This window comes from Amphiura filiformis, chromosome 2, assembly GCF_039555335.1.
Source record: "Amphiura filiformis chromosome 2, Afil_fr2py, whole genome shotgun sequence".
Lineage (NCBI taxonomy): Eukaryota > Metazoa > Echinodermata > Ophiuroidea > Amphilepidida > Amphiuridae > Amphiura > Amphiura filiformis.
In genome coordinates this window covers 42,770,055-43,058,412 of record NC_092629.1, presented here as the reverse complement: position 1 = coordinate 43,058,412, position 288,358 = coordinate 42,770,055, and the positions used below count along the sequence as shown (strand labels likewise).

General features: G+C 38.2%; 1 protein-coding gene across 1 annotated transcript; it reads left to right on the top strand.

Annotated features, from left to right (window-relative positions):
- Positions 1-132,417: 132,417 nt before the first annotated feature.
- Positions 132,418-287,982, top strand: LOC140146245 (zinc finger homeobox protein 3-like). Its single transcript, XM_072168027.1, is given in 8 exon segments — positions 132,418-132,730; positions 155,550-155,617; positions 189,310-189,401; positions 225,649-225,730; positions 274,817-281,544; positions 282,324-284,973; positions 284,976-285,185; positions 285,187-287,982. Coding segments are annotated over 4 exon segments (9,825 nt in total). The 5' UTR covers positions 132,418-132,730; positions 155,550-155,617; positions 189,310-189,401; positions 225,649-225,730; positions 274,817-274,873; the 3' UTR covers positions 285,481-287,982.
- The last annotated feature ends 376 nt before the right edge of the window (positions 287,983-288,358 follow it).

The window sequence follows — 288,358 nt, the reverse complement described above, 5'->3', positions numbered from 1 at the left end:
TGAAATCAGTGCTCAGCTTACAAGACGCTAGGATAAGCTTATCGAGTCCGAGCTACCTGATACGCATATATGATCGACCAACATTGATCTTTTAGGTGGCGGGGAAAAAAGGAGAGAGAGAGAAAAAAACGGTGGCAACATAGGTGTTGTATTATGGTATGGGTTTTTATGGCGGAGTTTAGGCATTTTAGTATTGAAGGAAGAGTTCGATTACCGTTGCTCATTTATTAGTTAGCATGTCAAAATCTTGCCAATAGTCGGCTTTTAAATTAAAAACGACAAAATTTCATCAGCCGCTTGTTGATCGCATACTTTTATATATATTTATATATTATAACCATACGCTTTCTGTCTTTCCCCGGGATGTTATTCGCCTAAAGAAACGAAACTCGGAACATGCCATGAAATCACGACTTGCTGATTATTCAGATGCGGCGGTGACACAACTTTAACGGCAAAAGGTGTCGAATACACTGGAGCTTTTTATGCCATCAGAGTCATATGTTTGAGTTTTTAAGATGAAACCTTCTCGCGTCACCATGATTCTTTAATGACGCCGTGACCCTGGAGGGTGCATGTGCCGCGCAACTTAACTGGGCCATGATCCCATTTTTTTATGCCGCTGTGGATGGATCGGTTTCCATGGTGCAAGTTTGCTCACGTAAAATAAAATGGGCTATTCCAGTTGAAATCCATACACCCCCTATGGAAGACATGAATTTAACCTCCCACACAGGGAGTGTGAATTTCAAATGGAGTCACCCATTTAGGTAACTCCATTTGAAAGCCACACCCCTGTGTGGAAGATTAAGGTCATGTCTTCCATAGGGGGTGTATGGATTTCAACTGGAATAGCCCAGAGGAGGAATCTTCTTGTGTGTCTTGTCTTGAGTGATGTGAACTAGTGTTAAGTGCTGAAGGGTACATGAAAAAACAACAGGAATGTTGAGGGACAATGGCCATGTTTGAAGGGGTTATAGGCTTCAACATAGTTTTGAGATATTTTCTCAAAATATCAAGAGCTGTCACAAGAACCGCTGAACCAATACTAGGCTTGTTTGTACTCATTTTAATGCATTTTGCATGTTGATTCCAAATATGGTCATGAAAATTTACAATTCTGAAATACTTTAATTAAAAAAAAGAAATTTGAAACTTGTCGTCTGGATTTGACATATCGATGTATGGCCATGTCAAATTGGAAAAAAGAAGTTTGATGGTTCTTAGCAGCATTATAGTGCTGGTACTTTTCCCCAACTTTCAACACATTTGTTACAAAGAAGTATTTTGTTGGTCAACCAAAATGCCATTTTAGGTCATCCAATGTTATTTTAGTTTTATTAAATGTGAGAAGACAACCACTAATTATGGATCCTGGAAGGTTGATATCCGAACCATCTAAATGAACCAAATGAACATAGATTTTGACCCCGACAAATGAGTAATTTGTAATTAAGTTAAGGCACAACCCCTTGTCAAGCACTCTGCTCTCAAAAAACAAGACAGAACATCAACATACAATATACACTAGGGATAGATTCTTGATTTCAATGTCACACAATTGTGGAAATATCAGCCTTATGGAACTTCTTTTGTTTGTCTTCTGAATTCACCATGCGTCATATTTCTCTCGCTCTCTCTGTAGACGATTTGTCAGAAATGTCCATTTTTGAAAGAGAAGTGGGAAAAAATTGACAATTGTCTTTCATTTTGTTGCTGCAATTGGAATATGTGTTTTATCAGACATACCGTAAAAACTCGATAGTTAGCATATGTGCTTACTACTATCAAGCGCTTTTGAAAACATGAAATTGTACTGAAGTCCAGTGCTATACTAACTGAGCTAATGGGATTGAAAGACACATTTACCATGTTGTAAAGGTTTACTTGTTCATTATAGGCCTATAACTATGTGTATCGATGATTTGCTCAAAACCCTTTACACTTTTGTGAATGGGGCTCTTCATGTTTGCATGTTTTAAAAACGCTCAATAGTATTAAAGTACACATGCTAACTATTGAGTTTTTATGGTATTGCATCGTAAGTCCATATAATTATTAGAATTAAAAATGGGGGGGGGGTACATTTGCATATGCAGGAACTAGCAAGAGGTTTATCAATAACTGAATGGGGGAGGGAGATTTAGTATATGATCTGTCAAATTGTGGACAGGAGTGAGGCTATTGGGCTATTCCAATTGAAATCCATACACCCCCTATGAGTGACCTTAATCTTCCACAAAGGGAGTGTGAATTTCAAAAGGGAGTTACCAGAATGGGTGAATCCATTTGAAATCTTCACCCCCTGTGTGGGAGATTAAAGTCATGTCTTCCATAGGGGGAATGTATGGATTTCAACTGGAATAGTTCATTTTACAGTTCTCCTTACGAATCTTTAATAGATGTAATGAAATGTTGGCCATTTGGTGCAATTTATAGGTGCATGAAAAAGAGCAAATTTGTACCAAGAGATAAATGGTCATTGACGTGTAAATGATCATTGCAAATTGAATTTGGAAAAAATTACCGAGACCTGTTAATGATACCACACAATTTCAACTAATCAATAGCACAGGTACTGGGAAGTACGGTATGTTCTATTTTCCCCTCTTGTTCCAAAACTAGGCGTATTTGTACTCATAAAGCATTTGTAATGCCGATTTGAAACATGTTTTGAACCACCCTGATCATTGCACTTCAAATTATTTTGACCATTTCATCAAAGAAATATGATATTACCCATTGTGAATAACCTTGTCCCAGCACGTCCCTTTGAAAGGGATTTTTATTGATTTTTATCCTTTTCTTAATTTTTACAAATCATCTTGAATAACCTTGTCCCAGCACATTCCTTTTTAAAGGAGTTTTATTGATTTTTGTCCTTTTCTTAATTTTTATAAATTGTCTGACCCTTCTAAAAGAGTTAAGATAGCATATATATCAGTGAGTCATTTACACATGGGTATGGGGAGATCAATTTCATCCATTTTCGCTCGTTTTCTGGATGGTTTAATAGGTTTCATATTAATATGTGGGTCGTTGAACCTTACATAACGGTAACGAGGGGGAGATGTTGAAATTGTAGAGCATTCCATTTGCATAAATTAATCTGTATATTTTGTTACTTTAATTAGGGACCAGCGAGGGTTTATTTTGAGAGTTGTGACGGGGTTCCAAAGGGGTGTTTTGTGATAGCTGTTAACAAGGTTCTTGTTTGCTTGCTTTTTGGTTTGCTTGCTTGACTGCTTGTTTGTTTGTTTGATTGCTTGTCTGTTTGTTTGCTTGATTGCTTGCTTGTTTGTTTGTGTACTTGTTTGCTTGCTTGTTTGTTTGATTGCTTGTTTGTGTGTTTACTTGTTTGATTGTTTGTGTGCTTGCTTGCTTGTTTGTTTGTGTACTTGTTTGTTTGCTTGCTTGAATGTTTACTTGTTTATAAACGAATCTGTTAAAATTGTTTGCTTGTTTGTTTACTTGTTTGATTGTTTGTTTGCTTGATTGTTTGCTTGATTGTTTGTTTTGGTGTTTATTAGTGTGTTTACTTGCTTGTTTGTGTGCTTGTTTATAAATTAATCTACATGTGTTAGTTTAATCAGCGACCAACAAGATGTTTTTTGTTGTTGTTTTTTTTGGGTTTTTTTTAAAGAGTTATGATTGGGGTTCCAAAAGGGATGTTTAACTCTCTCCACGCAGGTGTCGAATGCAGACAACACGTTTAAAAAAAAAAATCAAATTCAAAAATTTCAGTATTGTAAATTTTCATGACCATATTTGGAATCAGCATGACAAATGCATTAAAATGAGTACAAACAAGCCTAGTATTGGTTCAGTGGTTCTTAAGATAGCTCTTGATATTTTCAGAAAATATCTCAAATCTGGATGTTGAAGCCTATGGCCAGCATGCAGAGCATTAATCTGCGTGTTTCTACTGAGGGCCAAATTCCGAGCCATGCCGTGCCGTGCCGGGTCATGGCGGGTAACAAGCCCAGTAGAAACGATCTGGGTAATCGGTTGCCGTGTCATGTGCTCGCCTTTCGTGATCCACCTCTTGAGGTGGATCATGCCGGGTCAAAGCGTGTAATCCGCTCAGTAGAAACGAGCCATGTGATCGGTTGCCGGGTCGAGGTCATGGTGTTGCAAAAATAACGCGATTTATATTTTATTTGTATTATAGTAGGGGCATTATAGGCCTATAATGTAGCAGGTTCCTTCTTTCTGATATTATATACACTGGCCACATGTGTGACTCGCATGAACTTGATGAAGTAAAGTGGGATATGACTTTACTTAGTCTAGGCCTAGTTCTTTATAGTTAATGAGTTGGTTATATTTTGGCTGTAAATTAATTATCATAATAGCCAATTACTAGATCCACTGGTAAATTAATACAATTTGGATTAACGAAAACACTAAATTGTGATTAGGTCCTATGCCATGAGCTGCCATACGTAGACATTTAAATTTAGGATACAACCGTCATGCCTTGCGCTCGTTGAAATCTGTTTTCCGTACTTCAGGAAAAAAAAAAAAAAATGCCGTGCATCGTGCGAGACCCGGCTTTCTGGTCTCAGTAGAAACAAGCTGGGTAACGGTGGCCGGATTATGATCGGTATTTTGTGCCCGGAAAATAGCGGGTCAAAAAGCCGTACCCTCAGTATAAACACGCTGAATGTTGCAACCTATTAAAGAGCTTTTTTGCTTGTGTATTTGTTGGGATGTTTAGGTATATTTTAATAACAAAATGGAAAACCACTACATATATGTCAACGTGTTGCCCTTTTCGTCAATTCTATATAAGAGATTACCTATCCTAAGTCTTTAAAACAACTACTTGAATTAAAATATATCCAGCTTAAAAGAAAAACAGCTCAAAACATTAAAATGCAACCAACATGGCTCAACAAATTCAGTCAAAACAAACATGGAGCTGTTAGCCAGGGCAATGCCATGCCACCATTAGGAGAAAAGAAGACGAACAAGACAAATAAAAAAGAATCGAATCTGCTAATCAAATTGTGTGAGGAGCAAAAGAACAGTCCGGAAAATGTCAAGTGTTGGGTTTCATTGTTGCACTGCTCATCATGACTGTGTCAACATGGCTGACATATCTAGTATTGTTTTTAATTATTAGTATTGTGTGTGTATGTCTTGGTGCAGGGGTGCATTAGCAAGTGTTCCGGGCAATTGTGAGGGGGTGGGGGTAGGTTGACAATAGCAAGTGTGGGGGTGTCTGTGTGCAGGGGTGCTTTTATCTGTTTGGGCAAGTGTCATGGGTATTAGTGGGGGGTGCAGCATGGCCATAGCAAGTGAGGATGCAGGGACCCTATGTGTGGGGGTTTGTAAATACCAGCAAAGGAGGATACCAGCATGAGATATCTCTGTACAACAGTGGACGCACAGAAACTGTGGATGTCCACTGTTCCTAGGCAGTGTTTCTAGATGTAGAATGCCATAAGAAAGCTTATAGCTGGTGACTGCAGTTGCTAATCCAGTTGAAATCCATACACCCCTATGGAAGACATAACCTTAATCGTCCACACAGGGAGTGTGGAATTTCAAATGGAGTTACCTGAATGGGTGATTCCATTTGAAATCTACACCCCCTTGGTGAGAGCTTAAGGTAATGTCTGCCATAGGGGGTGTATAGATTTCAACTAGAATAGCCCAATACATCTTTCTAAAACTTTCATCCTAATTGAAAATAAAAATAGAAGTGATATTCATTAAAAAGAAAATTATATTGTAACTATTTACTACTTATATATAAGCGAGTGGGCAGACAGACGTGCGGAAGGAAGAGAGAAGAAAAAACGTGCCTACGTTTGTTGTAAATGAACTCGGCCAGGCGGTAGTTTATTCTTATCTCTGCGTTTTCGATGGGTGCTGTTAATTGATGGAATGCTGAAATGTTAGAACTTATCCGCTCTCAAAACAGGAAACACTTGGATTTCAAATAAGCTCATCCATAAGGACACAGTTCCGAACTCCAATGTGCTTGCACATGGATATATTGACCTTTGCATGGGATGGGTATGTATACTCATACCCCGCATCATAAGGTCATGGATTGATGAATACAGTGTTATTGAACTGTGGCCGGTGGAAATGGGAATTGGCTCAAAACAGGAAACCAACTTTCATTACACATTTAGAATTGAAGCCACTTTGGAATGAAATTATTCAAATTAAAACATGTTTCTGTAATAGATTTCAAATGTTTCAAGTGTTGTCGTACATAGCGTGTGCTGATAGGGAACATTGGTCGGCATGTATTAGATGACATTATAGGGGGCACTATTGGGAGATTTTGTTTTTAACAATTTTTAGATTGGGGGATATGCCCACTTGTCCCCTACCCTCTCACTACAGCATCACCATCTAACCATAGACCCTAGAAATTTGTTCAGAAGTTCAAACATGTGTCATGATCTAGAAAAATTTAACTGAACATTGACTATATTCAAATGTGGGGGGGGGCATGGGGTAATGCCCAGCCATATCTCTTGCTCCCCCCTCCCACCCCATGTGCCCTCCCAGTTAAAAAACATTTTACATTGTGAATGCTATATTTTGCTGAAACCACCATCATTTCTTTCTGAAACAACACAAATAAAGTCAGCACGAATTGGAGGGATGGTCCTTCACCAGTCAAGACCTTTTTCCCCCAAGAAAACTGAAACTTAATGCACAGAAATTCTTCATAGTTGAGGAGTGGATATTGATAACCCTCTCCACACTGGTGTCGACTGCAGACAACAAGTTCACAAATTGTACATTCTCATGAGCATATTTGGAATTAGGATGAAAAATGCATTAAAATGAGTACAAACAAGCCTAATATTGGTCCAGTGGTTCTTGACAATCTTGGTAAGATGTGGAGTGAGCATTTATGAAAAAGCAGCAGATTTCTTAAAAGAAGTATCCACAGCCAAGAGGGTGATGGGGGATGACCCACATGCAGTCCCCCTCCCTACATTCTTCAGTTACAGGTGTCTATAGGTCCAGATGTTGATCTCTTGAGAATGTATTCCTCACACCAACAACAAAACACACATACACTCAGTGGCGGCATCCCGGCGGGGAGGGGGGGGATGGGGGAAATGCCCCCCCAATCAGAACTCTTGCCTCCCTGTTGCCCCCACCCCAGAAAAAACCCAAAATTACGAAAATGTCCACTTTTTGCGGTAATTTTGCACAAAATTAGTTGATTTTGCCCCCCCTGATATTCACTTTGCCCCTTAATGCCCCCCCCAAAACTTTCCTGGCGCCGCCACTGCATACACTACCACAACCCCATTAGAAACAACAACAACAACAACAACAACGTCATCCTGTTGATTGTGAAACAGTCTTTCTATCCCTGTAACACAACAGGGACTTAAAAGAACACCCCCAGAATACCGCTACCTGAGCTATCAGATAAGGTACATCATAAAAAATTTGATTATAAAATTGGAAGGCGCTGTCTTTAATTTACTTGGAAACAAAGTCCATAATAACAGACTAATAATGACTCAAAAACTATTTCATATCATTTGTATGTGTAATGTAGACTATAGTACTTGATCCATGTCTTGACTAGCACAAGGGGTGTTTGTTAGCGACCGCTGTTACTCATCAATATAAATTTTCTCGCATTTCTGATGAGCCTACCCTCGTTGACGTACAACTGTCACTTATATGTAACACTTTAAACCATTAAATCTATAGGAAGCTCCCTGTGCTTAATCCTTAACATGCTTGCGGTATGCATCCCAACAACAGGTCTGGATAATTTTACAACTTTTTTATTAAAAATTTACAAACTGGTTAATATTATGGTCATTTTTGGAATCTACACGAAAAATGCTTCAAAATGAGTACAAACATGAGTAACATTGGTCTAGCGGTTCTTGAGAGAGCAACCGGATGAAATGAGAGTTGGAAATGTGTTTAGGGTTTACGTGGGTGATCAGTATGCAAGACGCAGCAGTAGAAATTATTATGCACATTTTGATAGCATTTGGCCATCCAGCTTCATTCTTATACTCCCCTATTTTTTCCTTTCACATCAATTAAAAACCCGACTATGGCTGACTCACTTCGCTTTGCTCCGATAGAGATAGAGAGAAAAGAGGAAGAAAAAAGCTTGTGTTTAATTAATTGCCCTGCAGGTTATCAAAGCCTTTTATTTTACGCAAGATGTTTTGCGGGACGGGTGTAGATGTCAGCGGATATTTTCATAAGATATGAAAGCTAAGACGTTGGGATTTACATCTGAAACATTCCGTAATTCAAAAATCAATTTCTATGGTAATTGTGCGCCGTATTATTTATATATTTTTTCTGCGACTGGTTAGTAATTCTTTCCCTATCTTCATGATAAAGGTTGGTAATTGCGTGTATAGTTTTTTATCTTTTACTGACCACAAATTTTCTTATTAAAATTTGAAAAGCAAATGACTTTAGAAAGCAATGGATTCTTAAGAGAATACAGTCTTTGACATCTGATAGGGGATGTGCTGCATAATTTCAATATATGTCTGCTTGTTAATTATCAAGGGAGTTGACGATTACTCTCAACTCCCACAGTCACAGTTCTACAAATGTAGGTATGTAAAAATTGAATAAGGGAGAAGTTAACGAGGGAGTTGGTCTTAAGGAGGAAGCCCGCCAGAGCAGTTCTTGTGGGGTGAACTAAACCTGCCTGGTTATCAAATTAATCAGTGGCAATTGACAAGTGACTAATTAGCTAATACCTATGTTTATTGACCACTCAGTGTCTTTTGTTTGGCAACATTTTCGTAACATCGGGACATTTCACTCCCGGAAGGTTTGGTTCGCCCCAGAAAAACTGCCCTGGTGGGGCTTCCTCTTTAATCTCAACCCTCATAACCACAGTTTTCTGTGTAGATTTGAATAAAAACAATGGCGGATCCATGGAGTGCAGGAGATTATTTATTCCCTCATTTTTGTTTTACCCCCCAGTCAAGACAAAAAGTCTCTGAAAACGCACTATTTTGGGCCACAATCGCCTGATTTTTTTCCCCCACCCCCCAAAAAAATTTCACTTTGAGCCCCACCCTCCCTATTTCCCCTCAATCTGTCACAAAATGATGACTACCTCACAACCACACACCACTTAGGCCTTCATTATGTAATCCTATGCGAATAATTATTCCTCATTTATGTACTTTGACTTAAATATATATAGATAGATATATATACCTCATACATACATAGAGAGATAGAGAGGCAATGTGAACTTGGGAATCTAATTCAATCCATCACAAAATGATGTCTACGATATTAATTAGATTACGCATCTCACAAATCAAATAATGACCAGCACTACTGGTCATTTCATATATTTTTCATTTATGGCAAAATAATAATAAGCATTTGGCAATGAGTACCCCATGAGTACTATAGCAAGCCATTGTTTTGAAAGAGAGAGAGAGAGAAGAAGGACTACCACAAATATAAGAGATATTGCGAGTAATCATGGTAATCTTAAATAAAATTTTCTCTTGAAATTAACTGCTGCAATGAGGCAGATCTACAAAGACAGCATAGACTATTTTATTAGATATTGATATACCCCCTATTGAAGATGTGACCTTAAGAGGATGCTAGAATCACAAGATACTCCTTTAAGGGGTGGGGTATGTATGTTTGCACAGTATTTTTTGTGGGCCATGAGAGCACATCAGACATATTGAATTACATTCTGAATATGAATTTTTATTTCTTTCTTTTTTTTTAATTAGCGATATAATACAAATTTTATGGCAAATTATTCAAAATTGATGAAAAATTCCAAATATTCTATAAAATTTCAACAATTTCAGAATTGTACATTATCATGACCATATTTGGAATCAGCATGTAAAATGCATTAAAACAAGTACAAACAAGCCCAGTATTGGTTCAGTGGTTCTTGAGATCGCGCTTGATATTTTGAAATATCTCCAAACTTGAACTTTTTATGTTGAGCATGCAGAACATTAAAAATGATGCTGTGCAAGGAGAATAAGTTGAAATGCAGCAACTGATCATAATCCCATATCATAATACCCTTGCATTGATTTCAAAATAAGTAAATAGTCATTATAAGATTTAATGAATAAATGATAATGATCTTGAAGTGGTCACAAGTATCATCAACTCTCAAAGTATGAGGTTACAGCAGAGAAGGTAGCTTACCCTTCCCAGAATCCTTTGCAACATGATACACCCCTCATTTCATCAAATAGTACTTTAATTTGTACAGGCTCCCTTTTTGTGTGACCCTTAAGGGTATCCGTAGGGAGAACACTTTGTTTTACGGCCAGGTCTGGCCAGGTGCATGTTTGTTCGCAGTCTACAGGTGTAACTAGGTTGTTGTATATTCTATAATTTTCCTGGTGTGTTAACTGTGATTACATCTAGACACCAGTTTATTTTTTTTTTTTTTTTTAACCCTAATTTAATGAGAAAAAACGCTGAAAAAGAGGCTCGGCAAAAGCCGATTTGCAGACAATTTTGTAGCTACAGACAGCTCGTATTCCATATAACAACTACGGAAACCAATCAGTGCCAGAAGTGTTGATTTATATTTCATCCACTTAGGTTTGGCTTAACCCACTAAAAGGTAAAACTTTAAGGCTGATCATTAAATGTAGTGTGTGTGTAAAAGTATATTTCTCAAAATGGAGGAGAGCGCCTATGACTATTGTCCGTTCTGTCTACATGGTCTATGATAATTATTTTCTTACCGAAATATATTCACTTAACACAGACCACGGTTGCCAAACAAATGAGGGCAAACCGCTGGTCAAATCATTGAAAAGTCGCCCAATATTTTTTTTTTATCAACCGTTGGTTTCTATGAGATAAAAAACTACCAGAAGTCGCGTAAGCCAATGTTGAAAAGTCATGCAATATTTTTCTTAACCATCAATTGGTGTCTATAGGACAGGAAATTGTCATGAGGAAAATCTTCAAAACTCATCCTATTGACCTAGGCCTATTACATCGCTGGGTTTGGCAACCCTGCAATATATACAGTTATATAACATCGCACCGCATTGTGAGGTGAACGAACTGAATGTTGACATTGTATTCAGGATTTAAAACAAGAACTGTCTTTAACCAGACAATGCGGTTGGTATAAAACATAGCGTGTGATATCATGGTATCAACTTCAAAATCTAAAAACAAAAGTAAAGAAATAATTTAGGCTAAATAAATAAACAGCGTACAGCAGGTGCTATCTTGTCAATAATGATAAGACGAACATGAAAAAACCAGCAGAGAGCATGCACCCCAGTAAAGAGTTAAATAAAGCAAGGAAAAATCATAATGTGCAGAAGGCCTACTTTTCGGATGATATTCACAGAAACAAAAATAAAGAACTAAAGATCTAAAAACAAAAGTAAAGAAAATGAGGGCGAAATAAATAAACAGCGTACAGCATGTGATGACTTGTCAATAACGATAAGAGGAGCATGTACCTCAATAAAGAGTTTAAATAAAACAAGGAAAATCATAATGTGTAGAGGCCTACTTTTCGGATGATATTCACTGAAACAGAAAAAAAGAAATAAGTTTAAAGAATTATATATTTTAAGATTAGATAATGAACAATCATACATAAAAATGTGACAGGTGTCTGATGATATTTATACACTTGAGCAAAAAAATAAAGAACTACTTAACACGCGACATAAATAAATAGCCATATTTTATGAACGAACTGAATGTTGACATTGCGGACCAGGATTTGAAACAAGAACTGTTTTCAAAAAGAAAACGCGGTTGGTATAAAAACATAGCGTGTGCTACCATGATATAAACTTCAAAATCTAAAAACACAAGTAAAGAAATAATTTAGGGCGAAATAAATAAACAGCGTACAGCAGGTGCTATCTTGTCAATAATGATAAGAGGAACATGAAAAAAATCAGCAGAGAGCATGCACCCCAGTAAAGAGTTAAATAAAGCAAGGCAAAATCATAATGTGCAGGAGGCCTACTTTTCGGATGATATTCACAGAAACAAAAATAAAGAACTACGTTAGTACGTTTAAAAAAATTATATAATTTGAAATTAAATAATGCAAAATCATACATAAAAATGTGACATGTGTCTGATGATAATTATACACTTCACCAAAAATTAAAAAAATACTTAACACGCGACATAAATAAACAGCCATCTATCAAGAATGACAAGAGGAACATGAAAAAAAAACACCTAATATATGAGAGCATGCACCCCAATAAAGAATTGCTTTAAAATAAAACAATGAAAAATCATGACATGTGAAATGTATGTTGATACACTTATAAATAATACTCAAGGGTGAAATAAAAAACACCTTATCTACCGATATTTCCACAGTTAAACATACTCAGTGATCACTTGTACTAAAACAAAAATAAAGAAATACTTCACAAATGATAAGAGGAACACATAAAAAATAAATAAGCGAGCATGTCCCAAAAAAAATTAGTAACAGATAAAATAATGATAAAAAAAGCGTACAAGAAGGGCAAAATATTTGTCGCAAAAAACTTATTAAATGCTCATTTGCTCTAAAATGTTTGCAATTTACTCCTAGTTTATCATTTATTTATTATTTATCTAGGCTTATATATCTTTTATTTATTTATCTATTAATTTATCTATTTATCAATTTATTTCAATATCATTATTATTAAGTGCCTATTTATAATGATATTTAAATCTATCAACATTATGCTTACGTCATCCAGGAGTTATTATCCCACTTGAAATCGCCATATAAACACAAATTAATAAAGAAATACCCAATGGGTGAAATAAAAAGCATGATCTATCTTTTCAAGAATGAAAAGAGGATATAAAAATATAACAGAGCATGTCCTATAAACATGATAAAGAATTATTTAAAATCGTACAAATGTGAAACATGTAATATGACATATACCTAAGGGATCTGGAATGAGCGTTTACGACAGTATTTTTGTGGGAAATGAGAGCACATCAGACATATCGAATTGCATTCTGAATACTGAAGAATGTCTTTCTCATATCAAATAATTTTCATTTTTTTTGAAATTCACGATATAATGCAAATTTTATGACAAATTATTAAAATTTGATATTTTTCAAATTTTTGATATATAACAGTCCTCGAAGTAAATTTTATAAATCTAATGACATATTCTTAAAGTGTATGTAGCTGGGAGGGAAAGCCGACGATCAATTGAAAATTTTGACCTTTCATATTGAAGATATGGATTTTATTTCCCAAAAGACCTTTTTTTTTTGGGAAATCCATATCTTCAATACGAAAGGTCAAAATTTTCAATAGATCGTCGGCCTTTCCTCCCAGCTACATATACTTAAAGAATGTATCATTAAATTTATAAAATTTACTTCGAGGACTGTTATATATCAAAAATATCAATTTTAATGATTTGTCATAAAATGTGTATTACATTGCAATTTCAAAAATCAAAATTATTTGATATCAGGACATTCTTAGTATTCAGAATGCAATTCGATATGTCTGATGTGCTCTAATGTCCCACAATAAATACTGTCCAAACGTTCATACCCCATCCCTTAACATAAAACAAAATAAAACGGTCATGATAATATGACATTAAGGGCGAATACCACTAATGAAGCGTCTTGGTTGAAATGCACGTGAAAATTAATGTCTTTCTTTGCTCAATTTGAGGCCTTTTTGGCTCTCACAGTTGCCTGATGTACCCGTTACATTTTATTAAGAAACAAGGTAGTATAGTTTCTCTCCATTGATTTTGCAATAGCGTCTCCAGGAGGGGGGCTCAGAGGGCTTTCAGATTTATGCGGTGGGGGGGGCTTAATGGCTAAAATCGCCAAAACCGCCTGATTTTACATATCCCTCTAGCGTTGGTTGTCAGTAGATTGCAGTCACTCCTCATCAAGTGTTGACAAAGACAACAGTGGTTGTTGAAACGTACACAGTAAGTGCATTTTCTTGGATCAGATACTACGAACTCTGGTTTACTAGTTTACTCTACCGATCCTGATGAATTTGTTCAATCAATAACGATATCTGCGGGACCAATCACAAGCCAGATTCATTTAAAGATGCATTACATCATGACCAATTTTAGTTAGGCCAGAAATTGGCCTAACTCTCCATAGAATCCGTGTTAAAAAGTTATCCATAATCCAAAGTCAGTAGTCCACTTGGGAAGCTAACAAACAGAGGGCGTCGGTGACTGAAAAGATTAGATGTGAAAATCTATCAATTGTGCACAAATAATAATCGGAGTTTTAAGCTTAAATGCAATAGCCAGAAGCACAATTGGCAAGTGGAGTACGGAGAAGTCTAGCTACACCCTGGAAGGGAAAAAAACAGTATTTGAAACGAGGAAATGTGCAATATGACTTAATGTAATACATTAGAAAAGGCTTAAAAGGCAACTATTAGGCCCTGATTCATATTTAATCATCATTTAGGCCTGTAAATTAGATTGTCTGTGTAAATTTAGCAGGATCCGACTTTTTATGACGACTTTCAAAATGTGTTACATTTCAGAAACACCAAGCTGTTTGTGAGGTGGCGTTAGCTGTATGGGTTATAGGTTGAACTTTTACAATATTTCTGGAAAAAAATCCTGAAATCCATATATTAATTTTTACAATGGATGTCGTCATCTGACCTTCTGCTTGCAGAAAGGGGAAGTTTTAAAGAACTGAGTTGTTTTCCCGGCCCCTGTCTGTACAGAAAGTCAGTGGGGGTTATTTACTGGTGTGCACCCTAAAAGGCCCTTCTCATAACCAATGGTGGCGGCATGATTTTTCCCGTGCATGAGGGTTTAGGGAAAATTAAATTATATGTCTAAACTTGAGGTTGCATGTGTAAAACATGGTCTTTTTTTAACGCATGTTTGGGGTATTGAAATGATATATTTTTGGCTTGCACAATCATGGTAAAGATCCATGTCATACATAAGAGATTATAGGACATACAATACTTGGTAGGCCTAATGATAATGCGTAAACTTTGTACCTGTTAGGGAACTGAAATCAGACTGAAAACACAAACGTCATTCGAGGCTCTGTCTCACCAGTTGCATTTACAAGGCCCTTGTTATAACCAGTGGTGGCGGATGATTTTTTTTCTGGGGGAAGGGTCACACAAGGTTCTGAACAGAAACGTCACATACGGACCAACCCACACTACCGAGAACCGCGAAAGCCGCGAAAGCCGAGAACCGCTCTAGGTTTTCATTTTGCTAAACATGGACCGATAGTCACAAAATCAACATACTTTGCAAAATTTGGATGTGCACAGTTCATTGAGGGATATTTTGTCACTATCAACAATGATTAACTCATGTTGCACTAGATAACAAATCAGTATAGAAAATTTAAATGGGAGAAATGCGTTATGGGAAGAGTAAGATATCTGAGGTTACAGCTAATGCATGCTTGTACTTTGATTGTATTAGGATAAGGTCTGAAAACCTTTCGAGAGCCTCCTCTGCACAATTAAAACTCACTCCCCCACTCACCCCACCATAGTGAAACCCGAAATATTAAATATGAGTTGTTGTTTTTTACCAAGAAATTATTGTTGCTGCTGTAATTGTTGCTGTTGATTATGCTGGTTCTGTCATCGCTTCCACTGTTGTTGTTACTGCTGCTGTTGTTGTTGTTCAGCTGCTGTAGTTGTTGCTGTTGTTGATTATGCTGCTCCCGCTGTTGCTACTGCTTCTATCATTGTTGCTGTTGTTGCTGCTGCTGTAGTTGTTGGATATGATGCTGTTGTTTTATTGTCACTTCTGCTGTTGCTACTGCTTCTATCATTGTTGATGTTGCTGTTGTTGATTATGCTGCTCCTGCTGTTGCTACTGCTTCTATCATTGTTGCTGCTGCTGTAGTTGTTGGATATGATGCTGTTGTTTTATTGTCACTTCTGCTGTTGCTACTGCTTCTATCATTGTTGATGTTGCTGCTGTAGTTGTTGCTGTTGTTGATTATGCTGCTCCTGCTGTTGCTACTGCGTCTATCATTGTTGCAGTTGTTGCTGCTGCTGTAGTTATTGGATATGATGCTGTTGGTTTATTGTCACTTCTGCTGTTGCTACTGCTTCTATCATTATTGCTGTTTATGTTGCTGTAGTTGTTGCTGATTATGCTGCTTTTTGTTATCACTTCTGCTTCTATCGTTCTTCTGCTGCTGCTGTTGTGACTGTTTCTATCATTGTTGTTGCTGTTGATGTCGCTGTTGCACCAACTGGTGCAGCTGTTGTTATTGTTATCAATAAAAGAGGAAATAACATCCACAAAACAATTCATATCCAGGGAAACAAAGCAATTAAGAGAAGTTGAAAATTGTGTACAGCTAAGAATATTTTGGAGAGGAATAAAGAAAATAAAAATGATAATCTAATGAATAATGGCAATTAACTGATATCATCAATTCATACATATTATATATGCATGCATTGCACAGGTACATCTAGCCGTGCCATGTCCGCCAATTCCCAGAGGAGGTGGTTACAGCTAATGCATGCAACTGTCTTGATTGCATTGAGATGAACTGACAAATTTGGTTGAATTCATTAGAATAAATGAACGGACGGAAATAAGAGGGAGAACATAAAGGAGAGTCCTTACTCTTAGGGAGCTGGTCATTGATTAATCCAATGGCTACCTTTACTATATCTTTGGTTGTTGGTAGTGGCAGCTCCCTGGGGACAGCTCCAGATTGTCTTTTTTTTGGGGGGGTATGGGGGCCAAAGTGAATTTCAGGGCGGGAATCAACCAATTTTGCACAAAATTGCCACCAAAAATATAAAAAAATTCTGGAAGAAGCAAAATGACCCTAAAATACTGCAAGTGTTTGCAAACATTTTGAAAATTTTCTGAATTTGTTTCAATTTGTGGTCAAAATCAATCAATTTCAGTAAAACAACAGCTGTTTTTAATTTTATTTAGCCAAAAATCCCCTAAACACAAAATATGAGTAGGCCGGGCCATAGAACGGGTTTTTACCCATCACCAAAGTGTATCTTTGCATAGTCATAGGTATATTGTTTGTGTTTATACAAAATTCATATAACGCTTGGTGCATATTTCCATGCATAATGCCTAAGTCTAGATATTCGGTATTAAGTAATACATTATCAATTAAACTGTTATTAATTTAATTTTTTTCAACAGTCATATGTGGGTGGCTACAATTTTCCCCGTTAATAACTAGAGTTTTCCTCTTAATTGGATCACACATTAGTGGAACGTGAGGATGTGTAATTTTCATGTAAGAAACGGATTCTGTCTGGTCTTAAGTTTTAATTCCTTTCCTTATGCACCGTACCACAGTTTCCATCTCCTATATGAAACGTTAATCTTCAGAAAGCTTATATTTTCATGGCTGTAAATGCATGTAGTCTGGTATAGGGAGATTTAGGCTGGCTTTTTGATGAACGGTGGCTTTTTATATTTACTAATGCAAGGTTGACTAATTGTGTTTTAGGTAATTCATTTTTAATTAAAGATAGAATGAATATATGTGCGTGAGTGTGCGTCAGTGTTTGCCACCAAACGAGGACACATACAGGACTTTTTACATTTAAACGGTGGACCAGCAAATGTTCACCATCCTCAGTTCGAGGAGGTCTGCAGTAGTTCGCAATTGCATGCCAAATGCATTTTAGAGATACGACCTCTAGGCCCCCTATTTGGAATTTGAAATAATAACCACAGATGCAGAGTATCATACATGCTATATACACACATTAGTCCACAATATTGTCCTCGGGTTGATTAAAATCAGATGTCCTCGTTTGTATAGTAATATAATACACAAGGTCCGTGATTGCCAACACACACTGGTGGTAGGGATGTGTGTAAAAGAGTTTTTGTCGGAGGAACTTGAAGAATCAAAATAAGTGTTATTAAACTTGAGTCTTACCCGTAATATGCAAAAGTAATATTTAGAGAATAAAGGTATTGTTTTTAGGCGCTGTCATGCATCTATTGTCTCATATAACACAGGCGACATCATCAGATTAAGTAAACAATGAGATGAAGGCGAAGGTTGTTTTACGCCAGATATAATACGCTAATAAATGAACAGCAAATAAATTATTACAAAAATGCATATAAATCAACAAATTAAAGCATGTTATACATAATAAAAATAAATCAAAAATATAAATTAAAAAATCATGAAAATGTAAGTAAATAAATAAGAACAACACACAAAAGTAAATGAAAATGTGAATGAATAAATAAATGAACGACGCCAAATCTTTTGTTGCACATTAAACAAATAAATCCTCAAATTTCAATATTTATTGCAAACAATAAACATTGTATAAAATATAAACAACAGGCGATGAAACCAAATGGCTTATTTTGTATACACAAAGCATCATATCAGCTTGCCAGCCATTGGACTATTCCCATTGAAATCCATACACCCCCTGTGGAAAACAGGACCTTAATCTCCCACACAGGGGGTGTAGATTTCAAATAGAGTCGCCCATTCAAGTAACCCCATTTGAAATTCAAACTCCCTCTGTGGGAGATTCAGGTTATGTCTTCCATATGGGGTGTTTGGGCTTTAACTGGAATAGCATATCGCTGCTTAGGATCCGGGTTTTTAATCACAATTGACATGCTAATTAACAGTTAATTACTTTATACCATATATGTTAACCAAATGTGCGACAATTGGGACTATAATAAACAAGAGGCACAGCTTTTTGTGTAAAAAATATTTGCGGATGAAAAAAATAAACAAACAATTTTTAAATTTCGAGTATTTCAAAACAGTACAAAATTCTGAATTGATGAAGAACAGCTTGATTTTTTTATATTAATTTTGTAAGAACAAGAAGAATAGTTATTATTATTATGTTGACTTTTGTACACAAATTATTAAGGGAGAGAAAGACATAGAAAAATGAACACATGGTTCCGGATATGAAAGCAGTCCCTAGTTACCGAGGTAAAAAGGAGTATTAATGCTCTGCATGCTAGCCATTAAGGCTTCAACATACAAAAGTCCAAGTTTTGTGATTTTTTTCTGAAAATATCAAGAGCTATCTTAAGAACTACTGAACCAAAACTAGGCTTGTTTGTACTCATTTTAATGCATTGTTCATGCTGATTGCAAATATGGTCATGAAAATTTACAATTCTTAAATTTTTTGATTTTTGATTTTTTTTTAAAAACTTGTCGTCTGCAGTCGACCACCCGCATGGACCGAGTTAATGCTGGTTAGACATTATTGCACAAACATAGAGCATGATTAAATTATGAAGAAGCTAAAAATGTGTACATTTTTATTTAAACACTTAAATAGGCCCCTAGTGGAAAACAAATTAATGTTCATAACCAGTTTTGAAATATACATTAAAATTAATACAAACATGCCTAGTCTTATTCTTAGTCTATAGTGGCTTTCAGATAAGTGGCCAAAAATCCAGTAATGATGATACAGATATTGACAGGTTGGAAACATTTATGACCAGATTTTTTTTAAATGTCTTCTTTAACCCTAACCTTACTAAACATCAAAAAATCTCAATTCAGAAAGCGTAGGCACAAGCAGGTATCCCACGTGATGCTGTTGCGTCATCATGCGAACAGTCATATGGGGACGGAAAGCTTGGCGGGCAAGCTACTCCCCGTGGCAAGGTAGGCCAGTGCAGACGTGGCACCCGAAGGGTCGGGTTCGAAACCGCACCGAGAAAAAAGTTTTCTTCTTCTTTCTTTCTTTCCTCCTTCTTTCCTCCTTCTTTCCTTCCCCCTCGCCAAAAAGCAACTGGGACGTAAGGGTTAATAACACCTTAATTTTCCTCCTATATGTTTACCTTAACCCTAACCTTACTAAACATCAAAAAACCTCAATTCAGAAAGCGTAGGGTGTATGACCAACCAGGCATTACCCTGGTCTGAACTGGCTGTGAGGTGTTTGTTATCCACTGTATCTACCCACAATTCAGTGCAGTAATAGAGAGAGCAGATAATTGAATGAATGTTTGCTGCTGCTGGGGATCGAACCAGTGACCTGCTGCACCAGATTTAAACACCTTAACCACTGTGCCAATCTGATTTGGAAGCAGCGTGCATAATACATTAATTTGGGTACAAACATGCCTAGTATTGGTACAATTAAATGTTCCAAAGTCAGAATCTTATGGATTCAATAAAAATCCAAAAAATAATAATTGAGATGAGTGCCAGACTACTCAGTGTTTTTAATTGCCATTATTATATTTGAATTTGAATTTAGATTTAAATATATTTCGTCGGTCGCAACACATAGTGGCGTACGTGAAGGACAAAATACGTTTTTGAGCAAAACGTTTTTGAAGGACATGCTACTAGTAACGGAGTCAATACTCCTCCACTGTTATCTCTCAGTGGCCCGATTTCATTTGAAATTGAAGTTTAAGGTTCAAACTATAAAACTATATCTTAAATAGTTACAAGGAATAACTATAGGATAATAGGTAGCTCTAAACCTATACGCCACTATGTGAAACGGAAAATTTGGAAAACCACTCTACGCCACTATGTGTTGCGACCGACAATTTGGAAGGGTCAGTGGTAGTGCTATGCCCGGCGCCCAACTCAACACAAAAGTTGACAACCATGAGAGTTACCAAATCTTTCAAAGGCCCCCTTTGCAATGATTTTTCATCAAATTAACCCCCCTTTTTCATGCAAAATCGAGGACAAAATTTGGCCAAAAAACAACCCCTTGTTTGTGGTTTTCAATGACCAGAATTTCAAACACCCCTTTTCAATGATTAGAATTTCAAACACCCCTTATCAATGACACTAAATATTGACATAAAATTTCTGGATTTTCTCAAGTACATGTACCCCTTTTATCCAAATTTTGCAGACAGTGTAAGTTAAACCTATTTTGCTGATTTCACAGTCAAATTTCATGGACAGTGCAAATTAAATACCCTCTATTTTGCCAATTTTGTGGTCCTTGCTACTGGTAAAAAAAAACCTTTTCCGCGCAATTTGGTAACTCTCATGGTTGTCAACTTTTGTGTTGAGTTGGGGGGCCGGGGTGCTATGGGGGAAAATTTCCCCGGTCAGATAGCTTTCCCCCAGTTACTCCCTCCACCCAGTTAAATGCCAAAATGTCCACTTTTTTGCAGCAATTTTGCACAAAATTGGTTGATTTTGCCCCTCCCCCATTCACTCCCACCCCCCTGCCTTCCCCCCCTTGAAAAAAATGTGCTGGTGCTGCCACTGATAAGGGTACTAACAATCTTAGTCTTAGTTCAGTAGCTCTTGCCAGAATGTCAAAATCAGTAGTGATTAATAATGTGACTGCATTGGAAGTGTTAATGCAGCATGCGTTGTTTTGCATTGGAACTATAGGTACAAAGCTATTAATATTTGTATTATTGCACTATACAATACAAAACAATAGGTTCAGATTCAGGCACTGCCATTAGCAGCCTTAACCCTTCCCACATGGGTGTCAACTGCAAACAACGAGTGAAATTTTCTTTAAAATTTAACAAATTCCAGAATTGTTCCTTTTCATGATCATATTTGGAATCAGCATGAAAAATGCATTAGAATGAGTACAAACAAGCCTAGTATTGGTTGAGTGGTTCTTGAGAAAGGTCTTAAAATTTTGAAAAAATATCTCATAATTTAGATTTTATATATGTTGAAGCCTATGGCTAGCATGCAAAGCATTAAGCCTTCTGTTCTTACTTATAGAGGTGGAAAAAATATAGGATTGCTGCTGCTAGGATCGACGCAACCAAACAGGGCTAATTGTATTTGCGACAAACGATGAACAGAATACATACGCGTGTGTATGTGCTCGCATGGCCTTGACAAATTACTACGGTGTAATTAATAGTCGGGAATACAATGGTGGAATTAAAAACCGGAGCTGTGCGAGTAATCAGTAGTTCTGTGATTAGAGCTCTTTTTGATTTTTGTGTTTTTGTATTCTGTCGGTTGTTGGGGTGGTGTGTATGGGATTTATTTGTGGTGCTATTATTTGTGACTTTATGTTATTTCAGAGTGACTTAATGTGGTTTTAAATGTACAGATTTATGAAAATTGACTTAGCATGCTTAGCTTAGAGAGTGGGAGTGTTACTTATTTTTGTTATCATCATGCTTGTCTTATTTAGTGAAGGTGAAAAACAAACAAGAAAACAGTCTGGATTATGCATTTATTTAGGCCTTTTGATTGTTTGATTGGCTTACATAAAAAATAGGTAAGGTAGGGATTTATTTTTTACTTTTAAAGCTGTAAATTGCGTTTGATATAAAAGACCATTGAACTTTTTTTTTTTTTTTTTTTTTTTTTTTTTTTTTCTTAATTTTTTTTTTTTGCAAAAGAAAAAAAAAATAAAGTCGGGTCGGGCCTATTTTTAGGGTCATTCGGATTACGCCAAACCATTTTTTTAGGCCTTATTGAGATTATATATTGTACAATTTGCTTTTCTTTGTATTTCATGTCATGTTCCATGTGGCATGAAATTAACAACAAAAAATGAATTGCTTTTCATTCAGCGGGCTATTCCAGTTGAATTCCATACACCCCCTATGGAAGACAATGACCTTAATCTATGGGGGTGTAGATTTCAACCATTCAGGTAACCCTATTTGAAATTCACACTCCCTGTGTGGAATATTAAGATCATGTCTTCCATAGGGGTGTATGGATTACAACTGGAATAGCCCAAATGTTTAATTGTAAGCTATCAAGTCATTGAAACAAAAGAACAAAGAAAATGTGCTGGAAAATAAAATACTGAAAACCAGAAAGTGTTACAAAAACTTAGGTCTATTATATGGCAAAGAGTTGAAAATTGAACAAAATAAGAATAGATTAATGATGGGGTTAAATATGTACATCAGGAATAATTTGTTTCTATTTTTTCTTCTTCAAGAGTGAGGTATAATTTACATTTAATATTTCTTTTCTTAGGAAGTGAATGTCATTTTAGTAATTTCCAAAGGACATTTTGATCTTATTAAAACAAAAATGCAAGTTCTATATCAAATAAAATTTAAACAAATTAATAATAATTAAAATTGTAAAATAAATTAACCAAAATAAGTCATCCTTGTTCTGAGTAGTCCAAAAAAAAAAAATAGAAAAAAAGCCTCATTGGTAAATATAGTTTAGAATTCCAAAATAAATGTTTAACTTTAACAATATTGTCAAAATCATCGAGCAGGCAAAAACTATAAGCTGTGTACATATTTGTCAAAATAATGATTGTAATATTAACTCTAATTACGCATTGTTTCCTTTGTTGTACGTAAATAATGTTTGGACGCGATTGAACGGCTTATTAAGTTTATCAATTGCATAGTTCGGTGACCAATCCCTAATGTTATTATATACTGCAAAATTAGTCATTTTCATGTGTGTTATTTTTCGAGTTGTTTTGAGTATGAGCTGCTTTCGTTCTTAATTTTGTGATGTTTTTGTACATAGTCATATGCATAAATGAATATAATCACACATTTTTTTTAATTTTTGCGGTTGCTGTGTTAGGTGCCAAAAGTGAAAATTAATATTCCACAAAAGTATCCACTTTAACTGTAGCCAGCAAGTGATCAGCAGGGGAAAGCAGCCTTGTAAAAAGGTTGTACTCATTGGAGCATTAAAGTTGTGGTCAGGCGCGTTATTACGACTGACCACACGCTATTAGGCATTATGGGTTGTCGTAGTTGCGTACTCTCTCAGACTCACTGCAGGTTTAGCAGTCAGGTCTTGAATGATACATTGCAGTAAGTGAGAAGTAACGAGATTGAATAAAGGAGAGTGAAGGCAAGGTTGCGTTGTCGGGCACGGTGATGGCTGTCAGACGTACATGAAACGCTTGGATGATCACCTGATTGACTTGGCTTGACTTCACTGCTTGCTCTCTTTCTCTTGCGTGTTTATCCTCTCTATGGTGCTTGCTGCATTTTCCTCTCTCTTGTTCTCTTGTTAGTTAGGTATCTTCATCTCTCTTATTCACTGTTCTCGCTTAGTAGTGTAGCCAGGACTTTTTCAGGGGTGAGGCAAGGGAGGGGGGAGGCATCATTCAAGGGAGGCAAAATTTGATGTAAATGGTTCAGAAGGGGGAGGAAAGGCAACATTTAACGAAAATGGTCAAAAATAAGCTAAAAGTATAAACAAGGCCTAAAATTCTTTATATGATCAGCGGTCAGCATCTCACCAGGGGTGTGGAAGACTTCCCAAAGGGGGTAGCTGTCCCCTTGTTCCCTGGCTATGCCACTGTTATTGCCTCCTTTTTCCATCCCATCTCTTGGTGTATTTTTCCCTTATTTCTGCCTTTCATCCTCTTTCTGGTTCCTTTCTTTCTCCCTCTCTCTCCTTCCCTCCCTCCTTAGAACCCTCTCCTATTTGTCTCCCCCTCCTCCCTTTTGCTTCTCTCCCCTCATCTCTGTCTATATCTCCCTCTCTCAGTCTCTCTCTCTCTTCTCTCTCTCCCTCTCACTGACTCGTTGACTGGGGATGGTAGCTGCGTTACACACTGTTGAAGGGGCTAAGTGAATTTGAGCAAAATTGGCTACAGAATCATAGCTGCTCAGATCATGCCCTCGAGGGTTTATTGCGGTTGACACGACTATCGTAGCAGCGAAATGGAGAGAGTAAAAGAGATGAATGGGTGGATTGAGAACGAAAAGAGGGAATGAACAAGTTAGTAGCGAATGTATTTAAAATGTGTTGTAATCCTTCACATACCAGTTCATATAAAAATTATTTATGCTGTGGATTTTATTAATTTTACAAGGATCTTCTGATTCAATACTAGGGCTGTTTGTACTCAATTTACTTCAGTTTTCATTTGTATTCCATATATGGTCACAAAAATGCAGTTTTTTGATATTTGTACAAATTTACTGTTTAAGAAAAAATAGAAAATTGTAGGGTTTTAGTTTGATTTGAAGGGTTAAGGGACGCCCGAGAAGGAAGGGGAAGTACAACACAAAGCGTACGAGGACGAATACCAGGTTTACGATCGCCCCTGGGTAGGTCAGACAACCCTCATGCATGAGGTATTGAAGAAGGAAGCTAATTTTGCATACAAATAGTTACAGAATCCGCACAAGTTCCCCAGGGGCAGTGCTAGAGCCAAGGGCTTATTTGGATGGTATATGCGCAAGACAAATGAGGCTAAAGAGAAAGTAAACGAAAACAGAAATTGCAATTTGGTATCAAGTGGTTGAGTATTGGGGATGGATGGGAGGGAGTATTGTGCGATGGATGGGAATTTGTGGAAGAAATAGTTAACTCTCTCCACATCATGGTGTCGACTGCAGATGACAAGTTTCTTTTTTTTTTCTAATTGTAAAAAATACATTTTCATAACCAAATTTGAAATCAGCATGAAAAATGCATTAAAATGAGTACAAACAAGCCTAGTATTAGTTCAGAGGCTCTTGACATAGCACATGTTTAACTGGGGGGGGCAAGAGTTCTGACTGGAGTACATTAGCCCCTCCATTGACCAAGTCTTCTTAGAAAGTGTTAACTTCCAAATCACAGAAAATCTTTACTTTAGTCTGTAGAATTACATAAAATACAGGAATATAACACATTGTGTTGTTTGCTTGTTTGTTTGTTTGTTTATTTGTTTACTGTCGTTGGTTGAAATGAATTTTTAATTTAGCTTCAGCAGATTTGATTGTCATATTTTAACTCTCTCCACACGGGTGTCGACTGCAGATGACAAATTTCAATTTCTAAAAAAAAAAAAATTCAAACATTTCAGAATTCTACATTTTCATGACCATATTTGGAATCATCATGAAAAATGCATTAAAATGAGTACAAACAAGCCTAGTATTTGTTCAGTGGTTCTTAAGATAGCTCTTAAAATGTTGTGAAAATATTCCAAAAACTTTAATATGCGTAGTATTGCTTTGATTTGACCATAATTTTCCAGCTGAAAATGAAGTTTATACATATACCATATACTATAATTAAGTTTTCATCTGTTTTAAATAACAAACCAAATACACATATCCTCTCTACAGTTGAAGTTAATGAACATCAGATGCGTCGAAAGCACTTCATTCCTTCAAAAAACTAATTTGTTCGCCCCTTTCGTATTTACCTAGCCTGTCCGAGGCCGCTTCCCAAAACCGCTCTTAAAACTCCTTCATGATTACTTCTCACAGACACAATAAATGTACTGAATCTCTAAATGAAGTAGTCGGCAAAAATTGATAAAATCAACACATTCACCCAAGAAAGTAGGCACAAGTGGTCGGCGAAGTGCCCTAGCTAATATTTAGCGAGGTTCCAAGTATTGTTGTTATGACGATAAGGGCCTCCTGCGCAAATCCGCGGAACCCTCCCGACGGGGAAATTTACACTCTCACCTGTAGCAGGTGAAATATGCTGGCTGTATAAAATAGATTTACTTTTAAATATCTTAAAGATTTTTTTTCTTTGTTGCTTATATAGGCCTATTCTTACTTGGTAAATATGTTTTATTTCTTCATTTCAGATGAAAGTGTTAATGATTTTTGCCTCACCGTGGTATGTGGGAAAATGATTTGTATTAATGTATTTAAAAGTGTCTGCATTGATTCTGTATAAGCTGGATGTTTTTGGATGGTTAATGGAATTTAACTTTTGTAAAAAATCATCTGATCATAGTAAATCATGGTAATGTGGGGTGAGTTATATGTTTGTGTGTGGAGGTGCGTTTGTTTTCACAGACAAACGGGACCCACCTAGTTCACTCATAAAGTGCGTCGGACACATGAACCATGGACGTCCACGGTTGTAACTTAGAGACAGTAGAGGGTGCTATCAGGGATGTGAGAGTTCCTCTTTTCAGCTGATTTCCTCTTTTTTTGTTGCCAAAATTTATGCGTTTTTCTTTTATTTTCAGCCCATATTTGGCGTTTTTAGTGATTTTCCTCGTTTTTGGTCTGTGACCTCTCACACCCCTGTGCTATACATCGTAATAATGCATCTGTGACACAATCTGGTCATGTTTTCACCAACAAATGTGGACCCACCTATGACATTTCACTTTAATTGCGGACACACAGGAATCACAGACGTCCACGGTTGTAAGAGACAGTAGAGGGTGCTACATGCTGTTAAAATGCATCTGTGATACGATCTGGTCCATGTTTTCACCAACAAACATGGACCCACCTATGATGTTTTGCTCAGAAAGTGCGGACTCACAGGAACCATGGACGTCCACGGTTGTAGGAGGCAGTAGAGGGTGCTACATGCTTTTCACCAACAAAGTGGACCCACCTATGAAATTTCACTTTAAGTGCGGACACACGGGAACCATGGACATCCACGGTTGTAAGAGACAGTAGAGGGTGCTACATGCTGTAATAATGCATCTGTGACAAGATCTGGTCCATGTTTTCACCAACAAAGTGGACCCACCTATGAAATTTCACTTTAAGTGCGGACACACGGGAACCATGGACATCCACGGTTGTAAGAGACAGTAGAGGGTGCTACATGCTGTAATAATGCATCTGTGACACGATCTGGTCCATGTTTTCACCAACAAAGTGGACCCACCTATGAAATTTCATTTTAAGTGCGGACACACAGGAACCATGGATGTCCACAGTTGTAAGAGCCAGTAGAGGGTGCTACATGCTGTAATAATGCATCTGTGACAAGATCTGGTCCATGTTTTCACCAACAAACGTGGACCCACCTTTGATGTTGTGCTCATAAAGTGCGGACTCAGAGGAACCATGGATGTCCACAGTTGTAGGAGACAGTAGCGGGTGCCACATGCCGTAATAATGCATCTGTGACACAATCTGGTCCATGTTTTCACCAACAAAGTGGACCCACCTATGAAATTTCACTTTAAGTGCGGACACACGGGAACCATGGACATCCACGGTTGTAAGAGACAGTAGAGGGTGCTACATGCTGTAATAATGCATCTGTGACACAATCTGGTCCATGTTTTCACCAACAAAGTGGACCCACCTATGAAATTTCACTTTAAGTGCGGACACACAGGAACCATGGATGTCCACAGTTGTAAGAGCCAGTAGAGGGTGCTACATGCTGTAATAATGCATCTGTGACAAGATCTGGTCCATGTTTTCACCAACAAACGTGGACCCACCTTTGATGTTGTGCTCATAAAGTGCGGACTCAGAGGAACCATGGATGTCCACAGTTGTAGGAGACAGTAGAGGGTGCTACATGCCGTAATAATGCATCTGTGACACGATCCGGTCCATGTTTTCACCTATATGACATTTCACTCATAAAGTGCAGACATGCAGGAACAGTGGACGTCCATGGTTGTAAGAGACAGCAGAGAGCGCTACACACTGTAATAATGCATGGGGTGTTATAGGTCCCCCATCACCCATCATAGGTGTAAACCCAGGTCCACGATTTGGCAGTTAAATAGCATATCTAACCACAAAAGGGAAATAGGGAAATGTCAGTGCGTTGAGGTCCACGGGTACGCTATTAACTACATAGGAGGCTCATATGGGGTCCACGTTTAAGACTTGGACGTGGACTTACTGCTTTCTCCCTCCGAACCTGATGGGAATCTTGGTTCTAGCAGCCGTTTCACCATGGAAGTCCACATGCCTCTGTTTGTGACCATACTCCTTGCATTGTAAATTGATGGAATCCCAGGTTCTTGGCAGCTGCTTTTTATGTTGTGAAGCCAGCATTTTTGTTTTGTTTTGGGGGTTTTTTTTTGGAGAGAGAATATTACCAACATGCATCAATGTCTGGACTGAAATAATAGCAACAGTCCATGGCACATACCTGTATTATACTGCAGCCTTGTTTTTTCACCTCAACATTCAAAAAATTCTGCCAGAATTCTGGAATGGGTTGATGCTTACACAACTTTTGCTTTAAAATGGACAAAAAATATATGAACTGCAATTTACCAATACTACTCATAGTGCTAATTAAACATAGCCAGAAAAGGTAAAAACAAAACATCGTCAATGTCATCAGGAATTTAAATAATACTGATTAGTTTTATGTCTTTTCAAGGCTGCCGGTGAGTTAATTGACTTTACTGCCTTAAATTAAAGTTAAAAAAGGAAGAAAAAGTTGCTTTTGGTTGTCGTGACGACCAGTCGCTGATTAATGCAAAAGCGTCAACGGCATGTTCAATGCTATCACATGTGTGCATATTAATTAGATGTTGTTCTAATGTTTCTTGTCGTCAGTCATTAATTAAATTCTAAATATGTGCATGTCTGTTCGTCAAAATTAATTTAAATGAGCGGCAGACTTTTTCCATCTGTTTTTGCCTTGACATTCAGTAGATTTACAGTCCCAAGTCATGCCACCTTTAGAATTGAATTTTTGAAACCAAGCTAATATTTACATATATTTTTCACGTAGAAAAGTGACTTTTAAAGCATCATCAACATTGGAACATACCTTCATACACTCACTAAATATTGTGTAAAAGGCATTAAAAGGATTCCGCAGGTATTTCAGATTCAGGAAGACGATGACCTTAATCTCACACAGGGGGTGTAAATTTCAATTTGAATGGGTGACTCCATTTGAAATATACACACCCTGTATGGGAGATTAAGGTTATGTCTTCTGGATTTCAACTGGAATAACCAAACACATGCATCTTCTTCCTTCCAAGGTATGGAGTATACCCCGTTTTTGTGAGATCACAATTTGAATTGACCCCCTTTGTTAAAAAAACAAACATTAAGTACAGTACCAGTAACTACACTCTGTAAACAAACATCACTATGATCCAAAACATCTCATATAAATGTATCTGTGCACAGTTTGAGTGCATAGCATCATAAGAGCTGTGTGAGCTTCTAGCTGGTGACTAGTGGAAAATACGGCATCTGTGATTGGTTTTGTCAAAACCCGAATAGTTTCCTTCATCCAATCAGAAAAGTTTTTATATCAAATGAAAGCTAACACTTCCCCCTAAAAACACTTTTTTTTTCATTACGTCAACAGATGACACAATTCAATGTTTATAGCGAGCTTATGGCGAGTGTGGCAAATCTGTTGAAAACGCACAATTTTTGACCAAGATGTAGGTTTTAAAAGTCAAAACCCCAGTTGATCCTTTCAATATTTTACAAACTTGATGTCATTAAAATGAAAGAGCACACTTTTATTGTCTTTATACTAGATTCATTGCAATGAGCAATGGCCAATTCTCTTTAAATTGCAAATCTTGTGCCAAAAATTCCTATTTTCGCCTGTTTTGTCATACAGGTTTTTCACGTTTTTTTCATGAGCATAATGTATCCAACAGTTTGGGGAGTTACAGGACCGGGTGCAATTTTAAATAACTTTCAGTTCAACATTTTCTTCTTATATATATTTAAGCGATGATAGCGCAAGCTACTAGAGATACAAGAACATGTAATAAATACATGGTGGCTTATGTGTGTTATCAATGCAATTCATGATGCATGACATTAAACTCTATCAATTCTAATTAGTCCCGTGTCCCACTAGGCCCATTATCATGAGGCGCTGTTAAATGCTTTATTTTTACCGCATGCAATTTTAATCTGCAAATATATATTTTTTAAATGTAGAGTATAGTTAGAAACTGTACTGTAATATGTGACTTACACCTTGGCATGCTATGATCAGTGGAGTGGCTTATGCAAGGGGGCAGCTTCCCCCATCATCCATGAAGCATCTTGCCCCTCTTACCCCGAAGGATGCTGGCTGCTGACATGTTAAAAATTTTAAGGCCTTCTAGCTACTTTTGGACATTATTTTTGACAATTGTCACCAGATCTTACTCGGGGGGGTATACTGGATTAGTTTTACGAAAATAAGGACCCATATCTTGAAAATATGGGGGGATCAACAAAAATTTGGGTCCTTAAAAGGGGGGATAAAAAAAAATCCACCTTTTTTTAGAGGGATCAAAAAATTTTTGATGTCCGAGGTTCCAACTTTTCCAATCCCCCCAAAGTATTTATGAACACTCACTTATAGGCCTACATGTTATATGGAGGAGTCCGGCCAAATTGCTTCAAAAGAAAGATCGGTACTCTGACCTGTGAACACAGATTATTAGCTGTTATTCCGCTTTGCCTTATGTTTGAAATTATGCTCATCATGGATTTTTAAAACTCTCTTCACGCTGGTGTCAACTACAAACGACAAGTTTGTTTGAATTTTCAAAAATTTTGGAATTGTACATTGTCATGACCATATTTGGAATCTGCATGAAAAATGCATTCAAATGAGTACAAACAAACCTAGTATTGGTTCAGTGGTTCTTAAGATAGCTCTTGATATTATGAGAAAATAGCTCAAAACTTTTTATGTTAAACCTATGGCTAGCACGCAGAGCATTAAGTTCTTACAAATCTATTATGTCGAAGCTTGTGTTTCACATACACCAGTCACATGATTTTAATTCCATATGATAGGTATATAAAAGCATTAATTTAGCCAGGTTGATATATATAGAGATATATATAGATAATGTACATGTATATGAAAACCATACTAGTTGGGTTACTAATTAATAATTCCATATGGTCGAAAACACATCCTCTCTAGACAATTATTAATGCCGCACAGAAATATTAATAAGTTTGCATATTTTATATACACATACTTCGTTTCTCTATTTCTTTACTCGTTGACAAATTTGTCGCCATGGAAACTGGTTAAAAAATGCTGGTATTATCTGTACTAATCAAGGACAAAGCATGCTTTCAGCATTAAATTTCCCCTGGAGTATTAATTCCTCCATTTTAATTAAAACAGAAAGGAAGAACGAGAGAAAAATAATTGTAGGTATTGATACGGTTTGATGGCCGTCATCAATGTGGCTGTGTGACAAGTTGTCTGAGTGGTACCGTTCTGCTCAGAGCATTTAGTCTGTCAAATATGTTGATCTATGCATAGAGTATCACTACGGGGCTAAAAGGGTCTTATTTTTGATAGTACACTGAATTAACAGGTGGTGAAGGGGGGCTCAAGGCCCCATAACATGAAATTCTGGCAAATTTTAGCTACTTTCAGTCCCCCCCCCCCTTACCCGGTGATCCCCCATAATCAATCAGATGGCAATGCAGAGAGCATAGATCCTATCAAATAATGCTGATCTATGTTGTGAGTATCACTGTGGGGCCAAAGTGGTCTCTTACCATTGGCTCATGCCTGGGGGGGGGGGCTTGGGGCTCAAGCCCACGCCAAAAACATGAGAAACTTGGGGGGGGGGGGCTTTGTACCAACACATTCTGGAGTGTAGTATGCACTCTAACCTATCCTGGCATATGGAAAAGAGTTTAGCGCTCTGACCAAGGGACTATAATTGAAGACCGAATTAAAAAGACTAGTTTGTGTATGGCATCCTGTCAACCAGATCAAAAATGCCGTACTGCACAGGTCAGGAACCAATCATGCTGCGCCTTTGCCCTGACGTCAGACGCAAACTAGTCTTTTTAATTCGGTCGTCAATTATATAGCTATATTTGTATTGACCTGAGATACTAGTGTATACATAGACTAGAGCTTTAGTGCTCTGACTGAGGGATAGATGGCCTTCCAATTTGGGACTAGCTGTTGTATTGACCCGAGATGCGGGGTGTATTGAACAAGAGCTTAGGGTTCTGCCCTTGGGATATATGTCCCTCCAATTTAGAACCAGCTGCCGGAGGGGGTACTCACATGTAAATGTGGTATGGGTATGTGCAACGGTCAAGGATCCCTTTTCCAGGCTCTCCTGCAGTTCCTTAACCCTAACCGCCTAGGGGCTTTTCGGCGACGGGAAGGGAAAGAAGGAAGGAATAAAGAGAGAAAAGAAGGAAAGAAGTTGTTTGCTCTGGGTGGGATTCGAACCCCAGACCCCTTGCATGCCAAGCACACGGTCGGCGACACCTTGCCACGGGTCTTGGGCTTCGCTGGCCAGCGAAACCGTGCCTATCTATCACTTAGGGCGATTGCGTCATCACACCACGTGGGATGCATGCACGAACAGCGCATATATCAAGTAGTATTTTGTAGTATACGGTGCGTTAGGGTTAAGGTAGCCTATACTGAGTTTCGATAGTGGTAACCTAACCCTAACCGCCTAGGGGCTTTTCGGCGACGGGAAGGGAAAGAAGGAAGGAATAAAGAGAGAAAAGAAGGAAAGAAGTTGTTTGCTCTGGGTGGGATTCGAACCCGAGACCCCTCGCATGCCAAGCACACGGTCGGCGACACCTTGCCACGGGTCTTGGGCTTCGCTGGCCAGCGAAACCGTGCCTATCTATCACTTAGGGGGATTGCGTCATCACACCACGTGGGATGCATGCACGAACAGCGCATATATCAAGTAGTATTTTGTAGTATACGGTACGGTTAGGGTTAAGACCCACATAGGATCATGCTCCAATTCTTTGAGCCTCAAATTCTGACAATTGTAGCTCTTAAAGCCCAAATTTGAAAAAAAAAGGGATTTTTTAGCCTATAATTTGGCTCAATTTTAGTCCCATCAAAAATGTTTTAATTTCAGTTCATCAAGCCCCTATTTTGCCCAAAATCAGTTCTTAGTTCCCAAAGTTTGGCACTCTGCGCCGCACACCCCTACCAAAATTATGGTTGAGTGCCCTCCCACCGGACCAGCTGTTGTATTGACCCGAGATCAGGGCTATAGCAATGTTGTAAAATGATCTGACTGAGGGATAGATGTCCCTCCAATTTGATTAATTTGGGATCCTAGTGTCTATGGACTACAGCTTAGCACTCTGACTGAGGTATAGATGTACCTCAAATTTAGGATAATTTTGTGTAACCACAAATGACTTACCGTATGTCGTCAAATAAACGCCCCCGGGGGCGTTACATTTTCCAAAGGGGGGCGTTTATTCAAGGTCAATTTTAGAATGATAATTCCCGTTAAAATCATTAGGTAAACTAAAAACTCACGCTAAAATGACGAACTATGAACTAGAAACACTGACTTCTGGTTCACTTCCGGGTTTCCAATCCAGATTTTCGCCAATTTTTGACGCTATTATCAACCATGTGGGCAATTTGGTAAGCTTACTACACAAGATAGCTATTGGCATTTTTGAAACATCTTGGTTGAAAAAAGTGGTGGGGAGCGTTTATTTCAGGGGGGCGACTATTTGACGAAATACGGTAGGTGTAGAACTTAGGATTTGTGTTGCACCCTTCTTTCTTGATGACATGGTTAGGCTGGATGTTCTTACGGCTTTTGAAAACAGAAAATGGCAGCAAGTTATATGAAGAAAATAACTGCAGGGACTTAAAATTGATGTTCCTTCCTCCTTTTGTTGTTAAACTAAGGAATAATTGCTTTGATGACTTTTAAGTATACTCATAACTAGTAACTTGAAATAATAGAGCCATGCTTTTTCTCTATATCCCTCTATTTTTAATAAATATTAAAGAGGACACTTAGATTATATATAGTTATCACGATGTAAAAGCCCTTCCAAGCTTATCCAGAGAAGACAGACAACGTTAGTGCCTTGTCAACTTTAAGCAAAATGTCAAAAGTTCTTATGCCTACATAGCCCTAAGATCACATAGTTACATCAAAATTAAAACAGGGTGTCAAAAATCAGTGCTCCAGGCCCGTGGATTTTGTAATCAGTGCGTCATCACACCCTTGCAGGCAGTCTTCTCCGGTCTTTACCACCAAACCGAATTTCCACGTTTGTCGATTCCCAGGGTTTGTTTCCTGCATGTTGAAGTGCGTGAAGATACACTCAATTAACAACAATCTACTTTTTTTTTTTTTCGTCTTTCATTTTCTTTAATTCTGTCTCTCTTTTTTTTTTTTCTTTGTGCAAAGGTCAGTTTTCTGATTACACTAGCAATGTTACTAACACATGTGATTCAGCCTATATGGAGTTCAATAAATTAGACATTTTTACTGGACTGGAACAAGTTGAGCATTTTTAATGTTTTCCTGTCTTGAGTCTCTCTATCCCAGGGCATTTAAACCAATTAAGAACGGTTGACAACCTTAGATTACACTTTCGAAAAAAATATTAAAAAAATTATAAAATTTGCTAAAATGTCAAAATTCTATATTTTAATGGCTATAATTGTAATCTAAACGAAAAATGCATTCAAATGAGTACAAACATGCTTAGTATTGGGTCAGTGGTTCTTGTAATATAAGGTGAACATTTTCACCTGATGACATGCAAAGGTATATTATTTTTATGGAGAGAAAACCTGTAGCATGCAAAGTCTTACATATTTCCCGTCTAATTAAGTTCCTCGACTTTGATTCACAAAGCTTGATTATGTTGAAGCACCATGGGCCAAAACAGTCTCAATTCAAAGGCATAATTCATTAACCTACATGCAATTATTATAGCTCACAATTTGACCTTAAGTTGAAAAGGATGAGTTTTTGTACCCAACACATTCATAGGTCATTTGATGAATATACAAACATGTTGGGGTTTAAGAACTGTGACCCGACTATGAGCTTGTTTACGATCATAATGTGAAGGGGGAAAAAGTCATTACCGATAAATCTACTCACTTTCAAAAGTTTAAATAAATTGAAAGTTTTAACCGAAGTGGAACGAGTTTCTCGTCGTCTTCTGCCAAAGATGTCTGACACTTTATGATTTTATGAATCATTCTTCCCTTTGCTGTTATGTTAGGCCATTCTTTCATGATTTATTGTCAATAAGCTTAAAGTGGGTATGTTATTATAATTTCAGACGACACATTTTTAAGATACATCATGCACATTATGTGGAAATTATAATAACAAGTCGGTAACACTACGAATTTACAAAGAAAGTCCATGCTGTTGTTGAAAGCTATGTTGAAAGTTAAAATGAGTTTTGTATTGTTCCAAGTTTCTGTTTTTTTCTTTTAGTTGTTACTAATGAAAGTAGAAGTAATTAATCTCATTAATTATGGTGAGAGTCTTCCTTGTCTATTGTTTAATGAGTGTGTCTTGCTTTAGTCGTGCATGATCCTAAACTCCAAGCTGCCAACTCTGCAACCTTTATAGTAATTGACGATGAGTATTACACAACTCATAAGTTTCCTAAACTTTTCGAAAAATTACCAAATTATGATGAGACGAAACCCACAATCTTCTGTGATGCACTCGACACCTATTTAGGTAACCCCATTTGAAATTCACACACCCTGTGTGGAAGATTAAGATTGTGTCTTCCTTAGGGTTGTGTGGATTTCAATTTGAATAGCCCAGAGTTGTCCCAATGTAGGCCTATACCAGTACAAATGCAGATATTGGAACTTCCAATATATGTGGTACAGATGAATAAACAAAAATAATTACCAACTCTTTCGCCCTATAAAATGGAAGTGAAGCTTGACCTGAAACTGGCTTAAATCTGGCTATTTCAGTTGAAATCCATACACCCCTTATGGAAGACACAACCTTAAGATTCCACACAGGGAGTGTGAATTTCAAATGGGGTTACCTAAATGGTTGACTCCATTTGAAATCTACACCCCCCTGTGTAGGAGATTAAGTTCATGTCTTCTATAGGGGTGCATGGATTTCAGCTGAAATAGCACATCATTGTGACGAGAACCAAACTTTTTTTTTATGGCCTTACAGACATGAAAAAGAAAATTATGACCTATTTTGTATGTGTGTAGCACCCCCTGGTTATTGGTAATTAAATTTTGATTTGTCAGATAGTATAACATCATTACATATTTCCGGTCACTGCTTCAAAAGATGAATCTTTATAGAGTCTCACTATAGGTATATCACCTATTCTGTATGGAAGTAGTGGGGGCACTTGGCTTTGAAAGTGACATGGATGTGCGGACACCAGTTCCAAACTAGTTGTCATCGACAAGATTTGTTTTTAAATCATTTTCAAACTATCAATTTATATATGAAATATTAGATAGGCAGGAGGGCTATACCCCAGTCACAGTCATAGAGTAGCTCCCCTGGTTGCTGAAGAAGAAGAAGAAGATCAATTCATTTATGAAATACTAAAAAGGCTATTCCCCAGTCAGAGCATTGAAGCCCAATCAGAGAGTAGCACCCCCTGGTTGCGGATGATTTAATTTTTATCTGACACAGAGAATCCATAACTTTAGTTTGTATTCAATCTGAAACTATCAATTGTATATTATGGAATACAAGAAAGGCTATTCCCCAGTCAGATTATTGCAGTACCATCACAGAATAGCACCCCCTGGTTGCGGATGATTTAATTTTTATCTGACACAGAGAGTCATAACTTTAGTTTTTATTCAATCTGAAACTATCAATTGTATATTATGGAATACAAGAAAGGCTATTCCCCAGTCAGATTATTGCAGTACCATCACAGAATAGCACCCACTGGTCCCCAGTCAGAGTATTACAGTACCATCATAGAGTAGCACCCCCTGGTTGCTGCTGATGATCACATTTTTATCCAACACTGACAGAGAATCATAAATTTTGTTTTTGAATCATTCCCAATCTGTCAATTCACATCATGAAATATTAGATAGCCAGAGGGCTATTCCCCAGTCTACCAAGAGTAGCACCCCTGGTTGTTGATCATCAAATTTTCAATCTGACAGAAGATCTTAACCTAATTATATCATTCAGGTCCTTGCTCTCCGACGATGATTAAGATAAAAGAAAGAAATGCAAGTGACAGTGACAAGGGAAAAGGAAAACCGAATGACAGAGAGTTTCCACATGACCGGCTATATATAGTAAACGTTCATTAGCACCGACTTCCATAACATGAAGTACATTTAATCAATCAATTGGAATTGGGACAAGTTTTTATTCCTCTTATTTTTTAATATTTACCATTTATGATAAAACACCACCTTGAGTCAATCTGAGGATACAGCTTCGAGACATAACTGCTGAATCGTTATACAGCAGGTAGATGGTTGATTAATGTATTAGAAGTCTATGGTGTATTATAGCAATTGGTGAACTTGTTGTAATTTCTTAGGGTGTGGCTGGCATTTTAAGGTTATAGGTCGAGAGTAAAGGGTCATTAGTCCGAAAATCCAATAACTTGGTTATAAACCCTAACCCTTGCCCTAACCCTAAACTCTCACCCTAACCTAAGCCTTAACTCTAACGCTAAACATAACCCTGACTCTAATAATTCTGACTCTAACCCTAACCCTAATGCTAACCCTAACCATATCCCAAACAAACCCTAACCTGAATGCTAACCATAACCATATCCAAACAAACCCTAACCCTAATGCTAACCCTAACCATATCCCAAACAAACTCTAACCCTAATGCTAACCCTAACCATATCCCAAACAAACTCTAACCCTAATGCTAACCCTAACCATATCCCAAACAAACCCTAACCTGAATGCTAACCATAACCTTATCCCTATAAGCCTAATAATCCTTTTTGGGACTAATGAGCCTTCAGACTAATATATCTGATTCTGTTCCCCCATTTTAACACCTAGACTCTGACAATGTTTACACCAGGACAAAGTTGTTTTTTGGATTCGAACTCAAATTTGATTACGAAAGGAACACCAAAATGTCAAAAAAGTTGGAATATGGGCTCCAAGTGGGGTTCATGCAAAATAATAAATTATAAATAATAATTTGACATGTTCACAATCCGCATAGTTTACATATGCATGGTACCATCATGACAATTAACTTGTCCAATTTTAATAGTTATTGTTAACTAAAATCATGTTAAAGAAAATAAAAACAAAAAATGTCCAACTATTTTCCTCGCGCATACTTTACCTATATTCACTATGATGATATAGAATAATGTATGTACACATCTTTATGTATAACATTTTCATCACCATAATAACTAAAAAAAGAAATTCATTATAGAGATTAAAACAAACTTCACTCGGAGGGCAAGTAGACATGAAATTCCATTTTCGTCAACGACGACCCGCGCTACCAAGAGAGAACACAACTAATTACTTGGATAACAAGCTCTGGGTAATTATACCCTATCTCTAGTCGGGTAATGTAAAACCATTAATACCAAAAGTAAGATTCCATTTAATATAAAAGTGTGTTGTCATACGATACTTGAAAAAACTGATTAAGAAAGAGCAAGGGAAAAGATAACTGAACTCGTTTTATCTATCATATTTTTGATAACTCCCCGCGAGCAACTGCAACCATCACTGAAAAGTTGTCTTAATGTTTTATAGAGCAGACCTTGATGATACATGAAAAGAAGAAATTAGATATCATAATGCCGATTCTTCATTTGATATTATCTGGAGTATACATGTACTCTCCTTTATTCATGGAAATATTTTACTTATGTTTTTATTTTATTTATTTTTATATAATAAAGCATCAGCTGGTGCAATAATTTATTTGTTTATTTGTTTGTTTGCTTAATTGTTTATTTATTTACTCATTCATGTATTGTTTCTAGTTGGAACAAATTCCCACTGAAAGAGAATGGCTGTTTTAAGGTTATCATCCTTACTCGTATTGTCTTTCAATCATCATCAGTTACCATAGTAACCATGCAAAATATTCATAAGACAAAAGGAGGTACATGCACAAATTCAGCCCAAGCATTGGCATAGATTTCTTTTTGACATTGGGGGAGGGATGGGGTTGGAAAAGAAATTCTTGAAGTATAGAAAATACAGCACCTTTTGGCGGCAGAATAAGTTAATGGTACAAATAGGCCTATACCATTTTCTGAAGTATTCGGTGGCTCCGGAACCGAGGGGGCCCGGGGCTGTCCCCCCATAATATTGGTGGCTATGGTAAGTACCATAGGCCCCCTTCCATAACTTAAAATCTTCAGAATCTGGTATTATGTACAACCTAACCATCATTTTTCTGTATGAGCAATAAGTTCCAGGTCTTCCAAATTACCTATACCAGATAACCATCATGCCACCAGAAGCTATGCATGTCCACATTTCCTACCACATTGGGCCTTAATTGACCAGAAATACTCCAAACCAATTCCCTCCACTTCACCTAAATCTAAATCCAGGCCTAATGGCATGGTTCATATCACCATCAGCAGATGAGTCAAAATACTCTCATCCTAATGTCATAGTTCAATAGCTTCCATCTTGGTCTAATGGAATGGTTCATATCAGCATGAGTATATGAGTCAAAATAGCCTCATTGCTAATGTGATAGATCAATTGCCTCCGTTCAATCATGTTGGCTCAAAATTGACATTTTAATATGGAGTATGAGTTTTTTTTATGGAACCCAACATATTCAAGAGGTTATTTTTGGTGGATTTGGTAAAATCACCCAAATTCAGGGTTGGTTTTCTGTGTTTTTCGGGAGATCTTGTGAATCATTTGCCGCAACCAGTGGTGGCAATGGGACAAAGTGAATTTAGGGAAGTTTTTGTTTTTTATGGTGGCAAGATCTCTGACAGGTGCATTTGACCCCATCCCCATCCTCCCTGGTGCAGCCACCACTGGCCCAAACTTACCTGACTGACATGACTTTGGGCTGTTTAAGAGTTAAGACCCTTTTTCAGCATCGTTGTCACCCAAAGACCCCATATTTTTTTAACACTTGCTCTGTCACTTAAGGACCCCTTATGATCTTTAATTTCCAACTTGAATAACAACTTCCATTTACCACTGATTTCATTACTTTCGGACACTGCCATTCCTAGAAATTCAATGTTTGATGCTTCTGTAGGACTGTTTTGACTCTAACCCAAAGGCCTACTGTTATATAAAGTCATGTTCTCACCCAATGGTCCATACTTTAGGTCCAAATGGTTATCTCTCACCAAATTACCCTTACTGAGAAAGTCTCGGCCTTTGTGCCTTTATCAATTTCATATTGTAGTGATCAGACACTACAGCAGAGTTTGATGCAGTAAGTCAGAAGTTAGGTCATCTCTTATCTACCTGTGCGGTGGGACGACAGGTAATCTTTACCTGTATAGCGAGACGGTTTATGCAATGGAAAGACTTCATTGAGCGTGCCGACTATACAGCCCATGCGTAGCTTGTATATGGCAATTTATAGTTGACAGGACCAGACGACCAATGTAGATAGCTAGCAAGGTGTACTTACTATAAGATTGAGACGGGGTTAGCAAAAAATTTCTGCTCGAAGCGTGGGTGCAATAATCAAAAAGTCACTCAATTTTTCTCCCAAACATTGGTTTCTATGATACAGGAATCTATATCAGTCGCAAGAGCCAATGTTGAAAAGTAGCCAGATTGTTCAAAAGCCAGAAATGGGGTCATAATCTAAGCCCGGGGGTGTCACTCCCATTGTGACCTGTACACCATCCGCGATAATCAACTTCTAAAAAGCACCCTAAACAAGGATTTAACCCTTGGCTAAAACAATAACAATACCCTAAACAGGTAACACAGGCCTTTTTTCACACCCTAAACAGGGATTTTATTCCTTGCATCAAATTTCATACCCTAAATTTCATTTCAGCGTATTAGAAATTGGAATTTTGCTACCCTTTTTTCCAATTTTTCACGTTTTTGACACCCTAAACACGATACGCGCGTATCATGCCTACCCACGAAAAACTACCCTTTTTACGCGTTTTTATTATCGCGGATGGTGTACAGGCCACAATGGGGGTGACCCCCCCCCCCCGGAATCTAAGTTAGGAATTAGGTCTAGATTCAAGTCCTACACTAAGATCACACTATGCTGCATGTAATTGTGATCAAACATTATGTACTTATTGCTGTCTATCTAGTACACATCAATTTCCCCCATTATTTTCCTACGATTCCAGGAGTGAAATAGCCTGTTTCCGATGTTGTTGATGTTATTTGTTTGGGTGTCTGTGCCAACCCAGCCATAATACATTCATGTTAGATTTAATTTAATTATTGATTTATTAACGACAGAAATTCCTCAAGGGAATACATTTCCCCCCACCCCCACAAAATTAAGACTTGTACTGTAAGAACACAGCATCAGGTGTTTCAGGGGAAAAGGGTGTATCTACATGTGGGTGCAGTCTGCAGACACTATGGACCACAATGGCCTCATCCCAATGGCATAGTTCAATAACCTCAATTAAACACTCATAGTGCAAAATTTGACCTTAAGTTGCAGGGTATGAGTTTTTGTACCCTGATTTTCAGAGGTCATTCAATGGATATACAATACAAATGTATTGGGGTTAAAGAACTGTGCCTTGATAGATGAGCATGTTGTGGATCCTAGTGAACAATACAGCTCCCATTTGCTCTTTTCAATGTAGCAATGTTGTCACTAGGATCCGCAACATGCTCATCTATCAGGCACAGTTCTTTAACCCCGATACATTTGTATATCATTGGCTGACCTTTGAAAATTTGGGTACAAAAACTCATACTCTGCAACTTGAGGTCAAATTGTGCACTTTGATTGTTTGATTGAGGTTATTAAACTATGCCATTGGGATGAGGCCATTGTGGTTCATAAGTGTGATGTAAATTACAGTGGTTCTTGAGATGCAACCTACTGTAAAGTGAGATAATTTCGCTGGATTAATTTTTCGAAATTTTATCAATTCTGGACAGTTAAGTGGGTGTTTAATTCACGTTTCCGAATATATTCGCATTAAGTACTATGTGTGATAAATATTTTTGCAGCGTTAAAAGTTTGTGGCCGCCTGTATGACTGTGAAAAGCGTAAAAATTACACCCCGCGAAAATTTCTCGCTATAAAGTATTTACAGCAGACGACGATGAACAAACGCAGAAGCCACAGATACATGATAGACATTTGGGCTATTCTAGTTGAAATTCATACACCCTCTAGGAATTTCAAATGGGGTTGCCTGAATGGGTGACTCCATTTGAAATCTACACTGTGTGGGAGATTAATAAGGCCATGTCTTCCATAGGGGATTGGATTTCAAGTGGAATAGCCCAATCTTTAAAGCCACTGACACTCGCAAGACGGACATTATTTTTACAATTTGCGATGCGATCAAGCAGAAAAAAAAGCCCAGTATTGGTTCAGAGGTTCTTGAGGTAGCTCTTCATATTTTGAAAAAATTTCTCAAAACTTGGACTTTTTACGTTGAAGTCTATGGCCAGCACGCAGGCCATTACAAAAGAATAAGGTTAAGGTTTGAACAGCAAAGTTCTTAAAATCATAGTGGGATACACCCTCTTGCCTTGCATGGTGAAATCAAGATAATAAAGCTCTAACTAGAAATGCAGACACCATAAACGTAGATAGCATGAGTAATACGCTCTTGCCCCGAACGAGTTCCCGAAAATCAGATAAAATGTTATTCATTGTGTGTAAAGTTCTTTCATTAACTGGGGCTATATTGGAAAGTTGATGACCTTTAAAGTGGTGTTTCTAGAATGTTCTAAATGATTAAAGTTCATATTGATGAAATCGTATGATATGTCAATTATACCGAAAATCAGATAAACTGTTGGATAAAAGGGACTAAATAGACACTAAGTAGGCCATTGGGCTGTTCCAGTTGAAATCCATACTCCCTCTATATGTAAGACATGTCCTTAATCTTCCACGTAGGGAGTGTGAATTTCAAATGACATTACATGAATGGGTGACTCCATTTGACATCTACACCCCCTGTGTGGGAGATTAAGGATATATCTTCCATAGGGGGAGTATGGATTGTAACTGGAATAGCCCATTTTATGTGGGTTGGTGATTAATTCCCTCAAGTGGAGACATTTTCTTTTCATGGTCCTAGCAAATCAGATGAAGTCTGAGTTGGATGAGGGAGCAAGTGGGTTTTAGCCCGGTGTGTGTGTGTGGGGGGGGTACTCAAGTTTGATTTTGGTAGGGTGTGGTACCCCCGGGACTATGAGCTACTTTGTCTTGCATCCATAGCAGATTTCAAGGGGGGGGCAAAGTGAATTCCGGTGGAGGGTCAAAAGCAACAAATTTTGTGCATAATTCCTGCAAAAATGAACTTTTTTTTAATTTTAAGTTTTTACTTGGGAGCAACTGGGGGGTTCTGACTGGGGTCTGGCCCCCCCCCTAGTGCCGCCACTACTTGTCACTGATATAGAATAGCCCTATTAGTAGAGTGCCTTTTGACTGTGGCGATCTAATACCATGCTATATCATAAAACCTGGCTATATCCAGAGAACTGCTAAACCCAGTTACTGCCAATTTCCCAGATTTTTTTTTTTTTTTTTTTTTGGAGAGGGTCAAGTGGGATTTAGTGGTTCTCGGATATAGTGTTTAAAAGGCCATATAGTAGGGCTAATATAGAACCCCAACCTATCACCAAAGGTGTCACCCCAGGGTTCACTCCCCACAAGTGTAGAAAATCAAGTATATTCAATAATTTACCATTCTTGCAGACTTCTTTGGAGTGATATCTATGAACTTCTATATATATAGTGCACCTGCGGCTGTGAGAGCCCAGATGCTGTGAGAGCACTGGCATGATAGCGATACTGTTTGACCCCAGATGACCTTTGAACTCGGATGACCTTGGTGCAATTTTTCATGCTCCCCTCAGTGATACAAAGGATTCCACCTATCAAGTTTAAGCCCAATAGGGCAAAGTTTAAATTTAGCCCCTACATGACCTTTGACCTCGGTTGACCTCAATTTTGTTTTATGCATATATTCCCCTCAGTATCAAGGATTGCACCCACCAAGTTTGAACCCTATAGGACAAAGTTTGAAATCCATGACCTTTGACCTTTGACCTCGGATGACCTCCATATAATGTTTTTCATGCTCCCCTCATACGAAGGTTTCGACCCACCAAGTTTGAGCCCGGTCGGACAAAGTTTGAAATTTGACCCCTCCGTAATGACCTTTGACCTCGGTTGACCTCGATTTTATTTCGCGCATTATAGTCCCCTCCTATCAAGGATTCCACCCACCAAGTTTGGGCCCGATCGGACAAAGTTTGAAATTTTGACCTTTGACCTTGACCTCCGATGACCTTCAAAACCACATGGCCGACATGCTTTTCCCAATACCTACCTATATGCGAAATTTCAGCGCGTGCGTCGAAGCACGGCGAAACGCATAGCCGGACAGACAGATAGATAGACAGATAGACAGACAGATAGAGAGAGACCGCTCATTATTTTATTAGTATAGATATATCAATATTCATGTACCTTTTCCTTCTTTGTATTTTCATTTACAGGTTTCATTGAATCAGGTATGGTATGAAGAACCAAATAACTGCTTAGATGAATCAATGAACTGCTTAGACCAATCAGGGAATTGCTTAGATCAATCAATGAACTGCTTAGACCAATCAATGAACTGCTTACATCAGTCATAGGTAAGTGAAAAGATGTCAATAACTAGAGGTCTCAAGTTCAAGTCTTGGATGGGAAACTGAATTTGTTTACAACTGATTGGTAAATTATTAGGGGGGAAGATTTTTGTCATGACAAAAAGAGGGGGGTAAGCAGTTTTGGCTTGTCAAAGGGGGAGGGGACAAGCGATTTGTTGCACATACAACTTGAGTACCGTTTCGATATTAGAAACATTAGGAGAAGGTTCAAGTGTACAATATATCTTGGTTGCTTTGTTCACATCACATAATTACACAATTTAAGGTTCCCCAAAATCTGGCATATATGTGTAAAAGGGGGGGCAAATATTTTTTGGCACATTAAAAGGGTGCAAAGATTTTTTTTTGGGGGTGGGCAAGCAATTTTTGGAAGACCGTTTTGAGAATTCACCACCCTGAGGTACACATAATAATATTGTACAGCCCTTAAAAATTGCACCTTGCAGAAGGAAGCTTAAATTGACAGTATTTATTCGTAACAGGTCATCGTGAGGTTATATACTGTCTTGTACACTCAGGTAATAGGTCGGATCAAAAAAGAAAACCTAGCTAGGATTTAGAGAAGATTAACCCAAATGACTTCCTTGTAGGAAAGTTTACAACAGCAGCTAGACATGAATTTGTACATGTTGCTAGAGTTGGGGTTTTGGAGCCCAATCGATCCACTTCCTCTTACAAATGTCAGTTGTGGCACTGGGGGGCATAGGGGAAAAGTGAATTTTGGGGGGGGGGCAAAATCAATAAATTTTTGTGGTAAATTGTCGCAAATACTGGATATTTTCTTAATTTTGGGTTTTTACTGGGGGAAAGAAAAATATTTGCAAATAAATTCCACCCACCCCCCCCCCTCCCGTAGTGCTGCCACTTGGAGGAGCTGTGTTACCACCAGCAAAGAGGATGATGGGATACTAATGTCGATAAGACGTACAAAACTGCCAGGTCAGTGTCAATATTTTGGGTTTTTTTTTAAGATCTTCCAAATTATTTAAATTATCTACAAACCTGATGAATGTCTTCACGGACAATAAATATTGTCAAATGGGGGCGTTTCATGATACAACATTGATGGGGGACACTGTATATTGATTGCTGTAAACAAACTAAATGTGTAATGACCAGTGGCGGCGCCACAGGGGGCATGGGGAAAATGCCACCCCAGTCAGAACTCTTCCAACCCCTTTTCCCCCAGTAAAAACCCAAAATTACGAAAATTTCTAATTTCTGCTGCAATTTTGTGCAAAATTTGTTGATTTTCCCCTGCCCCCAAATTCACTTTGCCCCCCCCCCCCCCAAAAAAAAAATTCTTGCTGCCTGGTAATGACATTGACAGAACGGTTAGAAGTTGTCATAACTTTGGAGGGGAGGGGGTATGTTTTTCTGGCAACCCTGTTTATGTACCACTGGCAGGTTTATTCTAAAATCACTACCCTCTCTACACACCAGCAAAGTGAAGACAGAAATGGTTTGTAACCTGAGAATTCTACAGAAAAGTTTCTAACCAAGTGTGAAGCTGACCAACTCTGCCACCACCAATCAAATATCCACTGGTAAACTTACAGGTACATCTAATTGGAAGGATTATTACGGATAATTATAGGGACGTGTGAAGAGACTGCGTTCAGGTTGTGAAAGATGTCTCAAATTTATGTGATATGCTGATTTCCTGGCCCTGGAGAAATAGGTCACACAATAAGACAAACGTTAATACCACAGGGCTCACGATGTGAAATAAGACATTGATTTGAAATGATTTGTCGTATATTATGCGATGTATCAACATCACAAATACTAGGCTTATTTGTACTCATTAGAATGCAATGTTCATGACAATTGACAATTATGGTTATGAAAATGCAAAATTTATAATTTTTTGTAAACTTTTTTGACGATCTGCGAAAGTGTTTTGTGGAGGTGACTTCAGCATAGAGGTGGTTTGCAATGTGAAGGATCATAATGATACAATCATAACTGGCTGATGTGAAACAGATTTTTTTTTCTTTTTAAATATTTTTACCTTTATATTTACACTTAAGGTAGGGGTGACCAGGTCAATCTTGTATGAGTGACATTCTGAGATTTTCTGTATTAAAAATATTTTGCCTATTCACTGCCGTAGTTCATGTTTGTAGTAACTATTGGTTACTGGTTCAAACCTGGGCTCACACACCTGTTCTGAATTATGATATGCTATAGGCTTTGTGTTGTGATCATTTCGATCAGTGGTTCGTAACAAAGAAAGCACAAGCCAGTTGACCTAGCAATGGTCATATTCTAATGTGTACTATGCCAGCGAATAGCCTGTCGCCAGTGTCTGTCTCATCTCAATGGGGAGCTGTTTAGAGACTTCTGCAAATTAGTGATGCATCTCAATAATCTGAATAAACTGAAGGGATCAAACAACATAAATTAATGAAGGTATGACAGTTTTGCTATCGTAACACATTGTAAAGGAGGCAACAAGAACGAGACCTGTTCTTACAACATACAACCAATAGTCTCATAAACCTGAGGTCCTGGGTTTGACTCTTAGACCATGCATGATGACCGTGACCTGTTCCCTAGCTTAAAATATGCTACAACAGAGGAACTGAGTGGAATAAAGTTTTGAAATTTGTCTGCACTGTGAGGAAAATTTGATATTAGTTCATCAATAATGTTTTATTTCATTGATTGTTGAGCTTTTTTTTCCAGAATTCTCATATGGTCTTGTAATGTTGAGTTTGTTAGCATGGATTTAGAGATCAAGAATTTGAGTCAGTTCCAGAAAGCCCACCAGCGACTGCTTTCTTTATTAACATTTAAATGTCAAGACACTTAACAAGGGTGCAAAGAAGTTGAATGTATGGGTAGAGGTGGTGTGTTGCAATTTCACATTGCGATATTCCAGTTGAAATCCATACACCCCCTGTGGAAGATATGACCTTAATCTTCCACACAGGGAGTGTGAATATCAAGTGGGGTTACCTGAATGGGTAACTCCATTTGAAATCTACACCTTCTGTGTGGAAGATTAAGGTCATATCTTCCATAAGAGGGTGTATGGATTTCAACTGGAATACCCATTGTTGGTTTTTATTAGGCTTTTTCACTGACACATTGTTCTCTTTAATATATCAAGTAGGATGTTTCTGTGTATTGTGGACTCACTTCATCGAAAAACATGAAAAAGCAAAATGAGAAATTCAACAAGTGATTTAGCTTGTTAGCCTATCACTCAAGGTAGGTCATTGTAGGCCATGCATACACCCAGTCAGTGGTGGTGCTATGGGGGCAAGGGACATTTCATTCCCCCAAAATTTTTTTTTTTTTTTCTTGCCTCTCCAGTTTTCCCCCACTTTTGAGGCAAAACCCCAAAATTGCATAAATTTTCACTTTTTGCGGCATTTTTGCGCAAAATTTGTCAATTTTGCCCCCCCCTCCCTGAAATTCATTTCCCTATGCCCCCCCAAAAAATTCCTGGTGCCACCACTGCCCACAGTATCTGATCATATAATAGGTCCAGTAAGCAACAGCAATAACTCAACGCGGGTGTCGACTACAGACGACAAGTTTCAAATATATTTTTTTTAATTCACAAATTTCAGAATTGTACATTTTCATGACCATATTTGGAATCAGCATGGAAAATGCATTAAAATGAGTACAAACAAGCCTTGTATTGGTTCAGTGGTTGTCAAGATAGCTCTTGATATTTTGAGAAAATATCTCAAAACTTGGACTCTTTATCTTGAAGCCTATGGTTATCACTCAGAGCATTAAGCTAAGGCCCATCACGAATGTAAATTTTGTCAAAATGTGATCCCAAAACTCAAAAATTTAATAATCAATTGTTAATAAAGTGCCTGAAATTGTCTAACTTTGAAAGGATCTTTGACCAAAAAGTCACTTTTTATATGTGATTTTTCACTCCCAAAGAAAAATATTTTTAATGGTTACAAAAAATTAGATACCTATTTAGGACTGCAAATTTGGTATCAACCAGCTAAAATTTTAACACAAAAAAAATGCATATTTTGGAAGTTCTTTCCTTTTAAAGAATCCTGGCAAATAGATTTCACTACTTTGTATATATCAGGCCCATATGCAGGGGTGTCTGCCCCCCCCCCATTTGCAAAAAGTAATAGAAAGTCCCAAATCCCCAATCCCAATTTGCATAGCAAGCAAAAAAGAAACATTTTTTTGTGGTTTTTTGGTCAAAAAAGGTCTACATTTTGGGAAAGTCCACTTTTCACAAAATCACCCTCCCCTTCCCACCCCCACTGAAAATTCCGCACCCTCCAAATATATCTTATGGGCCTGGTATAGTATTTATCTGTTCAGCTATCTGTCTGTATCTGAGCTGTGCTATAATAGCAGTTCAGTGACTGTGCAAGTGTCAATCACAGCTGGGCAAATGGAATGGTCAGCCTGAATGGTCAGCCTGCTTCATTACCTGTGACCTCAATTCAGGTCATCATCTGTCTGGTCTGAGCAGTGGTCTATGGCAAGCTAAGCGGCTCAGAACGTGGGACTAGCTACGCGCAGCTTCTTTCTCGTTACGTGCAGCTTATTAACCAATCAGATTCGCGGTTTTAAACACGTGGAGCTGATGTAAACATCCTCTCTCACAAATATTACGTTGTTAATTTTTGTAAATGAAAATATCTGTAGTATATCAGCAAAAAATGGTATAGGTGCTATTAAAGTAATATCTGAACAGAATGATGATTGTTCTATATTTAGGGGCTATCATTTTCTTGGAAGGGATCCCAAATATAGGGGTCATACTTTTTTGGAAAGAAAAATAAGGGGGAGGGGGGTCATAAATTGATAATGACAAAATGTAGGGAGTCACAAGATGACTACAGATAGTGTGTTTATTGTATTCAAAAAGACTGATTTCAATACAATTTTAGCCTGTCTAGGGGTACGCGATGTATCGGTGGTGCGTGTCGGGGTCATAACATTTTGATGCCGAAATAGTGAGGGCCGCAATTTATTGACGCTGACTCTTTGTAAATTTAGGAACCCCCCCGAAAAAATTGATGACCCATTTTACTCTCTCCATATTTACACAGTGGCATGTGATATCGCTTTCCTGCAATATCTTTACACAGCGCTTTACATCAGTAGTTGTTGTTGTTTGACCTTCATATCCCCTGCACCGCTAATACAGCCCGAGTATAAAGTTACTTGCTATTAAACACGGTGTAAACTTGGAAACACTAAATAAATATGCTTTGTGTCATTTTAGCCAGGCATTAGCAACATGTTCTCTTGACACGTGCTGTGATTTGGCCTCCTTTACCCGTTCGTTATCTATGCTAATTCCGTAAATTAATTACAAGATAATAATTGTGAAAGAGGCAGCTAACGACCCAACCACGTGATTAAATTTGACTATTTTGATTGGTCAAACAGCTGCTCGTAACGAGAAAGAAGCTACGCGTAGCTGTTCCACGCTTTTGGCCCCCTTGGCTTGCCATAGTGGTCAGCCATTTGATGTCCAGTTATAATGATGTCCAGTAGTAGAGTGCCCAGGGGCCTGTTATGTAAGAAGGATATCTGGTGAACATGGGAATCAGATCTTGACTGGACTAAGTACTTCCTGGATTGTTTCTCCCAAGGACAAAAATACTATCATTGCATCCTAGGAAAATATCTTTCCAGGATCTGTTATGCATACTTGTGCACATTGAGTGTGAAGGGGTAGAGTGGGAGATTGGAGGTGAAGGAGGGAGGTAGTTTAGGGTGTGTTATTTTTCATCTTTTATCTTGCATTATTTGAATTTAAATTTGTTGTTTAAATATTTTGTATTTGTAATTTAGTAATATTTTGTTGTCTTTTAATTAATGTAAAAATTGCTCAATTTGGCCTTAGGGCCACGATGCTTTTTCTAATAAAATGAAATGAAATGAAATGAAAATAAATATTCATTGTTTCGTCACAACTGGCATCATCGCCACAAAAAATGGCCCATGCGTTTTGGGTTATGGGTTTTTTGTAAACAACTTCCTGAATTGTCTTTCCCAAGGACAAAAATACTATCAATATGTTATATGTGCATATTTGCTGGATATGAGGGAGAGGGAGTGGAGTTGTAGTATAGGCCTACTGGTTGGAGGGGATGTGGGGTGGTTGTTTAGAAGTTTGTGGAACAGTAAATTATGGTAAAATTTTGAGGGTTTTTCTTTACCAGGAAAGATTAAGGCAGTAAGTTCATCTTTTCTACCCCATGTTACGATATTATGAAGGTTTTGATTATATTTCCTGAAAGTGTTTATGAAATTTGATAAAAATTGCATTTGTTATTACAAATTAAGATGAACACTTGAGAAATAAGAACAGCGCCCCCTATTTTCAGCCTGCACAGACTGGCTATTCCACTTGAAATCCATACACCCCCAGTGGAAGACATAACCTTAATCTCCAACACAGGGGGTGTAGATTTCAAATTAAGTCACCCATTCAGGTGACCCCATTTGAAATTCACACTCCCTGTGTGGAAGATGAAGGTCATGGCTTCCATAGGGGTGTACGGTTTTCAACTGGAATGACCTAATGCCTTTTTTTTTATCATGCCAATAGCAGTATTTAAAAAAATACATTTTATCCACATGTGTGATTTTTACAAAATAACATTATAGTGTTACAGAAAAAAATACACCAAATCATGGAAAGTCATGACGTTAATTAAAGTAATGACAATTCATATTCTAAACTATCAGCTCCCTGTATGTGGCCGCTTTTATCCAAATTATTTCCCTCGACCAAGAGTGAAGGCTTGCACCCCTAATTCAGGTTGAATTGGCTGTTCCATTTGAAATCTATACCCCCCCCCCCCCCATGGAAGACAAGACCTTAATCTTCCACCAGGGAGTGTGAATTTTCAAATAGAGTTACTTAAGGGTAGACGAGGTATTGTTGATCGAAGCAACTAAAAAAAATCAATTTTCATTATCTAGATCCATATATTATTGAAATATAACACCTTGATGTTTTGCAAAACATCATTCTACAAATCCTATACCTTGTAAACTTGCTTATTTTATTGTTGTTATTGAGTTATGTATGTTTTACAAAAGTGTTGTTGTTTCAGCCCTCTTTACAACATAACTCAAGAACCACAGGACCTACCAAATATATCTGTGATATTTGAATTCTTTTACACGTTCGCTATGAAATGAGCAATGCAGTTTTTGCTAAAGCTCACTACCATTCGCAAGATGCTGTGAATGACCAAATCGCAACAGTTTAAAATAATTAATAACCTTAATTAGGTGACTCCGTTTGAAATCTACACCCCATGTGTGGAAGATCAAGTTCACATCTTCTACAGGGGGTGTAAGGATTTCAACTGGGATAGCCCAATATGTAGATAGGGGCAGTCATCATATCTGTTTTGTCAACAAATGGAAATGTTAATTTCAAATGGATTTGAATTAATTTAATCAACATTGATGCCATCGGGAGGGGTGAAGGTAACTCGATATCCGAAGAAGCCACTGGGGCAAGACTATCATTATATTTATGTTGAGTGACAGACATAGTCTATGCATTCTTAATGTATCATGTTGACTCCACATTATTTTGTAAGAAATGAGTTGGAATTATACAGGCCTGTACACATGATTTTCTTTGGAGGGGTGTGGATTTTCTATAATATGGACCTTTCTCTCCAATGCAAAAAAGGTGAACTCCACCCCCCTTAAAATTGTGATTTTTGAGCTGTGTTTTTAAGGCTAAAGGTTTAACATGAAAATGTGGTCCCTGTGTATCAACTTGTTATGTGAATCTTATTGAATATATATCATTAGTGCCTGTCTATACTATTAGGTAAACAGGCATACAGACACACGGATGGACAGACAAATGGACAGTAGACACACTCATCACAAACTTATATTGTACATTGTAACCCTTTTGAGTGAATCTTACTGAATCAACTAAACTGAATACCATTAGGACCTGTCCACTATCCATTTTGAGAGAATCTTACTAATCAACTTAACTGAATACCAACCATTAAGACATGTCCACTATCAGACAAACGGACAGATGGATGGACAGTAGACACACTCATCACAAACTTATATTGTACATTGTAACCCTTTTGAGTGAATCTTACTGAATCAACTAAACTGAATACCATTAGGACCTGTCCACTATCAGGTAAACAGACAAACGGACAGACGGATGGACAGTAGACACACTCATCACAAACTTATATTGTACATTGTAACCCTTTTGAGTGAATCTTACTGAATCAACTAAACTGAATACCATTAGGACCTGTCCACTATCAGGTAAACAGACAAACGGACAGACGGATGGACAGTAGACACACTCATCACAAACTTATATTGTACATTGTAACCCTTTTGAGTGAATCTTACTGAATCAACTAAACTGAATAACATTAAGACATGTCCACTATCAGGTAAACAGACAAACGGACAGACGGATGGACAGTACACACACTCATCCCAAACTTAAATTGTACATTGTAACCCTTTTGAGTGAATCTTACTGAATCAACTAAACTGAATACCATTAGGACCTGTCCACTATCAGGTAAACGGACAGACGGATGGACAGTAGACACACTCATCACAAACTTATATTGTACATTGTAACCCTTTTGAGTGAATCTTACTGAATCAACTAAACTGAATACCATTAGGACCTGTCCACTATCAGGTAAACAGACAAACGGACAGACGGATGGACAGTAGACACACTCATCACAAACTTATATTGTACATTGTAACCCTTTTGAGTGAATCTTACTGAATCAACTAAACTGAATACCATTAGGACCTGTCCACTATCAGGTAAACAGACAAACGGACAGACGGATGGACAGTAGACACACTCATCACAAACTTATATTGTACATTGTAACCCTTTTGAGTGAATCTTACTGAATCAACTAAACTGAATACCATTAGGACCTGTCCACTATCAGGTAAACAGACAAACGGACAGACGGATGGACAGTAGACACACTCATCACAAACTTATATTGTACATTGTAACCCTTTTGAGTGAATCTTACTGAATCAACTAAACTGAATAACATTAAGACATGTCCACTATCAGGTAAACAGACAAACGGACAGACGGATGGACAGTACACACACTCATCCCAAACTTAAATTGTACATTGTAACCCTTTTGAGTGAATCTTACTGAATCAACTAAACTGAATACCATTAGGACCTGTCCACTATCAGGTAAACAGACAAACGGACAGACGGATGGACAGTACACACACTCATCCCAAACTTAAATTGTACATTGTAACCCTTTTGAGTGAATCTTACTGAATCAACTAAACTGAATACCATTAGGACCTGTCCACTAACCATTTTGAGAGAATCTTACTAATCAACTTAACTGAATACCAACCATTAAGACATGTCCACTATCAGACAAACGGACAGACGGATGGACAGTAGACACACTCATCACAAACTTATATTGTACATTGTAACCCTTTTGAGTGAATCTTACTGAATCAACTAAACTGAATACCATTAGGACCTGTCTACTATCAGGTAAACGGACAGACGGATGGACAGTAGACACACTCATCACAAACTTATATTGTACATTGTAACCCTTTTGAGTGAATCTTACTGAATCAACTAAACTGAATAACATTAAGACATGTCCACTGTCAGGTAAACAGACAAACCGACAGACAGACAGACAGACACCCACACAGACGGACAGACAGAAAGACAAACAGTAAACATGGACACAACTATATCAAATACAAGCACACATAACATAACATGCAGGTAGCCATCTTCAGTAAGCCTTCATTACTCATATCTTTTTTTCTTAATCATGCTAATTAGTCAGTAAAGCAAGTACAATGTGAACGACGAGCACTCGTCCCCCATCCCGGAAATGCACGCTTTTAAGAAACAAGATAGCTGGATCACTATCATTTAATAATCTTAATGAATGATATGACCCAAAGTGTGTCTCCGAAAATAATTGATGAATCATGTCCTTAACTACGGCTTTTACAATTAGTACCTGGTGTTGTTAAGTTAGTCAATATTTTTACACCCCAATAATTTTAAGAGAATGAAATTAAAAGTCTTCATATAGGGTTGTCCTGATGAAATAACAGAACAAGGGAGATTGTACGATTAGCATAGGGGTGTAAAATGACCACCAATACATGGAATCGTCTCTTTGAAGAACTGCACCTATGAGGCAGTGAGGGTGCTAGAAATTAAAGTCTTCATGTAGGGTTGTCCTGATGAAATGACGGAACAAGGGAGATTGTATGATTGGCATAGGGGTGTAAAATGACCACCAATATACATGGAATCGTCTCTTTGAAGAACTGCATCTATGAGGCAGTGAGGGTGCTAGAAATTAAAGTCTTCATATAGGGTTGTCCTGATGAAATAACGGAACCAGGGAGATAGTACGATTAGCATAGTGGTGTAAAATGACCACCGATACATGGAATCGTCTCAGGAAGAACTGTACCTATGAGGCAGTGAGGGTGCTAGAAATGAAATATTTAAGGTTAGAGAGTGCATGATGAAGAGATATTAGGGGCAAATTTGGTAAACGATAAACATTTGTCATATTTATAGACCAAGATGTAGGATTTTTGTGTAGCCCTACTGTAGAGTCTTACAACACTTCCATCATGATGTTCCAAGTGGCACAGTGTGTTTGTGAGTAGTGTATGAACAAAGTTTTAAGTTAAAGGTATAAGAATCCATCATCAAGAATCTGCCTTTCTCTTTACTTCTATCTCATCCTCTTACCATCTGGTATTATGATTGCTGTAAGTGACTTAACCAGTGGGGGGGGGGTAAAGGGAAGCTGCCCCACCCCATGAGAAGTCTTGCCGCCCCCCCCCCCCTTGTGGGATGCGGCTACCGGATATTTAAGATTTGTATGCATTTTTTGTACTTTTTGTCAAATTTTGCCCCCCCTCCCAAGTTGCCTTGCCCCTCTCCCCCCCCTAAAAAGCCCTGGCTACGCCACTGACTGCTGCATCATATAGAACATCAAAGTAAATATATGAGAAATGTATAAATATTACACTTTGTGTGTTTTAAAAATAGAATAAACATGTCACAATATTAGCTACAATAAACAAAATACTTCCAAATGCGCTGTAAGATAATGAAGGTGTAAAAAATATACAAGCACAAAATATTTGGACCAATTTTCAATGCATGCATTAGTGAGCCGAGAATGCTTTCAAATTAATGGAATATGCATAATATCACTTACGGAGGGGTTTTAAATTCATCTGACAGTTTTTAATTTAGAGATAATTAATATCCTGAACTTGGGCTAATGAATTCCGCTGTGGAACTGTTGTTGTTGTTGTCTGCTATGCTGTATTGTGTGTGTGCGTGTGCACGGGGGAAGATGGAAGTAAGCTTAATTTGCAGATGATGAGTGTTGAGCTTTATTTTCTAAATTATATGTACAAAACTTGAATTGGAAGAAATATTTACAAGGTATGTTCACACAGACTAAATGATGTATTATTGAACTTATATGTACGAAACTTGACTTGGAAGAAATATGTACAAGGTATGATCACACGGTCTAAATATCTTGCTATTTGTTGTCTGCTATGCTGTATAGTCCACTTTTTCAAAATCCCCACCCCCAAAAAAATCATGCATACAGGCCTGGTATAATAATATACCATGGCAAAAGACAATTCTTACTTGTAATTTTAGTACACTGCACCGCTTTACACTCATTTATAACCACAACAATGTCCTAGAAACCAACCGAAAAGGAAGTATGGTGTACAGCAGACGAATGCAACATACTGCCTTTTCACAAGAAAACCTTGATTAGCTGGTAACCTAGACCTAATTTATTAAGCACAAAAAAAGAAAGAAAAAAGAATCACATATTTTAACAAATAATTTTGCCTGGCAGTTGTGGCGTGTTCAAACAATAGCCGAAAAATCGGTCAGTGGTCTCATTTTATTTGTGTTTAGCCTTCCCATGGACGCGAGTCAACGTTATTCTTATCGCTTATGTCTGGACGTTTATTGTTCCGCGCTTGGTCAGTTACGATCACATATCAATCACCCCATTGCGTATTGTTCTCGTTTATTCTATCAATGGTCATGTTCAAAGGAGACTTCAAAATAATAGCCATGAGATATTTTGGCAGAGGCGGTGTGTATACCGTAGCTGGACAAGTCGTTGCTCACGGGTGTTTCTCACCTATTTCAGCAAGCCCTATTGTTTAGAGTGTTAGTGAAGTAATTGTTACACAGCTTGGTTGTGCAATTTTGTAAAGATTACCAGGTCTGCCTGAAATTAGACTTGAATTAAAAGCCGGGACTTAAGTTTATGAAGGAGAAAGTTTTAAGTTTCCAATAAGATTACAGAGATTTTCTTAAATTATTCCACTAAAACTCAGGTCCGTGTGAAGGTTTGGCTTTTATAAAGATTACCAGGTCTGCATAAATTAGCGTTACATTATACAGGAGCATGTATTGAAATTCCCATCAAGAGGACAAGGTGTGCATAGATTACTCTGAATTGAAACGCCGGTCGGTTTCAAGGAGCAACTTTCTGAATCTAAACTTTAGAATCAAGAATGAAGGAGTAACTTTAAAGCACTAGTCTAAATTAGCAGGGCTTAAGTTTTCAGGCTTTTGCCTGCATTCAGGCTTTTTTGTAGTCCAGATTTACGCAATTTCTTTTATTTTCAGCCCGTATTAGGGCCATTCTGGTCATTTTAACACTGTTTTCAGACTTATTCAAGCTTTTTGTCAAAAGTGGACTTTCATCCCTGAAACTAGATTGCAAGATTTTCTTGAGTAAGCCTAAAACAAAATGAAATCTGAAGTTTGTTATTAGATTTTGATGAAAAACAAAGTTGAATTTAGTTTAATTCTAAGTTTAGGATAACAAATTTAAAAATAAATAAAGCTATTTTTGACGGGTCTATCTAAATTTCAAAATAAAATTGTTCAAAAAAATTAAATCAACTACTCACCAGTTACTGCAGATAGATTGAACTGCTTATAGATTATTTGATTCAATTTTGAAATGATTTGATTCTTTATTAATATTATCATGGTAATCTCCACTCCGGTCACACACCTTTGCATAATATTTTTGTGGGACCTGGGTCGATCCTTCATGTAATTATTTCGTGTAAGCTAATCCTAACCCTAATCCTAACCCTAACCCTAATCCTAACCCTAACCCTAATCCTAACCCTAATCCTAACCCTAACCCTAATTTTGTGTATAATTACATGAAGGAGTAACCGGGACCTGAGAGCACATCAGGCAGATCAACTTGCATTCTGAATATGAGGAATGTCTTTCTGATATCAAATAATTTTGATTTTTGATTTAAATTTGCGATGTAATTCAAATTTTAAAGCAAATCATTAAAAATTGACATTTTTGACATAGTAAAGTAAACTTTATAAATCTAATGATATACCGTAAAATTCCGTCTACAAGCATATGCCACTAAACGAGGTTTTTTTGACACAAGAGACAAGAGGCAGACACTCTCAACAAAAACGTTATTTGGAGTTTGAACAACTATAGGCATGATCACACGGGAGCTTACCTCCGTGTTACCGTAACACGGAGGTAGGTAGTGCAAGGTCATGACTTAACACGGATACTTGTCCACACGGTCCTTCCTCGTGGTCTTTAACTCTAAGCACTCCGTGTTAGCTGCACGGCTCGGTCTTTGCTTCGTGGTAAATATAGGAATTTCCTGGAAGTTATAGGGTCGTTTGCTTGCATTATACTGCAAGTACACTGTAAAAGCCGATGGCTCTTAGTTTCAGGGCAATGTCCTACACGTGTTTTTTAGCTGTTATTTTCTTCTCCACTCAATTTCTTTATCTTTCAGCTCTTCCGTTTCTTCTTTTAACCAGTTTAATGGGTTTTGTTTTTTGTTGTTGTTGTTTTTTGTTTTTTTGTTTTTTTTTCGTTTTTGTTGCGCTTCTTTCATCATGTTCATTCTCGATGAGAAACGGAGATTATTGTGAATTTATTGCTAAAGAAATTTAAAATACTGCGAACCTGTAAGTGTTGTAACCATAAGGTCAAGCTTACCCCCGAATCTTGTTCATACGGGCGCTAACACGGAACGATCGCTTCGTGTTAGCGCGCTACCACAGAGATTTCTCTGAGGTAAATCTTCCGTGTTAAGCTTCGAGGTAGTTAACACGATACTTGTTCAGGCGAGGGCGCTAACACGAAGCTACCTCAGAGGTAGCTTCGTGTTAGCTTAACACGAACTTACCCCTAAGCCCGTCTGAACACGGCTTATATTACTGATAAAGGCGACTGTATGTTTATGTATTTTGTAAGACCAATCTATTGCAATGTTTTTGAGAAGGGTATTGGCCTTTCGTATCTTTCGTTAAAAAAAACCTCGTTTAGAGGCATATATGCTTCTAGACGGAATTCTATGGTATACTTATGACCATCATATGAAAAGTATGACCTTTCATATTGAAGATATACACAGAGTTTTCATAAAAGACCTAAACATTGAAAAAAAAAAATCAAAATTATTTGCTATCAGAAGGACATTCAGAATGCAATTTGGTGTGTCTGATGCACTCTCAGATCCCACAAAAAATACTGTGCAAAGATGTGTGTCCGAGCCCTTAATATAAGACAAACAAATCATGGTTTACGTCTTTTCTAGCCCTACTATAGGGCCTTTTAAACAAACTATACCCAGAGAACCGCTAAAACCAGAGTAGTCAACTTGAGCAGTTCTCTGGATAGAACCTGGTATATCCAGAGAACTGGGTTTAGCAGTTCTCTGGATATACCAGGTTCTATGATACAGAGTGGGTTTGATTGCCACAGTCCAATGGCCCTAGTATAGTAGGGCTAGTCTTTTCAACCAAACACACCATATCAGTTGTACATGTAGTAAACACACACTGTGTTGTGATTACAGTTTTGATTTAATTTAAAGATGATTAATTTCAGTCCTGGTTTTGTTAATTAATGACTCAGTTTTAATCACTCAAAAGTTAAACAGTTGTACATTAAGTATCTCTATGCATATCCTGTTACACTTTTGTTTTTACGCATTTGTGAATATTTCCGATGACAAGATTCTACTTTAACTCTCTTCACGCTGGTGTTGACTGCAGACGACCAGTTTCAAATTTTTTTTTTTTAATTCAAAAATTTCAGATTTGTGAATTTTCACAACCATATTTGGAATCAGCACAAAAAATGCATTAAAATGAGTACAAACAAGCCTAGTTTTGGTACAGTGGTTATTGAGATAACTCTTGATATTTTGAAAAAAAATTCTTGAACTTGGGAGTTTTTATGTTGAAGCCTATGGCTGGCATGCAGAGCATTTAAGGTGATGATAGGGGTGATATCAGTCTATTATTATTGGGCTGTTCCAATTGAAATCCATATACCCCTTAGAATGATATGACTTTAAGCTTCCACACAGGGGGTGTACCTTTCAAATGGAGTCACCTATTCAGGTAATCCCATTTGAAATTTACACTCACTGCATAAGATTAAGGTCATGTCTTTTATAGGGGATGTGCCCTCTCCCCAATCGATTTGAAAAGTCAGAAAATCCCATAGGCTTGTGCCCCCTCCATCAGGCCTTGTGCCCCTCTCCATCAGGCCTGCCCCCCCCCATCATGGTTGGTGCCCCATAGGATGACTCACGCTATGCCACTGTAACCTAGTTTCTTTTCTTTTTTTATATCTCATAATTTATCAATAATCTTGGCCTTTTTTGGTAATCTTAATTTGTATACAATTTGGAAACATTTACAAATTATTTTAAGATTGGTAATGTAATTTTGATGTATTTTGTTCTTTTAATAATTTTTGCTGCCTGGTCAAGGGGTACAGAGGGTGATTTCTTCCTCAAGAGTAATGCTTTTCAATTTTCCTTTTCCCCTTTTTAACTTTTTTCTCCCACATCACACAGTATTATTTCCTCAAGTTAGATATTCATTCAGGTTACCCCATTTGAAATCTACACCCCCTGTGTGGAGGATTAAGGTCATGTCTTCCATACGGGGTGTATGGATATCAACTGGAATAGCCCATTTCTCTTTAGCAGATATTTGACACATCAATGTTTATTTATTCAAACACTATGAACCACAATAGCCTCATCCCAATGGCATAGTCCAATAACCTCAATTAATCATAGTGCAACATTTGACCTCAAGTTGCAGACTATGAGTTTTTGTACCCAAATTTTGAAAGTTCATTCAATGAATGTGCAAATGTATTGGGGTTTAAGAACTGTGCCCCCAATAGATGAGCATGTTGTGGATCCTAGTGAAAGTGCCAATGTCATTCATTGACCAAGATTTCAAAAGGTTTTTTTTTTTTTTTTTTTGTTTGAAAACATAGAAAAAATCAGAGGTAAAACATTTGACATTTAGAACCTTAGGGATGAAGGGGCATTTCAGGCGTGTTGCTTTAAATGCAACTGATTTGGCAGCTTGCTGGAAAAACGGTGAAATTGACACATATTTATTGCAAATATTTGACTGAAAATATACACATGTGATATTAAAGAGCAATATTTGACATATTTTTACATGTCACAGTGAAAACATGGTGTTCTTTACTAAAAGAAACAGATTAAATATTTTTATGGATCAGCTGAAGGGCTGAAGAGGGCACATATTAATGCCAACAATGAGAATCTCTTCAAAAATTGTTTTTTCTCTAAAAAAAACAATGAGGCAGAGTCACCATGTTGTAAAATGTTGCTTGGGTATCAACAAGTTTGGGGCAGTGTGGATTAGTGATGGCACCAGGAAACTTGGGAGGTTGCAAATCAACAAATGTTATGAAAAATTGCTGAAAACTGAGTGGAAATTTTAATACTTTTTGGTTTTTACAGGGGGGTGGAAAGAGTAGGCATCTGAAGGTATGTTTTATTGGGGGCAAATTATGGAGAGGCAGGATCTGTGATGGGGGCAGTTTCCCCCATGCAAGATGGACAACAACACAGACAGACAGGCAGACATTCCGATTAGGGTAATATAGTTTGAATTTATTTTGAAGATGTGTTTTCACCACAGGTGTAACCCTGTAGGCAAATTGGTGATGAAAATCATTTGAAATAATACAATAATATCTTTGAAATGCTATCTTGTGTGAAATCAGGATCGTTAGTATTGACCTCTAGGGTCAACTCCTTTAGAACCTTTTAACATGTTGTCTTTGACGAAGTCTTCCAATTTCATGTTCTTTCCCTCATTTTACAGTCTGTGTCACAGACTATCCATTATCACCTAGTCTATCTAGGGTACTAGGTATTTTGGCAAAATCTCAAACTTGACTAAGTTCTATTTTGTTATGCATGGACGGAAATGGTGTAAAGATAATAACGAAAAAGCAATTTGGTAATAAATAGTAGTTTTGATTAGGGCAGAATTATTGTTGTGTTGTTGTTGTTTCTTCAAAACGCAGGAAAAATTTGAAATGTAGTTAGAGGCTATTGTTGGTAGTGTATTTTGTAATCAGTACAATTGGGGTAACACCTCAATGGAAGTGCACTATTAAATGGACTGTGAAATGAGGACTGGCTGATTGGAAATCAACCACGGTTCTGCCAGAGGAGTGAGATTTTTTTTAAAGAAAAACTACACATACACTAGCATCCAGAGAAGTACACTGATCGACGTATGTGCCCTGTTAATGAGCGAACATACGCGGGGCTTTGTGTTCCCTTCATGAGTGCCGATTGAAGCTTTGACGCATAATCAGCCAATCGGATGACCGGTCTGTTGTTACGATTGAATTAGCCAATCAGAGCCTCACTTCTGTGTTTACGCTGTGCTGTGTACGCTCACTATCATGGGTTAGGGTAAGAGAGTGCCATACTTCTCTAGAAGCTTAATAAGTTTAGTAAACTGCACGGTTTTAGACAAATCATTTGCAGCACCAAGTAACCATAATCGTTCTTTGTTTAGCCCACTTCCTAGCAGCCAAACATACCCATGAACTTTGTGAACGTAAATCAGATAATTCAGTGAGCTCAGCCTACTTCATCTGTACATATGAACACACCATTAATAGCACCTGACTGTCTTACTGATGTGAATGTAAATCAGAACTGGGCCTGGTCAAGATTCGGCCAATTCCATGTGAACGCACCCTTAATAGCACCTAACTTTTCTACCGAAATGCAAATCAGAACTGGCCTGGTCCTGACTCTGCCAACTTCATTTATGTGTGAACGCACCTTTAATAGTACCTTACTTTCATACAGGTGTAAATGCAAATCATAACTGAGTCTGGTCCTGACCCAGCTAACTTCATGTACATATGAACGCACCCTCAATACCAAGAATACCACCTGACATTCCTACTGGTATGCACGCCACATGTCCCGCACCAGGCCATGTTGTCCATTTCATAGTGGTCAGTCTCATCTTGGTCTCCCTATGGGCTATTCCAGTTGAAATCCATACACCCCCTATGTAAGCCATGACCTAGATCTTCCACCCAGGGGTGTGAATTTCAAAAGGGGTTACCTGAATGCGCGACTCCATATGAAATTCACACCCCCCTGTGTGGGAGATGAATTCATGTCTTCCATAGAGGGTGGATGGATTTCAACTGGAATAGCCCTATGTAGCCATATGTTAGTGTGTTGATGCTATGTGATACACCTGTATCAAGAATGATGTCCTGCAAGTTGATGCAGGGAAGTCTCTTCATGGGGTTGGACCATGCATGCATGTTAGGGGTTAATGCTCTGTGTACTAGCCATGATAGGCGTAGGCTTCAACATAAAAAGTCCAAGTTTTGAGATGTCTTTTCAAAAAATCAAGAGCTATCTCAAGAACCACTGAACCAGTACTAGGCTTGTTTGTACTCAATTTAATGCATTTTTCATGCTGATTCCAAATATGGACATGAAAATGTACAATTCTGAAATTTTTGATGTTTTAAACATTTTTGTTGAAATTGTCATCTGCAGAATATGTAAACAGTGTCAATTTATTTTGAGACACAATATAGATAATTTATAATGATGTTCTCTTCTAAGCTCAAGTTTGTTTGTTTTGTTATTTTTTTAGTAGTTCTGGCCGTCTTGGCACTACTTCTGGATCAGGACCGTAGCAAGGTTGAAAAAATGTGGGGTGACCATCAAAAATATGGGGCAGCCAAAATACAAATATAGGCTCAAATTGGAATACAGCTATAAAGAAAAACATAACAAATTTCTCCCAAAGTGGGACGGCTATGGCCTCCGCGGCCACCCACTTGCTATGGCCCTGCACTGAATTAAATTCTGAGATACACTGTAATAGATCCTATCAAGATACTCTTGCTGATTGTTTTATTTGGGGCTTTATTTTTGAAATGTAGTCTACACACTATCAAGCCACTCTTAGTCCGGTCCACTGTAATGTATATGGATGTATACCGAGCAATCACTAAATGTCCAACGACTTTACAAATGCCATTCAAATGGCCCAAGCAGGTCGGCTAGCACTTCAACAGTCAACAGGGACTTTAATGAATTCTCACGATGATCAGGCAGACAAATCCCTCCACCTTTGTCGCTGTGTAATAGAGAATCCCTAGTGTGGACAACAAGTTTACCATTTACGTACTCAAAACGACCAAAATTTGTAACAAAATTGAACATATTTGGAATGTGCACGTAAAATGCAATCAGATGAGTACAAACAAGACTAGTATTGGGTCAGTGGTTCTTGAGGTAGATTTTGTTTTGGTGTAAACATTGCAAGATGGAGTTGGATATTTTACTGCTGAAATGCTATTAGTGTGTTCTTCTGATTAGTAAATCAGCGACCAATGCATGGGCATAGCATCACTATTTGGAGCGCAATTAAATGATGTGTTCAGGATGAGAGGCCTATGAAAGGGAAAAGGATTAGTTGGTGGTGGGATTTTCATTAAGGCGAGTAGAATGACAGAAACCATGTTTTTTGTCCAGTTTTAGCCTTTTAACTAACAAAATGTAGTATACTTTTTATATAAATATGTTAACTCTGTCCACGCGGGTGTCGACTGCAGATGACAAGTTTTTAAAAAAAATTCAAAAATTTCATAATTGTTAATTTTAATGACCATATTTGGAATCAGCATGAAAAATGCATTAAAATGAGTACAAACAAGGCTAGTATTGGTTCAGTGGTTCTTAAGATAGCTCTTGATATTTTGACTTTTTATGTTGAAGTCTATGGCTAGCACGCAGAGTATTAATCTGATAGGAAATAGGTCAAGGAAGCTGATAATTGCATTTATATTTCTGTAGGTCTTGCACTTCTTGAGTTAAAGCCATGTAAATAAAAATATCTACAGTTTGGGTATTTTCCCCTTCCCGAGAAAAAGTTTTGCTCATGTTGCGGAAATGACACCAATTATAGCAAGCCTGGAATTGGGATCTCCTCTGTAGAATCCTTACCATTCATCTTCCATCTTGTGTGTCAGCTTTATTTGCTCAAAGTTTTGAGCATTTTTCCCCCTCCTGAGAAAAATCATGCTCATGGGGCAGATATGACACCCCTTATATCAAACCCTGGGATCTTCTTCATAGAATCCATACCATTCCTCTTGTGTGTCAGCTGTATTTGTCTCAATTTTGAGTACCTCACTTTGAGGTATGGTTCTGATCAGTTCAATTTGGGTCTTTATTTGGGAACAGTCCATAGTCTAAAGGGTTATTAGTCAGAAAATAGTGAAAGTTGGTGTTTAGGGTATTTAGATTAGGTAAGATTAGGGTTAGAAGTTAGGATCTTTTCTCATATCCTTGGCATGTGCGTCAATCCTGGAGCGGACAGGGGAGATGTGTCCCTTCAATCTTTTGGCAAAATAACCCATTTTTTCCAGCCACTTTTTGACAATTCAGGCCAAATGTCCTCCCCCCTCCCCACATTTGAAGGCTGATTGATGCTAATGATTCCTGGTTTATGGTCAGGGTGAAATTTAGGATTAGGATTTAGAATACTTGAGTTTTTTTTTATAAATGACCGTTCAGACTATATGATAGTCAGTTTTGTCCACAATATTTAAGTCCACCCATCTCTCTATAAAATGGTAAGCTTAAATACGACACTGCAAACACCTGGGTGTTACAAAAATAACACTCAGTTATCAAAATAACTGTCGGTGTTACCAGAGGACCACATCAAATGGTTACCCTTTCAAGTGTTAAAGAAAGAGTCTATGCCTCTAGTAGCAACACCATGAGTGTTTAAAAAACATGAAATTGTCCTCTTTTAAAACACCATTAATGTAACAATTTAACACCCAAGTTGCCGCAGTGTGGAGATGAGTCTGTCCGACAGTAAATTCAAACACAATGCTGTATCTCATCACAGGTTCAAGTAATTTTTCCCGTCTATAAACAAATGTGCTAATCGTATTCTCATTTGAATAATATTCTTTGCGATTATTATCTAAACAAATCAATTTTGAGCGCGAGGAAAATTAATCGGCCTCTATTACTTTGCCACTCTGTGGATGATGTCGAGTCGTGGGTATATATTTTTTCGAGATTAATAACTATGATATCGCCCGCGTTGTTTTTCCTATTAAAACTTGGGGACTGAGAAAGATGCGCTGGAGGCCGGGTGGATCTCAACAACTCGGTATTAATTATTGGAAGACTATTTTGGGATAATTGCAGGCTACGGATAAACAGATGCTCGGTTCTTCTCATCAACTTTAATTTGATTTGCTGGTATGAATTCCGCAAATTATAAAGCCGTAGGGCATGAGATGAGACCACCGTTCCAAACATGGACGCTTTTTTTTACTTACTTAAGTTTGGTGTTGATGTGGAGTAGAAAAAAAATGATAAGAAAAAAAATGGCTTATATATACTCTGGTATCCATTTCTACTTGTGATGGGATAAGGACACTGCAGAGACTCAATGGGATGCCAAGCGCCCCCCTGGTGGGTATCGAGCGCACCCGCTGCGAGTCGCTTTGGTTTTACATGCTATAATTGACAAGCTATATCCGTTGATGACCTAACAGCACATTGTGGATAACCAGAAGAGGAGCAATGCTTGAAATGTAGCACTAGTAATAGTTAAGCTTAAACATGCCGAGACTATGGGTGTTGATTATAAACACATTGAAATCCCACTTATCTCAAGAATTCTTAAGCCAATACTAGGCTTGTTTGTACTCATTTTAAGGCATATTTCATGATTATTTCAAAATAGCAACTTAAAATGTGGAATTAACAGCCTGGTTCAATATTTAGACATAAAATTGGTTAATATTTTTGCTGACTAGCTTGTTAGGGAGGGTTAAAGGCTGTGGAATGAACATCATCAGTTAATGTGCCAAAAGGCCTAGTTAGAGTTCGATGATACCACATGTCCAATTTGTAGTTAGAGTTGTTAAGGGGATGATGATGAGGCGGTAGGAGGAGAAGGATGTAGACATAGTGGGAGGGGGTGATTGCGGTATTGTTCTACTCAAGTTGCATGCATGATTGTCAGTGTTTCATTGTTCATTAATGTCAGGAACATGTTTCAAAATACTTGTTTATCTCTCAAGTGTAAGTGACTGCAGTTCTCCAGCAGCCACCCCCCCCCCTCCTTTCTGGATGCTATATTCCTGGGGGTACTCAGTTCAAATACCATACAATATGATACACAACATGCTCATCTATCAGGGCGCATTTCTTTAACCCCAATACAGTTGCACATTAATTGAATGACCTTTGAAAATTTGGGTACACAAACTCATACTCTACAACTTGAGGTCAAATGTTGCTCTATGATTGTTTATTTGAGGTTAGTGAACTATGGCATTGGGATGAGGTCATTGTGGACCATAGTGATACAGGAATGTGCCACAAAAGTAGCATTTTTGGTCTTTTGGTATTACACTGACCCTCTTTTCTAATTTTAGGGGGGAGTAGCCCAATTTTGCATCACTATAAGTTATACAATTATGTCGTTATAGTATAAAAACATAATTTTTGAAATTTCCCAAAAATTTTGGAAAAAAGTTGTAAAAACTTTATTTATTTACTATGAATTTGAGATCATAATTTGATCTACTGGACTTAGGTTTTATGAGTGGCAATATTAATATCTGGATGATAATCTTCACAATCGTATTTTTATTTATTTTTTATTTATTTCTGTGATTTCTTTCTCTGGACTCCAAGCTGTAAGTAGGGCCTAATGCCATATGATGATCTAGACTACAATCGTGGCGTGTGCCCTTAAAACTTGATGTGATGCTATTCCAAATAGTGTAGTTATGAGGCCTGCCCGGAAATAGAACAAATGACGGGATTAAAATGACGGAATCATCTTTGATTGCTGTCTATTAGAGCTGGCAGTCTTAAAATCGCCATCTTACAAATTCTCCTAATTATTGCCGACACAGAGAAAGATTCCTCCCGCTGGTAGCGCACCGGTCATTAAAAATATGATTCATAATTCTCTCTATGGCACGTACTTGGTGTCTAACACATGTAAATAAGCATACTGTTAAAGTCAATAATTTCACCCTCGTTAATTTCATGGTGTCGTTTACTCTTCTAAACTTGCACAGAATTAAAAATGCACAAAATTGTATTTGTTTGTTTGTTTTAGTGTACGAAAACTCGATATTTGCTAATTTAATTTAATTTAAGTTATTTTTTTAAAAAGATATGCAAGATTTACAAGCAGAAGTATGTGAAACTACTTACAGTGCGAAAAATTAATCACATGAAAATTATGACTTGCAGTATCTGTTTTTGCTGGGTGTGAATGATCATGGGGTAACACCAGGATCTTAAACATTACAATCTCTAGGACACAGTTCCTTAACCCCAATATACTTCTACACACAAAGAATGACCTTTGATTGTGTTGGGTACAAAAACTCATCCTCCAAAACTTGAGGTCAAACTTTGAGCTTTACTTGGTTTATGAGGGTCATTGGCCGGGCATATGCCTCTGGAATGAGATTATTATGGCTCTTGATATCACTATGGACCACAAGAGCCTCATCCCAATGGCATGGTCCAATAACCTCAATTACATAATCATAGTGCAAAATTTGACCTCAAGTTGCAGAGTATGAGTTTTTGTTCCCAAATCTTCAAAGGTCATTCAATGAATGTACAAATGTATTGGGGTTTAAGAACTGTGCCCCTGATAGATGAGCAAGTTGTGGGTCCTACTAACTAGTGTATGCTAGAACAGGCTAATAATTTGCTGCACGATTATGTTCAAATGTTCACAGAAACCACTGCACTAATAGTATAAATAGCATAGCTTGTAACTTTTATGGTGAAATTTTACTTCTTTTTATCAATTTCTATAATGTATTATCATATCTTGATGATCAAATGCTAATTATGCAATCACAAACTTTGTGAAATTATTATTTAATCAAAATTTAATATAAATACGATCTAATGAGAATTATGTAAGAATGCATCAACAGATTGATCTCAAATGAAGATTCATCGGTCAGCGGTCACTTCATCGGTCATCTGACCCGCCCCTGGTGGGATAAGATGGTGTGAAAATCAGAAGGACCGAATGGAAAGTGTCTCACAAGGGTTTTTGTAACATAATGAAGATCTTTAGAAAGTATAAGATATAAGTGGTTACATGGTGCACAGTATGAGATACTATGATCATAATCAAGCTCATACATCAGGGCACAGTTCTGTTAACCCCTATATGTATAGTCATAGAATGACCTTGAATATTTGGGTAAAAACTCATACCCTGCAACTTTGCACTATGATTGGTTAATTGAGGTTATTGAACTATGCAATTGAGATGAGGCCAATGTGGATAAATACGGCCCCTGCCATCCCATTCACCCGAATACATGTGGAAGTAAAAGCAAACAAACAAACAAATAAACAAAAACTTAAAAGATTTGTGAAGCAATAGACGAAGAATTATATGTTAACTGGGACATTACCCGAGTTACAACATTTCTTCGTTAACCAGCCCATGCACATATATTTGATTAACTTAATTTGCATGGGTGACCTGGCTTAACATTGCATCACAGACCGTATGATGATCGTATGCAGAAGATAATTGAACAGGTTTAAAAAAAAAACATGGGTGAGGGATATTTTTCTGTACATGAGTATACATACCCATGTTGGGATGTTGATGTGACAATATGTTCCTTTTTAGGGTGGGGGACTTTGAAGTTTTCATTTAGTGGACTTTTACAGAAGGAGGAAGCAAGATTCTGTACGCAAATATATCAGAATTCCATTGGGTAGGCCTGCCGCCTATCATTCTTGTGTGGTTTATAATCAGGGTGGGCCCATAATCTTCCAAAGCTTCCAAAGAGGGTCTGAGTAGATAAAATGTAGGTAAAATTGTCTGATTTGTCATGTTTTTGGTGCCAACCTGAAGTAAGTGTGGTGGGTTGGGGTGGGGTGGGAGGGTCTTGAGATCTGGGCATGCACCTGATTATTATAGATGTATTTCTTTCGTACACAGAGTTCCATTCATGCGCCATGTATCCCATGTTGAGAGTCAGTGTTCATGTTCACCAGGCAAGTTTGCGGTTGGTGACTTAATAACTGTGAAAATCATATCACCATGAAATCTATTCTGATATTATTGTTCACCTCCAAATATTACTTTTGTTTTGACTGGTTGTGATTGAATTACTACCGAAATTACCACAGTGTATAGAGGCAAGTACTTCTCACCAGAAATCATTTTAGGGACTGGTCACTATTTGTGCCAGCGGGAGTGGTGAATTCCCAAGGGAAGACATTCATGCCACTTTCCTGCTTTGAAAGTGACTTTGCTGAATGTGTGCGAAGAGTGCAATTTTAACACTATTTTATTTTGGTTCAAATATGGTTGAAAGTAATTTTTTGGTTATTCCTTCATGTAATTTTACACAAAATAGATTAGGGTTATGATTGGGTGTAGGGTTAGGGTTATGGATATTGTTAGGATTAGCTGAAATAATTACATGAAGGATCGACCAATTTTTTTTTGGGGGAAAAGGAAGGAGTTTGAGTTCCTATCCTGTGATGCCAGTCTTAGTAATTAATGTTTTATCTTTTTCCCAATTTGCTTTATAGCTTAATCATAAAAGAATTGCCCCCCCCCTAAGTTCTGGCCAAGCTTCATAATAACGAGGCACTCATGAGCCATTTACCCAATGGTCATAACATTTCGGTTCCTGGACAACACCAAAATCATATGAACCAGGCTCTAATTTCTTCTTTAAATTGAGCCTGGTAGTTAAAGCAGGTTTTGCATTTAATGTGTACAATTGAGATTTAAATGACTCTTAGCTCTTTAAAAATGGCTCCTGGTGCACAAGATAATCACAGGACCAGGAGCTACTTTTTCCAAATGTGTGGCTCCGGGTCCAGATCTGCTTATTTTGAGGCTTGGTTCTGGCTACACCACTGCTCTAGTTCATTAATCTGGGTTAACAGGCTGTGGGGGCTTAAATCCAAATTTACAGAAGTTTTTAACTAACTTGATTTTGATAAAGTTGGATTAAGTTGGTGGCATCAGATTAGGTTCAGATTATATCTAAAGCAGAAAAGTTAGGCCTAAGATATAAGCTTGATTCTGATGAAGACCAAATTGACTTCCAAGTCCTCCTGGCACTTCTCCTTCTTATACTTTCCATGAAATTATTATATTCAGTTTTAAAGAGCAGAAAAATGATAAAAAATTTCTAAGTTTTTAAGTTTCTATGAACCGTGTGAGACATAGTATTAGGTCAGGATTTTTTAAATTTAGCTAGCTCTTGTGCTTAGGTATTTTGCCATTAAGTCAAATCGTGTCTGGGAGCTCTTCCCCTCCACTCGTCGTTAGATATCTATAGACCTAGTTTAAATTTGCAACGATTAAAAAACATACATAATTTACCTAGCAACGTCTGGGAAATATGCAAAAATGAAATCCATCCATATCAAGCACATTATCCGTCGTGATGAGCGAAAGTCATTATATATGTGCTCATTAACTTCCTCTTTAGCAATCGAGTTACAATCCCAATGCGCTAATTGCGCCAGTGCTCATTAAGCCTTAATGATACCAGTTTGACCTGATTTGACCACTGTCCAATACAATATCTGTCCGCACGCAAACGTTTTTCTTTTTTTGTTTTGTTGCACTAAAGATTAAGTAAGCTTAAGATAAGGTGTGGTATGAGTGAGATTACATTGCTAAAGCTTGAATATTTCATTACTAGTTCGCTAAGCAAAGATTAATCCTTGGCAAACGGACTGCTCGGAGTAGCCTCGGGCCAGCTTAATCCTTGCCTCCCTTGGGGATAATCTGCAAGGAGATTAGTCCGGAGATGTCTCGCCACTTTGTGCTTATTGTAATGCATCATGATGTGATGTTTATGGCCATGTTCAAGTATCATTGCAACTAAAGTAAGGAATCTGTCGTGTGGTGAGCGAGGGCGCTTGATCTTTGCCAGAAGAGGATTAGCTTACAGGTCATAATCTTTGTCATCAGGTGTGGATGGGTGGGAGGGATTAACTCGTACTAGCTGGTTTAAATGCTAGTCTTTTCCCCAGGTGTAGCATAACATCTAGTAGTTTTCCAAATGTGATGATGTTTAGGAGCTTTAAGGTGATTGAGCCAAACATTTTCTCTCAGTACTGGGCTATTCTAATTGTCATTCACACACCCCCTATGGAAGACATGACCTTGATCTTCCACACAGGGGGTGTGAATTTCAAATGGGGTTACCTGAATGGGTAGGTGACTCCATTTGAAATCTCTTTTGGTTCTAGACAGAATTGACAAGAAAATATTTTGTCAAGAACATTTTTGATATAGGGCCTCGTATGTATAACAAATGCAATGTAGATAGGGTTTCTTGATGCATATTCATAATGCGTTTATTCCTCGATAGTGCAGCGGTAAGGGCCCTGGTTTACAGGGGCGTAGCAAGAGCCTCGGAGGCCCAAGGACAAGGAGCAGTGCAGGGCCCTTTTATCATCTCCTTTATCAGCCCTATCCCTAACCCACTTCATATTTGCTTTTGCTCGGGCCCCTGAACCCTCGGGCCCCTGGACTTTGTCCACCTGCTTGTTAAACCCCTGCTGGCTTGTAAACTGTGCTCTCACTCTATTGGTGTGGGTTCAACTCTAGGTGTTCTCATTTTTAATCAGCATTTAGATTATTTCTACTTGCACACCATCGGTTACCACAATACCAGTGCAGCAGGTCCCTGTGTGAGGAGCTTTCGTTAGACATGTCACTGATTTCATCACATTTTTAATAGGCTTCCATAAATAGGATGAGAAATAGAAGTTGAATCCAGAGCCATAGCAAGCGGGGCGACCATGGCTGCCCGCTTTTTGAGAGATTCATCATGTTTTTTTCTTTTTACCTTCATTCTAATTTTGGTGTATATTCGAATTTTTGGCCACACCACATTTTGATGGCCCCACATTTTTTAAACTTGCTATGGTCCTGGTTGAATCTTTAATTATTCTTAGTGTTTTTTAAAGAGGAAGTCCCACCAGAGCAGTTCTTCAGGGGTGAACCAACCCTGCCTGGTTATCAAATTAATCAGTGACAATGTTATCTGAATTTAACAGTGTGATAATTGATGTTTTAATGTTATTGCATCAATTAGGACCTGTCAAAATCAGAGATAACCTTGTCACTGATTAAGTTGATAACCAGGCAGGTTTAGTTCACCCCACCTCTTTAAATAAACTCAACTTGGTTAGGCCACCAATTTCAAAGAAGTTTGCTTTGGTTTACCTTATACTCAACTCATCTTATGGAAAATAATTAAAATAATAACAAAACTAACTCGATCAAAAAAGTGTAACAAAAATACCTGAGTAAATCGGTTGTAACATAGAAGCGGCAAGATTCATAAACAAAATTCAATTGGTAATTTAAATCAGTAGCCTCTAACACAATCTTAAATAAGAGGCATTGGTTAAATAGGTTAAATTAAAGTGCATGTAAGATGAGTCTAACAACACCTAGGGCTAGGTGTGCATATGATGGACAGCAGCAAGTGGTGTTGTCCATCATTTTGTTTTCGCTCTCGTTTTGAGAAAAAGAAAAAGGTTACTGATGGATGAATCTCAAAAGATATGCTGCGTACTATCGCCGCAGGCTGTGGGAATTATTATGATTATATAGTGGAGTTCTAAAACTAGAGAAACTTGTAATCTTGTCCAATGGAATATGATGAGAAATAGACTTGAAATTATCAGGTGCTATGAACTTAATGGCGGCCATTTTGGTGGAGGGGTTTTCAGAAGAATATCTGGATCATTAGGTGGGTCGAAGCAAAGGCACATTTCAACCTTCTGGAAAAATTGATAGGCCTATTTTCATCCCTTGTCCCCAGACTTGTCCCCAGATCTCCCCCTACAGAACTTAGTCTTGTTAACTACTTTTGTATTTTGTCTCAACACTTAAATTTCAAACAATATTTGGCCAAGTTCTGGCCCTTCAAGTGCTTCAACATAAAAATTCCCAGTTTTGAGATATTTTCTCAAAATATCAAGAGCTAAACCACTGAACCAATACTAGGCTTGTTTGTACTCATTTTAATGCATTTTTCATGCTGATTCCATTTGTGGCCATGCAAATTTACATTTCTGAAATATTTGAATTTTTTTAAACAAAATTTGAAATTTGTCGTCTGCTGACGACTCCCGTGCATGGAGAGAGTTAATCAAGGAATTCTGTTGGCCCCAAAACATGGATCTTGTCATTCTGGAGGTTTTACACCTGTGCTGACATGGACCACAACCAACCACAACATGGACCGTGGAACCACAATCAACAGATTCAAAAATGCGCTTTCAACTTAGCTTATAGAGAAGGTGGTTTCCATGTAGCTTTAATGATAGTGTTAGAGGCTACGCATAGAGTAGGCTAATACTGTTGCAGCGCGGGGGGGGGGGGGGCATGGGGGAAAATCAGAACTTTTGCCTCCTGTTTCCCCCTAACAAAATTACAAAAATGTTCACTTTTTGCAGCAATTTAGTGCAAAATTTGTTGATTTTCCCCCTGAAATTCACTTTGCCCTTCCAATGCCACTCCCCCCTGAAAAAATCCTGGCCCCCGCCATTCGGCTAATCATAATTCGGAAGATTTTAAATAGGCCTATTGGAGAAAGGGGTAATAGGATAAGATAGGAAGCTTTATCTCACCAATTCACCATAGAGGCCCAGTGTTCTTCTTTGGGGTTGGTCCAAGCTATTAGGGGGCCTGTGGGGCCATATGGTACTTACCCATTGGGTCATGGCCCATACCCCCAGCCTGTAGAAATCTGTAGCATTCAGGGTGGGTAGCATTAATGAGCAGGGTGTTTGATGTGCATGCATTGTAATTGGGTGTGGCAAGGGACAAAAAAGATCAGGTGCATGTTTGTCAAGTGTGTTGAGGGGATGTGCTGTGGTGGGGTCGGGCGCACATCTTCCTGCGTTGCACACAGTGGCGTAGCCAGCACTTTTTCAGAGGGTGGGCAAAGGGGGAAGGCAAGACAAATTTTAAGGGGGGAAAAGTACAAGAAAGGCCTAAAATCTTAAATTTCGAAGCCACCATCCCACGGGGGGCAAGACTTTTCACAGGGGAAGCTTGACCCCCTGGCACGCCACTGGTTGCACAGGACCGTTGGGTCCCACAAACACACACTGATCCTCTCGAATAATCTCAAAAGTGCCCCCCCCCCCACTCACTTTCAAAATCATTCTGCTGCCTATTGCATCTTTGTAAACAAATATAACATAATGCAATTCCTTCCTCAGTGGCTTAATATTTACCCTCACATATGGTAGTTCAAGACTTTATTTTGCTAAGATGATAAATTTTAAATTGCACATTTGTTATGATTTTAAACTTACACAACGCTTTCAAATATTCTTACCATGCTTACTATAGTATATCTATCCACTTGTTTTTATCTACATCATAAAAATGTAGAGAAATATGATAATTAGTTTTATATAATTCCTGTATTCTAATCGTATTCATTTCATTTCCATCATCATGATTAAAAACATCATTAAACCGTCCATTTATCTATCGTTAATTTGAGCAGCCCCTCGTCATATTTTTTTTTTCAAGGCTATCAAGCAAGCGAGATGCAAAGAGGAAGTGCCCAGCTTGTGACTAGAGGCGTTAATATCTTAAGGAGGATGGGATGATGATGAAGATGATGTTGATCATCATCATCAACTTGATGAGGAGATGGATATTAAGCCGCAATGTTCATTTGAAACACTATCTTTTTTTTCTCTCTCTCTCTCTCTCCCCTTCTCATCTCTCGTTATGTTATTTTCTCATCGCTTTCTCATTAACACTACCTTATTATCAAAATGACAATCATCTTGGTTAATTTCCTAGACAATTTCTTAACATTCTCTGGACGTCGGTTGCCATGGTAACATCAATATGGCCAACATTTTGGTCATTGACGATTTAATTGCCATTTAGTTAGAAGATTTTGTTTTAAGCTTTGTGAAATGAGTAGTGGGAAAATAACATGGACGTTAACATCTCTCATGTGTAATTATAGTATTTGATCATTTATTTTTCCATCATTATGGATATAGTTTATAATCATACGGTTTAGTGTGGTCTGTAGCCGGGAAATCTTTCAGGAAAGCTTTTTGCACTTTTCTCAGACAGAAAATAGTCTGCAAATTTCAAAACAGTTTATTTATATTTAGGATGTATTTAGTATTATTATTTATTAATTTATTTTTTTGCATCAACACAGGCCCGTACCCCAAATGTATTTATTTTGGTGGGATGCGGACTTTCAAAAAGTGGACCTTTTTTTTTAATGAAAAGTGCATTTTGCCTCTCTTTTGTTGTTGCAAAAAGTGGGTTGTGGGTCTAATCCCCGCCCTTAAAATATAATTTTTGGGATTTTTGAATGCCTTATCACCAAAAAGTGGACATTTTGTCAATTTTACTCAGTCTCACTGGTGGACCTTTTTATTGGCAAAGATAACACAAAGTGAGTGAAGTGGATTTAAGGGGTGCTGCCCTAACCTAAAATGCCCTAAAACCGAACTTTAACCCTTTTCGGACTAATGACCTTTCGGACCAATGGGCTGTTTTCAACATAATACTGGGAGTTTTCTTTCAATGTACAATTTTCAGCCATTCATATGTTTTTAAAGTTGGATTTTATTTATTTTTCAGAACACGGTATCTTTAATGTTCTTTTGACAGCTCACTCTTCCGTCATTCAATTTCAGAAAGATTTTTTTTTACAAGAGTGTAACTTAAACAAAATCTACAACAGTGAGGCCTTTTCAATATGTTACCTTTTTTTGTGGTCATATTTTGAGATAAATTTTGATTTTCATGAGTATTAAGTAAACCAGATGTACAAATACACTCTTCACTATATCATATACTCTCCGCGTAGTTTTAGGTCATTCAATTTGATAAGTTGGATTTTAATTATTTTTCACGAGTGTAATGTAAACTGGTTGTCTTGCTTAGAGTGCTTCTCTCATGATGGCCCTGCAAGGCCTGCTTTAATCAAAAACGAGAAATATACTCCATAAAAATCAATATGAAATATTATGTGTACTCTTAGTTTGCGTGGTCCGCTAAGGGACTCTTAATGCATTATGTGTACGCTGGAATTTAGTAGTGTATAGGAGGGTTTTCGTTCTCTACGTAATTTTGGTGCCCCAAATAAAAAAAATTCTCAGTTTGAAACAAACAAATACACAGACAGAACAGTTTTCCCCGTTTACACTCTTCAGGACATTGGTTTAACAATCTGTTTGTTGGTTAAAAGGGTTGGGCAACATTTTACTCATTGGGCAAATTTGGTCAGTTGAATCATTTTTTGGTAAATTTTACCCAATTCTTAGGCAAATATTTTTAACAAACTGTTAAATTGTTCACCTGTGAACCTACAGTTGTCCCAATGTCCCAATGTTGAGCATATTATACCCAACACTTGGGCAAAATTGCACCCAATATTGGGCAAATTGCACATGGGCAAATTGTAGTCAATATTGGGCAAATTGTACCCAATATTGGCAAATTCTTCCCAATATTGGGCAAATTCTAGCCAATATTAGGCAAATTGTACCCAATATTTGGCAAATTGTACCCAATATTGGGCAAATTGTACTGTAATATTGGGCAAATTTTACTCAATATTGGGCAAATTTTACTTGGGGTAAACAACTTTGCCAAAATTGAGATAAGTCAACACCATAGTACAGAAGCTGATGGATATTTCATGTTGTTTTCTGTTGAAATTGTAAAACTTAAAGTTGTCGCCCCAAAATGGACCATTTTTTACAATGCAACATGTAGTCAGAATCCTAGAATATGGTCATAGTTTTCAACACATTTCTGAAGGTGTTACATGGATCATGGATGCAAATGAATGCCATGTTGTTTGGGTCCTTATTAATTTAACCTCTTAGCCAGTAGGCATGTACTTTGATTTCACAAAATGATCAAAAAATATTGCGTTAACCAACAAAATGTTCGCAAATGTTCCCCTTTTCATCAAGAGTTGTACACAAGGTGAGTTAACCCAATGAGAACTAGGCCCTACCTGCCGATTGGCTAAAAAGAAGTTTTCATTATCAATTGGCCCAATCAGCAACATTGTTAGAATAATATCACCACACAAAAAATTAGGGTGAATTATTTGTAAAGCTCCATTCTGATTGGTGATTAAAGTGAAGATATCATGTAATTGACCAATCAGAGGCAATGTTAGATCGGCAGGTAGTGCTCAGTGAGTTAATGAAATGAATCTATATTATCTCTTCATCATAGTAAGTGCATAGAGATAGTCACGTTCATTATGTATGTAATTTAACTTCTTCGCCAGTCCCACAGCACTTTGATTTAAGATGAAAAAATATGTTAACCTACAATATAGCCATGTTTATTGTGTCTGTAATTTAACTTCTTAACCAGTATTACCAAGCCGTTTATACAAGATGAAAAAACAACAACAAGTGTTAACGTACAAAATGTTTGCAAATGTTCTTATTTTTATCAAGATTTTTACACAAGGTCTAAATATCTCTTCATCGTAGTAAGTGCATGGAGATAGCCATGTTGTTTGGGTCCAAATTTACCTTTAGCTAGTCCCACAGCACTTTCATTTACAAAATGAAAAAATACTATGTTAACCTACAAAATGTCCGCAAATCTTCCTCTTCTTTTCATCAAAATTCACATAGGGCAAGATTAATTACATCGATCTGTATCTCTTTAACATTATTTATAAGTGAGGTAGGCTCAGGTAGCCGGCCATGTTGTTTGAGTCCAATTTGACTTCTTAGCCAGTCTGACAGCACTTTGATTTACAAAGTGAAAAAAATACTGTGTTAACCTACAAAATGTCCGCAAATCTTCTTCTTTTCATCAAAATTCTTACATATCAGGGTAGTAAGTTTAATTACATGGATCTATCTCTTCAACATCATGTGCATACTAGAGGTAGCTAGCCATAGGTCCGTAATTTAACTTCTTCGCCAGTATCACTAGGCAAGCACTTTGATTTACAAGGTGAAAAAATACTGTGTTAACCTACAAAATGTCCGCAAAATCTTCATCTTCTTTTCATCAAAATTCTTACACAGTTTTTAATTACATGGATCTATCTCTTCAACATCATGTGAATACTAGAGATAGCTATAGCCATGTTCATTAGGTCCGTAATTTAACTTCTTCGCCAGTCCCACCAGGCAATGTAATTAATAGGAAGGAGAAATGTGTTATCGTACAATATGTCCGCAAATTTTCTCCTTCTTTTCATCAGGAATCTGGCACTAGGCGAGTTTAATTTAGTTGAATAAAGCGAGTTGTGTGAATCGATTAACCAAACAAGCTTTGTCCTACTTGATGAGATATTGAACTTGCCTTGCCTCAGATTTGGGCAAGGGACTGCTAGAATCCAACCCTGCGCTTTTTGTAAGTTCTCACGCTTTTTATCTCTTATCTCATTTTCAATACGTTGCACTGAGTTTATATCTCTAGAATCACTGAACCAATACTAGGCTTGTTTGTTCTCATTTTAATGCATTTGTCATGCTGATTCCAAATATGGTCATGAAAATGTATAATTCTAAAATTTTTGAATTTTTAAAGAAAATTTGAAACTTGTCGTCTGCAGTCGACATCCGTGTGGAGAGAGTTAATGTAAATGGACATTATGTTAGTTTTGATTTGTAATGTGGGCAAGGGATATGCAAAAACTAACAAAAAAATCACATTTTCAATTACTTTTTACTAGTTTTATGATGAGTTAAGTGCATTTTTACAGCCATGTTTACAGCTAAAATAGCAAAAATACACAATGTTATCATTTGCCTTTCACTCCAAAGGTTACGACATAACCAATGTCTTCAAAAATTTACAAGAATATGCAAAACAGGACATATTTTTTCATTTTGTTTCTTTCATTTTACCAAATGGTTTGCAAGGTATTGTCACAAAGTGGACATTTCCCTCTTTTGGGTTATTCCTTCATGTAATTTTCCAAAAATTAGGGTTAAGGTTAGGGTTAGTTTAAGGTTAGGGTTAGTTTAAGATTAGGGTTAGGATTAGGCTTAGGGTTAGGATTAGCTTACACGAAATAATTACATGAAGGTTCGACCTTCTTTTGGTTCACTCTTTTACATTTAGAGAGATATGTAAAATATTACAGGATTTTGTCATGCATGCTTGGCAAAAAAAAACCCAACGCATTATATAAGTCCCTAGTTATTGGCAAGCTACCATGCTGGTCCCCTCTGTCGATTCAAGCCAATTTATTTCGTTTTTTTCCCATCTTATTGTGTCTTTAGTTTTTATGTGACGATGGGCCATGGGTCCCCGTGATGTTTGACTACATTTTGCTTCAAATAAACGAGTTGATGTCTGTCTAGCAAAGTCAGTGTTGAGGAAGGAAGGATTTGCTTACGATTATTAAAATGTACATCATGTTTGCACTAATGGAAGTAGATGGGGAGTTATGTTAATTTTAAAATGCTCTGTAGAGTGACTTGGACAACATGATCGGTGAAAAGTGACTTGGCGTAATGTACTACAAAACTACAAAAGTATTTTTTGGGGTATCATTTTACCAATTATTCATTTGAAATATGCTAATTACGGATGTCATCTGCATGTTTTTGTATGGGCTTGCAAATTTGTATTTGTTGATGTTTATGAGTTTGAGATTACAAGGTTCCTTTGTTACCTATTTGAAAATATGCAAATTGTATGTAAATTAGCTGTTAATATGCATAATTAATGAATTAATCAGCTTAAAGACTAAGTTGAATGAAGTGCAAAGCAAGAAAATTGATGAGTAGGAGATTTCAGGTTCATTCGTCAGCTATTTAAAAATATGCAAATGGTATGCAAATTAGCTATTCATATGCATAATTAATTGTAGACAGGAAGTTGAATGAAGTGCAAACTACTTACCAAGCAAGAAAAGTTGTCAATACATGCAGAAATATTACCATCGGGCGACGAAAAAACCCTGTTTTACGGGCCCGACGACCCAGATTTTGCATTTTGAAAGATTTTTTTTAAACATCTTGCTAAAATCATGTAAATTCAGCCATTTTGAGGCCAAAATTTATTGATTTCAACTGAAAATTGTTGAAAAATATTTTTCAACATATGTTTGCAAAGAAAATAATCATTAAAATTTTCCAAATTTTTTAGCTTTTGGTGATATATTAGGGTCATTTTAGCCTCCAGAAAAAAAAAGAATTAGAGGAAAAAAATTCTGACTGACCGATCCTACTGCCTAAAAGTCCATCTGCCCATCCATCAGGGTTGTTGTTTTTCGTCGCCTTATGCATATTATGTTGGCCAGTAGTGTTCACATGTATATGCACCAAATTAATGTAGAGTCATGAAGTAGTAAACAAAAACAACAGATCAAAGTGCTTTGCTGACCATTTTGACCATATCAGTACAAAAGATATCTGTAGTACCGCACTTTTTTTACCAGTGTATACAGTTACCCAAGACTCAGTCAATATTTACACTCGCTGCTCTCGGGTCACATGACCGTAGCTCGCCACTGAACACGATCCGATGTGATTGGACGATTGACCATGTACAAGCGATGCTAGCCGACTGCACTGCCCAGATTGAATGCAGAGTCACTACTTGAAACTAGTGTGGGTTTAGGGTGAATTAAAGTGTTGGGTTTCCTTTGGTCAGCCAACCATCTGTTTAATAATACTCTGCATGCTAGCCATTAAAAAGTCCCAAGTTTTGAGATATTCTCCCAAAATATCAAAAGCTTTCTTAAGAACCACTGAACCAATAATAGGCTTGTTTGTACTCATTTTAATGCATTTTTCATGCTGATTCCAAATATGGTCATAATAATTTATAATTCTGAAATTTTTGAATTTTTGTAAGAAAATTTGAAACATATCGTCTGCAGTCGACACCTGCGGGGAGAGTTAATATTTTGGCTGCATGTATATCCCCATTCAAATAGCCATCACAATCTATGATTGTTACTAATTCAGGTGTATTGTCTCAAGAACCGCTGTACCAATACTAGGAATGTTTGTACCCACTTTTCATGTAGATTTCAAATAATGTTCATCAAAGTGTAAAAATGTAAAATTTTTGGAAAATTTTGTTTGAAAAAATAAACCTTCGCAACGGCTCTTCAGTCTGTCCCGAAGGGGTTTATGTGTATTGATAGCCTAGATTGCTGTATAGGTTTAGTGGCCGAGCAGTGGTCAGTTGTGAAGTAGGATGACCAATGACCAGTATTGAAATGCCATTGTCACATTCTTTATTTGAATGAGAGTGCCTTGGGATGAAAGAGTTAACATCAATGTTGAACTGGCAACCTGTGTTGGCTGTAAAGGATAGCCGAGTATATTCAAGGAATGTACAGTAACGATGCGTTAAAGCCATGCTCTTGTGCTTCGGCCAAATAAGAATAGCATGAAATGCATTGAATGTAAGCATTTTGGTGTTGTGTGTAACAAATTAGGTAAAGCCCGAAGTAAAGTACTGACACTGACAATTAGATTGATGACTAAGAAGGACAGACAGACAGACAAACAGACAGACAGATAAACATCATGACAGACAAGAAGAGAGATAAAGACAAAGACAGATCAAGAGCAAAAAAAAATACAGATAGACGAAGATGGACAAACTAAGCAAGAGGAGAAAAGATATATATATATCATTTGATAGAGCATGGAATTACATAGAGGGGAGAAGAGGGAAGAGAGGGAGAGAGAAGAGAGACGTAAGTGAAGAAAGAAAATGGGTAGAGATTAGAAACAGAAGAGGAAGAGAGATGGAATATGCGGATTAATTTGATAACGATGAGAGGAAGAGAGCGCTAGGGAGAGAGAGAGAGGAGGAAGAGATTTAGTAGAGATGGGGATAAAGACAAAGGGGAGAGGTGTAAGAGACAGAGGGAGAGAGGAGAGGAGAGGAAAATGATAAAGAGAGGGTGTAGTGAGAGAGGAGGGTGCGGGGAGAGAGATGAGCCTAAGACGGGAGAAGGATGGGGGAGAGGGCTAAGAGAGAGGGAGAGAGCAGGCGCGTAGGTAGTCATTCCGGGGAGGCAAATGTCAGTATCGTCCCTATCTTTACTCTCCCTCTCTTCCCCCTTTCTCTTCTCGTTCTCCTTCTCCTTCCCCTTCTTTCTCTCTTTTCTCCCCTTTTTCTTGTCCCTATTTTTCCCCTTCTTCGTCCCCATTTTAGGTGTCTGAGGGGGCAGTCTGCCCCCCTGCCAGACTGCTGGCTACGCTACTGGGAGTGAGACAAGTGAAGACAAAAAAAGCTGGGAGAAATTAGAAACTAAGCAAGTTGAAAGAAGAGGAGAGATGGCGAGAGTGATTTGATAAAGTAAAAGAGAGGGGATTGATGATAATGAAGAGAGAGATTTGAGAGGGAGAGAGTAGGATGAGAGAGATGAAATTAGATGAAAAGCAATGAGAGATGAAAGAAAGAAAGACAGAAAAAAATTACCTCATTTCTGAGAGAAATTATATGTAAACAACTTGTGGCTACCAAGGCATTGATTACATTATCAACTAGACCGTTGTTTAGTTAACATTTTGCGCGAAACGTGAAGAGATTGCCTGATGGGTGGATAAGTGCGGACTGGCCGGGGATGGGAGGAGCTCGGAGAGTCGCTTGAAGAAGTAGTGAAGAAGATGGGCCAAGTGGTGCGGGTAAGAGGCTTGAGGAGGAATAGAGAGCCACGGCCAGGAAATTTGACACGGTCCAAGTGCCGGTAGTGCAATTAGCAACAGCAGGTCCATTTTTTCTTTCTTTATTATTACCTATTTGCCAGCTGCGAGAATTAGGCTATTCTATTTAAAATCCACACTACCCCTGTTGGAAGATTTAGCTAACATCTTCCACAGAGGGAGTATGAGTTATGAATAGAATAGACAGCTGTTGGGTAATTTCAATTTGAAATACTCACTCCAGTTGTCGGAAGATCTAGGTTGAGCCATATACAGGGGGAGTATGGATTTCAAAATAATCGACCCTAGCCAATTCCATTTGAAAAACATACTCCCTCTGGGGAAGACTTTTCTTAAATCTTCCACAGGGGTATGCATGACTTCAAATGGAAAAGCCCGTTTTGTTCCCAAGTAGGCCTATGACATGTTGTGTGCATGTTGCTTGTATGCTTGTTTTGTATTTTATTTTTATTTTCTGACTCTTGTTCGTGCTTGGTATTCTCGGAAGGGAAATATTTGAAATGTGTGATTTCTAATCAAGTTATTGGAGGTCTTAATGGTTGGATGGCACACAGTTATAATTTAGTTGGGGTATTTCTATCATTGGCCTTGAAAAACATGTTTTTATTTATATGGGATGTTTTGCCCACATTGGTTATGCAGTAAGGTTTTTGTAGAAAATCCTTAGACATGGATCCATATTTCCACCAAAAAAATGACATAAAAGAGCAACATTTTGCAGCTTTTATTAGGAAAAAGATCAATGCATTTGAGATGTGGTGCTATAGGAGGCTGCTGGGAGTATCTTGGAAAGACAAGAGGACAAGCATTTGGGTTCTGGATAAGATTGGCACAGACTTAAACATCAGAAAGTCCATCATTGAGAGAAAATTGCGCTATACTTTGGCCACATTGTAAGAAAGGATGGTGGAGTTAAGAAGCAGATTCTTCAGGAAGCCGTGGAAGGGGACGTCCATCAACATCTTGGACAAACGATTTGAAGAATGTTTCATCACACAGAATGTATGGTGCAACACGTTTGGCTTCTGATAAAGGAGATGGGGTGCTCTAGCCTCTTGTGAAGACTACAGCAGCATATTCCTGTGCCATCTGACACAGAGAGAGATTAGTAAAAATTACCCTTAGAAATGGAGTTTGAAGCTTGAGTAATACACTTAAATGTCAAAACAAAATTTAAGTACCCCTCCTGAATAATGATGACTACATGTTTTATAGAAGCTTTACAACCAGTGCTGGAGGACTCGAGTCCGAGTCCGGACTTGAGTCCTTTATTCATGGACTCGGACTTGGAAGCTTCAGACTCAGACTCGAACACCAAGGACATTGAGGACTCCACTACAGCCCTGTCTACAACAGACCTGAGATACTAGTTTTGTGTATATATGTGTAATTCCGCTAATTCATATTTTGGATTCAACTGTATGATATAAATCGAGTGCAGAAGTGGGTAAGTGCAATAGCTGCCATGTGTAGCTGAGTACAATATACTGTGTGTAAATAATATTGCCATGCATTTACCCAATGCTGGCAGCTATTGCACTTACCCACTTCTGGCACTGAGCAGTCGAAATATGCTAAATAAGCTTAATAAAACAGACAGTGATTACATAAGAAAAAAATTATGTTAAACTTAACTTTACACACAGCAATAATATTGCGAGTAGATGGTTGGGACGGGTGGTAAAAGATTAATTAGCATTTTCAGAGAAAAAAATTGGATCAGGGAAGGATAAAATTTCATCATGGAATGGTCTCCGGTTTATGTATGTGCCCATCAGCTGGTAACTGCATACTACTTAATAACGCTCACCAAGTTCTAGTATTTTTACGTACAAGTCATATTTGTTGGTGATGATTTTTAGGGGGGGGGGTAATTTGATTAGAGTTCATGTGGTGTAGTGAGTTATGCAAGTTTGTGAGTTCCCAATGATTGTGAATATGGTTTGGGTGTACCTGGTACCAGTACCTGGTACAGTGAGTTACAAAGTTTGTGAGGTCCACAATGGTGAGTTTACCTGTTATGATGAGCTTCACAAGTTTATGAGGTCCCCAATGGTGAGTTTACCTGGTATGGTGAGCTTCACAAGTTTATGAGGTCCCCAATGGTGAGTTTACCTGGTATGATGATTTACACAAGTTTATGAGGTCCCCAATGGTGAGTTTACCTGGTATGGTGAGCTTCACAAGTTTATGAGGTCCCCAATGGTGAGTTTACCTGGTATGATGATTTACACAAGTTTGTGAGGTCCCCAATGGTGAGTTTACCTGGTATGGTGAGTTTCACAAACTAGTGAGGTCCCAGATGTTGAGTTTATCTGGTATGGACAAGTTTATGAGGTCCCCAATGGTGAGTTTACCTGGTATGGTGAGTTTCACAAACTAGTGAGGTCCCAGATGTTGAGTTTACCTGGTATGGACAAGTTTGTGAGGTTCCCAATGGTGAGTTTACCTGGTATGGTGAGTTTCACAAACTAGTGAGGTCCCAGATGTTCAGTTTACCTGGTATGGACAAGTTTATGAGGTCCCCAATGGTGAGTTTACCTGGTATGATGATTTACACAAGTTTGTGAGGTCCCCAATGGTGAGTTTACCTGGTATGGTGAGTTTCACAAACTAGTGAGGTCCCAGATGTTGAGTTTACCTGGTATGGACAAGTTTGTGAGGTCCCCAATGGTGAGTTTACCTGTTCCCTCATTATAGTGAGTTAGACTTTAGACAAGTTTACGAGTTCAAAATTTATGCTTACAAAATTAAGGCGTATAGGTAATTGACTTGTTCCAGAACTCAAACTCCTGTGGAAGATTTTGGAAATATCTTCCACAGGGGGAGTAAGTTTTTCAAATATAATTGGTCCGAGTTAATCATTTTGAAACCCATACTCCATCCCCCTGTATTATGGCTTTACCTATATCTTCCACAACTGGTGTGAGTATTTCAAATGAAAGTTACGAATTATTTATTCTATTCAAAACTTATACTCCCTCTGTGGAAGGCTTTAGCTAAATCTTCCACAGGGGTAGTGTGGATTTTAAGTGGAATAGCCCAATCAGGTTTTGCAGTAGATTAACTTGAACAAGAACTCAATCCCCCTAAAAAACTCTCATCTTTAAACTCTCCGATCTTGACACTGACTTTGCCATAATGATATTCCACCAAGTATCATAGATTAACTTGAACAAGAACTCAATCCCCCTAAAAACTCTCATATTCAAACTCTCCAATCTTGACACTGGCTTTATACCATAATGATATTCCACTAAGTTAAGATCATACTCATAGATTAACTTGAATGAGAACTCAATCCCCCAAAAACTCTCATCTCGAAACTCTCCAATCTTGACACTGACTTTACCAACCATAATGATATTCCACCAAGTTATGATAGTTTCTGTTTTAATAACACTCAAGGAAGGCTGCATGCTTGAGAAGGCTTCGGGGAGACCGGATCTTGCCTCGTTTTACCGACGACGAATAAGACACCCCCGGAGCAAGTACTCCATGTATCGGTGCTTTGCCATACTCTAGCGGTCATGTATAGTGTTTCATCCATATAAAATAATGTAGATGAGACCGAGAAATGCGTATTTTGAAATTCCATAACATTTCTGCCCCCACTGTTTTATTTTCCCCTTACCTATGATTAACCTCTAACAGGCCAATGTCGTCTGCACAAAAATGTCGTCTGCACAAAAACACCTTTTATACAAAAAATAAAAATAATTTTTGAAGCTACTAATTTCACTGATTTTTTTTATGCTTGAAATAATTATACCTCCTTAGGGCATGCAAAGTTTGGGTGCAGCAGTTCTTAATACGGTAATTATACCAAAAAAACAGGTTTCGTCATAAAAATTACCTTCATTGCTTAGGGCCTACTACAAACCATATACTGTGCATCTGGACTTATCTAAATGCATTTTTAATATTTCATTCCAAATAAGATTGAATTTTAAATTTGTGTACTTATCTAAATGCATTACTGAATACAACCGATTTTCATTGAAATTTCTAATTTTGGTGAAAAAAATCAGGATTTCTCACTGTCTAATTCAGTAATTGTAGTGAGAAAGCAAGTAAGCACGCATAGGGTAATTTGCTTACGTTATTTGATAAATTAGGTAAGAGCCACTCGTCCAGCGTGTGATGATTCATAATTCTTTGGCCCAATTTTGTCAAATAATCGATACAATTCACCCCCTGAAGCCGATGCTTGTCCGCTATTAAAAGCCTGTTTAGCTCTACCGCAAATGTCACTGTATATAATTTTGAAGTGGTGTAAATTTGTGCGAGTTTAGGGAATAAAATGAACATTTTGGGGTCGGAAAAAAGTTGAGTAGTGTACCAAATATGGCATAAAATGTCACCGGTAATGTAATGGAAATGTAAAAGATAAATATCGAAGGGAATGACATACATTGTTCATGGGGTGGAAAATGTATTTATGTTATTGACTAGGAGCTCTTATTATATGGTCCAAGTGAATATGAAATAACATGGGAGCAAGGGAGGTTAGTGCGACCAGATGTGACAAACGGATGAGTTGTTTGTCGCGAATAAAAAATGATTTTGATTAAAACAGAAAGAATTTCTTTTGTATTTCATTGATTCCTTCACAGTGGTTGTGCCGGGGGTGGGGGCGGGGTATATGTCATTTACCCTCTGCCCACCAGTCACCCGGCCACCAGTATTTACTTAGAGGCCACATATGTCACAATTTTGGCCCAGTCATTTGTGGCACAAGAACTCCGGGACAAAAATTTGCATTTCTGTATCATAACTAGTAAATTTGAGGAATATGTGAGCTAAAATTTGGTTAATTTTGGGGAACATGCTTCAATTGCCAAAGAGAGTAAATACTGCCCTCCCCTCCTTCCACTGATGCTTTGCTTCTGAAAGTTGGAAGAAAAATCACTAAAAAGTCCACTATTTTGGGCAAAAATTTAGTATATTTTCCGATTATCCCCATCTCCCTGAAAACAACAACTTTGGCTCCTCAATCCCAACCCCGAAAAACAACAACTTTGGCTCCTCACCCGGAGTCACCCCACCCCGAAAACAACAACTTTAGCACCCTGCCCCCCCCTCGCTGGCTACGCTACCGTACTGCTTTTGATGATTAATCATTCTCTTTACCTTTGTTTGCTTTCCTTATAGATTCTTTCCCGGGACACACGGATATGTTATATGATTACTAGGCCTACATGGAAAAGCTATATATTGTGATTTATGGATTTCTTGATATTTTCCAAGAATTTTTTGGGCCCTGGAAGATTTTCAACATGGGAGCATGGAAGTATTAGAGATCTCCAGTACTTCCATGATGGGAGGGAGGCTGACAAAACACAATTTTGTTGACGACCTGTTCTGGGGGGAAAGGGGGTATTGCTTGAGAGGGGATAGTTCAAAACTGTAATTTTTTGAATGATTTATCACAGTTTTTAACTTACTGGATTTATTGGGGGGCTGAAGGGTATGTTTCAGAATCTTTATCTTAGTCCCTATACTTCGCAGAGTCTGATTTTTTCACACACTTGGGCCCCTGGACTTGGGCTCAAAACACAAAACTTGGACTGTATTCATTCATTACAGCCCAATTGGGTGCAATACTCTTTGTGAGATTTAATATTGCCATATCAGTACTAACAACAATCTACACCCAATTGGGCACCATACTCACCAAGATCTGGCAACACTGGCAACAGCCAAACTGAAAACTGATTTGGCTGTGGCCTGTGTGTGGCTGAATGAACTGCAGTGCAGCAGGGACATAAATCCCAGTGGATTTCTAACTCAAAAATCATGTTTTAGAAATTGAAGTAGGAAAAGATGACAGCCAGTGTTTTGAGCTAAATTTTTCAAGATTGTTCATGTTTTTAGAGTAGAATGCATGAGCAGGGAGTCAAGGCCAAGGTAAGCATGTAAGTAAGCTTACTTTTCAAAATTAAAAGTAAGCTTATTTTGGAAGTTGCACAAGACATGCATGCTTATGTGCTTGCAATTTGCATTGTGTGAAGCTAGAAAGCTAGGTTTATTCTATTAATTTCTAGAGATGATTAGACTTAGACAACACAAATCATAAAGCTTAGCCTCAACTTCAAGGCTTAGTCTAGGCCTTCATCAGCCATGGGATAGTGTTAGTTCTAACTCATGAACTGCTAGTGCTGGCCTATGCAGCTGCCAGGTCTATGTATGTGGGAGCAATTAAGGGGGTACTACACCCCTGACCAATTGTGTGCCTATTTTTGCATTTTTCTCAAAAATTATAGCGCATTGGTGACAAGTAAGATATGTATATTATAGGGGCAAGGACTACAACTACTGCACTGGAAATTTTATTTCTGCACAGACAACCGTTAGGAGTTACAGTCAAAAATGAGGGAAAACCAATATTTGATCAATAAATCAATAACTACTTGCCTTGAGTTGCTGAATTTTCAGTGCAGTAGTTGTAGTCTTTGCCCCTATAATATACATATCTTACCTGTCACCAATGCGCTATAATATTTGAGAAAAATGCAAAAATAGGCACAAAATTGGCCAGGGGTGTAGTACCCCTTAATTGAATATAAAACTCATGCATTAATCAGCTAGGCCTGAATTTAAGTCCAAGCCTAGTCTTACTCTTAGACCTAGCCTAATGCTGATTTCATACCTTCTACCGCTTGTGGTTTCATCATGTCGCTTGTACTTTTCTGCAACACCAACAGTGCAAGCGGAGCGGCACCCCGATGAACGGCAGCGACATGAATATAAAGCCAATGTTGCTGCCCAGCACCGACAGAAATCGTTTAATGTTCTCATACGGTACGTCAGAGCGACGCAGCTCCTGAGTGGACTTGAAGTTGAAATTGAATTCAACTCCTACACCTAGCGATCTGTATCGCTGGTAGAGTGATTGATATCTTGCTGCTGGTAACTGATGGAGCTGGCCAGTGGGACTGCACAGTGCAGTAAAATCATTGTCAGATATTATATTTTGTTGGCCATGAACTTGGAAGCTGCATGCCTTCGAACCAAGTAGAACTGTTCTACAATAAACACAAACTAATTTTCCATAAAGAGATTCAAGACAAGTAAAGATTCTGAAACATAATAATGATAAAATTGGATGGTTTTTTTCACCCAATACTACAAATTTATTGGTCTCGCTATGAGTTTTAAAATATTGGACGAGACGTAGTCGAGTCCAATATTTTAAAACTCATAGTTCGTACGTCGAGTCCAATATTTTAAAACTCATAGCTCGACCAATAAATTTGTAGTATTGGGTTCAAACCATCCAATTTTATATCACACTTGTGACGATCCTGACTTTTAGACCACCCGCGCTATATAGGGCTCAAATATTACTATTTCATCAAGGTTTAGTATTCTAACAAGCTTAAACTAAAAGTTTAATCTAAGGAGTCAAGCTTTAAACTATTAAGCAAAAATATCCAACAAGCTAAAAACGATTTTACCCGTTTTTTAACAAGCTAAAACCAATTTTTGAAAAGAAGCTTAAAACATCAATTTTTTTCATCGTAAAAATCATCTAAAAATGCAGTGACCTATCTAATATTACTTATCTATGTTTCCGATGATATCCAAGAAGCTAAAATATCGTGAAAGCGGGCAGGGCTTTGAGTAATGAGGGAAAATACGGGGTAAAATACATCACGTTTTTCGAGAAATTCGCCATCTTGAATAAATGCAGTTGCGTCACGCAGTAAAACGATGTTAAACGCGCTTGAAAATGCATGATACGCTAGCGTAAATTACCGTCAAAACGAGCGTACATCGAGCGCTTGTGCTACGCTAAAACTTCGAGCTGGCATCACGGTTTTGCTACCAGCTTTTTACGTCAAAAACAGTTATAAAAAGCGTGAATATTGGCACAAAATAAAGCTTGTTCGATGGAATAAAAGGTATGTTTGTACAGTTGAAAACATGTTTAACCTTGTTCCGAAAGTTTAATATGACAATTTTTTTAATTTGTACCTAATAAAGCTCGGGTGGTCTAACAGTCAGGATCGCCACACTTGTGTCCTGATGGGACCAGAGTGTAACAAAAGGCTCAAGTGTAGAAAAGTTTATAGGAGGGTGCAATCATGGGTGTAATGATTTGGCAGGTGAAATGTTGTCTTTTTGCAAATATATTGCTGCGGTACCCTATACTAGTATTCATGGGGTAGCTACACAGGGCTAGCATACTCTCTCAATTTCTCACAACAAATAATATTAAATCAATTGGAATTACTACTGGAACAAGAATCCCAGTGGCAAGCACATTGGCATTTCCATTAGTACAAATTATAAGTACATGTACTGGTACAAGTAGGTACCAGACATAGCCTCTATTTCCTTAGGGACGCACCATTTGATACTCAGGGGGGGAGTAGGAAGTTTTTCAAAAAAAAAAACTTCCCCACTACATGAGCAAAAAAAAACTTTCCCCACCAACACTAAAAAAAAAAAAAAAACCTTCCCCACCTAACTGTGTATATATGCATGGAATTAAAAAAAAAAAACTTGCCGCCTTTGGCTTTGGCGGCAAAAAAACTTTCATTACCTTGGTGGCAAAAAAATTTCTTCCCCGACCCCAACTTCCTACCCCCCCCCCTGAGTATCTAATGGTGCGTCCCTTATTAGTAAATTTATCCATCAAGCTAGTCTTGTCTATCCCACCAGTATTAGTACTCAAAAAATTCCCAAACAGGTGGTCCTCATATCAGTCTCTTACCAATCCTCATGCGGCACAACTTGCTAATGTTTTTTTCCTGTGCAGAAATATGTGCGCCAATTAAAAGCTGCTAATGAAGCTTGCAGACTGCATCGGAGGCTATTAGCTATGGTAATGACCTTTAACCTTGGTGTATTAGGCTGAAACATTGTAATTTGAAATCGGAGCTCCCCATCAGTGGGGTTTGTCTTTTAGTGTTGATTTGAGTTGCCCTGAAGATGTCATGGTATGGGGAGGGAGAATTTGGAGAGTAATGAGATGGAGAGTTATGATTTATCATTGTGTGTGGCGTAAAAAGAGGTATGTCATATTAAAATTATATAAATAGCTAGCTAGTTTAGAGCCATGGCAAAATCCCAACCAGTCGAGCATCAATAGCCAGTAGTGACCAGCCCTGAGCCACAGCACTGATGTGTTCAATGTTTGCTGCATGCTCTTTAATTTGGACATCGCGATAGGAGAAATGGGTCAGTTTTCACTATGGACCACAATGACTTCATCCCAATGACATAGTTCAATAACCTCAATCAAACAATAATAGTGCAAAATTTGACCACAAGTTGCAGAGTATGAGTTTTTGTACCCAAATTGTCAATGGTTATTCAATGAATGTACAAATAAATGAATTGTGCCCTGATAGATAAGGATGTTGTGGATCCTAGTTTTATGGTTTATATGTGTCAACCAATTGACTTCATAGTTCAAAATCAAACTAAAACCTAATAGTTTGTAAAAGCCAATTTCAAGTATTCACTCATTTTGATTCCAGTAGTTTATGACACAAAGTTGATGAATGTCAGGATCCGGGGGGGGGGGGGGGCACCCCAACTTTGGGGGGGCCGCATAGATATATAGGGCTGCCAAGACCCCCTTTTTCACCAGCCCTTCCACCCAAAGACCCCATATTTTTTACGAACACATGCTCTGTCACCCGAAGACCCCTATTTTTCCATTTGATCTGTCACCCAAAGACCCTTACAAGTTCAATTTGAACAGCAACTTTCATTTATCACTGATTTTGTTACTTATTTTGAAAAAAAACCAATGAAATTTGAAGCCATTTAGAACTAGAAATTTGATTTTCGAGGTTTTTGCGTCGCTGTTTCGGCTCTCACCCAAAGATACCATTTTAAAAAAAGGTCATGTTCTCACCCAATGACCCCATATTTTTGACATTTTGCTCTCACCGAATGCTAAAAATCATGCTCTCACCCAATGACCCCATATTTTTTACATTTTGATTCCAGTAGTTTATGACACAAAGTTGATGAATGTCAGGATCCGGGGGCACTCCAACTTTGGAGGTGACGCATATATATATAGGGCTGTTAAGACCCCCTTTTTCAGCATCGCTGTCACCCAAAGACCCCATATTTTTTACGAACACATGCTCTGTCACCCGAAGACCCCTATTTTTCCATTTGATCTGTCACCCAAAGACCCTTACAAGTTCAATTTGAACAGCAACTTTCATTTATCACTGATTTTGTTACTTATTTTGAAAAAAAAACCAATGAAATTTGAAGCCATTTAGAACTAGAAATTTGATTTTCGAGGTTTTTGCGTCGCTGTTTCGGCTCTCACCCAAAGATACCATTTTAAAAAAAGGTCATGTTCTCACCCAATGACCCCATATTTTTGACATTTTGCTCTCACCGAATGCTAAAAATCATGCTCTCACCCAATGACCCCATATTTTTTACATTTTGCTCTCACCGAATGCCCCTTAGTGCGAAAGTGCCAGCCCTACACCTATATCCATTTCATATTGAAGTGCCCCCGGGTCAGGATGTGGTAAGTTGTGGAAGTTGTTCACATAACGCTTCTGAAAGAAAAAATGGGCAGAGAAGGAAGAGGAAAATGAGGAATGGGGTAAGGGTCCAAAAGGATGGGAAGGGAGAACAAAGCAAGGGCAAATAACTGTGCAAATTATACTTAGTTAGAGCTCACAAAATCAAATTATCTCTTTTAAATCAAATTCAATCTCTCTTCAAAACTCAATTTATATAAAAACTCCCAATCTTGTAACTCTCAATTTTTGGTTGTTTTATTATAATAATAAGTCTAGCCATATATATACAAGCAACTTTTTTGCATATCATGTGTGCTTATCATCAAGAGTTCAACTCCACAGCCTTTGGCTCTGTTCTCAACAAGTGTTATGATCAAGTTTGCAGAAAGATTGGAGATACTTATGCTTCAAGTTTTCAGGAGTTGAAGTAATATGGTGAGAATAGAGTGAGTTTTATATTACTTTTATAGTCTAGGTTTGTGTGTTATTAAAGCAGATTGCTCTGTTGCATGTCTATCTTAAAGTGGGAAACCAAAATGAAGGCCACAGTGCCCATGCATACTAAAATGCTGCAACATAATTTCATGCAATTACAAATACCAACCGATTTCATTGTAGCTATATAAAGAGGGGTAGAGAAGTTGATCTGCAGGCGGGGATGATTTTGTTTGGGGTGCCCCACCCCCTGGAAGACATGGTAAGGATTGTGTGGAGGTATCATTCAAACACTCTGATGGACACCGGTACCGGTCCAGAAGTGAAACCATTTCACATATCTTTGGTACCAGGTTGTGGATCTAAATTGAGAATACTAGTTTAAGGGGAAGGGGTCACAAAATCATGAAATTGGAGCTATATTTTCAGTGTCTGCTGCAATTGGGTTATCTACACCCTCTGTGCAAGTTTCATAGTGAAACTATGTGGTAGAGCATTGAAACTATAGACAAAACCATTTCTTTACATTGAAACTATATGTATGGACATAACAACCTTCTTTGCCATTTACCTCCAAATGTACTCAATGTGACTTAACCACCTTTATTATTACAGGGATGCAAGTTTTCCTGCTTTTGCAGGAATTCCTACTTTCATGAAGTCCAAATTCCCGCTCTTTTCTTTATTTTCAGCCCGTTTTGGTGGGCTTTTGGCCCAGATTCATGCACTTTTCAGGCTTTTTCCTTCAGGTTAGCTTGCATCCATCCCCAGGTTTTAATGTATTTTTAAAGTATTTTAATGATTTCAACGATTCAGCATCATTTTCGGAAGAAGATGCAATTCAAGTATATTTTGTTCCACATTATTTGTAATTGCGTTGTCGTTAGAATGTTGCAGTTGACTTTTCAAAATGGAGATTAGCAATAATATAACTACCATCTTGAATCTCAAATTGTTTTTAATAAGCTAAAAATAAAATAAAAAATCCATCACGGCTCGCTCTAACATTACAACTAATTACGCTCATAGTCAAATGAATTTTAATGCCTCAACATATGATATGACGATGTATAATTATTCCATATGTTTAATGACATCTTAGGGGCCAGTCAGGGTATACCTTCACCTTTGATGTATGTCTTTTTAGGGATAGGTCATGTTTTATTAAATGATGGGAGGATGATGCATGGTAGCAAGGCATTAGCCAAAGGGTGTCCAGGTGTCATTTGGACGCCCTGTTTTCAAATTGGACACTCTAAAATTCTGATTTTTATAATGGGGTGAATAGGAAGCATGGGGACAAAGACACCCCTCTGGCTAATGCCTTACATGGTAGAGTTGTACAAGGAATTTTCATTAGGCGGAGGTGCCATATTTAGTGTTAGCTTTGGATATTTAATTATTTTCTTTATTTTATACGGTACCTCCACCTAATGATTCAGGGATAGGTCAGGTTTTGCTAATTGTAATGAGGGCATGTAGGCCCTAGAGTTGTACAAATCAAGTGTTGACTCACAAAAGATTCCTTTGTGAGTTACAGCTTTCTGGTTCTTAATCTTTGATTAATAATGTATTTTTAGGGATAGGTCAAGTTTTATTAAATGGTGTGCACAGACTCCTAGCTGGAATTTATTTTGGGGGGGTGCTGGGAGCTAAAAGTGGACCTTTTGTGATTTTGTCCCCCCCCACCAACAAATTGTAGTTCATAGTAATTTGTGAATAATAAGTATAAAAATGACAAGTTTGAAATTGGTCAGGGACAGGTCAGATTTTATTAAATTTGAAAGGTTGGTCAAAATTTATGTTTGCTGCATGTGCATCCCTTGATTTATCTGTTTACATCATAATTTTACCCTCCCCCAGCAAAACACATCTGCAGTTCAGTGTAATTACCCCTCTAATTAAATAATCAGCTGACAATTATACAGGGCTATTCCAGTTAAAATCCATACACCCCTATGGAATACATGACCTTAATCTTCCACACAGGGAGTGTGATTTTAAATGGGGTATACCTGAATGGGTGATGACTCCACTTGAAATCTATATGCCCCCTGTGTGGGAGATTAAGGTCATGTCTTCCATAGGGGGTGTATGGATTTCAACTGGAATAGCACAGCATGTAAGGAATAGTCATTATGTCATTTATTTATACATTTGATCATTAGACAAATGCTGCTCATCAATCATAACATACTAATTACATAGGAATGTTTGCTTTGATACATCCATACATGCAGCATTAATGCCAGGGACTTAATGCTATGCGTGCTGGCCATAGGCTTCAACATAAATTTCTCAAAATATCAAGTGCTTTCTTAAGAACTACTGAACCAATACTAGGCTTGTATGTACTTGTTTTAATGCATTTTTCATGCTGATTCCAAATATGGTTGTGATAATTTACAATTCTGAAATTTGTTGAATTCTTAAAAAATAATTTGAAACTTGTCTGCAGTTGATACCTGCATGGAGAGAGTTAAGAAGAAAATCAAACCAGGGTTGCCCAAAAGTTTTGGCCTATTATATACTGGGTTTAACACTATACCTTGTTTCCCCTAACAAACATTTCACCCCCCCCATCAGAACAAAAAATCACAAAAAATCCAATATATTGGGCCAAATTTGCCCTATATCAGTATAATATGGGACCAACATTGCGCTTTTAAAAATACAATTTGGTCACTCTTACTTGAGTCGACTTGAGAAAACTAGTAAATGACTTGACTTGAATTGTGACTCGAGTCACTCGACCACAGTTGACTTGACTTGAGACTCGACTCAACTCCAAGGGTGACTTTTTTATAAGACTGCTATATTCATTTTATGTTTATTAAAATACATGCAATGTCATAATGTATGCATAATTTAGTTAATCATGTTTATGCATAATAATAGATAAAACAAACCAGCTCCCTGTACCATGTGTATATACCTGCATCTTCTTAAACAACTAATTGCACAATGGTATGCAGTTCATGAAAATGTAAAAAAAAATAATAATCTAGCGTATAGAAAAATTGATAAAAGAAATTGTCACCGAGTGCAATTGTTTTTGAGCTGTGAGTTCAACCAGAAAACGGTCAATTGAGGAAGAGCAATAAAGGGCTGTAATTCTCATATTAAAAAAAGAGAAGAAATATATATATAGTCTTACATTATGTTGTTCTTATACAATTGTGTTTTGCCATGGAAGTTCAGACAATCCTACTGTTGTGGGCTGGTTTACTGTAACCTGTATAGCTGCCTTGTGGGTTGTGTGTATGAAAATCGATGGGAAATGTATGTGATTTACTTTAGCTGGACAAGGAGGGATGGACAACTGACATGATAATGAAGGTCCAAATCTTAAGTGATCAAAGTGAGCTTAGGCATGTTTGGGAAGGCCAGCGGCTTTCTTAGCGTAGGCCCTGTGCTGGACTCTGATAATGATATTCCTCAATATTTAAGGGGGTGTCACGGGGCGTCACAGTTTACAAACGGACTAGTTATACACTCAGAAACCAAATCTGGTGCCGCATTGGGCTCCCGGATTGGGCTATTGCTCTTGAAATTTATACACCCCATGGAAGACATGACCTTAATCTCCAATACAGCAGGTGTAGATTTCAAATGGAGTTGCCATTCAGGTAACCCCCCATTTTTGAAATCTATACTCCCTGTGTGGAAGATTAAGGTCATGTCTTCCATAGGGGGTATATTGAGTTTCAACTGGGATAGCCCATTCTTGGGGTAACTCTATTATAGCGTGGGTAAACTCTTGAAAGAATTTTGAATACACCCGCATCAAAGATGGTAAAATGTGTCTGTTAGAAGCTCTTATTTGTCAGTTTTATTGAATAAATTGTGAGGAGCTTCAATATAAGGGGCTTTCACCCCAAAGCCTAATCCTCACACTGCAAATTTTGCCCAATATTGGTTCAAATATAGCAATAGTCTTAACAAATTTTAACAATTTCTGTTCAAATCTGCCCAAAGTTAAACTAATTTTTGGTTTAATTTTGTTGGTTATTCATTTAGACTGTTGATATTTGAATCAATGTTGGGTAATATTTACATAATTTTTTTACAGTGTACCCCAAACCAACCATAATAATTATACAATTCCTAAACCTGAGACAGTGTGTGTGTTGAGTTGATGCTTCACATGCTAGCCATAGGCTTCAACATAAAAAGTTTTAAGTTAGGCTATGAGATATTTTACTCAAAATACCAAGAGCTATCTCAAGAACCACTGAACCAATACTAGGCTTGTTTGTACTCAATTTATTGCATTTTTCATGCTGATTCCATATATGGTCATGCAAATGTACAATTCTGAAATTTTTGAATTTTTGAAAGAAAATTTGGAACTTGTCGTCTGCAATCGACACCTGTGTGGAGAGAAATAAGCACAATGTATTTTCACTCATAGTAATGTAATATAATAGTTTCCAACATCTAAACAAGTACTAGGATGCCTAGTTTTAGATCAGTGGCTCTAGAATTGATATTTAAGTCAATTTTGTAGATGAATTTTATAGTAGCAGCTATACTCAGTTATTACCTTCTTATATTAACACATAGCGTGATCATAGAGGGACAAGCTATCTCCCATTGTTGTGATAGGCATGTTACTGGCATGGCCGCTATGTTATTACCATATCAAATGCTATTTGTACACAGTGCTCTGTATATCGAGGTAATTAAAACACGCGCGGACTATAACTAGAAGCGCAACGGAAACCCTAGACGGTGGTGTAGAATTGCCCGGTGTGTCATGTTTTTAGCATACCTCGAAAACGATCTTGACATGCGCCGCGGATTAATATTGTTATTAGAGCGGTCAATATTTCTTAATTTTACCGTGGTTTCGTATTACCGGGAGAGCCATGAAGCGATTTCTCGGGATGGGTTGGTTAAACTTGTTCTGTTATCTGGCTGGTATGTAAACACAGGGTCCGTTTTTAAAAACAATACCGAGTTGCTTATAAGTCTGTGGTTTATAGTTGTTTAATGTCAAGCTATGGGGAGGATAATACTTTTATAGCCGTTTATTTGTTGCGGGGATTGCGCGTAACTCGAGGAAAAGTTTGAGCAAGTTTTGATTATCGTGTAAACAAGTTCAAGGATGACATAGATAGTTGTTCAAAATGCTTAATGGGTTTGTATCAGTGAAGATTACTTGATATTTAAATCATCTTTGCAAAATTAATCATGATTTGCGTCATTTCATTTTGATTTGTTGTTAACCCCCTGAGCACTACCTGCCGATCTTACATTGCCTCTGATTGGTCAATTACATGATATCTTCACTTTAATCACCAATCAGAATGGAGCTTGCAAATAATTCAACAAATTTTGCGCAAAAATGCCGTAAAAAGTGGAAATTTTCGTAATTTTTGGGTTATTGTGTGTTTGTGTTTTTTACTTTGCTACTATTTCTATGGTAGACCTTTTGTTGATAACATCATTATCTTTAGTCTGTTTTTTGTTTTTCGATCTGTTTGTTTTCTTTGTAATAAAATCACATGATGTTCATCATTTTTTGTTGAGCCTTTCATTTGAATAAACAAAGAAATCTAAGTTATAATTACAATGATATCTCAAATCTGTTCTTGAAATTAGCTTCTTCACTCTATAGAAATATAATTTTTCAAATTGCTTGTATTTTAATAAGCGTGTCTAACATTTCTGTATAAACTTCAGGTTTGTCAATTAAAACCCGCTATAGATATGTTATAAGTATTCCTATTCTTGCCGTTCTGATTATCCGGCCCTTAATTCCTCGTTTGTTATCTCGACGTTAATACTCACATAACATCAAAGACATGAAAACAATTTACTTAATTTCCACTCTCGTGATTCATGTCATATCATTCATTTTTAATCATTTTTTCTTCTTTTTAATCATTTGTTGTAATTTTGTTCTTGTAAGATCCATTAATTCCCCACGGAGCAGTTGTAAGCTTTCTAATCTCATGTGTGTATAGGTAACAGAGCATTTATTTAATTACCCCATTTCCTACAAAGACTTCTACAGTGTGTTTCAAACTAAAAATGTAAAGTGATGGAATCATATTTAACATGTGCATCTTCGCTAAGGACAAGGGAAACAAGATCAATGCATTTGCAATATCTTGCTACAGAGTCATGTTAAACATCAAGCATATGGATCGGATTCATACAATCTGACCAACACCACTCCATTGGTTGCCAGAGTCAAGATTCATCAACTCAAATTTATTGGCCATTTACTGTGTCTTTCATATGTTGAGCTTGTGAAGGAATATGCCCTTTATATTCCACCACATGGGAAGAGGAAACCGCACACACTGTACTTACAGTTTGTCCAGCACCTCTTGGGAGATACTGAAGGGATGCTGCAGCCAAACAAAATTGTATCGCTAGACCATCAAGATCGCAACAGTTGGAGAAAGCTTGTAGTCGCCTGCTCCGCAGCCAGACTGATGATGATGATGTATCTTCGCTATGAAAGGTGGCCAATCCCAGTGGCCAATCCCGGTGGCCAAAATGGCCAGAGGAGATAGTATTGCAGCAGTACTGACTCTTGATCTTTGATCAGTTGGTTGCAGGTACCAGGTTCGAACCCTAGCTAGTTGCCATGGTGTTGTGAACCTATAGACAAGACCAGTTACCTGTATTGTCCCTCTCCATCCAGGCAATGCAGGTGTATAAATGGGTACCAGCATTATAGGACAGTTCACAAACACTTGTAACAGGGGGGGGGGGGGCCTGATGCAAAAAGAAAATGTGAAGTGTGTGTCCTCGTTTGCTGGCAAACACCTACACATCCCCACACTGCCTGCTGGTACAGATATATAATATCATACTTGGATCTTAACTATCAGAGAAGCAATAATAGATTCAGATATTTAACCTATAAAAAGGTAATCTAGATAAGTGTAATAAATAATTCATTTATATCAATGATACTAATTCATCACCACAATTCACTGCCGTTTATCACCATTTCAAGTAAATTTTTGTATCTTTTTTTTTGTTGATACTTTACAAATTATGTGAAGGTAGACTCAGAATTGGGTCACGCATAGCTGTAACGAGTCCTGCGCGCTTCCTGTGTTTAATTGATAAATTTGAGCTTCTCCATGAATCTGCTTGTTGGAGATGTGGCTCACTTCACAGCTCTCTTATGGGTGCAGTTCATACGATGCATTGAATTTAGATTAATTCACATCAGTTTAGATCTAGGTTATGTACACTGTACATTGTACAGATGTGTTCACACTAGACGTGTTACACTTCGCTGTTGAATCCGATTTGGACCGGTGCATATTAAGACTGTCTTACATTACACATGTATATGGGCAAAACTGCACATGCTGGACAGCACCTCTAATCTGGATTGCAGTGATCCAGATTAAAAATGGATCAAATTGGGCACTGAAAAAACCTGTGCACCAATATTTGCACAGTGTTTCTAGATCCCTGCAAAATGTCACCTAGTTTCTGGTATTAATGTTATCATAGTCATCATTATGATTTAAGAGTATCTGAAGAACAGCGAACAGCCTAACCGATACTAGGGATATTGTTCTCATTTTAATGTAATTCACAAAATAAGTATATAAATGGTCCAGAATGTTTGCCATTACCCCCATCGCCAAATGCCCCACAAATTCCCAAATTTATTCTTGAGATTATTTTGCCCATTTTGGTCAACAAAAAAAAATTTTGTAAGAATCAACTTTTGTCTAGTAGGCCTAATGAACATGACATGAGACAAAACAAGAAGATGCATTTTATGTCATCAATGGATGATGACAGTGTGCGCTAATTATTTACTCTGAAGTTAGGGACCTATCACGATTTACATAGGGTCAGATGGGCCTGGGCCCTGCCCCCCCCCCAAAAAAAAATTTTTTTGCGGCCCCAAAGCAAAGATATTCTCTTTTTCATTGTTAATATTGAAAAGCTTTGTTATAATAATAAATAATAAATATTTGCCAAAAATTTAATTGTAATTCCGATCACAATATGGGTCATATTTTGGCACCATTTCTGCAGTTCAGCTTCTGTAAATGCAAAAAGCTTTTGGGGGTGAAGGGCCCTCTCCAGGAGCCCCTGGACCCCATGTCGAAAGGCCCCCACTGCATGCTTTACTTCATGCCTTATAGCCTTCAACATCACCTCACATGAGTTGGGGGGGGGTCTCCAAAATGTGGCAGGGGCTCAAAGGTAAATCCAGCTCTGTTTACATGAGGGGGGAACTTGGGAATTTGCAATTGTTTGGAGGAAAAATTCAATGTTCCTTCTTATGTTTATGATAAACTTTTGAGTCTCTCCTGACTTCCTGAAAGTGCCCTCTTTTCGACACTTTCCACAGCTACTCCAGTCAGTGAAATATGAAATATATAAAATCAAGTAAACTTCTTACTTTTGTTTTTATTAATTGCACTTGATGCCTCTTGCAATTGTCATCAATGCAATTATCTTCTTTCATTTAGCCTGGATGTGCCAGCGCAGGAAGGCTGTTTTTTTTTTCTCAACCAATAGATGGTCTGTCCGTCGTCGTTAAGAGTTTTCCCCCACTTATACCATCCAGCTCATAATGGGCTATTCCAGTTGAAATCCATACTCCCTATGGAAGACATGGTCTTAATCTCTCGCAGGGACAGTGAATTTTCAAAAGGAGCCACTCATTCAGGTAACCCCATTTGAAATCCACACTCCCTGTGTCTTCCATGGGGGCGGATGGATTTCAATTGGAAGAGCCTGATTTCAGCAGTTAATTAGTTGTCTTCGCTTTAGCTACAATACGGGTCAAGTGGGTGGACGATTGGCTGGATGGATGGGATAGGCTTAATGACACGACTCGGCAGGCAATACGTTGCTAATTATCAACTGATTTTTAAGCAGTATTGGAAAAAAGGGGAATTTTGTCCAGCATAATGGGATAAAGGAAGGAGACGAGAAAAGAGATGGTGGGAAAAAAGGGGAAGGGGGGGAGGACTTGATCATAAATTTTCTGGTTCATGTAAGCTTTAGACAGGAGAATGGGATAGGAGGAGGACCTAGCTGTGTGTGTGTGTGTGGGGGGGGGGCAGGGAGAGGAAAGTGAGAGGGGGTGGAGAGGAAGATAGTACACTAAATATGACAAAATTTAACAGAAATTAGAAGAAATTCTGGAGGAAATATGATAAAATATTTATTTTTGAAGACCAAAGCAAGCATCCTATAGTAACATGTTTGGTATAAGTTTAAAGGGTATAAAATAAGGATTTCAAACCTGGGATATCTTAGAAAGTTATTTTGTCACCTTTATGCTCATTTTTGTGAGGACAGGTCATTGTGAGTTACGGCGTTCTGGTTCTCAACCCTTGCATCGTAGATGGGCTAATTCGCTGTCGTAGTGCACGTTAGAATATGACCGTTGCTAGGTAAACTGGATCACGATTTCTTTGTTAAGAACCACTGATCGATATGATCACAACACAAAGCCTATGGCATATCAAAAATCGGAACAGGTGTATGAGCCCAGGCTTGGAGCAGTTTTCAATGGTTACTAAAGTGCACTACGACAGCAAATTAAGCAAAAACCGAAGAGGACTCAAGAAGTACAGCTTAATCCGGGGTACTCAGTACAAATGACCATACAGGGACGTGCCACAAATATGGGTAGCATTTTCGGCCTTTTGGTATATCAATGACCCCTTTTTCAAAGCCTATTTTGGTATATGAATGAGTCCTTTTTTCAAATTTTTCTCATTTTTTCTGAAAATAGCCCAATTTTTCCTTAATGCAGCCAAAAATTTTCCTAAAATTTTGGGAAAATTTGTAAAAACTAAGACAATTTGTGTTAAATTCGGCCGAAAATTTTGACTTTTGGTATGTCGATGGGTCCAAATTTATTGAAAAATTGGTATATTTATGGGTCCACTTTCAAATTCTCAGCAGCACGTCCCTACCAAAACCAAACTTGAGTACCCCCCGGGCTTAATAGATATGAACTTAACAATTACCTAAGTCCTTTCAATTATAAGATGACAGCACAAAAACGCTTTCAATATTCCTCTTCATCTTGACAACCAATTAACAGAACCCAATTTTATAAAGTGACCTTTTACCCCGTTAATGTTTGAAAAATCAGCCAATTCTTTCATTTTAGATAGAGAGTAAGTCCCGCAATATAATATGCAAAAACTACTTGATGCTCTAATTACTGATAACGGTAGAGTAGAGCACCAAGTCAAGACTTGCAATCAGGACAGTGTACGGACGCATCCACATCATATGAAAACCGATACGGACCTGAGCGCGATAATGAATTTGCACAAAATGGTCGGACAAATGATTTTTTTGCCCATTGCTCGTAAGTCTGAGAGAAAATGAAGAGATAGAGCTTGGCTGAGAGAATTAAAATGAAGAGCGGAGACCTGAAAGCCAATTAGCAGAGGAAACGGGGGCAAAAGAAATACTTGATTTGTTGTATGGCCTGCGATGAACCCTTACGCAGACCGTTAGCCCTAATCTTAACACACACAAACAAGCGACTAATAGCGGTTGGGTTGGTTACGTGAAAATCTGCCTGAATATTTTATTTAAATTGGTTGCGATAGAAAAGAAAGACAAGAAAATACAATTGAGGAGCGTAAATCTTTTAAGCTGGTGGGTACGACTCGATTGCTGGAGTGGAAATCTATTCCCTTTTTCAGTTAAGCTTCTACTGCGCATCTAATGTTATATAAGATGGTGTATAAGCCGCCTTTATACATCTACATGCTTACGACTGACGTGATAAGTTATCACAAATACACTTATTGTTTATGCTTGTAATTTGTTTTTGTTTAACAGTGTATGGGAAGGCCAAAGACGTTTTCTTTTCAGTGCGCGGCGACATCAACAAAATGTTACAAATCGCAATTTTTAGTAAAAAAATCTACCAATACCAAGATTTGCCATACAACTAGGCATATTTGTACTTATTTGAATGCATTTTACTTTGACATTCATAATATGACCGCAAAAATGTTACATTCTGCAATAATTGTTTCAATTCTTTTTGGGCCTAAGTTTTTGGTAAGTTGTGGGGAAGATTTTACGTGTGTGGAGTAGGGATTAAAGATGTGACGTCTCAAATGTACGGTCAGATTATAGGTTTACCCTTCCTCTGTATGCCGGCTTATAATCTTGATCAAAAATATATTGGAGGGGTCAGGGGGAAGTTTGAGAGAGTTGACATTATGCAATAGAAAAAGAAATTGAATATATAAAAGTGGAATAATGTGCATGTTGCATGTGTGGTGTGCACTCGGAGCTTCAATGGGGAAATATGATTACCTGGGAGTGGGTGGGGACTCAAGTTTGGTTTGGGTAGGGGTGAGCTGCTGAGAATTTTGAAAATGGACCCATCGATATACCAAAAGTCAAAATTGTCAGCCAAATTTAACACAACTTTTTCTAAAATATTTTTTCAACTATTTCTAAAATATTGGTTACATTGAGGCAAAATTTTTTGAAAAGAATTGAGAACATTTTGAAAAAGGACCCATCCATATACCAAAAGGCCGAAAATGCTATCCATGTTTGCGGCATGCCCCGTATGGTCATTTGTGCTTTGTACCACTGTACAAAAGTGATTCCAATATGCCTGAAAATTGTATTGCCCTTAGAGTTCCAAAGTCAGGGTCGGTTGGTCGGGCAGTTTACATTTTATTTGCCACATACAATATCAAGAAACGCAAGTTCCCCACAAAATACCATGGTAAACAATGATTTATAGGGTGGATTTCGTAGACTTGTTTTTTTAATCAATCAGTTGTGCAGTATGAATTTCTAAAAGACAAAATATTTTCACAACATTTTTGTCTATTTTATACCAAATATGAAAAAAAAAAAAATGTGATTCAGATTTTTGGTCGGTCGAAAAAGGGCAATACAAATCTTTTATTTTTTTTAGGCCCAATAAATTGATTATTAATCCAGAGGGCGCTCTTCCACCCCTCAGGTTCCAGTGTCAAGGTTTGCACACTAACTAATCAATAATTCAAGAGGGCACTTCTCCAAACCCTGTGCTACTCCGTCCTCCTAATATCGACCATCCGACATGATCCCTAAGTTGAAAGTTGCCTTTTATCTTTGGCCAGCCAATTCAATATTTGTCCAAATAATCCACCTGAGGGGGGCTTAAACCAATTTATCGATCCAACTAAAATTGACCATACAATTTCAGGTGTCAATGGATCATTTGAAAGAATCAGCTGATTTGCATACCAATAAAAGCTTGTAGCTGCTTAGAGTTTGGTTAATCAATGATTACTGCCCCTCACTCTTCATTATTATGCCATTTTATTGATTAGTGTTCAAGAGATAAAACTTTATCAAGAATTACTAAATACAGTGGGATCGATTGGGTGGTAATAAACCAAGCTGTGTCTTTGGCAAGATAATTATTGATTGAACTGCTTTACCTGGGTACTGTGAGTATCTTTTAATTTCATGCAAGATGTAATAATGTTAGGCCAAGTAAAAAATAAAACATGTTTCACGTCCGGTTTTCAAAAAAAGGAGGAGGAGGGGGGGCTTTTTATTTTCTATTTTTATCGCAAAATTGGTGTAAATACCCATATTTAGAGCTGTTTTAGCATATACAATAATGCCTGGAAAAAGGAGGAGGCCCTTTTTTATTTGTTGTTCTGAGAGTTACACCCCTTCGAATGATCACAAAACCTTCCTAAAATGTTTCTTATATCTTAACAAGGCTATAGAAAGCATTCCAACTTCCTAGACATATTTTTTGAAAAGTTATAACTGAATTTCAAAAATAAAAATATATTTGAGGAAACCTGAAAAAAGGAAGCGGGAGGGGACGTGAAACATGTTTATTTTTTTATTTTGCCTTACCCTTAGCAGTTTTGTTTTGTAATGCTCTGCATGCTAGCCATAGGCTTCAACAAACCTTTCGAGATATTTTCTCAAAATGTCAAGAGCTATTTCAAGAACCACTGAACCAATACTAGGCTTGTTTGTACTCATTTTAATGCATATTTCATACTGATTCCAAATATGGTCATGAAAATGTACAATTCTGAAATTTGTCCTCTGCAGTCGACACCCGCTTGAAGAGAGTTTATTACAGAATCAGCAAGTTCATGAAGTTGGTGGCATAACTATTTTGTAAACAGGAGGTTGTGGAGAAACCCAGAGCCTCAGACCCTTTCCATAAACACCTATATTGGCACGGTTATGGGGGAGCTTGGGTCCCGACTCATATGGTCAAGCCCCAGTCCCTTTTCTGATTACAGTCTCACCAACATTGGTTACAGGGAAGGGGAAGGTTTGTCTTATCAAACAGTTATACTAATTTCACTGAATTCACCGCAATGAAGAGTTCCAACATAATAAATTATTGTCAATGTGTGCCAACTATATGTTCCTTGATTACAGCTACAGCCTGCCCCATTGGTGTTGAATTCAGTGGTGGTGTCAAATAAGCCATATTGTGCACTTGACCTAGTAAAGCTAGTGCTGATTAGATTTGCTAGACTATTGTTTGCTAAGGTTTGTGTTTTCTTCCACCATTATGTCTGGTTATTTAACAAGCCCTGTGGCTCTTTTGGGCTTGCTACTGCCATAAAAATCAACCATTTTTAACACCACATATATTTTCATATGTAAACCACTGTCCTACCAAAAATATGATTGAAGCCTATGTGCATGAATGCTGCCCACTTTCAATTATATTATCAAATCTGCATAAAATACTGTCATTTCATTTCAATAAAAGTCTCATTTTGACCATTTCCAGGATCTGTGTTTTGACTCTGTACGCATATTGCTTGTCAATTGAGCAGTCTGAGTAAACTTTTAATGCCCTCATACAAGCATCAAAAGTTTTTACTTCCCCATACAACCTATACAAAGTTATCAACATCTTCTTAACTTTGCTATGATATTTAGTTACCAGAATACCCCTTACCATTAATTTTCCCATATATATAAACATATCCCACTGAACTTCAACCTCTGTGCATGCCATTATATAGCCACTACTACACCCCTATTCATACCCTTTTCAATCAATTCTAAACTTTTACTTTTTTTAACTTCATTATCCCCAACCTATTATTTTTCCCATAACTTAAAGCTCACTTGAGATTTAGAGAGGTCCCTGGCAAAAAAACCTGTTGTTATGTTAATTACTCTAAAAGAATGCCTTGCTATTGAATATTTCTTACCTATGTACTTATTATAGAATATTGTGTACCCAACCAACATTGTCTATTCACGGGCCCTATTGTAATCTGGAATAATACACAGCATTGCACTGAGCTAACAGTTTTTATTATCTTTAGACAGAAGAGAAAATAAAAAGTTGTTCAATTTTTGTAGCTATAGGTTTAATAGTGGAAAAGGTAATCAGGCAGTTTGGATAATTGGGTAGTCTTTCTGTTTTTGTAAGATTTCATGCTGGTGGCTGAATTAGGTTGAGATATCATATGCAACTACACCTTAATTGTAATTTAGTTGATTAGTGGTGATGTTGCAGTTGATACCTATAACTGGAAAGAACTGGAACTATTAGGAGTTAGGACCTGGATGAAACTTGACAACTATTTACAAGGTATACTTTGTCAGTGACTTGACAGTCATTTACTGGTTTTTCTAGTATAACAAAATTACAAGTTTTATGCTGGTGGCTGAGTTAGGTTGAGATCGCATATACCACAGCTAATTGTAATTTAGTTGATAAGTGTTTTTGGTGCAGTATTATACCAACTTTTGATGCTATGATAACCAATAACACTTTATTTATTTTGTTTCTTCACAGATACATCTCTTTTGCCAACTGCTTCGGAACCTCTGTCTCAAAACTAATTCATAAGGTATGTATCTTGTTCATCTCTTTTTACGGCCCAAATTACTGGTCAAATAATCGAAAAGTCGCCCAATTTTTGTCTTAACCATCATTTTTTATGGGACAGGAAACTACCGGAAGTCATGAGAGCTAATGTTGAAAAGTCACCCAATTTTTGTCTTAACCATTGGTTTCTATGGGACAGGAAATCGTCAAAAGTCGCGGGTGAAATCTTCAAAAACTGCCCAATTGGGCTACCAAATTGCGGGTTTGCCAACCCTGTGCATGGGATGATGGAAACATTTGACATGCCCCAATGGATTCAAGGGGGGCTTGGGCCCTGATGAGGGGGCTCCAATTCCTCTAACCTTCCCCACCTCTGGTTATGCCCCTGGGATGTTCTTGGATCTTGTTTGGGTTCCCATGTTCTAATACAGATGGTGTCGAAAAGTACCCGGTAACAACTCAACCAGTAATGGTCAAAATGTCCCTTTCAAATGGTCAAAATGTCCCTTTCAAATGGTTAAAATGTCCCTTTCAAATGGTGATCAAAGAATCCCTATATAGACATACCATTTTGGTAAAAGCACAATAATCCAAACAAATCTTGCTTTACATTACATACAAACAGGGATATCCCTGATACATGCATGGATCGCACCGAGGATCTGTGATCACAATGATCTTGACCCGGATCATCAAATCATGTGATTATCCCAGATTTAATATCTGAAATCCCAGTCAAAACTGTCCAAATTGATCTGGAATGGGATAGCCCATAATTGCATGATCTTGAATCAGTTCAAATTCATTTTTTTTTAAATCCTGTGTCTTAATTTGGCGTTGACACCATGCAAGCTAATTTGGTATCCGTTTTTTATACCCAAGTGTTGGCAAGACTTGAATGACAGAACATGTGTCAGACAGCAATTGTCCTGATCTCACCTGCAGTGTAGTGAGGATTTTCTTAAAATAGATCAGACCTTGGCAGGCCTAGTTGGTGATAGTTTTTGAATGATGAGGGCAGTTGTGCAATTTCCAGCAGGATATTGCTGGACATATAATTTAGCATGTTTACTCAAAAAAGATAATAGTGATGAAAGAAAAACCCTGTTCTATGGGCCCAACCATCCCATATTTTGCGTTTTGGGGATTTATAATGTTTTTGTCGCTGTATGAAATTAAAGATAGCTTCTTTTTTTGGCGGAAATGGTTGGGTCCACTTGGCTCAATCATACAAAAATAAGTATGCTGGACTTGCTGGTCTACAAACAGACGCAAAGAAGACAACTACTAGCAAATCGGTGATCAATTTTACTCTCCACTTCTGGATATGAGAAAGGAAATTCTTAATTCTTAATCCATTTATTTTCTAATCTGAACTGCCAAACTACTAAAATTCCACTTTTCCACAAAAATCCTGGGAAATATATCAAATAATGAAATGTCAACATAGTGACAAAACAAATTGTAGAAACATGTTAATTTTAAATGATTATTGATGAAAATGTTATAATCCACCATCAATTTTGTCATACTTGCTGACATGGCTTCAAAGGGTTGAATACCCCCTTGGTTTCAGACTCTTCTTCAAACTCCTCTAAAACAAATTCATTGTCACCTACAACAATAAAATGGGGGAGGGGCTGACTGGGGTGTCTTCAACCCCCCCCCCCCAAACATGCCGAACAATTTGATACCTGGTATTGATACCTGCATGGCTGTGCGCCAGTTCAGTCACACAGTAAAATGGCATTGAAGGTATTATACACATATTACACAGTCATGTATAATAAATGTATAGTAATTTAACGATATGATTTGTGTATTTTTTGTGTTCCTAGATCGGCATGGCGTAGTTGTTGGTGTATGTGCATTGTTAACAAGGTTTGTAATTATACACCTTGATCAGTGCAATGCATATAGGTGAAATTAAGTAAGAGGCCTTTTTAGGGTGGTTGTGATTTGAAGAAATTTTTTTATTAATATGTTAAATATTTTATATGTCAATGTTTGGTTTTTCTGTGCTTGGAAATTAGTGTGCTGTAGGTACTTTTTAGTGACAATATTTATATAATATTGAATGGCTTTGAGTGTGATACAAGAATATATTGCACGAGATAGAAAAATATTGCACGAGTCGAAGACGAGTGCAATATTAGCTTCTATCTAGTGCAATATATTCTTGTATCACACAAAAATAAGCCATTCAATATTATTATTATTATTTATATCAGGCTTTTGCTATGCGGTAAAATGAAAATTTAAGCTTACCTAGCCACCGGGTTTAACCAATGTGTATTGTAATGTAAGCTTACTTTTTGACCTTCTTGTTTTCTGCTCTTTACTCTCCAAACACAATTTCGGAATAATTATAATATAGGTTTATTTGTAGGCCTAGATGTGGATTATTTTTTCCTAAGGTTATCATCATCCAGAATTGCCGCGAATTAAGTTTGTGATTTTACTTGTATAAATACAGTACGAAATTTCCTGTGAGCCGTTACGATGTATGTAGTAGTGTATTGTTGTGCTGTTGTATCATGACGCGTGTTGATGCCGTCACCATGGTAACGCCATGCGACGCAGACGCTGACACGCTGCAAATATTCAAGAAATATTGTATTGCATCCGGGTATTTTGAAAATATTGTACAATATACAGTTTTATTGTGTCGCTCAAAAGCCTGATATAAATAATAATAATGCATACCCAGTGGTTGATGATTTTCATAATTAAAATGAGTGCTACTGTATTCAAAGTAATTAGCGTCCCTACCCTAATTAGCGCCCCCTGTTTTTAACTGAAATATGTATAAGCGCCCCCGTTGACTTTACTTTTTTAAATATGAAATTGGGTCAAAACTCATCGCAACTCATTTTAATGACATTTTGCTCTTTGTCGTCCCCATTTTCATCCCTGAAAATTTCTGTGGGGGTAGTTTGCTCCGGGTCTCCCCCTGGCTACGCCACTGACTAGCCCGTGTGACAATACTCAAAATTGAGGTACAGAACGTATAGGAAGAAGAAGAGTGAAACAATCCACTGAATACAAAGAATGAACACTTTATAGTACATGTATAAATAATTTCTTCTTTGATAGGCCCGTGTCCATTCCTAATTATAATTCTCTTTGCTGATATGGGTGAGCCCTGTTAGTTAGTTAATCCCTGCGGTAAGACGCTTCCTGAGTAACCTGATGTTCCTAGCTTGCCAAGCTGCTGGTTGCAATAATTTATCCGAGATCAAATCAAGTTTAGTAATGTAATAATTAGGAAGACCCTGATTATAGCTAATTAGCCAGAATGTCTATGCATGGACCACAATAGCCTCATCCCTATTGCATGGTTCAATAACCACAATTAAACAAGCAAAGTGCAACATTTGACCTCAAGTTGCAGAGTATGAGTTTTTGTACCCAAATTTTCAAAGGTCATTCAATGAATGTACAAATGTAGTGGGGTTAAAGAACTGTGCCTTGATAGATGAGCATGTTGTGGATCCTGGTGTATGCATGGCAAAAAATACTAGACTCATTTACGCTGCTTCGTTTAGCACCAATTAAGCGTGCAGTAAACAAAATGGTGGTGTACATTTCGAGATAGCGTGTACAAAACAGGGATGTTTCTTGTCATATCAGTGGTCACTTGCGGTCAGTGTGTCGTGTCCTAATTGTAAGGACAATCAACATGTCGTTTTGGCCTAATTAGACATTCTTGAGTTATGCCATATTCATAGGAAAACATGATGATTCAAATGAAGGAATTGGGTTCATCAAGTGGATGGCAGCGTAATGGTTGTTATTGAGTAGTCTACGTGTCCTGAATCTTAGGTCAACATTGGGCTATTCTAGTTAAAGTCCCTACACCCCCTATGGAAGACATGATTTTAGGGAGTGTTCATTAATACTTTGGTAGGGGGGGCTGGTCTTCCTCAAATTTTTCGCCCGAAACTTTTTTTTTTTTTTTGACCCCCCTCGATGGACCGCTAAACTTTTTTGCCCCCCCGCTTTTGACAGACAAAACTTTTTTGACCCCCCCCATTATCGTATAACAAACATTATACTTATTAGTGTTGTTTCCAGTGGTGTGGTATCTGGGTCACATGTGAGGGAGGAAAATGTTTGAAACATTCCCGGTGGGACAATTGCGCATGAAATACAAGCACAAGGAAATTTTCATTTGATACTTAATTTAGATTTGTCCCGGCCAAATCAGGGTGTTTATCTGATTTTACAGGGATAAGTGAAATAGAGGCACAGCAGCATAATTTGGATCCGTGGCTATTATGATAGTACAAATGCATGTGACTGTGAACCGCGCAAAAAATTTGGCCATATATGGAAGCTTGAATGGTCAAATATCGTTAAAATTGAACTAATTTATGCAAAAAGCTAAAATGGTCAAATATGAGATTAATTTGGTCAAAATCACGCAAATGTACACAGACATCAGTTTTGACCCCTAAGACCGTGGCACCTGCCTGTGCCCACCCAGGCTGCCCTATGGTAAATCTAACCATGGGCCTATGTGTACAAAATAATTTTGCAATGAGAAATAGTAAACTGTAGTTACATGTAACGTGCAAAGAAATCCAATTTATTTGCAATATTTTCTTGATTTAGTTGTATTTTGATCAGATTGATACATAATCATGTTTGTAGTATACTTTGTAGAGATATAATATTATATGATAAAAGTGCCAGTATTTCTTAGACCAACCCAGATGTTGCATGTTGCTGATCATCTTTAATGTTATTCATTAATAGACATGTGTATACTAAGTGCCATCATTTTTTCGAACAAAAGCACTGAAAACCATAACTTGCCCATGTTAAAAGTGATATAGAAGGTCTCAATGCGCGCGGAAATTTTGGGTTTTAAAGCGGAAAACTTTTTTGGCCCCCCCTTTCCTACCACCTAAAACTTTTTGGTCCCCCCTCTTTTAAGGTCCAACCAAAGTATTTCTGAACACTCCCTTAATTAATCTCCCACACAGGAAGTGTATATTTCAAATTCAGGTAATCACATTTGAAATTCACACTGCGTGGGAGATTAAGGTGATTTCTTGCACAGGAGGTGTATGTATTGTAACTGGAATAGCTTATTGGTCTAGTCAATACTTCACCATTTATGCATAATGTTGTCCCTCAGTTTGTGATAGAGGAGAGGGGGCAGTATATCCACAGCAGGAAAAAGTGGGCAATACGGGAAGCTCATTGCCGGGAAATGTTTGGTTTTTGACCAAAAAAATAAAGAAATACATAAGGGAAATATGTCATACTGGAGGGAAATTTGGTAAAGCTGGAGGGAAATTCTGGATTGCTTGCAGAGAAAAACCATTTTTTCAGCCTGTGAGTATATCCTGGGGCAGGGGGGTACTCAAGTTAGGTTTGGGTAGGGGTGTGCGCTGTTGAGTATTTGAAAGTGGACCCATTTGTGTACCAATTTTCTATGAAATTAGGATCCATTGCTATACCAAAAGTCAAAAATTTCTGCATAATTTAATGCAAATTGTCAAGTTTTTACAACTTTTCCCCAAAATGTTGACAAAATTGGCCCAGAAAAAAATGGGTCATTGACATTGATATACTAAATGGCTGAAAATGTGATCTATGTTGTTGGCACATCCACGTATGGGCATTTGTACCGAGTACCCCTGGGCAGTATATAGGGGTTATTGTACAAAAACCAGGGCCAAGTGACAAGTGGGGTATTAATGGCAGAAATTTTGCCAGATTTTGTCTCCCTTTGGATTAGAGTACAAAGTGCCATTAAAATGACTAAAAATGGGATGAAAATTTGACAAATCAGGGGAAAAAAGTAAATGGAGACAAAAACTTGAAAACCGGGATGAAAAATTGTCAAATTGGGATAAAAATTTGGCTTACTAAAAGGCTGGCTTACTACGCTAGCACAGAGTACAAGTTCAATGAATATGCTGATATATGTTTAGGCCAATTACAATTGATTCTTAGTTTCCTGTTTCCCTCGCGCGTCCAAAATCAAGAATGGAAAAATATTTAATTATTTTATTTTTATTTACGTATTTTCATCTTTTAATTGACTTTGTAATTACTTTTATTTGCTAATATCTGTTTTTGATCATCTCAACTTGATTATGAATGTAAAACAAGAACATTGTAGGGTCCCCTACTAATATTAATGTTAAAAATCAATTATAAAGGTAAAATAATTAAATCCGTAGTCTTAGTCAAAATGACCAAATGGACTGTTGATAATAGTCACGACCACATTTTCAAAATAAAGAAAGTAATAGATAATTAATAATTAATAGATAATTAATAATTAATAATTAAAAGTCGCCTCGTCCTTTATTTTCAAACTTGAAACAGGAAACTAAGAATTAATTGTGAAGGGCCTTAGGTGTATAATTTGTATGTACATGTGTCCTTAATACAAGGACACCAATAGATAAAGTATAGGGTTAATATCATTACCAAGAGTTAGGATCTAGAGGAGGAAGTTCTAAGGTAGCTTTGATCATAATGATATAATTAATCCTGGAAGTAACTTGTTATAAAGCAGGTGCGCCTGTTGTCATCAGAACCATCAGCTAAACAAGTACCCCCTTCATATATCTCACTGCCCCTTCCCTATTCTCACTGACCTACTTAGAATCAGTTGGACCACAATAGCCTCATCCCAATGGCATAGTTCAATAACCTCAATTTAACACTGGTAGTGCAAAATTTGACCTCAAGTTGCAGAGTATGAGTTTTTGTACCCAAATTTTCATAGGTCATTCAATGAATGTACAAATGTATTGGGGTTAAAGAACTCTGCCCTGATAGATGAACATGTTGTGGATCCTATTGGCTATTCCGTTTGAAATCTGCCATACCTCTGCGGAAGATTTAAGAAAAATCTACCACAGAGGGAGTGTGTTTTATAAATGTAACCTGTTTTATACCTAACTGCCCCTTCCCAATACTCGCTAACCTACTTTTTATAGCTTTTTCATTTGAAATCTGCCATCCATCTGGAAGATTTTAAGAAAAATCTTCCACAGAGGGAGTATGTTTTATAAATGGAATTGGTGAGGGTGATTTATTTTCAAACCCAACTCCCCTGTATAGTATCTTCCACAGGGGCAGTGTGGATTTTAAACAGAATAGCCCAATGATGTAATGAAAGAGGAAGGGACATTTGAGCTGATGGATCCCAAATTCATCAAACGTCAATCATACACGATGACAGGTGGTGAATTTTCCTCCTTTGAAAGTTCCCTTTCCCCCTTCCCCTGAAAAAGTGGTTGTTTTTAATATGCTGCTACTTAAGCTGTATGGTCAGCGCACCCCATAGGTGTCTTAGGCCTATATCATAGGTTTTTGAAGGCATATGCTTGTATATTATGAGTTTGGTCAAGTTCACTATAAAGCTCATGCCACATTGACCAATGGTCAGTCAGTCAATTTGTCAAATATTTCAGAATTTGGACAAATGTGGCCTAAACCTGTAAAAAAAGCACAGAAGGTCTGTGGTCTTACATCAGTAAGTAGCTCAGGAACCAGGGGTGTGCCCTCAATAATTTTGGTGGCTATGGAAAAGTACCATTGCCAACCCCCCCCCCCCCCCTACTATTTTTTTATCTTCCGGAGCCTCTGACCATGGGAAATTGGAAATATATTTTTATACTAAATTATTCTTTCTAGTCATTAATATGGAAGTTTTTATTTCAAATGATATACAGTCAATTTGATTTAGCTGACCAATGTTAAAATCTATGTTTGGTCAGTCTGAATGGTCAATACAGATGTGTCCTGAATTTGAGGACAATCTATTGACCATCACAACATGTATCACTTTCATTGGGTTTATTTTCACTACAAGTACAACACTGATATTTCACAAGCTTAGCCTGCTGGTTCCGGGACTAGATCATGTTTTTATTTTAATTTGAAGATTTCCCTCATTATCTTATAAGTTGTACAACATGCAGTATCATTAGGATTGTAAAATTGCTACAATTTATTTGCTATGAAGAAATTTTTGTTTGAAAACAATTCTGTGAAATAAAATGTAATTTTGAAAAATCTGATTTTGCAGCCTGCTATCAGATAGTGTCTTATTACCAGACTGGCCAGTCACAGCAGGTCTATGGTTACAATATAGGCCAACTGTTATGTGTATGACAGACTAACCACAGTAGGATGTCCACTGCTGTGGTCAGTGCCCTGTGTCCTCATATCAGGACATATCAAATGCTGGACATCCTCTGCTTTTAAAGGAAGGTGACCCGATATAGTTGGGAAAGTAGAATTCTTTCAAAGTTAAAAGTATAACATAAAAGGTCCCTTGAAGCATTCATGCAAAACCAACACGTAAATGATTCTTGTAAATGTGACTTATTCCTTACGGAATTACTGACATTTATACAGCATGATACTGGAAGTCTATAAAGTTTTAATTAATGATAATCAGCATGATCAATATATTGATATCAAATGAAAGAACTTATTTTTCTCATTAACATATTGAAATTAGGAGTTCCAATTCGGTGTATTTCCGAAGATATCATCAAAAACTCTCAAATTAGTCTTGAGACTAATTCGACAGTTTTTTGATGATTTCTTCGGAAATATACTAATTGGAACACCTAATTTCAATATGTTAAAATATGAGCTTTCATCTGATACCATATTCTGCATTTTGATGGGGTGAAGTGGGGATGAGGCTGACAATCGGGTCACCCACCTTTAAATTACACTTTAGGCCCCTAACAGTCAATTTTGAGTTTCCCGTCACATAATTTCTGAAAACAAGTGAGGTAACTTTTTCATTATTCATTATTTGTCTGCCTTTCATTATATGACCAACACGCATGTAAAATGTGTTGTTATTTGCCACTCACTCACTTGAAGATGGATATTAAGCCCAAATGAGATTCAAAGGTATATTACAAAGAGTCTGCAAGGTTGACAGCAAAATGTATGTTTTGATTTTGATTTTATTCCACAAAAAATAAAGGGATATTTTCAATTTTTTTTGCAAATATAACCAGTTTTTATTGGTATTTTTTGGAAAATCACAATAATGAATTCAAGTGAGGGTCAGAAAATGAAGTGAGGGCGGGTGACAGGAAACTCAAAATCGAATTTCCTTGGCCTTAGGTTCACTTTTCAGCTCCCAGAACCACCAAAAACCTGGCTATGGGCCCGCTTTTGTATTCAATTATTTGAACATGGCTTTTCATGTTGAACTCATTCCACTCCCCAAGGGTACTTAATATACTTACGATTCTCTTACAATAAAATCATCCACACATGTGATAATGAGTCACATGATTAAAACACTTTTTCTTGGACCCTGGAAATTTTTGAATTTACACTTAAACGCCAGGGCCCCCCAAAAATCCATATCGTCAACACCATTATTATTATTCACACACGACACACTAAAAAATGAGTGATTCAACGAAAATAATTGCAAATTGCGGGAGTTCATCATGATGATGATGATCAGTTTTCAGTGTTAATTCCTGGGACAGAAGATAGCTAGCTAAAGCACTGACAGTCACACTCATCTCATCGCAAACCGTCCCAGGGGGTGAGGTCATCAACAACTTATATCAAAGTGTCATTATTATAATTGGCCAAATTTCTCACATTAGCTCTCTGGTGCATTCTTTATTCATTTGACTTAATCACAACTTGTATCATACACGATCTACTACTAATTTTTGTAATTACATTTTTTTATGGTCAAGTGTAGAGTTAAGCTTCTAATTCGTACAACTAATTTCAAGTTCGGATTTGTGTTGTATGCTAGTATTAATTTCAGTTCTGGCATAGGATTTGTTTCTTCATAATCTGTTTAGTTGATGTTGACTACTCCCAAAAGACGCTTACCTATCACAGATAAAAAGGTTTAATGACTTATATAGTGTATTAGAACAATCACTATACCATATTAATTCCCATAATGCATCATCAAGGTTGCCAAAAAAAAATCCACATTTGAAAACATATGTTATAATTTACTTTAAAAAGTAAACAAATTTTAAGGAAAATTTAACCCTCCCAAATGTTCATTAAAAATTCAAATATTTCAGAATTTTCATTGTCATGACCATATTTGGAATCGGCATGAAAAATGCATCAAAATGAGTACAAACAAGCCTAGTATTGGTTCAGTAGTTCTTTACATAAAAACAAGAAGTGTGCTGAGGCTTGTGGATCAACACCTTGGCGTTATGCCTGTGCGAAGTGCACTATAAATTACTGCACTTTTTTACCTACTTCTATAGAGTGTGGACATTGTTCCTCGTTTGCTACCTCTGCTGCCAAAAATTTTCCACAGAGGGAGTATGTGTTTCAAATGAAATTGTCCAAGGTTCATTATTCTGAAACCCATACTCCCCCTGTATGACTTTACCTGTATCTACAATCAAGGTTAATTTTGGCACACTCTGGCATACTAAATTTAAATAGCCACCCCTCTCCCCCAGTTCAAGGTTGATGAAAGCACTTTTTCCATTTGGCTCTCCAGTCTCCCCCAACATTGGTTGAGGGGAATGGGGGAGGGGGAGGATTGTTATATACGATTTCACTAAACTCACAGAGCAATGGCATTGAAGAGTTCCAACATTGTCAAATTGGGTGCCAACTATTTTTTCCTTGATATAGGCCTATAGAGGGTAAGACAACAGAGTCGTCCAAATTCTGTCCTCCATAAGGTACCACGGGCCTATTTGCATGATAATACAATAAAACAGGCGGGCGATAAGGTATGAATGGTTGTTGAACCGATCTAGACACCTGTCCCTCTGTCACCTTACGCAATCTTAGAACTGTCCTCCAACATGGCTGCCATTTCAATTGTTACACTGGAGTGGGTATTTCAAATGGTAGATATGTTTTCCTCACAATTAAAAAGCCAAGGCTCCAAATAATATTATCATGAGAACATTAAAGATCCCTATAATGTTCTGATAATTATGTTAAATTGGTTTGAAAATGATTATTGGATGGTTAGAGGGATCATACCGGTAATTTGTCTTGATATAAGCGTTGATTAATTCAAATTTGATTGAACATCATGCAGGCCCGCACACAGGATTGGGGTTGCAGATTTTGAAAAAGTGGACTTTTTTTCCAGAGGAGAGGGATTTTTTGAAAAGTGGACTTTCTTACCAAAACGTTTTTTTTAATTTGCTCGCTACGTTAACAAATTGGGATTTTTTGGGAGGTCAAAATAGGGTTATAACTTACAGGACAAATATGATGGTACCCTGCATTTTATGAACAGAGATGTATCCCCCCGGCAAGTCCCGCAACCCCTTTTGGAAGAGACTGCAACCCCAAAAGGGTTGTGACCCACAGTTTGGAAACTGCTGGTATAGGGCGTCACTATGATTTTCAGCAATATTATGCCACATGTTGGTGGCCTTATCTGAAAAAGTTCAAAAATATCATTGCATCTCTGAACTCATCCTGGTATCAAGCCCATGATACATTAGCCTAATTCATTGTATTTTAATTAACTGCATTTTTAATGTAATTTGTGCATTAACCATGTTTTATGTTTTAGTTGACATTAATTTGTTCAAGTAAAATGATGATCATAGGCCTATATACTAGTGTTTTAATGCATTAATTAAGCCTGGAAGTATAATTTGCTTATTTTAATCTGCATTCTGCATCGAATGTGCTCTTTATTGTACTAAATTTGGTTAAAATATGATGATGTTTGTGATAGATGATAGATAGACTATAATAAACTTTTCTAGCTAATATAGGTCAATTATCAATATAAATAATTATACTAGGTCACCATAAATATTTATCATGCTTACAGTGCATGTAAAACATTTTTTAATTGACCAACATTCCAACATGGTGTGCAAATAATCTTTATAATTGCACCCATTTATTTCCACAATCCATGACATTTCAAAAAATTTACAATAAAATAAAAAACTCAATTATTTCGCCCTCTTATTATTCTACCAATAATAAAACTTTTTAGTCTCCAAATCAACAATATATTGATGATGTAACCAATGGTGTTGTCGACTACAATTATATCAATTGAATTTACCTGGCTGGCTACTTACAAAATAAATACCTTTCCTAAACTTAATCCCCTCTAATTGAATTTGCATATGTAAATGTTATAAAGGTGGTCTTATGATGCAAGGGAACAATAGCCGGATTTAAAACCAAACTTATTAACCCTCACCATTCTTTAATATAATGAATGCCACTGGTAAATCCTTAATATTTTCATTAAAAAAATATTTAAATATTTCAGATTTTCATGATATTTTTTATATTTAGGTACACAATAATTCTTTAGCAAAGAGTACAAACAGGCCAAGTTCCAACAATTATTGAGATAAAGCTTGGATAAAGTAATGAGCTTTAGTATGTAAAGTCTTAAAAGCTTATGACAATTGCCACTCATGTGAAATAGAAAATAATCAATTTTTTTTGGCCAGCTATTATTATTGTAATTAATGTGTATAGCTAACTTGTTGTGTGAGACAAAATGGACGTGGTCTACTGGGCTGCATGCCCTGATTGGTCCATTGATGAGAGGGAGGGGGTATTGACTTTTTGTATTAATACCTTCATTTAATATACAGGTATTTATGATTTTATTTTTCTCAGTTGGCAAGTGATGTGGTATAAGAAATGACTAATAAGTTGGTATTGTATTTAAGCTTATTTACATATTGAGTTCAATAGATAGTTGGGTAGAGTTTGAGAAGGAGCTTGTGCTGCAGAATAAGCACACATGACTGTGGATCCAGTGTTGGAATTATATTATAAGCAGGGCTAAATTGTCTACTAAAACAAGGTGTTATTTATTGGACAAATTGGAACAAGAGTGTCATCTGTAGAAGTGGATGTGAGAATAGTTTGGTAGAAGTGACTTCTTTTGGGTAGCAGGTCTAAGCAGCAGGTAGGGAAAAATGTGTTTTGATCATCATTCATTCAATATTTATACAGATAAGTGTAGTAAAGGCCCAACATTTGAGCATGTGTTGCAATGTGCACACACAATATTGTTAAAGATGTCATGTTGTTTATTTATTTACTTGTTTACTTGTTTGTTGGTATATTGAAATGGTGCAATCAGAGAAGATGGTGCACACCGTCGACGTCCTATACGATAAATATAAATTTAATACTCCGTTGGTGAGCGACGGCGAGTGGTAGTGAGCGACAGGCGAGTGGTATTTCACTGAACGCAAGAAAAGGAGTTCTATCTGATTGGCTAGCAATCGATCGCTTAGGTCGCTCAGTAGTCAACTACAAACTCATGCATTCAATTCGATTGAAATCGATTATTCTATTATTGACGAAGATAAAGAGCGTGATAGTGTGTCAATAATGTACATTGTATTGCAGCTGGATTTTACATACATTCCTTTATATTATTATTTCTCAAAGAGTTGAATATGATCACAATTTTTACCCAGGATTTCAAATGTTTTACCCGCAAATTGCAGTTAAACATATCCACAGCAAAATACCGGTCCTCACTAATTAGTACATTTAATTTCCAGTTAGTACATTTAAACGAAACCTGTGATTTACGTGACAACAAATAAAATTTTCTTACAATAGAAATATCATATGGGATACTGATATGGTAGGCCGCAACCGCCACAACGTGGAGCTGCTACGCGTAGCTGACTTTTTGTTCCGTGGAGCCAAATTGACCAATCATGTTAGAGTTTTTCATTACTCGGAGGTAAAACTGACCAATCAAGTACGACTTACTCATTACGTGAAGCGAATTTAGTCATTAAGAATTTGCCAGACGAGCTTCACGTGGTTGCAAGATATCCTCGGTCACGATAGTTATGATTCAAAAAGTAATTTATGAAAAGTACGAACCGACTTATTATTAAGATGGACATGCACTCACAAGAAACTCATACAGTATTGTACACAACTATATAGCTAGGCAGAGTGGTGGTAAACCATGCACACAATTCTGCGATCTGCAGTGTACGCCGGAGCTGATTTGTACATCTTGCTTGGGTAATGGCCTCATGGAATTCGACCTTCAGCAAACCAGTTCGGATTTACTTTATATACTAGTAGTAGGCCATACATACTGTAGTTACGGTACTGCCCGCTTTCCTATACACAATACTCAGTGCGCCACCATTGACGCGTGACCTAGTGTATGTTAGAAGTATTATGCCATTGCCTATATGACGTCACTGTGTAAAAAATAACCAGTCAATATTTAAAGTATTCTCTGAAATTCTAGAAAATATAGTTTTGTAACATTTCCTAAATTTTTAGCTAATTTAGGTGTTTGGAAATATTGGTACTTTTGTGTTTTAGGAAGGATATGTAAACGACAGATAACACCAAAAATATGAACAAATTATTTCTAAACCGTGTTAAGTCTGCAAACCATTATGCTTCAAGAACGCTGGTTAACAATAAGCAGACTATTGTCTCATTTCGTAAACAAAAGCGCAGACAGTATTGTTACCTTGCGTTCGCTTTATAATCGATCACCCAACTGAAACTATAATACCAGCTCATTGTTCATTGCACAGGTAAAACAGACACAAGTGCAGTGTGTATTTAACCAGAGAAGATCTGATGTAACATAGTTGAGCTGTTTTCATTGAGTGTTATCTTGGTTTAATAGCTTTTAATGGGGTTTAAGTCCTTCAAAGGTCGTGGTGAATTCTACTGTAGACATGACTGCATCATGATTATTTTAAAGTCAACAACATTCAACAATATGATCACCGTGATAGTATGACAGTATCAGTACCGTGGGTGTCAGTGATCCTGGCCTGACACAGTAGACAAACAAACAAACACGCCACACACATGGCACATGCATGCAAGGTAACATTGACTATACACTAATTAAACAATGGTATTGATCCTGTACAACTGTTTGTGGTTTATTTACATTCGATTCATTTAAAATCCACATAGTAAACATTAATTTTGGCAAGAGTTTTCTCTCTCTGGAACGATGATGCATCAACTGGCTCCGCGTAATGAAAAGATCTAACATGATTGGTCAATTTAGCTCCATGACGAAAAGTAAGCTACGCGAGCAGCTCCACGCCAGGCGGTTACGACCAGCCATATACTGATCATGCGAAAATCGTAAAACATAGAATAGAAACAGTGTGGCCGGCTCTCAAAATCTCAAATTGTATGCATAGCCTGAGTCGCACGGCCTATCTCGAACAAAATAGCTCAAAATCACCATGCGTAGTTGTTGAAAACGTGAGGATTTATCGTACTACCACGGCAATTTTTAACACGAAGATATAGGGATGATGACGGTGTGTGGTGCAACTAATAGTAGTCTTATCTTTTAGGATTTCAGAACAAGTAGGCCTAAACATGACACCACTGCTGAAAATGGTTATACTAATATTACCGTATTGGTCCGAGTATAGTCCCACGCTCGAGTATAATCCCAACCCCCATTTTTCGAAAAATTTCAGAAATTGTAAAAAAAAAAAAAAAAAAAAATTTTTTTTTTAAGTTTTTTTTTTCGGTTTTGGAGTGTCCCTGGACCTAGACCTAGATGCTAGGATCATTCATGGTTGACCTAAAAAAAAAAAAAAAAAAAAAAAAATTTCAAGATATTTTGTATTTTTAATATGAAAATTGATAATTTGTATTCATGTCATACTCTATTAATGATTTCAAAATGCATTGAATTTGAATGCATTTTGAAATCATTAATAGAGTATGACATGAAAACAAAGTATCAATTTTCATATAAAAAATACAAAATATCTTGAAATTTTTTTTTTTTTTTTTTTTATTATAATCCCACCCCCCAATTTTGAAAAATTTTCACATAAAAACGGGTGGGACTATACTCGGACCAATACGATACTTTAATTTGTTTTTTGTTTTTGGAAGGGTGTGGCAACACATTAAGGTAGATGCCCCCCCTTAAAATGACAAATATAGTCACATTTGCTGTAAAATTTGGGTCAGTATTATTTGGTTATTCCTTCATGTATAATTTTACACAAAATTAGGGTTAGGGTTAGTTTAGGGTTAAGATTAGGGTTAGGATTAGCTTACACAAAATAATTACATGAAGGATCAACCAATTATTTAACCTGTGAAAATTGGGTGGCAAAGTCCCCCCCCCCCCCTATGATTATATAGATCTATGCCACTTGGAAACAAAATATTTCCAACTCGTTTAACCTTTTCCTCACTCATGAGAAAGTTCTTTACCAAGCTGGTATCCATAATCAATATGATCAATACTTGAATATTGATGATGTAATTGCGTGGTATCCTCTGGCTCACACCTCCTTATCAATTTATGTTTATAACAAGCAGGGTTGCCAAAAGATTTCAGCCCGAATCGCGGGTCAAATAATCGAAAAGTCGCCCAATTTTTCTCTTTACCATTGGTTTCTATGGGACAGGAAACTATCGGAAGTCGCGGAGCCAATGTTGAAAAAAGTCGCCCAATTTTTTTTCTTAACCATTGTTTTCTATGGGACCGGAAATTGTCAAAAGTCGCGGGAAAAATCTTCAAAAGTCGCCCAATTGGGCTACCAAATCGCGGGTTTGGCAACCCTGTTTATAACAAGATTGGACTGGGGAGACAGTCTTACAGGAGGGTTGGAGAGGTTTTTGAGGATGGGGATAATGGGAGGATTGCAAAATCTCAAGGGCCCTCCTCAGATCCTGACTGGCCCTTGAGAAGGTTTATATGTACAGAGATCAAATTCAAGTGGGTTATTAAAATTGATATTGAAAATGAACATGGGTTGGTCAAAAAGTTTCCCGCCTTTTTTTATTTGATTGGTTCTGTCACCGGTTGCAATAATATCCGCCATGAATTTGAATTACCTGTACCTGCAATTAGCATTATTGTTTTAGGTTTTTAAAGTTATAATAGAGTTCAACTTCAACTGGTTGAACCCAAAGTCATAGCCAGGAAAAAAAAATCTTAATCTGCATAATTAATTAGAGTCTAGAGTTCATTTTATTTTTTCAAGAAATTAACCCAATTAATTATGTAGATTAAAATTAGCGAAATGCTAAATGTAATATACTTCTATATTTTACTTATATAAGGTACCAGGTCTCAGCTACAAAGTGGTCAATTACGAAAATTGTCTATATGATGAGAAATAAAAGGAGGAGCCCATCCCATACGACTATGATACTAAATTATAGAAGTAGGCCTAATAATTATTCACACCCCGATTCACACTCAAATGTTAAATTCCAAAAATGAGATTACATAGTAACTAATAACAACATTTATCAGTTGGCCTGTAATCTGCATTGATAACAAACATTGGGACAGCATTAATTGTTTTGTGGCTGATTATTTAATTGCGCTATGCAAAATTCCAATGCCAAAACCAGGATGGTAGTTGCAGGTACCATTTATACTAGTAGTTGCAATAATCATTGTTTGCTCTAGTATGTAGGCTACATTTGATTGCTGAAACCCAGAAGACTATTATAGAGACAGTTCGGATGTTATATGCTATATTTTATGGGCCTACACAGTGGCATAGCCAGGGTGAAATCTTGCCCCCCTCCCCTTCCCCTTTGTCTCGCTTGTGGGATGCTGGTTGTCCTATCATATTAGATTTTGATGCCTTTCTGTATACCTTTTAGCCTATTTTTAACAACTTTCATCAAATTTTCCCACTTCAAAGTTACCCCCCCTTTCCCCTGTGCCCGCCCCTCTAAAACCTGAAGTTCTGGCTATGCCACTGAGGCTACATACCTAGGTAGACCTAAAATATTACCAATTAATCCAGGTTTGTGAGTGATTGTGTATTCATGACAGATATCATCAAAAACTTTGATAACATAGAAAAAATTTTTGAAAAATTTAAAATTATGTTTAATAATACAAAATAAACAAAAAAAATGATACATTTTAAAAAGATATGGCAGTCACAAAGTAAAATAATTGTTTATAATTATTAAGGACCTGCATTTGTAAAGGAAAAGCAAAATTTATGAGGAAAAAAACTACCAACAACAAATTACCATCATTGGTCTCGATAGGGCGGCCATTTTGAACCTCTGCCAGCTCATCGTAATAAGTTCAACCAAGCAGTACTAATCATCTTAATTGCCATCCAATTTGCATATGTAAATCAAATTATCTATCTCAATTTGGCCTTGTTCGATGGGGCCTTTGTGAGATACAGAGATGCAGAAAGGATAATTGGCGTGTTTAGCAAGTGCAAACACTGCAATTAAATTCCAAGATTTTGGTACTTTATCAAGTTTTAATATTAAATCCAAAATTGTTCAGAAATATAACATTCTGAAAGAGAGTATTTAAGTTTGATATCATATGTGATGCGATCAAGCAAAATGAGTCTGATGTCGATCAAAATCAAAATTCAGTTTGCAATCTCATTATAATGAGCCATTCTCGGAGCTTTATTTTGGGGTGGTCACTTTTCCTCCTTCAGAATATAATACAGGAGTGAAATTGTTTAAATCTTCTGAAACCATAAGTCATGTTAACCAAGAAAATTTTAAAACTTTTAAGTCATGTTTAAAATGTTTATGATACTGATAAATATCCAGTTGGATTGAATTTTAGCAATGCTGCGTGCTATTTTTACATTTTGTTAATGTCTGTGTAATACACCATACCCATATGATTCCATCCAGTGATTTCCTTCGTTTTCATCTGTCATCAAGCTCTGTAAATTGCAAGAATTGCATTTAATCCTTGTCACTGACCAAATGAAGATATTGTACCCTTCCCAGAATCCTTTGCAACATGATGCATCGCCTCATTTCATCAAATGACACTCTTATTACTTTGTACAGTTTCCCCTTGTTTTTATTTTAGATATAGACTGGCTAAGCAAGCAGAGGCTCTGGAAAAGTTTTGAATTTTACCCTAAAATTATGAATTTTACCCTAAAATTATGAATTTTACCCTAAAATTATGAATTTTACCCTAAAATTATGAATTTTACCTCAGATTATTGGGGGGCCCTTATATAAGGGTACTTGGGCTCCCTCACCAAAATTATTGAGGGAGCAGGCCCCCCAGTTCCGGAGCCACTGGCATGGATCGATAGTCAAGTAATAAACATCTAGTTGTGCTCTGTTCATTGAGGTATTTTTGTCACTATCGACCTATGTTGCACTAGATAGCAAATAAGTACAGAAAATTCAAATTGAAGAAATGCATTGTGGGAAGTGTAAGATATCTTCTATGTTTTGAGGCCCTCTTCGTGATTTCTTCTTCTGTTTTCCCCCTTTGTTCCTGTGAATTTACTGTTGTGTCCTAAAAAAGTTTTAAAACTAGGTGTAGGAACTGAGAAATCTGTTTACTTGAAAATGAGATGAATGGACAAGTACTGGAGCAAGCATGTAGTGCAAGTGTGCTATATTAAAAGTATTACGGTAGGCCTAAATTACATGTTTCAAATGTTACATAGAAAATGCTATATCGCTGAATTATTTTTACCTGGATTATGGGTGTAAAAATATAAATGACCATAAACATGGGTGACATTTTCTGTGTATTGGTATATCAGTGACCCCTTTCAAATCTTTTTCAGAAAATGTGCAATTTACCAAGAATTTGGGGATGAGTTGTAAACACTGACACTTTTAATGTTACATTTTGCCGAAAACGTTTTTTACATCGATGGGTCCATATGTCTTGAAACTCCCCCCCCCCATTGGCGCACCTTACACACACACACACCCACATATCCTACAGAAACATATGCACAAACCAAAAGCTGTAGTGATCAATGAGATTATTATCTTGCCAAACTGCAAATCACTATTCCGCTAAACACAATGTACCATATGTTATCCAATATGTAAGCAGGTAAATTCACCGAAAAAATGTAAAATTTAAAGACAATTCTCAGGAATATGTCTTTTTTCAATCTTTTATTTTTTCCTTATAAACACTGGGCCTTTGCGTCATGAATGAAAACATTGCGTTGAGAATTCCTGAGTGCTGTCAAACTCTTGTTACACATGATTGACAGGCCAAGAGTCAGAATTGACTAAATCGGTATACAGGTCTGAACAAATGCTTGTGTGTATCACAAACTGTGGTTTTTAAGGCAAGTGAGATGTCAGGAGCGATATTTTTCCACTTTTAGCCATTTAATTAGAAACTGCAATATATTTTTTGAAATTAATACATTGATTTTATAGGAAATGAGTAAAGGAAGCCAATAATTGCATTGATATTTCCATAGGTCTTGAGGGGCTTGAGTTCATGCCAATAATATATAAAAATTAAAAGTTTGGGGCATTTGCCCCCTGCCAAAAAATTCATACATATGGGGTGGAAATGACACCCCTTTTATCAAGCCATACCTGTCCTCTTGTGTGTCAGCTTTATTTGTCTCAATATTTGAGTGCAAACACTGCTAGGCCATGCTCACCTCCTACCAGCCTTAAGTATGAAGTAAGGGCATGAAGTGTGGTTTGTTTGGGGTTTTTTTTTGGGGGGGGTTGCAAAAATATTTCTTACAAAATATTTTGGTACAATATGATCTTGAGTTGGTGTTGTGCAGTAATGTGGACCTATTGCTTGTATGTTCTCTGTATCGCTATTGCTTTTACTTATTGTGGGTGTAAGGTAAATGCTCTTGTATGCTTAGTATTATGGTTTGGTCAGTGGTTCTACAGATCAATTGATTTTAGGTATTTGGACTGGATGAAATTCAGTATGTTCTATGTACAGGTTGGTTTGCTAAGATAGAATATAGGCCTGTGATTTATTATCCTATTCTGAGCCTTGTACCAAGTTTGTTTAGGTGCTATGCATTTTATTGACAAATAAACAACTGTTGACCAAGTTCAAATGAAAGACATTAAAACCAAACATAACAAAGTCCATGTTTCATGCAATAAATGCAGTATTTTTGAGTATTTTGTTGATATTACACCAGCAGCATCAATCTGTCTTGAAAATGGTAGGACATTTAGTCACAGCTGAATAGAACAAAAAAATGACTAATTTCACCAAAAAAAAAGTGGGGGAGGGGGGCATCCCAATGTACCCCACAGGATTGATGTGTTACAACCTGTATCAATGATGTCTTCATAAATTACTTTTTGAAAATTAAAATTTATTTTCCCTTTTCAGGTCACACTATTTGCAGTAAGATTTGACAAAACCTGCAATATGTGACAATTTAAGCCAATTAAAATTGCAAATCCGGAGAAATTGTTTGTCAGGGAAGAAACCTACACATTAATTAAAAGCCATTCCAATATTTTATTGTTTTAGGAATCATTGCAATACCATCATTTCAGAAGGCAAGCTATGTCATCCAACTTCTTTTTACAATTTGAGGGACAAGTTTATTTATTTTTTATCTTTTTTTTTTAACAAACTGGTCCAAAATAATTCCAAATATGTGTTGTTATGTATAAGCCCGTACAGTTAAAATATTTATCTAAAAAGTTCCAAATTCAAATCACCACACATAAATAATTGTCCAATAATAATAAAATAAGTGAGCATTGCTGTCCTTTTCACCCCAAATCTCTGCCTCGGAAATCAACAACCCACTCAGCTGTTAAAAATCCACCAAGCAGCATTATGCAAAAGCATCATTAGCAAAAAAAAATGTAAAATATTGTCTTTCATTGGTAATTTACGCAGAGCTATCTTGCCTTTTCCACTGGCTGTTGATTTGATTGGGCACAGCCAATGGTATAAATGCAATCGTCATTTTCATCATCATCATCATGGGCGTCCATTTCTCATCCAGTACATCTCCTCCTCCTCCTCATCTGATGTTGCTCACCTTCCGCACCGTCCAAACCCAGAAGCCAACGGTGATAATTGGCGTGTACAGTATGCAAAAAAGGTGGGGTTTATTCTAATATGTAACAAGGCTTTCAACACGGCCAATATCCGTTTGGCTTGCTACGGTTTAGTTAGCACCCACTAAGTCCTGGCTACATGATTATAGGAGAGCACACCGCCACGGTCCATACCACCACACCGCCCTTCACTCATTATAGTATCTCCGTGATTGGTGTTGTATGTTAGAAGCTTGCAGTTATTAATTGTTCATTGGTTGGCTATACACAAATGAGGGCTCCGTACTGGCAATCTAACTAAGTAGCACTAAAAAATAAGACAGTTACTCACTCATTGGGCCTAGATTGACTTGACTCTGCTGCATATGGGCGGGATTGTTAGCCTCAGTGCATACTGCCTTGATGAGCTTCAGCTATGCTAGCTCTACACTGAGTTATACTTTTTTTTTTTTTTACACGTTGATGACTGTGTATTCTTACCGTTGATTAGTCAATGCTGTCTAGCTACACATACTGACGGACGAAGCAAGCGAGCCCTGGCTGATCATATTATTATCTCCCACACTACTGTACACGGATTTCTTATATCTTGGATACATACATACATACTATTGTTGTGCTGATAAGTAAGTTGGCTTGCTGTTGTAACTTCTTCACTTTGGCTATACTGTGATTTATACCACCACTACTACATTTTGATATATCAGAGCCCAAGTGAGTGAGCCAGACGAGCCTGTCTACCAGCTAGTCAGTCAACTCAGGGTAAGCAAGACTACTCCGTTTTTTATGTTAGTCCTTGTCTGGGAATTTCTCAACTTGTTGTACGACAAATTTTTTTTCCTATTGGGAAATCCATATACCCATATGTGGGTATGTAGGTTTGTGTGTGCGGTACTGTTACTGGTGGTATAGGGTATACCCCCATTGGGCGACTGACTGTAGCTGTACTGTCGGTGTTTTGAAGTAGGGTTAGGTGTGGGTAGCCAGTGGTTTAGATCCCATTTGTGGTGCCCTGGGGATAGGTGACACTGAGGGTCACAGAACCAAGGACAGAACCCCATAGGCAAGGGCAGTGCATGTTAACATGTTTCTAGGCTAGTATATAGTAAATAGTACACAGTGATAGTAGAGTTGCCATCTGATCGAGGTGACTGAACAGTTGAATGATTGTCAAGTCTCGCCAATTCGTTGGTTCGTCTGTCGGAGCGAGCAATGCCATTCAATTTATCAATGGTTTGGATGTTGGTAAAAGGTTTAGCCAACGAGCTGCGTGTGTACGTATCTGTGTGTACTATACTATATACACGTTCACAGTGCATTGGCGGAGACTCTGTGTATGTGAGATAAAAATAAAAGGTTCGAGTTGAGCCAAGTGGCTGTGCTGTGATTTTGTTGTACGCTGCGTCGTGTTGAATAAAACTTGATGGCGGTGTGAGTATCGTGGGATGTATTTCTCTTGCGCCGACTGACTGACTGACTGACCGGTCAGTACTCAATTTTCTTGAATGGGGCCGTATGTCACGAGAAATGTTTCCACTGACCATTTCATGGATATGTGTGTTTCAAATAAGGTTGAGGTCATTTTTGCTTGTATGCTTCTCAGCTTTTTTTTATTTGGTCTCCCTTTCCGAGTTCTTTGCTCTCCGTTGACAGCGTAATGCATTGAGCTATGTCGGTGGCTAAAGCGGAGTATTCGAGCGGACAATCACTCACAATTGTATTGGTCTTTATAGGGACACACACAAATCACCGCTTGTCTTTTGTGTGTCAAATGGATATTGCTATTGGATTGCATGTGTGCTAGAAAGGATAAAGAAAAGGACGATCGTTTTGCAAGTCCATGGTGGTAGTTTTGTTGGATATCAAGGTTAGCGTCGATTCATCTGGTCATCCTTGTTGTGCTAAATGTTTTCAACTTTTTTTAGGTTTGTAGATCAGCTTGTATCAGCACAATTACTGATTCCGATTGGGAAATGGTCAGCTAGTATAATAAACAGAGGTCTGTACTTGTGGTTTGAGCTTGTGATGGTGGTTGGTGATCGAAACATTCAACAAAACATGTTGCTCATGAGGGGTCAATTACACTCCCATAGAATACTTTCACATGAGAAATCTTGGAATAGAAATTTTATATTAAATTTGTCATAAAATGAGCCCTTAATTAATTAGCAGTTTGCTAATTATGAACAGAAATAATAGAAATTGAGCCATGCGTATGGAAAATTGCTTACGAAATCCACGGTCCATTGTTTAAATGTTAAGAAAATATTACGAAAGCTAATACATTAGTGTGTTATCATCCCTAATGAGGCATGACACATAATTTGGTGCGGTCTTGTGTCCGAGACTGGGGAACCCTATGAATACATACAGATGGAGTGAGTGAGTGATGCGAGTGTTCATGATATTGTAGCCCTTAAAAAAGACAAAAAACAAGAAACAAAACATTATCAATTATCAATTCTAGATTGTCACTACTGAGTTGCAATTCATATGATTGTGGGTACCGGGCCGAGGTCTCCTCAGATATTCCGGTCTCTATAGGTTACAGGTTTCTATGAATGGGTTTCTCATGTTTCTCCGGTCAGCCATTCCTGTGGTTTTTCATTGTCAGACATCCAAATCAGACTCATTTTCAATTAAATGAATGAATAAAGGACCTTGCACATGTTGCACATGTAGAAGCAGTGTTTAATTTTACAGGTGTGGGGACAGATGAAGAACTATTTCAATTGTCCATCTCTAGGAATGTTGCTATTTTAGTGTTACCAAAGTTAATTCCAAGATTTCTTCCTTAAATACCTTAAATCTCAACTACTGAACCAATACTAGGCTTGTTTGTACTCATTTGGAAGCATTTTTCATGTAGATTTCAAATATTGTCATAAGAATGAGAAATTTTGAAATTTTTGAAGATTTAATGAAATTTGGGAGTTGCGTCGTCTGCTGGCAAAATTGTCATTTTAAGGGTTAATGAGGCAGAGAATTTGAACCAATACTAGGCATGTTTGTATACATATGAATATACTCATTTGAATGCATTTTTCATAGATATTTGAAAATCTCAGTAAATAAGATAAGACTTTTTTGTTAATCATAACAATTTTTTACAAACTTGATTCGAAGCAGACAACACTATACAGGAGAATATTTTGAGATATTATAGGGGCTACGTGTAAACAAAATGTGTCTATCTGATCTGCTCTACTGTAAAGACCTTATATCAAGATTCCTACGATTCCGTAAAATCTACCTTGCATAGCTCTATCTATGGTATTTATATGGTAGTTTCACAGACTGCACATATCCTTATCATTGCAGCACTGTTTGCTGAGCAAACAACCAACTAACATAGACTTATCGCGTTGTATAATTAAGCTTACCTATAGCTTTTGTTTGATGATAGGAATTATGCTATTTTTTTTTAATTGTGCGATTTTCAAGTTGTAATTAACTTTAGTAATTAAAAACTGTGAGGATGATGTCGGATGATGGTGGCTTAGATGTAGGAATCTGATGAAATACATTGCTGTAATCAGTAGGTAATTAAACACAACATAATAAATTACTAATTAAGATTTGTAATTAAAGCAGTTGTGTAATTAAACAAGCTGAGTTAACGAAGATTTTAACGAACACAAAGCTCGTTTGATTAATTAGCCAGTGGTGAGAGTCCAAAGGTTTTGTCCATTTTTAATTAACAGCTAATTAATATTTAATGAAGAACAACAGTCGGATGATATTTTTTTCTCTTCAGATTATAAGTTACAGTAGTAAATATGAACAGCGTACTATGGCAGTTGGTTTTGAAATGATGTAAAGCTGGAGAATATATTCCCAAACTAAAACAATACAAGTCATTATTTAATCATTTTATTCCAGAGATCAAAAATTGAAAAGCAGTAAATTCCTGTTTTAATGATTTTCATAACAATTCCACATAGATTGTAGAGCGATTATATAAAATCATAAAATAAAATCCCCACTATTCAACTCTGGAGATAAAAAATGTATAATTATTTATTTCAAAAACACTGAACTTGTGTGTGCTATGCACCATGCATGCATTAAGTTGTAATTGGACCAGACAACCGACTAGGAACACCTGGATAGTTAAAAGGGTGAAGTGATTGACAGGGGCTGGCTAAAAATTGCCACGGCAACCAATAATTTTTTCCCCTTTTCGTCAATTTCAAGTGAGAGGGCAGTAATGCAGTGGAGCAAGCGGTGCTATGCAATAAGACATAGCTTGATGTGGATAGTTTACATGGCACAGTGTCAATTAGCAGGAAAGAATTGATGAGATGAGATGGGTACAGTGCCGCCCGCCCGGGTGTACCACATGGTGTACGTGTATTTTTCACATTGACCAACCAGAGTTATTTTGTTCTGGGGAGTATGTAATGGGGTATAAAGGGGGTGTAGACTGCCCCCTTCGAAAAACATTTTTAAGGTGAATTCAGGTCGGAGATGTTGAAAATCATGTTAAATGTTAGAGCTCGACTTTGAGGGACAAACCATGGTCATTCAGAGCTACTTTCTGGCTTTTTAGGATTAATCTATTCAGGATAAATTACCAACTGAGCTTTTACTCTGTTGCCATGTTTATTACTTATCCATATCAGAATTCAAAGTTGGACATGTCAGTGGTCATTTGTTTTATTTTGCTGTATATTCTTGTGTAATAAATTTGTGTGGAGATGATTACTAGTATCAGAGATCTTCCAAATGACCTGATAAATGTGTGTGTTATACATTTGGATGACTGGAATATCCATGTTAACAGTTGAAACAGTAAAATAGCATTATTCCTCTCCAACAAAATAATTGTTGTCAGCAAGTTGTGAAAGTACAGTGTATGAACAACAAAATGTACTGCACTATAAACCCTGGAAGATAACAATTCATGTGATTATACATGGTATTGAGTACTACCATGCCTGGTGGTATTTCAGTGGTGCCATTTGATCTGTACAACATATTTTAACCAATTGGTTAATTTCAGTCAAATTAGTCGATTAATTTCGGTCAAATTAGTCACTTGCAGTCCCAACCCACATGGGCCCCTTTACAATAGAAGAACCTATGTTAAAAACTGGAGTGTAAGCATTTTGTGTTTTCACTCACACTCATTATTTTCGCAACTTATTATTACAGACTTAGTAATATTCTGTACATAGCAGATGTGTTATACAAAAGGCCAATACAGTCAAGAAAGAATGGACTTTTGGCATTTATTTATGCAAATTTTGTCATGATGAGTCTTTGGTCTTTTGGGGCTCAGTGAAGCAGTAAGGTTAAAACCCAAACCAACAAGTTTAGTTGCCACTGAATGTACAGAGAATCAGTGTAGCAGAAAGAATTGTAGCATGCTTCTGATCTCAATCAAAGTTTACATTAGTTTAGTGATTTTTTTGGCAGCAGCATTATTTTTACAAGCTTTATACAAGAAGTAATTATTTCACAGTTTTGCGGTTTCTCTGTATGGTATTTTAACATCAATCTGATGTCAGATTTGACCATTCAAAGTAGGATTTTTTTTATTATTCTTGAATAAGACGAAGATTTGTAGGTTTATTAACGATTTTAGTAGCACAATTGCTCGTGAACATTTTGTACATGCGAAAATATCACCATTATTGGTTGTCCAGTGCGATAGTCTGAACTGAATCGGGGTCATTGCTAGCATTTCACCTAGTCTGTTCGTTTGTCCGTCGTCGGTTTATTCGCAGAAGATCGGCGTGTAGGAACGCTGCATCCTGGACTTTGCATCGCATATATACTCGTATTGATTTCTCGATGCAGAGTGGAATAATAAGAAAAGGCCATGCCATGATGATTTGTTTGTTTTTGCTATGCTGATTTCACCTATATGCTCCCCAATCTTAATTTATTTGCTTTTTATAAAACGGAAGCAAATCATCGCCAATGTCTAGGTAGTCGGTTTTTTTCTTCTTTCGTATATTCCATGTCGTTGTTTTATACATGTTATCCCTTTGGTTTTATATAGCGTCGAGGGGCCTCAGCGTACTGATTTAATTGCATTAAAACTCTAATACATTTAGCTTTGGTGGGACGTTGATTAAGCACAGGGAAAAAGAGTGCTGGGATTGATTCATTAGCGAGACAAGCAATTATCCCGCACAACGGCCATGCGGCTATTGATTTTTACATCAATTGAAGAACGGCAGACTCGTATATTATTAAATAGGATCTGGCACAAAAACGTCATTCACGATGCGGGCCCAGTTTATTTTAAAAATGGAGCGGAACAATAATCGAAATGGTCTCATATTTTTTCTATACAGCATTCTCATTAGCGGTCTGCTTGTAATCACAGATTGTGATACGGATGTGTATAATAATGCCAATATACCTATTTGCCATTAAAGTAGTAGTTGTGAGGATAAGCTGGACAGCAATATCTCGCCATCTCCGCTCTGCAATTATTTTGTTATGGTCCACATACACACAAATATCTATGCTATTTGCCAGTGGCGTGCGCAGCTCATTGAAAGTGGGGGGGGGGGCAGGATGTTTTTAACGTTTTCCCCTGAATCCCCCGAATGACCAACAAAAGTGGGGGGCCATGGCACCCTGCCCTCCCCCCTTTGCGCACGCCACTGCTATTTGCACTGAACACAACAGCATAGACAGCTGTTTAGTGTGGGAGGGGCAAAGCCAAATTTGGTCCCCATTAGTCAATTTCTCATCCCATTTTTAGTCATTTTAATGATACTTTACTCTTTGCTGTCCCCATGTTCATCCTTGAAAATTTCTGTGGGGGCAACTTCCCCCTTCCTCACCCTTGAAAATTTCTGTGGGGGCAACTTCCCCCTTCCTCACCCTGCCCATGCCATTGACTGAACATTGAACATCTACGTCTATCACAACCAACAAAACGTTGGCAGAGCAATATCATTTTAAGAAATGTGCTAGCACAGAAGCGATACCTTGTGATGAATATATTACACATGAACATACAAAAGCTGAGAATATTATTTGCATACATTTTATGCAAATTTCAGAGAAGACTTTGAAATCTGATAGTGTTGTCAATTTTTGTAATTGATCAGTCATCATGCTCGTATGTTGGGTCATTCAAAGTCAGTGCTTTGAAATGACCATTTCTAATCAATTTCATTGAAGATTATGAGGTCCTGATCAAAATATTAAGAGCTTTGTTTCAAACCGGGTAAAGTCCACACAAAAAGAGACCAAATATTTGAGATAAAACAAGTTTTTGAAAAGACAATTTAGGACAGTCCACTTGTGTCTGTTACTGGACTATATTCATTTGAATATTGTCCTGACAAACATGTAAGTAAAAATGCAATTATTTGTGCAGGATTTACAGTTTTTCTGAAATTAGTACAAAATGGACGTAACTCGGTTAGCAATGCTCTTAGTATTAAGCATCCATGTCCACTCCATTAATATTTAGATTTGTACGTAAAATTGTTAAATTTTGCTACTTTTTACCAAAATGTCTAACTCAGTTTACAATGAAGCTCTTAAAAATTAGCATGTACTTGTCCCATTCATTAATATCGAGATTTGTAATTGTATGTAAAATTGTCAAATTCTGCTACTTTTTACCAACATTTCTAACTCAGTTTGTAATAAAGCACTTAATATTAAGCTATACTTGTCCCATCCATTAATACCTCGATTTCTGTTTAAGATTGTTAAAAACTCAGCTACTTTTTATCAAAATTTTTCAATTAATCAGATATCCATTAAATGTGCATGTACAGAAAGCGTTACAGGCAATATAAGCCAAGCGCTTAAGCGAGCAAGCGCTTAAGCGAGCAAGAAGTGTCCATCTGTTGTCAATCACGCTGATGACCATGCAAGCATAATTAGGACGGGTCATCAGAGGGAGCGGACAGAAAGAGGTACAATCAAAACGACTTCGGACTTGAAACTCAAATAAAGAGCCACAAAGCTTAACCAGTGTGGAACAATCAATAAGTACTCCATAAAGAGGCATAAAACACATTAGCTAAGTTGATTCACCGTTGCATCTCACACGGCCCTCATTTCCGGTTGTATAGTAGAAATACGCTCCTGGTACTTGGCCAGCGCTGTGTCGCTCCATTCGCAATCTTTTTAATTTGGTAAGCTTTTTAGTTTTACCTCTCCTTTATTTGGGTAAGTGGGTGATTCAATTATTGACTAACAGGTTGTACGATGACATCTTTGTGAGAGGATTTGATTTGTGCGAGATTAGTTTGGAAAGTACCGGCACGCTCAGTCTTGGTCCGTACTTGTATGATACTTTCAAAATAGATAATTTTGCATTGTACCTACTAGCCCTATTTATTTTGCAATTGTAAGCTTTCTCTTCTAGATATACATTTGCACATTCATTGAATGACCTTTGAAAATGTGGGTACAAAAACTCATACTCTACAACTTGAGGTCAAATTTTGCACTATGAGTGTTTAATTGAGGTTATTGAACTATGCCATTGGGATGAGGCCATTGTGGTCCATAGTGAGGGACAAAGTGTCACAAATGTGGACCATTATAACATTAAAATTTTACAAGTTGAGTTTGGTCTGGAGAAAATTGATGATGAGGGCTGATAGTTTTCAAAAACAAGGGCGCTAGGCTAGGGCCTGAATAGCCCTTGAATACCTCGACTTATTTCGAACACTGCACACAAGGTATTAATGTGTATTTTATTTTCATAATAGCTGCTTGGAGCGCAAGAAATAAATGTTCAGTTCACACAAAGAATCTGTCCATCTGATGTGTTTGGCTCTGTTCTCACTCAGTTTAACCTGCTATAAGCTTCCTCAGTTTTCCTTTTAGATTTTTTTCCTTTATTTGAAGCACATCTATTTTTGTGAAAATTATAAGAAGGCAATGTTATTTCTGACCATGTTTCTATCTAGACACAGATTTATCAGATTGCAATCAGAGAAAAAAAGAAATCAACTGCTCAGTGCCAGGAGTGGGTAAGGGCAATAGCTGCCTTGTGAACATTTGGCAATGTACACACAGTGTATTGTACTCAACTACACATGACACCTACACATGGCAGCTATTGCATTTACCCACTTCTGGCACTGAGCAGTCGAAATAAGAGATTAAGATCAGTGGTGGTGGAATAATTTTCACATAAGAAATAAACCAATAACAACCTAGCAACCGACGCAAAACTCAAACACAAGCAGAAATTTGTGTTCGTTTTTTTCGAAAAAAAAACACAACCAAAATGCACAATCAGATATTTTTGAAAAGAAATATCATGTAGAGTGACATTTTTTATGCAAAAAACAGATAATCTAATCACCTAAAAAATGTGAAGTTGTTCTTTAAAGCAAGAGCAATCTAAACCGTGACACTACCTAAACGAACGTAAGTTAATCCGAACAATTTTCTTGTTCTTCCTCGTCTTCTCAATCTGTTTTTTTACCTCGTCTATTTGCCAAGAAAGATGTTTAAAAATAGCATGCGCTTCTAATTGCGACTTGTGCGTTAGTATTCTGGGTATAACTCGTCGGGATATTGGATAGTGTGAAAATAATGAGTCGGGAGCGATGTTTTTCTGTCAGGGTTTTTTTACCGTGGAGGATAAGTGGGAAATGGGAGAATCTGATTTGAATCAATGTATACTTGTATAGGTTTGGCATTGAATAAGCAAAGCTTGGGGTTATTTGAATGGGTGGATGGGGTTGTGGGGGAGGGGGCAGATGGGGTTGTGGGGGAGGGGGCAGATTGAACTTGTGGTGATGTGTGCATGAGTTTATTTTTATATCGTCAGATATGTATCTATAATTATTCATAAAGATCAAATTGTATATCTACAAGTGAACTTGTTCAGTTAACCTCGATGGGCTATTCCTATGCCTAGCTATTCGAGTTGAAATCCATACACCCCTTACGGAAGATATAACCTTAATCTCCTACACAGTCATAGGGGGCGTGAATTTCAAATGGAATCGTCCATTCAGGTAACCCCATTTGAAATTTACACTCCCTTTGAGGAAGATTAAGGTCATGACTTCTATAGGGGGTGTGTGGATTTCAACAGCAATAGCCCAAATTTTATACAAGCATATACCGCTGACTTTTTCTTCTTCTTAGTTCTAAAGATACGCCAGAAAGGAATCAACAATTCTCCCTTCCAAAATAATGGTGTTATTCTTTCACAGGAGTACATGTTCTCAGAGAAGCGCATTTTTGTATCGCATTTCAGCTTGAAGCACCGTCAAATGGACATGGGTGCTGATTGCGGCGTGCCAATCGCAGCGTTTTGTCATGACTTCTAAAACCACTAAAAGGATGTATTTGATGCGAATTGAATCGATACGACAATCGTAACACTACACCTCAATCCGGCACCTGCCCGCTCCCCAACATTTCCTGTGTCGCGCAAAAAGGCCTCCCTAGCCAATCCCACCTTTAACTGTCGTTGATAAATGCTCCAACATTCACCATTTGGGAGAGCCTGCCGATAATTTTCCAATGGCATGAATTTTTCACGAAGTTTTTTCTGTTAGTCTTTGAATCCTAATGCGTCATCATTTCTGGCGTATGCATTGCATGTACGACATCCCATGACCAGTATTATTTGTTGAGGTCGTGTGCGTTTAACCCTTTACTCGTAAATACTTTAACCATTTACTCGTAAATACTCATATTGCTTGCACTGGACAAATACAAATGGATATTGAAAAATTACTTACAAGTTTAGTATCACTTTGCAAAAATGACTTTTAATGAGTATTAAAACGTCACATTTTCCCTCCGCAAATATTTCAAAATTTCTTGAAATATACCTTGGAATTGTGGGAAATAAAAGGTCAAGCTAATGCGTACAATTTCACTTTCAAGCCGTAAGTGAATTTTTAACTTGCATGATTTCTGTGGGACTGCATGGTAGGTGTCTTCGATAATGTTAAAGGTATAGATGCATTTTAGCCTTTTTTCCACATTTTTAGGAAAATGTTAATCGATGGGTTGGGCTATTCCATGAAATCCACACACCCCCTATGGAAGACACGGCTATAATCTTCCACACATGCACAAGGAGTGTGAATTTCTAATGGAGCTACCTAAATGGATGACTCCATTTGAAATCTACATTGTGGGAGGTTAAGGTCATGTCTTCTGTAGGGGGGGTATGGATTTCATCAGAAATAAATTATTTCATAAAGTAAAAAAAGTAAAAACAATTTATTATTTGTTTATGTAAACATATTTTCCACGCCTACAGTCATGATTGGTTGTAGTTCAGTGGACTGAATTTAATTTGAATATTGCCATAATTTCTCTAAGTTATAATTTAGAAGAGAAGGGGGTAGGCATGCTCTATTATTTTAAGGGTAGACGAGGTATTGTTGGTCGAAGCAACCTAAAAATCGATTTTTATTATCTAGATCAATATATTATTGAAAATTAACACCTTGATGTTTTGCAAAAGTTAGTTCTACAAATCGTATACTTTGCAAACTTGCTTAATTTATTGTTGTTAATGAGTTATGTACCTCTTACAAGAGTGTTGTTGTTTCAGCCCTCTTTACAACGTAACTCAAGAACCGCAGCACCTATAAAAGTATATCTGTGATATTTTAATTCTTCTACACGCTTCGCTATGAATTGAGCAATGCAGTTTTTGCCAAAGCTCACTACCATTCTTAAGATGCTGTGAACTACCAAATCACAACAGTTTAAAATAATTAATAACCTTAATTTCCTACTTATATAACTCTAATTATTATAGACTAACTGTAATGAGTAAATAACCTAACAAACTTTGCCGATTCTAAACCGAGTATCGCAAGTATTAACACACTACTCAAATTCATTTTACAAGTGTAAATTCTCGGTCATAAATTGAGAACATAACTGAATTCAATCGGGCCTTTTTAGCTTGTGTAAATGTGCTATTAGTTCCTTCAACCTGTTGTATCTGTAGCTCATCCTCTTAGTCTTTCTACTCCTCCAACACGGCAACGCCGCTCAACATCCTCCTGAAACTGCTAGCTCCTTTCACAGTCATACAGGTTATCTTGTATTTAAAAGTGCTTTTGTGGGCACAGCAGATGTCAAACGGGCTGTTTTAGCAATGTCTCGACACTTTCTTCTTCTATCTCAACACCCAATTGCTAACCTGTTACCACCATTCTTTCCTTTTTCTTTACTCCACCACATCTCTCTCTCTCTCTCTCTCTCTTTCTCTCTCTACACGGCATAGCCATGGGCGTCATGCACGATATTTCCCTCTCTACATAGCCCTGTCAGTATCGCTATTTGCCATGCATTTGGAGATGTTTTGCCCAAGTCGCTTCGCTATTGTAGAACTTGACAGGGAGTGATAGTGCGACATAATGAACTTAATATTGGGCATAGACTTGCATTTGGCAGGTGTAATAAGCCCTATAGCCCAGGGAGGTGGACTCGGGATGCTAAAGTGACGAAAATATTAGCGTGGGGGCCCCACGTCCGCTTTCTCACCACCGTTTGATGATTTTGATTATCATCTCGGTCGTGCTTTAACAGTCCAATCCAATCGAAGCTTTCTTTTTTTTAAGTCTCGCTACCCCTTCAGTTTTTTCCCATCACGCAGTACTCCCCCAGGGGGCAAGCATAGGACCTACCCTTTAGCATGACGTTACAATGAATTAAATTTCCATTCTCAATCGTGGCAGTATCTCTCCCCCGTGCAACTTGTCTCCTCGGGGTCAGACCGAAAGAGCGAGCTCCCTCCGTTGCATGTTTTTCGTCTTGTTAAAGCAAACGGTGGTTTAGAGCATTGATAACGTGCTAGAAGAGCTTAAGATTCATCATGTACGGAGTTTATTACGAACAAAATCCTTTTCTCTTCCCTCTCTCTTGCCTGAGTAGTCGCTCCGAGGGTGAGCTATAGTGTTCAAAACACCATTAATGCCGCAGATGTTGGGAGGCTCCGCGTTATGATTAAAAGGGGAATAAATACAAAAAAAATTGGCATCACATCCACCAGGTATATCGGTTGCCGTGGCAATATCCGCTTCCGCGACAATTGGTGGGGGAAGATGCTCAGGGCTGGTCAGTTTCAGATCAGTGCAATTTAAGATTAAGATAAAGAAATATTCGCAATAGAAAATACTTGTTTGCAGGGCAGCGTCTCTTGCCAGACATGGCATCGGAATTGTACTATCTTTATTTTCCGCCCCTTCTTCGTTGCTTGATTCTAATTTGTTTCAGCGGATTGAGATTTCTGGAAGCCATATTGTAATTTGTTGTGTCTTGGGAGGTTTATTAAACTTGTTAATATCACAGAGAGAGATCGGTACAGAGGTGCAATGGATGTTGTGTAATTCAAAATTGACTGAGACAGAAAATTGCTTGGACTGAAATTCTGTCCCTGTTGAAATTGTACGTGGAAAAAGAAATTGATACAAAATTATATCCGTATGCTCATTATTGCAAATTATCAGCATAAGTATTTATTATTAGGGCTAGGATGTGGATTAGGTAGAAGAAGTTTAGAGCTAGGATTTGGGTTAGGTAGAAGTTTAGGGCTATGATTTAGGTTAGGTAGAAGTTTAGAGCTAGGATTTGGGTTAGGTAGAAGAAGTTTAGAGCTAGGATTTGGGTTAGGTAGAAGTTGTGCTAGATTGAAGTGTAGAACATCAAAAGAAGGAAGCGGAGACCCGGTCTACTATTAATGCTCTGCATGCTAGCCATAGGCTTCAACATATTCAGTCCCAAATTTTGAGATATGTTCTCAAAAATCAAGAGCTATCTTAAGAATCACTGAACCAATACTGGGCTTGTTTGTACTCATTTTAATGCATTTTTCATGCTAATTCCAAATATGGTCATGAAAATTTAGAATTCTGATATTTTTAAATTAAAAAAAAAATGTGGAACTTGTTGTCTGCAGACTAGTCAGCACCCGCATAGAGATAAGTTTTTTTATATCTCAAGAACATCAGTCCAATCTTAGACTAGCTCTAGTCCCTCGAAGGGGGGGATGCGCGCGAAGTGCGTATGGCCACGAAGCGGCCAACGAGGTGCTTGCTTGACATTTTGTAATGTCAGAGAGGGGTTGTCATGGTCCCATACAGGCTATCCAATCTAAGAAGAGTATACTGATTATAAACAAAGAAATAGTACGGTACTCAAACTATTTTTAAAAATTGATGGTACAGTAGAATTTTAATGCAGGGGTAGCCTAAGCCTGTCATTATCATCATGTGGTTATAGCAGTTTATAACATCAATATGGTAAAAATCCAGACTGTATTCAATATGAGCTAAACTTGGATTATGGTCTTAATGAAAATGAGTCATTTCTTGAAAACTGGGCACTTTTTGAAACAGAAAGCCTCTTGTATCAGCATGACCTAGTAAAATATCTAAATAACAAAGTATGCTATACTTTCACTTCAGGACCAATTAATGCCAGCAAAAAAAACTTGGCACACTGCTAAATTAAGAAAATAAATACCAAAATGGATTGAATAATGGAATAAATACCACATAGCTTTCTGTGAAAGGGTAGAAATGAAGCCAGGAAGTGAATAGGGTCGTTGTTCTGTGCACCCACTCTTACTGCTGAGATAATGAGTTAAATATTGTCATTAATATCAAGTTTTACTGATCGGCTAAATTATTTGGCAGAGCACCAATATGCAGGTTTCGCAATTTCCTCACAATTGTTTTGTTTCAAATTTCATAATTGTTTGCTTATAAACTCCCAAAGGTAAATTAGACGTATATTATAAAACTGGACAATACTTTTCAGTTGTTTTATTTTCCCACGGCCAGCTCCTATTATGCACTTATTGAGTCAGAGAGGGCTAGACCGGATTAAGAATTGAAGAAAAAACAAAGTGTTGGCTAACATTGATTTCTATGGTTGAAGTTTGAATGTAATTAAAGGTGGAATTCTATGATGTTTGCTAATTCAACAGGTTTCTTGTTTGATTGGCAAATGTGTAGGAAAGGTTAGCAATGAAACATGAAAGCGATGTAGAGAATTATTGTTCAAGCTCCTAATTATATTATTGTAAAGTTTAATATGTTAAGTTATCATATAAGTAAGTTAACCCCTAATCGTTACCGTAACCCTAAACTTCACCCTAACCCTAACCAAAAAGCCCTAATCATACATAACCCTAACCTTAATCATGACCCTGACTCTAAATAGCCAAACTCTGACCCTAACCATATCCTTAATGCTATTAAACCCTTACCTTATCAAATAAAATGCCTATAAACTTTAACCCTTTTAGGACTAATGATCCTTTGGACTTAATGAGCTGTTCCCAAATTTTGTAACAGTCACTGTTAAAACAGTGAAAAGAGTGTATCATCAAACGAAAACAATTTCCCCTCTGGCCCCCAGGTAACTCATCAATGTTATATGCTGTGCATAAATAGAAAAACTATATAGATTGAATAGTTTAATTATAATAGGTAGTTAAACACAGTGGTACAGTTAAGTCTACTTGTAATACAATAGACCTGTAACAGCAATTTGCATAATCTCTTTTGAAAGAAATTCTTTTGATTCCAGACTTGCCAACCACGAAAATGGATTAGGTTGGAGCGAAGACAAAAGGCGGGGAGGATAGGTTATTATGAGAGATCAGTGAGGGAAAGAAAATAGGTCTTTTGAGAAATGAAGAAAAACAAGTAATTGTGAAAAGTGGGGATAGTGAGATGTCATTAAGAAGTAGTGGAGGTATTTCATGGATTGTTTTGGTGATGGGATGTTGTTGGGGCGGAAAGAATTAGGTGAATAAATAGGAGGGGATTAATTTAGGTATTGTATGGGTTTATTACATCATTGGTGGGTTAGTTTTTAGGGATGGCCTTGGCTGCTAATTGATTCAGAGTGACTGAGACATTTAGTTTAGTTAGTTTTAGCTTGCTGATGAGTGGAGTGGGTGTGGTTGCTGTGCAGCAGAAGGAACTATATTATAATACAAGAGAGCAACTGGTATACCTTGTGATGTGTGCTGTCTAGGAACATAATTGGGACTAATTAACACAAATTGGAATAATTAATGTGATTTGGAGATATCAAGGTAATGACTGACCAAGGTGAGATAGGTAGTAACAAAGTAACAAAGCAAGGACATGTCTTGTTTTTTGGTGTGGTCTGTCTAGGAACTTAATAACAACTAATTAGTGTGATTTAGTGTTTGCAATGTGTTTATGATGATAAAACCCAGCAAAACTCTCTCAGCTTTCAACACTGAACTTTGAACTCATGAAGCCACTGTGGCACTATAAATTCCATAAAGTTAACATTCTGTGGGCATCTGTAAATGACATTAGTGGTTGCATAAAAACTAGAACCAGATATCCTAAATTTATCTTTGCTATAGAGCCTGACTTTAAAGTGGATAGGCCTTTTTTTATGTCCATTTCATATCAGCAGACTGAACTAGTAACCTACATGTATTTACATGCATATATATTGTCTATTTTGTAGTTGATATTTTTCAGTGAATCTTAGTCAACCATATCATGTTTCTTGGAATCTCTAGGCTGAAAATCCCAGGTCTAGGATATATTGGACATCTCTACTACATGTAGCTTCATACCTAAATAATATTATTCAAAAACACTTTTTACCGCCCATCCAGCAGGTCTTCAGGCATTTGCCTGATTTCAGGCTTTTTGCATCATGGATCTACTCTGTACAAAGTACAGGATAGGCCTTCACATTTTCAAGCAAAGCAGTTTCAGGCATTTCTGTCAGTGCCACCAACTTTCATCCCCAAATTTCAGGTCTTTCTTATGAAGTTAACCTGGAGAAGTTGATTCTTTTGTTTACAAGCAGTTGAGGGTCTACCTCCATGAAATCCAAGGGGCCCTCACATATTTAAAGGGCATGTGGCCAGAGGGCCTGCCTTATTTTGAGGCTTGAGCCTCTGCCTTATTTTGAGGCTCGAGCCTCAAGAATTTTGCCTGTCAATGCATTTTCACATAAGTTTAGGATTTTAGGTTTCATGCAGCAGTTTCATGAATGAAAAAAAGAATGGAATTAGGATTACCTCGTAATGAATTAGTCACAGAATGTTTGTGCGGAATAAATTGAATAATAACAAAGTCAAATTTAAAAACCACTAACATGAGTAATGATGTGCTGTTATGCTTAATAGGGTTGCACACATGACAAAACATTGTCACATCACATACTATCAAAAATTAGGGCCCCGTAGCATAAAATATACAAAAAGTGACAGATTTTACCCTATATTGTAACATTCTGAAAGCTTACTGTTGTGGTCTTGAAGTTTTCATACTTAAAAAAGAAGCTGTAGTTGTTCAATTTTGTTAGCCACTTCCACAGTTTAAAGCCAATAGGCAAGAAATATCCGAGATGAAAGGAGTGTCAAAACTGTGCCAATACCAACCACAGTATTGTGTAACTTTTATGAAAAGCCAACGCACCCACCGGCAAAACGGTTCCTTGTCACTGCCATGCTCTATTATGCTTGTATAAACACTAGTTACTAGAAGCCAAGGATGTAGAGTATCGGCCAAGTCCTTGACTTAAGGGTAGCGTATTGCACCTCGACTATAACATTCAACTTGCATCGACCTAGCTCGTCGAAGGCCGAGTCGTTTTTATTGTTCGCGATTATTTCATGGATGTTTGCTTATAGTTTACCACTAAACAAATGTTGGGTTATACCTTCAGGGGGAAAATTTGGTATTTCGAGAGAGTGTGTGAAAAAATAAGGATGATAACGACGAGGACATCGGTGTTTTAATTTTTTTTAAAGCATAAATTTGTGTGCAAAAGCATTGACCAAATGTTAGTGGCCATGTGGTTGGAAAAACGATTGACTTCACATTTTACAGGGTAATTTTTAAGTTGGTGTTTTGGTTAAATGCTAGGGGTGGGGTAACTGTGGTGTTTATACTGTAGGTCTGTAGCCAGGGCTGCTTGGATGGAGGGGTTGCTCGAAGCTCTAGCTAGATTTAAGAAGCGCTCGGAGTTCATTTCTGATGGAATTGAGTAAAAACACTGCGAATATATAGCAGGTTTCATCCATCATTTGTGTCTAATTACACTTACAAATTATGTAGATATGGCATTTTGCATGTGAAACAGACATCTTTTTTTATTCAATCAAATCTATATAAACATGATAAGCAATACTGACTACATTAAAATTGACATCAGTGACTGGATTTATAACCAATCCTAGTATAAATGCTTTAGTAGCTACAAATGTAGTAGTGCCTATGTAATTGTAGGCCTATAAATTTAATTGTCACATTAAATACATTCTCCCAAAGACTGGTCTTTCTACATATCCTCAGTATTCGCCACCAATATTGTGCATATTTTGTGCATTTTTATTACCAACCAGATGCAGATGCATGATCATGTAGGTGTGGATGACTGACTGCCTATACCGCTGCCCACTTCATCAGCCAGAAACATCTGGACCTTTATCATGTTTATGGATAAATGGCCTAACAAATTAATTAAATAAAACCAATTTTTACAATTTTTTGCGTGCACATGTTGCAAATTCAACATCACTGAACTGAGCCTTGTACTATTCTATTTCGCCTAAAAACAGCTAACAAACATACTGATTAGAGCTCAGATGAATGGGGGCGCTTGAATTGTGTTTTGACAGAGCGTGCACACCCCCAACCTTCAAAACCCTACCCCATTTATAAGGATAAATTTTACTCTTTAGGGTAATTTTATTTATTGAAACATGGACCCATGTCAGGATTTTTTTTTAAATTCGGATAAAAATTGCACACACTATAATTTGCAAGGGAGATTTGCCTAGTTCATAGATACAATGTAGAGAGGAGGGTGAACAAACGTTGACAGATGGATGGGGGGGGGGGCTAGCCCAGATGACCCATAGAAATAGAAATCCTTCTCATATACAACAATCCCAGAGAATAAAATTTAAAAATATATTTTTATGCTAATGAAATGTATAATTATTTAATTTCAACTCCAAACCGAACAAAATTGCACTTGGAAATAATTAATTTTTGCTGAAAACCACAGACAATTTTAATCATACCCAATTGTTCCAGCTCACTAATTCAAATGTAAATGAACCCTTTCGTTAACAGCTAAGGCAATGTATATACGGTTTAATTAAAATGCAAATTTATAATATACTTTAAACCTCTCAACCAGGTGTCTATCTATTATAAATGACATGAAATATGTATTTTTTATTTTTTCCCTGTATTTAATGGGAAAAATAAAAAGATATATAATTTGGCTGACATGCATGCTGCTGACTCAATTAACAGTATAAATGATACATTGTTCATATATAATTGAAGATAATGTTTTACATTATTTGCCAAGTTTAGTTATAGTTGAATATTTTACTAATACTAGTACATAGGCCTAATCATTAATAAAATACTCTGTGTGCTGGCCATAGGCTTCAACATAAAAAGCCCAAGTTTTGAAATATTTTCTAAAAAATAGAACTTGTCGGCTGCAGTTGACACTCGTGAGGAGAGTGTATTATTGAATGTTGATATTGAAATCAGTAGAATCAGATAATCAATGTTTGTAAAACCATATTGAATTGTTACAGTTATTGCTCTACAATAAATAGGCCCTAAAATTTACAAAAACCACAAAACATGTGTCTGGCTGAAAAGCATACAAACATCATTTTGTTGACCTTGCTTTTTTAATATTAGATTATAAATTTATGATTTCATAGGCATAGCGAGACAGATTTGTGTGAGTTTATATCCATCTATTTTTGTCATAGTCACGGTCTTGTGGTTCTTGAAGTGTAAAATGCCATTTTGAGAAGTTGTGTTTGGGAAAATTAGACACATGGCCACATTATGACTATAGAGGGCAGCAGAACAAGTGAACAGTGAACCTGTTGTATGTGTATACCTGTAGAATCCAACTACTGATGGTTTCACAGATAAACCAGATTGGAACAAAAAGTCACATTTGATTTATTAGAAAACGGCAAACAAACTGCCAGTGCACTCATCTTTATTCTCAGATGTAAACTTTTTAAATGTTGAAAAATTTCAAATTTGCAATGGAGAGATGAATTCCAAAGTAACTTTTTAATCAAAATACAATGCACATTGCATTCCTCCTGCTGGACTTTGAACAGTAGGACTAGGAGCTAGAATATTCTCAATTCCATAGCACAGTTCGTTAACCCGTATTCAACAACAATTACTCAAAATTTGACCTCTAGATGTGCAGGATGAGTTTTTGTACCAACACATTTCCACACAGGGAGTGTGAATTTCAAATGGGGGCTAACTGAATGGGTGAGTCCATTTGAAATCTACACCCCCTGTGTGGGAAGTTAAGGTTGCATTTTCCATAGGGGTGTATGGATTTCAACTGGAATAGCATATTTAGCCTATTTGCCAGTACACACATTTATTTTAGCCTTGTCAGTACTGTGATTAAGCATCATTTTAATGGGAATGAAAAATTGGCATTCCAAGTTGCCTTTGGTTAACAGAGTCCATTCCTATTATTGTCAATGAATTAGCCATGTATGACCAGCAAAAAATCTTTGAAAATTAATATAAATACTAATTTATATTAATATGGCCTGCCTTTTATGCGCATTCATTCTTTCTTATCGTGTATTCACATCTGAAGTTTATGCTTCAAAAGAGCCCATAAAAGGATATATTATAGCCTTATTTGGAATGATATAATCACTAATGATTTGGTGTATGACCGTCCATTTTAGTGCACAGACAATTGTAATCTGTATTTCTAGAATCTGTGAACCAATACTAGGCTTGTTTGTACTCATTTGTATGCATTTTTCATGAAGATTCAAAATATGGAAGTGAAAATGTGAAATTCTGGGCAATTTTAATTATTTGAAAGATTATAGGTGCAACTGCAACTACTCATGATGGGTTTAATAAGTTTATGAACCATGTCCAGCCCATAGAGCCGTAATTATAGAGGAAGAAAAACGCGGACATTATGTAAAGGACCCTCTTGTACCCGGCTCATGTTTAAGCTTAATGGATCCCATGAAGCGTAACAAAATACCAATACTAAACCGCAAACTCATTTTTTTTTTTCTTTTTTTTTTTTTGTAGGCAAGCAATTGTCTAAATCACTGATTAAATATCACAATTTAATTTTTTTTCTTTTCACATGAAATGTATGTCTGAGTTTTGTGCACGGTGGACTATTATGTTCCGCACGTGTCTAAGAGTGGTGGAATAAGTACGACTCAATTCCCTTTTTTTTTGCGTCAAGATGGGTGTCTTTTAAATCACAAGCGGGTACAAATTAAATATTTGTACATATTTGAATGCAGCTTAATACAACTCGTATATGATCACAATAATTAGAATTTACAGTTTTAATTTGTAAAATTTCAAACATTTTGGTCTTCATGCGATTGTGTGTTTTAAGGGTTAAGCAACTCGCTTGCCCAGCTGGCATTGGGTCAAATAAAAAAGAGAAAATCTCAAATCAAGTCCATTTGAATAATTCCAATTGCAATGCGGCAAATAATCACGTAGATTTAACATAATCATTGTGAACTCCAATATTGTGTGATTTCCAAGATAAACAATACGACCTACCAATGGGTGGCTCAATTGGCACTTTTTGCTTTTCGAAGCTAATATGCACTAATTAACTTTCGTTTGGTCGGTGTTAATTTTACGCAACATTGGTCAAAATTGAATGTTTTCCCAAGAGGAGGATGTACATATATATATGTATATATATATATAGATGCGAGAGAGGAGATACTCTCGTTAAGGTAACTTTAATTAAGCTCGGAGGTCTGTAAGACATTTGAGTCTTTTTGGATTATCATCATGATGATGAGCTGATTATGCTTGTGTATGTGTGTACAACTACAAGTGTCACTAGGATCCACAACATGCTCATCTATCATGGCACATTTCTTTAATCCCAATACATTTGTACATTCATTGAATGACCTTTGAAAATTTGGGTACAAAAACTCATACTCTGCAACTTGAGATCAAATTTTGCACTATGATTGTTTAATTGAGGTTTTTGAATTATGCCATTGGGATGAGGCCATTGTGGTGGTCCATAGTGTGTCTTTGCTGTGTCTTCTGTAAAAGTGTCGGTTTAATGTAATGCTTTGTGTGTTGTCCATAGGCGTCAACATAAAATAAGTTTTGAGATATTTTCTCAAAATATCAAAAGCTATTTCAAGAACCACTGAACCCAAACTGAGCTTGTTAGTATACTCATTTTAATGCATTTTTCAAGCTGATTTCAAATATGGAATTTTTAAAGACAATTTTGAATTTGACGTCTGCAGTCGATAATGTTGTGAGAAAATCTCATTTTTTGCCAAATATAGTTTGCATTTCTGGTCAAATGTGAACATGTTGATTGCCCTCCCCCCCCCAAAAAAAAACCCTCAACAAACAAACGTTTTACAATGAATGTACATGTAGCAACAGCCCTTCAAAAAATTTAGCGTCTTTTTATGCTCATAATAAAAATGGCAATGTCAGATGAAGTCTCAACCTCAGATACTGGAATTTATACTGATTCCACTTCCAGACTATAAATGTTGATGAATAATAATAAGCTTCACTTGTATCATGCAATTTGTTTATAATATGCGTTTCAAAAAAACTAGAAACGTTGAAATATTTTTAGTATTCTAAACGAGTTTGTCGTAATAAGTGAGAAATCTAATTGTGTCAGTCGCTACCTGAGACTGCCAATTTCCTCACTTCTTCACAAACTTGACAATTTTTCAAATTAATAATTAAAAATCAGTCAATCATTTAATTAGAAGCGTGTAAATAACCTAGATGAAAACATGGTACCGTCTCAACGCAAGCAGACAAAGTTCACTTACTGATTGAAGAGCGTGGCGTAGAATTGAGTCGTTAGATCATAGGGGATGATGTTAGATGACTTTGATCGTAGCAGGTTCGGTGCACACTGATTAGCTTTCCGTCTGATAATGTACGAAGTGAATTTTAATGCTCTACATGGTGTGCGACTTACTTATTATAAGCTTTGACATGCGATGCAAATTAACTATTTATATTTAATGTGCTGAACTTGAGATCACAGAAAACAGGTTGTGTGGGAATTCAATGGCATGAATGTTTGGACTTGTCTTATAGTACCATAATTTGTATGCTTATAATGTTTGTGTAGGACTTGTCTTAATTAAGGCCATATAAAATAAATTGTTTTGGTTCTCGACCGGAGAATTTTCATGAATGATGAGGGATGGAGGGGTTTTTTCCCTTTAATGTAAAATTAGCATTGTTAGTAGTTTTTGGTCAGTTTTCCAACAGTGCTCGAGGAAAGGAAGAGGCAATTTTTTTGTTTCTGTTTGAAATGTGAGATACTGAATACTACAAAAGACTTGGAAATGATCCTTGTTCTCTAATGAAGTCCTTTTATGTATTTAAATCCTCCCTAAAGCATCCCAAAGTCTAAATAATTTTGAGAAATCTTTAAAAAAAAATCTGACAAATCCCAGAAATTGGGGACGAGAACCAAAACATTTAATTTTTTTTTGAACTCATCATAATTTGTATGTTATTAATCATTCTTTTTTCTCTTGTTTTCTCTTTTCTTGTTGCAGATATATTATAAGACAAGAAGAATGAGTGAAAATGAGATTTAAGTATTTCTTAGGCAGCCTTCTACCAGGTAAGTTATTTATTGAATATAAAATGTACCACAAAATCACCAGTCCAATTCAGAGATAACCTTGTCACTGATTAATTTGATAATCATGCAGGTTTGGTTCACCCCAGAAGAACCGCTTTGGTGGGGCTTCCTCTTTAACCTGAAATTATAACAAAGCCTTTTGTTTTATAACCTTGTTTCTTTTCAATAAATTCTTGCAATCATGCAATTAGCTGATTCATATATGATGAAGATCCAAAAATGGAGATTCAGAGAATTGAAAAGATCTTCAAGATGACCTGCATTGTTTGGATTCTGGTTAAGAATCTGTTGTCTTGATTCAGAGAAAATAAGGTGTTGTTATGTTTGCAGAATTGTGCTTATATTATAAAAATACATCACAATTATTACATTCCTTTCACAAAATTTAATTATTTTTAAACAACAGCTTCATCATCAAGGCCTCTTGAGAATTGGAATGTTTTGTGAGTTGCAAGTTTCTGTGAAAGAAACAGCGTGTTTATACTGAGCGCACGACTTTTTGACCCGCTATTTTCCGGGCACAAAATACCGATCACAATCCGGCCACCGTTACCCAGCTTGTTTCTACTGAGACCAGAAAGCCGTGTCTTTCACGATGCACGGCATTTTTTCCTGTAAACAGGAAGTACGGAAAACACATGACGGTTGTATCCCAAATTTAAATGTCTACGTATGGCAGCTCATGGCATAGAACCTAATCACAATTTAGTGTTTTCGTTAATCCAAATTGCATTAATTTACCAGTGGATCTAGTAATTGGCCATTATGATAATTAATTTACAGCCAAAATATAACCAACTCATTAACTATAAAGAAGTAGGCATAGACTTAAGTCATATCCACTTTACTTCATCAAGTTCATGCGAGTCACACATGTGGCCAGTGTACCGTATATAATATTAGAAAGAATGAACCAACTACATTATAGGCCTATGCCAAACTATAATACAAATAGAATATAAATCGCGTTATTTTTCAACATACATGACCTCGACCCGGCAACCGATCACACGGCTCGTTTCTACTGAGCGGGTTACACGCTTTGACCCGGCATGATCCACCTCAAGAGATGGATCACGAAAGGCGAGCACATGACCCGGCATGACACGACAACCGATTACCCAGATCGTTTCTACTGGGCTTGTTACCCGCCATGACCCGGCACGGCACGGCATGGCACGGAATTTGGCCCTCAGTAGAAACACGCAGAAAGACACATCCTGGTCTTGGCTGAATTACTGCATGGGAATGATGATAGTCGAAGATTATAATATACATGTATCATCAAACTGTCGTGCCCTTTTTTTGCCTCACTTTTATTACCATATCTGGTTTGAATTTCTATTACATGTAAGTCCAGCATTTTTGTAAAAAGCGGGAATATTTTGATTGTTAGTATAATAAAAGCTAACAAACCTAAAAGCTGGATCCCGGCGAAACTGAGTTTTGACCAATACAAATTTCTAAAATCATGCATTAAGTACATCATTATCACAACAAATCAATAATTCCAATCACTTCCAATTTATGTTCAAATCATAGAAAAATACCCTGAACTGACGCCTGTTTATTCACAGGCATACACTGGCTATATTAAAAATAACAAAAACTACTATTTTCTTATTTATTTCCCCATGTTGTTCTTAGATTGGTAAAAAAAAAAGTTTTGAAAGAAAGAAAAGTCGGACGTCAGGCATGACACACGTTGACCCACAAACAAAGTTTTTGCTCCAGTCATGAAAGTAATACAGCACAATGTCTGTTGTCCTAGTTAGGGGGCCAAAGTTTTATTGCTTTATTCATGTTTTTGTGTATTCAGAATTTTTGTTGTTAATGAAAAGGCCAAAATAGGGACTAGAGGCCTGCCCTGCTTTATACCAGGCACCCAGGCAGGTGGATCCAACTCTGGCTGGACAGGTGTCAACATGGCCAGTTCATGTACTTTTTTTTCTGAATTCTTTTCAATTTCATGCCAAATATGGAATGAGATTTTTTTCGTACTCTTGTTCAAACTTGGTTGGCTTTGTCTCAAATTACCAGACAAATTTGATCTAGCCTAGCAATAATATCTTTGTAGTTCATTATCCAGTAATGACTTGTAGGCTTTGTCCAGTTCCATTAGCCAAACTTGATCAAATTCCATTGTCTCTCTCTTTGTTGTTGTTATTTATTGTTTGCTAATGACTTTTTAAGCTTTTGTCGCTTTTTCAGAAATTTTTCAGAAACTGTAAAATAGTTTTAAAAAGAAAGCGGACCATTTCTGGTGTCATTTATTGCTTGATATGATAAGAAATGCAACGTTTATTGTTTAATAGCAAATAAGTTTCTGTATAAACTAAACAGTCCAAGCTACCAAGTTAATGCACTAATTGTTTAGTAATAATTAGTCTCTGCCACGGTCCAAGATTTACTTTAGTAAATAGGCTAATTAGAAGATCATTATCATTAGATGGGATATCGGTGGCATTTGTAATTATAATTATTGTGGATAGCATCCATCCTCTTTGAGTTGACCATGCACTATATAGGATCCACAACATGCTCATCTATCAGGGCACAGTTCTTTAACCCCAATACATTTGTACTTTCATTGAATGATCTTTGAAAATTTGAGTACAAAAACTCATACACTGCAACTTGAGGTCATTTTTTGCACTATGGTTGTTTGATTGAGGTTATTGAACTATGCCATTGGGATGAGGCCATTGTGGCCCATAGTGACGATAACAATCAACGTTTTGGTAATAGAATCTGAATCTCGGTCGTAATTGCTTGAAACATAGCTAATGTGTTTTACCATACACCAAAATGATCTCAATTTTGTGGCAAAGTCCAACAAACCCTCATTTGATAATGATAGCCTGTTGACCCCATGTTGTAGAGTATGAGTTAGTACCCAACACATCCAAAGGTCATTTCATGAGTGTGCAAGCATATTGGGGTTAAAGAACTGGGAGTTTATAGATGAGCATGTTTTAAGATTCAATTGTTTGGTTCCACCTTGGAAAAAAGGTCTGTCTTTGCAACTAATACATTTTATGCAGAAAAGACCTAAGATTTAGTTCTAGTCATTCATGAACAAAACTAATAAAGACATGATTTCAAGATGACATTTGATACAAAAAATTATCCTGTTCTGAAAACCCGGTAAAAAAAGTCCATCTCAAAAGGTTCATCCATCTCACTTCTCACAGTTAATGCAGTAAAGACCTAAGATTTAGTTCTAGTCATTCATGGACAATACTAATAAAGACATGATTTCAAGATGACATTTGAAACAAAAATTTATCTAGCTCTAAAAACCGGGTAAAAAAAGTCCTTTTTAAAAAGGTCCATCTCACTTCTTTCAGTTAATGCAGTAAAGACCTAAGATTTAATTCTAGTCATTCGCAGACAAAACTAATGGCCACTCACAGGTCGCAAGGGCTAAAATTAACCTATGATGTTTACTTTACCATCTCTTCACCCTGTCACAAATTGACTTCTCTCGTATAAGTCCATCTTAAGACACCGGGAATGCTCTACCTCCACCTGCTGTCGTGATGAGTGCATGGTCGGCATTCTTCTCTCTTTCACCGATGATCCGAGCTGAGCCGCGAGGCAGTTTGGACAAAAAAGAGATGGTTCATGTTGGTTGAAACACATGGCGGAGATGTTTTGTTGCTCAAAGCTTAAAATGAGCTTCATATAAAAAGATACCAACTCCCGTTTTATTTGGGATGAGTGTGATTGATAAATACTAGTTCACATTCTTTAAATTAAATTAAGATTTGATAATGCAAGTCTGACTGCATATCCTTTCTTGTAAGTTTCCAAACTTATTTTCTCAGTCAATTTAAATATTCCAACATACTTTTTACTCATAGAGCTGACAAATTAGTAAGTCAGACCTCAAGTATGTAAACTGAGTCATTTAGGTAAACCTCATTTCTTAAGGGGGTACTACACCCCTCGATAAATTTGTGTCTATTTTTGCATTTTTCTCAAAAACTAATAAAACAGTGGTAACAAAAGTTATGTATATTATAGGGGCAAGGAATCCAATTACTACAATGGAATTTCAGTGACCCATGACAAGCAGTTTGTTATTTATGATAAGAAATAAGGTACCACTAGGATGTACCTCATTTCCTATCATATATTCTGGACCGCTTGTCTTGAGTCACTGAAATTTCAGTATAGTAATTGAATTCCTTGCCCCAATAATATACATAACTTTTGTTAGCATTGCGTTATTATTTTTGGAGAAAAATGCAAAAATAGTCACAAATTTACCACAGGGGTGTAGTACCCCCTTAACAATGTAAAAGCAAGCAAAGTGCAACTTTGCCGTCATGTCAAGAAGCAACCTGTTGACTACCTTATTCACTCCACTTTGTGTTATTCAATACTTACGTCAGTGATTAGTCACGGGTGTAATCAACTATTTTCCGTAGATGACTTAACCCCCTTTATGCTCTTTTAAGACTAAGAGAGTTATTTTAATTGTGACTCCTTCCCATCATTTCTTGAGAGCGATAATATCCGTAAGAGCTCATCAAATAAGGACTTGAGCTGATTTTTAATTGTGACTTCTTCACATCATTTCTTGAGAGCTCTTACATCCGTATGAGCTCATCAAATATGACTCCAGCTTCCTTACAGGGAATTTCATCAATTTCTTCTTACAGCATTTTGTTTAAAAAATGTTCTCAGTTGGAGAAGAGATCATTACTTTGTCCCGTACTTCAACACTTACCTTCAGTGTACGCATTAAAATTTAGGATAATAAAGGTATTTTATAAAGTAGAAACAGGATGATTGTTCGAAATACCTGAAGATACGTTTGACGAATGCAATGCTAGACTGGTGTTTGGAATTAAGCTGAAATAACCTGTAAAATGGTTCCTATTATTCATTTCGGCAAGATTATAGCAAAATAGGTTCTTTTTGAAATAAAATGATAGTTCAAATGAAAAGATAATTCCATTGATAACCAATTTACACATGAATACATGTTACCTGCGATATGCCACTCCACACTCACACAAGCTCCGTTTGAGGACGATTTGCACGAACTCAGTAGTAACAACATTATGGTCTAGTAATTAGACTCGCTTTAAAACACCACAAAGTTTTGTGTCACCAAATTTATCGTTGTGTGTAACCATAACTGGCTTAGATTTTCAATTGCTCACACATGATCAACGTTCCAGAGAGGGGTTCCCTATTCTCATCTCCGAATAAAGCATGTTTTGTGATCATTATCAAATGTACAGGGCCTACTCAATTGTCGGATTAACACTGTATTAGTGACAAAAGGTAAAAATGGTATTCGTTCAAATTTGGATGTATACATTTTTTTAATTAAGGACATTTTTGGTAGCAAATTAGTAGTATTTGGGCATAGCAGGTGTCTGGGTTTTGATATGAGGGGGTGAATCATTGCAATGAAATGTGGGCTTGGATACCGAGCTTGGATGGGAAAAATTCAGTGATGTATACTTAATGCTCCGAGTGGTAGCCGTATAGGCTTCAGCATAAAAAGTAGCGAGCTATCCTCGTATGAACCACTGGACCAATACTAGGCTTGTTTGTACTCATTTTAATGCATTTTTCATGCTGATCCTGAATATGTTCATAATCATGCACAATTCTGAAATGTTCGGAATTTTTAAGCCAAATTTGAAACTAATTTGAGATTGAGTCTTGTTGTCTGCAGTGGACATCTTCCTGGGTGATAACAAAAAGTGGCGGTTCTCATAAGAATAATTATCTATAGCAGATTCAACTCATCGTGGGACGGTTTTTCCAACAAATCCAGGCTGCTGGTCAATCATCTGCCAGTCAAGCATAACATGAAATGCATGATCACCTGGTAGTCTGAATTTGTTTGAAAAACTTCCACGATGGGTTGAATCTGCTATAACTGTTATCTTTGTGAATTAATGATTAAACCTTAAATTCAATCTTTTAGATTGATGTTGAATCTGTATGACAGACAGTATTGGAATGAATATGAAATGTAATTGATCAACTATTCAATCCTTTTTAGCATATTTCATCTGTACCTGTCCTGTATGACAAAGTTTAGATTTCAGTCTTGTAATTGTGAAGTTTAGGGATGTTATAGGGTTGAGAGGGAGTGAAGGTGGAGGAGCAAAGAAAGAAAGAGCTAGGAGTATAAAGTAGTGATAAGATGAAAGAAGGAGACTACTATACTATTAAAGTCATTACCGTACTAATTAGCAACTATATACCAACACCATTTAGAGGTCAATCTGGAACGATGCGTTGGTTGTTAGCTGCATTGAGAGCAGTCTTTTCTAATTAACGATCTTTACGGAAAACAAAAGAATCTCATTTTAAAACAAATCAATATGCGCAGTGTACACAGAGAGAACGCAAACAAGCCAAGGTCATTAATTTGTTTCCACGTCTAATTAGTACAGCCGGAAAATAGAACAAGACATTGATTGCATTGGATATGTAGGCTAATGAGTGTGCAGATCTAGTTTCTAAAATCATGCTGGTTTTTAAGTCGTTGTTCTAGGAGTGGTACTGGTAATACAACAAACGGTAATTAGAGCTTTCTGCTCCAATTTGCAAACGGCTGACCTAGCGATGGGATTCGGTCTATAAATGGGATTAAATGGTCCAGGGTAATTAAAAGAAGTCAAAGTGGTTTAGATTTCTTGAATTTTAAACTTGAAATGCTGACTTTGGGTAGATTGTATGACATTTTAAGAACAAGCCAGCTGACCTGATTGAAGTTTTATCCTGAAAGTTGACCCACAACTAAACCAGAATTCATAATCTGGAGGGATAAAGTGGCATATTTAGAAGCATTTTGATTTCTTTTCAAGGAAAGACTTTATTATCATTATGCAAGTGGAAAAAGTTTAAACCAAAGTTGAGCATCTAGGCCCCTAATTGCAAACCCTGATGTAGCCAAACTGGATTGATGTATGGTTATTCCACAAATAGAATGAAGCTTCAACTTTCATCAGGTAGAACTATACAAGAGTGCTAGAAAGCCTTATCTACAATAGCTGCCAGATGCCATCTTTCTTTAGATGTGTACAATATAGAATCACAGATATGATAGAATGCAGATATTATCCAATTTTCTATTGGGCAGCTATTGCAGATAGGACTTTCTTGACCCAACCTTGATTTCTTCTCATTCATTTCTTCTGGTGTAAGTTTGTCCTGCACTTTACTGGTATTTATAAATGATCCAACTGGTATAAATGGTCTCCAAAGCTCCAGTTACAAATGTACATTGCACAGTAAAGCTATTTACTAGGCATAATTATTAGTAGGCCTATAACTTCCCAAACTTGCAATCTATCACCATTTTTTGACTGGTAGCCAAAAATCCTCCTCATAGCATTACAAAGTGATTAACTCCATAATACCAAATAACCCATTAAGGCATCTGGCAATCATACACAAGAGGCCCTGCCGAAAAAAAAAATCTTGAGCTGGGTTTTTAATTTCATTTTTTCCCTACATTTTGGGGAGCTGACTCTGCCTTGCAATCACCCTAGGCCTTGACCCCATTCGCTTTTATGCAGATAAACACATTCCATGGGTTGAGTAATTATGAACCTACTGTGGTGTTTTCTTTTTGTTCTGTCATTGGGGCTCTACACAACCAATTATCCATATGCTTCGGTGCTGTATGGCTGGACCAGTTGAGCCTGTATTGCTAGCTGTAGTAGGTATGTATGGAGAGTGGACCAGTACATGTACGCACCCCTGCTTGCATGCATGCAATAATCATATCGCTGTGACATGTATACCGAGTAGAATCGGACCAGTGTTTTTGAAAGGATAGTGGGATAATAATACTTTTGTGTTGTTTGGTGATTGACCCAGCTTAGTGTATTCGGACTGGACATTTTAGTAGGTTAATACACCAGCCGGCCTTGATTTTACTGATTGCATTTGTGACACCGGTGTGTGAAAGTTGTTGGTCATTTATGTGATGATTGTGGAATATTTTTAATCGGTGCTGATGATATTGGAATATAACATTTGGAATAACGTGTGAGGTTAATAATTATGCAATGGGGTAAGTTTGAAAGCACTTGGAAGTAAGCTTATATTTTGAAATAGTTGTAGTATTATACTATAAAATCAGGTGATAGTAGAGTAATAATACTAGTAAAGTTCAACACAAATAAGTGCTAGTCATGGTCATGGTAGTACAGTAGTAGTGTTAGATTGGGTCATGCAATGGGGCATTTTGTTATTATTGTTGCTTAAGGTCGCGCTAACCCCTTCAGTTTGTTGGTCATCAACCTTTTTGACAATTATAACATGCAAATTAATTTGCTATACTTTCTGGTCAAAACCGCTCATTGCATTTTGGTGGAATGTTCCAAAAAATTTACACTTGAACTCAAAGTTGGATAATGTGGTTCTTGACTGAAGCTTGAGTTAAGAAATGTTTAAAACTTTGGAAAGTTGTAAGTACGTCTTATTCCGTATCTCAAGAACCACAACCCTGCTAATTAATAGCAAGTTGTCGGATGTAACTTTCCATACTATCACATTACTATGCCAATGTTACCTAACAAATCATAAAAATTTTACATAAAATAAAGTCAGGTATTGGCACCTTAACACAGGTCTAAATGGGCTATTCCACCTGAAATCCATACACCCCCTATGGAAGACATGACCTTAATCTTCCACACAGGGCATATGAATTTCAAATGGGGTTACCTGAATGAGTGACTACTTTTGACATACCCCCCCTGTGCTGTGTGGAAAGGTTAAGGTCATGGATTAAGGTCATATCTTCCACAGGGGGGTGTAAGGATTTCAACTGGAACAGCCAATGCCAGTCTACAACTCCCATTAAGGATCCTATAACCTGATAAAGGTGTTTGTTCTTGCTACGATAGAACAGAAGACTAACCATAATGGTCCACTGGAGCGCGACCAGCGCACCAGGGGTGCCGTGTACATAGGGACCTGGGTACGGCATTCAAACTCCGCCAAGCGTCAAATATCAAAATTTGACACGTGTGAATGCACTATCTTTTCATACCTTGGTTTGTATTGTTTTCCTTTCTTTTTTTGCCAAATCTTGTTCGTCTTGACGTAAAATGGGTATAATTGATTAGTTTTGAATTAACGAATGGCACGCAGTGGAAACAATGCCTTCTATTATGTAGTTGTATACTTATATATTTGTGTTTTTTCGTACGGAATTTACGATTTAGGAAGACAATCGCGTGACGAGAGATTTGAAAAGTTGATTGTTCTCTTTGGGGATAGTTTGTAATGACAATACATGTCGGCCTTGGTTTGATGAAGACAAGACAGTCGGGTTAATTACCATACACTATTTACCTGTACAATACTATTCATTAAAAGAATAATAGAATACTCTGCTTTTAGTCATTTATCAACACCACGCATAAAATCGCCTCAAGCATCGCATGGCCTAGATGTGTATCCAGGCATTGAAGACTAAGCATTCTTTGACAAACTTTTTTATAATTGGTAATTATTGTTAACGAGTAGCAAAATGCAAATAAGACTTTCCACAATAGGGTGTTGTCCTGGCCGTGTACTTTTTAAAGTTTAATTGACTTTAGTTTTTTTGTTTCGTCTGTATTTTAACTCAGATGATTTGATTTCGCCAGCTGCATGCTTCAAACTCATTTAGGGAAACATTAACGAACCCCAAAGATTGTAATTGTTAGGAAATTAGCCAAATTTAGACCGTCTGGTCTTTTGTAAAATGTAAGGTAAAACACATTTGTCAAAGTTAATGTTCATTGTGTGATCAGTTTTACTTGCAATAAGCCTTAATTGACCTTATATGGAGAACAATTCAGAATATCAGCATGATGATGTCATGAGCAACTTGTTGAACTTTGTAAAATGCAGTGAATTTTGAAACAGAGAATTCAGCAGATTTGTTCATTAGGCTATATTGAGATGGTTGAGCATAGATCTGCAGAATAATTTTGAATTTATTAGCCACCAGAAATGGGCCTTGTATTAATACTAACATAAGTTGCTAAGGGTTGTAGGACTGTCCGGTCAACTGAGGTTCTTAAGAATGAATTGGTTTGCAACTATGTTCCATAAAAATGTATTCAACAGTTCAAAGAAAGATAGCGAAAAGTAGAAATGAAAGAAAGAAGGATGGGCATCAAGGCATCAAATCATCGTTTTCTGTCTGGGAGGCAACCCTCCTCCCCCTCCAAAAAAAAAAAATCCTATTTCAATCCCGAGATGTATAGAATAGTCCTATACCAATCATATCTCAATCAAGCACATTATATCTCAACGTGACTCAAATATCTTATTTATAAATAGAAATATAGTTAGTGATTAATGGAGAAGCTATTTGAAGTTTCAGTTAATTGTTCCAAGAAATATATTATCTTGAAGTCATTATAATGATTTGAAAAGTAATTGCTGGTACAATAGTTGTGTGTTTTAACATGGTTTTTTAAAACTGTTTAAAAACAGTGATGTTTTAAGATCTAGGCCTAGTATAATATTCAACTTCCTCATTATAATTTGACATAACAAACTCATCAATGTCCAAGTGTTCAAAAATTAGTTTTGTCTGTCTGTGTGTGTGTGTGGGGGGGGTATCTGTCTGGGTGTCTGTCTGTCTGTATGTTACAGTGCCACCAAAGTGTATTTGAATACAACTGATCAAATTGTTATCATGAGAAGTCACTATGAAATAACATAGGCCTATCGAAATTTAGAAACGAGCTTTTAGAAAGAAAGTAATCACTTTCCAAGATCGTATAAAAGTTGTCCAAATTATGCATCAGCCGTTGGTGAGAACCGCTCCTTGTCTTCTCCTAATAGGAGATAGAGAGAGAGAGAGCATGGTGATCATGAGAATTGTGCATGTAGTTAATCAGTGAGGTCATTGAGGTCAAGTTGACTAGAAGGTTTTATTGGACCACATCAGCGTGGGTGGATGTGATTAACCTTACTAACTGGAAATGTGCCGACTTTTTTTGATGGGGTAAATTTTTCAAACAAATACATAAAATTAGGGTTAAGATAGTATACAAACATCTGAATATGTTCCCCATACTAGAATTATGTGATACAATAAGTACCATACAAAGTGCAGGAACAGTGAAAGTTTTCATCTTGTGGAAATATTTTTTGAAAGCGATAACCAATGAATAAGATTTTCACATGCAGGACTACAGCATGTTGCGCTGTATAATCATGAGACTATGAACAGAGCGAAAATGAATTTGGAAAGTTTTAGGTCATTACTGGCTGCTGAGTATGTGTCTGACGCTGATTTGATAAGCAATAAATTATGGTTGTTTTGGAAGCCATTTTTTGTTGTGGATGAAGGATTATGATGAATTGTTTGATTAGGGGTTTGTTGTTTGCTGGTTGTTTGGTGTGGCCTGCTATTAAAATGGAGCGCCAAAAGATGTAGCTGATACCTCGATTATAGTATACCCATTTGGTGTATGGGGTAGGTGGAGGACTGGGGCAGGCCGGGGGCAGATGACTGGGGAGTGGAGGGAGGCAAGCATTGGTAGGAATAAAGTTGGAAGGGGAACTATTCAAGGAATTAGAAATTGTTGCCCATAATGAGAGTTTCATGGCAAGCTAGTAATTTCAATAAACTTAGATCACAGACCCTAGAACTAGGATCTGTGCTTACATGATCCAAGTCATGTTAATTTGCATACAGAATACAGTTGCCCATCAGGTGGGGATTCTCAAAAGTCCCTGTTTGGCCCACCTTGATTGGGTCCGATGATAAAATAATTTGCCTGAAACTTGACCAAATTGATTTCATTAGCATCGGAATGCAAGGGATGGGTGGTGGGGTCTCCACGGTTTCCAATTGGTAGCCATGACAACGGTGCCAGGTTGATTTTGGATCTAATTTAGAAGAGATTGTTTACATTTCATAACAAGTTTTGTTTATAGATCAGGCTATGGTGTCAAGCTTAAAGAATTTCACCATCAAAGATGGCCGCCTTGGTTACCATAAATCTATGTTAATGAAGTGTCTCTCTCGGTTGACGTCAGAAAGAACAATCTTTTCTAAATTAATTTGAGTTTCGGCTAGAAAGATAGCTTTGACGTGATTGATTATACCTTCTGTGGAAACAAGCATTCAAGAATTAGGGAAGATATGTTTTTACAAAGATTTATGTAGGGGCCTATTATTTCAGGGTCTATCTAACATCTAACACTCTCCTTCCCAGCATTTTTCTAGTTATTAAAATGGTCATCAAGTGATCAACTGTAGATGTGGCAGTGAACTTTTACTTTCATTATGAGGTTGTCAACTAGAATAATGTTGAGTGTTGATTCCCACCATGCATGTTCACACAAACCTACATGTGTTAGATTGTCAGCAAAGTCATCCCCTAACCCCCACCAGGTCGTATCGCCACATTAGCCGCCAGCTGAGGTTAACAAACTTTGCCCCGGTTATGAGTATACCGGTAGTCCCTATATAAAGGATGTTCATAGCTTCGGGGTCTTTAACCCCCAACATCTAACGTTTCACTGCCAACGTGGATCAGATTTCACCTGATGCGCTGACAGTCATTCCTTTGGCCGCTTAAGCCTGTCCTGTCGTCTGCTGAGGCCAGGTAAAAGGAGCGCTGCCATTGGTCGGTTACAGAGCTAGTTGGCTGATGGCGGTTTTCATGGTGTTCAACTGTTGAATGAGGGTTTGATGTCAGCTTGTTGTGTTACTGGACCAATGCGAGATGTTCTTTCCTCACTCACTAGTGACAGAGAGGATTTGTAGGCTATTCTATTTGAAATCCTTACACCCCCTGGAAGTCATAACCTAAACGGCTTACTCTTTCATGGGAGGGTATACTGTAGACTTATTCGGGTATTGAAATACATACTGTGTGCATAGATTATCAATAATCTGTGTGGAAGATTAAGGTCATGACTCGTGTCTTCAATAGGGGGTGTATGGATTTCAAATAGAATAGCCCAATGGTTTTATACCCTTAAAAAGTTTAACTGAATGTTCATGACAAAACTATATTTGGGCTAACAAATTGAAAAGAAAAGCACCCACTTTTTCCAATTATAGCTCTTAAAAGCACCCAAGTTTGCTCATGTAGCTCTTAAAAGCACCCAATTTTGCTCAATGTAGCTCTTAAAAGCACCAAATTTTGTTCATGTAGCTCTTACTAGCACCCAAGTTTGTCTGTGTATCTTAAAAGCACCCAATTTTGCTTGTGTGTCTTTTAAAAAAGCACCCAAATTCTGTTCATATATCTCTTTAAAGCACCCAATTTTGTTCATGTATCTCTTAAAACCACCCAATTTACCTTAAAATCACCCAGATGGGTGTAGGAATGTTTCATTAGATTACACCTTTAATGTATGCAGCTTATTTGTGGAACATTTCATCCAAACTTACACAACATGGAAAATAAAAAATGGGTCAAAAATGTTTGCAGAAACTTTGGTAATATTGATATGAGGTGAGTGCATACAGTTCATTTCAGGTCACGCTAAGTCTGGAAACATTCCCAATCAAGACCATTGATTCACAGGAAGACTGGCACAGTTACTGAGCATTCCCCTCGACTAGTCTTGACTCAAGTCTCCTGACACTGTTTGTCACTTGTGTTGGGATTCTTATGTTTGGGTAAAGCTAAATTTGGGTCACAGTGGTGACTCGGCTGTATGGAGTTATTTTTAAAAGAAACATATGGCATTGGTGGCCAATCTAGTGCATTGGTGGCCAATCATGTACTGCTGTGTAGTTGTGCCAAGATATACTGATACATGTACATTGGAGCCTGTTAATGTAAAAATAGTAATACGCTTGTTCGTTTGACCATCTCAAGCGGGCATTATTGCACGCAGTCTAATTATCACCACTGTCTAGTCACGTTATGTAACAATGGTTAACGAAGCAAAACAAAGATTGCATAATGCGGTCTGGGCCGGTGGGCGATGGAAACAACTGGGGAAAGACGGTCAAGCTATAACGTGATCCGCTATTACTTGAGTGTTTTGCTGTATACATGCAGCAGCTTTAATTGATTGTTAGCATGGTGAGATCCGCTATTACTTGAGTGTTTTGCTGTATACATGCAGCAGCTTTAATGATTGTTAGCATGGTGAGATCCGCTATTACTTGAGTGTTTTGCTGTATACATGCAGCAGCTTTAATGATTGTTAGCATGGTACATGTTAACGCATCATAGTATCAAAGTAATGCCAACTGTGTTTAGCAAGAGGGCACTGTTTTAAGTTTAGTTTGTGTATAAAGTCCTTCCCATATAAAAGGTTGGGCTATTCCAGTTGCAAACCATACACCCCCTGTGGAAGACACAAATTTAATCTGCCATATAGGGAGTGTGTAGATTTAAAAATGGATTCACACTCCCTGTGTGGAAGATTAAGGTCATGTCTACCATAGGGGGTGTATGGAATAGCACATACAAGGAACCTGGCCTGGCCAAAAGACCACTTCCAAAAGTTCCAACATTGTAAGCTAAATTTGCTTTGATTTGCGCATTACGATATGAGTCCATAGGCCACAATCCCATCGCTGTACACATACACAATTTTTTCTCACAGTGAATTAAACTTGAGTTTCTTTTCCACCCAATAATTAGACTTGGACAAGATTCACCCTTCGATTCCGCTTAGTCGTACTGTTAATTTTCAGCCAGTTTGATGAGTTCCTGTTTTTCATGCCTGTGGCCCCATTATGTGATTAATTCCGAGGACTTGATGTAACAAACAAATTCATTAATTACAGGTGCGGTGTTGTCAAATGACCTGAGCTCGGCTACGCTTTTAATGAAATAGATTTAATTTTGGAGTACGCCATTTGGACTTGTCAGTTTTATTATTACAAAAGCTTCCTAATTCTTAAATTTAATTAACCAGTCAAATTAGTTTGAGGGTCAGCCATTTTGTTTTTTGACAGAGTTACATTACAAATACTTTTTTTATTTAATTTGATTACAGGAAGGAGTTAATTTGGTTATTTTTGGTTTGTTTGAGGAAAGTTGTCATTATTATATTTGTGCGGAATGAAATTGTGGGGGTCATGTCGGGTGAGACAGCACATCTAGAAAATCTAAATCAAATGAAGATCTAACTTGCCTACAACAAGGGCATTGGATTTGCATCTGAAACGAATGAACGGAATGAAAGTTGCACATAAAATAGATCGAAGGAATCATCATACCCAATGTTGGACTTAGTATACCAAGCTCTGAAACTGCCTATTTAATATACAGACAGCCTTTGCACCCTTTGCAACCCCCTGGATTAGCCCCTGTACCCTGAAACATACACACACATCCATCCCTACCTCACACATCTATGGCATAGAAGAGGAAGTAACTTCCATGGGAATTATTGCCCCCCATGATCAACATGTGGGATTGCTGGCCACTCTGACATTTAGGTTTTTTGCCCATTTTCTTCAAATTTTGCACCCCATGAAAGTTGCCTCCCCCTTTGTCTCCCCTCTGAGAATCTGAGGAAGTCCTGGCTACACTACTGCACACCCCTTACCATTACCTTACCTGTGACTTACGATTGGGATTTTATAAAGCTCTCTGCACCTTGTAAAATTCCTTCTCATGAAGTATGATTTGACAACATTTTAAAGTCTGGAGTTACATGTATATACAGTCAATATCAGCATTATTTGTGGCTTGGAATAAATTATATTGTATTGAAAGAAAACTAGTTCAGGATATAAAATGTAGATGTTTACTTGCATGTTTATTATATATATTGCTTGTAGGTAAAGTGGACAAATTGTGGGGGGAAAAACAGTGAATCATAAGTCTAGGTAGGATCATACAAAAGTCAACTTAATGGCAGGAATTAGCAAATGGGTGTTTCTCAGGTAAGTCTGACAAGACAAGAACCAGACGGACACATGTAAGCTTAACCGCTCCCAGATGTGTGGCCTAATTTTTACCAAATTTACAAAAGAAATGACATAATTTTACAAATTTCCTACAGAAACCAATGTGATGATTACTTGTAGGAGATACAAACATGCCGAGTATTTGTTCAGACGTTACTTTTGATTATATTCGTAGACAGGGCGACAAGACGGGAAAGCAGGCGGACATGGAATCTTAACCATACACAGGTGCATGGCCTATTTATGTGTGTGTCAATCTAGAAAATGGCCTTTATGCAAACGCCAAGTGCGCCGATTAGAATGAATAATTAAAAACTTGGAAAGCTGCTTTTTCATCGTAGTCGTTAAATGATATTAGCAAGTGTTGAATACAGTTGTCTTTCAATTGCGTGCAGACAAATGCTTGTCAATGTGCAAATACAAGAGTAAATTAATACTTAAAATCCGTCACAAGAACCGCTGAACCAATACTACGCATGTTTGTTCTCAGAAAGTAATATTCATGCATGTTTCAAATTCAACGGTGATCAATTTTTTTAATTGTTTGATTTTTTAAAATATTTTTTGAAAATGTTGGCGTCGTCTGCTAAGTTTAGAGTGGCAAAGGTTATGAGCCTGCAGTATGGAACTTCATCATTACATATCTATGAATCTTGTCAGAAAAGCATAATGACAACATCATTTATAATCACAAGTATTAATTAATATTAATTAGTCCTTTTACTAATGGTGCCTCATTGTCCGAGCCCAACCTTGAGTAATAAAAAAAAGAAGATAAAGGAAAACAAGAAACCTGTCTGTTTTTTTTTAGAATGTTGAGATTATGGCACGATATGATGAAGAGATACACTAATTGAACTAATTAAACTAATTAAGGATTAGTTACGCAAGCTGTTATTACGAACTGTTAATGAGCAACACAGATAGAGATGTTGTCCTTGGAACTTGTGCATTTTTATTAATCTGTATTATTTTGCATCAAATCCACAGCAATTTTTTAAATTTTCTACTTGATTAAGTGATTTTAATTAATACAATTGGCTTTTGTGAGTTTTCACAATTGTATAATTAGTAACGGCTGTTGCTCTGCAAGAATGTATGAATTATATGAAAACAATGGATACAGACTATACAAGTTGCATTATTATCCAAATACCAATTGTTTTGTGACCATACACATTTTAGTTTCGTATTTACTCAAGTAAAAACAAAGTGTTGATCGTAAGCAATGAGTGATGAAGGCAGAATCAAACTACAAGTAAGTTTCATGTTCGAATTTCCTGAGTTTCATGTGGTAAATTGACTTTAAGTAAGCGACACAGCCACAACCAAAATTGCCGCAATTTCGTATTTTTGGTTTTTACTGGGGGCCAAGAGTTCTGTCTGGGGGAATATGCCCCCCGTGGCGCCGCCACTGGCCACAACCCTCCACTGGTGCGTCACGCTCACACTCCACTGGTGCGTCACGCTCACTATTCTGGTACAGGGTAATTTTAGCAACTTTGATACCGCAACTTTTTAGTGATAAATTTGACACCAAGAACCTTTAAAACCTGTTTTTAGCTGGGATATAGCCAGTTCTACAATAGGGTATAATTATATTCCTCACTGAGTCAGCTTTTGGTTCTTGAGCAAATAGATGTTAGTCTTGGGCAACATTGGCCTCATCCCAATGACATAGTTCAACAACCTTAATTAAACAATCATGGAGCAAAATTTGACCTCAAGTTGCGGAGTATGAGTTTGTGTACCCAAATTTTCAAAGGTCATTCAATGAAAGCTAATGAATGTGCAACTGTATTGGGGTTAAAGAAATGTGTCCTGATAGATGAGCATGTTGTGGATCCTAGTGTCTGACCCAGTTCAGGTCCAGTCCACTTCTGGCTCTAAGCTAGCCCAGTTCTGACCCAGTTCTGTTATGATGAGGCATAAAGTATGTTAAAGTTGTTAAATGTGCATTCCCCATAAATTTACAGTGTTACTTGCTGGTTGTATTTCAGAGAAGCATAAAATGTTTAAATTAATGTGAACTCGACTGACTTTTGAACTTCGGAAACGGAAAGGAAAATGTTTGCGACAGGCTTTGTGGCATTATAAAGTAAACTCACCCGAAAAGTTTAAGCTTATTTGCCGCTGTCTGTGTATCAGGAATTCCTGCCCAAGTTGCTATATGTATCTTGGATTTTATTTTTAGCTTTAGAATTTGCCATGAACACAACAAGAAGTTATCAGAAAATACAAAATGTAGCCCTAAATTCAGTGTTTTTATACTCACACAACTGTCTCTAATGAATGAAATGCATTTGAATGAGCGCACACATGCTTAGTATTGGCCCAGTGTTTCTTGACTTGAAATATGCTTAGTACTGGCCGAGTGTTTCTTGACATTGAAATATGCTTAGTACTGGCCCAGTGTTTCTTGAAATTGAAACATGCTTATTAGTGATCCAGTGTTTCTTGAAAACATGTTTAGTACTGGTCCAGTGTTTCTTGACAATGAAACAAGAAAGAAAATGAAACATCTAATGACATTGCCATTGCTTTGCCATGTTTCCTTAAAATGTGACTTGAATGTTAAAGAATAATATTGATAAAATATTCAAGAAACGTGAGGCTACTTAAGAAAACTGGTCTCTGCAGTGTTAAATTAGAATTATAAATCAAAATGGTCAACATACTACGTGCCGGTCCATACTCAACAGACAGTTTTTACTGAGTTTTCAAGCTCTTGTGTTTTGCTGATGGAAGTGATGATTGGGCACATGAAATGGGCTATTCCATTTAAAATCCACACTACCCATGTGGAAGATTTTGCTAACATCTACAGATGGAGTATGGGTTTCAAATAGAATAGGATATCTCTCCAGTTGTGGAGGATATAGGTAAAGCCATTAACAGAGGGAGTATAGGTTTCAAAATAATTAACCCTAACCAATTCCATTTGAAAAACATACTCCCTCTGTGGAAGACTTTTCTTAAATCTGTCACAGGGGTGTGGTAGACTTTAAATGGAATTGCCCAGATTAAGACATGCTCATTGTCTGGACACAGTTCATAACCCTCAACATGTTTGGTTGAGCATTGAACTTCACCATCTGAAATGAGATCATTTTAATGAAATGGATGAAGGTGTCAATACTTCATCCACTCGAGGGTTTTGTTCTAAATTTCAAAAAACTAAAACCAGAAAAATGATGAAAATTGCAAGATTGTCGGCATTTTCTTACTCCAGGCTCATCCAGTTGCAAGTATTTAGCATGCAATATGAGTCGTCCGTCCACTCAATGCAACCCTACATAACCGGAATGAAGTAGAAGAAAATCAAGAAATAGCCAATAATTTACGGACGTAAATCATTCTGATTTGACATTCTCAAGAAAGACAAAACCTGAAGTGGTTTTACTAAACATATGATGACCTTTTTTTTTTTAATATGAGTTCCAATTACCCAGTTATTTTTTTTTCTAACTCTCTCCGTCTTTCCCCTTGTGCTAATTTTGCCCTCTCCTATTACTAGTGAATTATCGATTTGGCCGGGAGACAGTAGGTAGGGGCCATCGTGGCAAATCAATTCCTAAGAATTCTTGTCCGACCGGTGTGTCGCTTGTTTTTTCGAGCTGATGAACAACAGGCGAGTTTGTCTGCGGCATATAGGTGTTCAGGAAACGGGCTGACTCCCCTTGCTAAATTAGGTTGTAATTTGATGGATTGGATCTTTTAAGGAACATTGTCAACAGGGTAAATGTTTGGATGGGTTAAGAGTGGGGTTAGGAAGGGGAGGGGGTGACAAAGATGGGGAGGAGCTGTGTAAGAGTGATTAATTCTGCAAGGTATATAAAGTCACCTAAATGGTCAGAAGAACTGTGGTTCTTAAGTTTGCATGTTATAGAATCATGATTGGGGTTAGGGGTTCATATTTCTAAAAATGGTCAGAAACAGCTACAAATGTAAGAGATTGATTCGAGTCTCTTACACAATATCCCTGCTATACTTTTGCGTTGGTTCTTTCCAGAAATGTGGTTGTATAATAAATAATAGTTCACTCTGTATAACATTACAATTACTTTGTATGTGGTAGAAAGTTTTTTGAGCAATGATAAATGTCTGAAACATAGTTGATTATATGAGTAGCAGCAGGCTTGACTCTTGATGAGGATTTAGAAGGGGCTATAATGGGAGAGAGAGAGAGCGAAGAGGAAAGGAAGGAATTAGAGGTTAAAGAATGAGAGGAAATCGAATGATTGACTCCTTAATAGTAGCCAAATTATTTTGTAATAGGCTGGATTAAATTGTCAATTATAAATGTTTGGTCCAAGCAAGAGGCTTTGATGTGCTGCGATATATCTTGTGATAGGGTGACTGTGGGGAATGGGATTTGTTACTAGGAGAGAAAGAAAATAATATTTAGTTAAGCTTTGGTGAAGTAATGTGTGAATGTCACATGTTTGAGACTTTGGGTTCAGCAGGGGGAGGGTGGTAAAGAGAAGTGGTAATGAAGGCAAGGGGTAGACAAAGAGTTATCATAGTACAGTGTATATAATGTGTTTATACTAGGAGAGATAGAAAATATTCTATGTCAGCTTTGGTGAGATGTGTGAATGCATTGTTTCAAATGTTTGAGACTTTGGATTCAGTAGGGGAGGGGGTGGAGTAAAGATAAGTGGTGGGGAAGGTAAGGGGTCGACAAAGAGCTCAACAGGTACCATAGTATTAATAATATGTTTGAACTACAAAATAACTTTTATAATTATTAGGTTATTCAGTAGGGTGGTAAGGAAATAATGGGAGGCAGGGAAAGGGGTGATTGGTTGAGTAGGAAGGGCAAGGTAGACAAGAATATAATTTGAGTCATTATTTTTTAAATTGATTCTGTATTTTTTATAGCGGATAACATGGTATACAAGGGTGACAATGAATTTGTTTGGCTATAGTCGCCGCCGGCAGTGAATATAGCCCAGGGAGGTTTTGTTTGAAATTCATACAGATTAGCAGGCATCAAGATGCATCTTGGGTATGGGAATTCCCCTATTATTGAGGCTACAACATAGACTGACTGTGCCTGCAACCAAATGACTCCTGCAACTTAACTCTCTCCACATGGGTGTAGACTGCAGATGACAAGTTAAAATTTTTTAAGAGAATTGTAAATTATCATGACTATATTTGGAATCAGCATGAAAAATGCATTAAAATGAGTATTGGTTAAGTGGTTCTTGAGGTAGCTCTTCCCAAAACTTGAGAGACTTTATGTTGAAGCCGATGACCACCATGTAAAGCATTAAAACAACTGAATTTTAGTCTGGTTGTAGTCTAGTTGAATCACTATCATGAATCATGCTTGTGCATTGGCAAACAATCAGGGCATAAGACACATCTCTACATTGGCTTTCAATAAACACTATGGACCCCAATGGCCTCATCCCAATGGCATAGTTCAATAACCTCAATTAAACAATCATAGTGCAAAATTTGACCTCATGTTGCAGGGTATGAGTTTTTGTACCCAAATTTGCAAAGGTCATTCAATGAATGTACAAATGCATTGGGGTTAAAGAACTGTGCCATGATAGATGCGCATGTTGTGGATCCTAATGAAACCTAACCAGACTTGATCTCCCTCAATTTTCTCCTCATTTGGATTTAAGTTCAGCGTCAAGTGAAACTTTTTAAATCATCATTATCAGTTTTTTTTTGCTGGGGACCTATAGGACCTGCGCATGCATGCAGCTGGCGCGATTTCCTTTTCAAGTCCAGGGACTGGCGTAGTTTTAGGTCATTTCCTCGGGCTGTCATGCTCAGTTAATCTTGAACGGACTTCATGGGCATCACCAGACTGCCGTAAAGAACGGCTAGATTGCATGAGCTAACATTCAGCCACCCTTGCCTTCTTGATGTTACACTTCTTGTTATAATTTGTTAGAAGGCCTTATGTTTTGATGTCACCCTAGTTAGACTGGAACAAGCTACAGGTCTGGTGACACTATGGATCACAATTGCCTCATCCCAATGGCATAGTTCAATAACCTCAATTAAACAGTCACAGTGCAAAATTTCACCTCAAGTTGCAGAGTGAGTTTTTGTACCCAAATTTTCAAAGGTCATTCAATGAATGTACAAATGTATTTGGGTTAAAGAACTGTGCCATGATAGATGCGCATGTTGTGGATCCTAGTGTGAGACTTATATCTGATATCAGTCTGAGTATGGATGGCTTTAGGAAGGAATCTACTGGACAGTCTGCCAAGTTGATTAGGCTCTATGCATATTGCGATAGCCCTGTTTTTCAAATCAGTTTACCCTTATAACTAATAGCTCTGTATCTATAGTTTCACAATGTGGATGTTTTTAAGGGATAGATCATGTAAAAAGCTTCACATTAGGTGTAGAAGAGAAAATTGTCTTCTTTTTAGTGAGCAAATCATGGCTGATCCGCTACATTTGTTTCTTGTAATTTGCAGCAGACTGTTTTTATTAAGAAGTAATTTACCATAGACGTGTAACAGCACAAATTTGAAACATTCCTTTAGTTTTTGGAACAATTCCAGAGATCTTAGGCAAAGATAACCATCCCAGACATGACTTTGATCAATCAACTCCAAATGCGCCCTGCCGAATTGTGATGGGACAAATTATCCGTAACTTTAACGAGTTAGTAATTAGCAAAGACATTGCTAACATTGTTTAAGCCGGTTGCTCTGCCACCCAGCCCTAGCAAAGAGGAAGCGCCCGATTTTCGGTGCAGACACTCGCAAAACACCGTCACGACTAATAACATATTACAAGCCTCAGTCTTCTAACTAACAGCCCGGCTAATTACTCCGTACCAGCTCGTACGTTGAGCCCTTTAAGCTCGTGGATACATTATAAAGGGTACATGTACTACCCAGTGATAGGGCTGTGGTAGACTATTAGACCATAATACCCAGGGTTTCTCAAATCCAGGTTTAATCCAAGCGGACCAAATTTAGCCCGGTGCGTTCTGGCACAGGAAGACGGTAGGATATAAGCTTAAAAAGCGTTGCGCGGGGTCCAGACGTACGAAGGGAAGAACACAGATACACAGACATGGTAGTTATCAAAACATTGTCACGGTCAATCAGTTTTAAGAAGCTTCTGAAGGAAAGAATAGCTGGAATCATGTGAGCGATGAGTTTTGTGTGGGTGGGGGTGTACATATTGGTGTGTGTGATGTTCTGTGTGAATGTTATTCGTTATCAGTCCACCAAGCTTCTGAGATAAGGTGGCAAGTCATACAATGCAACAAGTGTCGTGCTTTTAAGGTCGATCATTTTGTCTGTAAGATCCATCTTTTTGTTTGTCCGAGTGTCTTGTCTTTTGTAAAATTTCTGAATAAAGCAGTGGAGTGTCGCCAAAAGGTGCCCCCCCTTAAAATTTGACTTGCCCACCTTTGCCCCCCCCCCCTCTGAAAAAGTGCTGGCTACGCCACTGGAATAAAGAGAAAGCTCATGTGGAGATGATGTTACATTGTTGCATTACAAATCATGCTTTGACCCATCTGCCTATTTCTCTGCCTTCATCTGTCTGGTGAAGAGTAAGACGTAGTGTCAATAAGATAGTTTGCATGTCCTTCTTTGTCTTCCCGGTTTGTCTTGTCTATTGTGATGGGAGAATGACTTGTCTTTGTCTTTCATTTACCTGTAACCTTTGTTTCTGACTATTGTGAAATGCCTTTACTTTATTAAGAAATCGGCGGACTAATGTAGATAATTTGAAGTGCAACAAAAAGGAACTCATTGGGTGTGACCAATTAGCACACTAATTGAAGGGAAAGGTCGTCATTATGTAAATTAACAAAGCAAAGAAAAACAATAACTTTTGTTAGAATTGGCTTGTATTTCACCTGCTTCTTGGTTAGCCATTTGTACTGGACTTTCTTCCAACTGTGGTCACCTATGAGAAGTTTTACTTCTAGTGTTCTCTGATGATATGAATTCTGGTTAGATGATGGGAACTTTTATCACCATACTTAATGCTCTGCGTGCTATCCATGTGCTTCAACGGAAAAAGTTCATGTTTTGAAAAATGTTTGAAACATGTCGTCTGCAGTCGACACCCGCGTGAAGAGAGTTAATAAGGAGGGAGCTCATAGGCAGTCCCCAGTTGGATCTCTTTTAGCTAGACAAACTTAATAGTTGGGGACAGGTAATGTGCCCCAATTTGATCTTTTAGCTATAGACAAACTTAATAGTTGGGGGAGTGTGCCCCAATTGGATCTCATTCTCTTTAGTTGGACAAATTTATAGTGGGAGGTGGGGGGCTGCCCCAATTGGATCTCTGTAGTTAGACACACTTAATAGTAGGATGGGGGTGCACCCAATAATTGGAAGTCTGTAGAACATTGATCCTGAACAAATAAGAAATTATCACTGATTAGACCAAGAACAATGAGGTTTCTAGATGTGGTACATATACATAGCGGGGTCCTGTCCATCTTAAAAAGTGTAGGGGAGGGATATTTAGCCTAAATTATCAAAAGTGAGTTGAAAAAGGGCTAATTTTCCAAAGTAGTGGGGGGGCACATCCCCATGTTCACCCAGAATTGATGCCCTTGCATATACATACCTGTTGCATTGAAAACAGTCAAGTTCATTGGCCAAGCAAAAACCAATTGCCGGCCGGCGTACACACTACACAGCGTAGCATATGGAGAGACTGAGCCATCATTTTCAGCATGAAAGAAGTGAGCAAACTTTGTAGTGTATGTAAACGGTAACAGTTGAGTTCACACGAGTGAGTTTTGTCACCCTTGGTGCTACAGCAAGTATGCCATTTGTGTGTATTGGTCACGTGTGGTTAGCCATTCTTATAATATGCGGCCTAACCATATAAAACTTGTGTGATCATTTGGAGTGAATGGTCTTGACTTTGGCAGTGGCTTGTATTAACCTTAGATAATAGACTCACTTGGTAGCCTGGCCAAGAGGCCACAACATTTTCTGAAAGTAAATATTGACTCATATTTCAATGTGCTCACTATGGACCACAATAGCCTCATCCCAGTGGCATAGTTCAAAAACCTCACTTAAACAATCAGAGTGCAAAATTTGACCTCATGTTGCAGAGAATGAGGTTTTGTACTCAAATATTCAAAGGTCATTCAATGAATGAACAAATGTATTGGGGTTAAAGACTGTGCCCTGATAGATGAGCATGTTGTGGATCCTAGTGTAACTGGTCGAATCATGAAATCTAAAGGTATATCAGCAGCTTTCTTGGCAATTTAGTCTATGCATACACTTTTCTGGATACGGGAAGAAGTTCTTTTATTAATTAATTTCTCCCAAAATTAATTTTTTTTGTCAATTAACTAATGTTGTAATGTGTTATACCTGGGAACGTGTTCCACAAACCATGACGTGGGTGCAGAATTCAACAGACTAGAACCAATTAGACACTATGGACTCTAATTGGTTGCTATGCCGATGTATGTCACTGTTCATGCAGGTGTCCATTATTATTTATGCATGTTTTCATCATAATCCATATAAAGGTAACTATTTATAATTTAGCGAATAGGACTTACTGAATAATTATATAATCCAAAATACTTTTGTTTCATATTAAAATATTTAATTGTTTTCTTGATTGTGGCAACCCCTTGCATTATTGTAAGCTAGTACACAATGATAAATGATAATATTCTTTACATTGGATGAATTCATCAAGTCCAAAATTTAACCTAACCTGAACTTCAGCTGTTGATCTTCTTTGCGATGCGATTCATCATCGATCTGACATCACAAAGATAGCCATGTTTTTTCCCCACTAAGTCAACACTCGCAAGTTAATAATGAATGTCTTTTAATTACTGCAATCCCACGTGTCCAAAGCCAAACTACGGCCAAACCCAAAATCGGATATCTTGAGTACAAGTTATTTCTAGTCTGCATAATTCTGCCACATCCTTCCTCACACATAAAGCAACATGTGCTTGAAAATATGCACAAAATAAATGATTAATCGGCTTGATTTACTAATTCAGATGAACATTTGTTGGAAATGTCTACTGTAGATAAAAACATACCGTGTCGAATTGACTTATATACTACCCTAAGATGTCTAAATTTGATTAGTACGTTCTTTCTTAAAATCTTTAAAAAAATAAATGCCTGAGTTTCAACATCGTGGACTCGGAGTCATGATAAATCTAGCGTTTCCTGATATTTTTTTTCTGCCCGTTGTATATCACCAATGGCTGTGTTCATAATTTTAATGCACGACTGTCATTACCTCTGAATTCTGATATGTCTGCCATACAATTAGTAGGAAGTGTGGTCTGTTTTGAGACGAAAAAATAAATGTGCCCGGCACTACTATGCATATTAGGTGCAAACTCGTATATCTATCCATCCCGCGTGGCCTCTACGCAATGCGATGGGGAGGGAATATAATAAACAGATCACGTCCAGAAGAAAAGTTTTTCAAGTCGAGAATTCATCAGCTGCCAGATTCGGACTTGGAATTCATAAGAGAAAATGACGGAAAATGAATTCCAATTTGGCCGTGCCAAGTGACATGGCTAGCTGATGCTTTTATACATATAATATTTAAAAAAAGGCTGGGCCGAGCTGCGGTGTATATGGGAATGTCGTAAACACTCATGGAAACAATTATGCAAATTAAGCGCACTCTATGAGAAGGTTAAGACAGCTTCTTGGCTCTTGATGTCGTGGGACTAATTGTAAAACCTTCGCAAGCCGTTAGCCGTTATGTCTTTGCCATTAAAATACCAGCCAGCAGTGAACTGATCCCTTTGGTTGTGTCAGAGTGTCAATTCCCCCCATACTTTTTTTATTATTTCTCACAAATCGTCAATGTGCGTCAGTATTTGTTTAGCATGCTTGGGTTGTAATCCATCAAGCAGCGAAATCAAAATAAGCTATTCCAGTTGAAATCCTTACACCCCTTATGAAAGACATGATGCTAATCTCCCACACAGGGGGTGTAGATTTTTAAAGGATTTGCCTATTCAGGTAACCCCATTTGAAATTCGCACTCCCTGTGTGGACGATTACAATCATGTCTTCCATAGGGGGGTATGGATTCTAACCAGAATAACCTGTTTGTCATATTAGTTTAACCACCACATAGCTAAAAAAAGTTGATTACAGTATTTTTTTTCTCGGCTTTTCTTTCCTTTTATTTTCGTTTTCTGCCCCTACCAGGGGTTATTAGTCATTCAGTTCATGTGGGGGTTTAATGACCCACCAACGTTACTAAAGTTGATCAGTAATGTGCCAGCATTAATTTGCAGAAAGGAATGAAGCTCATATTTTTCAATCGGGGAAATTGCGAGGAAAGTTGTAAGGGCGATAGCTTCCCTGTATCATATTAAAATAATAAATGGGGGAAGAGTGTGGAAATTAGTGTACACTGTACAGCTTGCATATAACACTACAAAGTGTAGTCCCATAGCCAGGATTTTTGGGAGGTGATGCAGGGGGCTCAAAATTTGATCTTTGTGAAATGCTCCTTAAAAAGGACAGATTTTCAATGTTTAGTACAATTTTTTTTTTTTTTTTTTTCAGATTGGCATTTTTGGGGTGTATAAAATTGCACCCCCTGACTAAATGTATACATGTAGCTTATATTTTGGATTTCATCACTGGATTTTAGTAATGAGTGGAACAAATAACTACAAGACACAAAAAAATTAGCAATGGCTAACATGTTTGAATGCATTTTTGTGCACCAAGTCAAATTTGTATTTTATTGCAATTTTGTTTCAACTACAAAATGAGTGCTTGTAAAAGTGCACAATTTTGTAATTTTCTTCAAAATTGTCAAAAGTATGGACCTTGTGGTGTTGCTACTGTTGCGATATCTTGCCAAACGGCAGCTATTATACTTAGGAGCTACTCGTCCGACACGTCATTTCGTCAGGCTCAAGTCGTTACATTTCCATCCCAATCTTATATTTTTATATTAATGCTGTTGAATTCTCCAGGCTATTTCCATCATGTATCTGAAGACATTCCAACGGTATTAGCGACTGACAATTAATTCAACGAGAAATGGATTAGCCGGGGGTATAATTTGGGCCATGGAGGCAGCGGTTCTTGAGGCCGGATGATCTGCGTGTTGATGACACTTGATATTTTCAAGTAAGAGTTATCAATTTGCTCAGATGAGATTTTACTGGCGGGCGACTTTTATACTCCTACGTGATTGAACGAAAAGTCAGGGTTATGCATTAGTGGTCTGGTGTGGGAGGTTTTAGGAGAACAAACTGTCCAAGTCTTCGAAATTTGTCACTAATTGATAGCAACAGGCGAATGTCTTATTCTTTATGTGATTGAATGGAAAGTGATGGTTATGCATTACAGGGTTAGTGATCTGGAGGTTTTATCATCTGGAACAAACAGTCCAAGTCTTTAAATTTGTCACAGGTTGACATCAAAGATATTTATTTTGTAGTAGATGAGCTGCGGACTGATTTACTCCTAGATGCATAGTTGTAGTTGATCCATATGAGAGTCGGGTATGTCTGTATGATTTGATGTAACTGTGGGATTATGGTTGTAAGTACAAACTGACTCAGTCTTGGGTTAATGTTTCAATAGGTGATGAGTATAAAAAAATACATACAGCTAGCAACTGCTAGTCAAATAATGAAGATTTGCTACCAAATGAACTTTAAAAGTATAAGATCGGTGCTGCTTTAAAGGTATCCCAGTTGCTTCCCCTAGAAAGCATCTCAACAGGCTGTGTGATATTGCACGAAATTGAGAAATGGCAGGGTCTTGAACATTTGCTGCTTTAAAGTTCAACAGCAGTATGATCAGACTAGACTGGGATTTGCTTCTTTTCATTATAGGGAGTCGGGGAAAAAAATGTTCAAATACGATCGTGTTGCTCCTTTAAATAGCCAGACTATTGCGGACAAATCTGACCATGGCTTAAGTGATGAATATGGTTTGCTATGTTTAGATCATGGAAGTGATATACAGGGATGAATATGTGAGTTGCAGCTTTAACTCTCTCCACGCAGGTAACGACTGCAGATGACAAGTTTCACTTTTTTTTATATAAATTAAAAATTTCAGAATTGAAAATTTGCATGACCATATTTGGAATCAGCATGAAAAATGCATTAAAATGAGTACAAAGAAGCCTAGTATTGGTTCAGAGATTCTTTGAGATAGCTCTTGATATTTTGAGAAAATATTTCAAAACTTGAGACTTTTTATGTTGAAGCCTATGGCTAGCATGCATAGCATTAAGCTTTACCCTCCGGAACCGAGCAACAGAATCCTGATCAGATTGCTTTGCTCAATGTATATACCGATCAGGGAGTAGAAAATGGCTTTGGGTAAAGTTGCATTGCAGCTTTAAAGTTGGCTGCGCTATCAGTCTGACCAAGGCACTGTATTGACAGTGAGGAAGTCGTTAGCTGTGCATTTTTCAACTAAACAGCATTAACTTGACGGGTCGACTGCTGCTGCGGTCGGCATTATCAACAATGGCCAGAGTCTAAGCGAACGAATGCAGTTTGCTATAGCTCGGCTGGCTCACTTCTTGAACAGTGGCCCGCCGGGCGGGAAAGGGTGAGGTCAGTGCTTAGTTAGATCAGGTTTGTCTCGGGAGACAAGGGGGATAGCTGCTTGAGACATATAGACTAAGTAGATATAAAACGCACATTCGGTGTCTTGTACTCTCTGACAGCTGTCTGTTGTAATAGTGCCGGGCAAGATTCTCCTCGTATCGCTCGGCTCGCTCGAGCAAGGGACGGAGAAGAGGGAAGATGCGTCGGGAATGAGATTATGCAAGAAACGAGTGGCCAGCGGGCTTGCTAGACGACCAACTAATGGAGAGGTCTTGCGGAAATTACATCGCTGGCCTGCTAGGGCAAGGTGTCATAGCAATGCTTGGGGGCGTGTTACTCGCATGTTTAACTCTGGCTGGATACAACGACGGGGGCACAAGAGAGAGCTAACACGACTGGGGACGTGTTATTGCCTACGGGAGTATTTCACTTCTACTATTCTGCTATTCTGTTACCCTGTAGGTTTTTTAGCAGTCAGTTTTCGCTAAGTAAGTCCTGGGCCCCGGTGAGACTATTTTGCCCTATGGTAGTCACAAACAACACAGATATTTAGGACAACAAGAATGCCTCCCTCGAGGTTTTTTGTGTGTTTCCAAGGCAACTACTGCAACCAAGCTGATGGTGATGTAATCTGAAAACCACCCAATCTGAGCTGAGTTTTATTATAAGTGAATACGCAACAGGATTGTCTATCGTATCAGCGCCTTTTGCTAACCAGTATCATAGCAGTAGAATAATCAGCACATTTTTTGCAAATCTGTGATTGGAGTAATAAAACTCATTTGGATTGGATTTTGGAAGAATATATAAAGCAGTTTTTAACAGCTCCAGACATGGATGTTATGGAGAGAAGCCACGTCACATCTGTTGCCTTTTCATTTTTTTCATTGGGCAATGTTTCAATGTTAGAAGCTTTTCAGCCCGGCTGGGGCATTTTTGTTTGAGCCTGGTCCCATCAGGACCAAAGCGTGTGTCTGCCCAGACCGACTGGTTAAACAAACAAGCAAACATCGCTACCTGTAAAAAAAAAGCACAATGAACACTTGGTTAACATTACTTTTGCACATTTTGAAATGTAGAGCTACATGTATATAGTTAAAGTATCAAATTATTGTCAAGAAACCAACAATTTCAAACTGAAGTATTCAGAAGATAAAACAAAACATCAAAATGCATTCCAAAACTTGTCTGAAATAAATAGATTGATTAAAAAATTTCATGAAAGGTGGAAAAGTAGATAATTAAAACAACCTCATCTTATCATAACATTTACTTTGGAGCAAGCAATTAAAACTAAAAATTTCTTTATTACTCGCCCTTATATCAGCACATCCTTAGAGAACATACAAGAAGAGAAATTCTATCTCATAGTTATCCGTGTGGCGATAACGTAACTGTTATTTCTACTCATTAAGCCACGTTTTTTTTTGCTAAATCATTGATCGCGACTTCGCTTGCTATATTTTTCTCATGGGCCTGTTTTGTCAAGTTTATCTAGCGCCATTTTTCTCACTTTATCAAATCATGTAGATAGGATACTAAAATAGCTGCGAGTCATTTAGTGCCATAATGCCCGGCTCATCACTAAGTTTTTCTGCGTTCTATATTTGATCGCTGGCCCAATTTTGACAATTTCTCTCTCTCTCCCTCGTTCATTTTTTATCGTTGTTGATCACTTTGTGAGCAAACCCCCTACCTAGGGAAAGTAATTCAAAGCTAGTTTTTCTATCGTCTTGGCTTGCTCCACATTATTACATCTTCTTTCCCTCAAGTAAAAAAAAAATGACCTGTTCGGGGTTTTGTTTTGATATCCTGCAAATTGGATTGCAGAGGTGTCAATCACATGGAGAGAGACTATTATGGGATAGATATCAGGACATTAGCACACACTCGCTATCTCTCCCTACCTACCTATTTCTACAAATCTGTTAAAACCTGGTTTGTAAATTATAGCCCTTGTCCATGTCTCTTAGGTTGTGGTTAATCCCGGTCTTCCCTTTTATCACCTGGGTGCGCTCCACAACTTTCTAGTAGTCACTCATTCACTGATATACTTTTATTTCCTTTAATTTTACTTCTTGTTCATACTAATTCCACTTCCTCAGTTTGTTATTCAACATATTATTTTACTCTCAAAGAACTAATTGGGGTACTCTTGTTGAAATCCATCCACAATGGTCATCCACAAAGGGTCACCTGAATGGGGGACTCCATTTGAAATCTACACCCCCCCCCCCCATGTTGAAGATTAAGGTCATGTCTTCCATTGGGGGTGAGGATTTCAATCGGAATAGCCTATTCCAGCTCCTTATTACAACATCCATCCATGTTAACACATCAGGTTAATGGATGAACATCATTGGGTCTCAAGGAGGGGATGGCGGGATGAATGCCGCCCAGTGCGACCCGCTAGCCGCCAATCGTCCAGCCAATCAGATCACCCCAGTAGGCATGGGGCATTAACCTACACTGTAATTTACCAATAGTTCAGACAACCTCCGAGTTACAAATACCTTTGCTATGTGCTTCCGTACTTACTCGGTGTGTCTGTATTATTTACACAAGTATTCTTATCACCAGCAGTGCCAGTTGTAATCAAGATCATATCTTGATTCAGCTTTATTTTGAATGTAATGAAAAGAAAGTTGGGATCAGCCAAGTTTTTTTTCAACAAGTTTAAAAAGCTTGTTGTCATGGGGCGGTGTCATATCAGAAGCGAGGTGAGAAAAAAATTAACAAAACGTGAGAGATGAGGTGGCTCATTTGCATAATGACGGGAGATGGTGGTGGTCTTTACAGTCTGGAGTTGTTTTTGGAACAAGTTCATTGTTAAAGCATCCCTTGGGACGCGGGCTCTGAATAAGACTCTAATCCAAGCTAGGCTCATTTGCATAGAGCTAGGTAGGGTCTCAGTGGCGTGGTGGTGGTCTTTTTTCTTTGGCTGGTTGATGAAGGTGATTTCTGATGACCTCTTAAGATTTGAGGATAAAGATGTGGGAATTGCAAGTTTGGGAAAATAAAAAGGTGGTGGTTGGTGTTAATAGACATTTTGAGCTCTGTCTTAAAGATGTTTGTTTCAATTAAGGATTCCAGGACTTTGAAATGTGTGGGAAACGAGGGGTATGATGATGGCTCATTCTTAATGAAATATTTCACAAAATTTGTCACCCGAGTTTGATTCCATTATCATGGAGGGAAAATGCATGATCACCAAAAACTTCCAAATTAAATTTTGCACTTTTGGATTTTGATGTAATAATATCAGTTTACAAGCTCCTTGAGGCATGTTTCAATCATGTGCTTATGTCTGGATTTATCAACAGAACCGTGACTGAAAAATGAGGCTAAAGGGCATAATTTGAAACTTGTGGAAGTGTATGATTCAGCCATCCCAGTGGTGAAGAATTCTGATCTTAAATTTCATTTTTTTTGTCCACCAAAATTAATTTCACATGTGCTTGAACCAGAGGGTTAATTAAATTATTGTAAAACAATCAAAAAGTGCTTCTTGCTTATTTAGCTGTAATAGAACTCTAATTGTTGTTAGATCTTTGAATGGTTTAACCAGAGCGGGGATAAAACTGACTATTAATTTACTTGATGAGAATTCAAGATGGCTGTGATATCAGATGCTTAGGAATTTAGGAATTAGATGAAAGAAGGTTGAAGAATGGTCATCGATTAAGCGACTGAATCCCCTTTTAGCAAATGTTGTTGTCAGCCGCCTTGAAATTGATGTTCATAGCATTTAATGATGTGAAACCACTAGGGCTGATACAGCCTCATGTATTGGTGCATAGTTCAATAATGCGCATGAACTTGATTATGTTTGATAATTGACAACATGTGGTGAGGGATGAGTTTTGAATCTGAAATCAGAAGGGGTCATTATATATGTGTGTGTGGGTATTGAGGGTTAAGGAACTGAGACTGGGGTTATTGTGATGTGTGAGATTGTGAAGTGACTGGGATGGGAGTTTGGTTTTCAATTTTATTTAATAACCTCAGCCAAATTATAATCAGCCTCAGCATAACTTTGCTATGAAGCAATGGGAATGGGCTTATAAACATATGGCCACAGTTGTTGAAATACTCTACATATCTGCCAAATATCCTCCGGGGATTTGCTAACTTTATACAGCTTTTTGTCCGCCATTTATATACCCCTTTTACTGATCGTCTTTTTTTCTTTCTTGGCTTTAATTAATACAGGTCCAGGAGTCTCCACAAGTCGGGATTATTATGAAGGTGTTGACAGTTACTTGTAAAAGCATAGACAGCTGGTAAAGGTGGTCTCCAAGGAGGTAGGTCAAAGGTCAAACTGGTGGCCATTTTGTTTTTGTGCATTCCAGCAATCATCGTGATAACACTGGTGTTTGATGTACCTTAATTATAAGCGTTAAGGCTATGTACATGAGTTGGATGCATGTATGGATATCTGACGATGTGTCGGTATGAGGGGATTTGAGAATTATTCCTCGCAGCCAAAACTTCCCACTGTTGTTTTAATTTCAAAACGTCTGTCAATCCAACATCCCCTGTAGCCGTTTTTGTTCTTTAGCGGCGCTTTGAAATTTAGACAGAAGACGGGCATATGAGAAAAAAAGGGTTTTTTTTTTTCTTTTTTGTATTTTTGAACTATAAATATATTAGCCCTAGAGAGAGAAATGACAAAGTTTGGCATTCAGGTGTAATTAGGGAAAGGAGATCGGGCAGGATTTAGGTAAAAAACTAGTCTCCGCTGAAGACTTCACCTGCAGGTGTACTGGTATAGTTAAAGTTCAGTCAAGCCTTCAGACTGGAATCCTAACTTTTTTTTTATCTTCCCTGGATTGAAAACAGAACTTAGGCTTGTCCCAAATATTGTATGTGTTTGAGAATGGTCTGCTTGTACTGTCAATGTATGAAACAACTACAAAGTGACCAAACTGCGATGGTTCCTAAACATAATCAACAAGTGAAGATCAAAATTGTAAACCACTGTGCTGCATGAACATTGAACAAAAGTAATTAAAAATGCAACTAATTAGAAATGCTGCAAGGGTAGGTCCATGATTTCGAGCAAGTCTACAGAGGGGGTGCTCAGATCAGGGAAGCCCAGGGGCTTTGGTGGAACGATGTAGGAAACTAGGGTCCCCAGAAGTGGAAGCTATCTGTCTAGACGACAGCAGCTGGGTTGCATCTGTAACTCCGTGCGTGTCTATGAGGGCGTACGCCTCCCTATATGTGGGTTTTATATCTTTCCTGAGGTTATATAAAAAGTATCAGGGCTTAATTTGACTGCTCAGTGCCAGAAGTGGGCAAGTGCAATAGCTGCTATGTGTAGCTGCCATGTATGTGTATAAGACTACAATATAGTGTGTGTGAATTGCCCAATGTTCACATGGCAGCTTTTGCACTTACCCACTTCTGGCACTGAGCAGGCAAATTGTGAGCACAGGTTGCATATATGTATATGTGGATTTTACCTTATGGCTGTGCCCAGGTTCCACAGTATGTGTAGTGTAAGTTGGCAAGCTATTGAAACATACCGATATTGTTTAGCGTCAAAACGAGAGTCCGTAATGATCACGATCAAGCGCTGATAATAAAAATGACCTGTTTTCCTGCACAATCTAATTTATTCTTAAATTAAACCCTTTTGGCCATTTCAATTAGATTAATTTTTTCGATAAGTAAGTCTTTAAAACTAAAATAGGTCAAAGTCCTTGGCAGAGACTAACTTGATTCTCATCCCGTTAATTTTGTTTTGGATTGCCAACTAATTTGCTTTAATTTTAGGGCAATGTTCTTTCTCAAAATTATTTGAATAATTGCATTATAGATTGGTTACAGGGGTAAAATATTAAGGGATGCTGCTCCAGAGAGGCATAATTTATTAAGCTTTTTAAAGCTTATCCTAGAAGCTTATATAATTATGTCCATAGGTCTTGTGTTAAATATGACAGGTCTGAGGGCCTGATACAGTCTATCTTTCAACTGCTTAGCTTAGGGGTTCTCAATTTAATATATATTTGCTCGCAAGCCACCGAGGACCAAAATCATTTCAAAGATTTCTGTTAGAGGGCCAAAGACACGCTTCGTTTGCTGTATGCTACTGTTCATATCCTCTGTTCAAAGGCTAACCATAATTGCGCAGTAGGCCAGATCTGGCTATGGGCGGCCTAATATCGAGAACCACTTGTCCACTATGCTTATCAAATGCTATCATATTCATAGCAAGCAGAGCCAGTGTCTTTCAAAAGAACAGCTCAAGTCCTTCATAAGCTCAGTTTTGGTCTTAGTTGCAATGTGACCACTTCGTTGAATTGATACAGCCCATGGACCATCTCACAAACCCTAGCTAAACACTATCATAGCCAGACGGCCCATGGACCATCTTGCAAGCCTTAGCTAAACACTATCATAGCCAGTATAAAAGCAAAGCTCCATCTCAACTCTGTCGCAAGAATGATCTATAATACTACCATGTTATCTTACGAGTTAGGTATGGTGGCAGCAATGCACAATTGATAAGAGGACTTTGACTTACATTGTAACTCTCTCTAAGTTTTTTTTTAACTCAAAAATTTCAGAATTGTAACTTTTCATGACCATATTTGGAATCAGCATGAAAAATGCATCAAAATGAGTACAAACAAACATAGTATTGGTTCAGTGGTTCTTCAGATAGCTCTTGATATTTTGGGAAAATATCTCAAAACAGACTTTTTACATTGAAGCCTTTGCCCAGCACACAGAGCATTAAACCCGGTTGTAGTACATGCATAATTCCACCGAGGGCTTCTATCTTTTCTCCCAGTGTTACAGGGTCGGCTAATGTTGAATTAATCCTTTCAGAAGTTGCTAAAAAATGAAGATTGAGATAGTAAAATATTAGAACAACCAGGGGTGGCGATCAGGGGAATAAGGAAGTCTGATATGCAGTCTTGCGCTACGTGTTAATGACGAGAAAAAAATGGATTACGGTTTTTAGCATTGAGTAATATTGGTGAACATTAGTTGCTGGTATTCAGTGGGGAATTGCAGATTAGAGCACAATATAAGTAAACAGGGCAAGTAAATGAGTAAGTAAAGGTAAAAAAAAAATGTGAGACTTGTTTAAAAATGCATTTTGACAGAAAGTGTATACCTACTTCTGTGCGCTGTGGATTAATCGATTAAAACGAAACAATGGATGGCCCTTGGCCAAATTGTTTTTAAAACGTCCCGTAAGAGCACGGTTTGATGTAAAATGTCTGCAGGGTGTTGTGTGGGAAACCGTCTAAAGAAGTGATTAGCGTGATTTTTACGTCAGTTTTTGTTGCTCGAGATTTCTATTCTTTCGTCAGAACACTATAACGCAGTCTCTCTTACTTTACACACATATCCCCTTAAGACCCCCTTGGGCAAAGTTGTTGTATTATTAGCGTACCTACATGCTTGAAAATTAGCTACTGTCGCACAGGTTTTTTTTTACTGGTTTTGTTTTCGTCCGAGGCATTTTTTTTTATATTTGAAAATCCTTGGGCAGGGTGGGGATTAACATCGATTCTGGTTGAGGTCCCCATGTCCCAGGTCACTTTGCGGAATATAGGCTAGCATGCCATTAGCACCCATTAATGGAAAGATAGTTTTATTAGAGAGATGTAACTGTAGTCGTACAATGTGTCATCATCAAAGCTGATGAAAGTGTCAGATTTATGGAATACTACGGTATTAATGCTTTACGTGGTGGTGGCCACAGGCTTCATAAAAAAATTTGAGATATTTTCGCAAAATATCAAAAGCTATCTCAAGAACCACTGAACCAATACAGGGCTTGTTTGTACTCATTTTAATGCATTTTTCATGCTGATTCCAAATATGGTCATGACAATATACAATTCTGAAATTTTTGAATTTTTTAAAGAAAATTTGGAACTTGTCGTCTGCAGTCGACACCCACGTGGCAAAGGTTAAGCTTTCTGTATATTTCAGGAAAAGAATCATTATTTATTCTGTAATTGCCCATTATACGATGTATTAATTGTGTGAATGAGCACCGGCATGTTTATACGTGTTTCATGTTGATTGTCAAGAAAAGACATCTAGTATTAATTGTTTTTTTGAATAGATTGCAATTTTTTTCTCTCTTTGAAGTATACATGCGTACATTAAGGGTTAAGCTTGAATAGAATATGGAATTACCCATTACAGGGCCTTTGGGAGACGCTAAGATTTTTTGAAAGCTTCATTTGCTTCATAATTAGCTTAATTGCACTTGTTAATTACGGATGCGCAGTGCACCTGCATATGTGGCTCTGTGCAGAATATATTTTTGTTTGTGGTTTGAGAGTTATTTTTGTGCCATATGTGTAAACTTGTTTTAGCCAGTGTTGTTGTGTTAATTATGTCACCAAATGGAAGGTTGAGGAATGTGTATGAGAGGGTGTGTGGGTGGGGGTGTGTTGTGGGTATGGGGAGTATCCATTTCATGAGACGACTTAAATATCCCTTCTGTATGTACCTATGCTAGTGACAAACCTGGGTGACAAACTTAAGAGGAATCGGATGACAGGGAAAAGAATCATAAGCGTGCCATACCCCTCCCCATTTCTCTCTCTTTCCCTCCCCTCCACTGCACCCTCCTCATCTTCCACAAGTGAACTTCTGTGGGGTAAATGGTACATTGCCAATATAGAATTTAATTTAGCATGTATACATCAATTGAAACTGAAAGGGGAAAAAATCTGAAATAGCAGCAGATCCCCCTCCTCACCATCCACAAATGGATTTCTAAGGCAATAGTAGATTACCAAATCTAATTTTCTAACATTACTAGCACATGTCCGAAGAATAGGAATAATTTGAAAGAGAAAAACAAGGTCTGAATAAAATAGCAGCGCAGCAATCAAGGTCTGCTGTTGTATAACAAAAACATAATACCCATTAAAAGAGTGTTTTTTGTCCACTTGTTTCGGGCTAAAAACACAGGTGGTTTGGTGTAGAAAGAGCAATCATTGTTCTGCTCAATATTACAGCTTAAGTACTGTGGGATTTTGTGTGCGAAGGTAAACCAGCACAAAAACCAACATTGAGATCACCCGAGGGCGTTCCACCTGACCCCATTTGAAAAATAACAACGTTGGAAAAAATGACCAGTCGCGTTTGCGCCTTTTCTTTCTCAATATTATTACCACTCTTTTATTGTTATGTGTTTGTCCTTTCATACAATATACTTAAGTGAGTAGAGAAAAAAGGGAAAGTGAGAAAGTATGAATATATGGATCAAGAAATGCAAATTCGACTTGGACATGTGCCGTACCGCGCATGCATGCATGGTCATTCATTGCAGTTGGAAGTACTTATTTGTCCAAATTTTGAGCAGTTTTGCTAAGATGCTGGATTTTATGTCATGGAATCGGTGACATAGCCAGGATTCTTCCAGAGAAGGGGCAAGGTGGCTTTCAGGGGGTAAAGGAGGGGGCAAGACATCAGGGTAGCTTCCCCGGACCAGTCCTTACCCACTAAAGTTATTGTTATATAAGGCTTATTTCTTCTACCACCACCCCCACCCCCACATATTCACAGTTATAGGACTATCGCAACTACACTGTACCAACGTCCAACAATCTTGAAGAAAACAGATGAATGTTTATGGCCACTCTCTTCTCATTAAAAAAACCTCCTCTGTGTACAGACTACTTAAAAATGTGGAGTAATGAACTTGGCCAGCATTAATGGGGGCAGGCAGTAACAATGTTCCATACTGATTGGTGCTAAGCAATGGGGCCCTCCAGGTTATTTCTGCGGTTACACCACAAGGAAATTCCTACATTGTAAATCGGTGAAAAGGAAAGAATGACCTCACTGTCGTGCCCCCGAGGGGAAAGGGGGGAACCTGTGGCTGGATAGACTGATAAACAAGCTCCCCCCAGACAATGTCAAGTTTGTGGACACAACAAAAGTACCGGTCAAAATGAAACAATTTGACCATTGTCTTTTCTTGACTTCCAAAATCTGATCAGATTTTTCCACTGAGTGGTATTACTAGTAACTTTCAGAAAGTAAAAAAATGGCATCTAGAAAAAGGTGTTTATTTATATAATAACTGGTGAACCACAACTGCTATAATCTGTCATAGCAATATGTTAGACACACAGGTAGTGGTCATAGGGAGCATTTATATAGAGGGACAAGTCTTGCTAGTAGGCAGTTGCTGGCTTGACCTGATTTAAGGTCATCTGATAACCATAGCTGTCTCAGTGATAATTTCTTCTCACAGTAGTTGGCTCAAATTGGCTGTTGGGAGTTTTCTGGATGTGTAATAATTACAGTCATCCTGCGATATCAGCATTTCTTTGACCTAATGATCTATGATTCTTAAGTTGTCAACTTTGGATGTGCGTTTTCTTTGATTGTTTGTTCGCAAAATATGTTCTGGGATGTTATTGAAGAAGCATTGAGGATTTCAACAGATTTGATTGAAGTGGGTTTGATTTAGCTGTGATGTGTAAGAGTAATTTGAAGATGGGTGTATGCTGTGAGTTTGTATCGAATGTTTACTTGAGTAATGTATTACAAACAAACAAACAAGTAGGTAGGCCTACTGAATTTATTACTACCGAATCTGATTTCGGGTATTAATAGTGCTAGTTTTACATGTATCTTGTGTATATCTGGTTGACTTTTGAGTATGCCTATACTCCCAACAGGCATATCACAATAACCAATCTATAGATAGACCCCTATTTAGATCAAATCATAATAAGTCAAATAAAATATGCTTACAAAATGAATTTTTTCACAGAATCCCAATCCTGACCTAGGTAATCCGAGATGTCAAAATAAGATAATGCAAAAGTTTGAATCAACCTGTTTCATAATAAACCCCAAATGGGATTCCCAGTTGTTAATTAAAATGGACAAAATCTTGCCTCTCCCACTAAGTTGAAATAGAAGCCATCCAAAACCCCTAAGCTACATGACCTCGTGAGGTCATTACCCACTCTATGGTGGTGCTGTCAGTGTTAATTACACAACACATAATGATGAGCTGCGCTTAGAAAAGTAAGCAAATTCTTGTCAGATAAAAACAAAATCTTAGCGTGAAAAAGGAAATCTTCACGCGTCATCTCAAGAACCACTGAACCAATACTAGGCTTGTTTGGACTCATTTGAATGCATTTTTCATGAGGATTTCAAATATGATGCTAAAAATTACAAATTGAGAAATTTTTTGGAAATTATAAAAAAATTTGATTCATATTGAAGGTAGTCGGTGTCTGTAAAGCGTGGGTTAATTACAGTGAACTTGATGATGCTATCCCCTCAGTCAATTTCAGCTAATTGAAACCAAAAGTACGATTTTGCCCTGAAAAACAAAAACAATACATCCAATCTGGCATGCCTTTAATTTAATTAAAAGGTCACTAATTAAGATATTTTTAATGAAAAACATAAAAAAATAAGAAGGAAAAGGACACATCATCATCAGTCCTTGGTTGGGTCAACGACCAATTTTAAAATCAACCCATCTGTCTTGATAAGTGGTGAGGACTGGGAGGCTTCCAGGGCCGAAAGTGATTAAAAGAAAATGGCCCGAGTTTCTAATTGATGAAACTTGTTTCATAACGTGCCTGGCATGGTGATTTGTGGCATTCTGGCCATTAACTAGACTGTTGTAGAATTTTGTGCAAAATTCAATTTTCACAAGGGGAAAATGCCGGTAAAATTATGGAAAAATTAGTATGTACGGATTTAAAGTTAGTATTTAAGTTCAGCAAGAAACTCCAATAGTATATCTACTGAATTCTATAGCATGAAAAAATTTTTAAGAAAAATGTGAAAATATTACAATTCAAATATTACTCCACCCTTAAGATCTCTACTTTAATTAGAAACTGCAAATATATATATCTTCATTTGTCTTTTAAACCCCGGCTTGACCATAACAGGAAAATGGCTATGAGAGGGGGTTATCACCCGCAAGGGATCTACAGTCCTATATAGGTCAGCCAATTAAAATCAATTCTCACGGTGACCCAATAACCTATTTTTTTAATTGAAGCAGACCTATTATTAGATTTGTCATGGGTTTATAAGTTTCACCTGTAACTTTCCTCATACTAATGTAATGATAGGTATATCCACAGGTGATCTCAACTCTAGAGATTTATTACTTGAGAGTGGGTGGATTAACTTGGTATTTATGGCCACAAACATTCACATTGATATATACATTTATCATAGGTTTGCTTTATGAGTTCTCACTGGTGTGCACACTCTCAAGATGATCCTGAAGTGGATGGACTAACTTGGTGTTATGGCTGTGTTAAAATGCATTAAATGAAAAGTGCACTTAGGTGAAACATCTAAATTAAAATTTTAAAAGTTTTTAAGAAGGCTCTCAAAATGACAGGATATCAATGGATGTTTTATGACCAGCAAATCTGTATGCTGATTAATTCCTCAATGGAGTCTTTACAATAGTTAACTCATGAATATCTTTACACCAATGATACTCCAGGAAAATGAACTATTTTCATCACTTAATCGGATCCTCCAGTATGAACATACAAACCTGGCCAACTCAGAACAACTGTGGAACAACTCATTTCCAGCAGGTTTAGTAGAGAGAGGCAATTAGACAACGCCGAAAAGTGTTTGACTGACGCTAGCTGCTTACATGCGCGTACTAGCCACCACATGTATACCAAGAATTGCAAATTTTGTGCAATTAAGGGTGTATTTCTTGTGGAATGGAGCAAATGCAAAATCAAGGTCTCGCAACAGGTTGAATCTGCGATGTTCATTGTATCATAGACCATCAAAACATTTCCATGGTCTATGATTGTATACAAACATATGATTTAAGGTGTTTAATGGGAAGGTCTCAGTTTGCAAAATGCTATTGACATGTTGCCAACTTGAACATGTTGAACATTGGGCAATGTCCCAGGTCAATATCTTCTCTGAATAGCATTGAAATTCATGAATAATGGCCTAATAAAATAGTAAGGCAACAAACCATTCACATTTTGCGGGGGAAAAAAATTTGCTTAAGCAAATGACATTTTCACTGAGGAAGAATTACTATAATAGTGGAAAAATTTGCGGAGAATCAATTTTCGCGATTGTCGAGCTTTAAGCAACTGCTGCAAATGCACAAATATATTTCTTTTGTAGGCATATAGATTAATGAATGTATAAATGGAGCTTAAAATGTAATGTAATATAATGAAACTTAAATTGCACAATTTAAAAATAAGTGAAAATTTTGTAGAGTGCACAAAAATTCATCCTGCGAAAAATTCCCACTTTTACAGACCCTCCAGTTACGCTGAAAATGGGAGGATTGTCCAATACAAGTATCACATGGAAATGCAATGCAAGTGAATGTATTGAATTGAAAGACTAGCTTGTGAATGGCAACACTCAGTATGTAACCTAAGTTGTAATGTAAGCAATGACCTTATCAGGTCACCTGCTAGCTGTCCAGCTTTGCAATGTTGTGACTGGTCTGGATGGCTTGACAGCAGCAGTGATTGACCAGAGTGACCAAAGCTGTCTGTCTAGCCTGCTTGTAGTATGGTTTGGTCAGTGCGCTGGTCAGTGGATGGATTGGCTGGGATTGAATTGGTCACTTCAGGAAGTGTTGTGTAGTATTAATAGAGTCAGGGATGATATAACTTTAGGGATAGGGAAGCTGCGATGGATACTTGTTGTGTGGCTGCCGGCTGTATTCATGCATATATCAGGAGTAGCAGGATTTTGTAAGCTTACTACTTGCAATTGGGATTGCTTTGATTGAAAATAAAATGCAAGAATGGATTGCATATTGACGTAGATTGATATTGCTTGAATGTTCTTAATTAATTTTGAATTGCTTATTAAAAGAACTGACCATGCATATCAATTATATGTAAAGTCAAACTATTAAACTCATGTTTTTTATATTAACTGTAGGGGCCTTAGGGCTATATAACTGGCAATCAGTCCCAACTCACACTACTTTGTTTGTAAAACAATTCAATTTCATCATCATAATTTAACCAAATTAGATGCACAGAAAAGAATTTGTCCAAGAAAGTATTTCATTCGAACAGCCACTAGTATTGCTAGCAGGTGGCACGTTGTTCCTTTCATGTCCCAAATAACTCATGCTGGATTGCCAACCAGAGTGACCGCTAACTGCTTGACCAGCTGGACATGGGTAGGGAAGCTGAAGTGTGCAACTGATACGACTTCAAGCCGATACCCACTTGTTTTTTTTTTTATCGTCCGAAAATGCTCTCCATTTGCTGTCGCACTGCTGAGCTATATTAATCATCATGCATCATGCACAGCGAGAATGCAACATGTACGCTGCTGTGTGCATGTATGAATCTTGCAGATTAGCTAGCATTTAGTCTGCTGGATCTGGTCACTTTATATATGCCCGACCCACTGGCCTATTTGTCTGACCAAGTCAAGAGACTTCTGCATTTTGATTGCTATGAAAGCTCTTTAGAATTTGATAAGCTTACCCTGTTCCTTGTCAAACAATAGAAGGGGAAACCTAGTATGGGTTTTTGCAGTGGTCAGCGTGGGTCTGGATTTAGAGCTAAGCGAGTCAACTGACCCCCTGATTTGAGTGACCTGCTTTACGGCATCTAAGAATAGCCTTAGCCTGCTGGACTGTATTGACCAGTTGGATTGGCTTGGCTGGGCATGAATGCCCCAATGGGCAGGATATCTTTGTAATGGGTAGGGGATCCCGTAAAAGGACGCATGATGCCACTGCTCGGCTCTTTAGCATTATCCAGCACACTCAATTTACTTTCTGCTGCTGACTGTGTCGGTGACTAATCGGTGTCGTTCCTCGCTTGCATGAGCTGGTGTTGTCTGTACTTAGTTAAAACCCACTAATCTTGTATCACCATAGATCCTCGTTTAAGGTACCTGGGAATTACGAAAAGAGGGGTTGAAAAAAGAAGATTGAATATAGAACATGGATTAGATCACCAACGCAACCAGGCTTTTTTATGTCGCATCGTTGCACTTGTTGATTGTCGTTGGTTGAATTTAGCTGGCTAACCGATTTGGACAGGCAACAGTGTTGTCAATGTCGAACAAGGTTTCCACTTGTGGCATGGCATGTGTGTGATGTACACAGACATTACGATTTCTTTAACATGTAAATTTCTTCATTGTACAGGGATTAGCGTGTGATTAATTGCATGATTGCTTAAACCAGATTCAACGACATTGCATCATACATGTAGTAGAGAAGCCAGCATGCAGCAGTATCTGATTTTAGTTGATTAATTGTACGGAAATTAAAGTCACTATGGACATGGCCTCATCCCCATGGCATCTTTCAATAACCTCAGTTAAATAATCATAGTGCAAAATTTGACCTCAAGTTGCAGAGTATGAATTTTTTGTACCCAAATTTTCAAAGGTCAGCCAATGAATGTACAAATGTATTGGGGTTAAAGAATTGTGCCCTGATAGATGAACATGTTTTGGATCCTAGTGAGTGTTTAGAGTAAGGGCCTATCTGCAATAGCTGCCCTATAGACATTTAGTTTTGCACAACAGGTGCATTTGATAATTGTTTGATTAGCTGCATGATTAGTTGGTTGATGACACTCACTTTTGTGCTCTTCATTTGGCTATTCCAGACATAACCTTAATATCCCATACAAGGGGGTGTGGATTTCAAATGGATTCATCCATTCTGGTAACCCCATTTGAAATTAACACTCCCTGTGTGGAAATTAAGGGGTGTAAAACCGTGTATGGATTTCAATTGGAATCACCCATTGTTGGTTGATTGCATGAGATTCTATTTGGCTGATATATTCATGGTTTCTTCACTCGTCCACTATTTAAATGTCAGGCTTGTGATTTTTTTTCACACAAATTACTTCATTGTTGGTCAATTTGCTGCTTGACTATTCACTTGGTTGACTGCATCATTGCCTGATTCCTTGGTTGGCCGCTTAATTCGAAATATTTCATACTTTTGCTTGGAATCTTTGCTTAAATTTGGTCAATTTTGAGCGCTTCCTGTATGCCAACTATTTATAGAGTGTATCCTTAGGCGTAATCCAACAGTGGCTTTTGGGATTCTTATCCGCATTACATGCCCCCTCCCCTCTCCCAAAACTTCATTAAAACAAACTGGCAACACTATCCCTGATTAAGTGATTTTCAATCTGGCAACATGTTTGCCCTCTTTTACCCTTTCATTTGGAAGAGGAAAAAAAGCCAAGATATGCCAGAAAAATGGTCCAAGTAAATTAATTTGAAGACTTATAACATTCATGAAGCAACAGCCCATGCATGGTTGAATTGATGTTTGGAATTCCGACTTGTGTAATGTGTACGTGTGTGTTCTGTGAAATCTCCCGAGTTTTATACAGGAATTCCTGTTATAACTGGACCCATCAGTATGGCCCACAGCCATTTGCATTAGATCTAATTTAAGCTATGCCAGATATCTTATTCCCGCTTTTACTTGCAATAAAAAAAACCGCTTTTACTTGCGATAAAAAAAGTTGAACACACACATAAAAAGATGAGTTATGTGGTAATCACAAAGGGGAACGACAGATGATAGTCACAATTAAACATACATTTTGAAGACTTTTGGAAGTTTGGTGTTTTCTGTGGAAGTCCGATCAGAATGTCTCACTGAAAATTTTTGCTCTTCTCAGTGCTTGTAAAAAGTGTATTCATCATACTAGTATTCGAAGACAAAATTAGGAGCATAACTTTTTGGACTTGCTTCATCATTCGAAGACATAGTACAACTTTTTGTACTTGCTACCTGATGTGTTTGTCGTTTAAAAACTGCATATTTATGAATATTAATGAGCTTGTTTGCATATTATCTGTCTCCTAAAGTTTACCTTTGTTGTGTGGGACACCTACGAACCGCATATTACTAGGTATGTATCCTTTGACTCTGGATGTTTTTGCAATCATCTCCAAGAGTATGAAAAAAAAACCATGCTGTTTACTCTACATAAGAAAATCAAGCAAAAAGGCTTAATAAAGAACCTTGTAGATCAATTACGTTTTCCAATTATCATCATTTAATAGTCTGCCATTTAGTTTTTTTTTCTTTTTCTGTTGCCAAGGTCCTCTGCATAGCAACAGTTAATTGCTTGACCTTAAAGCTTAACCTATGCTTTTACTAGATCCTTAATCGGGCACAGATGTTACGCATTCATCAAGAAAACAACAAGAAGATGCAACAATTTGAAGTGTTTCTAGATACTAGTCATTGCATAGGGCATTATATCAGAACAATAAAAGCGATAGTGCTCAATAAATATTTTAAAATTTTATATTATAATCATGGCATGAATTCTTTGCAGAGTTGAATTCACATAATCAACATTGTCGGGGGCATTTGGAGACGTTAAATCCGTGTTACTAAGGTTCCGCTAATAGTCGTCGCTATCAGTACGCACTCCCTAAAATCAATAATGAATGTTTCGTATTAAATTTAAATATAAGCATGTGTGTTGATTGATGTAGGGATAAAATCAAGAAGATGTTTTACTCAGTGTTTATTAATATTTAATTATTGTGTAATACTATCTTCGCATTTACCCTGTAACGATTTAAGCTTACCTATTATTATGTACTGCTGAAGCCGATATATGTGGGGGAGTACTTTCCCGAAATTGGGACGAGAAAATAATTAATTTCATTTGTTATGTTATTCAGGTCCAGGAATCTAGATTTATTAATCAGATTATGCGCTTATATTGTATTATGTTGTGGGCCAAAGTTGAGAATGTGCAGAATTAATGTATTTTATTGTGGGAGGGGATGGATACTAGTATTATACAATCGTCTTACACCGTTATGATCATGCTAGTTAGCACCATCACACACTAGGAGCCACAACATCCTCATCTATCTGGATTATGTTCTTTAACCCCAATACATTTGTACATTCATTGAATGACCTTTGAAAATTTGGGTACAAAAACTCATACTCTGCAACTTGAGGTCAAATTTTGCAGATTGTGTAATTGAAGTTATTGAACTATGCCATTGGGATGAGACCATAGTGTGGACTCTGATGCCCGTGATGATGATCCAAGATATTCCAACAAGCTTGCTTCACTCCCTAGTATTAGAGGGGCTAGATCTAAACCAATCTATTTTCCCGGACAGCTTTTACTTGATATTTGTTCATCATGGCCAATCAATAAATTGATTTTTTATTGATCAGTTAATCAGTGAATCGAGTAAAAAGCAAGACAAATCATGCAATCAGCCTGGATCAATCAGTTAGTAAATCAATTGATCAATCAATTGGAAAGTGATCAATCAAGCATATCAATCAATCAATCAATCAAGATAAATCGTACAATAAACCTGGACCAGGCAGTTCATCAATTGACAATCGATTAATGAATCAGTCAATATCAATCAATCAATCAAGTACACATTGGTCAAACAGTGAATAATCTAATCAATAAATTAATCCATTCTTGTGAAAATTTCAAATACAAAGTTCATACCCTCGGTGGAAGTTTCATCTAGCTAGACAAATAATCATCAAACAATACCGATACGTTTTTTTTCTTCCCAGACAACGGTACACAAGCAAACCTAAAAACTAATCAACGACAAAATTCATTTTGCAGAATGAATTACTTTTGCTGACATATGTAGAAACTCTTTTTAACCTTTTCCATGACAACAGCATAGACCTTAATCATAAAAAGAACATGTTACTAAAAACTTGCCAAATTCAAAACTTTTAATGAACATATTTGAAATGTACATGTAGAATGCATTACAATGAGTACAAACATGCCTAGTATTGGTTCAGCGTGGGACTAAAATTGACCTTAGAATTTTGCGAAATTGATTGAATTTGTTAAAAACAAGTGTTAAGTAATAAGCCGAAATCAAAGCATGATTGACATTACACAATGGTACATAATATGCAAAATACTCCCAGATCTCAAGCTGTGCCCTTTTGATCTCCGAGTCCTGTTCAATTGGAGCAAGTTTATTTTTCTGCTTTGCTCTTTTATTTCAATTTTTTTTTTGAACAGAGGCCCAACTACTGTTTTCCTATTACAAATTGAATTAACATGTGATTGTGCAGTGAACCATTATGCATGGTACATTGTTCTGGCTGTCTAGTTAATGGACCAGAATTACACAGACTGTATAATGTGTCCGTAGCAAAATAAGCAAAAATTATTTCTAATGTGGGTGTAAAACTTTGTATTTCACAATCCATTTAAAGGATGGTCATTTTTTAATCACTAGAGGTGAAAGGTCAAGTTTAGATGTAATTTCAGTCTTCACTCATATTCCCTTTTCATCGGATTTGGCTATTCCCAAATGAAATCCGTACACCCCCCCCCCCCTTATGGAAGACATAACCTTTATCTCCCACACAGGGGTTGTTGATTTTAAATGTAGTCGCCCATTTAGGTAACCCCATTTGAAATTCACACTACAATGTGGACCTATAGAAATACTGCACATTACAGTGGCACAGGCCTAGTTTATAGTTTACCGGTAATTTATCTTGCATAATATGATAAATTAGCTAAAATTTGAATGCCATAAATCAAAATAATAAAATTTGAGGAAAAAGAATGGAAGGTGTTGAATAAAACAAGGCATTAGGTATTGATAATCCCAATCCCACGCTATATTGACCCATATTTTTATCAGTGTCATAAACATCAACAATTTTTTGCCAACAATTATGTCATCAAAACAATAACTATGCAGCTGATCAACAAGTTTGGTTTCCTGATTGAAACCAAGATTGCCACAAAATTTCAGCCCAAATCGCGGGTCAGATAATCGAAACGTCACCCAATTTTTCTCTTTACCATTGGTTTCTATGGGGCATGAAACTACCAGAAGTCACGGGGGCTGATGTTGAAAAGTCGCCCAATATATTAGACAGGAAATTGTCAAAACTCGCTGGGAAAATCTTCAAAAGTGGCCCAATTGGGCTACCAAATCATGGGTTTGGCAACTCTTGTGCAGTAGAGCCATCACATCATTCAAAATTGACAATTAATTGTTTTTAAAATCCATTTTTCATATTTATGGGTAGATCCACAGTTTATAGGCCTGTAGTATAAAGGACTAATTGTTTACGCTGAAATCATCAACTTTTCACAAGTTTGTTTTAAAGACTTCAATATTTGGAGTGAAAATGTCTGGAAATTTAGCAATTGCACAAATTTGGTACCTACTATTCCAAGCTATACACTTCTTCAAGGGATGAAGCTTACCTGGGGTATGAGCCCCCAGATAGTCCCTGAATCCCTCTACCCTGTTTTGCCCTCCTCCAGATCATTTTGATCCTGCTCTCCTGTGAAAGTCTGCGCATATTTATGCAACCGGTATCATTGGCACTGGTCCTCAAAAAGTGGGGAACTTTCAAAATGACTTTCAAAGTCGGTAGCTGTACTTGCAACACTAATTATGCAAATGTTTTTGTATTTTGTTAATGAGCCTTTCAATAACATTACAACTTAATGCTCAATTAAATTGACTGCAGCATCAGTCAATTTACCCTTCCCTGGTCTCATTAAATGTGCAAATCATACATGGTGTAATAATTGGTGTATGTGCAAAATCATGAAAACTGCATGCATGCATGTAGAATCTACACTTTGAGCCAAGTTTAGAGTCATTGAATCAGGTGCTTCGCTTATATTTTTACAACACACCTTAATGAAATGCAAGATTACACAAAAGCTAATTAGCGCAAAACTTCCTTTCTATTTTCTATTTCTGTTGACGTTCACTTTTCTCCCACCTTTGTATGATCCAGTCACATGACTGAATGAGTGGATCACATGACTGAGTGAATCAGAACAAATCTGGTGGAAGTGAAATATGAAGGAATTCCCCATATAGCTGCTGTATGAATATGTTCAGATTCTGAAGCTTATCTCATGAATATCTCAAGAGTCACTAGACCATGTTTGTTCTCACGTAGGTTTGTTTTTGTGTAAATATTATGAAATTATGCATATTGTAAAAACAAATTGAAACTTTGGCCAATTTCCTTGAGGCCTCCTGTCAGGTAGTTAAATAAGCATAGTTGATAAATGGACTCAAACACAATCAAATTCAAAAGAATGACAGGTCATTGTTTGAACGTGTCCGACGGCGAACCCACGAAAAACTTATTAATTGTTGTGAAATACTGTCGTAAAAGCCTATCCCAAAAATTACATTGTTTGAGTTCATTTTTCATGACTAGCATTTTGGAGAAAGGAATAAAAACAGATAAAAATTTACTTTACTGTTTTACTTTACTGTTTTGGACAGATAAAAATTTACTTCACTGTTTTGGACTTGCTTTTTTAAAATCAAATTTTTAAATATTTTACCTGGCAGCCATTTTGTACAACTAGCATATAAAGGTAAAACCAGTCCACTTATTGTATGACTTTGTTTGCTTAATTATATTGTTTAGATACATTCATATTTTGGCTCGTTAGGTGAGCTAGCCAAGAGTCTGGTTGAAACTCTTAAAGATTGTTTAATTAGCAAGTCACGTTTGCCATTTTCTGTTTTACCAGGGTTTTAAAAAGGTACCAGGTATGGCTATAATCAGTCTGTAATGTAGATGTGTATACCTGAGGTGACTATCAATCAGTCACAGAATGGACTATTCCAGTTAAAATCCATACACCCCCCTGTGGAAGACATGATCTTAATCTCCAACACAGGGTGTGTAGATTTCAAATGGAGTCACCCATTCAGGTAACCCCCTTTTGAAATTCACACTCTTGAGTGGAAGATTAAGGTCATGTCTTCCATAGGGGGCGTATGGATTTCAATTTGAATAGCTCAAGCCATTTTGGCTGTTCACCATATTTATTACTCTTTCATTCACTCTCTCTGTGTCTCTGAGTGTCTTTTGTCTCTCCATCTTTCTTTTGCTGTCTTTCTTTTGCTGTCTTTCTGTCTTTCTCTGCATTGTCCTACACAATGTCACAAGTCTTGCCTATAATATTCAAAAAAGTTAAAAAATAGTTTTTATAAAGGACACAGCTCTCACAACAAAAATCCTCTCTCCACAAGTCATACAGTGTCCCTTTGAATGACGACATACTGAGATGTAATTTGTGCGTTATCCATGTGATTTAACCATTTAGGTTGACCCAATTCCAGAAAAAAAATGTTGCACATTTTTGGCAGTGTTCCTTTAAAGGCTAAATACAACACACAAGTCCTGGGCTTCAGCTAATGGATTTATGGGCTATAAGATTACCAATTGCACCAAGAATGTTGTAAATGCATATGTTGCTGTATGTTACTGCACAATTTGAACACCCAATTGCTTCAGTATTTTTGGTACTAGCGTTCATTTTAAGCTAGTGGGAATTTTTCAAATGTATCATGTACTATGCAGGTGCATAGAGCTGCTAATTAGTTCAAATATTAATTAAAACGAGCCAGACGGTATAGCCATCAGGTGAGAATATTTAATTAGCAAAATATGCTAATTTGATTAGCAAAATATGCTAATCGTTGAATTTTCAGCTAGAATGAGAAAAATATGCAATTTTTATTTTACATCGGTGACGTGATGATGAGGATGATGTTTTAATATCACAAAATCACACAATTTGTAAAGAACCACTATGCACTAACCAGAGTACTTTGCATCTAGACCATCTCATGAGTCCTAACTGCTGATTGGTCAAAAGAAGGCTTTTATGATTTATTGAACCAATCAGCAGCTTGGTAAGAACTGTGGTAGGGATGAAGAGGATTGAGCTTACACATTAAGAAGCTGCATTTTAATTGGTCACTCAGATCAATATATCATTTTATTAACCAATCAGAACTGATGTATGGAAGGGGGAAGTTCTCAAATTTACACAAGGCAGCCATTTTCAGTTATATCTTTCTTATAGATATCCCCATAATGCAGCTATCATCATCACTGTCATCAGCATCATCAAGACTTTTTTTTCCATTTTGCCATCTTTGCAGTCCCTAATCTCATCAGACACAACAACATTGGGCTATTCCAGTTAAAACCCATACACCCCCTGTGGATGATATAACCTTACTATCCCACACAGGGGTTGTAGATTTCAAATGGAATCGCCCATTCAGGTAGCCCCATTTGAAATTCACACTCCCTGTGTGGAAGATTAAAGTTATGTCTTCCATAGGGAGTGTGGATTTGAACTGGAATAGCCCATTTAGAATGAGATAGCTAGCTATAATGGTTTAGATAGGGGTTAACAAAGGCCAATGCGACATCTTTCAAGTTCTTTACCAGAACATCCAGATTATTTTGTTTTAAAGGTGCCAATGTTGTAAATTCTGCTGGGTCATCCAATTTATGGACTGGTCAGATAGAGCTTTTGCCATAGCAATTGTGTTCAAAGTAAACTTTTTTGAGAACATTTTAGTTACAATACTTGTAATTTGGTCCGGGGGCTTGCAGTTCTTGGCTTATTCTATGTACACTTTGATACAATAGGGTTACATTTGACCATAACTCAAGAATTGCTGAACTGCCTGAAATATAGTATTAAAAGTTGGACAATAAGTTCTACCATCATGACCATTGTAATGGCGGAATGCATACACAAGTCTTTCAAAATAATGAGTCCATTTATCTCTAATGCACCCTTAAAGCAGAAGAAATAAATATTACGGAAGAAGATGATGAAAAAAAATATATAAAAAGCGGCAGGCCTGAGTAGATAATTAAGAGCAGATGTTTGACATACCAGTAATCCTGCAGGCCTGTTGGTAATCAATTTAGGACGGACTCTATGAAACACAAGAGTTGTGAGAGACTAGCGGGTCTGTACCAGTCCATCATGGGCCATACACACTCTACCATCCACTCTCATCAACGTCATTATTAACGGCGTATTATTAGATTACTTCTCTCCCTCTCCAATCCCAATGATGATGATGATGAGTTAAGATGATACTTGGACTAGTCCCCCGACATGTTTGTTTGTCGCTTTTGTAATTTATCTTCGGTTGTGGGATTTTTTTCAAGGTTAGTCTGGATTTACCTGCCTAGCCATATTTTAGGCGAAGATATTTCGTAATTTCTTTCTTTTTTAGCATAAGTTCTTGTTATTATTTATCCACAAAAATGACTTCTCATGTTTGCACATGACAAAAATAACAGTAAAGCTTTGTTAGGACAAGATGCTGTAAATTTAGACAATCGTCAATTCAACTGTGTAATAATCGCAAACCTGTAAACTTTTTAGTGACCAGTCCCTTAGTCATAATTTATCATGAAATTGAATGTGGCATAAAACCTTCCATTGACCATTCCCTAAAATTCCTTGTATACAATCATTCAGAAATTATAACTAAGACCCCGGGATAGGACACTCATGATACGTGGAGTTTTTCGTCATTTTGGGACTGCACATTTTGAGGTCATCAGGGGTCGCGAGCTTATCAGTTTCCCACTTAGTGCGTCTTGGGACAGGGACATTAAGTTGCCAAGACAAGGTTGCCAGGTCCATTATAGTGTAACTTGCTCCAGGGTTGATGTCAACAAACTCGCAATTGAGTTTATTTATCCCCTAAAGTGATAAAATTTGGCAACACCACCCTGCTAGGAGGTGAAAACATAGAACATGGCATATTACTCATAACTTTTTAATAAAGGGACGTTCCCATGTGCGTTATTATACCTCTTGTCTGGGCCTGTGTAAACGGAGGAGCTTTTGAGTATACATATCATGGATCTCCAAGCTGAAGAAGACGAAGAAAATCGGGCAAAATGTGATGAAAGATAAAATGGCCTTATGGCAGGGTCGTTCACATTATTTCAGGTTCGCTGTTGCCATGGTAATGTGGGGAGGGGTAATTAGTATGGTAGGGGAAATATATGGCTTGACTAATATGATTCAACAGGTTTTGCTTAGAGGATTTATTGATGTCTATAAATTCCCATTAGCGCTGCATGCACCTTAAACTAGTTTAGTAGAACTACCCTGGCCAAGTGACCACTCAAAAACGACAAAATGACTTGGTATAATAATGTGAATGTGAATGAGACTGTCTTTCATCAAAATTTCACACACAATTTTAGAAGCCAAATTTGGTTTCACTCTCCAGAGTCCTTTCAAATCTTTTATGGAACAGACTCTTAAATTTGTATGCATGTTGTAGGACAGTGCCTCCTGGGAGTTGAGAATGTTTGAATAGCAATTTGTATGCATGTTGTCGGACTGTGCCTGGGGGAGTTGAGAATGTTTTAAGTCATTTGCCATTCATGATCAGATACTGGAGGTGACATGGATAGCCTTATTTGCATAATTCACACTTTTCTTCATCACTGCCTTCCAAGATTCATTCCGACTTTGAATAGGTTTTTAATTGACATGGAGGACATTCGTTACAGTGCTCTAAAAGGTCCGAATTGATCCGAAACAATGTAGACCTATGTGTTGTGCACACCTGATAATACATAATACCGAGTTCTCCTGTAAATTTGGATCGGTACACATCATATGGACACTGCCATCATGGCATGGTGGTAGCCCATAACGAAGGACTTCTCCAAAACGACATCTCAAATTAATATTCTGAACTGACAGCGCAATCTACTTTTCAATGATTGTCAGGTTTTGGAAATGAAGAAATGACCGTTCATCGGTGCTATTACGTCGTGACAGATTGAATTCCAAGTGGCCATACAAGTTGAGTTAATATGCAAGAAATTGATTGGTTCGAGGGCATTTCCAGGCGATGTTAAGGTTATACACAATTTTGCCATTTTCAGAAGCAAAATGGGATGCACGTAGCCCCCTTTAAACTTATCTATTTCTGGAAATAAATATCGGAGAGAAAAACGCATAAACTACGTCTAAAAGCTGAAAGTGTAAGGGTCATTATTATGCTTGAATTTTCCACTTGGCTCAAAATGAAATGTACTTTTCAAACATTTCAAATTTTTTTTTTTATCCTGAGCATCAAGATTTTTGGGAACACGGCCATAATTTCTCATTGGAAGTGGCGATTTTGTTGGGAACTTCGACGCACATTACAAACAAGTCAATAAAAGAATGTGCATCTTCATTCTTGATATTGGTTGTCTCGATTTTTATGTAAGCTTAAAATGTTGGCGAATTTGAAGTAAAATGGCCTCCACTTGTATGTCGTTTTGTAACCAGTAATAATAATTCCGTGCAAGATTTCATAGACAAAATTCTGACCTACATTATTTCTATAAACCCTCTTCTGCATGCAGGTGCTATTTAAATTTTCATTTCGATAGCAGAAAATTGAGATATTTGCTATTTTTCCGACTCGCTGCTGCCAAATTGTCTAGTTTCGCGATAAAAAGATCCAGCGAAATCAATTTTTTTTTTCGAACCATTTCACCTCGTTTGACTTGTGCTTTGAAGTACAAACTTCAAAATTGATATAGTGATTCTATATTTCAAGCTGCGTCATACTGTGTTTTTCTTACCTCTGATTGTCGCTGCTCAAGGCCAAAATTCGAAATTTTTTGGACAGAAGTGACACTCTCATTTCTTTTTAAAACACTCTGTTTACGTACGACATCGTTACGACGGGCTGTATTTGCCAAGTGGTGTTGCCGAGGGCAAGTGGTGTTGCCGAGTTTGGATTTTAAAATATTTAGGTATTTTCTAGCTTAAAATCCAGCGCCAATGCTGCGCTTGCAACAGGTAGATATTTAGAAATCCATTTAAGGTATGGGTATGGGTATGGAAATTGGGGATCCCAAAAAATTGGCATATGCCTATAGGCCTAGGCTATATGCAACGGGGATGGGGAATTTTTGGCAGGCCAAGGGGGAGGGGGCCACACAAATTTGGCAGTCCAGGGGGGTGCGGACAAGCGATTTTCGGCTGGCCGAGACGGGAGGCAAGCGATTTTTAGCGAGTCGATTGGAAATTTTGGTTTATAATTAGTAGGCTAATACCGGTACCTAGTGATTGCACAGCCTTTCGAGAAAGCAATTTTTGGCAAGCCGGGGCGGGGAGGGAATAAAATTAAATTTTGGCAGGTCGAAAGGAAGAATGACTTTACCTAGCACACATTAAAGGGGCATTTAAGTGATCCACAGCCTCATACAACCCCATAGGCCTACGTCCTTTCTCACAAGTTAAGATTTTTATACCAGTCATCCCGCTCTGGCCACATGTTTAGGCATTTTCACATGAGATCAATTCATTAAGCAATGGAAAATATTGCCAAATTTGAATTTCGTTTTAAAAGCCTACTCCCCATTTAAAAAAAACCACTAATTTTGGGGATTAAAAAGTTCTGTAAAATGAAACAAAAGGCTGCCTCAATCCTAATTATTCATTTAATAGACCAGGCCTTCATTTCTGAAAATAGCGGGAGCTCAGTTAGTCACTCTCCTATGTGTAGGCCTATACTGAGGAGCTTGACAAGGAGCTCAATTATATAATATCAATATTAAACCATAGGATTTTCAAGAAGTGAGCAGCTCAATAAATGCCATTAGTAAAATTATTGGGCCTACGATTTTTATATTTTATTTGACTGTGATCCGTTTTTCTATAGGCTATATACATGCCTACACTGTATATAGGCCTACCTTTAAAATTTCTAAAATTGGCGGAATTGAACAAGCTCTAAATTTCTCATCGTCCAGCATAACCAAGAGCAACGGGGCGCCCTAGCTATGGCCATACCCGTAATGCGAACCAGAATTTTTTCGGGCATGGGGCCGGGGAAGTGAATTTGAGACGGGGCACTTATTGCACTTGAAATTGCCGCAAAAAGTGGAAAATTACATAATTGTGGGGATTTTGCCTAAAAACTGGATGAGAAAGAAAAAAATATTGGGGAAATACTGCCCCCCTAAGCGGCGCCACTGCATATCCATCCATGATGCTAGAATGACGGAAGTTCTGGCGCTGAAATTCAATTTCAATATCACGAGTTTTTATCAGGGATTTTACCAAGGGAAGGCGATAGTGTAGGATTTTGCTGATATACCAGGCAACACGAGAAAGGTGTGGCTAAATAAGGGAGTGTTCATTATAAATATTTTCCATTATCATACTTTTGACGCCTTGAGAGCATAATTATTTGAAGCGTACATCGTGTCAGTCACATGGTCACATTATTTTCTGTTGAAAGAGAAACGCACATGTCTCTGATTAGCTCGGGGGATTAGCTACTGCGCGCTGCGTGCTGGTCTGTTGTTGTCGAGTGGAAATGGGAAATTTATGACTGAACTTCCGCAACTTTGCAACATCATCACGCAGCGGCGTAGCTGGGATTTTTTCCAGGAGGGGCAAGACTGTAGGCCCTATGGGGCGGGGCCCAAATCCACCAAATTTCCCACTGGGGCGGGGGCCCAAATAGACAATTTTTGCCAGGCTTATCATAATCGTATATGGTAGGCCTATTGAGCTGTATTGCATATCGTTTGGATTCCCCATTTCTCTGCCCCTCCTCTCACCCTCTCCTCTCTTTTTTCCTCTTTCTCCCCCCCCCCCCTTTCCCTCTTTTTTTTTTCCTTGCACTAGGGGCGGGGGCCCAAATAGGCAATTTTGCAATTGCCCCCCCCAGCTACGGTACTGTCATCACGGTAGACATACGCGGTCGGCCTACAAGCAGGGCTGTCAACTCTCACGCATTGGCCGTAGGACTCGCGGAGAATATCATGTAGGTCCCGGCGCTGGGTTGGGGGGGGGGGGTCTCAAGGCATTTTGGTAGGCCTACCCATGCTTGATTCCGGGAGGTTTTTAGCAGGCCCGACCATTTTTTAAATAAAAACACCTCGGCCGGGTCTCTTCAAAACATTTGTACCCTGGGATCAAAGTCATCCAAATTTGGCCTAATTTGGCGCTTTTTAAGGGCACTTTTGCCAAAATGCGCCCAAAAGTTGGTCTTCGCTGTAACCCACCCATCATAGTCGTTGAAAAGGTAGGCCTACCCCAAAACTGTGGCACATCCACGAACCCGAGGGAGAGACCTCCATGGTAAAAACACACCTCTAGCGGGACCAGATTTATAATTTAAAATAGGCCTACATTTTGGAAGCCAGTCATCACGACAAAACGGGCCATGGCAGTGTTAATGGTATTAACACTTTGATTTTAGGCTTAAATAACGAGTGTAGGCCTATCAATTACAAATTTGCACACACCCGGGGGAACCTTCTCAAGCTGGTTTGGGTAAGGATGTGAGGCTGTGACTCCGAAAAACTACGGTACGATTTTAAACCAAATTTGAAGAAAACAGACCCAAAATTGTATCAACTTTTGGACTGAAAGTTTTCGCAAATTTTTACTTTTTCGAGAAAATTATTGAAAATACCCTTCTTGAACCTAATTTTCATGACACTGAGGGTCAATAAAATCATGGCTAAAAATACTAAGTCTAAACTAAATGGCTGAAAATGCACCCCAAATCTGCCGCACATCCCCACGACACATTTCACCTTATAGATTTTGAAAATTGTCGCAATAAAATAGGCCCTTAACTTATCCCAAATTATCCCCGAAAAAAATATATTTTTGCAGGTGAGGTTGGAGTCTTATTATTTTTATTCTCAGAGAGGATATGGGTTGATATTTTTAGCAGGGTACAATTTGTCTTGTTTTTTGACGTTGAAGTTCCAGATTCTTTTTTTTATAGGCCTATGTTATTATTCATTTATTTATTTACTGTACGTGGGGAAAAGTACACACGGCAGCTACAGAGAAACCACGAAAAACTCCTGTGAAGTGCATGAAAATGCCCCGAAAATGTGCCAACCGAAACACCCGAACAGGAAGATAAAATAAAAAACAAAACCAAAAACCCAGGAAATTTCCCGAAATAAGTTCCAAATTCGTTGTCCCCCACTAAAATATATGAACACTCCCTTATGAAGTCTGCCCTCTTCCGGCTATTCTGGTAGTAGGCGTTGACAATTACCTTCATATTTTTGAAGCATGTTTGAACCCGATTTGTTCTCTATTCACATTTTTAACGTTGCAAGTAACATTTCAAGACCTCTATTTGTGACAGGTATTTATTATCTTGCTAGAGATGTGCCTAAAGTTGAAATTCAATATTTCGGATCGCAAAGATCGAGAAATATAAAGTTGTTGAATATCAGTTTAACACCATGGATCATATGGGCGTCTTATATGAACGATTACGATAACTAGGCAAAAATGGCTGGGATACAGGTTGTGTAAATACTACATGAATATTCATGAACTATACAGATTCCATTCTTCTCTAATAATAAAGATGTCAATCACTCTCCCAGACGACAGTTGCTTGGCGCTTGTAAACAAATGGAATAATAGTGCTTGATAACAGCTACAAAAATAGGCTAAAAACACATTTTCACACAATTTTTTCCGGATTTTTTTATTTCACATGATAAGTAGACATATTTTCTTACGTATAAGGTAATAATATATTTTTTCTGGAGGTAAAGCCCTTCAACACTTTGTTTAACCTTAATAGTTTGGTTCATTCTTGGGGTTCAGGTGTATCATATGGGCAAGTCAGGTTTGGGCGATTTTACAAATTTCATACGAAAAACATTCATAATTCTGTGGAAATTTTATAAGCAGGTTTGGCATTAGTGATAGAAAGGCAACTTTACTGTATTGCTTTCACCCATGATTAATGTTGGTCCTCCAAAATGTCATAAAAACAAATGTTATGATGGGGGAGGGGTGATATTAAGATGGGGGAGGGTGATATTATTGACACTGTATTGCTTTATGACTTGTTTAAGAGCAACCTATCTGTCGAGAGATTTTGGGTAAAGAAATCGGATTACAGCAAATTTGTTTTTTTCTTTACAATTGGATATACTAATAGATGATGATGAATGCCAGTGGCGGTGGAAAAGTGAAAAGGGGCGACAAATCAGATAATTTTCAGATAAAATTGAGTGAATATGGCCCAAAAATCCCCCAAAATAGTGGATTTTCTGTGATTTTATTGTCCTGACTGGGGGGAAAGATGAAGTTGGGAGAATGAATGCCCCTCTTGCCCCCTGTTCCTACTGGTGCTGCCACTGCACAGTGCACACAACCTGTTTCCCCTCCCCACATGAAGTAAGTTTCCACAGAAATGGTGTGTGATGCAGTATGCGCAAACACGAGATGCCGTTGACAGTACCATGTCATTACTCAATTACAACGGGGTGTAGATAGGTGGCAGCATTGCACTGAATCAGATGCTAGAATGGATAGGTATCTAGAATGCTACAGGATGAGAACATATTTTTGAAGTATACTATATCACCCTATCACCACCCCCCCCCCCTCATTTAAGTGTTAAAGAGCTTTTGGCTCTATCAGTGGTACATCATCAGTAGATCAACAATGTCCTGTTATTACCGCCTTAGTATCAGTCCCTGACCTGTTGAATTCAACAACCCTGTCGCAGTCACAAGTGTTACCATGGTAGCCCCCTGTGACTGCAAGGGAGCCCATGGCTCACCATGTTTATGCACCAACATTGTCCTGTTTATCCCCGCTACGTGATCATCAAGTTCCGACTTCAGTTTGCGGCCGGGTGGGCTCGGTGCCATTTTTTCAGATGTAACGCGAGATGAGTGCAGTGACAGAAATAAGAGTGGGGAATCATGTTGTTACTCCAAATGCTGAATATCATGGCTGAATACACCAGGGGGTGGTACTTCATGTGTGGAGTAGGGTTGGGTGTACTGTCCTATTAGTGTCATCATTGACTGGGTCTTTCTTAGAATAGGTAGGGGTAGTACATTTTCCATATGGTTTTGTTAACATTGTTAATGTGTTTCAACCTGGATGATATTGATACTGGTTTGTTAATGGGGAAAATGAGCGCATAATGTGGATGTTAATGGTTATGCCCCTATAGTTTTGTTTTATAAATGCTGCTTCTCCAATCCCAATTTACAATTTCAAAAATCATGTTCCAATAATTGCTAATTATGTGGTTTACCAGGCCAACTAACCCCAATTTGGTTGATCAATCAACCTTTGTCTGTAGTCGTTGATTACAACTTATTTCAAATTATGGTTTACCACACACTTTTACTAGAATACAATCCAGTTTACCAATTTAACCCATTTACATCCACAACCTTGATTCATGAAGAACCACAATTTCAATCCTGGTCAGCCAAGTCTTTAACCAGGGTTTACTTCTCATATCTGCCAATATTTTTATATGAGCAGTTGAAAGACAAAATGTGTCCAATCTTTGTGGGCTAATTGCACTGTTTTCTGTGCCAACCACTCCTCCGTCTTCCCCCAATCCCTCATCCCCTCCCTCATGCCCCCTCTTCAAGGGAATACCAAATTCTATTCCTAGCCTGTAATCTGATTTCAATTTTCCTGTTGGTTGCCGGCCAACTCAGGTCACTATCGAAGTTTAACATACTTAACTCCTCATATACGAAGATCTGATCTCAGATTTTGATGCCCTCAAGAACCACTGGACCAATACTAGGCACGTTTGTACTCATTTGAATGCATTTGCAATGGAGATTTCAAATATGGTGTTGAAAATGTAAAATTGTGATATTTTTCACACAATTTTGGATTTTTCTTACCTGTTGCCCGCCCTCTACCTCACACAGTGGGCTAGGGGAAGTTTCAGTCTGGTGTGCAAGGGATACCAGTCAATTTTGCTGTCTGCTAAACATTTCGTGCATTTCATGTTTTTCAAACATTCATTATAAATGTAGGACTTACTCATGTTTGTTGAAGTTGATTCTGCTGATTAATGTTAAAAAGTTGCTTGGTCTTGAAAAGTATTTTCTCATGCAAAAGTAAACAACAAAATGAAACTGCATATTACATTTGAGTGACAGATATAATATATCGCAATTGTGCGCCATTTTATAATTGCGTTATGATAAATTCTGCAACAAGATTTCTCATTTGCAAATATGAATAACAATTTCATCTTAGCCAATATATCAAATTTCTTCAAGATGATGAATTATTGAAAATTTGATATTAATGCTCTGCGTGCTAGCCATAGGCTTCAACATAAAGTCCAAATTAGATTTTTTTCCTCAAAATATCATGAGCTATCTTAAGAACCACTGAACCAATACTAGGCTTGTTTGTACTCATTTTAATGCATTTTACATGCTGATTCCAAATATGGTCATGACAATGAACAATTCTGAATTTTTTGAATTTTTAAAGAAAACTTGTCGCCTGCAGACGACATCCGCGTAAAGAGGGTTAAAATAAAAGCAAGTAAATAAATCTCCATAGTTTAATATCACACAGATAAACTTTGACCTCAAGCCCCTACCCCATACAAACCCCCTCCCTGTTGAATTCCCTACTTGTTACGTGAATCACTTCATCGGCATAGGAATCTAGCTCGCAATATTATGTTCGCGATGGTATTTGTCGTAATGCATAATTCCGCAATGGGATGAATTACAATACTGTGTTGCCGTGCTCTTATTACGACTCGCATTACAATAGCGAACATTCAAGCATCAGCCCGCGTATATTTAGTTTGGCGTACGACAAGTATTTTCAAAGAGTCCTTAAATAAATTCCCCTCAAGAAGCCTGTAAGTTGATCCTAGTACTACAGCAGTGGCCGAGTAATGTCAAATTTTCCATAATTATGCGCTCTCGAAAAACTTCTTCAGATTCAAATTTAAGTAAATGAGGAAAACGGAGATGGCGAAGATATAGATGATGATGATGAAAATTGGAAAAGATTTTTGCATTTTAATTTTAAAACCGCTATGTTGAGATTGAAAGATATGTTTGTGAAAAAACAAGATAGCATCATTAGCAGTTAAGTTCTGTTATGGTGGTTTGAAGATGTAATGTGTGCTTGGTCATGAGGTTATAAAGCAACAAGGATTTTGAGAGCTAATACTAATCGTAAAAAGTCGAAATCAAATCACAGTAATATGCATGTGAACATGTTGAACTGAAGAAACAGACACACCCACAAATCTCCAAATGAGGACCTCAACTTTTACCTATCCGACCGAGGTCCTTGTGCACATGAAGCTAAGCTTCAAACTGTGGACTCATCAGATGTTTTACTATATGAGACAATGTAGTTTTATATTGTTTGCAACACACTGGTAGATAGAGGGAAATGTGGATGTCCTCAGTTCTAGGGTGCCCTCGGTTGCTCTGCTATGTCTGTGTGTGTGCATCCTTGCCGCACACATATGATTACTAGGCCTAGATCAGGTCCTTTCCTGTGAACTTAAATTTTTATGGACCCTGTCAAGACAACACACTAATAACAATATCAAAAACAGGAAAAGGCATATCTATTTTTAAACACATCTATAGGTAGATCAGACTACAGATTGTCCGAAACCAAAACAAGGACTCTACAGGTGGAAAAACCTAGATTGTTTGTTTGTTTATGTTTGTTTGTTCTACTCAGTATGTAAACACACTTAAGTCTCAATAGGACCACTCTGTTGTAAACTCCAATTGTAAATAATTTCTGGGTCACATAGGACTGTTCCATTTGAAATTCATACACTCTTATCAAATTCATACACCTCCTATGGAAGACATGTCTGTAATCTCCCACACAGGGGGTGTAGATTTCAAATGGAGTCACCCATTCAGCTTACCCCATTTGAAATTCACACTCCCTCTGTGTGAGATTAACCATGTCTTCCATCAGGGGCATATGGATTTCAACTAGAATAGCCCATACAACAGTTATACTAGATAATGAATTACACAAATTCTTGTTTACGGCCGTACAATACAATAAATTACATTGCGATGTTTGCATTTCAATATTTTTCATTTCATCCATATATCCACCATTCCTATATCGCATATCACACATAGCTTTACATCTATATGAAGTGCTCTTGATGATTCCTCCCTGGTTTAAGTCTCGGAGATACTAAGTTACCGAGAAATTTACATATAATTGCCAGGGACGTCTGATGAAGAATCCGATTTATTATTTTTGTTCCAAGAGAGATACTACTTCAGAGGCAAGGTAATTGGATTTTTATTTTGTGCGAAGAGCAAATTTTCATATAGAGAGATGAAATAAAGTAATATCATAACCAAATCTTGAATTTAATTAACATTTATATTCAGGGAAGTTCATTAGCACGGGCAGACGTTTGTTAAGTATGCATAACGAGTTATGCTTTTTCGCAATTTTCTAATGGCGAGTGACCAAAGTAAATAGAAGATCGTAGCTTTATGGCCAAGTCAAGTATTTGTCCACTGTTAATGCATTTCTGGGCATTGTTAAAAGATTAATTCTTTTGAATTGAAATGTTGTTGACTTAAGAAATTCGCCTACAGTAAATTGCATCAGAAAGGTATTAATGATCGCTCCTTGTGATTCAATATATACATATTTATTTCTTTTTTCATGATTATTCCCCAACTTTAATTTGTATAAAGAGGGTGACATTCTCTTAGCGGACTTTTAGAATCATGAAGTACTACAGAATTGCTCTTTAGTTAACAAACTGATTGCAGACTACAGATAGCAGACGACGACAGAAAAGTTGTAAGAATTTTGTCAAAAATGGCAGAATTTACAGTCATCATGATCATATTTGATATCATTGCGAGAAATTAATCTCAATAAGTACAAACATGCCTGTTTATTACTGGGCCAGTGGTTCTTCAGCTAGTTATTTTAGAAATGAACGAATCGCCAAGGTGATCGCAGAATGGTTAAATCAGTGGTTCAGGCATGCTACCGGAAGCTTGCTAGTAAATTGGGTGATGGGAGCAAACTTGTATTTCTGCATTTGCGGCGGTAGTTGTCGTCCACTGAACCCATGATTCATGCGTACTTCTGGGGACCTTTGTGTGGATGTCTTTTAGCAATACAACTGAGTTAATGTTAGCTTTGACAGTTGGTTTGGGAAAAAAGGAAGGGTACATTGCATGGTGGATTTCATTCTCTAAGCTGCTGCAGGATCTGTAACTGTATTTTGTCATGTATGAGCCAATCTCATTGCCGATTGCAAAGTTCAATAACCTCCATTGAACATACATTGCTCAAAAGTTGACTTCAAGTTGTGTAGTATGAGTTTTTGTACCCAACACACACAAAGGTCATTCTATGCATGTAGAAGTGTATTGGAGTTATAGAACATTGTCCTGGAGAGGAGCATGTTTGCGATCTTAGTGATATACTGTTGCAAAGGGGATACAAGATGTGCTGAACAAAATAAAGACAACTTTTGTTCTTACATTATATTTAAGCTTACCTGAAAAATAAATCGAAACAAAAAGCATGTTTTAGTACATTTTACATGAACATTCCAAGTTTACAACCATGATCCATAAAGCATTTTGATATCTTTATTATTTCTTATCTAGTCTTTGCTGCAGGTTTTCAGTACTCTTTGATTGTCTGTCTATCTGTTCCTTGTCTCGCTATATCTGTCTTTCTTTCCGTCTCGCTGTCTCTGCCTCTCAAGCCAGTGTCTGCTTCTCCTCTAAAGTAACCATATTGTGAGGTTTGCAAACCATTCTATAAATAAAGAGAATTTCAAAATAATCGTGAACAATTCAGCCCCGAGGAAATTTGTGTGCAAGTTTACCTGGCATGAGTTGACCATGTGTTGCTATGCATACGGCTATCAGAGCCGCAATCTGGCATGGAACAGCGAGTCGTGGTGACAATCTGATGTAATCGGACAGAGCAAAGTCAATCCCAAGACACTAGCGAGTTCATGACTGCGCATATACGATGCCGAGACAATAAACACGCAGTGCGGGGTTTCGGTCAGCGGAAATACAAATGTAATTTGCAGGTGAATGCAGAGTGACGTCGGAATTTTTTTGCACAGATTTGGTCTTGATTCAGAGAATTTTATGCTATATTGACAAAATATGGCTTCAATTCTTGGAAAATTTGGTGCAGATCTATGAAAACTTGGACATTGATTATTGATTGCATCATTTGACAAATTTAGTTGGAAAATCTGTGAAAATTCAGTATTTGGTTAACTATTTCAAAGCAGAGATGCTACTTTCAGGAAATTTCCTGATTTCAGGAAATTTTAAAGAAAATTTACCAAGTTCAGGAAATGTTTTGCTCTACCTTTCCTGTGCAAAAGATAAGGGAAAAGTGCATTTTCAGTATATTTCCATGTTTTTCAGGAAATTTTGGCAACACTTAATATAACTTAGTGGTATCTCTGCAGATAAAGTGTGTGATTTGTAAATTGGTGAGAAAACGATAAACATTTTTTTAGGTTGAGCACTAGAAATACTGAACATGGACCATTATTACATGGATGGAAACAGGTCAAGTTCATGAGTATAAACTTTTTAAACGATTTAGCCAAGGCCTAGTAGTGAGTGGAAGAGATTTTAGTCAGGCTCAACCCCCAGTCAGAGCTACCACGAATAAAGCGAGGTTTGAACTAAAGAAAGGAGGTTTTGTGGAGTTACACAGATTTCGCACACTGGCGGTGTCTGGAGCTAGCTCGTGTTCCAGATTTTGTGATGGAGGTGTCTACTGTGTCTACATCACACACAGCCTATGCTATGTAAAAATGAGTCTGGAAATGCTATAGATCGTTCACAATTTTTTTTATTTTTAGGTTCAACCTCTGTGATAGTAACCTACATTCAGGTAGCTTTTCTTATAGTTTGTTCCAAAGATCTTGAAACATAGAAATACCAAAATGGGTCTAATTGCATTATAGTTCATTCAGAATGTTAGTAATTTTGACAAGCATTTACACTTTGACCTGTACACACCAGAGGTTGATTAAATGTAAGCCCAGAATACATTGCAGCCACTGACAGCATGTTTGAGAAACACATGGTTATTTTCAAAAAACAGATGTGTTATGCAAGGCACTTTTAAATCCTGTATCCTTAAACAGAGTACAGTGTATACTCCTACAGATATGCACATTATCTAAATATAATGTGTATTTAAATCCACCTTTTTGTTTTACAAGTCATGATATAAGTTGCATTATGATATCATATCATTGTTGGCAAATATTATACCAAGATAACAAAGCTACCAAGCTGTAAAAGTCCACCGAATTATGATTTTCACAAACTGAACACCTGTTCAGAAATGCTTTCATTCATATTATCAATTTTTTGTTGGCTAAAACAAAGAAAATTGGTAGTTTTAAAAGAGCAGTGGTGCTTGATGCACAAATTGGATCTGTAAGAAAGTTGTTTGTCAATTTGGTATGCTGTATATTCATCTTGCCAGTGGATATATGTAAGTCTGGGTGCAAAGACAATGGACTATTCCGGTTGAAATCCATATACCCCCTGTGGAAGACATGATGTTAATCTTCTACAGAGGGGGTGTAAAGTGCTCATATTCAGGTAACCCCATTTGAAGGTCATGCCTTCTATAGGGGAGTATGGATTTCAACAGGAATAGCCCAGTGATGGAATATATGAAGTGGTATAATGACGGAACGTGTGTGTGGGTTTCAACAAAGGCAAATACCATTATTTATAATATCTTTTGTTACCTGGAGGGGTTAATTTTTAATTAGATGATAATTTATTCACTTATAAATTCTGTATTACATACATGTATAACTGTTTAATACATGTTTATGCAATTATTGCCATACTTGAAGCATAACATTTAATGAGAACATCATATTTGGTAATGTTTGAGCTAAAAAAAACATCTTGGAAACTTGTGTAGTATTAAAATGAGCAAAATACAAATTAAAAATACCTGTCATCTTATGATATTAATTGATATCAACATATCATAAAAAGCTGCGTCTAAAATGCTGACAAGCAGTTTCCACATGAGTGGATCCGCACAGTTAACATTTATGATTAAGTCCCAATGCCATATGAATTTCAACTCAGTTGCCATGACGATAAACATTTTAATTTACTTGAGTCTGAGCGAGGAGAACTAATTACCAACATGGACTCTGACGGTTAATGCTGGAGATATGCGTGCTCACTGAATGCCTCCGTATACATTCATTAGAGTGATAAGGGAAGATATGTGCGTAGGGGGCAGCCAGCGCGTGTGTTTCGTTCTCTTTTGAGCTTATAAGAGTAATTAACAAATGGGTGCTGGACTATCGGGTGTCACTCCGTGTGCGTTTTTATGCTTAACTGAGATTGTGTCATATGGCATAACCCTTTGTTGGACACACTTCAGACCGCTGCCTGACAATATTCATAATATTTGTGCAAAATTGTAATATTTTGTATTACTATGACCATATATGGATTCAGAATGTAAAATGAAATAAAACAAGTACAAACATGCTTGCTTTGTGACCAGTCGTTTTCTTGTAATAGCTCTCCAGATTTTTTTAATAGTTTGGATAAAACGGCACAATTTTGCATGTCATAATAGCCTATTTATGGAGTGGCGTGTAGTGCATTAATAGCACGGTAAATGATAAGAACAATGGCCGTGGCAGTTAGTCGGGGAACCCAATTTAATAATTTATGAAAATGTCATTTTCGTTAATTTGATTGATGTGTATCACTTACATCAGAGAGAGGCAACTCTGCAGTGTAATTCAATCCTGCCCGTGCTAGCTGGCTCAGTCTGTGTAAATTACAACTATCATTTAGTCGGTGGAGATGTTGGCTGTTGTCTTCACTCATTACCAGGCACAGTTTTGTGCTTCCTCAAAGCTGCACACGTTCCAAACAGCTGTCATATACTACCAACCCCGATTTGTACCCCTCTTTTATTTATAACCAAAATTGGTATGAAAATATCCATTTTATGAATCAATAATTTCCACTTCAGTCTTTTATTTACCCAATTTGTGGTAGACAAACTTTATTTTCTGTGGTATAAAGTGAAGAACAGATCACAGGCAGACATAAAAAAAAAAAAGTTGTGAGAATTTTTAATTTATTTGGCGAGGCTGTCAACTCGGTTACGTGATTAATGAGCGCATTTTAGCGAGTATACACACACACATAGACATAATTATCGTAATACGTGCAGTGCAGTTCCAGGTCCTTGTTGATTTAGCTTGCCAGTTAATTAGTAAATGGTAGTCTCTCGTAATATAAGGACATACAGCATTAATGACACACTTGCCCCATTTTTGTTTTTTTGCGAAACAGTTGATGAGGCCATGCGATCAAACATGGCCGACCACCGTGGCGGTGTGGTCTTATATTTATACACATCTGGATGTAACTTAGAGGTTTACTTGGTTTTGGTAATCAACAATTAGTGAGAACTGGTTGTGAAGCTGATGAAATGGTAATGGTTTGCATGGATGTAAGCTTAATACCTGATAGTCGTTCGTACGTACGGCCAACTCCCGACATAATCTCTCCGCCAAGCTCTCTTCTCAAAGTCAGATCAGATGCTGTATTAATTACTACGTTGTCATTTTTTAAGCTCCAAATACTCAACAAACAAACGGCAGATATGCATTAGCGTTTGGTCGGTTTAATCATCAGAAGTAGAGAAGAGAGTTCGCTCTGAGGTGAGATTTTGTGCTCAACTTTGTCCGCTTCTTTGTCCTGTCAAGAAGATGCCATGAAAAATCATCCGGATGCAGCAACATCTCATCTAAGTCTTTAGCCAAAGTGGATTTGCATATTCATCTCACTAAAATTCTACTTTTTTTTTGTCTCTTACACAGATGACCAAACTTTGTGTCGGCTGTGGGGTTGACTACAAGAGGTGCGAGAAAGGAATTTCAGTTAACAGCAACATTTTGTAAGGTCAGTATCAGAGATTGTTTATGTCTTGCAATTATAATGTCAACATATTAATGGCAGCTTTATTTGTGCTTTCAGCTGCTAAAATAAATTCTGATGTTGGCTGTAAACTCGGATATATTGGGAGTGGAAGAACAATATTATCAACAGGCAGGAATCTTTGCCTGGAGGAAAAACCTCAGCTGTGTGGATTTGCACAGTGTAGAATCAAAGACTTCCTGCATTAGACTGGCCACTGTATTGTCATCGTCTATATAGGCCAAGGCTGGTCGGCTTACTTGCTTGACCAATCTGTTGCTAAAATTAGTCTCAACCATGTGACTTGTATTGGTTAGGGGATACATGCTTGTATTCTTATGTGTAGGGGCAACGTCCTTTTCAGTGTTAGCACTCAGTAACTGCTGGTATCATATTGTTTATATACTGATATAGTCAAGCTGTGAAATTGGATTTATTTGATTAAGCGATTGCAGAAACACTCCTGGTTTCTGATAGGACCGTGCATTATCTTGTCAAACCATAGTAGTGAAATCGGATTTATTTGTAAAAAAGCGAGAAAAAAACCCAATCTATTTCTTTGTGCCAAAGAGCTAAAATGTTGACAAAAAGGATATTCCAATATGCATATAAAGGGTTTCTAAACTTCATGAATTAAATTGGGCTATTCTCATAGCCTCGTTGCTAGCAGCAGAAGTTCAAACTGCAGCAAGTATGTTCTTTAAGCATGCTGGCCATTAAAGAGAGTCTTCTTTAGGTATTCATAGTGTATTCAAGTTCACCGAGGTAAAGTGTAGTCACTGTTCATTACCGAGGCACTTCATTGCGACAATTTGGCACATAATTGGTGATTCAACATCTTATCCGACTCTTAACTGATTTTTTTAGACTTCAAAAATTATTTGATGAGAAACAGACAGTGTGCAGTGTCTTGTGCAGAAATGCGGTAGGGGTGTATGATAGGGATGGGCACACTTGCGTAATGCGCTATTCCATTTGACTTCCATCACCCCCTATGGAAGACATGACCTTAATGTTCCACTCATGGGGGTGTAGATTTCAAATGGACTGGCACCTATTCAGGTAACCCCCTTTGAAAGTCACACCGAAGATTAAGGTTTTATCTTCCATTCAGGTATAACCCCATTTGAAAGTCACACTCCCTCTGTGGAAGATTAAGGTTATATCTGCCATAAGGGGTGTATGGATGCCAACTGGAATAGCACAATGTGTGTGAATGCTATGTATGGGGGTGCATTTGTAAAGGCCAGCAATTGTGGACCTTCATCTGACTTTTACCACTTAAATTGTGACACCGGCAAACAAGGACGTCCACGGTTGTCAGAACCAGCCAAAATGCAAAGTAGCATGTGATTCGCTGTTTAAACCAATGTCTACACTTGTTAGGGTGGGGGTCTCAGAATGTAAAAGGTCTAGTGTTCTGTGGAAGTCCTTGGTTTGGCGGTTGATTTTGGTCTGTGGGGTCCACAGTTGGGTTAGGTATGTTGTGGGAAAAAGGTTGCAGGTTGTTACAAGTATTTGCTTAGGCATAAGGGATAATTAGGTGTATGTATGTTCACATGAATGTAACCATGTATTAGTATCAGTACGTCATTTTTGAGCTGTGTGTGCGTGTGCCTGTCCAGTGGTGTTTATGTGTATGTGCGTAAGCTATCCAGCACATGTTTGTAAGCGTGTGTTTATGCGTGTATCAGACAGATGTACCGGGATCACAGGAGTTGTGTTTAAAGATGCGCGGCATCCATCTTCCCCCGAGGGCAGGTATGTGCAAGAATGTCCTTTATCCCCGTTTGTCAGCTACCAGTCTTGTAATCTTGGACTTTAACAATTTGGATGCTGACACAGTTTAAATCATAAAATGTACATAGAAATATTAAGAATTGTGTGGTACATTATTTGAGTACAACCCTTTCTTGAGACAACCCTTTGTTTTCACTTTTTAAATCAAAATCTGCATGAATATACTCGGTGGCGATCAAGATCAAGTATCGTATTGGTAGCTAGCCAATGGACTCAGCTGTCTACTACTAAGGTTTATTCTTAGATTTAGCATTTGTGCCATTTTGTTTAGGTCCAGAAGGACATTCAATAAGTTGGCTAATGGAATAGCTGCCGCATGGCTAGTCGGGTTATACATATAGATATTACAATGTCTTCGATATTTTGGAGGATTAAGTTCACTGTGCAGAATAGCTCCCCGGGAATAGCTGCTGTGTGTCTAGTAAGGTTCTATGTATAGATTTACAATTTCTTTCAATATTTTGGAGGATTAAGTTCATTGTGCAGAATAGCTGCTGCAAGTTTAATTGTTTATTCCCAGGTTTAAACTGTGCACAAGGCTAGTTAAAGTTTTAGAACAAATATTCATTGTTTTTTGGAAAACTTTTATGAGAGGAGATGTAGTTTGGGTAATATTGGACCTTTTCCTGGAAAATGGTGTTTTTGCTTTGGTTTTTTATGTATGCTGTTTGTTTGTTTGTTACCTAGCTGGGGGGTTTACACCCCCCAGCTAGGTATTGTAATCGTTCGGGTTCTTCCGCTGGCAACAAACCACTGTAATCTTCCCGTTTTCTTCCGCTGGCAACTAAGTGAAATTGCACATGTTTTTGTACTTTATGCACCAAACCCTCTATCTTTTTTAACCAAATATCCCACAGAGTTGTGCGATATGTCAAACTTTTCCTCTGGTCATAAGGAACAAAAAAGTCAGTGGTCACATCTCTGTAGGATCATTGGTTAATGAGATATAGTCACTTTTTGTACTTTATGCACCAAACCCTCTATCTTTTTAACCAAATATCCCACAGAGTTGTGCGATATGTCAAACTTTTCCTCTGGTCATAAGGAACAAAAAGTCAGTGGTCACATCTCTGTAGGATCATTGGTTAATGAGATATAGTCACTTTTTGTACTTTGTGTACTTACCCTCTATCTTTTAACCAAATATCCCACAGAGTCGCAAGCGATATGTCAAACTTTTCCTCTGGTCATAAAGAACGAAAAAGTCAGTGGTCACATCTCTGTAGGATCATTGGTTAATGAGATATAGTGACTTTTTGTACTTTGTGTACTTAACCTCTATCTTTTTAACCAAATATCCCACAGAGTTGTGCGATATGTCAAACTTTTCCTCTGGTCATAAGGAACAAAAAAGTCAGTGGTCACATCTCTGTAGGATCATTGGTTAATGAGATATAGTCACTTTTTTTTATTTTTTGAACCAAACCCTCTATCTTTTTAACCAAATATCCCACAGAGTCGCGATGCGATATGTCAAACTTTTCCTCTGGTCATAAAGAACAAAAAGTTAGTGGTCACATCTCTGTAGGATCATTGGTAAATGAGATATAGTCACTTTTTTGTACTTTGTGTACTTAACAATCTATCTTTTTAACCAAATATCCCACAGAGTCGCATGCGATATGTCAAACTTTTCCTCTGGTCATAAAGAACAAAAAGTCAGTGCTCACATCTCTGTAGGATCATTGGTTAATGAGATATAGCACTTTGTGCATTTAACCCTCTATCTTGTTAACCAAATATACCACAGAGTCGCATGCGATATCTGATATGTCAAACTTTACCTCTAGTACGTGAAGACGGCCTGATTGGCGCGAGGTTCATATCGGTGCGTATGCACCAAAATAATATGTATCTTGTAAACCTTAATAAGTTTTGCCTTGCCTTGCTTCGTAATCCTGTTTGGGCTGGACAAAACTTTTCCCCAGTTTCCCCTAGGTATTTCGTCTTTAAGCTTACTGATATACAGGGATTGAATACGAGTGTCACGGCCCTGGTTAGTGTGCATTCAAATCAGAGATCCCTGTTCAAGGCCATCTTACTTAGCCGTCGGAAATGATTGCAAATTACCCCGGCAAATTACACATTTGTAATCATTTTGACCACAAAATATGATGTGAAAACACAGGTAAGCAATGAGAACAAGTCCTCAAACATTTGAAATTTGTAAGCTTACTACAACCTGATGATGTACTCATCCCAGGCAAACCTTAGTTAACACATTTGCTAGTCAGCCAAATTACGCCGACAAAATGCAAATCAAGGGGTGACACTAAATTCACGGTTGTTCTATTAGCAACGCAAAATCTATGAAAAATTCAGCTGGTTTACTAGCTAGAAAGTGAGGCCAGTTATCGATCCGTTATAGCTCGTTATGAATAATTCATGTTCGACCCTTGGATCATGTTAATTGAGTTTCGCAAATAACAACGTTGTTAGTTTTGCGAACTTTGCCTGTTCAATGAGAGTATAGCGCGCCCCAATACATCTGGGCACAAACCAGGCGAAAACGATCCAGTTTAATGAAATGGCGGACGGGTATTCCCATCAGGCACCAGTGATATGTTTTTTTCAAAGAAAGTCTACTAATTTGATATGAAATGACATTTTGCAATTTGCAAAGTCAAAATTAGGACTTGCTGGCAATAATATGAAGGAAATATGTGACAGAGGCAATGTGGGAAATACAAGTAGTATTTAAGTTATAATAACCTTTGATACCCGACCTGACCTTCCATCATGGCGCCTTATTCGTCTTATGTATTTCTATTATGCTCTCAAGTAAAATAAAATACCAATCTGCACTGAGTAGACAATGTTACTTGGCTCCCAGCATGAATTATTGATTTTATACGGAGGTAAAGAAATGCACAGTGTATGTGCATGATGTGCAAGCATACTCCAAATATTTACGGTAAATCTGAATAGTGGTCACATGTTGAAATATCATGTGTTAGGAAATCACGTGGCAACATTTTAAGATTTCAGGCTTGTTTACTAGTTAATTGCCATTTGTACTCTTTATTATTTATCTTTGTTAATTAACATATATTTTAAATGCTGATAAATCGTGGTTGGCTGCCCATGATATCTGTTAAATTCAATGTTTTATGAATATAATTCTACCACGCAGAGGGGGTCACGCAGCAGAATTTCACATCACCTGACTTAGCTAGATTTCGAAGCTCTGCTTTTCAAATTCATGTAAATTTCAAAGTTTATACATTTAATATATTTAATATGATACTAGTTTTTTGTTATAACCAACTGGTACACGAAATATACTAGCTTATTACCTATACAGAAAGGTGATTATCAGCCTTCACTCAGCAAATTGACATGCCTGGCATATGCAGCCATTCTCCGTCTGGGTAACATGACTGTCGCCCTCAATACGTCTGGGCACAAATTTAAATAACAATACGCTATTTACATATCAATGTGGCCTCATGCTAATTAAAGCTGCCCCATCCAGGAGTTCATCTATGTGCATATTTACATAGAAATTTAAAACAACTGGCGAAGAAGGAAACCTACATAAATATGTTTTCTATACTTCACTTGACCCAAATATATGATTTTTATGGTGATAAGACAATCGCACAAGGAATTTTAGAGGATTTTGATAGCAGTTCCATTAAAAAAAAGCTGCTATCATAATGAGACTAAGATCTAGAAACACCCCCGAAATGCCGTTTTGGGGAATTTTGCTAGCTGAATCTTTTTGATGAAAGTCAATCTTTGACAAGATGTAACTTTGCTACGGAAAGTGCTATGAAAAGGTTTTCAGTGTTGGCTTTGTTTACTCAAGAGCAGGGTTAGCGGTGACCTGCTGAGTCCAGGGGTCCAAATTGGCAAATAAAGGGGTCCAGGCATCTAATTCTACACAGACGCACAAAATTAAGGGTCCAAATCACGGGACCTGCCAAATCAAGGAGTCCTGGACCCCAAGACCCCTTAACACGCTTCCCCTGCTCAAGAGCTTTAATTTGATATATAAAATGATGCAGTTTGATGGCAAATTTGAATTCACCTAGCATACCTAATATACCATGTACATGTCAGATGTACGGTATATTGTATTGGCAAATATCCATAAAAGCGTTCATTATAAAATTATTTTGATAAATTGTCACATTTTATGCCATGTATTAATATCCTTAAAAGTAACCGGTGGATTTGCGAACAATTTGTCGACATAAATGACCTTCCCGGAGAAACGGTAGCCCAAAATGGGTTATATTTCATAATATGCAGTCGAATGGTCAAATTAATAGAAAAATACCTGTGATAAATTTATCTGTACACATTGTCGCACTCCGAGTGACGTAAAATATATTTGCAACCCTGTGGTGGATTTGCGAACAATTTGTCGACATAATGATGTTCGCGGAGAAAAGGTGGCCCAAAATGCGTTATTTTTGGTAATATGCAGACGAATGGCCAAATTAATAGAAAAATAGCTGTGATAAATTTATCTGTACAAATTGTCACACTACGAGTGACATATGGTATATTTGCAACCCTACTGTGGATTGGCAAACAATTTGTCGACATAAATGACCTTCATGGAAAAACGGTAGCCCAAAATGGGTTATATTTGGTAATATGCAGACGAATGGTCAAATTAATAGAAAAATACCTGTGATAAATTTATCTGTACACATTGTCGCACTCTGAGTGACGTATGGTATATTTGCAACCCTGTGGTGGATTTGCGAACAATTTGTCGACATAATGATGTTCTCGGAGAAAAAAAGGGCGCACAAAATGCGTTATTTTTGGTAATATGCAGACGAATGGCCAAATTAATAGAAAAATACCTGTGATAAATTTATCTGTACAAATTGTCGCACTACGAGTGACATATGGTATATTTGCAACCCTACTGTGGATTTGTGAACAATTTGTCGACATAAATGACCTTCAAGGAAAAAACGGTAGCCCAAAATGGGTTATATTTGGTAATATGCAGACGAATGGTCAAATTAATAAAAAATACCTGTGATAAATTTATCTGTACAAATTGTCGCACTCCGAGTGACATATGGTATATTTGCAACCCTACTGTGGATTTGCAATTGACCTGGGGAACATATTGGAACATTTTGCACGGGTCAGCTCAAAAGACATCACTAAGTTCTGGGGCCAAAACTCGGTGACAACTCATGACCAGGGGTGAATTATGGAACATCTTGCAGGGGTCTGGTCAAAGGTCATCTGGGTCAAATCTTAGAATTGCATTTTCTGGACATCTGTGAGGAGTACAGGACTCAAAACTCGGTGACAACAAACCTCATGACAGGGGAACATTTTTGGAACATTTTGCAGGGGTCAGATACCTCCACAACACCAACATGCCCCAGCTAGGTTTGTGGTCTATGACCACCATTTGCCTCTAGTTTGTTTTGCTTCTTGAAAGTGTTAGCATTTAAAGGGATTTGTTTTGATCACCTGGGTCCTGGGTAAATCTCATATGATTAATGTTGAAACTGATCTTGAAAAATTGAATCATTCTTCTCAAAATATTACGACCCTGTCGACAAGTGTACATCATATCTTAAAGGGGGAAAAGATATTTTCATGTAAATCTATATTTGTTCTTTGAAAATCTGCACATGTATTGGACATGGTTTTGATATAGGGCTATTCCAGTTGAAATCCATTCACCCCATGACATTAATTTTCTATACACAGGGGGTGTACATTTCAAATGGAGCCACCCATTCAGGTATCCCCATTTGAAATCCCCCCCCCATGTAGAAGATTAAGGGCATGTCTTCCATAGGGGGTGTATGGATTTCAACTGGAATAGCTCAAACCTTCAAATGCTGGTTTCAATTCAGACACAGATATAAGATAAGATAAAATAAGATTTATTCACATTCTTAAACATCAAAATGACAATGCGAATGTAGGAGGTGCTGAAAAGGCTGTGTGACCCCGAGATATTGCAGATTGCTTACATCACTGTTAACATCTATTTCTATAAATGCAAATTTTACATCTGTTTTAGTGGGAGTGAAAAAAATTAAAAACAGACCACAAATTTATAAATATGCAAAAATTATCACAAAAAAAAATTTGTAAGCTTACTATCCCAGCTCTCAGCTGTCCCATGTGTGCTTGCATTTGTTGTATTCATTTACCTTATTTCTGTGTTTATGCCTATGATTCACCGTTATTTAATCTTACTCATTTAATTGTGCCCTTTTTTCCTATCCTATGACGATCTTCATGTGGCGGTAATCCATCCTTTTGATTTTTACACGGAATAATTAGCAGGAGCTGTTGCCAGGGAGATAGTGCCGTTGTTGGATAGTCCCATGATTATCGTTGACAACTTCCATGATATCATTTTTGATGATGGCATGGTTAGATGCGTGATTAAACTATCATGCGAGGTTCCATATCATTGAGGGACTCTGAGATAGTTGCGGATTAAGGCGGATTAGACATATATGGTGGCGAAGTGGGATTGTAGGATTAAGCTGGATTAGCGATATGGAAAGGAATTACGTAGAGATTAGCGAGTAGTGCGCATTTCTCAGCGGGTATGAAGGAGTTGCGTGAATAGCAGTGATAGCTGTGTGTTTCTATGTAATAATTAAAATGTCACTGTGTAGTTACAAATTTAGGGATTAAGTTGAATTTGTTGGATTAAGTCGGATTAATGATGTACGGAATGGATTAATGGCTCTGATTTAAGTGGTTTGAACAAGTTGATAGCATCTTTGTGATATTATTAAGACTATATTTTTCATTATATAATTTCACATTAGTGTTTGTGGTTAGTTGTTGCGATAACATATAATAGACGGGATTAATGAAGGATCAAATACACCATTCATCTTTCTGGTAGAATACATTAAAAGAATATAGGACGTTTGTAGAACTTCGTTATTGATCCGTCATTATTAAAATGTTTATGATAATTCTGTCCCAGTTGACTCGATAATTATTACAAACTTGCAAATCAGTTGTATTATGGTAGACCTTTTCTTGAACATGTTCAAATGCTACGGATATAAAGGATTAGTTATGACCTCCTTTTAGTGATGGAGTCTAGATCACATGATCACGCTGATTATTGCACCTTAATATTATGTAAGTGTGTTAATACATTGCTTTGTAAAGCGGCTTTGTGATAACAAGATTTAGATGGCTTTATATAACATCATATTTAGAATATCATTATTTTTGTATTTCCAAAAAATCAAGTATTGTACATCAATATTTCATGTTAAGTTTATTAAAGTCATAGTTAATCTTAAAGATGTCTTTTGTGTACTAAACATACATACAAACAAACAAGCAATCAGAAGTAATTATATTTATATTGATAGATATAAATTCTGTGTTATATTTTAGTCCCAATTGTTCTAATTAGTTATGCATGCATTGAGTGGTCTGACTGCATTATCATACATGCTCTATATATGTATGCATCCATTGCTATCTTGTGTCTCCTCTCTCTTAGCTTAGCGCAACATTAGCAATTCTCTGCGAATCTTCTAATTAGTGCATCGTGCCACCGGTGTATTTTATCCAATTAATCGTGGCGAAAAACAAATGAACTGTTTGGCGTACTCAGTACTATGTAAAATAGGAAAAGACAGAGATGGAGTAAAGTTTTTTTTTTTTTTTTGGTAATATAGCTGAAAGAAAAATTTGCTCGGTTACGAGTACGTGTTACGCTGGTGGTTGGAGTCGATACCGGGGCTAAATTGGGAAAATGCACTTGGCCGCTTTGAGCGCAAAATTAATCTTTAAAATGAAAACAATTTGTTCTTATGATTAGAGCTAGTAGGCATATGGTGGCGTAATGGTAATTCACTCTCTCGTCTCCTCTCTCTTACTCTCTCTTCACTCAGGTCGGTTGCTTTATTTGCATCAAGTCAAGCCAAGAATGTATTATGGCGATCATGATGATGATGATCATCATCATGTCTCGCTCATTGTGCTATTCCAATTGAAATACTTACACCCTGTAATCTTGTCCACATAGGGAGTGTGAACTTCAAATGGGGTTTACCTGAATGGGCGACTCCGTTTGAAATTTACACCCCCCCCCCCATGTGTGTGAGTTCAAGGTCTTGTCTTCCATAGAGGATATATGGAATTCAAATGGAATAGCCAAAAATGGTCTCGTTCCTAAAGGCAGAGTTCAATGACCTCATTTTGAGCTATTCCAGTTGAAATCCATACACCCCCTGTGGAAGATGTGACCTTAATCTTCAACTCAGGGAGTGTAGATTTCAAATGGTGTCACCCATTCAGGTGACCCCATTTGCAATCACACTCCCTGTGTGGATGATTAAGGGCATGTCTTCCATAGGGTGTTTGCATGTCAGATGGAATGGCCCATTGTGAAAATTGAAAACTTTTACTGATAAAAGTAGCGCCTGCCCTTATGACATATGTGTGACTGAAATCTTTCTTTATGGAATCAGCCATTAAGAGGTGTCTTTATGTTTTGCAGACATTAAAGTTGTCTGTTACCATGGCAACATATCTACCTTTACGTTTTAAAACGACAGACCTTGTCAATATAAAAGAAACTTGCCAACTAGATTTTAATGGTAATATTTTTCATAAAATATAGTATTTTTATTGTCAGTCATGATACAATTGTCACTAAGTGTTACTCGCTAATTGCGTAAGTGCTTTACGGAAGAAGTGCGCTGATCCCGCGAGAATACTCGACAAAAAAACAACGAGGACTTATAATAATGACGTTGCTGAGATCGAATCTTTCCACTCTATATGATTCATTAAGCAATTTGATTGAAACACAAGTAATACGTTAAAAATGTTGTTCTCTCTCTCTCAATTCAGTTCTCTTTTCACTCAAAATTTGGTCTCGAGCTGGCATTGTATCCGATCGTGGCATCATAACGGCTCGCATTAATTTGACGCACACCTTTAGTAGAGTTACATTACCTTTTCCGTGCCGCTGTGCTGCAAACTCGGCCAGTCTGCTAAAAAATATGAAAAATCTATTAATTTCATCGTGATATTTGAAATTTACACAATGAATGTACTTATGTATTGAAATGTGTGTTAACATGCCTAGTATTGGTTCAGCGGTTCTTGAGTCTGGCTCTGAAAATTTGGGAATGGACGCAAGTCTGCAGATCAATGCTACAGCAGCGGATGGTTGTATGCAAAACTTGCAGTAGTTAATTGGGTTAACATGTCACGTAGCAGAGAAGGATGTACCATTAGCCAAGTATTCGAAACGAACCACCAAGAAATTTTATTGGAGACCCTCTTGTAAAATCTAATTAAGGGTAATGTCACCCTGCACAGCAAATCACTCCATGAGGCCTCGCTCTTAATAACATGCTTCCCCATTTTTCACACCGAAAACACTCGTCTGGACATGATAATTTATAGAAATACATTTATTTATTTTTGTCTGATATTTTTACTGAGTAGAGAAAAACATTTCAATGATTAAATGAATTTTTTTTTGGATGGTATCAGATTCGAGATGCAAGAGGGGTCGGATGTCAGTTTGGGGTATCGGATCTCGATTTAAATGGGCATGGTGATGGTACGAGGAGCGTGGCAACTAGGGTGACTAAAAAATTAATTTGCAGTTGTTTACAAGTATGAGTTAATTAACCCAGATGACCTGTACTTGTTCCATACGCTAGAATGACGGGATAATAGTCTTATTATTAGGAGAGCGGGGATGTAGTAGAGACAAATGTTTTGTCGTAATTTTCTTTTTCATGGTGCGTGGGACGTGAGTTCAGGACAGATCCATAATTGCATCAGGTGCGCTATTTTCTATAAAAGATTATGGCTTTGGATATATTATGGAATCATTGAAGTTAATCACATTTTTTCCTGTCATTTCTTTTTCAAAATGTCCATGTTATTACAATTTCCAGGGGTTGCAGTTCAGTTAGCCATATTGACAAATAAACTGATTGTTTGAGATAGGATGAAATGAGATCAATTTCAATAATTTTTACAGAAAGCGTTTAAGGTAGATAAATTTAGTACAAAATTCATATTTTTGTAGAAATGTTATTAAATATACTTCTAAGAATGGAAAACATCTCAAATTATAGCTTGATCAGTTTTACGTATGAGAAGAAAAAATGAAAAATATCTGACCAAATCAAAAATCAGAAAAGTTTCAAAATTCAGCACAGATTACAACATTCTGTTGACAAGAATTAGCAAATCAAAATGTGTCCTGATATTAAAATAGATGACGAAATAAACCTAATTGGGGAAACATCATTTTGCAAATTCATGGCGAAATAAACAGGTGAACCTTCTGTTAAAGTGGCCGATGACGTTAAACTATAGTAAAAAGATGAGATCTGTCAATTTCTCAGTCGTCATCAACTCTTTTACGGTTATCATTATCATCACTAGTCATTTGGGTTAATATAATGTGAGAGGGTGAGATGATGTTGGAAAAAGAAAAAAAGAAAAAAAAACGTAAATGTACGCCCGGGTTGAAATTATACTATGTCTTGCGAGCTAGTGGTAATAATGTCAATCGGAATTATGCCACAAGCCGCATTCGTGTCCTTATCCTCATATGCATGATAGCAATGAAAAGAAATGTTTGTTAATCTTGTGTCTTTAGATGTAAAAATGTTTTTTTTTTCAAGACTGGTGGATATTTTGTGATGTTATTCTCAGTGAAACGTGTGATTGAATGTTAGTATCGATTGGGACCTGTTTAATGGTGATCAAATGAATTGGCGGAAATTACTGATTTGGTGTAGGGATTTTTGGTGTTTTTTAATTTCAAACTACTAGTATAGAGAAATGTTTTTAATTTGATAACTAGAAACACTGGCAAAAATTCATTTATATCAAATGTGATCCTCTGTAATTGGGCTGTTCCAGTTGAAATGCATACACCCCCTATGGAAGACATGACCTTAATCTTTCGCCCAGGGAGTGAGAATATCAAATAGGGTTACCTGAATGAGGTGACTCCATTTGACCCCCCCCCCCCCCGGTGTGGGAGAGTAAGGTCATGTCTTCCATAGGGGGTGGTGGATTTTAACTGGAATAACACATTTGTAACGAACATGAGAGAGTGAGTACATACATGCCCTAACCGACTGCAGAAACTTTGGCTGAACCGAAATGTATTTCCCGTGTTTAAATTAGCCAGTCGTTAAAGGGAAAAAGGAAAAAGAACTGAAGCAGACTAGTCTAGAGGCTGGGATGCCGGTGCTCCACTCTTATTTTGTTTGTAATGTTTGAAGTACCGTGGGTTTAGTGCGATCATCTTACACAATCACGGAGGGAAAATGAAAGTTAGGGACTAGTGCGTGATTGCATGGTAGTGAAGATGTACGGGGCTGTGATCTTGATAGGATTTTTGTATTTGTATGAAGATCATGTCCAGTGTTGTTTTTTGTCAATTACTTTTTCATGCTTTTTTCGATAAAAAATGTGAATGTTCATTTTCAAAAAATGCGAATTGAAGTAAAAATGTTTTAAAGTCTTGATCAAAATACTTCAAAATGTTATATTACATGTAGTTTACCCATTCAAACAATAACAAAACACTGTACATCCACTCTTTTTGGTATCTGATGATATCCCCAAATTTGAACTATTAAAATAAATTCTTCAATACTGAGATTCGGCTGCAAATTTCAAGTTTTGAGATTTGTTTCAGATTCCCCCACCCACAGTGGTACCAGGAGTACCATAGCATCATCCCCATGTGTCCAAGTTCATTGTCCAACAACACAAGTCTGAAGATCTGTTGGATTGTGTAATTGAGAATGATGGTGAGCCGTCCATCCATCCATCTCCTGATCCACATGATGTACGTTATTTTGTTAAATTATTTTTAAATTGATTTTTGCGAACAATGGTTAAACTGTACACCACCAATGTGATTCAATTATAGACTGGACTATCAAAACAGTGAAAATGAAAACTTGTAGCCATTTTGTGTATTCGAAACTCCCAGGGTAGCGCACAGATTCTTTCAATCAATGCAGTTTGGGATTTGAAAATGAGCAGCCATTTTTGCAACTGCATCTTAATCTGAACTCACAACATCAGTAAAATCAATCGGGATTTTAAAGACATCGCCGCGAGCGAGAGAGATAGAGAGGTAGAAAAGAGAGAGAATGACGTTAAAACATAGAACATTGAATAGGTCGTTAGCCACTGGTTTCATCATTAACATGGTATGTGGCTTGTTGAATGTCGTTATCCCGGGATGAATTTGCAGCGGGATGCGCAATCAGACCCCTGTCAGGCCTCTACAGGCGCACTGCGGCTGGTCGGCCTTAAGTTACGTAGCTACACCAGTAAGATATTCCTACCATTAATTGCCAGTCCTGGTCTCCCAGCAAGTGCCAACGTCCCTGTGCTAACGAAGTTAATTACAAGACAAAACAAGCCCAGGGCTTTTATTAGGCAGGGTGTACTATGGTCCCTTTAGAGTTGGGCTTGACTTTGGCCGACCTGAGTTGGTGGCGAACTTGGTCTACAGATGCATTTAATTTCATTTATTGCGCGGATTGTGCTTTTGGCTAGTTTGCGTAGCAGTGGACATTGAATGGTGGCTGGGATTTAAGATTTGTGCAAAACTCTGTGATCGTTTTGTTTCGTCAGAGAAAAATGTGAATAATAGGATTTTCAACTTGGATTTGGATCAAATACGGGGTGAAATCAGAAGACGAAGTCTCAATCTCATCTTGATCAAGCACATGGTATGATATAATCATTTAGCTGTGGAGGTTTCCATAGCAACAGCATTGTAATACAGTATTGGCTTTTGGGGCAAACCTCGACACCACCTCCAACGTCATCATACAGGATGTTGGATGGATTATGGGAGACTTCCGACGTTCTTTTCTTGAACAGGCATGCCGAGAAACATGTGACAGAATGATGTTTATAGCACCAATTTTGAGCAGAATGACTACAGCCATATTAGGATGTGCCCCCGATTATATGACTTCTCAAAATATCCCTCCATTTCTACTGTTAGATATTTTAATGGTATACGTAGTATTTTTAATCAGGCTGCTCACTTGCGTACTTCTAAAAACACCTTACAAAGCCGAGATATATAGGATGTGCCACCAATTCGATGACTCCTCAAAATATCCCTCCATTTCTACCTTAAGATATGTTAATGGAATACGTAGTATTTTTAATCGGGCTGATCACTTGCGTACTTCTAAAAACACCTTACAAGATGTGCCACCAATTCGATGACTCCTCAAAATATCCCTCCATTTCTACCAGTAGATATTTTAATGAAATACGTAGTATTTTTAATCAGGCTGCTCACTTGCGTACTTCTAAAAACACCTTACACAGCCGAGATAAATAGGATGTGCCACCAATTCTATGACTTCTCAAAATATCCCTCCATTTCCACCAGTAGATATTTTAATGGAATACATAGTATTTTTAATCAGGCTGCTCACTTGCGTACTTCTAAAAACACCTTACCAAGCCGAGATAAATAGATAACAAACCAAAAATATGTGTGGTTTTTTTAAATTCCCCAACCAGATGGTTGTATGTAGATTTAGGAAAAAATAACTAGCTGGAAATAAGAGAGCGGCCTAATTAAAACTTAATAAAGGGAAAGTTCATTGCGTAAGTAAAACCAGATCAGTACACCGATAGGTCTGAGTGGAATCGCCGAAAAAAACATCTCGAGTGCATTTCACATAGGTATATTAAGTGGTTTGCATAGATTTTGGAGAGAGATAACAGGGGTATATATTGACAGCCGTGAATAATTAAAGTTTAATGAACGTTGGTTGTGCAAGAAACGTGATCAGATTCGTCATTATGGGTGAAATTGGGGTTACTTTGTTTTTTTAGAACTAGGCCTAGATGTGAAATTAGAAGAATTGGGACGGAACGGATATTTTTAGAGGTTATTTCCAGGTGAGGGTTTTAGTGCTGCATTTTTTTGTTTTTGATGAGATTTTATTAAAAGATTTTAATATATAGAATTGCTGACAGAGCCTCTAATTGGTTGATTGCATGATATTTGCCCATTGCACTGCTCTGCCATATGTTAGGAGAGTTTTGATCTGGCAGGATACATGGCTGGGAATTGAACCAGCCAGTAGGAAAATAATCCAATTTTGCCTCGCTGTGGCCAAAATTTTGGACATTTTCCCAAAAGTTTGAGGAAAAGTTGTTAAAATTTAGACAATTTGTGTTAAATTTGGCTGACAATTTTGACATTTGGTATATCGATGGGTCCAAATTTCTTAAAATTGGTATATTGATGGGTCACCTTTCAAATTCTCAGCGGCACACCCCTACCCAAACCAAACTTGAGTACCCCCCCCCCCCTAGGCCTATGTTTATGTGCTGTTTTTCTTTGCCATGTGTTTTGTTGACATTATGTGTTTGCTTAACTGTGTAATCAAACATTCTCTCAATGTCCTTTTCCATTGAATTTCATTCAGGTCTATTGCTGTAAACACATGTGGTAAAAACAAACAAATACATACCCAATCCAATTACACAGAACCATTGCATGCCACATCATTCAGTCTTGCAAGGCACAGCTCAAATTAAATGGTAGAAATGTAATTTAGTTGCGGCGATGTTCACATTTAAAAACAGGCAAATAGACGAGATGTCATCTGCGGTATGCCAAGACTAATTACACCACAATCCACCGAGTCAAAGTCCACATCTGCTGTTAACTAGGCATTTGAGCTAATTATAGTGCAATCGTCAAACCCTAAGTCCACATTCACACATAACATAATTGGAGAAGTTGTCATCCTTGGTATGCAGAGACTAATTACAGCATCATCCGTGAAGCCAAAGTTCACATTCACAAATGATATAATAGCGGAAGTTGTGATCTGTCCGATGACAGCACAATCCTCAAAGTCAAAGTACATAATCTATGCACAATATATCATAACAACTTAACACAGTAATAAGACACTGGAGTATTATTTACAGTAATCAACATGATCAAGGGAAGACTCTCATATGCCTAGTAGGAGGTTCACAGCTGGGGACAGGGTGAGTCCTGGTAAGGACAACTCGTGACCTGATAAGGACAGCCTGTGACCTGATAAGGTCATGGAAAGTCAGAATTAGTGATTAGATTTACTAGGGTCATCTAAATAAACAGACTGGTAGGATGTAGTGGTTGGTTGGTTGGTTTGTAAATAATGCTTGTCTAATTGGTATGTGATGGACAGGGCAAGAGCATAAGAGTGGACAGCAAGCCTGCCCAGTAGGCCTGGTATCTATTACTGGGTTGCCAGACACTAGAACATCTCAAATATGTAAATGTGTCACCAGGACCATAGCAAGGGGGGTGGCCGGGGAGTCGAATGTAACCCCACTTTTTGAGAAATTAGTTTTTTCTTTACATCTTCATTCAATTTGGACACATTGTATTTTGGCACATTAACCAACTCTATTTGAAACTCATCCTCCCTCTGTGGAAGATTCAGGTTGAATCTTTTAGGGTGTATGAAATTCATACTCCCCCTGTGGAAGATATTTCCAAAATCGTCCACAGGGGTAGTCTAAATTTCAAGTGGAATGGCCGGATGTGTTTGGGTAGAAGAGAGTAGAGAGATGCTCCACCAATTAGGAAAATCAGAAATATTTTAAATGATAAATAAAGTGCAATCCTAACTCAATTGGATGACCAATTATCCTTAATCATTACACAGATTAAAAACAAAACAAGTTTAACTCGAGACTTTGTATACCACCGAGTCACATTCCAATCTCTACAAGCTCTCACCTACGCAATCCCCAAGTACAAATCTCTTTTCCTTCTATACAATTAGTTGTCAATCCATACCAATCCTGTGTATTCTGGGTATTGTATCATGCCTAATGGTAGATAAAGGTCATATTGCAGTGTGCACTGTTGAATGGCTATGGTTGGACTTTGCAATTAGGGATGATGTTTTAGTTTTGGGTTGACAAGAGGAATTGGTGTGTATTCATAATGATACAAACTTTGACACGCAAATTCCATTATATTCCAAAGACTAGGCATGATGGTACCTTCAACATGCTCATTGTCATCTCTATATACACAAGGTGATTGCTGCACATCACTCAAGCTTACTCATCATACTTTTATATCAATGATCAAATAGACAAAAATGTCAGCAGCAAAAAGTATACAAAGACTATTTGTACAAAATTCTTGCAAAAATATCCCTTGTGACTGATCAAAAAAAAAAGTCTTTTGAGTCCTGTCCGTACGTGCAACAAGACTTTTTATAAACTTTTCATCAGAGTACATCCGCATTATAGTTGTTCTCAACAAAATGTTGTTTTGGTACTAGTGTACTAGAGAGCCAAGAGGACAGGTGATTGGTGCATAGCAGGTCGTCATTAGTCCCTATCTGCGCAGGCAGCCCAAAGCCCTTATGCGACTCTACAGGATAATTGGACAAAACCAGCTGAGTAAATGACTGGCTGCCATGTATGCTACATATCATTGCGATAAATACATATCAACAAGCAATGTTGCTAAAAAGGGAAATTGAGATGATTGACCTTCGACCTGGGAGACCCTATCCGCAAATTAAACAGCCCAAACCGCACCAATTTACATAAACCATAAAAAATTTAAACCATATAAAAGTTTAAAATAAAATAAAAAGGTTGACAATAATGATTGTATTAAGACTGCAACTTGGGACAATGATGACCTTTCTCATTCAACCTATAGTTTACTGAACCAAAAGGTCATGTTTCAAGTTGATACTGAATACACTATAGCCACGTGGTGAAAAGGAACCCATCCATGACATGATTGTCTGCTGCAAAATTGAGATTTTGTTACCTATTGTTACCACGGCGATACATGCTAATATTCTCTTGTCTTAAGGGTTCGTCGGAAGATGCAGAAAGCAATTACAAGCGCGATGTTAGATTACCGACAAGCGAGGGATGAGGATTAATATAAGGAAACAGAAGGAACAGGGTGAAAACATTTTTATTTTGGCTATCATTAGCACTAGCGAGCTCATTAGGTCTGCTTCGTTGAGCTGCCTGTGTTTATATATATCTTCCGTTCATCAGCGTAACTTGCACAAATACAATAAAATACTTGTGTGTGTTTCTAGACTTTATTCTAATCCATTGTGCGTAATTTATTTATTTCATTACATTTGAATTAAAAAATGGGTGTGGAGAAAACCAGGTTTGACTGGGAAACAAAAGCAATTGCGTTATAAGCTTACTAAGAATGCTGTTTTCTACCTAACAAATAAAAGTTTATAAAACTCCCAGTTATTTGCTTAATTTAACCTTGTGATTCAGAAATTTGCATTGTTCATAGGATTTTCAGTATTTGATCTATTACATAAGTAAATGAGTTCGTACAAAAGATTTCTCTTTTTCACTGGAGGAATTTACAGATGCATATCAAATGTATAAATAGTTTTCTAGCAAATAAGGGATTAATGCATATTTTACAAAGCAAATAAGTCTCACAGTCTTAACATTTGGCTGTTCCATTTAAAATCCATAATCCCCTATGGAAAATTTAGCTAATATCTTCCATAGAGGGAGTATGAGTTTTGAATAGAATAGGCTGTTGGGTAACTTCATTTGAAATACTCCAGTTGTGGAAGAGTCATATACAGGGGGAGTATTGGTTTCAAAACAATTAACCCTAGCCAATTCCATTTGAAAAACATACTCCCTCTGCAGCAGATTTTTTCTTAAATCTTCCATGGGGGAGTGTGGAGCTCAAATGGAATAACACATTATGCCTATGTTGCGAGAAGCATGATATTAAAAAAGCAATAAAATAATTTTCTATTTGATGGAGATGAATTATGAGTTATTAAAGAAGATTATGATGTACTGAAGTTTTTACTGGAAATTAATTGAAGGATAGAAAAGAGAGAAACATATTCAAATCTCTCTTGTTAAATCATTTGTTGCAGGGATGCAAGATTGTTTTAGTCTTCAAAATTTATATTTCTAAGCTTTAGTCAAATTAAAAACAATTAAATGATGTTCCACAGTTTTTGATCTTAAAAACTCCACATGAGAAAATTCCTCTTTTTAATAGAAAAGGGATATATGGGACTTACTGTATAGCAGTTCTGGTGCACTGCAACCTGCTTTTGGAATTTCTTTATTATTTCTCAGGAAGATAAGCCAAAAATTTATACCAAGATAGCAAAATTGTCCAAATAATTTCTCATGTATAATTGAACCTGACATGGGGAAGCAAAATTTCCCTCCAAATTCAAAAATTTAACTTCAAATCCAGAATTGTCCCTGGAATAAGCGCCCTGTTGCTGTTGCATGGGGAAGTAAAATTTCCACCCAAATTCAAAAATATCCCTCCAATTTCACAAATGTGCCTGGAATGAGCTTCCTGGGTTGCACAATTGTCCAGGCACTATCCACAATGGCCTCATCCAAATGCCATAGTTCAATAACCTCAATTAAACAATCATAGAACAAAATTTGACCTCAAGTTATGGAGTATGAGTTTGTGTACCCAAATTGTCAAAGGTCATTCAAATGAGTATACAAATGTATTGGGGTTTAAGAACTGTGCCCTGATAGATGAGCATGTTGTGGATGTTGGATACATCATTTTACTGTGCTGCCTAGTTCATGTGTCAATGCCTTATACTCCTCAAGACACTCATGCATGTGCCTGTGGAAGCAGATCGTTTCTCAACTTCCTCAGATCAATCACAGCATAATAATGTATAGAAGAAAAAAAAATGTACCGATTCTCGGCCAGATAATTTGTATCCTTAACTATAAAAAAAAATTGAAGCCGGGGATGTTAAATTTGAGCCGGGACTCATGACATAACTAGTGATCTGCTTATAAAGTATTAAAAAACGAGAGGATGGGAGATGAGGATGTAAAAGGATAGGGGATGGGAATAGATATTGCGACAGCTCAGGGTATGCGGGTCTAAAGGTTGAGCAGGGAATGTGTCATGTGGTTATACTAAGAGAACAGCGTTAATTAGTCTATGCGATGCTGTTACATTAACACGCTCTACGAGACACTCATAGGGGCGATGGCGGTCTGTATTTGGGTTGATATATGCACGATCCAATTAATAACACCGCATTGATGAATGCCCGCTAGCTCCCTTCGACTCGTTCGCACTCTTTTCTTAGTCTTCTTCGTCCAGGTGTTATTTATTAATTTTGCATTTTCTAACCTGTGCGATGTGATAGATGATGGGGTGAGAAACAAATGCTCAATGTGCTATCACCACGGTAACCTCATCATCATCTTTTTAATGTGGGTGTGTGCTGTCCATGGAGGTGTACCACCACTGCTAAACTAATGCCTCTCTTTTGTTCTTGATCAAAACAAGCGTTTCTGATTACGCTTGATTTTTTTTATTTTTACAACTCGACATCCCGTTGAGACGGACTGAGAAGCTTGTGTCGCAAAACTCATTAATTTGTAAGCTGTTGTGTACACTCCGTCGGTTTTGACTCGCCTGCGAACTCACTAAAAAGGGACATAGGTCCATTGTTGTTTGGTCATGGCAACAATAGAATAGCAGTAACCTTGCCTTATGTCCAGTACAATGTCATTATCACCACAGCTTCTATTGAATTTGTGTGCCAATTAGCTTTGATGGTGTTGGGGCTTGCAAGACGTGACCACAAGTGTAGTCCTTCATATTAATCAACCCCTTTAGTTTATCCAGCTATAGTTGGTGAAATCGACACTCAATCTCGTCTCTTCTGTTACAATTCTCCATAGACTTTACTAATCACTGTAAATTTTCATTTTCTTGCATCTTTTCATCTCTCCAAGTCAAGAACCGTATGCATATTGCTGATCAAATTGATGTAAGATACAGTCCGAGAGACAATGCCAATGAAAGCTTACTTTAATTACGACCTGCCCACTCCCCTCAGATAATCAGAGAAGCGTAGAGTCCATTTGCGCTCAGACAAGGAGAATAATTCAGAATAAGACAATAAAACAATATACATACATATATATATATATCGAACTACCGTAAGAGCACTTTTTTTTTCTTATTCATATATCGGCACAGGGTAGATCAGATTTCAGCCGGAAAAGAGTGACAGCTCAGAATCCAGATATTGATGCTATCAGAGCTGAGTCCCAGCCCGGCTTTTTCATGGGATAAATGTTGAAGAGCTTGAGAGAGAGCATGCCCCCTGGCCCCTTAATCATAAAACTCATATTTTGCGCTAATCAAAACCTCGGCTGGCATGGTGGAAAGCTTTTTTTTCTTGAAGTATTGTAAGCACTTGAATGAGCTTAGTGGAATTTGGCAAGCAGGATAAGTCTGTCCCACCTAAAGAGTTTTAAACCAGTTATGATTTTTTTTAGAATGTGGTGGCGTTATTTCATCAAGGAGATACAGAGTCGCTACAAGTAGTTTTTGCATTTATTTTGACCAACCACAGGTGTGTGTTGATAACTACAGATGGCACTTTAGAGAAAATACGAAAGTACGATATTATATATTGGCATGACCATATTTGGTGTCATGTTCCAGTAGTTCTTGTCTTGTGTACCAGTACTAATATGCCTAGTATTGGTTGAGATAAATCCAAGATATTTTTTGTCAATCTGCGATTTTATGGAGTTAATCCGCATGCACTGCCGATTGAATATTCCATCTTTGATTGCAAAGAGGACTGTATCATCTATTAAGCCAATCAGAGATAATGGTAAGAATAGTCAGTAGGGTTGAAGGGATTAAGCTTAAAATTGCTGAGAGATCTAAAAACTCTATTTTGATTGGTTACTCAGATGATTATAGCATGTAATGAACCAATCAGGGGCTCTGTTAGAAAAGGCAGTAGGAAGCTTAAGAATCACAGGTACAAACATGCCTAGTATTGGAACAGACATTCTCAAGTTGAAGCCCAGAGAAATTGTGTATGCAAACTTGTTATGATTGGTACAATTATTTACATACGGATGCGTGGAAGGCACCGATTTTACAAGAAGTGATGTAGAAAGCCAAAGTGACGGTTCTAACACAGTACGACATGTGACAGACAGCAAGATGGACAGGTTGACAGACAGACGCACACAAGAGACAAACGCAGAAATCAAACGCGCAGAAAAGAAAGATCACTTATCGCGGGATTTGTTGCAATTACGGCAAACAAATGCCAACAGCTTTACCGCATGTGAAGTGCTCATGGCAGGGGATTCATAATTAAAGCTAGGACGATAGACAACAAAGATGTAGAAAGAAAAAAAATCGGGAACATTGCTTGTAGAAAAAAAGAGGCCATGCAAGCGGTGATCCGCTGCGAGCGTACCAAGGCTATGCATGGGCATTTTATATATCTTTCTTTCCCCCTGCTCATAGTTTAGAGTCATTTTAGATTGTGTGAAAGTTAAGACGCGTTGCAAGCCCACCTTGTGGCTTAGCAAGCCGTATCACAGCTAGGGCCTCTTGCTCCATGTCCCAGTGCTAAAGGGGACAGTTTGATTAAGGCTGCATTTTGCGCATTTTATAGTCCATACTCGCAGCTTTACAGCTTCGCGACAACGTCACTCTTTCTCTTTTCTTGTTTTTAAAAAATCCCTGCGAGGAGTTTTGGCCATTGAGTAATTGCGCGGAAACCAGTCCCTATAACCCTATATGCCGTCGATGCTGATTTCTCGCTTTCTTTATTGTCAAGATGAGATGCAAAGAAAGAAAAAGGAGCAAGTGTGGAATGAAACTTTCAGGCTGAGATTCTTAACAGAGGAAGTCACATGCCTTAAGACACTGATTTCTTACATTGTTTTGGGTTGTTTTTTTTTCCTTTTCTCGCCACGTCCCCTCTCCTCTGAGAGTATCTATTGGTTCTTATCGTACCTGATTATATCAGGTAATTGCGGAGGAATCAAACCTATGGGCATACAAGGAAACTTGGTCTTGAAACGAATGATTGATACATTTTCTTTTCTTTCATTCCTTTTATGGCTTTTTCTTTCTGCATTTGAAGGAAATGCATCACTTGAACTCTTGTCTACTGACATCAAACCTTAAGTTGTTTTTATTCGGATTTTAAGCTGTTGATTTTCGGAGACAGGTTCCAAAATTGGAGATTTTGTTTTTAAAATAATAACCGAATAGGCCTACATCCTTTTGTTGAAGTATATTTACAAGTTTGTATTCAACATGGCATAGCAAATAATATTTGGAATTGTTGTGGGGTAGATCTGTCTATATGAGCCAGCCTGGCCAAGAGGTCACTCCTCTATTTACAAGTTTGTTCAACATAGCATTTGGACTTGTTGTATCCATCTATAAGCTAGCCTGGCCAAGAGGTCACTCAGGTCACTCCCATGACTCAAATCTAATAGGAATGGAAATATCACCTCATATAGGGGACTAATTACTGTGGGCATTAATGAAAAACAAAATGGCTGCCAATGAATTTAGAAAGTAGGCCACACATTCGTGTAACAAGTGTTTCCAATCACTGTAATAGGCATAATTAGATTCTTTTTGGGTTAATAATTATTACTCTCAAACCAATATGAGGTAACCTGGTTTTAATCACACTTAAATGAACTTGAATTGGACTAGAAATTCAGAAAAAACGAGGAGAAGTAAATGTAATATAAAAAGCAATCTTAGCTAAATATTAAAATCGTACAAATCATGTCCAATCACCGCAAATGTAATTACCGCCACCAAACAGGTTTTATTATTAATCCAATGCAATCCCTGCCACCATACGATTTCACTAATTCTTACGCTTCAAAGGATGTAAATTAAACTGGTGAGAGAAAGAAAGAAATCAAAAGAAAAATATGAAAAAATGAAATGAGTGTAGAGATAAAAAGTAATTTGCTTATATATAAGATTGGGTTGGCATCAAGCGGGCAGGTAATACCAGTCTTCTATTTTTATACCAATTTTATTTTCAATTAATTTATGATATGAATAAGCTTAACAAATTCGAACTGGTATATAAAATGAAATGTTTTTTTATTGTGGTAAGTTACGATGTACAACTACGATGTTACTACAAAATTGAAATTTTTCAAAAATTGTCAAAATGTTGCGTTTTGTGAACATAAATTTGACTCAAAATTGCGATTGTTGTTAGGTCACAGTAAGGACAAACCCTCTTTGCCCTAATTGACACTGATCATAGAGTGCACTGATTATGTACTTGGTTAGCGACCATACAAGTGTAAAAACAGCCTCCGCCGTTAATTAACCATCCAGAGTAAACGAGCCCCAATGCACACAAGGCTGGCATAGTCGGTGGGTCGGCTGCTGGCCGTACGTATGTATGCACACACGTTTGCACAATAACCTATTCTTTCCTTAATTTCTATTAGATTTTCAATATTATGCATTTTGTGTCTATCACTTTTTCCCCTTAGTTTGATTTGATAGTATTGTCTTAATTTTAATGGCTTTGTCTTTTTCTCAATTTCCTTATATTTTTAATCATCTTTTTTTCCGTTTTTGAATTTTTGAATTTTTTCTCTTTTGTCATCTAATCATCTTTTTTTCTATCTTTGAATTTTCTTACTTTTGTCATCTTTTTTTATCATCTTGTCTGTTTTTGATTTTTGTCTTCTGTATGTCTGTCTCATGTCTTGCTTTGTCTCATCTGTCTGTATAATGTCTTGTCTCTCTTTCATGCTCATATTCTTACTTTGGTCTGTCTGTCTGTCTGACTGTCAGTCAGCTCATCTCTAATCACATTCTTTTTCTTACACCTTTCTTGTTTTGTCTCATCTGTCTGCATATATGTCTTGTCTCTCTTTCCTGTTCATATTCTTTATTTGGTCTGTTTGTCTGTCTGTGTGTCTGTCTGCTCATCTCTGATCACATTTGTACACTTTCTCTTACTGTTTTCTTGTTTTGTCTCATATCTGCATATATAAATATGTCTTGTCTCTCTTTCATGCTCATATCCTTACTTTGATCTGTCTGTCTGTCTGTCTGTCTGCTCATCTCCAATCACATTCTTACTTTAACCCCTTTCTCATCCTCACAAGTATGTTTCTCTCATTCTTTCTGCCTATTCCTTATCCTTCCTCTTCCTCCCTTTCCTCCTATATTGCATGTCCCATCTCTCCAGTCCCATTCCTTGCTTTACAGCTTTAGTATATTTCTGTTTATAATAACCAATTCACAGTTGATCTTACCCACTCCCATATTTCATACACACCTCGGATGATTAAGTACGCCATCAAAGAAAATGTTAATTACAGAAATGCAGCTATTTGGCTATTGTCAAGATTAATTAGTCTGGGGTCAAGTTGGGACTGATATCAAATATGTTTTGTTTATTGTTGTCTAAACACAATTTAAATTCTTACTGAATAGGTTTGATTTATAATAGCAATGTAGTTTATATGTATACAAATATGAGAAGTTTGGGTGAAAGTTGAGAGTTAGAGATTTGGAAGTATATGGGGAAGTTTTTGATTTTTTATTTGGCAACATTTATGCCATCTCTTACAGTTTAGCATAGGTTAATTTGTTGTCTTCAAGACAAGCTTTGAGAAATATTATTATAAAGAGCTCTCATTCTCATGGTTTTAATGAAAGCTTTCTTTAGATTTAGCGGAACCTGCAAATATGTAAACAAGATTACATACTCAGAAAAAAAGAGAATCATACTCGATTTGTTTTCTGAGAAATTTCTCTACTTTCGTTCAGTGAATTGTTTGATGTAAAATCTCAGGAGTATTCATTTCAATATTGCAATTTGATCAACCATTTCCTTTAGTTGTGGTCAGTCCACAAGACTTGGCCTCAGTCTAATTTTTGTTTTATTCTGACTGAGCTGAGTCAGAATTTGATCTCAGAAGCTATTCAAAACTCAGGATAATAGATGGTTCTTTTGGCTCAAAATGAGACAAGTTGACAATCTGAAGTGTTGCGCAGGGGCATGCGCTGCTATTATTTACATATCATTAGCGACAGGAGAATGAGAAAATCCCGTGGCTCTCCGTCCACCCCATCTGCCCTGTATAACATCCACATTTATAATAAAGATGAGCCCCATCTGTTATCCTGATGTAGCAAAGTTGTAATTAAACCAAATTGATCTTGCTCGAGTTAAAGTTTGGTCCAAAGATCGCATTTTGTGGTCCAGAGGGGATGAAACCTTACACCGTGTTTCGTTTCATTCATTAGCGCTTATGCATGTGTGTTACCTGTGTTGGATGGGTGGGTGTTAGGACTGTGATTTTTTAATGGTAAGTCATATACATGTATGTATAATGCTTTAAAAAAAAACTGTAATGATTGCTTTTTGAAAGGGTTGTTTTTTGCACCATATTTAGGTCAATATCATCTTATGTTACATTATAAGTGTGGCCTTATATATGCAGACATGGATATATAGGCCCTATATGTGTTGAAGAAATGCGCAACTATTTAGAAGAAGTTTGGGGAAAATAAACATATTAAAACTGAGATGTATCAATCATAAAATATTGACAAACAAATTTTGATCAGTTTACTTTTGAAAAGCATGTTTTTTTTCCTGAAAGTTGTCTGATTTTTCCTGAAGTTTGTCTCATTTGTATCCTATTTTAATGGCCTTAACCATGTAAAATTTGTTGATCCAATAAGAACAAATGTTAATGGTGGTGTTTTAGCGTTGTATAAAGCTTTAACAAACATGGCTTTTAACAATTCCACCGGGACAACCATATACCCACATTGAAGTCTAATGGTGGTGGACATGGTCGAAAACACGATATAGCCTGGGATTTTTTACACAACAGTGATAACAAAAGATCATTTTGAGGACATGAAATATACAATGAAACAGGCATTAACACATTAAGAGTTATCGGCCGTAATGGTCGTCATGTAAGCAGACCCGATTTGGTAATTAGAGATAGAAAAACCAGGCAGTATGTCAGTTATGTATGTATGCTTACGAGTATTTTCTCTCGCCATGCACTATTTCCTCCGTCACGGTGTGTGTGGCGTAAACCGTCAAAATGGTTAATGAGTTACATTCTCCCCCCGTGGGCCTCCCAACAAACCGTTCATTTCATTTTGTGCGGTGGTTATAACATTGATATCGTTTTGACCCAATTGAACAAGTTTCGCTGGCCTAATTTTTTATTTTTTTCCTCATCATCATGCTCTCTCTTGCTCCATCCATACCCAGGCAAAGGTTTCGTTTAGTACATTCGTGGCGATACACTCCGGCTAATCAATACTTCATGATTTATCGGACATTTCATACGTGCTCTGCAAAGGGGATAAATGCCACAGGCAACACATTTTTTCCCCCCGATATATTTTTTTTCACCGATGACGAGAGAGATGGCAAGAGTGAGTTCTAAGAGGTCTGTAGGTTTGCTAATTGGTTTAAACCCCGGCACAAATTACCAACATGCATGGCCTCGCTTTGAAGGCACACCGTAGTTAATCACTTTAAACTATTTCACAATATGGTTAATTTTTTTTCATTCAAAATGGCCGGCCGGAGTTGATTAGTATTCGCTAGACAAAAAAAAATTATGCGAGCCCTGTATTAAGTTTATTTTGCCAGGAACGAATTTGAAGAGATACAAACGGGGCTTTAATTGAAGTACAGTTGTAACAAAGGTCTTCTCTAGGACAAAAGGTGATATATATTCGTTGCCATGGTAATCAATGGATATTTGGCTTTTCTGTTGCTATGTTGTATGGGTAATAATTTGATTAGCGGCTCGCAATCGGGTGATAAATAGCATGTTATAATAATCGGATGCAATCAACAGCACTGGCTTGCATGGACGGTAGTTATTTGTAATACTCGGCATAAAGTAATCGAACAGTGGTTGGGGTATTGTTTGCGTACCGAGTGGAGAGAAACAGATTCATTGCGCTATTGTTCTTGAGGAAACAAATGTAATAAAGAATGGGACGTGTAATTAAAGCGAGTGAAATAAAAGATATGGAGGAAAACAAAAGACTGTGGAGAGGTGAGGTCAAGTTTTTTTGGTTTGATCAGTTATTGAGATGTAAATTAGCTTAGAGTATTGCGTAGGTGAATTGGTTTTAAAAATTCACATGTTGTAGGTGGATATTTTGTAGGATTGATTTGTTGGCTGGAAAGATATGGATTGTAAAAATATATTTATAGATAAGTATACACAGGCCCGTACTCAGGGGGGAGGTGGTACGAGGGTGCACCCCCTCCCCCAAAAAAATAAATAAATTGGAAAAGTTTACAAAAAGTCCCAAAATTTCTAAATTTGCGAGCTTTTCAGGTTTTTTACGCTTTTTTGGACAAAAAAAGTCCAAATTTTGGGAAGAGAGTCCACTTTTCACAAAATCGCCCCCTTCTAAAAAAAAAAAAATCCACTGTTTCAAAATCAGCACCCCCCAAATGAAATCCTGCGTACGGGCCTGAGTATAAATAACACTTATAAAAAACACACAGACAAACATACAAAGTGCTTAAACATTGCACAATGATATAAAGAAAACTGGTGGTATGCAGGTAGAGAAAGAAAAAAATCTGAAACTGTTATCCTCCCCTTTTACAAAACCAATATCTACAGGGCACAGTTGGCGGAGGCATAATACTGGTTTTTGCCGTATCCTATCCAAGCAATGGTACTCTGTATATTGCCCCAAAATATAAAACCCGAGTATATAAGATCTGGGCCAAACTTGATTGTAAATCCTATACTAAATCAATATTAGTCCAAGCGATGTGACGCAAAATGTAGAAATCATAAATAGGATTAACTTGGGTGGTGGCATGGCACTGTTAGCATTTTACCAATCAAAATCTTTTAATTTTTTTTTCCCTCGTCTTTTTTCTTCATCAAGCTCATCAGTGGGGGGGGAGAGTACCTTGAGCAAATGAGTGCCTTCATTACGCTGCCAAAAGGGCAGAGAACGAGAAAAGCAAAATAAACGACAGGGTATTATCGTGCAGGTTTATTTATCTGTATGATATTTCAAATGGCCGGGGCCCAGGGAAGAGCCAAAGAATATATATGGGGCTTGGAGGGTGGGGACGAGGGGAATTCTTCATAATGTGTACAAATGCTTTACCCTTAAGAAAGTTTCCAATTTCATGGTTGTTTCCGGCGGCTGCTGATACGAGTTCCACTGGTATGTTAGGATTTGTAGTGGTATAGTTGCTGATGAATTGAAATCATTTTATTATGACAGGAATCTGTGACAACAATTTTGAAAGAAAAATGTGTTTGATTATGGCAATTATTGGTGAGGGATTTGATGTGTCATTTAATGATGTTTTTTTTTTAATGTTTTTTTTCTTCAAAAATTGATGAAATGGAAAGGGAATATATTGAACATCAAGTGACATTAAGTGATATAATGATTTGTAAATAATTTGATTTTATTAAATGTTTTATGGTGATGAATTGCTACCATAAGGACAAACATTCCTAGGAATGATGATTGGTGCAGCAGTTCTTGAGATATTTATAGCGGACATTGAAGAATGATTGGGCTATTCAGCCTATTGCTGCTGAATTCCATACACCCCCTGGAAAAATAGTCTTTCACACAGAGAGTGTGTACATGTATTTCAAATTGAGTACCTGAATGGTTGACTCCATTTGAAATCTACACCCCCTATGTAGAAGCTTTAAGATCATGTCTTCCATAGGGGGTGTATGGATTTCAACTGAAATAGCCCATTGAATTATTTTTATAAATGAAAACAAGCTGTTAAATATGTGAGTGTGTGACCCGAACCATAGATTTTAAAATCTATGCCCAAACAGAGCATGTGTTAATTTGCTGTCCTTGGCTTATTTCAACTTTTGTTCTAATTGTTGTTTTTACTGAAAGAAAGTGGAAATTTGGGTAAAAAGGTTTGGATTAATTATGTTTGTTGAGTTTTGTATTGAGGGTAAGCCCTATTAGCAATGCTTGGTGGCATAGATAACATACAGGGTGTTCACACAGAGCCAAAATCTTAAGGTTATGAGTATGAATTTCAAATGTAATAAATAAATAAAATTGAATTTCATACACACTCTGAGAATTAGAGTGAGTTTATGATGATTAATTCCATATGAAATTCATACTCCCCCTGCATGTGAAAGATATTTCAAATTTTTTTGCACAGGGGGAGTGTGGGCGTTAAATAGATAAGCCCATTTTGTCCAGTTGATAAATTCAAGTAAACCTTAAGGTCTCGTACCAATGTGTGGTATCTTGGCTATATAGGACTCTTTTACTGATGGTATCAGTAACTTAGCAAAACAACAAGGGGATAAGAATAAAATGGAAGCTGGTTGGCTTGGTCGTAACGGGGTCACCACATTTGTGTGCAATTTTACCAGGCAAAATGATGAAACGATTTCAGTTATCAGTGAAAGCATTTTCTGGTAAGGCTTAATCAAACTGATCAAGAAACGAAGTGTTGAAAATGAATCCAGCGGCAAAATGCTGTGCAAGTTATCACTTTGAAGGGTTCTTTGACAGATTTGGCCTATTTTCAATGTCTTGGATTGTATTGATCTATTTCTCAAGGTTCTGTTCTCAAGCGAAGGAGGCAGAATTTGTAACATAGTCAATACTTGGGCGAACTACCTGCTGATTGGCTACATGATTATCATTTTTTGAGCCGATCAGGCTCAGCAGCTTGGAAAGAATGGAGGTAGGGCTGAAGAGGATTGAGCTTAAATATATAAAAGCTGTATTTTAATTGGTCACTCAGATGGAAATATTTAGTAAATAACCAATCAGAAATGCTGTAAGAAAGAGCTATACTTAACCAATCAGAAAGGCTGTAAGTCTGAAACTTGGTTAATATTTTCTAACTTCAAACATGATACTTCTACCTGCACACTTTGCGCTATTCCAGTTAAAATCCATACACCCCGGCCCTTATGGAAGACATGACCTTAATCTCCCACACAAGGGGTGTAGATTTCAAATCAAGTTGCCCATTCAGGTAACCCCATTTGAAATCTACACTCCATGTGTGGAAGATTAAGGTCATGTCTTCCATAGGGGGTGTGGTTTTCAACTGGAACAGCTCAATATGATAGACATATGCCACAGTGAATTTGATACCCAAAATGAAGATGGATACCAAGGGAAAAATATAATATAGAAACACCTCATTTCAATCAAAGATCAATTCATGCTCTCAGCGAGCATGCTTCATTTTTTTTCATATCGCGAAACGCCTCCTAGCGGTGCCAAGTCGTGGCCGTGCGTTCACCCAATATTCTCTATCAAGTTTGATTAATTTTCTTTTGCCTAGTTCCATTAAAAAAGGGCAAAAATTGCATCGCATTCTCTGTTGCAACTCTCTATATTGATGCAGACCAAGACTGTCGTTGTCGTATGCAAATAATAAAGCGTATACTGGATTTTAAAAATGCTGCCTCAGAGATCTAAACAGCGCTCGCTTGTTTGATTGCATTTTATGTCATGCTGATTACTCCGAGTTAAATCCGCACGTTGATTTTGTTTGTCGGAGAGTAAGCGAGGGCTACCGTAGACCCCATTTAAACTGGATTTGCGCAAGATGAAACTCGTATTCCCGCGACGACATAAGTTAATCCGTAAAAGATCGCAATTGGATACCGGACAATATACAGAACAAAATTAGCAGAGACTTTACTCGGTAATCACTGTCTGAATTTGCATGAACACAGAAAACAATTTTTTTTGTCAGTTTATTTCTCTCTTTTTCTGGTGATCACCACGACGATGTACGGGATAAATGTATTAAGACAGTAACTAATTGAACTTTGGACTCCAGTGAATTTAAAGCAAGAGTAGTGCAATTGTCAGGGGGCAGAGTTGCATTAATAAGTATTGCTAATTGAACCGTGCCCTCTTGTGAATAAACATTATGAAGAAAAGTCACTAGAGGGGAGGGTTAGTCGAGTTAATCATTGTTTTATAAGAATTGGAACAAATAGATCAAGAAAAAAAAAGTTGGGTCGTATAAACATAAAGCTGACGTGATATTTTGTCGTCTTTAGATTTTTTTCCCCGCAAGTAAAGTCATAGCATTACGCTGATACCTAATACTAGTCGTTAATACCATGTGATCAACACGCTGACGTACGGCGATCAGGGTCTTTGTCCATTTGATTGGTAAAGAAAACAAGGATTTTTACGCGGGGCATGTAATGCATCTTAGTGGCGATTAACGAGGGACTATCGGGAGGGGAGATTAGCGGGATTGAAGACCGGAGTAAGATGTGAATAAATCGAGGGTAAATTTACATATTGCAGGATTGGCGTTTTGACATTTTAACTAATGGCCTATTAAAGTTTGTATGGAAGAAAGTTTTGTATTTTCTAATAGCTATTAATACATTAAGTTTGCTGACAGATAGTTTAAAATGAGGTGGTGTTGGTGTGGGGGAGGGGGTGTTAGTGTGGGGAGGGGTGATGGTGTGGGGTGGGTGCGTAAATGCATGCTTGGTGAATTGTGGATGTGAGGTAGGGTTGGGAATGGGCGAGTGTCTGTTACGTTTTTTGTTAGTGTGTATGTGTGCGAAGGGGTGTGTGTATGTTGGCAGGTGTGTGGATAGCACATGCATGGGGTGGGGGTGTGTTTGTATTATAAAGGCATGATTTTATCAGTAACAACACACATGTGTGCGAAAGCAGATGAGTCGGTGGATCTATAACATGATTCCAACCTGATAGCTACTTCATTTATTCCAAGATCTTGTCGTATGATTTGTCAACAAGCCGCTCATCAACTCACTATTTGTTTTATTTCAACTCGACTCAAAATGCAAACATTGCTCTCGAAATTTGCGGTGAATCACTAATTTGGAAATGAAACCATATCCAGTGCAATTATGACATATTCAAATAAACAAATTACTTCTGTAAGCGGTTCTTTGGTTTGCTTACAAATTGATCAGATTTACTTTATAGAAAGACGCACACAAAAACCTGATAGTGATACTTGCATAAATTGCATACAATATAAGTTAAAAGAATATCATGCATGTGCATTTATTTTCGCTCGCAACCATGAACTTTTGTATGAATTTAAGATCATCAAATGTGGACACACACAGAAACACTGCGGATGTCCACGGTTAACAAGACCTATTCCAGAGGGCGCTGCACACCTTCAGACAGAATTTTAGCATATGGTTCCTCCATTTGAGGTATTGTCATGTCATCACAGTGTGGTGATTTATTTCGGTCGGAATTGACAAAAAGTGGCTGAAAAGAACAAAACATTTTCATTTTGCAAAAAGGTGGGGTGATGTGTCCCCCCCCCACCCCCGTTGCAACTGAATATGAGTTGAGTTGCATAATATGTCACATTTTAATGTTGGGGTGTGTACATTGTGTGCATCTGGGAAGACACTTGTTTTGTATGTGATTTCATTCATTTTATCATACACAATAAAAGTTCCAGCTTATATTTACATCATGCTTTATTATATGCGAAAATATAAGCTTAACAAAAAGAGCAATTTGTTTCAAAAAGAGATTTTCCTTGACCACAACTGTGAAGAAAGTAAAATCCAATTATTTGTTTTAAATTCCATCTTGTAAGAAAGCAAACAAACCTTGCGAAATTGACTTGTGAGTATCAGGTCATAGTCATAGCACAGCCCTGCCGACCGACCCGACACTTTCTTTCTTAATTACGTTTTTTTGCCCGGCAACAGATCGCAGACAAGCACTAAAAATGGATTTCAGTTTAAAATCTGAGAAGAAAAATAATATGTTGGAGCATGTTGTTTGGCATTTCTCCAAATCAATCAACAGGCCGGAGCTTGATGCAGACTTTAATGCTTACCGTTTAAACAGTGTAAAATCAGCGCTGATTTAAAGAATATTAAACCTAAATGTATCACAAGAACCACTGAACCAATACTAGGCTTGTTTGTACTCATTGGAATGTATTTTTAACACACATTTGAAATATCATAATGAAAATGTATGATTTTGATTCTATAATTTTTTTTGTATATTTTCAGGATTTGTAAATTGTCGTTGATATGAGAGGAGGGGAGGTTATAGATTTTCTAATTGCTGAGAATGGGTCATATGTGCCTGCAATGGTAATGGCATTGGTAGTATATAGCCATAGGGGCTCAGGGAAAGGAGCTATTGTACAGTACCCCTCTGCTTAGAACGAGAGGCACAGAAAGGGGCAAACTACATTCCGATGCAAAACTTTGATTTCTCTATTTTGTTGATTGAGAATGGCAAATTTGTTTTATCATAGACTGTAGTGTACTAGTGTAGTATCTATGGTCACATCTCTACATGAGAACTTGTGTAGTGCTGTAGCAGGATGATCTTGTGGAGTTGAATGTCAGACCTGAAAACATAGTTTGTTTAAACGGTTGCTCTGTTTGGAGACACACTTGGGTCCTGATAGGACCAGACCAGGCTAAAAATAAAAAGCATAATGTAAAAAAAAAAGAAATAAATAAATTAGAAAATAAAGATCAAGGAAAAGAAGTAAAAAAGTTTTGTGATATTTTGGGTTGGTATATTGCTGAGAACAAACTTGTATTTTGATGGGACTGTGTTCTGGCCAGTTTTAGTTTTCAACTTTTGAAAATATAGTCAGCAGATAAAATAGATTCATAATCTTTGGTGTTTTTCAACAATTTTGTTTGAACATCAATGAAATGGACAACTGCAGTCTGATATATCATAAAGAGTGAATATAGTGACTAACTTTAGTCACTAGTATTAGTCACTATATTCACTCTTTGTGATAGGTGCCTATGCAATGTATCAGTCTGTCCAGTTCATTGATAATCAAACAAAATTGATGAAAACACAAAACATTGTGAATCTTATATTTGCAGACTATTTTGTTTTCAAAAATTGCAAAGTAAAACTGGCCAGAGAACAGTCCCATTTAGGCCTACAAGCTTGTTGTAAACACATCCATAGTAACTCACACTTGCAAAGACAGGCAAACGAGGACCTACAATATTCCAACCGAGGACCTTCAACTTGGATCTACCTGAAACGTTTAGCCAAACCGTGGACCTGCTTGTTTTACAATCCAACCAATACCTGAGTTTATAATGCTGGCAAACCAGACATGGTCTTAAATGTATTACTTTTTGCAATATATATGCTGGTATGGGAAAGGAACAGAGGATGTCCATGGATTGTGTGTGTCCCCGGTTATCGGAATGTACCCAGGTGTTTGTCCTTGCATGGAAATAGCCCTTGTCAGGGTAGGTTTACAAACGCACACCCCCCCCCCCTACACGTACACTTTACACACATTGATTATGAAACAAGAAAAGAAAGAAAGTTTTGGTAAATTCTCATGTATAACCTTGTAGCCATGCATTTTTCATTTTACATAGGACTAACTTATACTTTATTGTATTGTTATCAAATGTAATTAATTGTATTTACTAGTCTGTATTTCCCAGATCTTCCTGTAGGGGCCAGCAAAAGGGAAACATCTTTGCCTTTTGTTTCGGTTTAACAAATATGTCGCAAAACTTGGGCTTTGTTCACATGTCATGACAGAACAAAAATTGAATTTTTTTTATTAGTGTCTCTTTATGTGTTCTTTAATCAACAGTCCTAGGCATAATCAACTTAAAGTAAGTTGCTTTGGTTTATTATGTTATTATTATCAGAATTTTCACAGGGTCGTCCATTAGTTAGATAACTAATCAGGCATATGAACGGAGAAAAGGGCTGCTTCTACCAAAGCTGCCTTGAGTCTGAATTCATACAGTAGCTCAATTGACGTCATAACATTTAAATTAGGTTCTCATCGTATTGTGTATAAACTTTTTAATGGGGAGAGAGCGGTACATAAGAAAGTGGTCAAGTTGAAGTTATTTCCGTTGTAGGGTGAACCTAAATGGGGTTAGTATCTGAGCAGCAAATCTCAGATCAGGAGCATGTAAAGAGTGGACACAAAAGTTAAAGCATTGAAAGAATTCTGAAGTTCTTTCCTCTTATCTCTTAGGTGTCAACTGCAGACGACAAGTTTCAATTTTTTTTTTTAATTCAAAACGTTTAGAATTGTAAATTTTCATGACCATATTTAGAATCGGCATACAAAATGCATTAAAATGAGTACAAACAAGCCTAGTATTGGTTCAATCAAAACTTTCAACTGAGGGAAGCATTATATATTAAAGAAGAACAGAATAAAGCAGCTATGTGAAGTTTGGTCCAAATTTGGATGCATGCAGCAGAATTGAAAAGGCCCGGCCGAGCGTACGATTACTAATCAACGCACAAGAAAGCAGGCTAATACATGTGTGTTGCATATCGCATGTGACCATTAATTTGATTTTGAGACAAATCAAAGACTATGAGATTTTTTGGACGATATGATTATGTTCTGTGTTGTTGTAGAAGTCGTTTGGCTGTATGTCAAATTCGTTAAACTTCCCCATGCTAGAGTTTCTCGCTGTGTTTATAGACTCGCTAGGGACATCCAGTCATACCCCCATGTCATTTGTAACGATATGAAAACAGAAATCAGTAAGAGAAGAAGTTAGTTCAATTTAATAACATGAAATTGTGGACTGAAGGGCATGTTTGTACTTCTTACTTGTATTCTGGAACACATAAGCTTTTCTAATGAAGATTGTTGGTTTGTTTTGATAATCTCATAATTGGTTTTGTTTTGGTATAAGTTTGTAAATAAGGTCCTGTTTCCGTGGTGAATGGTTTCAGAAGAGAAAAGCTTACCTCATTCAAACTTCCTCTGTATAAGTAGGCCTATGTCCTCAGTGTCATTGTCATGCATGTTCACAGGCCTAACTTAGACCTATTTCTGCAGGCGAAGGCAATGTCTTCATTGGATTGCTATGCGTGTGTATGACGGGTGTTTGTGGGGGTGTGTGTGCAGGTGTGAGAGGGTTGGGGTGTGATTGTGTGGGCCATAACCTCACTCAAGTGGTGCTATATTCATATATAAATCATACAAAATCATCTCAGACACAAACTTAGGCCCCCTATTCTTATAGTGTTAAGTATAAACTTGATTCTGAATCCATGTAAAGAGCCCAAATTCGGTTCCAAATCTACTAAACACGCCCGTTTGCAAAATCAGACATCATTTTGTAACTTATCATTTTTAAAAGCCATCCATATTCCTACCTCTTATCCCCCCACCCTTTGTGATAGACACTCTGAAGGGGGAAATTGATTGTGAATGCACGTAAACTGTCCCATCTGTTGGTGATCAGCGTCTGGAGTGGCTTGTTGTAAGAAAAAAAGATAGGATATTGCTAATAACAGATAAATCAAACCTGATTTGAAACTAGGTCTTTATTATTGATTCATTAATGGGGTAGGCAGTATGGGGCTAGCCTGTGGAGGGGCACTTTAAAAACCTTTCATTTTTTTCAACATTTGGTTGAAAAAATTTTTTTGTTACTAGACTGTAGATAGCAACTCCATCCTCAACTATAGCATGCACTAGCCTCCTCCACAACTAACCCTTGCACTAAGATCCTAACCATGAGAACAATATACCATGACCCTAATTCTGTGCCCTGTTCATAATATGCTAACCCCTAAATCCATAATAAAAACCATAGTTTGCTCTGGACTTGAGGAGGGAATGAAATGTAATGTTGTTCACTGACATCTCAAAGGTTTTATATGACATTGGTCTTTCATCATTGTTTGAGCAATAGTTTTGATTCATATTTCTATCATTATTTAAGATTTGAGCCATTTTAAGATTCATTAAAAACACACATCCAAGGCAATTGCAAAATATGTAAGATATAACATGCTAAAAAGTTGTTCCATACCATTTTCATGCTGCAGTAATCAGACATATTATCTAAATTAGGACACAAGATGGCGCCATACCACTTTTCACAGCAATCAACCAACCTACCTTGATAGTAATCAATTACCACTGTATGCTACCATCAAGTAAAGAAAAAGTCAGCTGAGTGCCGAGTTGCGGCAAGCACCCCTAATGGGCCTCAAATCTGCCATTTTTCTTTAATTCGTAAGCTATGCCCATTTATGGATGGTGTAATTAGACACCAGAGAAGGTCAGAATAGGGCATTGTTTTGAGGCATTATCTTCACAAGTGCATTCTCTCATACTTGCACACTTGTAGTACTAATAACTAAATTTTAACCCTTAACCTCGGCGCATTGGGACTTTATCAAGCTGTTCATACATTTTTGTAAAAATTTTGGAAAATTGCATTTTAATGGTCATATTTGGAATCAGCATGAAAAATGCATTTAAATGAGTACAAACAAGCCTAGTATTGGTTCAGTGGTTGTGCTACAGGATTTGGTGACGTTCATGTAAACTTTTGTGTGTATGTGAAATAAGCATGGAAGTAGCTGAAAGTTGTGCCTTTTTACAGTGAAGTATTATGAAGGACCTGTTGCAGAATGAGCCACAGTCTCTCTAGGGATTACTCCCCATGTTTGCTTGGTTTTCCCCTCTTTCTCTCGTTTAGAAAAAAAGATTTTAATATGCAGAGGTCAAAGGATTGGTTATGGTAATTAGAAGTCGGCTGAGTTGGTGAAGTGGTTTAGTGGAACGGGCCAATCAGCTGAGCTGGGCAACTGTGGGAATATGGTTATTAAATCTGGAAGATATCATTAGATTAGAAGTTGGGATCAATAAGGTGATAGCTAACTACTAATTCAGATGGTTCGCTTTTGCAAGTTTGTTTTTTTCTTATCGGGGAGGCCTTGACGGGGATAATCATGGTATTTATATGGTAACTAAATTGAAGGCTTAAAGAGAATCGGTAATGGTGGAGTCTGATGAGTTTGTTGTATAGAGGTGAGCTGACTATTTAATCTTTTCAACCAAGAACAAAAATATCTAGTTCAATATCATATATCAGGTGATTTTGTGCATGATCATTCATGGGATTTGTTAATAAACATTTTACATTGCTAATACTGTTGTATCTCAAATAATATTCGTATTTGCTCTGTGTGGTAGTATTCGACATACTCCTAAACAACTTTTTCATGTTTAAACCAATGTTGAAAACAGTTAGGGTCTATGATGCGACATTCAATCAAGTCAGGTAGCGAAAGATCTTGAATATTTAAGCCCTGCCGTTGTCTAGATATTTATCGTCATACTATTGTATTAGAGAAGGGGATTGCCGGTTGATAAGTTGTCATTTTCAGATGAGCGACTTCAAAGCTGTCGACCATAATTAGTCATTATTGTGTCATACGAGTGTACATAAATCATGTTTAAGTTAAAGTAATACTAAAAAGAAGCTAGTCTTAGTGTTAAAATTGTTAACATTGATTGTGGTACACCATTTGATTTGAAAATCTCGACTCATAAGATTCCGCAGCATTTGAAATATTTCAATCGTGATTTTAATAGGCTGATATAAACCCGGTACTCAATTTACATTTACTACACAGGCCAAAGATTCCACAAACTTTCTACTGAGGCTTTTTAACAACTTGATTTCTAGTAAAATGTTAACTATTTTGGTGGTCAAATCATATAAAATTGAAGTGTGTAGTGATACTACTGGCAGGCCTTCCACAGAAAACCTTTTCATTTCACAAGGATCCACAACATGCTCATCTATCAGGGGCACAGTTCTTTAAACCCCAATACATTTGTACATTCATTGAATGACCTTTGAAGATTTGGGTACAAAAACTCATACTCTGCAATTTGAGGTCAAATTTTGCACTATGGTTATGTAATTGAGGTTATTGGACTAAGCCTTTGGGATGAGGCTCTTGTCGTCCATAGTGAAAATTGAACTCGTAATCAACACCCAAAGCTCATGCCAGTTGGCTGTAAGAGAACCCCCTCTTCAGTCCCTCTCGGAGCACTCGGAAATTAGCGTTAACTACCTTTGATTTGTAGCCTACCATCTGGGCCAACAACATGAGTACATTGCCATTTTGTCCCTATTTTAAATATATCTTTAACTGGCTGCATGGATGATCCCCTGTCTTGCACCAGCTTGTTTTAATGTAAGTTATTCTATGGGGGGAAGGGTCGATTACGTGGTGAACCACTGGAAAGCAGCCAAGGTAAATCCGTGCCAACAAGATCAAATTCCTCTGGAGCTGGTAGATAATAAGCCTACCGGGCTGATGAGAAAACAGCTGGAGATTTGATGCAGAAAGTTCCTCGTTAATTACCCGATTACAGAGTCTTGTCAGTTTTTCAAGTCGGTGCAAATTAAATCATAAAGTTGTCCTTATTGTGTAAGCCTATGCATGGAACTCCGTGGAGTGTCCCATTTCACATCAACGGTAGTAGCATTGATTAAGTTTAATCAACGCTTGTTTGGGGTGTGGGGTAAGATTGATTCCATCACTTTGGCGGGCCTCTCAACAGTTGTAGAGTAATACCACACCTGTATACCGATACGCTTTGTAAAATTAGATTTAACTTTGTTGTTGTATTGGAATCAAAAGAAATAAGTTTGTCTCACAAATGGAAAAAAAAGACTGTCCAGACTCAGTACACCGGTCGATCTTACCGTTTCCGATGTTGATTAAGATACTTCTTGCATCGATCCCGAGATGCGGAAAAACCAATAGTCATTTTGTCCCACATAAATGAATAAATAACAAAAAAAACCCGATCCCCCGGTGGACTCACCCAAAAGGAGACGCCACACCATATGATCGCCCCGTATCCTCCTTGGTCTCCGACTGACACAGACGTGCCTATCGATTGTTCATAGCACTGTGTATCAATTTCTCGACCAAGGCGAGATATACGGTTGTAGTTTCACACCTTAGGTAAAACCAAACCGGTATTGTTCGGCTGAGGATAGTTTTGACGGCATTTTCTGGCAAAAAAGTGACAAAAAACGATCCAAAACTTAGCTACATATCGTGCCTCCGCTTTGTATACGGGACACACGAGCAATTCAAAATGGCCGCTGTTGGCGCCATTCATTTTGTTTCCCACGTAAAACAACCATTGCAGCCTGTAAGTTACAATAGATGTTTGTACATACACATTGTATTTCATGTACGGTAGGTTATTGTTGCTATGTTAGGGTGATTACTCTATCGTTATGTCTTCATTACCGTCCGATAAGACGAGTTAATCAGATATTCATACGGTGGGGATTGGTAGGGACCCGTCTGACATTTAGTAATAAAGTTAGCCAGTCCTTACTTTACCACTAACGTTAGCGACCAGCCTCCGTGCTCAGGTTTGCTTACTGGGCTTGAGTCGCGTGTTGGGGGGGTAGTGCCCCCTCCCTTTCTCCTCGCTTACCTCGGCCCTGTCGGGCTTGCCCTTCCCTGGTGACGGAACGGGACCCACACCCGCTCTGTTCACCCACAGGGAGTGCTCACGATCTTCTAGATGTCTTTCTTTTGCTTAGGACTCTCCGAGTTCCAGCTTGACGATTGGGATAGGCTCCATCATCGCCATAAGGCGAAGAAGAAATCTACCAAGGGCACTGGTAAGGTCGACACGGTGGATTCTGCTGTGACAGCCCCTATGGGTCATGGCAGGTCTGCTTAAGGGGCTCCGGTCCCCGGACAAGCAGGCGGTTCCTTCGGGACTGCTAAGCGCGTCCAAAGGCTCAGCAGCCAGCGAAAGCACTGACTATACGTCCGGAGCAAAGTAGCAGGCAGCAGAGCGGTAACCACCAGCGAAAACCCTAGCGGGTTTTGCAGCAGGAGGATACCAGTCGACACGGTAGATTCTGCTGTGACAGCCCCTATGGGTCATGGCAGGTCTGCTTAAGGGGCTCCGGTCCCGGACAAGCAGGCGGTTCCTTCGAGGACTGCTAAGCGCGTCCAAAGGCTCAGCAGCCAGCGAAAGCACTGACTATACGTCCGGAGCAAAGTAGCAGGCAGCAGAGCGGTAACCACCAGCGAAAACCCTAGCGGGTTTTGTAGCAGGAGGATACCAGTCCTCTAGCCAAAAATCCTCACGGGTTTTTAGCAGGAGGACACCCGCCTGTTGCAGGCATATCTCACGGGCTCAAACAGCCACAGTAGTAGCCAGCGACGGGCAGCATGCAAGGGTACCCGGCTTGCCTGGGTTGAACCCTAGCATGCATGGGTTCAGCAGAGACGCTACCGCGGCGAACGCTGTGGGTGTAGTCTTAGCAGAACCAACGGGGGTTGTCACACGGCAGCGTTCCATGGCGGGACCGCCGAGTGATACCCTGGGCCCTAGAATAGCTGCTGGCTGTCCACAGGGACTGGCTGGCGATTATTCAGGGGTTGGGCTCGCAGTCTCTCACGGGACAGCGACCCAGGTGCATTCGGTGGCAGCTACAAAGCCGAGCTACGGCTTGACTTCAGTGGTAGCCGCTATGCACCCGCCCATAGCTGCCGTGAGTGGTCCGCCACACACAGCGACCTTGGGCGAAGCTCTAGAGGGTACAGTAAGTAGCTTGAACAGCCTAGCTGATCAACAACCCACTTATGTCCTCGAGAGCCAGCGGAGCGTGGGTGATCCATTATCGCAATGGGTCAATTACCCTCTCTTGATCGATCACTGTCAAATCAACAGGGCATAGCTCCATTGATTGACGCTGCCTATTCAGGTGGCGAGGTGATTGATCGGGGGTATGCACCCTCAGCTACCCGTGGTACTAGGCAAGCTCCCTCTAGCCAAGGGACAGCCGGTATAGCGGGGTACCCATACACACGGCTTGCTCCCCTTGCGGGGAACGCAGTGAGGCATGGGTACAGTGGTTCACAGCCGGGAGCCCTCACGGGCACCTACGCTGGAACCACGCATACAGCGGTACACAGCCGGAACCCTCACGGTACCCATGCTAGTACCCGCGCGGCCGGTACACGCCAGCACACAGCTTGATCCCCAACAGGGAACGCAGTGTGGCGAGGGTACAGCGGTCCACAGTTGGGAGCCCTCAAGGGTACCCACGCTGATACCGCACCGGTACCGCAGCACCGCTTTAGTCGCCACAGTCTCTGTGGCAACAAGGGGGAGGCGTGCTGGTACTGCAGTACCATGGGGTTACCCTGGTGGCGGATCCTTTCAGGGTCAGCTGCCGGCTGGGTATGCCCCGTGGTACCCGCCGCAGGGTGTTTCTTCCACGGCCTAGCACCGTGGCAAGTGTCGCCAGCGATGGCCACGCAGTACCAACATCAGCTGTTGACCAGGCCAGCCGGCATGGGGCTAACCCAGATCTTGATCAGGGTAGGCCCTGTGCTGCTAGCGCTAGGACGACGGCTGCGAGAGCATGCGGACCCAGTGGTGCCATGGCGGATACCTCAGGGTCTTGCGGGAGTACTCCCTCTTCTGCTGGCAGGTAGTCGGCGAGCCACACAGTGGTTATGCCTTCTTACCCGCTTTCAGATGCCCGTCCTCAGTTACCGTCATCATCGGAGCATGATACGGATACTGTGGGCGAGGGAAAGGAGTCGGAAGCTGAGTCCGGTAGTGACATCACTACAATCTCCTTCCCCCACTGCCCCGCGAGGGGAGCAACAGCACTGATCTTCCTCCGGACACCCCCTAAGGGGGGAGTCCATGGAGGAGGACCAGGGATCCTTTCAGTAGGATGCTCAGCTGCTGCTTCCTCACAGGGGCGCCTGCACTCTCATTCCCGGCAAACCTCACGGGTAGATATCGTGGGGCTGTCGAGCTCAGTAGAGCTATGACGCCGCGTGCTTGCACGCTTCCTCTGCGTGTAACGCGGGAGGACCACGGGACCTACCTGAGGGGATCCGAGAGGGACCCAGATGTCGTCAAGCGTATCACGCTCAGACAACATCTGAGCTCTTCCGCGAGGTGAGCCTATTAGCGGTGCTAACAGCTAGCCTCAACGAGAGCTCCATGGGCCTAGCCCATAGGGTGTCCACTCAGCGCCGGGGTGGGGCCTGCCACTCCAATCGCTCAACGCGATGGAAAGGCAGGGTCCTTTTTCTCTTTGGATGCTTCTGCGCCACGGTGGAGGACCGTGCAAAGAAGCTACCAACGGAGCACTCTGAAGAAGTCGGAAACTGCCCTTACCATGGGTAGGAGCTCCGACTTCAGCAGGCCGTGCACCACCAACAGTACCCGAGCCCACTACCTCTGTAGCACCCATTTCTGGGAGGCGCAAGGGTAGCACAGGAACAGCTGGCAAGCCCCGAAGTAGAGCAAGCGCTTCCAAGGGAAGCTAGGCAGAGCATTCCTGGGGGGCTCAGCGGTTTTTCCCCGGGGGGATCTCCCAGTCGACGACCGCTTATGGCTTTCACCCAGAGGTGGGAAACCATCTCTTTGAGTGCCTGGGTATGGTCAGTGGTGAGTGGGGGTTACAGACTGGCAACCCAGTCTCCCCACATTCGTCTGCACATTTCAGAGGTCCACAGTAGTGCCGCCAGACGGCCCCCAGCGTCGGGCACTACTGACAGGGATCACACAGCTTCTCACGAAGCGGGCGATTGTCCCGGTCTACCCCCGTTCTGGGTGATCTTGGAGCCATTGGCTCCAAGGAAGACCGGCGACGGAGCCCCATCCGAACCGCAGGCTGTTGAACACGCTCTTCGGGCCCAAGAGGTTCAGAATGGGGACTCTCGCCTCGGTGCTAGCCTGCCCCATCAGGGGCATGGGAACAGCATCGCTAGATCTCTCGGACGCCTATCTGCATATGCCAATCGCCTCTCAAGATCGGAGGCATCTGCGCTTCTAGGTACAGGATCAAAATTACCAGTTTTGATACCGGCCATCCGGCCTGTCCATCTCTCCCAGGGTGTTTAACACTCTTGGTCAGAGCGGTGGCAGCGTATCTGAAGCACAGGGGTGTCAACATCAGTTGCTACCTGGACGTTTGGCTCATATACGGACGCACTCCACTGAAGACTACTACGGGTCTCATGGGGTTGATAGTCCGTAGGGTGCGGGACCCTGGATTTTTTGATCAGCTCAAAAAGTCCAGCGTGGTCCCGACGCAGACACCACTATTTGTAGGGGCCCAGATCACCCTCACGGAGGGGTTCGCGGTGCTCTCACCCGAGCGGGTGACGAACATGGTGCGGTGTGCCTGACTCTTGGCCGAGTCTCGGGCAAAACCCGCTGTGGCATGGATGAAGGTGGTAGGCCTAATGGCCAGTATGGTAGACCTCGTACCGCACTGCCGTTTCTCTACGTTAGGGCTTACCCAACTACACCTTCTAGCCTGCTTGCAGGCCCAGTCGTCACCAATATCCTCGCGGTTCCGTTGTCGGAGATCGCGCGAGAGGAACTCTGGTGGTGGACCCATCAGCCCAATTTGACCCAGGGTGTCAGGTTTCCTGCACCCCGGTATGTCACGTAGTGACGACCATAGCGTCAAAAGCGGGGCTGGGGGTCCACATCCACGGAGACTCCGTCTCGGGCCTATGGGGGCCATAGAGACAGAGTTTCACATCAACCTCCCTCGCCACGAGGAGGTGATCGTGGAATCACATACCGTTGTCCTGACGGATAACACAACCGTGGTAGCCTACCCCAACAGACAAGGGGACTCCGGGCCACCACGATTGAGCCTGCATGCACGACACCTGATAGGGTGGTGCAAGTTCAGGCAGATTACGATGAGAGCGATACACATCGCTGGGCGTCACCAGCATCCTCGCGCACAATCTGTCACGAGGAAGGGTGTCGGGACCAGCAGAATGGTCCCTTGCTCCGCAGGTCGCTCAGACGATCTTCAAGGGATGTACCACCCTCGAAAGATCTGTTCGCATCTCATCGCAATCATCCACTGCCGGTGTACTGCTCAAGGGTCGCGGACCCCAAGCATTCACCGTGGACGCTCTGTCCATAGACTGGGGAGGGATGACAGCTTATGCAGTCCCTCCGATCTCACTACTCATGAGGGTGGTGGCCAAGATCGGGTGGGAAGACTGCATTTTCATTCTGCTAGCGGCAAGGCCGCTGGCACTCCCCGAGGTACCAGATCTACTCCGGATGCCCGGAGCGGAGGTATCCAGTCTATCACTAGAGCACCTGCAGTTAGCTGCATGGCCCTTACCAGGGAACGCGCAGCGGAGGGATACTTTTCATCAGAAGCTGTTTTTCTCATCGCCGGGCTAGACGGAAGTCTACCTCCGTGCGTATAGCCAGAGTCTGGCTCCATACTACGCTTGGTGCAATGAGACAAATAGCTCTCCCGCTAGAGCCTCTGTGCTGCTAGTTCGGAGTTTCTGACAGAAAAGTTCCAAGCAAGACTTCAGCGGGCCACTGGGGCCAGCTATAAGTCAGCTGTCCTCTCCATTCACCGAGGTTTCGAGGCGGGTCGACCATCATAACCGATGGTTACCTTATTAGTCTCACGCCTCGACGGTATGTTCAACGCAGTGTCTACCAAAAGGAAAGTGATCCTCCTAAGGGATCCCAACACAGTCTTAGATTACTTTAAGGGTCACCTTTTGACCTTCCGTCAAAAGCGGCGCTTAAATACGTAACTCTCAAGATGGCTTTCCGGTTTGGCGTTGGCTTCGTGACGGCGGTGCTGAGTTGCACACGGTCTCGAGGTTAGCTTCCGTGTTCACAAACACTGGGCGACACTGTTTCGGGCGCTCTGTTCTCGTGACTCACGAACGGGCGCGGTGCATACCGACATTCGTCCCTCTCCAATCCCCAGGGTTGGGCAAGGTTCGCTGAAGCCAAAGATAGGCTGGGGTGTCCGATAAGGCGCTGCAGCACTATTTCTTCCGAACACAAGCCTTGCGAGGGACTCACGACCGCATTCATCACCCTTACAGAGCCTTTCGGTCCAGCCGCTGTCGCAATGGCTGGTCCAGGTGTTGGTGGGGTCCGGGGATCGCGGGTTTCGCGTCCCACGACCCACTCGACACGAGCTATCTCATCATCTTGGGTATACCGCTCGGTTGTCCCTTGAGGAGATCTAGCAGGCGGTGTCCCGAAGCCACCTTCGCCCTTCTCTACGATACTTCCGTTTACGTTAGTAATCAGAGACGGGCGGGAGGTTTACCGGGACATTGTTCGGCGATCATAATACGGTGGTGTACGGTACCAGGTTTTCAGACTATACAGAATACTCAGCATGGTAAGAACCAGTGTCGCTATTCTTAACCACCAAACTTATTAAGTAAGGAGGTTTATGTCTGTGATCGCGTGGTCCTTTTGTTTTCCCGACCGTTGGGGAAAATATTTCTGACCTCGCGAGAACCATCGCTACCGCTCCCGATCCCTGATCAGATGCTGACCAATCTTGTACCTCCATCCGTCGGTTACTTGCTAGATCGATCTTTCAGATGTTGATGCAAGAAGTATCTTAATCAACATCGGAAGCGGTAAGATCGACCGGTGTACTGAGTCTAGTCCCAAACAAAAATGTTTGGTAGACTCATAACCGTGCGATCTTACCTTTCCGATGTTGATTATCCCGACCCGCCACCCCTACAAGTTTGGTCCGGTAGGGGATCCCAAGTCGGATAAGGGATTTATCATATGGTGTGACGTCACCTTTTGGGTGAGTCCACCGGGGATCGGGTTTTTTTTGTTATTTATTCATTTATGTGGGACAAAATGACTATTGGTTTTTCCGCATCTCGGGATCGATGCAAGAAGTATCTTAATCAACATCGGAAAGGAAAGATCGCACAGGTTATGAGACTACCAAACATAATTGTTTGGGACTATTTATGGGGTTATTAAATGATTGGATTTTAGGCTCGGGGGAGTTATTATGTGATGATCATGTTTGATTGAAGTTTTGTTGGTGTTCCAGAATTGAAAAATAAGTATATCTTGGCGGGAGAATTGTGTCCATTTATGGCGAGATGACATCTATGCAAGGATCGTGTTTTGTCTAGAGTTATGGGAGGTATGAGTCAATATGAAAGACTCAAATCAGGTCTTTTTCCAAATTTTAAGTGGCTTCATTCTGTTGCTTTGGATGTTGGGTTTTGAAGAATTGACAAATTACACATGTCTGTATTGTATTTTGATTTAAAAACAAAAACTTGTTTCCTCCATAATAAACATTATTGATAATAATGACAATAGTAATGATTTATTTATTTATTGATTGATTATTTTAACCAAATTGCCTAGTTTGATCAAAGTAAAAATGAGCGCAACATATTATAATGTTTGAATTTAAAATTTGAATTAGCAGTAGGAGAAATAACTGTTGGAAAGTGTTTTTACCTTGTTCACTTGTTTAAATTAATGGGTTATTCCAGTTGAAAATCCATATACCCCCTTTGGAAGACATGATCTTAATCTCCCACACAGAGTGACCCATTCAGGTAACCTGATTTGAAATTCACACTCCCTGTGTGGAAGATTAAGGACAATGTGTGTGGATTTCAACTGGAATAGCCCAACATGCCTCATACTTTGGTCAGAGTAGGTTAAGCTACCTACAAAGTGCAGTGACTTATGTTTTTCCTGTTTCTTTTTTATCTTGCAGATGAGAGTACAACAGACCAATTGGAATTAACCGAAGAAATTATACTAACCAGTCACCATGGCTACAGCAGCCGAACATCTCATGCTTGATAATATCGTGAAGAAGGCCCTCGATTCTAACAACGATAATCTAGGGATGGATCCCACCATGCCTGGCAGCAATGGCATCGACAAGAACAACGGCAACTGTCCGTCAACAACGAACAAGCACCTTGCGAATAACTGCAATATGGCAGTGTCCGAACCCACCGGCAAATCCAACATGGACGTCAAGTTGAATGGCGACATGGAAGAGAACAACGAAGATGGTGCTGCGACAGACGACGGGACTTCCCCTAAGGAGGTGTCGTGCGGCAAGTGTCAAATGAAATTTACCAGTCTACAGCGGTATATGGAACACAGTTGCACGGCAATGCCTTTGATACTGTCCAATCACGTTGAAGGGGAGGAGCCCTTCAGCGGCGATGAAAGTGAACTTAGTGATATAGAAAACTTTGAGGGCGACATTGTGTATAACCCAGATGGGTCTGCGTTTCTCGTCGATAATAAAAACTCGAATCAGGGGCCAAAAGATGGACCAAATGCCGAAACAAAGGCTGTTAAAGACAATGTACCGTCCGTGTTTCCCCGAATTGTGAATTCGTTACACATACCTGCATATATGACAGGACTAGCACCATTTGGAATGGGCATGCAGGGACATTATACCACCCCAATCGTGCACAGTTTTCGTGTATACGATGTGAGATCGGGGAAATCGGAAACGCAAGGCGACGGCAACGATAAAGACAGTAAACCCAGTGCAAAATTAGAGCTGGAGCAGCGAGGTAGTGGTGACGGCAGTGGTGGCAAACCAATTCTTATGTGTTTTCTCTGCAAACTTTCATTTGGATTTTCAAAATCCTTCATTGCTCATGCCAGTAACGAGCATAAAATGTCTTTAAACGAGGACGAGAAGAAGATCATGGCGCGCAAAGCGCAATCTGCCATTATACAGGGTCTCGGGAAAGAAAAGAACCCGCTTATATCATTTTTGGAGCCAAGCGCAGCTAAACCTCAAAGCACATCACTAGCAAATGTAAAACCTCCTAACAATTTTTTGCCATCTGTGTACACGTCGTCTTCACTCCCTACATCGGTTAGTTATATGCTCCCATCTACCATCAGTACTAGTGCACCCCCAACTACCAGTCATACTACTACCTCGGAAGCTTTGCAGATACAAAGGCAGGGCAGCAGCAGCAACACACAAAACCTCACAACAGCATCATCTCGCAGCAGCATGGGTGGGAATCACGCTTCTTCACCGGAGATAACCAACATCATGGCTGCCAAGCAGTCTAATATTAGTAACAGTACTGAGACAGCGACAGCTAACGCTAATCATCACAACAACGATTCGGCTAAGGATGAGGGTAAAAGCAACGGACCAAGACACGCAGTAGAAAAATCTGAGCCCATGAGCTCAAACCATAGAACTGAAATAACTTCCCCAGTGGACCACCAGACACACAGTAAGCCTGCCCTCAGATTGGAGACAAAAGACTCTAAACGATTAGCTGAAGAGGGCAGCGCCCTCATAGATGGTATTGAAGCTAGGATACAGCATGCATTAAATCAGGATAGTGAACATGATAAAGACGATAGTAATCTATCAGTAGCTGATTCAAAAGATAGAGTGCTACCTTCGGCTAGTCCATTTCTTGACGAAAGATCTCGAGGAACACCATGTTCGGTGTCCTCTCAAGATGGTGTTACACAAGATAGCATCAGTGCTAGTCATCCTGGACTTAGCTACGACGACCATCACCACCACCACCATAATCATGCACGTCATAGCAGCAGTGTAGAATGCCCAAAGTGTGACATGGTTTTAGGTTCATCACGATCTCTAGGAGGTCACATGACCATGATGCATTCGAGGAACTCGTGCAAGACTTTGAAGTGTCCCAAATGTAACTGGCATTACAAGTACCAGCAAACATTGGAAGCACATATGAAGGAAAAGCACCCAGATAATGAGAACAAATGCGTTTATTGCGAGACCAACCAGCCCCACCCGAGGCTATCACGTGGCGAGACGTACACCTGCGGCTACAAACCGTACCGCTGCGAAGTTTGTAACTATTCCACCACGACGAAAGGTAATCTGAGTATCCACATGCAGTCGGATAAACATCTGAACAATGTGCAAGAGTTACAAAATGGCGGTGAGCATCTGTTTATGCAGACTAAAATGCCGCATCACCACAGCCACCCGAGTCATGCACACCATGCATCCCACGGATCGCACACATCCCACGGATCGCACACATCTCACGGATCGCACACATCCCACGATGACACAGCCAAATCTAAACCAAAGCATACGTGGCGATGCGATGTGTGTGATTACGAAACCAACGTGGCACGCAATCTACGTATTCACATGACCAGCGAGAAACACATCCATAACATGATGGCTATACAGCAGAATGTCTCCCAAATGCAGCAGGAGATGCAGACCAACTTGGCTAATTACCAAGCCGAGGAGCCCATGTACATGTACCTAGCTCAAAACATGCTGCCTATGATGGCTGCCGGTGGGGCATCAACTCCGGAAGGAATGGAGATGTCCATGATGGCCAACTACCAATATGATCCCGTTACATATGCTGCACTGATGGGTAATATGGCGATGGGGATGACGGCGGATCAAGACAATCAAGACCAGCCTACAGGACCTGAAGATCCGGCGTTCAACGAACCATTACGGTTATACCAATGCTCAGTTTGTAATAAATTCAGTACCGATGATCTGGAGGAGCTTCAAGATCATGTCCATCACCGAGATCGTAGCCAGCCAAACGAACAGCTATGGAGACTAGTCTTGGGCGATGTACAACAATGTGCTCTATGTAATTACACGACGCAGGTCAAGGCGAATTTCCAGTTGCATATGAAAACCGATAAACATCAACAAAAACTGCAGCTGTTCAATCACATCAGAGAGGGCGGTAAACAGAATGAGTGGCGACTCAAGTATATGAATGTTGGCAATCCGATCCAGGTACGCTGCAATGCATGCGATTACTACACATACAGTGTTGACAAGCTACAGTCCCATGCTCATCCTGGCAATTACCGGCACGAAACCAGTTTGAAGTTGTTCCGACATCTGCAGAAGATTAACATTACTGTGAACGTCGAATCGAGACGATACCGATGTCCCCTATGTAATTACACCACAAAGGCTAAACTGAACTTGATTCAACATGTGCAATCTCTACAACATATAAAGAACGAAGAAAGAATGTTGTTGAAGAGATCTGCGCCAGAAGCGCCCTCAACTTCGTCCGAACCCGCTGCAGCATCAGAAGGTGCATTGGATCTATCCAAGAAGGACAAACCCTCACCACCGATTCGAGGGACAAGATCACCAGAGATGAAAATAGAAGGAGGTGAAATTCCAGCCAAGAAAAACAGAGTAGCAGAACCAAGTGCTGCTGCTGCTGTCGGCAGAGTTAAACTAGAAACAGCACGAAGCCCGAACACAACGCAAATTTTTACCTGCCCTTATTGCAAATATAGCAGTATAGACCAGCAAAGGATCACAGCACATGTAATGTCACAACACAGTATTAAACCTCAGCCGATTTTACGATGCCCGCTATGCCAAGAAGTCTGCACCAATAAGATCAACTTAGAGGTCCATCTAATGGAGATACATAGTGTAAGCCGAGATTGTATTCAAGGGTTAATGATGAACGTAGATTCGAACCCGAAACCGGAATTCTCTCCCATGTTGCCAGGAGGCATTCCAGGGGTGACCGCCGCAGCCAGCCAGCTACAAGCCAGCGCAGCAGCTGTTCCACCGACATACATGACTTCTAATCCAGCAATGGAAGCCCTTGCACAAGCCGGTATGAAAAGTCCCAACTCTGCTTTGGAAGCGGCCTCAGCAGCCTCCCTTCAGAGCGCAGAGGCTATTAATACCGATGTAGCTGACCAAGCTCGAGATTCACCAGCAAGTGATATAGATAGCAACGACTTGTACCGATGCCAAAAATGCCATCAAAATTTTGGGAATATCGACCTACTGTACAGTCACCAGAACAAGGTGTGTCCACTGATGGAGCAGGATACACCAGGTGGCCCAGGGTTTCTATGTTGGAAGAAGGGCTGCAACCAGTACTTCAAAACTGCTTCAGCACTTCAGATGCACTTTAAAGAGATTCATGCAAAGCGACAGCAGACATCAGTATCCGACCGACATCTGTACAAATTCAGATGCACACAATGCAGCTTGGCGTACAAGACCGAGGAGAAACTGCACAATCACATGCAGTATCATTTCTTACGGGCCGCTACTAAATGCCCAATCTGTCAGCGCTCTTTCCGATCCATTTCGGCACTTGAGGGCCACATTGAGAGTAATCACCAAGGGTTTAGCAAAACTGAACTTCTGCAGCTGTATAATCCAACCGTACCAAATGGCGATATACCAGGAATAGCACCGTTTATCGCACCGAAAGAAGAGCGGTCATCAGAGACGCCAGAGATTGAAGGTTCTGAAGCAGACAGTCAATTTTCCAATGATTTAGCTGACGGAGGGAATGATACAAGTGCTGATGATGATGATGAATCGTCTCAGGATTTTAACGTCCCGGATGAAGCTTCGTACTTAGATCCAAATAATAAGTACAAATGTCACCGCTGTCGAGTTGGTTTCTTGAAACAACCGGACCTGAGTAGTCACAACAAGTCATTGCAGCATCGTAAAGGCGACAAATCCAACCAAGCTTTTTCTCTGCAGAAATACTGGGATCCGAACCGACCGTACAAATGCGATGTCTGCAAAGAAAGTTTCACTCAGAAGAATATACTACTGGTACATTACAATTCTGTATCGCATCTCCACAAGTTGAAGCAAAGTTTGAGTGAAACTTCAGAACAAGATGCCAGCTCGGACCAAGGTGACAACAAACCGTACAAGTGTACTCTGTGTAAAGTGTCGTATAGTCAAGCAGCGACACTAGACACACACATGCGGTCTGTGCTTCACCAGAGTCGTGCAGCTAAGCACGAAAGCTCCACATCAGCTGCCGCCCCTGACAACAAAGAAGGCGGCGAGGATCGCGAACGAGACAGGTCCACCACCGAGCAGAGCATAATCAATACCATCATTGAAAACGGACTGGCAGGGAATCCCACATCAGCCCAGCAGTTGCTAACTCAAGCCATGCAAGCGCAAGAAGCTCAAGTAGCCCAGTATCAGCAAATGCAGTTGCAGCAGTTACAGCAGCTACAATTACAGCAATTACAGCAGGCTCATCTACAGCATCATTCTCAGTTACAGCAAGCCCAGGCCTACCTTCAACAGCAGGCATCAAGTGGACATATGGATCTGAATTCAGCGTTACAAATGGAGCTAGCTTTGGCACAACTGGCTGGATATCCCATGCATATGATGTACCCAAATCAAATGTCAACTGCACCTCCCAATGTATTTGCTTGTAATCAATGTGCATCAGTGTTTGTAAGTCAAGAAGCACTTACCCAGCACCAACAGACTTCATGCGGTGCAACAAAAGCTGAAGCACAAGCCCAAGCAGCCGCTGCTCAACAGGCAGAAACTGATCCAAGTAGTGATCCATCTCAAGCGAGGCCACAGAGCGATCCGCAGCAACAGCCACCTCAGTCTGAGAGCCCACCAACACCAATCTCTCCATCCACTATACAAAAACCGATGATGACTGAAGGGTCGAAACGAATCAGGAAATCGCAAGTCCAAAGAAAATTACTGGAAGGTTATGGCTATGATCTGGTACAGCAGTTTAATGAGTCCAGACAAGGCCTTCCTGCGAGCATAGCAGCTGAGGATAAGTACCAATGTGCGCATTGTCGGAGACAGTTCAGCAGCATCTTTGTCTACAAAGCTCACTTAGAAGAGATCCACAAGAAGGTATTACCAAACGAAGAAATTGAGAAATATTCAAAGAAGTTTATGGATATCCTAATAGCAGCTGCAAATGAGGAGAGCGATAGCGATAAGGGTGAAGAAGAGATGGAACAGGACAAATCTGAGAGTGAACGAGAGATAGAACCTAAGAAAGAAGTCGAGGAGAAAGAACTAGAAATGGCTCCAAAGAGTGAAACACCAATGTCTTCAGTGAGTAACGATGATACACAATCCAACACATCAACGGCAGCACAGATGACAGCATCCCAGATTCTTCAGCAAGCGCAGCTTGGAAGTGCGCTTGCAAGTACTCCACCTGTACCTACGTCCTCTTCTTCACAAGTGATGCCACCTCCTCCATCGCCACAGATGTTTATGGCCAATCCATTCCCATTTGCCATGATGCAGGGTTCAGCTATGCAGGGGTATCCAAGTGTACCTGTTCATCCAATGCAGGCTTCAGTAGCAGGAGCACATACCCCCAACATCCCCGCTATGCAGGCCGTGCAGTACATAGATCCAAACTACATGCAGAAATCCAATAAACGTGCACGCACCCGCATCAGCGATGATCAGCTCAAAATCCTCAGAGCTTACTTTAACATCAATAACTCGCCAACGGAAGAACAGATTACAGAAATGTCGGATAAATCTGGTCTTCCCCAGAAAGTCATCAAACACTGGTTCCGTAACACTCTGTTTAAGGAGAGACAACGTAATAAAGATTCACCATATAACTTTAACAATCCTCCAACCACTTCATTGCTAGATGCAAAGAAAGAACCAAGCGAGGGCATGATTGTGTCAGATGAAAAAGGAGCCACAGTTGCTGCAACGGCCGCAGCGGCAGCGGCGGCAGCAGCAGCAGCTCAAGCAGCCATACCTCCAATAGATCCAATTCAGAAGATCAAAATGAACCGAAGACTCCAAGCACAACACCGCCTCCACAGAGCAGCGGTAGTAAGTTGTACCCTCATGAGCCATCAAGAAATGCCTCCACGCCAACCACATCATCCAGTGCAACACCACCACCAAAGATTCCACAACTTGCACCTGCTGAGACTGCAGAAGAAATCATCAAAGTTGCAGAGCTAAAGGCTAGAGAGGCACGCGCTCGTTGGGAAGGAAAAACCAGTCTTGGTTCAAGGGAAGTGGATCAGATAGTACGCGCTGCTGAAGAGAATGCGCAAAAGGCACGCGAGGCATGGGAGGTGAAGAATCAGTTGAGAAGACCCGCCGCTGTCGAGAGCCCAAATTCTCGCGAGAAGAAAGCTCAAGATGTTGCCGATCAAATTGCTGCAAAATTGGCCATTCCTCGGCCAGAAGTAGTTGCAAAATTGGAAGAGAAACCTGAAAACAAGCCAGAAGTGAAGTTTGAAAGTAGAAATAGCAGCGAGCCTGCACCATCAACAGCAACAAGTGCATCATCGTTGGAAACCAAAATCAAAGCAAGTATACCACCGCCTATCTGTACAACAGTGGCAGCACCAACCACACCAACAACTTCATCACCTACTACCCCTACCTCAGCTTCTGGTATGTCTGATTTCTCCTCACCGTTGATGTCACCGATTTCTCCTATCCCAGGATCTCAAAACTCTGGCAGCAGCCGACGCTCAGGACGGACAAGATTTACCGATTACCAAATCAAGGTATTGCAGGAGTTCTTCGAGAACAATGCCTATCCAAAGGATGATGATTTGGACCACCTATCACGCATGCTCAATCTCAGCCCAAGGGTTATCGTAGTATGGTTTCAAAATGCCCGCCAGAAAGCTCGCAAGATCTTTGAAAACCAGCCTCTGAGAGATACTGAAATAGACAACACAGGGAGCACACGGTATAAGAGAACTCCAGGATTGAACTACCAATGCAACAAATGTCTTCTGGTATTCCAGAGATTTTATGAGCTTATACGTCACCAAAAACAACACTGTTTTAAAGATGATGAAAGCTTGCAGAATAGCTCTCAAATCAGTCCACCTTTACGTGTAGGCTCTGAGAGCAGTCAAGGGTCATCCACTAGACCAGCCTCGGAGAGCAGCACAAGTAGCAAAGAGGAAAAAACAGTTAAGACAGAACCGGAAGCGAAATCCGATAAACCGGGAAGTCATCGTGAAGATGGTCCGGTGGTTCATTATCAATGCGAGCAGTGTAGTTTGGTCTTTCCTCACTTCAAACAATGGCAAGAGCATCAGCAGGTTCATATGATGAGCATGGGTATGTTTGGCTCGTACATGTCGCCGCAGCAAATGCAGTCGCCATACAACATGATGTATATGCCATACGAAGCCATGAATGGTATGACGCAAGAACAGTATCTACAATACATGAAAGCTGCAACAGGACAGACTCCGCCAGAAGCCTCACCGTCCAAAGACAGAACATTGTCTGAAGCAAGTGATGATACAGCCATTTCAGCATCAGAAAGCTCAGACCCTCAAGATCCTTCAAAAGACAAGCGTCTACGGACTACAATCTCGCCTGCTCAACTAGACATTTTGTATGCAAAATACCAAGAAGATAGTAATCCCACCAGGCGTATGCTCGATATGATCTCAAAAGAAGTAGGCTTGAAGAAACGAGTTGTCCAAGTTTGGTTCCAGAACACTCGTGCACGAGAACGAAAAGGCCAATTCCGTCTCTCTGCACCGAACCAGACAAGAAAATGTCCATTTTGTCGGGCTCTCTTTAAAGCCAGGACTGCCCTGGAAGCTCATATCAAGATGAGGCATTTTGATCAACAGTTGACTCCGGGCCAGCTAGAGGCCATCTTGTCCCAACCTCCAACTCTAGGAGGTGGGGATTTCCCTCCGTCTTCTCCAGATCCATTTGCAAAACCATTTGCAGATCATGGTTTGCTGGGAAAGAGACCAGAAGAGTGGGTTTATGACGATAATAGCAGAGAGAGTTTTGTAAGTCAGGAAGGAAGATCCCAAGAGCTATTGGCCGAGAGTCCTCCTAAGCATAGGTGGTTAGAAAGCAGAGATGTCCAATTCAAACCACAGCTTGACAGAGATGGTGCACAATCGCCAGAAAAATCTAAAGTATCACCAGAAAAATCTACCAGTAGTCAAGAAGGCAGGAGCCTGGCTGAGAATAATAATGTACATGAAAGTGGCAGTAGTGGGGATGTCCGTGATAAGGTGCCATCTCGAGATGGTAGCGACTTGTCTCCACAGCCAGGCGAAGGGAGTGAAGAGGTGGTGAATTCTGTGTCAAGGGATTCAGATATGATGTCACCAACGAGTAGTACGATGGGGGATGATACTTTTGAGACTACCTTATCTGAAGCTGGTTCCATGGGTCCCAGTGAAGACTCAAATTTAGATGATGTCGAGAGGAGGAGAGAAGCCAATAAACGATATCGTACACAGATGAACCAAGTGCAGCTCAAAGTTCTGAAGCACTGCTTCACCGATTACCGCACGCCAACAATGCACGAGTGCGAGTTGCTAGGGCAGGAAATCGGTCTGCCCAAACGAGTCATCCAGGTGTGGTTTCAAAATGCACGCGCCAAAGACAAGAAGACAAAATGCAATGTCACCAAACACTTTGGCATGATCGGCAGTGGTGGCTCCGATGGGGGACCAGAAAAGTGTGGACTCTGTAATGTGAAGTACTCCATGACGATGTCCGTACGTGACCACGTCTTCACCGAGGTTCATATTCACAACGTGAAAAAGCATATTAACCGAAATATCGAGAAAGAGACTGGAGAGACGAGCAGTTTGGTTTTACCAGTCGCACCCACTGACGGACAACCGCAGACCACACAAAATCCAGAGGCAGCCGTAGCGTCACAAGCACCAACGTCAGAACAACTACAGCAAGCTATGCTCCAACAGAGTATGTTGAATCCAGCAATGGCAGCACAAATGCATGCTTTACAGGCCATGGGAGCACACATGCTGCCTCCACAAGTGGCAGCTATGATGCCTAATGCATCGGCAGGTAAACCAACAGAAGGCGAGAAACCAAAAAAAGACAAGAAAGAAAAGGGCACACCTGAAGAAGAAGCCCAGAGAGCTGCACAAGCCCAACATGCAGCGATGACTGGACAGATGTCGCATCAAGATGCAGCGTTGATGCAGTATCTATATGGTGGCATGGCTCCGTATTATGCCCAGATGCAGATGATGTATCCAATGTATGCAATGGGACAAGAGGCGATGTATGCCTACGACCCAGCTCTACAAGGGTCAGTTCCACCATGACGTACTACAAGCCTACGCGGGCGGCTAATCCACACGCAGCTGCCCAACTTCAGGGACTTGGCGCCAAGCCTGGGACTAAAACATCGGCTTCTCCGTCTCCTAAGCCGAGCAGTTCATCAACAACCAAACCTAATTCTGCAGTAAGAGCCAGTAAAGACAAATTCATTCTGTGGCCAAATTCATCGGCAAATCGCTATTTGTGCAGAAAATGCTGAACGCGATGTATTCACAGACCGCGACTCTGTTACCTCTCACCAGCTTTCTTCCTGTTACCTCGGACAAGTTGTGAACATTGATGAAACGGTAGAGAAATTGCCCACAAATCGTTTCCTGTGTCAGGTCTGTCCCCGCGAGGCGTTAATTACCGAAGAAGATGTACATAGACATTTGCAAACTCCGAATCATGAGAAAAAAGCAGCAAGACATCGAGCATTGTCCTCCGCTAGCAGCAGTAGCAGAAGTAGCAAGCCAAGTACCGAGTCCTCATCGTCTGACAAGTCAACATAATGAACAGTAACCATGGTAACATGCGCTAGTTTTGTCCTTATCAACAATCACTATGAGCCAAAATAGCCTCAGTCCAGTTGACACAGTTCCATGACCTCCATTCAAAAAACTCATCTCAAAAGTTGACCTCAAGTTGTAGAGTATAATTTTTTGTACCCGAAATATTCAGAGGTCATTAAATGAGTGTGCAAGCATATTGGGGTCAAGGAACTGTTTCCTGGCACCTGAGGTTGTTAAAGATCCTAGTGAGTCCTTGGTTGACTTCATGTTACATGGACAGCAGAATTTACGAAGAAAACTGGGATTTGCAGAAGGGGATATTTCTTGTATGATTTTGAAAGTTAACTATATGGGTTGTGAAGTGGTCTGTTATACTATTCCAGTTTAAATCCATACACCCCCTATTGAAAACATCAAAATCTCCCACACAGGGAGTGTGAATTTCAAATAGGATTACCTGATTGGGTGATTCCATTTGAAATTTGAAATTTTCCATGGGGTGTAATGTATGTATTTCAACTGGAATAGCCCATTTTGCCAGCACAAAAAGATCCCACTTATGACCTGGGTCATGCTCAGGAGCCAGGTGGGCCAAGTTGTAAACCCAACATACTGATCAATAGAATAGACCCACTTTTATTTCTGGGCCTAATATGTGGTCCACGTTAACAATCTGTGGTTAATTTTCAAAATCTAAATCTCATTTATAAACTTGCAGCTGTATAATGGACCAACCTGTAAACCTTCATTTTAATGATCAGAAAGAGACTTAACAGTAGATGTAATTAATATAATAACTGCATCATTTCTTATTACTTGGTTAAGGGGCTATTCCAGTTGAAATCCATACACCCCCTGTAGAAGACATGACCTTCATATCCCACACAGTGGGGTTACCATAGGGTCTAGATTGGGAGTGTGTATGGATTTCAACTGAATATAACCCCATATGTTCATGAATATGTGCACCATCAACATCAAAAGACGGTTCTTGTATATTAACATGCAGTGTTATGCAGAAAATCAAACTGGTTCATTTTGATGCATTGTTTTGCATGTTGCATGAAATAAATTCAATCCAAAAGTGACAATACATTGTCCCATCCACTGACATTTTTTGCAATATTCATAACTAAGTATATATGTTATGAATTTAAAATATGCACAAATTCATCACACATAACCAGTGAATAAGATTTGATATAATTATAAGTTGTTATTTAAGCTAAAAATTCTATTTTTGTTACCAATTTGATCCACCCGTACCAAACTGTACCGTCGTATTCTTTGTGTCTTGATATCTCTTCACAATAACTTGACCAATGGGCTATATCAGTTGAAAACCATACACACCCAATATGATCTTCCACACAGGGAGTGTGATTTTCAAATGGGATTATACCTGAATGGGGTGACTCTATTTAAAATCTACACCCTCTGTATGGGAGATTAAGACTGTGTATTCCACAGGGTGTGGCTTTCAACTGGAATATCCCAAAACAAACCAATTTTAGTGTATTGCTTTACCAAAGTATAGAAAGTAAACTAGAGCTGCTGTGTCTCAAGCAGAAGAAGAAGATTTGGCCTGTTCACAATGTATTACGTGGTTGCACCACCTAATATAAACACTGATCCATATAACTCAAAAGAGTTTTAAATCTCAATCTTGAAACATTTTTGGAAAGTATGTTGCTTGATTACTTTGAATGCTTCAGACACTTGGAATGATGGTACACAGTCAGGTCCCTATATAGGTCATACATGGAATACCCATAGGGCACCCATGGTGGTTTTCATTGTACAAGAGGAACATAGCTTTGTATGCAGGTTTTTAAGGGTACCAAATGTTCAGGGTGCTTTTATTTTTGTAAGGTTATATACTTGCCAATTAGGCCATTTATAGTCGGTATTGAGCCTTTGTATGGTCATCTCAAAACAAGATTCAATCCGCAAAGTCAGTGCATATGCTTTGAAAAATGTGTCATGGTGCGTTGCTAGGAAAAATAAATGCACTTGCGCATGTGTTTGCAGGGAGAACCTTGTTTTGGTAGCAAGATGGCAAATCTGTGGAAATGGTCAATATACTGTGAGACTGTATAAATCTATTTCAACCTCACCCCAGTGCCATAGTTCTCCAACCAGTATTTATGTGTGGAAAAAAGTTAGTATTGTATGAGGTACACCGCTTCATAATTTCAGTTGAACTTGAGGCTTGCACATGTAAGCGTGAAGGTACAAAGTATTGTGAAATGGCACTGGGGTTTGGATTGTCTTTGATATTATCATGTATATGTAGATCAGGGTAATGATAAACACTGAACACATAGGCAGTACTATGCTGCAGGGTATTCACACGATGCAAGGTAATCTAGATCAATGCAGATCTGAATTGGTCCTACATGCATTCACTTGAGGTAAAATCAGTAAATCCACATTAATGCATCCCTAATCCAGATCATGCAATTATAGATTAATCCCATGAGAAATACCTGCTGATTGGCCAAAAAGCAACATTGTTAGAATAATTTCATCACACAAAAAAATTGGGGTGAATTATTTGCAAAGCTCCATTCTGATTGGTGATTAAAGTGAATATATCATGTAATTGACCAATCAGTGGCAATGTTAGAATCTGTATTATTGTGTGAATATCTTCTGATTGTGCTCAGTAATAGTCTAAGAAGTAACATGGTCATGAACAAAAGTACAAGATTCTTTCTGTTGCTTTTTACGAGGATGTATCATATAAGTTGATAATATGTGTAGCATATTACAAACTTCTTGCATCATGTGACAAGCAATGGAGGATTCTCCATAACGCTTTTGATTTTTGTTTTTATTCAAAATGAATGAGGACAAGTTACGAATGTTCTATGAA